Genomic DNA, 288358 nt, shown 5'->3' with positions numbered 1-288358 from the left:
GACATTTACTCTATACAGGGTGCTGCAAATTCGGGGTATGAGCATTGGTATCTCGGTAACCGTAATAGATACGAAGATGGTTAAATTGGGGCAAAGTTGCGCTTTGGGATGTTCACCAATATGCCACCAAAAGAGTTGTAAAAAATTCAAGGATTGCTGAGTTTTTTGGAAAAAAACGAATTTTTTTGAAAATCAATTTTATTTTTTCCTGTAGTTCTTCTTCCTGTGCCTTGTGCTTAGCCGCACGTTGACGATTGTCTGTACTCTTCATACAATGTGTAGAGTGCCGTTTTTGGCTCTTCGAAATATGATGACTGCGTCGCTGATGTTACACCAATCCAGTATGTTTCTTACCCAGGAATGTTGTTTTCTTCCTGGGCCTCGCCGTCCCTCTATTTTTTCCTGTAGTTACTTTTTAGAAAATAAAAAAAAACTAACTGCACATTCTCATAGCCATTTTATTACGGCTATCTGATAGTATTTTTAGATTTTTAAATTAACTGATAATTTGTGAGATACAGAGGCCGACTTATTTTTTTTTAAATACGGACCTGCATTTATTATTTCATTTTTCAAAGAACTCGATCTCCTTAGTAAAATGATATGCCACACTTGATATTTTTTTTTGTTTCGGACATTTGAACACAATTTATTTAAACTAATTTCAAGTCCAGCTCTGTTTTTTTTAATATTTAATCTATTCATCATTACAATATTGAGATAAGCCTTCAAACTTAACAATGTCGTGGAGTAAAACATTGAATACGACAAATCAAATGCAATAAAACATAAATAATATAAATATAATATAATATGAACAATCAAATCATTTCCCCGGAAGATGGATTGGAAATGATAGAGCAGTATAATGGCCATCGAGGTTCCTGGACCTGTTACCAAGGGGCGGCGGGGTGTTACATTACTTGACGTCAGTTGTAAAAGTGAAATCATTATTTTTCAACATTTACAATAAATTTGTGCAATAGGCAAAGTGGTAACCCTTTCGAACATGTAGAGCATTACAAACTAGTCTGTAGAAGTTGATTTATTTATAATAACAGCGATTAATATTATGCATATTATTATATTGTACACTGAGATTTCAAATTCATAATAAAAAAGTTGAAAATAGTATCTTTAAATTGCTGACCTGGTTATTATTTATTTGAATTTTTCAATTGGCTCAATTTTCCTTATTCAATCTTAGTTAGAGCTGATCAATATTATTGCGATGAATATATTCAGATTAAATAATTTAAAAAACAGACTCGGACTGGAAATTATTTTAAATAATAACTAAATAGTTTTGTTGTTGTTAAGGTACCAAAAACAAAAAAAGTATAAAGTGTGGCATATCGTTGTACTTAGGAGACCGAGTTCTTTCAAAAACTGGAATAAAAGATGCAGGTCCGTATTTAAAAAAAATAAGTTGGCCTCTGTATCTCACAAACTATCGTCTAATTTGAAAATCTAAAAATACTGTCAGATAGCCCTAATAAAGTAGCTATGAGAATGTGCAATTAGTTTTTTGATTTTCTAAAAAGTAACGACAGGAAAAAATAAAATTGATTTTCAAAAAATCCGTTTTTTCCCAAAAACTCAGCTATCCTTGAAATTTCCAAATTTCAATCCTTAAACTTAAAACTTTTTTGATGGCATCTTGGTAAATATCCCAAAGCGCAACTTTGCTTCAATTTAATCATCTTCGTATGGTACTTCGTCTATTACGGTTTCCGAGATACCAATGCTCTTACCTCGAATTTGTAGTACCCTGTATATACTAGAAACACTATTTTAGAAGTATAGTGAACAGGATCCAAAATCAATGCTAAAATTGCTGTAAATCGTTACTGTCTTATTCAAACTCGAATATCTCCAATGAAAATAAATTCGCTCTTGCGATTAATCAAAAAACAAACTCTCCAGAAAAGACATACCTAGATGATAAAATGATTTTTAAAATCCTTGTGTTAACATTTTCCACAGTCTGTTTTGAACTTTCACCAAAATATCAAACTTTCACCAATATCAATATATATTAATAGGTAATTTTGTTTTCCCTCGTGTAATTTACAGATGGAAACTTTTATTTTTAATTCAAAAATAGATACCAAAATGTCAAATAATTTAACTACAAATTGATTAAAATCATCAAAATCGGCCTACTACAAAATATATTAAACTTTAAAATGCATCAAAATTTTAAGGTTTTTTTGCCGGTGTCGGTGAGTCTATTATTTTATATACACTTTCATGAACTGTAATTTTCTCGGGAAGCACCTTAGGTGGTATTTTTTATCTATAGTGTCACCCACTGAAATTTCTTACATTATTTTCTACACACGTTGTATTGATAGTATACCGTATGGTGAAAAAAAAACGGCGTCCAGTTGGCTTGGAAATAAACATCGATGACGTTTCCCATATAATTTTACATATAAAATGACAGCGATTTTCATTTAATAGCTATCTTTGACGTCGTTTTTTTTTTCGATCATATTGTATATTGTGAACGCCATAATTTAATTGTTTACTGATTTGAATACTTTTTATAGGGTGCGACGAGAGGTTTTAGGACACTTTTAAGTTCGGGATCGTCACTAGTTGGAAATATATCCCAATCATCCGGTGCAAGTTCAGCTGGATGAGAAATTTTAGGAAATTCAATTTATTTATTAACTACTCTGAAAGAAAAGACATTAAAAAATTGCGTGACTGTTTTTGTGAACCACGAAGTTTCCCTGGATGCCATTTTGAAACTTCTTAATCTACTCATTAGTGTCTAGTACAATAAAATGGATTAACAGACAATGTGGTACCTTTGATTAAAATCATGAATACATTATCTTTTTTCTATAACTCAGATTCAGCATTGTTTATAGTTTACAAGATCTATTGTTTATTTTTACAGAATGATTTGACTGTAATTTAAATTAAGTTATATTGCGTGTAGTTTTTCTTGTTAAAGCTCAACGAACACGGTTACTTGTTCCTTTAACAAGAAATAGCAGTTGTAATGTACGGAAATAGTTTATTATTTCCGTAGGTTACAACAATCCTTAAATTTATAAGAACCTTTTTTTATCTAGCTAAATATATATTTTTCTTTTGCACTTGCCAATTAATGTGATAAGAATGTCTCCTATTTATGTTAATTTCTGATGAAAACAAATTTATTATAAGAGTTAAAATTAATAGTTAACTATAATGTGGCTGGTTTGAAGATAGGGTAATTTATAAAGTGTATTTGTACGATAGTCCTATTTAATTTGTATATAACTGATTTCCAATATATTATCTATTGTAAAATAATACTCTTCTTGGCTTTTAGATTTCTTTTTGTAAATAAATTATTTTATTATATATAAGGTGTTTTTTTCTTTCCAAGACTATAGAGCATTACCCATACAGCCACGGTACGTACTATGTACGTACCTGGTACGTAGTGTTGGGACGAACGTCAGGTCCCTGGTACGTACAAGTACGTACATGTACGTACTATGTATATACCGGGGACGTACATTTTCCAACGCTCTGTACGTCCCTGGGACGTGGCAATGTACGTCCTATGTACGTCGCATGTACGTACATTCCAGTTTTGTTCCGGACCAAAACTGGACGTAAAATGACCGAAAGTACGTACAATGTACGTACTATGGACGTACAATATACGTACTATGGACGTACATTTTTCAACGACTTATACGACCTAGGAATTTAATTAGAAATAATTCAATGGAAGTCAGCTTAAAATATTTATTAATATAAAAACTCAGGTACAGGGTCCCTTATGTCTTGATACACCCGTGAGTCTGGCTTCGGTCCGGCAACTCTGTCTTTTATTGGATGTTGATAGATATTTTATTTTTTTATTCTGGAACTGCTTCTAACTAAAAAATACAAAAAGAAAACTAAGTATTCAAATATCTAATTCTTGCCTCTGTTTTGAAAAGATTGAATGAGCCGATTCTCAATCCTTCGAGGTTGTGACTATGCTAGGTAAAATAGTCACATTATATTATTACACTTTAACTTACCTTGAAACAACGAGCAACGAAGGCAACGACAAAAGAAAACAAGGTGGAAGCCAAACAACCTACGGCCACCATGACACACAACACAAAATCGAAAACTGGATCGGAGTAGGTGCGCAATCGAAAACTGGATCGGAGTAGGTGCGCACTCAGTGTATTGTTGTTTTTATTTTTTACGTTGATTAATAAAAGGTGAAACTACACTGTGTGCGCACGTGCGCTCTAGCTCTGCCAATCGAAAACGCCATTAGAAACCGCCCGACTTCCGATTCCGACAAGACTCGAATGTGACCGAATAACTTAGCGGGAAATTTAAACATAGGACTGCATAATTTTCCTGTTAGGCTTGATTGCATAATATATTGCATTTTTAACCCATCAGATTTCTTCAAAGGCTGTCATGCATTATGGTCATTGGATAATTTAGGAAATAATTTTTTATAGCGGTCGGGTTAGATTTATTAATAAAAGAAGTAGAGGTAGGTTAGAGTGACTTGAATTAACGTTACCCTAGAAAAGATCCACTGATCCAGTCCATTCATTATTATTGGGTATATCTGACCAAAATAATCCAGTCATGATATTAAAATTAAATAACATTTTGTAATGCGTTTTCAAAAATTTTTAAGATACGTACGTAGTACTTACTCACATGTACGTCCGTAGTACGTACTCGCATGTACGTCCGTAGTACATACTCTCATGTACGTCCGTAGTACGTACTCGCATGTACGTCCGTAGTGAAGTCCTACAATGTACGTAAATAGTACGTACATGGGGCACGTACTATGTACGTACACTTTTGTACGTACATAGTACGTCCCTAATTGGTCCCGGGACGTACCGACGTAAAATGGACATAAAATGTAAGTCCCTGGGACGAAGTGTGCTGTATGGGTAAGTGTCTATTTCACTAGTCCGAATCATCCGTTCACGAATCCTTGACGTCGGTTTCCAATGTTTCATAGGTATTTCATACATGTCCGTATATAAAATAAAGTTTCTTATATGCAACACACTGTATTTTATTTAAAAAATTAAAAGAAAATAATAATAAATTTGAATAAACAATATTTTTGGCGACATAATTCCGGAAAAAGCCGAACCGGTCCGAAATTATCAGAAGTTTCGGGTCGCGACCGTTGTAAGAATAGCGCCAAATAGTAGGTACCTATTTACATTGTCCTTATGGGCACTTTCCAATCTAAACTTGTTTCAGTTATCTATGTCTTAAGTTGTCAACCTATTATTTTGTGAACGTCAAAATTTTCTATACGTTCGGCTTTTGCCTAATTCGAACAAGTTTTAAATTGCAAAAAGCATTTCGGTGGCACTCACCTAGTATAACGGTAGTAGTATAGACAGCACAACAAATTACATTTGACAATAATAAAATCATATGTTGACAACTTGTATGTTAAGAAGAGTGAAACAAGTCAGTTTTAAAAAGATTCAAGTCTTTATGTCATTTCTAAAATCAAAATTATTTAAGTCTTGTCAAATTCAACGCAAGGTTCAAATGATTTAAGTCTTAAGTCTTTGACTTAAATCATTTTATTTCAAGTCGAGTCATATGTTGACAACTTGTATGTTAAGAAGAGTGAAACAAGTCAGTTTTAAAAAGATTCAAGTCTTTATGTCATTTCTAAAATCAAAATTATTTAAGTCTTGTCAAATTCAACGCAAGGTTCAAATGATTTAAGTCTTAAGTCTTTGACTTAAATCATTTTATTTCAAGTCGAGTCATTTTTGTAAAGACTTAAATCAATATAATGGCATTTCATTCGTTTTTATGACTTAAGTTTATATTTATGACTTAAATCATGATGATAGGCAAGTTAAGTCAGTAAAATCACAGTTTAAAGAATATAAATATATATTTATATTCTTTAAACTGTGGTAAAATGACTTAAATCAATATAATTACCCTCAAGTCAAGACAACCAGAATTTAATGTAAGTACGTTTTTTATTACAATTAGGCGATTTTCTTGCTAAGTATCATACTATTAATTTATTGTAGATACAGATGAGACCACATAAAATAAAAGGTTAAGTTTCAGAACAACTAGGTACAAACACAAAAATATGTTTTTTTTTATAAAATTTAACCAATTTTGTATAACTTCAAATATATCCATTAAGATGGATGTCATCGAATACATGTCTATTAAAAAGTGGTGATGTGTTATGATCACTATATGTAATATATCGATGGCATAAGCTAGGGTCCGCACAGTGGGGTATTTGACACTGATAGTTGATCGAAATTTTTTTATGTAGACCTGATATAAATTATTGCTATTTTCAATTAAAGAGGAAATAATATGAACAAAATAAAGGATAATTCGTCGATTCTAAAAAAAGAAAGAAAAAATTACTGTTCCAGTGTTTCCACGGTCAGTGCCAGTAGTAATATCGCAACTACTACTACTAATGCTACGACTGATCCGGGCGAACAATGCCCATACCACTAAAGTCGCTACTAATGCCAAATTGTGCTGTAACTGCTAATGGCACTAATGCGATCGCTTTGTACACAACAATGCCATCGCGGTTTACCTCGCATTAGTATATCACTGATTGGCAAATTAGAGGAAACCAAGAATGTTTTTCTCATTTTATCAGCAAAATCGCAAAAAGTCGCAGTATTTTATTTTACTGTATGAAAGCCCAATGTTTACTAAGTAAAACGTATATAGACAATATGCTGAATTCATCGAAATGCGCAACTATATCTCTAAGTATAATAAAAATGTCACAAATTTAATCAAATTTTCTGAACGCCTAACTTTTAGTTGCAAAAAAATCGTTAGTATAGAGAATATCAAAATAAATAATACGTTTTTGTAGAACACATACCTGCAGCTTGCTGAGCCATTTTCAATCAAAACGATAATATAAACGTAAAAGCACAAGAACAACAACAATTTATAATTTTAAACATAAAATTTAGCCATTTACCTCTTATCTGTGAGAAGTAATAACTTTGACGTTTCGTTGAAACAAATGAATGCAACTAAACACACCCATAGCAACGCCATTCATGGCAGAGATGATTTAACTTATCATTTATCTTTTTTTGGGAAATCTTAAACACATTTGCTTTTTCGAATTTCGATCACCTTTTTCATGCTAAAACCCCACCGTGGGCCGAAGGATTTTAAGATAACCTTTAATCTATTCGAGATAAATTTCTTTCGTCTATCTTTCGGGCTACATAAGGATGTCAGGGATTTACTTGAAAGATAACCGACTCACTACGTACGCGTAACACTATAAATAATCAAAACCGGTTCCGAAAAACTAACATTCTATTAGCTTCTTGAGAAATCCATATAAAATAAAAAAAAATCTCGTCGGACGTCGCGATAACCCATTATGAGTGCGGCTGTAAAATAAAAATAACTTTGCAATCATCCTTCAGTTCTATGGTGCATTCAGAAAACTTAAAAGCCATGGAAGAAGAACCTCCAAAGGATATTTTGGATATTAATACCCTTTTAATACTAAATTAAAATCATGTATTCGTCATTTTACATTTTATTGAAAATGTTTATAAAAGTGAATACTGGTTATCTGGTTGTAAGGCACTCAATAACCATTTTTGTCGGCCTTGTCTACTATTACATCTAATAGATACGTTGATAGTTTTATTTTTTACCTAAATTTAGATTTTTTTTCCATAGCAACTGTTAAAATTGCCTTATATCTATATCTATCAAAAATAGTAGATAAAATAGTACTTTAACCGCATAGGTAGGTTAAATGATACTTTAACAGCGAGGATAGGTTAAAAACTTTATTTCTTCTCGCACGTTTTTTAATTGCTTCCATTTTTGAAAATTTTTGTATTCTTTTTCATAATTTATTCGGGATTTAAACCGAAGTAGTTTGGATATGGCGTTTGTCGCCTCAGCCTGAATATCTGTTGGTAATTTACTTATTTCGTTTTGAGCTATTTGTGGCTGTAATTCAATCAGCAATCGACACGAAAGAGAATTAAAAAATATTGACTCAAAACTGACAACTAAAGAGACAGCTTTATTTATTTGTCAAACTCGTTTTGTTTTTATGCACAACTTTTTAAAAAATATTGTTGTTTGTACACGAGCGACGATAAAATTGCATTATCGTCTCCCGAAATTAATTCATCGCTCGTGAATTAATCTTTTCGGTCGACGATAAAATACCACTTTATCGTCTTGTATAAAAAATAACTATTTTTAAATTGGTTTGATTATTTCTTTAACCTATTACATTTTCTGTATATTTTATTTTTGTAACTTCAAAATTAAAACTATTAATAAAAAAGAAAAAACATTTTATTTTGTTGGCAAAGTGTTAATTGCAGGTATCTACTTATTGCATTCCCTTGTATTGGCGCCACTCTACACCACTAATTATTACCAACCACTAAGCATAAGTTGACAATTATAATTTTTAAATAGACAAAGAAGTTTTTAAATCATATTTATAGTGACTCGATATGACAATCTACATAGCAAAAAGCGTTTTTCATACATTAAGATATGTATCAATATCTCCGCCATGCAGAATCCACTCACTTTCGTGCAATTCATTGTGCAAATTTTACTATGCATGTGCAATCGACCATATAAAATATGGCACGGCAAAATATACATATTTAAGTCTGTAATTATCGAACCAATGGTCTATTTAATATAGCTATCAACCCGTAGGCTTTCTAATGTTACCCTGAACTGCTTGCTCACTATTCCGAACAAAATATATAAATCAATCATAGACCAGGACACTATATTGTCAATAATAAATAATTAATATTCTATAATAAACATGTAACATATATAACATTTATATTCTATAATAAACATGGATACTTCAAACAAAGTGCGGTATTAATCTAGGCACTTTAGATATTATTTAATCTCTGTTTTTTTTCCCAGGTAAGATTTCGAAAGACGATGACAGAAGAATAGCAGATGACGTCCCATACCAATCTATTTATTTTACTAAAAAAAGTTTCTAACATTTTTTAAGTTAACTATGTATGGGTTTAAATACAAATCCGTCATGCGTCATCTCTTGATGTTTTTAACCAGTTTTATTGGTTTATTTCAAAAATGACAGATCATATTTCAATTTTATTGGCTTTACGAAACGATGAACGACAAACGGACGCCGATGCGTATGAACTCGCCTTTAGATTTTTGAGGCTTGTCAAAGTCTTGCCAAATTATAGGTTATAATTTTGTGTCAATTTATGTCAAATGTCTGCGTTTAGGAAGATGATGCATTTTGATTCGTGTTATTACGTGTGTTTTGTGTCTTTTGAAGTCTAGTGGAGGAAAAATCGAGGGAAAAATAACTGTAGACCAAGAACCACAGTTTATAGTTAATACTGGCTGCCCAGGCAGAAAGTCTTATACACCAATAAAGTTGCCATCAATAAAATTTGTATACCATCTCGTCGTAGATAAGTACATCTCGTATATGGTACAAGGATCGTACTAAACATATACTAAAAACTGGAGTAGCTGAATATCGATATCACATGATAGGTAAATAATGGATTTTAGTACTGCAGAAAAATAAAGTCAAAAGGTAACGGGTTTAAAGAAATTAAGATTAAGGCTAATTAATCAACCTTTGAGGTATAAAATTTGGTAACTGTCATTATTAATAAAATAGTTTGTTTTAGTTATGTGGCTTTATTTATTCCTGTGGAATATTACAAATTTGTATTTGTACAGGGTGGGTCAAATTCGACGCTTTTAAATGGAAACACCCTTTTCTATAGGAGATAGACGAAAACTAATATCGGTGTCTGGAGCTCAATTTTCATTAAAACCATGATGGTGAAAACTGCACATCAATATCTGTTACCGTTTCGGAGTTACGGGGTGTTTTTCAAAATGTGCATTTTTAACAAATCGCTGTAACTTTTTTACTATGGAAAATTTTGTATTTCTATGAAAACATTTCCAAAGCACCTTTTTACGTAGAATTTAATGGTTTAAGTATATTTTTTTTAAAACTAATAATTTAAGAGTTATCAACAGAAAAATTGATTTTTTATTTGGGACACCCTCTATATTTTTAATTAACTGAAAAGAATTTAAAATTACCTTTCCAAAAGTATAGCACACTTGATATTTTCTTATAATCCCCTTCGAAATACAGAATTTTTAAAAGTTCGCCACTTTTAACTAGTAGGCTTTGGATCCCTTATTGATGATATACCCTTTAATGGAACTGGAAAACATATTTTTCCAGCAAGACGACGCACCGCCTCTGAACGCTGAAGTTGTCAGCAAATTTTTGCAGCCAATTTCAAGAATAATTGAATAGCTAACCAAGATCCCAGCCGTTGGCCGTCGAGGCCGCCTGACAGTGCCCATGGATCTAATCCTATGGATATATTTGCGGAAGAATAAAGGTTCCTTATTCTTCCGTATAATCTAGACAAGAATTAGAAATACTTAGCACTTATGAGAGGGTATCTTTCACCCCCACTGAGTTAATGAATTCCGCGAGAAATGTTCAAAAACTGCCCCGTCTGTCCATAACAGAAGACGGTCGATATGTCTGCTACAGGTAAACACCTGTAGCAAAATCTCATGTCTTGGTTTGCTATTTATTTTTATTGTTATTAGATATAGTTTAAATGTGTTGTGATGTTGGTTAAATATATTTTAAATTGTTATTAAATTCTGCATCTCTCATAGCAAATATTATTTTCGTTTTAATTGATTCTCACAGCTAGAATTTTTTTGCATTACAACCGGTGCCGTTCAAAGCCTACTTATTTAAAGCGGGCGAATTTTTATATACTCTATATCTCGAGAGCAATCGAGCAAAATATCAAGTGTGTTATATTTTTGGAAAGGTAATTTTAAATTATTTTCAATAAATTAAAAATATACAGGGTGTCCCGTATAAAAAATCAAATTTTCTGTTGATAATTGTTAACTTATTAATTTTAGAAAAATTTTACTTAAACCTTTAAATTTTACGTAAAAAGGTGCTTTGGAAATGTTTTCATAAAAATAGAAAATTTCCCATAGCAAAAAAGTTACAGCGATTTGTTAAAAATGCATATTTTTGAAAAACACCCCGTAAGTCCGAAACGGTAACAGATATCGATATGCGGTTTTCACAATCATGTTTTTGACAAAAATTGAGCTCCAGACACCCATATTAGTTTTCGTCTATCTCCTATAGAAAAGGGTGTCTCCATTTAAAAGCGTCGAATTTGACCCACCCTGTACATAAGTTATATTGATAAAATATAATAATAAATGCGGAAAGTTTCTTGAAGCTTGAAAGTAAGAAATAATTCTTTTTTATATTCTTTTGGTATGTGGTGGTTTTGTTCTTGTTTGTTTTGTATTAACACATACCGGTTTTTTTTAAATAAAATAACCCGATTACATTTTTTTCAGTTTTATACAGTTTTTTTTCACAATATTTTGAAGTAATCACTTATCAGTCAAATTTTAAATATATTAATTTCCTGCTATGCGTTCCAGTTGTACCAACTTATTTCTTTGTAAAATAAAATAAACTACTTTGAAATTAAAATGACAGACACATCTATCACTGTCAATGATCTTGTCGTTGGACATACTATAACCACAATGGTCCACAATCCATAGATGAATAAAGGAACCTACGTTGTGTTAACAACATATTTTTATTTTGACTTACCTCAGGATGCGCTCGACAGAAGCAATATTAGAGAAGTTTGAGAAGAATACGATATGTAAATCAAATGCTAAATTTGTAAATAGCTTTGCTTATTTTATTAAATGAGATGCAAGGAGTACCGTACTCTGCCTGGAATACACAAGTAAAAGAGCATGACAGAGAAAATCTTGGTTACTGTTCCAAAGAATCCATCTATGTGGTCTGAACTTTAGTAAAAAATAAATGATAATAATACAAAAGTTGTCTTCATACCAAGGTTTATAGAGTTATACGTTCAAAACATACCACATATTAATAGATTCAAAAGTGAAAAGTTTTTGTTAGTTTAGCAGGTCTTCACCCGCAGGCACTAAGGTCTATGATTTCGAAACTCTAAGCTAAAGTTCGGTGCCAATATCTTTAGACTGTGAGTTACTAAGACTATTCTTTAGTTTGGAATTGGTGATATAATTTTCCCATTATAAAACTGTGAATTACCTACAGGAATTTTTTATTTGGTTTCCATACCAAATGAAATTCCATACATCATAAAATATTATTTTACAAAAATGATAAAACTAATACAGACAGGGTTTTCAAAAAGATGTGCCATCTCTCGTGGGGAGATTCCTCACGTAAAAATAAGATTTATTTTTCATATCAACAAAGGTCCGATTCTGCTTTGTTTCGTAGTTACAGGGTGTTCAGTCTTAATATTTTTTCGATTTATTATAATTTTCGTCCAAGTACTTTTAGCGTTGCGAATGAAATTTTTATGGTAAAAGTTACTATAAATGCGACATATTTTAAAGCTAAAAAAGTGTCGACATATTCACCAGGGACGTGCATATGGGGTATCACTGGAATATTTTTTTAAAAAAAGCATGTAAACCACTGAAATTTTTTGCTCTTGTTTGGTTTGGTGTGAAATAGTGTAAGCTTCCCAACAAGCAAAATTTATTGCTAGAACATTCCCAAAACTTCGCAAAGCAAGGTGTAACATTGCTTTTTTCATTGTAGGGAGGTTTATGCAAGGTTTCAGGGTAGCTTAATCTTCTGCCAAATAACATTGCAGTGCAAGGTTGCACTTCACAATATTATTGAAACGTTGCTAATGTAACGTTCAAGAAAGTACTAATTTGGGATGTATTAGCAATATTGTTAATTTTACATCAATACAATATTGGTAAAATTATATTATTAATTATAATTAACTGACTTATTGCTAAAATAATATAGCAAAAAATAGATAATGTTTGCATTAAAAAACCATTTCATTCATCAGAGGGAAAATATAATTTTTTTTTAATATTTACTTATCAATTAATGAAACAGTTCTTTCTTGCGAACATTAGCAATTTTATGCAATTTTATTTTAACAATAATACATCAGTAATAGGTTATAATCAACAGAAACATTAATTGGTATTAAATTGTAGACTTTCAGATAGGTATAATATACTTTTACTAATATTGTATTGACGAAAAACATAAACGATATTGGTAAAAATATATAGGTATATCTCTATATCCATTGACTTAGAAAAAATAAAAATGCTCGATAAATATATCCCTACCAAGAAAGTCGAATTTGTCAAACAAATTGGAAAAAAAACAAATAAAAATTAGAAATTTATCACTTACTTGTTTCAAAAATATCAAAAATACTGTCAAGTACTGAGAACTTACTGATCTTTTCGGCTGCTCATTAAACAAGGAATTACTCAACTCTCACCTCCGAGTCGAATTTCTAAAAAAAAACTTAAAGCTGAATGTCTGAAATAATACAAAATATATAGGTACAGTATAAACATTATTTTATATTTCTTATTCAAAAATACAAAACGAAAGTATAACATTAAATGTATGTAGAAGGAAAAGCAGGATCTTCCATATTTTGTCTTCGCATGTTGAATTGTCTTATTCATGGTTTCAAATTCCTCTTCGGTAAAGTTTTGAAATCTATATCCAATCATTTCTAAAGTAGTAAAAATAAAAACAATCAGTTGTAATAAATAAAGCAATGTGAAACTTACCGCTTGTGACAGTAATCTTTGAGTCCCCTTTATGTCCTTATTTTAAAAATTTCAAATCATTATAACATCATTATTAATATATGATTAATATTAACTTGCGCGGATATTTCATTTGAATCTTTGTTGCAATGTTGCAGAAAAAACGTTTTAATCACCATTCAAAAACAATGTTTCTGTAGCAAGGTTTCATCAATCACGACACAACGTTTAGAAATCAACATTACAAAGCAAACTGTTTGGGGATTGACTGCAATGTTGCAAATGTAATGTGAGGTTCTTTGCTTGGTGGGTTTTTAATGCCGATTAAAAGTTGTCGACTAGATATTTTGTCGATTTCGGCCTCCATGATGAGATTAACGCAATTTTATTAATTGACCTTGATCCAAGTCGAATAGCAACATTCAAAGTATTTAATATCATTAACTTGAGAAAATTTTAAATAAGTACTCATTGATTTCTCATCAAAAAATATGAAAAAAAATCCTATAAACATGGGTATGGCAATGCATAGTTTAAGAGTTACAGGATATTTTTTTTTAAATCAGGTTTTTTTTAATTATCTATACTATTATTTTTTTTATTTGAAATTGCTGTAGGTTGGACTAATAGTAATAATAACACAGGCCGACAAAAAAAAATTTTTTCGATGTAACACAAAGCTCAATAGGATATTGTGGTAGAATGAACCTATCTAATCACGAAAGTGGCAAAAAAGTCGTAACACGTAAGGTTTTTTTTTGTTACATTAATAAAACATCATTCAATATTACAATATTCAATATATTAAGATAGCTATTCAAAACATGATTTAAGAACTTAAGCCTATATACCGATTATATTTTATAGTTTACACTCCTCAAACATTACTTATACCTAAAAAGTACAAAAACAATCGAAACGAGATCAAAACATAAACAAAAACTTTTACTTTTTCCTTTTATGAGGGACCGCGTCTTCTCTCTTCAAAACCAACAGTAATCACCCATCATGGCTGGATCCCATCGTCCTTGATAACGAATTTCCATTGTCCTTATGTCTTGATGGAATCTCTCACCTTGCTCATCACTGACAGCACCCATATTTTCAGGGAAAAATGACAAATGAGAATGGAGAAAGTGATTTTTTAAAGACATTCGGGCACCAAGCGATTTATAAGCATCTAAAGCTCATTAACCAATTGTTCGTAGTTCGCATCCTTATTGTTTCCCAAAAAATCCCCACTACACTAACAAATGAGGTCCATGCTCTGAGTTCCTGCCTGGTAAGCGTGTCTATGAAATTTGTGTCGTCCAACAATTTCCTGATTTGTGGTCCAATAAAAATACCCTCTTTCAATTTGGCATCACTCAACTGGGGAAAGACTTGCCTTAGGTATTTAAATCCATCACCTTCTTTTTATTCATAGCTTTCACGAAGTTTTTCATGAGGCCAAGTTTGATATGAAGAGGAGGCAGGAGGACGTCTTTGGGGTCTACAAGAGGGATATACTTGACATTTTGGGAACCCGGTTGAAATACACTTCTTTCTGGCCAAATTTTCTGTACATAATGATGATTTACTGCACGACTGTCCCACAAACAAAAGAAACAGCAATATTTTGTAAATCCTCCTGAAGTCCCACTAAAATTCCTATAACTTTCAAGTCCCCACATATCTGCCATTTATACCTGTTGTAGTTGATTCTATCTAAAAGCATGCGCATATTTTCATAAGTTTCCTTCATTGTCACTGAATGGGCAACTGGTATAGAGGGTTTTAAATTTCCGTTATGCAATAACACAGCTTTTAGGCTATATTTCGACGAATCTATGAATAAGCGCCACTCACAGGGAGAATGTTCTATAGAAAGTTCCTGCATTAAGCCATCGATATCAGTACATGCACACAACGAATCCTCCATACTGTAGAATGCAGCCTGTGTAATTAATAAAATAAAAATAAAAAAATATTTAATAATAAATTAGGTGAAATATATAATTTATTAATTTATTTTTATTTTAATTTTATTAATTATTGTGATTAATATAATTGCGTTTATCTCATCGAGGAGGCCGAATTCGACAAAATATCAAGAGATAACTTTTAATTGACATTAAACAGCATACACAATTTTGATATCAAAAGAAAGAAGTCAGAGGCGCACGCCTTTTTTTGAAAAAGATTTCAGTGATAACCCATATTTACGTCCCTGATGAATTTATCGACACTTCTTTAGCATTAAAATACATACCTATGTAGCACGTATAATAACTTTTACCCGCAAAATTTCGTTCAAATCACTAAAAGTACTTGGAAGAAAATTAGAACAAATCGAAATATTATTAAGACAAACCAAAACACCTTTTAGCTACGAAACAAAGCAGAATCGGACTTATGTTGTAATGAAAAATAAATCTTATTTTTATATGAGGAATCTTCCCGGAATCTCCTCACAAAAGATGGCACATGTTGTAACACCCTGTGTATGAAAAAAGTTTTTCTTCTACCATAACAAAAAAGTTAATCTCATGAAATTTGGTCTATCAATAAGTACAGAGTAAATATTCAAACGTCAGATTGCCCACAATCATATTTTACACAGATTCGGGTTTTCCACATCTCAACGAGAAATGAACAAAAAAAGCGTGTATATTATTATATTGTTGTCGTCGCACATTACATAAGGATAAATGAACCAAATAGGTCCTATGAATATTAAATACCCAACGGGATAACCACTTAGATCACTTTAAGATAATATGGTAAGCTTGAATTATTTAGTACCATTCAAAACGGATGTTGTGAATCGAGGTGCACACTCAAAATATTTTCCAAGATTCATATCCCGGTATAATTGAATTAGTTGCATATTTTCTTAAATAATTTGTAAATCACCTTTTACCTAGTAAGTGATTCTAAAGATTCAACTACACTTTATGTTTTGCCTGTCAGTTAAAATAGTAGACTGTCTCGAGAACAGATAGTAGATTTCTATATCGTCTTGCCCTGTCAAGCCTTAACGTTTTACCTGTCAGTTGAAAGGGTCAGGTAAGGTACACACTAGAAGTTATATCGTTGGTAAAGATTATGGAGGAAGGACTGCCTTTATCAATTATAGTATTATAACTAGTGAAGTTTAATAGAAAAATCCTGAAATTTTACTACAAAATTATGGTATAATATTTATGGATTAAATTTTACTTGTCAATACTCAAAACTAATTGTGAAAATAATATTTGATTGGAAATAATAATTAAATACATATCGTATTTTAACCATGTTTCATAGCTCCGCATTCCTAAGTGGATAGTTGTGAGATGGCCTTTCAGGAATAGCAGATTTGTGATTGAGGATTAAGCAAACGGATTCAGAAATGAATACAGAAGGAAGAGTCAGTATTTTTAAAGGAATTGAGTTCTACTGTTCAGTCCCAATAAATATCGAACTGCTCTCTTTGGAAGTTAATAAATACGATCAAATTTTGTCGCGCAGCAAGTACCCCAGAATGGAAGGGCATAACGAAGATGCGACTCAAAAAGGGCATAATAGACTATTCTAGAGGTTGATAAGTTAAGTTCCTTAGAAACTGATCTTAGCGCAAAACAGGCAGCGCATAGTTTCTTTGATAAAGCTTCGATGTGCAAGTCCCATTTTAACGAGTTGTCTACAATAAGTCACAGAAGAATTTCACAGAGTCCACGACTCGTCAATACTGGTGTTATTAAGTACAACAGGTCGTATTTTTATATGACAAAATTTTAGTTTCTGAAAGGTTGAGGCATAGGTGATTAGAATCGCACCAAGATTGAATGGTGCGTAAGTCACTGGATATAGTACCGTATGATCGAGAAAAAACGGCGTCAGCGATGGCTATGAAATGAAGATCGCTGTCATTTTATATGTAAAATTATATGGGGAATGTCGTCGATGTTCATTTCCAAGCCAACTGGACGCCGTTTTTATTCGATCATACGGTATTATATAGTGCCGTAACATCTGGGCCGCTCCAAGTGAAACTAGTATCGTCCGCAAAGAGGCAGATTTTACCGCTAATATCTAGAATCGCATGTCGTTGATAAACAGCAGAAACCAAATAGGACCAAGTACTAAACCCTGAGGGACACCACATTCTATAGTAGACAAGAAGACATAGACGTATCAATCCTCACAAGCTGCCTTCTGTTGCCAAGATATGTCTTAAGCCATTCGAGCGGCTGGACATGCGAAACCTGGACTCTAAAAAAGGGCATTATAAAGAAACAGCAGGTCGTACAACGCTCAATGGAACGAAATATGCTGAGAATAACCAGAAAGACCATAAAAGAATAGAGAGTATACGACAAAAGACCCAGGTACTACGATTATTACAGTATACATAGCGTGGGAGTAGTTTGATCTGAAGATTTTGAAATAAAAAAGGGGGTAAGGCAAGAGTGTATTCTGTCTCCAATGTTGTTCAATTTATATGTGGAAAGAGCATTCACTGAGTCAATCTCCGATAGTCCCTTTGGTTTGAAAATGAATGGCATTCCAATTAATAATATCCGATATGCGGATGACACAGTAATATTGGCAGACAATGCAAATGATCTCCAAATCCTTCTAAGTAAGGTCAACAACGAAAGCCAAAGACTGGGTTTAAATATAAATACTACAAAAACTAAATTTATGGCTGGTAGCAGAAACAATATTCCGAACACCAGAATTTACTTAAATGGAGAGGTCATCAAGCAGGTCACACAATTTAAATATTTGGGATGCATGGTTAACGAAACGTGGGATCCAGATCAGGAGATCAAATGCAGGATCGAACAAGCAAGATCTACTTTTCTGAGACTGCGAAAATTTCTCACAGATAGAAACTTGAACTTCGGCCTTAGAATGGTGAAGTGCTATGCCTGGTCCGTTTTGTTATATGGTGTGGAAGCATGGACACTGAAGGTAGCAACAATAAACCGAATTGAAGCCTTCGAAATGTGGACCCTACGACGAATGCTAAGAGGGCCCTGGGTCGACCGTGTTAGGAATGAAGACATTCTCAGAAGAGCTGGTCTAGAAGAACGTGAACTCTTCGAAATCATCAAGAAGAGGAAAATAGCCAAAACGTGGAGAACGCTATCACTTTCAGCGTCTGATTCTCCAGAGTAAAATAGAGGAGGCAAAAGGGACGGAAAATGGGGCCGAAGGACGCTATCCTGGCTGAGAAATATTCCTTATTGGACAGGCATACAGGACTTCGAAGCACTCCAAGTCGCAGCAGTTAATAGAACCATCTGATGAGGAAGAAAAATATGAACGCCTACGCAGGAATCTGCACGGCACCTTAAGATGAAGAAGACTACGAGTAGACGTCATCCACAGAATCAAATCCTTGAAGTGGCAATGGGCAGGATACCTGGCAAGAAGGACGTATAACAGATGGACCACAAAAATTACAAAATGGTACCCACGAGGTTTGGACCTGAGATGAGACCATGATATTAGGAAATTTGCAGGGATAACTTAGTCAATATAGCCAATAATACACAACAATGGGCTCAACTACAAGGAGAGTTTCTAAATATGTGAGGGAGGTCTAAACCATAATTGGGGGAAATGGTCGAATAAGCTGAAAATTATGATGACAATGAATAATTAAATATTTCTAAAGATACTTAAGATCATTTGGTGAATTATCGAAAAATATAATATGAAATGAAGATTGGCTGCTGTCATCGTCATTTCCAAGCCAATTGGACGTTTATTTTCTATCATAGGGTATTAGATTTTTAAAAGTTTCATATATACGTATTCCGTGAATATTAAGAAATCATATTGTTTTAACCATTACCAATCAAATTTTGATTATAAAAAAGCAGGAAGTGAAACTGATCTAAATATGAAGTGTATAGTAACTTTTACATGTGAGTTATAAAAAGGTTTTTTTTGCAGCAGGAAACAATCATTATATTAAACAGAAACATTTTTTTTGATAATGATATTTAACTTGAAGTTTTGGTTTGATTTTTTAGGAAAGTTTATAAGCCGAATATAGAAAAATTTTATTTTTCTTAGTATAGTATTTAGTACGTATTTAATAATTATACAAATAAATAAAATGAAAAGCACATATTACATATTGAGTGTACTTTAATACTATACTTTTGTAATAAATTAAAATGGTATTTATATTATCACTACTGTGTTATATTTTATTTATAATATAAAAATGTTTTTTAAACTGAAACATAAATTTAAGCATTATGTTATGATATACTACAATAATAAAATATCATTGTTGATAATGTCAAGACATGAATTTGAGCTAGTAATACAATTCTGTCGTAAAATATTTCTTTTAAACTTTATTATACACAATGCTATAAATAATTGAGAAAATCGCAAGTAAAAATTCCAGTGTACAGGGTGGGTCAAATTCGACGCTTTTAAATGGAAACACCCTTTTCTATAGGAGATAGACAAAAACTAATATCGGTGTCTGGAGCTCAATTTTTGTCAAAAACATGATGGTGAAAACCGCATATCGATATCTGTTACCGTTTCGGAGTTACGGGGTGTTTTTCAAAAATATGCATTTTTAACAAATCGCTGTAACTTTTTTGCTATGGAAAATTTTGTATTTTTATGAAAACATTTCCAAAGCACCTTTTTAAGTAGAATTTAATGGTTTAAGTATAATTTTTTTTAAATTAATAATTTAAGAATTATCAACAAAAAATTTGATTTTTTATATGGGACACCCTGTATATTTGTAATTTATTGAAAAGAATTTAAAATTACCTTTCCAAAAATATAACACACTTGATATTTTGCTCGATTCCTGATAGAGTATATAAAAATTCGCCGGCTTTAAATAAGTAGGCTTTGAACGGCACTTTGAATGCAAACAATTTCTAGCTGTGAGCATCAATTAAAACGAAAATAATATTTGCTATGAGAGATGCAGAATTTTATAACAATTTTATAATTTGGCTTGCCTGAAAAAAAGCCTTTTACGATTCTTTACTATCGATAGTTGCGCCCCGGTGGTACGAAAGTACTACCATTACACGCAGGCCGCTATCTCCCGTTCAGGATTTAATATCTAACCGACACTTTCCGACAAGTCGGAATTAACTATCTCTGCGCTGTGGTTGTCATTTTGTGGATCTGCCCAAGCTCACCTGATGATGGAGTAGGGCTCCGAAACCGGTAGTGAGAGCAGGTTGATCCACGTTATGACAAACACAGCGTAGAATTAAATTTCTATATGTGGCAAGAATCCTTATATAATTTTATTATATACCTATACTGCAAGAAATTTGTTTTCTATTTTATATTTTTAAAAAGTGCTCCTAATTCACCTACATTTGCTCACAACATTTTATTTCAATACAAACTGTCGTTATCCTTGGAGCTTCCGCGGCGTATGAGCGGCGCCACCCTGTATATGCATATTTTTAATCCTTATTATCTGACAGGTAAAGTTTTACGTAAAGAGCTATGAAGTGCGACTATCTTGAGATTATATTAAATTAGATGCTTCGAGGTGGCTATCGGCCTGATCCACCTGTTGACCTTTTCAGATCTATCGTGGTCCTCTTCTGAAGATCGGGGAAGTTGAAACTCATTGAAAGCAGGAATTATAAAATACAAAATCAAATCAATCATCTTCAAATCCCAACCCAGCCACACCTACCAATTTTGAGCTATAGGTTTACTTTGGTTTGGTCTAAAAAAATCCAAATTTTTTTTTAAAAAAATTACAAATTTTCAAAAAAAAATTCGCGCAAAAACAGCTCATAATCGTGTTTCTTGGGTCGAAATATACTACCCCTAAAAATATTTGCACTTATTTAAGACTCACCCTGTATATAATAGGGAAAGATTGACCAAAACATAAGGCGAAAAAATAGCAAAAAAATCCACACGGGCCCCTCCTTACATTGCCACCCGGGCCCCTTTGGCCTAGTACGACCCTGGATCGACGTACTGTACTAAAGAAACATAGGAGTATAAATCCTTGTGTTTGCTTTAGCGTGATCGTAACGGAAATTACGGAGATAGCAGCATTTCGGTGGCTATTTCAGATCACTGGGAGTTAGCAGATATTGAGTTAAAGTAGCAAATTTTCTTTAGTGGGAAAAAATGTATTTACTTTTCCTACTTATAGAGTATTAACGTAAAAAATGGAGTTAGCAGGTTATCACGTTTCACTGACGAATATGTTTCTAAAGACCACGACGGAGAAAAATCAAAAGCTTTCCATGATCTAAGTAAAAACAATCTTTGGATTGTTAGGGGGTGTCTCCCTGAGGGTGTGTCTGCAACAGGACACTGTCTCCTCAATGAACACCTCAGACGCTTAGAATCAACTACGAGTCAGACCCAATGGGGAAAATGAAGAAACACCAGAACACCTCTTTCCTGAGTGTGGCAAATTTATTTATTTATCGTATGGCAAGCACATCGTTTAACGTGGAACCCGGCCTGTTCTATGGGAACTGTCTCCATTATTTTGGTGGCGATGCGGTTCTACAGAAGTATTTCTAAGAGCTTATTGATTGAGTTCAGCAATGCCACTGGGCGATAGCTTTTCGGTTCATCGCTCGGCTTTCCTGGCTAGGGTGATGATTTTTGAGCGTAGTGTGCCAAAGTGACAACTATTCGTACCATAAACTTTGGTACGGAGTGATATCGGAGGTGGAGAACTACCCTCCGTAAAACCGTCTCAGATACTGACTTTTGTCAAAGCCCTGAGACTGTATGATGAGCTATAACTCACAATAGAGCAAAATAGATCTATAAAGTCGCGGTGACTAACTCCCCTCCTTTCATGCAATTGACATCTACATCTACATCATTAAACAGCTTTTTTTAAAGCTAAATTTGAAGTATCAAAATAAAAGGAACTTCATTCATGTCTAGTACAGCATGACAAACAGTTCTTAATATTGAAAATTCTTCATTATATTGAAATATATTTTCTTGCTTCTTAAGGAGAGGTCATTTTCTTCTAATCCCTTCGCATTCTTCCACTTCAAGATCTACGCTTTAGAATAGACAAGCCAGACCCAACCTTAGTTGGCGCTGGAACGTGCTGTTTTTCATCTTTCACTTGTTTCTTGGTTCGCCGTACTTAGCGGGCAACTTGATCTCAGCGAGGCAAGCGTGGTTGGCTGGCAAAAGTAGGCCGCGCTGAAACAATCGACCATCGCGTAACATTGAGCGATCGAAGCTCGAGTAGCGCGTACCGACCAGTCGATTTTCGCGTTGGATCAATTGATTTTTCATCATTTCCATTGAGTTTTTCGCCGATTTCAATATCGATCGAGGCGTGGAATGCCTTTGTAGAGTGTTTGCATCGGTTGGATACATCCATTCGGGTCAGCGTCGTGTGGTATATTATGGTTTTGGCAGATAAAAGCATTACCATGGACTCGGTAAGCGGTTAGGCTAGTTCTCGGCTGTTTATACAGGGTGGCAATTTGAACAGTAGCAATTGGGAACATCTCTTAAACTAAGAAATACTATAGTTACTAAAAAATTATCAGGAAGGATGGGAGGAAGAACATTGGTTTCTCCATGTAAATTTGAAAATTCTATGGCAATTTTTTTCTCTAAGTAAAATTCAAGATTATTACTGTTCAAATATGTTGCTTACTCTTAAATTATGTTTTAAATATGCAAAAAATATGAAAAAAGTTCCTATAAACAATTTTATGTAGTTATTTTGTAACTAAGCAACTTTTTTGAAGGGTGTTATTTCTAGTAATAATGGCCTTATTTAGGCAGATCACATTAAAAAATCACTTTAAAATATTAAATTTCAATATGCAACTAAAATAAAGTATTAAATTATAGCTCATAATATTGATCTTCAGTGCTACTTTCAATATAATCAATACTATCAAATTCAGAAGAAAATAATGGTATTTAAGATCTGAGGCACGTATAGCCGCCCATACTTGATTTTTTTTTATCTCAAAAACTGCGACTTTGACTGATGTTGATGTTATTAAAAATTTTGTTGCAAATATTATTCGTAATCTTAAATTGAAAACCGCGTTTCGCTAGCTACTGTAATTTTGGAGTTACGATTTTTTAAAATTTTTAACCCCCTTCCATACCCCCTTGCCAACCCCCCAACCCCACCAAAAACTAATGGCCAGATTCTCGGGTGCCACAGTACTTTTGTGCCAAATTTGGTTAAAATCGGTTTAGCGGTTTTTGAGTTATCGTGTTATAAACGGACAGACAGACAGACAGACAGACACCATGAAAATATTTTGTATTTAGGTCATTTTTGACCCAAATAACTAATTTTGAGTGAAATGTTTTAATAAAAGCTGCCCCCTAGCTTCTAGACACCCTATCTCGGTTAATTTTGATTTGGGCAAAAAAGTACAGAGACCATTTTTATGTAAAATTGGACGCCCTAAAACTTTTATTTTAATTTTTTTAGTCCTTACCGTTTCTTCGAAATTTCGAAAAAATGGTGAATTAAAAAAAAATCTGTCAATTCGTTTTTAGATCTTTCAAAGTAACTTAATTATATCAAAAATTCAAAAACTTTTTACCAAAACTTCGTATTTGAGGGCCTATTTTCTTGGACTAATAAAGGATAAAGACAATGGAGGTTCGACTTAAAAATTTTAGTTTACATGAAACATCTTGTCTACCGCCATTAAACTAACAGAATTATTTTTAAGCTGTAATGAGTTTGATTGTATTTCTCGTGTCCGTATCGTTACGTAAATTATCCGCAACGGAAATATATTATTACCTACGCCACTGATTAATAATCAGTGGATTAATTTATGTAAAGTGTTGATCGACTAAAGCCCTATACTCACTATTCGCTGATGCGTAGAGTTCATTGGTCCACGCGTCCATCATAGCGGTTATGATGCGGTTTGTCGATGCGATTTATTAGTTCGTTTGGAAATTCGTCCGTTGTGTTCGAGATATTTCTTTTGATGGTTCTCCCAAAACCGATATTCCGTCAAAACAACGCATCACATCGACGCATTGGCGCATCAAATCGCATGCATTGACGAACAGCATCGACGCATAGTGAGCGACACAGTGATGAGATTTAAACGTGAGAAGTGTCATAGAATTAAAATTATATGGAAAATATCATATACCTATCGTCACTAGATGCCGTTTTTTATTATACGGTGCATGAAACTTTCATGTTAGTGTTTTTTAAACCCACGATATTATAGTTCATCATTCCTGAATATCTGCAACCAACTAATAATGTATGCTGCAAAGTATATGTTACTTTGTGAATTATCAAAGTATCTGATGCAATAAAATTCCATTAAAATATATTTTGCAATTTTGGACATATGATCAAAATGGAAATAATTAATCAACTTCAACATATTTCACTTAGAAATTCTCATATGCGTTGATTTAATTTACGTTTTAAGTAAGTACCTAGTATGCATATTAAATTTAACCGGCCTCTTAAAGCTGAAGTTGCTTTATGGTATTATACCGTTAGCTTAAGTAGCGATATGACATTTAAATGATCAACTTATACTTCGTCAAGTTTAAACTTTATAAACAAGGGTTCTTGGATGCTTGAAATTTCCCAATAAGTTAGAAACTAGTAATTTTGTAGAATATTGTCTAGCAAATGGAGAAGGCTATAGGCCATCTTCGGCGTTATTAAGGAATTTAATTTAACACGGAAATTGTATTACATAGTATTATTAATCATTGTATCTTGTTAGGCTTATCTTTTGTTGGCTAAAGATAATAGAGACCTCTCTAACGTGACGCTTACATTTAAAGAAGCAGATGATTAACTAGATTTAATTTTAATCAAAGTTTTAATCATCTGCTGATGTTACAACCGTTGATATATATAGCGAAACGCACCTCCAGTGTTAAAAGTAAGGTGTTTTGGTTATGTAATTTGGTAAATTAGTGATTTATTTTGCTGTTATAACACGAAAGGTGTTAAAAAATCCCAACTGTAATTCTACACTCTGTAAAATATGTAGGCTGAAACGCTATGTCAGATATTGATCATTAAATGTTAATAAAAAAAGTGATTTAATTTAATTCTGTACTTTGTTTCTTTAGTTTCTTTGTATTTGTATTTTTTTTTCAGTATATCTGCACTAACAGTCAATCAACAGGCCAATCTAAGTTTTACAGAGTAAAACTTAGATTTGCATGCAATTTTCAAATGAACTTTCCTTTCTCGGATGGTTAATAGAGTTTGTATGAAATTACGCAAAAAGTGCAATTTTACACCAATGGATTTTTGTTTAAATCACATGTTTTCGTTCAAAACAACTTTCTAGTTTGCTCAATCAATTTATGTTATTCTGTTAACATATTATGTTATATCACAGGAAATGTTTAAATAAAAAGTCATACATAGGGAAAAGAAGAAATAATGCGAAAAGCAGACTTTATTTTAAATCCATTTTACAGATTTGTTTAACTGTTAATTTTATTGGTAAAAATAGGTAAAGCGTTTAGCTCATTTAAGAGTTCAGAATTATTAGAGTTAAGCAAGAGGACATGTCATTTTTATTTCAATAACGAGCCAATAATTAATTATATAATCAATAACCAATAATTAATTATATAATCAATTTAACTAAGTTCTCTAAACCACTATAAATACAAATTGTGGGTTAGGTTCAATTTTTTTTCTCTTCTTAAATAAATTTAGGCGTTAACATCCAATCTCCAATTTAATAGTTGTTAGTAAGAAGTTTCACGTCTATCTATACAGGGTGTCCCAGAAATAAGTGCAAGTATTTTAACTGGTAGTATAGTTCAACCCCAGAAACACGCCTATGGGTTTCTTTTGGCGAAAAAAAAATTTTGAAAATTCGAAATTTTTTGGAATAAACTAAAAAACATAATTTCTCGATAATATGGCAACATAGGTAATAGATTAAATTTACAAGAAAGAAAATGCAGAAAAGATCCAGTGGTTCTCAAAATTTTAGCAAAAAATATTTTTTTTTCGGAAATTTCAAAGTAAAATAACTCCGTTATTTTGGACTTATTTGAAAAACGATAAAGAGAAAATATATTTCTTTTATCGAGTTTTACCACCCCTAAAAATACTTGCACTTATTTCTGGAACGCCCTGTATAATTGTCTATCTATTTTAAGGAACATTTTGGCTGTATTTGTCAAATTTCTAATACAAATATAATCAAAATCAGAAACAAGCTTATCGAAGGGATTTTTTAAAACAAGTTTTATCGAATTCGAATATTTCTGACTAAGAAGTCAAGGCGACTAGCAGCTATTTGACCTTTCCAAAATGTATTTGATAGTGGTCTGTTGCAACCAACTTTTTTATCATTTTAGGCCCACTATATTTTCAAAACAAAAAATATTTTCTAAGCGTTCCAGTCGACCGAGCGTTTTATGTGTAATATAAAATGTATAATTAGCCATGTTAATCGTGAGAATTAAATTAGCAACAAACAGAAATAACGTCAGGTTTTAAAATATCTACCGGCGTCGCGTCGGTTGGATAGATTTTCCATTAGTTGAGGTTCTTTCCTATTCAATCGAGATTCGCACAGTGGTTAGCATCTTACACGGATCGGTACGAAATACGGATACCGTAAAACTTTCATCATTTTAGAGTTCAATACATTTTGTTCTAGTAAGTCCATTATAAGGACTTTTTAAGCAATATGTGGTTAACTTATTTGTCTTTTTAACGTCTTTAAAAAAGTCTTCATCTGTCTTCTGTCTATTATATGAGGAAAAACAAAACGTCATTAATTTTGCGAAAGTTTGATGGAGTCTTCCAGGATCTTGAGTTCCACTTTAAGCTGTTTTATTAAGTTGGGTTTTCCACTTGGAAAGCAGAACAGTTCTGGTCTAGTTAGTGGTGTGTTCTCTCCTTTTTTAGCTGGATCATTTGTTTTTTCATTACCTTCTATCCCTTAGACTGGCACCCAGAGTCCCCCTCCCCCTTCCTATCGCTCTATGAGAGTACGGTGACATTATGATATCGCATTTGTTGTTTGTTGTGTCTTTCCATGTTGTTCTGTCTTGCGCAGCAGTATTGGCCTCGTGGAGACTACGACCTATTCATAGTCTTCATTTGGTCAACGCAACGATTTGGAAATCTCCCTCTAGGATATTTCCCGTTCACTTTTCTCTCCACAATTAGCTTTTCTAAGCGTTTGGTGTTCCTGGATATGTAGCCAAAGGATTTTAAATATGATTGATTTATTGATGTTGACAGTCTTGATTCGATAGTCAGTTGTTGAAATAAGAATTGAGAATTGAATTGTTTGTACGGTGAGCTGTGTACGGTACTCGCAGCAACCGTTTTTAACACCATATTTCTAAAAAAACCTCGATTTTACGTCGCATTGCCAACTTCAATGTCCAGGTCTCCGAGGCATCAGTGGCAATGGGGAAAACTAGGGCTCTTAGTAGTCTTAGTTTGTTGCTAATTGAAACGGCTGAATCTTTCCAGATTTTATTGAGTTTGGTCATGGAATATCGTGCTATACGCAGTCTTTTCTTGATTTCTGCATCACATCCTCCTTTATTTGACACGAACGAGCCAAGGAATATGTATTGATCTACAACTTGGAAACCTGCTATTTCTGTTGTATTCGTGGGTTTTCGATCGATAATCATTAATTTTGTTTTTCTTTTATTTAATTTTAACCTATATCTTTCGCTGACCACCTCTAATTTCTGCGTAATAAACTTAAATTCATCAGCGGAGCATGCGAATTCGTTACTTGTTTACCGCCTATAGTGATACCACCGTTGTAATCTTCCAAAACCTCCCTCATTATAGAGATTCGCCACATATATTTAATAGTAACGGAGACAAAATGCACCCCTGGCGCACTCCTGCCTCCAAATCAAATGCATCCGAACTGAAGTTGTTTATTGTCACTTCTCCTCTACTGGTTCTCGTACAGATCTCGAATCAGCTGGATAAGGTGTTGAGGAACTCCCATGTTGGTTGCGACTCCCCAGCATCTCTAGGCATTCTTTAACTGACTTCGAATTGATGGTTACACAGCTGATCGCTTTTAAGGATGCTAGACCATCGTATAAGATGGCTATTTCTTGTTTTCGATAGTTCCTATCTAAGATAAGTTGTACGCATCTTTTAATAGCGTAGATTTCTACCTGAAAGAATCCAGCACACTCGTTAACCCAAGCACACCTATGAAATAGTGTTGTTTTTTATGTCACTGTCATTGAAATGTAATATGGACATGATATCAAACTGGGCCATACTAAATATTATTTGGCAGTTATTTAGCAAATAAATCAATATATTTTAATCCTTCATGCATGTACAATTTCTACATATGTATAGATACGACATTTTAATGTTAATAAAGACCAATAATTCCTTTCACCAAATATAAACTACGGTCACTTTCCAGTCAATAAACAAGGGTGTAATAATAAATGGTTAATGGTATAACATATCGTAAAACTACAAATCGCGAAATTTTAAACTAAGTGACTATAAAAGGTGTCCTACACAAATACTTCATCGCTCTTTCATATAAAATTTTTAGCTATTATTAAAATATTCTGACACTATCATGAAAATAATATTGGGATTTCCCTAAAATTAATTTCGCATTTACCATTGGTTGATTAAATATCTGCGGATATGTTTTATGTTTTCAAATTAATGAGAGTATTATCAGAATTTCATGCTTCTTCCGGAAACTGTTATCTAAAGTCCATTATTTTAAAATATAAATAAGACATTCCGTAACACGACTAGAGATAAACAGTTACTAAAGACTATAATTTATATTACCGAGAGACTTCAATCAACGCAGCTCAGCTGGCTAATTTTGTATGATATCGACGTTCTTTAAGCAGTTCTTACAAGGACGCCAAAATGCGTAAGTGCAATAAAATCTTCGAAACACGCTACCTGGAAGTATACAAATTTGAGATAAAGATCGTGACACCAACGTGAGACTTGGCATTTTGATTGGCCGGATTATAGTATTTAATATTGGTGCGTATTCAGTGACATTGGAAAATTATTACTATTGTTTTGAAATTATTAAATCGCCAGAAGATTATTGAAAAAAAGAAGAGGAATCAATTATTAAATTATTAATGAAGAGATAATAAATAATTTAAGTGTTTTTTTTTTTCATTATTAATTTAACTGATTTGTTCCATTTTTAACTGGCTAGAACAACTTTTTTCTTTTTGGAGATTATACTTATTATTTTAACAGAAATATCGATTATTGAAAAGCTTTGCAAATGGTAAGGTTCAGGAAACCGGTGGTCTAAGTCGTACCACTAGCCACTAGGCTTCCTATATCCTACCTGCTATCTCAGATATATCTACATACTCATATTTAATAATTATATTAATGGCTTCACCACGATTGATCACATACATACACTGAGAGAAACTATCAGCCGAACAAAAGAATACGAACTTCCACTTTCCATAGCTTTTATAGATTTTGAGAAGGCTTTCGACTCGATATCGATTTCGATATCCTAAGGCAATAATAGAACCTTGGCGAAACAAATTATTGACAGGCCTTGTATAGAAACTGTCGCCGATATATACAAAGAAGCCAAAGCATGAGTAATGATATATAAAACAACTCCAGAATTCCCAACTGGCAAAGGAGTACGACAGGGAGACGCGATATCCGACGCGAAAGCTGTACTTCTAGTGTTGATATACAGATTGTTAACTGGACGGTTACTTATTGGGGAACAGATTGGCAACACTGCCTACATTCCAAATGAGTACTAAGTTAAGCTGCCGACTAAGAGCGGACAGTGGTTGCCATATTTCAACCATAAAGCTCTTGCCGCAAGTAATAAACAAATTAACACCCTGTATATCTGATAGATAATTTTCCGTCAACTAGACTGGACCAACAAAGGATTAAAAATAGATGGAGAATATCTTAACCATCTAAGATTTGCTGATGGTATAGTCGTAATTGCTAGTAGTCCTGAAGAACTACAAACACAAATTAACGAACTAAATACAGCCAGCAATAAAGTAGGTCCCAAAATGAATTTAGCATAAACTAAAGTAATAGAATGCCACTTTTGACCAATGTGTGGTACTACTAGTCATGACTTATGCATGCGAAACCTGGATACTCAAAACCGACATTATAAGGAAACTGTAGGTCACACAACGCTGAATGGAACGAAAAATACAGGGTGGTTCGAATTGTATTCCGGAAACTTCGGCAGCATATTCTGCAGATAAAAATAAATAAAAAAGTTGGTATAAATGTAGGTCCTAAAATGCTTATTTTTAGAGATACAGAGTGTAGAAGTTTCATTTTTATTTCTATTTTTTCTAAATAATTTCTGAAGTACCGTCAATACTTGGATGAAAATTGGTGTCTGGGAGTTTTTGGACGTAAGTATTTTGATTTTGATGTCAATATGACTCCTACTACATGTGTTTTAACTGTTTTGAAGCGTAATAACTTTTTGTCCGTACCTGTATAAAATTACCTAGCGAAAAAATATACATCTCTGTGACTTTTTATGTAAAAAATATATCTTTGTAAAAATCGCTACGAGCAACTGTTCTTAAGATATTTAGAATGGAAATAGTCAATACATGTCATTATTGACGAAAAATAAACACGTTGAGTATAATTAGATAGTTATTTCACTGAAATAATAAATTTGAAAATTTTTATTTTTTTTAAATTAATCATAAATTTTTCTGCAAAAAATGATGATAAAACAGTTTCTGTTGAAATTTTGGCACAAAAATATTTCAAATTTATGATTTCAGTTTAATAACTATTTAGTCAACATGTTTAATTAATTTCAATGATGACAGGTATTAATAATTTCGATTTCAAATATCTCGAAAACCATTACTCGCAGTGATTTTTATCAAGCGACCTTTTTTACGTAAAAAACGTCGTAAATGTATATTTTTTTACTCAGTAGTTTTATACAGGTACGGATGAAAAGTTATTATTCTTCAAACCGGTTAAAAAATATGTAGGTGGCGCCCTCTACTAGTAGGAGCCATATTGACATCAAAATCAGTTGCTCATGCCAAAAAACTACCAGACACCAATTTTCATTCAAATATTGACTTTACTTCAGAAATTATTTGGAAAAAATCGAAATAAAAATGACACTTCTACACCCTGTATCTCCCAAACTAAGCATTTTAGGATATACATTTATATGAACTTTCTTACTTATTTTTATCTGCAGTATATAAATGAAATAAATAAATAAATAAATAACGTCTTTATTTTTTACTCGGCGAAATTCAGCAGAGCTGTTAAGTTAACCGAGCATATAAAAAAAGTAAATAATATAATACATTCTTAAAAAATAACATTCAAAGAAAAAAGAATTAGTAAGAAAAATGAAAATTAACAATATACTTTAGATAAGGAAAATCAACAACTTAATAAGTTAAAGTAAAACAGTAAAAATGAAAATTGTTCCGTAAAGGATACAAAAATTAATAAATCAAATTATTGTGTAATTCTATATCCGCTCAACATATAAGTTTTTAATTTTGTTTTGAAAGTGAACGTCTTTAAATCAAGGGAGTATAGATTCAAGTTGGAATTGTACATCTTGGTTGCCAGGTAGGAGAAAGAACGCTGATATAGCGCCGTGCGATGTTTGGGAATTTCCATATTATTACACTGCCTTATAGCATAGTTAGAGTATCGAAATTTAAGTTTATTAGTTAAATACTCAGGAAAACCATTCCGCAAAATTCTGTGTAAAAAACATGCAAAATGTAACTTTTGTCTGTCTTCAATATTTAGCCAATTCAACATATCTAGTTTATATGTAACATGGTCTCTCGATCTTAATCCGTATATTAAGCGAATACATGAATTTGTACTTTCTGTAACTGTCTCTTAGATTTTTGATCGAGACAAGGCCCGTAAACAAAATTACAATAATTGACTGTGATAATACAAGAGCCTCACATAATTGCTTTTTTTAATTTATAGTTTAGAAAATCTTTGTTTTTGTATAGGTTTCTTAAGGAGATGAACGATGCCCTGACCACTTTACTCACTTGAGATCTAAACCTCAACTGCGAGTCAAATATAAGTCCTAAATATTTTGATTCCCTTTCTACGGAGATAATCGAATCAGACATTTTTATTTTCATGTTCTGGGCCGCCCAGTTATTATTTGGTCCGAAGTAAAATGCTGCCGAAGTTTCCGGAATATAGTTTGGACCAGCCTGTATACAGGGTGTCCCAGAAATAAGTGCAAATATTTTAACTGGTAGTATAGTTCAACCCCAGAAACACGCCTATGAGGTTTTTTTCGCAAAAAAAAATTTTGAGAATTCGAAATTTTTTGAAAAATTTTTTGGAATTTTTGTTTAGTTAAAAAACATAATTTCGTGATAATATGGCAACATAGGTATTAGATTAAATTTAATAGAAAAATCCAGAAGAGATCCAGTGGTTCTCAAAATTTTAGCAAAAAATCATTTTTTTGGAAATTTCAAAGTAAAATAACTCCGTTATTTTGGATTTATTTGAAAAACGATAAAGAGAAAACATGTTTCTTTTATGGAGATCTACCACCCCTTAAAATAGTCTGCTCTCTTCCATTCTTTGTACGTGCCCGTACCACCTGAGTTGGTTAATTTTGGCGTCTTCTGATATTCTGTGTTTAACGCCCATGATGTTCTCAATTCTTTCATTTCTAACTCTATTCAGTTTCGATTTTCCGGCCGCGCGCCTCCAAAAGTCCATTTCTGTAGCTTCGAGTAACTTAAGGTTTCTTTCTTTCAAAGGCCATACTTCACTACCGTAACTAATGCTACTTTTTACTATGCTGTTTTAAATTTTGTGTTTGTTTTCCTTTGATACGGTCTTGGAACGAAATATGCTCGGAATAATCAAGGAAGACCGTAAAAGAATAGAGTGGATACGACAAAAAACCCATGTAATAGATGTCATCAACAGAATCAAATGCCTCAAGTAGCAATGGGCAGGACATCATGGCAAGAAAGACAGACAACAAATGGACCACAAAAAACTACACATCATGGTACCCAAGACCTAGATGAATTAAGGGACCTAGAAGAAAACCAAACCATGATGTTAGGAAATTAGCAAGGATAACTTGGGCCCGCATAGCCAACAATAGTCGACAATGGGCCCAACTACAAAGAGAGTTTCTAACTATGTGAGGGCAGCTACACCATAATTGGAAATGGTTGAATAAGCTGAGAATGATGATGATGATGATTTTGGGACATAGTAACATAACAAACATAAGAAATTATTTTTTGTACTTCTGCTTAATAATCATTGAAAGAAGTGAAAATTAATATAAAAAACTCTAAAATAAAAACTATAAATAGTTTATAATCATCTGCTGATGATGCTAACATGGTTAGCGAAACGCGCGTCCAGTGTAAAAGTAAAAGTGTTTTGGTGTATTGTGGTGATTTAGTGTTTTTATTTTGCTGTTTAACACTAAGGGTTGCAACCCTCAACTGTAATAAAAAACTCTTCTGTGAGAAGATTTCAAATATACCTTTAAAAAGTGAAACAAGATAAATAAAGATAGTAACAAAGATAAGACATTATTTGTGCTCAAAAGTTTATTATAAACCAAATTATTCAAATTATTCCTCTTATTCATTGATTTTGAAAGTTTATTGCTTATAAATTTCTTGAAGAGGTTTTCCAATTATTGTTATTAAGCATTTTAGCCATATCATATAAAGAAGTACCTAAAACACGACTGATGTTCTATATGTTTTGATAAATAAAAATAAAAATTAATATATCTATGGTTAACCTAAACTAAACCTAAACTATATTGTGGACTGTATAATCCTTGGTAACTACGCGAAGATAGGTTTAACTCGACTGTTACGTGTTCTTTTGGAAAAACCGACCAACCTTGAGAGCTGGAAACAAACAATTATCTTTCTCTTTTGCAGAAACGACCGGTGAATAGCGAAACATATCAGCGGTACTATAGCACACAGTGGTACAAGTTACCTGCGATGACGCCGGACAAAAAAAATTAATTTCTTGTGATAATTATCTTTCTGATAATTTCTTTGCGTAGTTGTTACATATGCATAACAGTAATAAAATACAAAATTGTTATGAGAATTTTTAATAGTTCACTTGCTGTATTGATCTCATTTAGGTTGTAAAAGCATGAGTTATCTAAAACTGTATTATTAATACAAATAATAAAAAAAATTGTGTGTGCACTGTGTGGGCATATTTGAAGTAAAACTTCTTACTAACAGATATTAAATTGATGGATTTGAAGGACATGTTTGAAAAAGTAATAAATTAAAAATTAATACATAATTTGATTCACTTTCACAAAATTTGTATTAAATGACCATCTGTCCGTCTGAGGACCCCATTCGGGTACCTCTATCCACGTGCCATCGACCCATATTTAAGAAAAATCCTGACGATATCGCCTATTTAGAGGCATCGGTTCGAAACGTCGAAGGCGTCATCCTGTATCCCGTCCTCAATTATGCCGAAATCGACCCACATTTTTCATCAATATCAAGTACTTAGTCCCACCCTGATGAAGATGTAAACGAAACGTCGCATCCAACTTTGCAGGGCGGGTCCGTGTAAACCGTCGCTCACATAGCCTATCCACCAAATTTGGTCGCGAGCGGACTAACTGTCATAGTGACACGTGTGGTTGACCATGGTCAAGTTGGCCTTGGCCCAATCTATCGACATACCAAATTTCATTTAAATCGGATGATTTTTTCCAAGCCGTAGGTTGTCGTTACCACTTTTCCTCTCGACTGTTGTGTCGCGTGTCGTCTCGCCTGTTGTGTCACTGCCTTGAGTTTTTACTCCCAGCGCGTATAAAGAAGTTTCACTTTAAAAATTTAAATTCTAAATAAATCTTATTATTTATCTATATAAATTAATATGAATTTAATAAAATCATAGACATCTGCTGCTGCTATTTATTTCTGGGCTCTCGTTTCAAAGAAATCTATATTAGACCAGGATACAGTTCAAAATATAACATTTTTATAGCTCGCATAGAGATTAAAATTAATTAAAATTTGATATTTAATAAAAAATTACTAGTGCTAGCCAGTAAGATCCACATCATTTTAGTAAATCTGGAGTTTATTTTATCTTTATTCAATATGTGATTATTCGTATATATTAATTATTTTGCTTTATTAGTGCTTAAATCGTCTAAAAATGGCGTTTGTAATAATAATTGTTGAGATCTAAAATAATCTTAAGTACTTTGTTTGATTTGCCTTCAAAAATTGTCAACTTTTAATCATGTAAGGTTTTACATCTTTGTTAAAAATAAGAATTTGAAGTGAAATTTTCTATGTAATTAAAGAAAAATACCCAGTTTTGCATACCTACATCACGTAGGGCTTCTTCTAGGGCAAAATCAAGCAACATTGCTTCGCATTAGTCCACGGACCTGCATTATATAGATATAGTTAATCTAATGCACGGTTTTTCGCCGCGCTTCGCATAAGTGCGTGGCAAGCTTTAGGTTGATAATTAGTAAAAACTTATTGGTATTACATTTTTTAATAAACCTGTAGCGTTTTTTTAAACATCACTGCGAACGGCAGCTTTTCGTTGGTAGAGCAGTCGTGGATAAGGTATTTCACTGGAAAGAAACTAATTAACAATAATAACTCGAAATTATAAATATTGGGCGCCAGGCATGTACAGAGAAAGAAAACACAGTTGTATATTACTTAAAACTAATGACTATATTTATTCATGATGTTCTTAGATGGTACATGACATTGTAGAGTTCTAATAAATATATAGTGGTTATATGTCAAAGAAAGTGGTGGTAAGAGTCGTACTAAATATCAATGAAAACAACTACGATAAAATACAAGACATGTAAAGTTTAAGAGAATATATGAAATGTAGCATTACTTTAATTAATTTGATATATTCCATATGATGCTAAATCGAAGATGTTGCAACCTGTAGATTCTAGAATCTATGTTTGGTTATTCCTCTGTTAAAATAGTGCGATAATAATATCTATAAAGTAATACCATTACAAGATGTAATGCAATGAAACCTAAGATCTAAATTATATTTAATATTAATTTTTATATTAAATATTAAATCGACATGAATGTTCTTAACAACTAACCACTAAACATAGTCTGTACGATATTATTTAAGATGTACGTTATTGTTTAAGACTGTAAATGTTTTAAATGTTAAATGTAAAACTATAACTTAAATCTACACTTAGCTGTTCTTTATGTAATCTTGCTTTAAACAGTAACAGCGTGAGGTGGTCTCGCATCTCTGTACTCAGCCATCCAACAACACAACCAAAGGGGCCAGAATGAGGGCACCATGAATTGGTACAGCCGTAACTAACTAGCTTACAGCTGGGAACGAAGCAGCATGGGACTCAAGCTACATCCACGCTGTGGCACTTATATGTAAGAAAAAATCGTTCTTACTGGGGACACTCGTCCACAGGACATCCGTACATAAGATAATGTCCGTACATAAGACACTACCCGTACCGTGGACACAGTCCGTACCTTGGACACAGTCCGTACCTTGGACACAGTCCGTACCTTGGACCCTAAAAATATGAAACTCTTGTTTAAAACCAAACAAGGTCTAATAAACAAAATAAACCTACCTCGAAATACTTCCGAGGGCTCAACAAATAATAAACAACCTGTCCTTTCTTCCATGTGACAATCTGGAGGACAAAAGAAAAGGGACGCCAACGTGCCAGCAAAATACAAATACAAGTTGGGACATCCGTAACTCTACCCTAAAAATATTCAATAATAATATCGAATCTATAAAAGGTAATAACTATCTTTACCTGTAGCCTCGAAATAGCAGCTGATTCAAATTATACAGCAAGATTTAAATAATCACAATTTCTAAAAAAAACTGGGACTAATGGCGTCTGACAGGCCAAACGGTCAAACCAAAAGTGCCGTTAAATCACAGAGAGTTGACAGAAGCGATGTTGACAGCGCGCGCCTCCACGGAATAGTAACAGTGTTGTGTCGAACGATAACAGGGTTGGCGACTAGGGAACGTAAAAATTACGCGTTGGCGACTAGGGAACGTAAAACTATCCGGCCTGAACGAGAGGGAATCCGGTGATGATAGGCCAGACATCATATATTATATATAAAAAAGACATGTAACGAATTAAAAACGTTACAAACCTAATATTTTTGACACAGTTTCAGTAAAACGTGAATTCTGAATAACTAAAGACATACATACTGGCATTACTCGCTGACGAGTATTTGACACGCATCAGAAGATGGTCACGCAAGGCGTTTTCTTTCATGAGCTTTTCTGTGACTGAAAAGCCCGATACGTGATGTTATCTGCCTACCGTACTCCGGACATTCAAAAATCTCATTGCTTTGTTGCCTCTTTACTTTTTGGTTATCGCTCTTAACTGAGTTTACAATTCTTCTCCATTGAGTTCTATTGTGAGCGGCTTCTTCCCACTCATTCTGCATATTAATCCCCTTTAAGTTTTCATTGAAAATGTCTTTGTACCTTTTGAGTTGTCCACCCAGCCTCCTATTACTATCTACAAGCTCACCCTAAGCAGAGACTTTGGTATGCGGTTCTCTTATATTCTGCATACGTGACCAGCCCATCTTAAGCGGGATTTTGTAACTATGTCTTCAATACTCTCGCAGTTAGCTTTTTCAAGGACCGATACGTTTGAAACATGATGAAACCATCGGATTCTTAAGAGTTGTCTAATGGTGTCTCTGTTGCAACTTGTTTAATGCGTTCATGTGTCGTCGGTATAATTTATATATCTTCATCAATTATAATTGCTCGGTACACTGCAAGTTTCGTTTTTGTAATAAATTCATGATTGTAGAAAACCCTCTCTTTTAATTTCTTGAATGCTCTTGAGGCGCTGCTAATCTTGTGCTGAATTTCAGAGTCGATATTTGCTTTTTCCGAAATCAAACTGCCGAGATAATTGAATTCTGCTACATATTATAATAGTTCTTCTCCGATTTTTATAGCATTGTTGTGATATTCCGGGGGAGTGCACATGATTTTGGTTTTGTCGGTGTTTAGCTTAAGACCCAAAGCCTCGTATGCCCAGGTATATGTGTTCAATATTTCTTGTAATTGTTGTAATTAAAGAAATCTATTAATAAAATAGTACTTCTCTCGCCTGTGATTGGTTCTTTATGCAACATTCATGAAATATTATATTAGTATTTTAATAAAACACACAAGTGAACTGAAATTGCGGTACGTAAAATTTTTTCAACTTTTCTTACATGCAAGTAAAATTGTGAACTGTTAAGTGGCCTTTAGCTGTAAAATATTTTAAGAATGTCGATAAAAAAAACGGGCGCGTTATGTTAAAAATACCATTTGAATACGTTTCATAAATAAATTAATACTTACTTTCGAATTAATTCGAATATTATTCAATGCCTAATACTCCTCTTCATCGGTATCACCACAGGGAATGGGACAAAACGTGATTCGTCTGTTAAAAAATTGGACAAACAACTTTGTTTGAAAAACGTGATCGATGACGCAATCAGCACCGATAAATTAACAACTGCAATATTTATGTTTTTTTGATATTTTTGGTTCTCATTCGGAGGTAGAATGAAACTGGTTGGTGCCCAAAATTACTACTTATAAAGCTACTTGATTAGATGGGTATATCAAAAATAGATTTACCTATATCCAGTTTAAAATGATTAAAAATATCAACACATTGTCAAGTAGTGTCAATGAGTCAGTGGTAGATAAAGGTAAATTATGAAATAAAGTATCTTCTTGGATTGAGAGTGTCTCTAATTTTTACATTTTATACGATATTTTAGTCAGATGTATCACTGACCGTTATGAAGTGTGAACCAACTGATAAATTAATCTTGAAACTACAGAACTTATATACTATAGCAAGCCATTAACTTGTGACGGAGTTCTCAAACAAGTGAAATAAGAAGAAGAAGAGGAATTATTCTTTGCCATAAAAACGACTTTAAATTTATGTTTGTTCCTTAAAAGCACAATTAACTATAAGTAATAATAAAAATAATAAATAAATATATTAATATGATACACAAGTTTACACAATACAAAAACGAACATATTTTTTATGGCAAATCAATCAAAATTCATGCTGTGATTTAATTGAAAATCTAACTATTTGATGGTGGGTATCACATCAACTGTTATTTTATGGTATCTATACATTTCGTTTGCATTTTAACTTTCTCTTTTCTTTCTTGGAAACGGTCGGTTATGACGCAGATTGGTTTAGGTTTCACCAAATTCTTTGGCGATTTTGCACCAAGGTTTATGTAACATTACACAAGAAAATTTTGATTCGGGCTATACGACAAAAAAAAACAAAATTGAAGTATGATTAATCATTATACAATACTTTATTGGACTGTAAAAAGATCCTAGTGTGCAGGAAACCTCTCACATTCACTGAAAAAAATATATTAATACTAATAAGTATCTAATAATGTTAGGGAATGGAAAAAAATTCGGAAACTTTTGGTTATCACAAATTAATCAATTACGGTAAAGGCATTGTTTTGAATGCCCTATAATACAAAATTTTTGGTGTGTATTATGTGTATACATTATGTGTACTCTTATCTATTTTGGACAATGTTGTAAAAAGAAAATCTAATTTCTAGATAATTATACAAGGTATCCTATTTAATAAACCTAAACATGTACCAATACTTTAAAAATAGATACGTATGTTTAGAGAAATATACTAATATTGTATTTAGCATCAGAAGTTCTGTAAGAAACCGTTTTTACCGTTTTGATAAGATTTTGAGAAAATTTAAATATGCTGAGGTGTGCATGAACATGCTATATTTCCATGATCACCCTATATTATGAAATCTAAGAGGGCTATGATATTTTTTTTGGTTTCATGAGAAAAAGTTGCCAAGTTTTGTGGAAACCGCAAAATTTAATCTTTACTATAAGTTTGGCCAGCGATTCTGTAACAACGGGTCATCGGTAAAAGGAAACGAAGATTTCATTCACAAAATAGCAGTTGGTCAAGAATTCTTATAATAATATTATCCAGTAAAATTTAAAACACCCTCTGTAATAATTTCGTGAATACATTTTCTTAAAACATTATTTTTCTGACAGAACCATGTCTCCTGAGCATTTTCTTTTTTGGATCATGCCTTGGTTAATTTTGAAGAGCGAAATGAACTTACCACCAAAAATTTGCAATTTTTTTAATTATCATTTCTTTTTGAAGTTACTTTTCAATATGACAAGACGGCATGGTGATTATTGTGAACTATATTCTACTTTGAACTGCCCATCATGTTCGACGTTTGGGAAACGCTTGACAGGAAAAAATTGGTTATGGGTTACGAGGCTGTACCAGCTTCATTAAATGAACTTCGCTTGGTCCTTAAAGAAGAATGGCAGTATGAACGGACGTATACAGGCAGTTAAAGTAGCAATATAAAGTACTAGGGTATTTGTGAGAAGTTTTTTTCCGTTTGTGTACTTGTGCGAGTATTACAGATGTTCTCTTTAATATCGGTAATGCTGTTATCTGTTATCGTTATTAATGTTTATTAAAATCAGAACTGTATCGTTACTTTTTAACCTTTTTTTATTAAGTAGAATATATAGAGTATCCAATGCAGCATAATACGACATTATGACAATAATCACCAAAGCCATGTAGTACTGATATTATTATTGGTGTCCGTGTTTAATTATTGGTGTCAAATTTATTTTACTCTTAAAAATTAACCAAGGCATGTGTTGAGATGGAACAAAAAAGGAGGTATGGTCAAGACAGAAAGATGTTTTAGGAAAATTTGCTCACAAAATTATTGCACAAGGTGTTTTAAAGTGCAGGTAAAAAACACCATTCGATAAACTCTTTATAATAAAGCCCATTACTAAAGTTTATACAATACTGAGGTTAAGAATTAAAGTTGATATATTTATATACAGTTTGCCAAAAAAATAATGAAAATTGGACTAAAAATAAAAAAATATGACACTTTCAATTTGACGAAAAAATTTTCCGTTGGTTTTTTTGCATTTCAATGTATTTTACATTAAATGTATCTAGATTTTGTTTACTAATTTGGTAAATATAAATCTGTAAAAATAAACTTAAAAGTCTATCTAGCCACTAGTAAACTAATCAATATTTCCACTATTTCTGGTGAGAAGCATACAAATTGGGAGCACTGGCCAATAGCAAAATATTATGCGCATGACAGCTGGTTGCATCCGCGGTGCAATGATTGATCAGGCAAGCATGGCGTTGTTGACTTGCATGAACAAAATACAACCCTTAAAATTAAACACGGACGGACGGAGTGGACATGGAAGTGGACGACAGCTGCATAGTACAATATTGTTCAGATTATACCTACCTCGGAACAAAGATTAGCCAAAGTGAAGAAGAAATATTGGAGCGAATAATTAAAGGGAAAAGAGTTATAGGATGCCTAAACTCACTATTATGGTCAACAAACATCTCTATCGAAAGAAAACACCTTTTATACAATGCAATATTTAAAAGTGTTGTATTGTATGGATGTGAAACCTGGCAAATAAATAAAACTTTAGAGCGTAAACTACTGGCTCTTGAAATGGATTTTTGGCGAAGATCTGCCGGAAAGTCAAGAATAGAACGAATAACCAACGAGAGAATTAGAGAGATTATGGGCGTAAAGAAAACTATCCTCGATGAAATCGAACAACGCCAACTAATATGGTATGGACATGTAGAGAGAATGGCTGACGAACGTCTACCAAAACAAATCCTAAAATGGACACCGGCGGAAAGAAGAAAGAAAGACATGGATTGAGGGCATTAACTGGATTGAGGGCAGACATGGATTGAGGCCATATCCGAAAGAAATTTACTTCCAGGAGATTGGGAAGTTCGAAGGCAATGGAGACTGGGAACCGGAAGGCGTAGAACCCTATAGAACCGGATATATAATATAATAAAATTAAACACTCTTTACATAATCATTATTGTATCCTCTTACTCTCATCTACACTTTCCAATTATTTACAAATATTATTCTTGGTAACTTAGCTTATCTCAAAAACATTGAAAATTGCTTGCATGCTTGGAAACAATCTCATAAATATTTTTTTTTGTGCCAAACAAATCTTAATTGGCACAAATATAATAAAAAGTAATAAAAATGATAATTTCAGCTAATTTTGTTTGCTGGTATCTTAAATCATCTCGGTCGTATCAAAAAGTAAACATCACTTGATAAGATGATATTCAGAAGTGATATATAAGGGTTTAAACATGCGATCTTATCAGTTAATATAACATTTGAGTTTTGTGCGTACGATTTGGAATTGTTTTTATTTAAATTAATTAAAAAGACATTTAAAATGTATATTGAAGGATATTTCAGTGTTCAGGTAACTTACCTTTTTACCCTTTTTAGTTTTTACGATTCGGTATATTAATAAGGAAGTACCACAAGAAAAACTTTTGTATCTGTTTCTATGAAGAAAACTGTTGGTCTATATTTCAGTTCATCAGTACCTCAAAAAGGAAAAATACGGAACTCTTATAGCTTATAGGAACATCTTTTTGTCCGTCTGTCGATCTGTCAAGACCCTTTACCTCGGGAATGCATGGAGTTATCGAGTTGAAATTAAAGCCATTTACTCAGGTCTACAGTTCCTTGAACCTTTGAAAAAATCAAACCACTAAGTTAACGTAAAAAAAAGATATGGCCGTTTATGCCGCAAAAACGTATATTTCCACACTTTCAAAGGAATCAAAATTCGTAGTGTATTTTCCGTTGACCTAGGATTATGAAATTTGGCAAGTAATACCGTCTTATACTACACATGCATAGTGAAAAATCTGAAAACTATACCATTTTTAATTAAATGATAAAAAATATAGTCTCTATACGGAACCCTCGCCTCGGTGAGCCAGCCCGACTCGCACTTGTCTGGTTTTTATTTCTTAGAACTCTGTTCTTTGTTTCTAAGCTTATGGTCAAAAGAGATCAATACAATTTATGAAGTCTATTTCTTGTGCAATAATTTGTAAATGAATGTTATCATGCATATATAATATTTTGATAAAAAAAAGAAATGTTTTAAATCTTAAGTATTGTGTATATATATAGAGAGGAGTAAGACAGGGATGTGTGCTGTCTCCTTCGTTATTTAATGTTTATTCTGAGGAGATTTTTCGGGAAGCTTTCTCTTCAACAGATTGCGGTATTAAAGTCAACGGCGAAGTCATTAACAACATTAGATTTGCCGATGACACAGTTCTTATTGCCGATTCTGATACTGGTCTCCAGAGTTTAGTGGAACGACCAAAATGTACCAATTCCTATTAAAATAGAGGGCAATACCTTAGAACAGGTCTACAAGTTCAAATATTTGGGGTCCTGGATAGTTAACACCTTGAACAACGACGTGGAAATAAAAACCAGAATAGAACAAGCGAGAAATGCATTTCTAAAAATGAAGAACGTCTTCCAGAACCCGAGATTGGACCTAGAGTTGAGAACTAGGCTCGTTAAGTGTTATGTTTGGTCAATCCTATTATACGGAGCAGAAACATGAACACTGAAAGTTCAAGAGATGAATCGCCTCGAATCGTTCGAAACATGGATATATCGAAGAATGCTTAAAATTCCATGGACAGCCCATATCACAAATACCGAAGTCTACAACAGAATAGGCAGAGAGAGAGAATTGCTCAATATAATAAAAATAAGAAAAACATCATACTTAGGGTATATATTGAGAAATGAAAAATACCACGTCTTACAATTGATAGTTAAGGGTAAGATTGAAGCAAAGAAGGACAGGGGACTAGGAAAGACTCACCTAACTTTTGAAGAACTTATAAGGAAAGCCGAGAATCGTGAAGATTTTGCCAATGTGATCGCCAACCTCCACGAAAGAGACGGCACGTAAAGAAGAAGATTGTGTCAAGCTTCATTCATAACCTCGCAATTAGTGGAATAAATAAAATATTCAATTAATTTTAATTGTGTTTTTTAAACATTGTGAATGATCGTAAACTGAAAAGTATAAAGTGTAATTGAAACCACTAATTTATTTCACTAATTACGACGTTCTGAACGAAGCTTAAAGATCTTATCTTAAAATTATTTAAAGGTATTCTAAAAAAATCACTTTATATACTGGGTGTTTCATAAAATATATGCTATCTCTCGTGGGCAGATTCCTCACGTAAAAATAAGATTTATTTTTCATACCAACAAAGGTCTGATTCTGCATTGTTTCGAAGCTACTTAAATTTTTAAAACTTAAGTATTTTGATTTGTTTTAATTTTCTTCCACGTGCTTTTAGTGATGCGAATGAAATTTGGAGGGTAAGAGATACTATGAGTGCTACATATTTTAATGCTAAAAAAACTGTTGAATAGATTCACCAGGGACATGCATTCCAGACTTTTTTCCTCTTATTAGCAAAATTGTGTAGGCAATTTGATGCCGATTAAAATAATTGTATCTTGATATTTTGTCCATTTCGATCTAGATGAGATAAACGCAATTTTATTAATCACACTTAATAAAATTGAACAGAATATATTTTAACCTAATTTATTATTAAATATTATTACTATTAGTCCAACCTACAGCAATTTCAAATAAAAATAATTTTTATTTGAAATTGCTCCAAGAATAAGAAACGCTCTTTTAAACGAGCTCTCACTTTTTGGATTTTAATCATCCAGTCCGGTGTTATTAACATTTCAATAATAAGACATGTAACCTTCCCCCACCACTTTATTTTAGCAGATAGGAGAAAATGCTTCTAACAAAAGAGATCCTAAATTTACTGAAGATTATGAAGCTATTATTTATAGTACAACGTATCTAGGCAAAATTCCTTAAACATACCATTTTGTTTTTTTCCATAGCAGTTACGCCCTCTAGCGGCCATTCTACAAACTTATACAAAATAATTTCCAGCAATTTCTTATGGTCTCTTTAGTCATAAATATTTTTTTCTGCAAGCCCTACGACTAATACTTTCCGAGATACAGCCGAGAGCTATTCTTAGTGGGACACCCTGTGCATTGTTATTGGTTAGGAAGTTATAGGAACTTTTTTTCATATTTTTTAATGAATGACACTTATTTAACATTTTGGCAAGTTAATGGCATTATTAGGATTAAGGTAAATTAATTAAATTGCGTTTATCTCATCGAGGAGACCAAGAAACAACTTTGAATCGAAATTTAACGGTCTACTCAATTTTGCGAACGAGAGAAAAAAGGTCAGTGGTGCACGTATTTTTTTAGAAAAATATTCCAGTGACAACACATATGCACGTCCCTGGTGAATATGTCGGCACTTTTTTAGCATTAAAATATGTCGCACTTATAGCAATGTTTATCCTCAAAATTTCATTCAAATCGCTAAAAATACTTGGAAGAAAATTATAATAAATCTAAAAAAGATTATGATTTTAATCCCGTGTAGCTACGAAATTAAGCAGAATCGGACCTATGTTAATATGAAAAATAAATCTTATTTTTACGAGATGAATTTAACCACGAGCGATGGCACATGCTTTCTGAAACACTCTATATAAAAATATATATTTTAAATATTGATAAGTTGAACTCTAGCAACTTGCAAATGATCGTTAAGTCGACAGGCTGGTTATGGACAAGCGGTGGTCCGAACTGTATTCCGAAAACTTCGGCAGTATATTCTGCAGATAAAAGTGAGTAAAAAAGTTCGTATAAATGTATCTATGTCCTAAAATGCTTAGTTTCGGAGATACAGGGTGTAGAATTCTCATTTTTACTTTGTTTTTTTTCCAAATAATTTTTGCAGCAACGTCAATATTTGGATGAAAATTGGTGTACTAGTAGAGGGCGCCACCTACATATTTTTTAACTGGTTTGAAGAGTAATAACTTCTCGTCCGTACCTGTATAAAACTACTGTGTAAAAAAATATACATTTGCGACGTTTTTTACGTAAAAAATGTCTATTGCTAAAAATCGCTATGAGTATTGGTTTTCAAGATATTTGTAATCGAAATTATCAATACCAGTCATCATTGCCATAAATAATTAACATTGACTAAATAGTTATTAGACTGACATCATAAATTTGAAAGTTTTTGTGCCAAAAGTTCAACAGAAACTGTTTTATAATCATTTTTTGCATAAAAATTTATGATTAATTTAAAAAAATAAAAATTTCCCAAATTTATTATTTCAGTGAAATAACTATCTACTCAACGTGTTTATTTTTTTTATTTCCATTCCAAATATCTTGAGAACAGTTGCTCGTAGCGATTTTTACAAAGAAATATTTTTTACGTAAAAATTCACCGAGATGTATATTTTTTTCCTCGGTAGTTTTATACAGGTACGGACAAAAAGTTATTACGCTTCAAAACAGCTACAACACATGTAGGTGGCGCCCTCTACCAGTAGGAGTCATATTGATATCAATATCAAATTTCTCATGTCAAAAAACTCCTAGACACCAATTTTCATCTAAATATTGACGTTACTTCAGAAATTATTTGGAAAAAATCGAAATAAAATGAAACTTCTACACCCTGCATCTCTGAAACTAAGCATTTTAGGATATACATTTATACGAACTGTTTTACTTATTTTTAACCGCAGAATATGCTGCCAAAGTTTCCCGAATACAGTTCGGACCACTCTGTATTTATAAAGAAAAAATCGTACGAATTCTGATTCAAGTAATTAGCGCGATGCCGATGTATAATAGAAAAAAAATATTAATTTTCTCTTGTTATCTGTAAAATAACTTTTGGTAGCGTAACGCTAAATTATTTAAATGTTATTCTATTCTCTTATTCACTTAACTTTGTTTATTTTTCTATTTTGTATTTTCCTACTGTCAGAGCTAATTTTAAAGGTGACATTCATTTCCATCACACCGAACCAACTGTTTATAATTTTTAAATCGGCGATAATAACCAGACCATCTTGTCAGGAATCTTTTCGTTTAATTATGTCTAATAAAATAAATCGTTTCCATCGAAAATTTCATCCCAGACGCAATAATTGCCACGTCACATCTGCTAAAACAGATTTTTACCATGACTACGTTAAAAAAAGTACTAGTGACGTTAATTATAAAAGTTCCTATATAAAAAAACCTATTAAAGTATATATAATAAAGCATTAGTGGCACAAAGAGTAAGAGGCTGTCTTTTTTTAATAAACGTTATGACGTGATCCCTCTCAAGGAAGCAGTCGCATTATATTTTATAAACGATAAAGGTTCGTTGAATTCTTCTGATACCCGTCCAAATACTCGCTGCAGACGGGTTCAAGAAATCCAGTTTTATATAGAGAAGTAACAAAACAAAAAAGATATCAAAGTGCCATTACGGATCATTACGGATATAGTTCTCCACCTTCCTAGATTTTTACGGATTTCAAATTTTAATATTAGTCAGATTGTCAAGGTGAACCAAAATACCATGCCGTAAAGATAGAGAGGCAGCACGGAAAAACCGTGACATTGAACGAAGACAGAGGACTTCAAAATGTTCGTACAGTATGTGCGTGCATAATCAAGCGGTGCGTGAAACACATTTTCGTTTAAGCCGGCCAATAAGCGGCGGGTTCCGTTTAAAGAATATCGGTCTTTTTCGACAAAAATATCGAATTCTGACAGTGAAATGTTAGTGTTAGTATTTTAGGAATATCAAAACATATATGTGGTGTGAAAATGGAACGATCTAAAGGTAGCAACATTATTTTTTTATCTATTTATAGGTTAAGATGTGGGGAATTTTCGAAAAATTGTATTTTTAGTGCGTTGATTTGTTTAATGCCGATCAAAGTAATAATTTAGTGGCTTGTTATGTTTGTGAGTCTAGTTCAAAGTTAATTATGAATGGAGTAAAATAAGTTGATGATCATTATTTACATAGAAAAATATAATTTCTTATAACCTAATAACTACAAAAGTGTATAAATAAACTGCTTATACAGTATGTCTCAGGATTTTCTTTACCGGAAGAAAAACTATTTTATATTGAGTAAAATGCATTCTTCGTAAAAGTTTTGGGTGTCCTAAAATTATTCTACTTTTCCAAATTTTCGTACCGTTTCAGGGATAAATGAAGAAAATACGAAAATCTAGTTCAAAATCAAAAAATAATATCATTCGAAAAATATAGTTTTCGTTCTTTGATAGATGGTTATTATTAATTTTGACTAACATTATATTTTTGGCTGTTTTAATATGTTAAAGAAGCATAACCTTTATTTAGTTCAATACCACGGAAAATATTATTAAAAATAAATATAGATAAATTATGTGCTTCTTTAACATTTAACTATATTTTTATATAATACATATAAAAACATTTAAAAATTTCCAATTTTTCAAAAGAAAAAATTCTCAAATAGACCTCATAATCGTTTTTCTGGGGTCGAAATATATAGTACCCCTAAAATATTTGCACGTATTTAAGACTTTTTTTTGTATATAGAGTTATTATTTACATCAATAAAACTCACCTCCTTAACAGTGACTAGGGGCCATTACTACGCTTTCCTGTTCAAAATCTCGTTCAAATAATATTCTAATAAGGTTGTGATGAGTTTTTACAACGGCTATTAAGCTATCTTGTACACTTCGCGCTAAAAGAGGTTCCAAAAAGAACAATATCTGACTGCTAGGTCGTCTGTTAAAATTTTTTAAGTATCACAACACAATTCATTTAAACCAAAACTCGTAATGCAAAACTAGAGAGTCAAAACGAATGACAATGTCAGAAAATAAATAAATAAATGTGGTAACTTGACATTTTTTACAACAGATCTATCACCTGAATCCCTAGAGGGAAATTTAATATCCAGTAGTCAGCCCGGCGCCGAATATGTCCGTGGTTGGCAACAATAAATTTACTCGATTACGTAACTAAAAGTTTAATTGGTATTGCTTATACGTGCTTAATAACAAATTATTTCATGTTTTTTTTATTCTTAAACTTTATAATATTTTGATATGTTTTATGCAAAACATTCTATTTATTATGAAATATGGTTAGACACATTAAATATGCAAAATATGCAATTTGCATATTTGGGATTCCCTATAGTGATTTACATCGTCTGCCTTAGTAGAAAGAAGTTATTATTTAAAAAAAAAATTCACGAAAAAAACTCTCAATCGTGTTTCTGGGGTCGAAATATACTACCCTTAAAAATATTTGCACTTATTTAAGACTCCCCTGTATAATTACTTTATTTAAAATATATCGTAATTTGCATCAAATTAATGAAATATTTACACCGCTTAAATTGAGTTAAAAGAAAATGGAACTATGATAATATAATCTGACGTAAATTTAGAATGCTTAGTTATAAGGGAAAAAGATATGACGTGAATGAACGCCATATGTTTGGTATTTGCCTATCCAAAAATTATTTATTTTACTTAGAAATTTGCGTATATAATTTAAGTTCTAAAATTAAAGTTTGAATACAGCGCAAATGTTTGGATAATTCAACATGTGCCTCGGTAAAACCGTTTCGAATGTGTATTTCTGACGAATTACTTAGAGATTGATATATTTTCTAACAAAAAATCAATTTAAGTTCGTTAGCTATTATTTACTTTTTATAAATAACTTTGTGCAGAAATGACAAATCGAAAATTTTTATTCAAAAAACAATGTTTACAGCACCTTTTTCAATAAAATATCTCATTCGCGAAATGAATTAGCGAATTTTTGGATTTTGTTTTAGATATTTTCAAAAATATTTAATCAATATTATTTATAGATATTGTAATGAAATATTTTCAGGATAACGACTTTTGAAAATAACTGCGATAGCATTAATAATTATATGTGTACTACTATACAAAAATTATCTATGATAAAATTGAAATTACTTATTTGAAATCGCATGCTTTCTTTTTTTTTCCATGTAAACAATGTATTTTTTTAATAGGTATACCTATAATATCTATTATTTGTACATTATGTGTACATTTCCCACCTTTAATATCTATTTTATATTAAGGTATCAATTAAAAAAAATATAATTATATCAGACACTCGCAGAATATGGCATATAGTAACGAAAACTAATTATAATATATTACACTATCTAACTTTGTTTATTTTTCTTTCAGATGCCGCAGACAGTGCCTTCGGCGGGTTTTACACCACCTTGCGACTACAGTAACTTCGCAGAAAACTTCGACTTATCTCTTTTACCTGGAGGAGATCAACCTATCCCAACCACACTCGGATTTTACCATACAGGTTCCGAAAAACAGACACAACCAAAAATATTCACAACATTTTATCCCAGCTCCCCAGAAAGCCAGTCCTTGACCTCCGACAATGAATTCTCCCCCGACTTTCAACCGGACTTTCAAAAGCTCTTAGGCGATAACAAGAAATATTTATCGGCACAATCGCCAATTCATTTGGAAGTGCCCCAGCCTAACTCGCTAGGACACCACTCCACTCCAGGATCTCTGTCTCCTTACTCCCCAAGTTCGCAAGGACTTTTATCCCCTAACGATCAGTATTCGACGTACAGAGATCAAACGTTTTATCCTAGTTCCCCTGAATATTCCTTGTATACCTCCAGTCCCTCTTCGATTTATTCCAAATCGCCTTGTGAAGAATATCTTCATAGCGGATACATAAAGAAAGAAGATACCTATTCGAATTCTACGTCTCCTTTGCCAAACTTTTCTCCGTTTTCTATCAAAGAAGAGAATTTCTTACCCAATCTCAGTCTATCATCGCCAGTTTCCCCTGCGGCATCCAATTATTCTTGCGGCTCCTCCCCAGAACAAATATCGCAGCAAAGCGGAATTTTCGATCCCCAAAAACAAATCAAGCAAGAGAGCACGGTGGATTTCAGCGAGATATTGGGCGAGTTTCCAAGCACGGATACTCTTCGTAGTCTGCTCCAACAGAAACCTCAAGATACCCTGTTGCAAACGGTTCCAGATACTCCAAAAGACCATCAGTTATTGCGTCAAGTGTTGAGAGACACAAGCTTCCAAAAGAAGTTTAACATTCGACCAATCGATTTTTCTTTTGTGAATGGCGACATCAAAATGGAGGACGGTTGTGATGGTGATCAGGCTGACCTGATGATGGGCTGTGAGGAGCAGATCTCCAGAGAGAGTATTGAACCTGTTCTCACCATGGCTATCGAACAGATGAGAAAAGATGTTGGAGAGACCTGTTCAGCTTTAGGAATTTCACCAGGTAAGATTTAACGTCAATTACTATTAATTTCTATTTGTGAACTACTTGATTGCTATTAGCTTTTTAAAAATTTAAAAGTCAAGTAGTATAGTTGTCTACGCCTCTGCCTGAACTCCGCCACTGGGTTGTGCGCCTCTACGCCTTCCCGACAAGAGACGAATAAAGACATTAGCAGAAGTCAGACGTGTTTTTAATTCTCTCCACTAAAAGTTCAAAAGTTAAACATAAAATTTGGTCCTTCGAACTGGATTTCTTTAAAAATCAGCAAATCAGAAGTTTCAACACAACGTATCAAGAAAAGTTTATTGAAAAACCAGGTGTAAAAGCCGAAAAACCGAGAAAATTAATATCAACCAGTAAGTCAGCGGAGTTGCATCGAAAAATCAGCGACGCAGCGAACGTGTATGCAGGTGGTCGACTGTTTTTTGACCGAGAAGCGGCCTTGAATCAGCCAGCCAGCCCTTTGTCGACGCCCGTCGGTGAGCGGTGAGTCAGATCCTTTTATTTTGTTTCCTTATCTTTTCCGCATTATTTTAAAGCCGTATCTTAGTTCGAATTCAGAATGTCTGATAACGAATTAAACGTTAATGTACAGGGTGATCTCGCGCAAGAGTTAAAAATCTTTAAAACAAAAAGAGCGACTATAAAAAGAAAACAAACAAGTTTTAAAAATTATATTGATAATTTTTTTACTACTGTAGTAGGGGGTCTAACGTTTTCAGAAATTGATAAAACCACAATTTTAGAGTTTGAGGCGCGATTTGAAAGGTATCAGGGTATTTTAAGTGAGTTCGACGGGGTGCAGGAAAAAATTGAATTGTGTAAAGATGATGATGAGTTTTATGAACAACAAACACAAGAAAGAGAACAATTTGAGCAAACGTATTTTCAGTTAATTAGCAAGGGCAAAAGTTTTTTAGACGATTATCACCAAAATATAAAACAAAATAATGACAATTATTCAGACACAAATTCTAATCATTCTAGAGTATCAAATCATGATTCGAGGCAGACGAAAAACGTGAAACTTCCTGAAATAAAACTTCCGAAGTTTTCTGGTCAGTACGAAAACTGGCTAGAATTCAGGGATACATTCGGCTCTTTGATCAATAGTAACAACAATCTATCAAAAATTCAGAAGTTTCACTACTTACGATCTGCTTTGGAATCAAGTGCCGCTCAGGTTATAACCTCAATTGAATTTTGTGCAGATAATTATACAGTCGCTTGGGACACTCTATTGGCAAGATTTAACAATGGTGGTGTCTTGGTATATAATCATGTAAAGTCCATTTTTGACATGCAACCATTAAATTTTGAGTCAGCGGTTGAGTTAAGAAGAATATTAGACTCTTTAGCCAAGCACTTAAGAGCTTTAAAAATTTTAAAACAGCCAACAGAATCGTGGGATACGTTATTAATCTATATTATTACTAACAAATTAGACAAGAAAACCTCCCGCGAATGGGAAGAGAGGCGAGTTAAGTTGTGTGCCAATCAAGGCCAGTCAAGTTCAGATAGCATTAATTTACCAACTTTGATAGATTTTAAAAATTTTCTGAAACAAAAGGCAGATTTATTAGAAACTCTAAATTTAATGTCAGATAAACCAGTAAAGAGCTCACGATCCACACACTTAGCGTACGAAACAGACCAACAAGTTTCTAATAATGAATCACAAGCAAAACCCGTCTCTCAGAAAAATATACAGTGTGCTTTTTGCAAAAGTTACTCTCATTTTATTCATAATTGTACAAAGTTTCTTGAACTGTGTGTTAACGATAGAATCGAAAAGGTCAGAAGTCTTAAACTATGCACAAATTGTTTGCGTGGTAATCATTTTAGCAAAAATTGTTTTGCTGGAAACTGTAGAAAATGTAGGGGTCGGCATAACACGTTGCTACATTTGGTAACGAAATCAGGTGAGAGAACAAGGGGGGACGAACAAAAAAGTGCTGGGGACAATAGAACCACAGATCAAACAAAAGTTTTTAATTGCGCTTCAAATAGGCAAAATTCATGCGAAAGTACGATTCTATTGTCTACGGCTCTTATTCAAGTGTTGTCACGGTCGGGGGAGTGGCAAGAATGTAGAGTTTTGTTAGATTCCGCAGCCCAATCTAACTTCGTAACAAAAGAATGTTGTGATAGATTGGGGTTGGAGACTTCAAGAGCAAATATTTCGGTAGTAGGAATTAACCAAGCAATCTCTGACATAAACCAAATGTGCCAAATCTCCTTGCGATCCATGTCCAATTCTTTCAAATCAGAAGTTTCATGTTTAGTAATACCAGTTATCAATAATTTTGTGCCTGAGCTATCATTTGATAGTTCCAATTTCAATATTCCAAAAAATCTTCGTTTGGCTGATCCTAGTTTTAACAAATCAAACAAAATCGATATTCTTCTTGGAGCTAGTATTTTCTATGATCTTTTGTGCATTGGTCAAGTAAGGTTAGGAAATGGTAAGCCTACCTTACAAAAATCCGTACTAGGCTGGCTAGTATCAGGTTCAGTATCGTCACCAACTAACTCAAAAACTATTTGTAAGCATGTCTCAAACTTAGAACTTCAGAATCAAATTAAGGCATTCTGGGAAGTCGAGGAAATCCAATCAAAGCAAAGTACTCTTTCTGAGCAAGAAAAACAATGCGAGGAGTTGTTTCAAAAAACTACTCGACGTGATCGCGATGGCAGATTTATCGTACAAATACCTTTTCAAAAGTCTCCTTCATTGTTGGGCGAATCACATGAGGTTGCTCAGAAGCGTTTGTGTTCGGTTCAGTTTAAGCTGTCCAAGGATTCTACAATGAAGCAACATTATATAGATTTCATGCAAGAATATCTGGAACTTGGTCACATGCAACTTTCAAAGTCTAATTCTGAACAAGGTTATTTTTTACCTCATCACGGGGTCTTTAAGGAACAAAATCAAACGACAAAATTACGAGTTGTTTTCGACGCCTCGGCGCGTACAGATTCAGGTCTGTCGCTAAATGAGTTACAATATGTGGGGCCGACAATACAGGATGACTTAGTGTCTATTTTGTTGCGATTCAGGCAATACCAGGTAGTCGTTTGTGCAGATATCATCAAAATGTATCGGCAGATACTAATTGATCCATCTCAGCGATGTTTCCAGAAGATTCTGTGGGGTATAAGTTCTAACGAACCAGTTCAAGAGTATGAGCTAAACACGGTTACCTATGGCATGGCCTCCTCTCCTTGGTTGAGTGTTAGATGTCTTAAGCAATTAGCATTAGAAAATTCAGATGTTTATCCCAGAAGTTCTGAGATAATATCAAAAGACTTTTATATGGACGATCTGTTGACTGGCGGTGACACGCCTGGTGAGGTGATCAAAATTTGTAGCGAAGTAACTGATATTCTTCAGTCAGGCTGCTTTCCTTTGCAAAAGTGGGCTTCTAATAACTCAGAAGTATTAAGGCATGTTAAAGCATCAAATCCGTCAGCCATTTTTAAACTTGGTGATGGCGAAAAAACAAAAACTTTAGGTATATTTTGGGCTTCATCTGAAGATCTCCTTAAGTATAACATCAGTAATCCTTCTTCCAAAGCCATAACTAGGCGAACTGTGTTATCTGACATTGCCCAGATCTTTGACCCCTTGGGTTTACTGGGTCCGTGTGTTGTGATTGGAAAAATCATAATGCAGAAGTTATGGATTCTTAAGGTATCGTGGGATGAAAGTCTACCCTCCGATTTAGACACAAAATGGAGATTGTTTCGTAGGCAGCTTCTAGAGTTAAACAAGGTCGAACTTCCTAGATGTGTCATATGTCATTCTAGCAAGGAAATTCAAATTCATGGTTTCTCCGACGCATCTACGGAAGCCTACGGGGCTTGCATATATATTCGTAGCTCAAACAGCATGGGCGATGTTTTCGTTAGACTTCTGTGTGCTAAAACTAGAGTAGCACCACTAAAATCCCTCACAATTCCTCGACTCGAGCTATGCGGAGCATTATTGCTCGCCCAACTGTTTGACAAGGTCAAATCTTCTTTAAATTTAAGTGTCACAAGGCAATATTTCTGGAGTGATTCCAGTATCTGTATAGCATGGATAAATAAAAACAGAGCCTCGTCTATTGCAAGTATTTGTACAAAACAGAGTTAGTCAAATTCAAAATATCACCAATCCAATAGACTGGAGGCATATATCAGGCAAGGATAATCCAGCAGATTTATTATCTCGTGGAGTAATACCTTCAGAACTTGAAACGATGAGTTTGTGGTGGTCAGGACCTCCCTGGTTGCAAAAGTCGCCAAGTGATTGGCCAGAATATTTGGTTGAATTTAAGGGTGAACTTCCTGAAAAAAGGAAAGAAGTTGTAACTTATTCCATGCAGCTCTCCGATCCATTTCCAATGACGAGATTTTCATCTTTTAAAAGATTACAAAGGGTAGTTGCATGGTGTCTCAGATTTATGTCAAATTGTAAAAAGTCAAAAACAACCAGAATCTTTGAGCCACTATCGGCAATTGAACTTGATCAGGCTACAAAATATTTGGTAATTGTTTCCCAACGAGAGAGTTTTGGTCAAGAACTTACTCTGTTAGCAAAAAATAAACCATTACAAAGAGGTACTCGAATTTTAAGTCTCAACCCTTTTATCGACAGGGATTGTGTACTTCGTGTGGGTGGACGCCTGCAAGAATCTTCTGCTACTTTTGACAAGAAGCATCCTGCAATCCTTTCAGGTAGTCACATTTTAACTAAGCTTCTTTTTACTTATGAGCATGCGCGTCTATACCACGCCGGACCTCAACATTTGTTATATTCAATAAGGGAGAAATTTTGGCCTTTGGGTGGTAGAAGTTTAGCACGAAAAACTGTCCACAGTTGTGTTCGATGCTTTAGAGTAAAGCCTTCAAATCAAATGCCCATAATGGGAATCTTACCAAAGCAGCGTGTTTCTCCTACTCCTCCATTTTTTACGACGGGCATAGACTATGCGGGTCCAATCTTGATTAAAACTAAAAGTGGTCGAGGAGCAAAAACCTCAAAGGCATATATTTGCTTGTTTGTCTGTTTTACGACGCGTTGTATTCATATCGAGTTAGTGAGTGACTTGACCACTGAGTGTTTCATAGCGGCTTTCAGGCGATTTGTTGCTCGAAGAGGCAAACCGTTTGAAGTGTTTTCCGATAATGGTACCAACTTTGTTGGAGCTAACACAGAACTTAAAGAACTTAGCAAATTTATTTTTAACAATCAAAATGTTCTCCAAGAAAGCATTTCCAATATTGGTGTTAACTGGAAATTTGTTCCTGCATTCTCGCCTCACATGGGTGGATTATGGGAAGCTGGCGTCAAATCCGCTAAAACGCATTTAAAACGAGTTTTACGCGACGCTAAATGTACTTTTGAGGAACTAGCAACAATTTTAACTGAAATTGAAAGCATTCTGAATTCAAGACCACTTGCTCCCATCTCCTCCGATCCATCAGACCTTCAAGTATTAACTCCTTCTCATTTCCTTATTGGTCGATGTCTTACCACTTTACCCGATCCAAATCTGACTCACTTAGCCATGAATCGCCTCTCGAGGTTCCAGTATATTCAACAGCTCCAGCAGCACTTCTGGAAGCGATGGTCTCGTGAGTACCTATCTGAAATGCAAGTTCGATCCAAGTGGCAAAGACATGTCCAGCCACTCACTGAAGGTGACCTAGTTGTTATCAAGGACGACAATGCGCCACCGTTAAAATGGCTATTAGGGCGTATCCAGGGATTCTGTGTTGGTCCAGATGGAGTAGCACGAGTAGCAGACGTCATCATTGGTAGCGGCAAGGTGATTCGACGATCGTTAGCAAAGTTGTGCAAGTTACCGGTGGCTACGGAAATGTGTGACAAAAGCTCGTAATAGTGCCGGTTAGTGAATGCAAGTTACAGTGTCGCATGTCACCAGTTGGTTTTTCCTTATTTTATAATATTTTGATTAAATTGTTTTTTATTATTTTCATAATATTTTAAAGTTAAATTGTACCCAATTTCATACAATATTATTTGTAGTTTGTTAACTTTGATATTATGTTATAACTGTTATATTTTGAAAGCTAATAGCTTTCAAGGCCGGGGTATGTCTACGCCTCTGCCTGAACTCCGCCACTGGGTTGTGCGCCTCTACGCCTTCCCGACAAGAGACGAATAAAGACATTAGCAGAAGTCAGACGTGTTTTTAATTCTCTCCACTAAAAGTTCAAAAGTTAAACAATAGTTAATATTTATAATAAATCCCAACAAGTCACATTTTATATTTCTTTTATCTACGAGAAAATCGAAACTATAATGTATCTTAAAGATAACCTTGAAACAATTAAACGAATATCAGATATTTTCCAAGCTCATAGTAAGTGTTCTACCATTTACTTCATTAGTTTAACAGTTCTTTCAATGTTTTTAAATGTTGAAATTCTTTGTTAAATGCTATAATGGTCACGTTGAAGAGTTTTATATGCAAATGAACACTAGATTGGTACGAGAGTAGATTATGTGAACGGTTTATAGAACCTATAGTGTGTATCAAAAAATTTTTAGTTTTCTTTACCCTCTTTATTTAAGTACACATATCAAGAAAGAAAATATTACAGATCTCCAGCCATTAGCCCTTCTATACTTCAGGATAAAGCTTATTTATATTATGAGCTACAATTAAATGATATTATTTTAATATTAAGTCTGATAATAATGTGTGTGTGTGTGTGTGAATGTTATTTGTAATATGAATACTCCCTAAAATAATAGGTGTGTGTGTGTGTGTGTGACTGTTATTTGTAATATGAATACTCCCTAATTATGTAAATGAAAATTGAATTTTAACAAGATTGTTTTTAAAAGTTGTTTGTTTGTCAAGACACTGATAATTATTTTACCATTATAATTATTGCAGTATTGGTTTAGACCCCCATGAATTGCCAAACATCAAAATATACATCTGTTTTCTCAAAACAAAGTTATTTTTGCCTTTAGCGATAACAGTTACTTTATATTATCAATTTGCAATAATTAAATTGACCTTAAATGTTTAATATTTAAGAGTAATAATAGTTTAGTTGCTATGAAGAATAATTATTCGCATGAATAATAATTTATTTTATTCTGTTTATTGAATCTCTGCCATTTAACACACAATCTTATAGTTTCTAAAAAGTATTCTGTTTCATCATGATTCGAATTGATGTCCTTGATTTCCGACATCAGCAACTGAGAACTCTTTACTATCCATTGCAAAAGGAATTAAAGGATTGACTGAGAGATGAAAAAGAATGAAGAGTCTATGTTTACTCACACGCTCTCATAGCCTACTAACTTCTGTCTTTTGATAGCCATACTGAATCATGCATTGCATATTGTCATAAACTTCTCTGTCATTTTGATTTTTTTTTCTTTGCTCATAAATCGGCAATATTGAAAAGAACCTTAACCTATAAAATCTTTAAATTATATGATGATTTGGCATGTAATCTAAAATCTTCAAATTCGTTAATTTTTAAAATATAATTAATGAAACAATTATTACCTGAGCAAACATAGACTCTTCATTCCCTTTCATCTCTCATTGCGTCTCCCAAGTCCTCCTCTGCATTCTACCTTCCCTCCGATATTTAATTTCAACAGATTTGCTCACCATTCTGCATAACTGGAGAGAAACCAAGTATTACTGTAAGTAAGTAATACTTGGTACAAGTATGCAGTTTCTCGTTTTTTATATTTGTAAGTATTTCCCATTCTTTATTAAACTTTCTCAGAACCTCTTCATTGTGTCTGTGATCTGTCCCAGGTATTTTTAATAGTCTTTTGTAGACTGTAGAATGAGTAAAGGGGGGGGGGATTAATCACTGCGACCTTAAAGATCTATTGTGCCCCCTTCCTTGAGTCATCACACAATCTATAACCCATCATACCTCTGTTGTAGAGGGGACAGGGTATTTCCCATCCTCCTCTGACAACAGTTTTTCTTCCGAGGGTACACACCCTTTCACGGTTGGAGTTTGACCCGTCGTGCCGCTCTTCACAGTTGAGGAGCTGGCCTCCGGCTGAGGAACCCGTGAGGTGGAAGCTGGAGGATCTGCCTTTATTTTCTGCACCTCTTTAACTTGGTCTCTCCTTAGACCTGATACCGGTGTTGTCCCGTATATATAATAGAGGATATGCCCCTCTTTCTCTACTGCCTCCTTGGATTTGAGGTCAATTACTATTGTGAGGACCTGACCATGACGCTCCTCCCTCGAGTTGATGACTCGCCAACTCGATGTCCTTACATTGAAGTTCTGACCTTGGGTAAAGCTCAGCAGGTAGGTTCTTTCTCCTTGCTCTTTGGCAGAAAGACCGTTATGAGATGTTTTCCCCTTTAGAGATGTTTTCTTCCTTCACTGCAACCACTTCCGGCCCTTGCCAATTTTTAAGCTTAGGTGCGATTTCCACCAACCTATTCGCCGATTCTTGAGATACACAATCTATGAGGATCATGCCCACCCGAAAGTGTATCTCCGCAAAACGCAGCTGACCCACATTTTGTAGATTGTTGTGTTGCGATTCAATCGCCACTACTTCGTCCAGTATAGCCTCTTCTAGAGACGTTTGCTGGTCGGTGGTCAGAGCAACCTCTGGGAAATCCTTTGGCAGCACCGCCATTTTCACTTGTTCAGCAATAGCGGCAAAGCTGGTGATACGTCCCTGCTTGCCTCCCGGTGTTGGACGGCTTTCCATCCTGGCTTTTTTCTCTCCCTGTCGGAGGAGAGGTAGCCCCCTCTCTTGCCCTTTGATGGAGATGTGTCAGGTTGTTTCTTGGTTTCTTTACTCTCCCCATTTCGGAGGAGTGTTTTCGCTTTTGTTTCTTTTGGAGCAAGTCCTTCGTGGAGCAGTCGGAGGTATCTCCGTGCCTCTGCTCCCCTAAGACGTTTGCTGGTCGGTGGTCAGAGCAACCTCTGGGAAATCCTTTGGCAGCACCGCCATTTTCACTTGTCCAGGCCGGGTAGACGAAACGGTAGCTTATGTCGCTTATTGGATCTAGAGGTAGGCTCCCGACCCTTGCTGGAGAAGGTGGTAGCTTGTGTGCCACTTGTGGAGGATGATCCCAAGCAAGTGTCAGCCGCCCCTCCTATAGTCTCTTATAGATCCACATTTCAAAAGTTTGCAATCGTCTTAAGTAGCAAAATAAGCGTTCGGCATTTAACGTTTTATGTAAAACTGGCTAGGTATTTGTACATAAATGAAGAAGGAAATTAAAGATAAAAGATTATACTACATCCGTATGGTAGTACATTTTTAGACAACTTCTTTATTTTTAAGATTTGGATGGCCAATCATCGACAAAATATTCCTTATGTTTGGACTAAATCTTCTCGAAAATAAAGACAATGTAAAATTCTGTGACAATACGGAAATAGATTGATGTTTTGTGATTACAGTGATATATAATTAATATGGTTTTGTAACAAATTGCTCGCTATTTTATGGCAAATGCTGAAGCTCTGCAAACCTTAATCACAGCACGTGTGTTTGGAATTTTGGGTGTGACCCATGTGTGACCTAACGCGACAGGATCGGGCTAAGCGTTAGGCATATTTCTGAAATATAATATACCGTATGATCGAGAAAAAACGACGTCAACGATGGCTATGACGAGAAGATCGCTGTCATTTTATATGTAAATTTATATGAGAAATGTCATCGATCGTCATTTCCCAGCCAACTTGCGGTTTTTTTTTCGATCATACATCTTATAATCAATTATATTTCCTTCGGCCACACACCCGCTTTACACGACCCCTGAGAGCGATCCGAAAGTACAGCGTAATGACTCTTAAGGTGTTACCACAGATTATACAGATTATAAACTTCTCGTCAAAAGCATTGTTTTTCGTGGTTCCAATTTTTGGAGTCGGTTACTAGTTTGCGCACAAGCACGCCCACTTATGGCCTCTAAAATTGTGCACAGCGCCTGTCCGGCCTTGTGACCGGCCCAGTTATTACGCTGTTTAAACGGGAGTTTATTTTTGCGCACAAGAAAATTTACTCGTTTGCTCATCGTCATAAAACACAATTTTCGTACCATGAATTAGGGACAAGATTATTATCTTATAGGATACCTAATCTGTGGTGTTACTGTCACTTTAAGCGTCCAGATTTCGCAGCCATATTTCACAAACCACAAAAATGAAATTAGCGTGCTTAAAGGCAATAAATTGAAATAGACGGTTTTTTATTTCTAATAATACAATAAGATCATTTGATTTTCAGCATTAGATTCTTAATTTAATAGCCCAAAAGTGTCTTTTTAGGCACTTCAAAGTATAAAACTATAATATTCTACTATGATAGAACAATGTGATGCAACTGAGAGTAACTGTAAAGTTTTATAAAAGCTGTTTTAATTTTCCCGCTTGTTGTAACAAAAGGAATGTAGGTTGTTCGAAACAAATAAATAAGACTGGTCTAGTAAGCTGAGAAAATAAAAAAACAAATAACTACGAAAACAGTACGCCTTCGATTATTTACAATAAATCAACTGGAAGTAAACAAGCTCTGTAAGTGGATTATCTTGTTGGCTAGCTATTGTGCGCGCATTACCAACAAGAAGGGGCAAAGAGTTTAAAAAAAGTAACTTATAAGGTGTGGCACATATTCAAGGACATTGTCCTAGTATTATTATTAGTCCAGTTTGAAATCGGGGTATTATTTTTAACCATGTTCAAGGACCGATTCGTAGTAAATAAATCAGTTTGTTACGCAATTTATTACTGTTATAGATTGATATTTGTTAACAAATGACAAACAATAGTCAGCCGTATATCCATAATAAAATTGATTGGTGAAAGTAAATTCATAGAAATATTATATTATAAGTAGGGTGTATTGTTTTTTAAACTTTCTGTCTAAAATTCTTCTACTAAACTTAATAAAAAGTATCTTGCTTTTTTATTCTTCTTCACTATCATACTATATTCATTTTTCGCCTATTCAATATTCCACATTCTCTCCTATACGACCACCAGCAAACTCCATAAGACGACGCATGGTGTCATTGATAACGTGCAACCAAAGTTTTGTTAAATATACTATAATTTCCAGTTATTGAGATACATTGTTTTTCTTATCCCAATGTAATCCGGTCTCTTCATCCATTTTTAAGTAAATATGAATTCAATAATTGTTCCTTGCCATTATATGCTCTATGTTCCCTCATCTGTCTTGATACTTTTCGTATTTTAAGAAATTATAAGTTATATTTAAAGGAGAGCGCCCACCCCACCAAAGTGACGTAGCATATGACGTTGCACATACATGGCAATGATATGGCAATAGCGTTGCATGATTTTTAAGGAAGCGCACATATAAGTGACGTGGCAGTGACGTAAACATGTCGTCCTCAGAGGATGAAGATTTGTTAGCAGTTATAAACCTAATTAATATGAACAAAAATTATCCAAAGCGTCGCTATTGGATACACCCCTTTTACAAAAAGAGACAAAGGAACAGTGGATTTAGTGTTTTTAAGGAATTGAATATCTATCCTGAAAGATTGCAAGCATTTTATAGAATGAAAAAAGAAACCTTTGGTGTGCTAGTTAGAAAAGTTGTTCCCATGCCAAGTCTTGTTTATTCCTGTTGGAATAATCGACACGAGTGTGGTTATAAATTAAGGTTTAAGGGAATCTCAATCAGTGATACAAAATGTATATTGAAGTCCAGATCGTCCTTCATTTTTGTTAAATTCTAATAACGTGTTAATAGCACGTGCCGAAAAGTAGATCAAGTTCTGCGAAATGACAAATGACACGTTTCTGACAGCGCTACATCAGTGTGCGCTGACACACTTATTGTCGTTTGTTCAATTCGACGTAACTTTTGCTAGATGCATGTTACTTGCCAGATTACGTGCCACGTCAGATGCTACGTCACGTTGGTGCGCGCTCACACTAACAATGGGCGCGTTCAGAGGAAACAGCAGCTAAATTCCAGCAATATTTGCGTTGACTTTGCTTTACCACATTTCGCGGTATTCCCTAAACGGTGAAAAGAAACATCAACTTACACAGCTGTTAAATATTATTTTATATATTTTATATAATTATATAAACATCACTCACTTTGCCCAGCATAAATATTTACCGCTGAGAATTTTGCTCAGCGGCTGACCATGAATGAATGGCTGTATTGGGCTAGAACCCTTCTGTGGCACAAAAAAAGTGGAAAAGCAGTTACAAGAATTGTTATAAAATAATGGATGGCCAACAAATTTCTTTTTGATGAAAAAAAAATGTTTTTTTTTTTGTAGTAGACGATGATATTCTATTAACAAACAGCTATATGGGGGGTTTAGTCTCCAGGTTTTTACACTTTTCTTAAGAGAAGAATATACCCTAGGGATCAGAAGAGGACCACAATAGATCTGAAAAGGTAGCATACGTACATCGCTCCTTGAGTCGTTGTGGTATGCTGAACTTGTTCAAAAGCTTATCATTATTTAAAAATAATTATAATCTGTATCAAACTACTAAAGCTAATTGAGTACTTCATTTTAAGCACAAGAAAAAATCAATGTCATCACGATTAATAATAAGATTGGTTTTTATCAAGGCTTTTATGAGATTTTAAATTGGCTGCATTATTATAATGTAAAAAGGGGAAAATAGAAAAGAGAATAAAGGAACACACAACCCAACAAATAAAGAATGAAAATTGCAATTAAGTCAGAATTTAATATTACAACAGAACGTTGTATTAATGGTTAATTATTCACTACATTCATATTTATAAATGTTATGTATTTGAAGTAAAGTTGCTATCATAGCAGTGATTTGAATGATAAATCTGTATGTTTTTCTAACTGGGACACCATATTGCCAGTAAATATATAATGTACCAATAATGTTTTACCTACATTCGCGCAATAATAATTCTGTTATTATTAAGACAGTTTCTGTTAATTTGCAAAAGAGGTTAGTCTTCAAAAAGCAAATTTTCACACATTAGGACATATTATACGCATCAGTAACACCGTTGTTTACAATTTTTGTCTTTATGAAATCAATCTATTGAAAAAAATAATTTGGAAACAATTCTATTGCTTGAGGCAGTTGCTTATACATGCTGTAGGTGGGGTCGATCTAAAAATAACATTCTATGATCAAAATAGAAAACAAAATGGGAAAAAATAATAACAGTTGTTGAATGGGAGTGGTCAAATTTTATTATAACGAAATAAAAAAAAAATACTGAGATATACTATACGATCGAAGAAAAAAAATGGCGTCAAAGACGGTTGGGGAGTGACAATCCATGGTGATCTATGGTCCAAAATCTAAAATGATTTTTAAATGGTGTCGTTAAAAATATTTTTTTAATTGGAAGTAAATTTGTATGTTTGGAAACGTTTTCTATCCTTATGTAATCTTTCCATAATTAATGTTAATTTTTAACAAGTTTTATTGACTTTGACATATAAGCAGATTAAACTACAAAAATATATTGTGATTTATTTAGAGAGCTCTTTATTTCAGATCCTGCAGTTTGGAGTCCGTCAGATGTCTTATCTTGGATTCGGTGGACTTCAAGGCAGTTCAATTGTCCAGAACCCACAGCAGAAAATTGGGAGATTTCTGGTTCAAACTTGTTGCTGTTATCTGAAAAAGACTTTACAAACAGAGCTCCACAAGTAAGTAATTCAAGTATAGATCTACCATAATACGTACTGACCAAAAACACTATTAAAGATTAATTCACACAATAAACACTCTATTTCCTATAGTTTATACTTTACACATTTCTACATAATTTTAACCTTGGACTTTTGAATTATTAAAATGAGAGCTAACAACTGTCATTGTCATATAGCTTCTAAATGTTCTGCGAAATAGAAAATCAGATTTTAGATGAAACTTTTGTGACAAATTTGAGATATAGGTACTAGGAATTTAGATTTCCTTAGGTAAGCTCAGAGATAATTTTGCTGCTCAGCATTGTATTTACTATAACACCAATGAAAGGAAGGAAATGCCAAAACCGTGCTAGTTAATAAAATTTCAGGTTTCAATATTTTCTATTGTCAGTTTATTTGGAGGTTTGGAAGTATTTTGACTTTTGAACTTTAAAACACCCTCTATACTATGCCCCAAATGTTCACGAATATTTCGTGAAACATTTTACGAAGCATTTCTCGAAATACTTTCAAAAGTAAACTCAGTGCTTTCCTTATGATGCGAGAAATCTCGGCCATAAATTCCGAAATAGATCGAAATAGTCCAAGACACGCCGTGATGGGTTATTAAAATAAAAAATAAACCATGGCCTGTCTCGGTCTATTTCGAGAAACGTTTCGATCAGTTTCGATAAAATTTTTATAACGTGTTTATATTCTTCATATTACTTCGTAAAGCAATCAAGATAATCTGGTGGCTTCAGAAAAATAAATAATAAACATTTTGTAATTTTATCACTGCAGATTAAGTGAAAATTTTTGTTTTTAAATATTTACTACCTATACATATTATAAAAGCTTGTTCAAATATTAATCTTATGGAATATACAGGGTGTCTCAGAAATAAGTACAAGGGCTGGTAGATCGCGATAAAAGAAACCTATTTCCTCTTTATCGTTTTTCCAATAAGTTCAAAACAACGGAGTTATTTTACTTTGAAAATTTCCAAAAAAATTATTTTTTGCTAAAATTTTGAGATCACAGATTTATTTCACTCGATCTTTTCTGGATTTTCTTTCTTGTAAATTTAATCTAATACCTATGTTGCCATATTATCAAGAAATTGTGTTTTTTAACTAAAAACTAAAAAAAATTCTAAAAAATTTTTCCAAAAATTTCTAATACCAGGTGCGTCTCAAAAATTGGCTCACCCATATAACTTTTTTATTTTTTCAGTTAAAAAACGAGATTTGGCGTGTTAGTATATGACATAAATTAGGACTGATCGACGTATTCAATTGTTTTCGTTCACTTCCTGTTTCACCGGAACTGACTACAACTTTTTGATTTTTAAATGGGATCCTCAGTATTTTTTTACTTTATTCGATAGAAAATAACACTCTGAATAGAATGACATGTCATATGTCAACTTTTGACATTTTCGCATATGGTTTAATTGAAATTATAACTTGCGGTTCGTAACGAAAATTTGACTCGAAATACCAAGTGTGTGGTATCAAATTATTCGTAAAAAAATTCTTTTTCCAAATATGCTAATGAGCCACCCTCGTTCCATTTGAAAAAATTGAGATATGATTAAAAATACGATTTGGGCATTTTTTAACCGGCCGGGACAAGAGACTAAAAACATTAGACGATCAAATCTATTTTTCCAAGGCTCCTTGACTAGGAATTTGTGTTTTTAACATAGCCATGGCACTCTAGATTGAAATTTAAAATACAATTTTTTATTAAGCAAGAATGTCAAAAGTTGACATGATATGTCATTCTATTCAGAATATAATTTTCTATCGAATAAAGTCAAAATATACTGGGGGTGCCATTTAAAAATCAAAAGTTGTAGTAATTTCCGGTGAAACAGGAAGTTACCAAAAACTATTGAACACGTCAATCAATCCCAATTTATGTCATATACCAACATACGAAATCTCGTTTTTTTATCTGAAGAAATAAAAAATTATAGCGGTGAGTCACTTTTGAGGCGCACCCGGTATATCAACATAAAACGAACTGTAATTAATGAAATATCATCGTAACTACAGATATTTTAGAAACGCCTAGGTTTACTTACTTGACTGAGATTTATGAAAAAAAGTCCTTTGCCTTGGGTATGGATACCGACACATCCTGGAGACAGGTCGAAACGAAACGAAATTGAACGAGACAACAAGAAACGCCGAAAAAAATACCCCTGCCCTTCTTGGGTTGTCTATAAGTAGGTCGAGACAAACCGAAATAGGTCAAGACAACCGGAGATAATCGGAAACGCGTCAAAGTTAGGCGGCGAAACGCGACCTTGACCTGCTTAGGGCTATTCTCCGAATAATTTAGAGGGTGTATAAATAAATCAATAATAATTATGCTACACACAAATACACTTTACAATTAAATCGACTTCCTTAGCAGTAATTCAAAAATTCGATTCACTGGTTCTATTTCTACACTTCCCATGAGTAATCCTCGACTCATTCAACAGCATGCACAAAAATTGTGCTCTTGAGGAAGCAACGGGTATCAAATTTATCGCCAACTAATATGGAAATAATGAGTCATATAAGTTCAAAGATAAATAGTAAAAAAAGACAAAATAAACAATTTGTAAATATTTTGGTTTGAAATGAAAGTAAGTAATAAGAGATTCGTCAGCAAATAGCAGTGATTTTCTCAAGGGACTGGTAATCTGATACGAAAAGTATAACAAATTTTTCAGATAATTCGTCTGATTAAGAAGTTTACCTTGACTCTATTGCTCTTATTTTATTTTCTTTCTATAACTGCATTCTTGATTCGCACTAATAAACTCCAGTTTACAGAACATTGCATTCGTTCAGTTCATATGTTTGTAAATGTGTATATAAATGAGGGTAATAACAATAATGTTATGCAAAATTTTATTGTTGAATATATACTTAACGCGTATCCGTTAACAGATTAACTATTATAATTCAGTTTAGACTAAATGATAATACCTATAACGCATATAATATGATTTAAACCAGATTTTTTTTTAAACAAATTGAATAAGTAAACAGATATTTTTCAAAAATCGAAAGATGTTGCAGAATAAAGTTGTTTAGTTGTATATTTTTTAATCAGGTATGGCGATAACAAATTTTATTCAAATAAAATTATCCTCATTTTAAATTCACATGTTTATTAATTATAGTACATAATATTAATCCCAGTGAATAGCAAATTACCAATATACATGATACAGCATTTTTTAAACTAAAGCCTAGGTTTTTTAGGAGGGGGGTTAATCACCGCGACCTAACAGATCTATTGTGTTCCCCTTTCTTGAGATATAACGAGTTATAACTCATCACACAGTCTCAGGGCTTTGACAATAGCCGGTATTTGAGGCGGCTCCACAGAGGCCAGCTCTCCATCTCCAATATCAGCCGTAATAAAGTTTATGGCAGAAATAGTTGTCATCTCGGCGCACTCATGCGGTGTTTCCCCATTTTTCCTAAAGAATCTGCATTCACCTTTTGTTTCTCAGTTTCAATCTACTAAGGAGACAGTGTCCTGTTAGAAACCCCGTGACAATCCGAATATTGTTTTTACAAAACATCAACATTTTGTAAATCAACATTTAACATCAAGGAAGATCTTTAATTTTTCTCGGCCGTAAGTTTTGAGAAATGTTTTCAACTATCTTAGACCATTGGAGGATTCCCATTCCAGGTTACGGATGGAGTCTTCCAGGTTTTTGAGTTCCACTTTAAGCTGGTTTCCACTTGGAATACAGACCGGTTCTGGTCCAGTCAGTGGAGTGTTCGCTCCTTTTCTAGCTAGATCGTTTGCCTTTTCATTGTCTTCTATCCCTTGGTGAGCGGGCACCCAGAGTAAGAGGACTTAATTTTCTTGCTTAATCTGTTCAGCACAACCATAATAATATATCTAGCATTGTTGTTCTCAATAATGTTAAATATTGTGCTTGATTTTTGTGCTGATTGGTTGTGCAATTCTTTGTTTTGACACGTAAGATTATACCGTTAGATTATAATGTTTTTGTGGTAGATAATCAAGAATTATGAGATAACTTATCGTCTTGGATTGGTATTGTCTTTAATTTTAAATTTCACGTGTCTCTGTGTCCTTTAATACCAGGTGTCATTGTTAATAAGGATATAACAGAATTTACAATGAATGGTTATGTAGCCAAAATTCACGGTAGACCAAAATAAGCAAAGACAGAAAGATAGTTAAAGCTGTAGTGTGTCTACTAACTGGACATTGTTATATGACATGCAGTCTGTCAGTCTGAAGAAGAAACGACAGAACTTACTTACTTACTGCCATTACTCGCTGAAGAGTATTTCACACGCATCAGAATATTTTTCTTTCATGAGCTTTTTTGTGTTTGATGTCATCTCCCTTCCGCACTCCTTACATTCAAAAAACTCATTCCTTTTTTGTCTCTTTACTTTTTGGTTGACGTTGTTAATTGAGTTTACAATGCTTCTCCATTACGTTCTATATTGAACGCTGCTTCCTCCCACTGATTTTGCATCTGCATGCTTATCCCTATTAAGTTTTCTTGGAATTTCTTGGTCCAACCGAAAAACGACAGAATACAGTGGGTGCCACAGCCTGGAAGATGTACGATTCGTTGTAAAAGACAATTATAAGCAATTGGCATAGAGCTATGAGGGGTTCAGTCTACAAGCTGCTAGACTATTTGAAAAGAACAGACTGGAGAATGTAACCTAGGGATCAGAAGAGAGCCACAATAGATCTGAAAAGGTCGCAGTGGATCAGACCGATAGGCATTTGGAAGGATCTAATATAATCTAATGATTATATTCGTTAATTACGGGATAGAATACAAATTCTATGAATATATAATTAATATCCACTAAAATAATAAAGTTTAAGGATATTGTATTAGTGTTAATTATGTGTTTCTAGTAATTCATTAATCTTGAATACATAATTTCACGTTATAGATAGCTGAAAAGCAAGTAAACCTGTATATACTAGTACTTATCAGCTCTTATTACAATAATTGTATTGAAGTGATGATTCTTATTTACGATCCAAACGAAATTCTCCAGTATTAAATGTAATAACGACCTCCAAAAATATCATGTCTGTAATCCTTAAAACAAAAATTACGCGTAAGCTGTCTTGAAACGAGTCTGATTATCAAGATACTAATCATATGCTATTGGTAGTTTTACTAGTAAACCATGATGCTTTTCGAAAGTTTATTTTTGAAAGAAAAACAAGGTGAAGACAACTAAATATTCACTCAAAATACGTATGACGAAACGTTACGTCAGCGTCTTAAAGAGTTTTTACTTTTATTTTAGGTAGGTTCACATAATGTAGGTCGACATATAAGATTCAGCCAGACCTAACGGTACTTGGATTCTTGTCAATCGAATTAAAATTGCTTTGACCGTTTTTGTCTTCAGACTCACACCAAACTCTGCACATACGTATGGTCTGATCACCACGAAAACGTACACCTTATAACAATATATTGTTTTCACCTTTGCAACTAAATCGTCGGTCGACTAAAAATTACATGTCAGTGTGTGTCTCACAAGAGAAAGGCAGAAAAATGCATGCTTCATTTAGGAATGTGTAATAATTATTTTTATTGAAATATGTTTTTTAATAATAATTGGAAATGATTGTAAATTATTTCATATACGCACTTCTCAAGATTTATGTTTTATCTAATAAAAAATAAACTTACGTGTGATTACATGCTCATTGACTCTAAGTGACTTTTTAAATATTTGACATGTTAAAAATATTAAGTTAGTTATCTTTGTTCACACATAATTGTAAATTTACTATGTCTATACATAATATGTATATAAGTGATTGTGGTGTATAAATAGCAAGCTCTTATATTTTGAAAACTGTAATTTACACTTATCAAGTAAGAGTCGTGGAACTGACTTTCTGTCTTGAGATTAGATCTGTCTTAAATTTTTTCATAAGTGACAGATTTGTTTGATTTATGTATTTATCTTTTGATAATATACTACTTAATAAAAAATATGTGAGAACATTGGAATTTATAAATTACTTTTTTTAAATGGTGTAAAATTTATTTATTTTATATAAACTCACCGGCATAAAATTCCGCCACCCCAAAATTTTGACTAAGTTTGATGATTCATAACTTTTGAATTTGTAATCCAATTTTTATGATTATGGTACTAGTTTGTAGATAAATTTGTTGGAATTATTTTTTATTATCCTATTGGTTTATATATTTCGGTTAGGTGGGTTTATACCGGGTTAAATCAAAACTTTTGTTCTTTGGAATAAATTCAAAACACCCTTTGGAAAAAACGGGACGGGCATTTTGGATAAAAAACACGTTTTTCAGTTCTTTAATTATCCTATTATCTCTATTCTTTTATGAGCTACACATTGTAGCGTTTTTTTAACAACTACCACTGCGAACGGCAGCTTTTCATCGGAGAGCAGTCGTGGGTAAGGTATTTCACTAGAGAGAAAACTAATCAATAACAATAAACAAAAAATACAGATATTGGGCGCCAGGCATGTACAGAGAAAGAAAACACAGATGTATATTACTTAAAACTAATGACTATATTTATTCATGATGTTCGTTGCTGATACATGACATTGTAGAGTTCTAGTGAATATGTAGTGGTTATATGTCAAAGAAAGTGGTGGTAAGAGTTGTACTAAATATCTATGAAAACAACTATGATAAAATACAAGACATGTAAAGTTTAAGAGAATATATGAAATGTAGCATTACTTTAATTAATTTGATATATTTTATATGATGTTAGTGCAATAATAATATCGATAAAAAGTAATACTATTACAAGACATAATGCAATGAAACCTAAGATCTAAATTATATTTTAACTACTAAATCGACATGAATGTTCTTAACAATCTAACCACTCAACATAGTCTATACGATATTATTTAAGATGTACGTTATTGTTTAAGACTGTAAATGTTTTGAATGTTAAATGCAAAACTATAACTTAAATCTACACTTAGCTGTTCTTTATGCAATCCTGCTTTAAACAGTAACAGCGTGAGGTGGTCTCGCATCTCTGTACTCAGCCATCCAACACAACCAAAGGGGCCAGAATGAGGGCACCATGAATTGGTACAGCCGTAACTAACTAGCTTACAGCTGGGAACGAAGCAGCATGGGACTCAAGCTACATCTACGCTGTGGCACTTATATGTAAGAAAAAATCGTTCTTACTGGGGACACTCGTCCACAGGACATCCGTACATAAGATAATGTCCGTACATAAGACACTACCCGTACCTTGGACCCTAAAAATATGAAACTCTTGTTTAAAACCAAACAAGGTCTAATAAACAAAATAAACCTACCTCGAAATACTTCCGAGGGCTCAATAAATAATAAACAACCTCAGACAACCTGTCCTTTCTTCCATGTGACATTCTGGAGGACAAAAGAAAAGGGACGCCAACGTGCCAGCAAAATACAAATACAAGTTGGGACATCCGCAACTCTACCCTAAAAATATTCAATAATAATATCGAATCTATAAAAGGTAATAACTCATCTTTACCTGTAGCCTCGAAATAGCAGCTGATTCAAATTATACAGCAAGACTTAAATAATCACCATTTCCAAAAGCTGGGATACAACAGAGCGTCAAAACAAAGTGAGGTTAAGCACGGAGAGAGTTGACAGAAGCGATGTTGACAGCGCCTCCTCAGAGCGATAACAGGGTTGTGTCGAACGATAACAGGGTTGGCGACTAGGGAACGTAAAAATTTCGCGTCAAATAAACTATCCGGCCTGAACGAGAGGGAATCCGGTGATGATAGGCCCAGACATTATATATTATATATAAAAAAGACATGTAACGAACTAAAAACGTTACAACATTTTTAAATAAAGTACTGATATTTTTACAATCTTGAATTTGTTGAAAATGGAGCTCTCAATTCCCATCGTTATATTGAAGATGTCCTCCAAGAAGTTGTCGTTCCATTTGCTCCTTTCATTGGAAATCAGTTTATACTGATGCATGATAATGCCAGACCCCACGTTGCTCGGGGAAACGGGTTGGGAATACGAGTAGTTAACGAGTACCTGGATGAGGTTGGACTACGAAGATTGGAATGACCTTCTTGTAGTCCTGACCCCAATCCAATCGAACATTTGTGCGATAAACTTACAAGAACTGTTCGTCGTCGTCCTATTGCACCACAAACTTTATAAGAGCTTCCTTTACAAGGAGATTCCTTTGTTAATGCTAGCCTTAGCTCTTGTAAAGGGTTTCCTTGATCTATAGCTTGATATTCATCAAGCTATAGATCAAGAAAGAATAATTACCCTTATTCGATACAACGAAGACCTCGAGCGGTTATTGCTGCGAGAGGTGGACATACACGCTATTAAATTATAAAATTATGGTTTGTGTTAATAATAATATGACTGAATCTCTGAAATCAATACTTTACTTAAAAATGTGTAGCTCAGAAAAGAATATCTCCAAAAAAAAAACGATCGAGTAAAGAAGTGGTTTTTAAATTTCTTACCTTGTTAAACCATTCCACAGGGGGTTTCATACTTTCTCCCAAATAATAACATTTGATTTTCTCTCGTATAATAAACAGATAAAGACTTCTAAAGAATTTTCAATGTAAAAACAGACTAAAAATTCAAATAATTTATCTGCACATTTCTTAAAAAATCATCAAAATCAGTTCACTAGAACAAAATACAATGTGAACATTCATTCTCATTCGTAATTAAAAAAAAAACAAATATTAGCTCAGTTAAATATAAAAACCATCACGTTTTATGTAAATTGTTTGATTAATTCTAAAACAAACCTAATATGATCAATGTTTTACATTTGCGTTACATGCGTTCTACATTTGTTTTTTGTTTCTAAGTACGTCCAGCTCACACAAAAACCAGTAATGACTTCATCTCGTTAAACACTATGATTTCCTTACGTTAATAATTTTCCCACGGATTGTGTTTAATGAAATTTGCATTTCAAAACCGCAGGAAATTACTTGTCTTATTGAATCTTGCCTCATGACTCAGTCGATTGTTTTTTCTCTCTTAATATTATTCGTTGTTATTTTGTAATTCTATATTATCGATTCAATTAATGTTAATCTCATTAGTTGTGGAACAATTTAATTCTTATTTATTGTATTTTCCCAACTGACATTCGCAATGTTGCTTAGCGAAAGTTTCATTTATTTTTTAAGTAGAATTCTGTTATTTGTAACTTTGTAACTTTTAGATTCTGAAGTCAAAGAGAACTATTATTAAACAAATTGAAACAGAGTCTTAGCACAGAGTCTTAATCTGTCTGACAAGAGAAGTAGCAAGTTCGACAGAAGTTGTGCAACAATTATTAATAAAAGAACAATTAATAATTTGTGAAGTGAGATGTTATAACAATGACAGGTCACTGTCATATTATCTCACTGTCACTGTCATATTATCTCGTTGAACAAACTATAGAAAGCTAGATGTGTAATAATATTGAACCATTACGGCAACTTCAGATTTTTTTTTTCTAAAATTTATTGATTTTCTAGTTATACCACATAGTTATTCATAGTTATAGAATTATAAGGACAGTTTATCGGCTGGTCAATTTACCTCATTTTTGAGTATCTGCCTTTTAAAATTTTGCGCCTGTCCTCTTATAAATGCCACTAGTCTTGATGCCACAGTTTTTTTAAACGCAGCTTTAAAGGAGCTCAGAACATAACTTAAAAAAAAATGGGAAAATTAAACGAATGTCTAGTTAGCTATAGTGTGTCAGTCTGTGAGTATACAAGACGATAGATGACAGTGGCAGTTGTGTCTGTTATTATAATTCTCAGCTAAATTTTATTTTCTGTAATTTTTCTTTCTGTCGTTTGTCTACATCTTCGTTGGGCACACTATACACAGATTTTCATGCAAATTATCGTGATATGGCTATGAATGCTTGGTGATATTTTAAAACGAAGACTGGTTTTATAGTATCTTAAGCCAATTATTTTCATTTATGTAATTTAAATTTGTTTTTAGTTGGTCTTAGTACAAAAGAAAATATTGCTAGAAATAGCAAAAACACTAAAGCTAAAAAGTAAAATAAAAATAAAGACTAAAACGATAAGTTTCTGTATGTTTATGATAGCGAATCGTGCGTCATAATGTGAATGGTTGGGTATCTATATTCTCTTTTTCAAACATATTGCAACATACCTTTTTCATTATTATGTATGCATTAGTAATACTTTTCTTTATTAGGTTACCATTCCTATTATCATAATACTATCATTTATCTTAACTGTAACTTTAATATTTTGAAATAAAACTAAATATATTATATTAATTAATTTTAGTCAGTTGTAGTAGTGATTCAGAGTCAAACAAAGAACTTTAAAGCAGTTTCTTAATGATCTTACGCAAACAACTTAAACCAAGGTACCGTATATGAATAAATAATTAATATACGAAATCTACTTGAGTTTCATAAATGACTGATAATTTAGTTTGTTAAATATAACGCTCTATCTACCATGTGTTGCATCGCCGACTTAACCATTAATTTAGAGAAAAAAATATTTGAAACTTTTTAAAGAACTCCCTAAAATAAAGGAAATTATTAATTTTGAATAATTTATACGAATTTGCTTTTGAGTTATAAAAGATACAAAAATACTAAATTAACAGAAAACTTAAAAATAATCCGGTCCTGGTCAAATAAACATAACAATCACAAATTATGTCACAATATGACAAATCTGACTTTGAAGGTGGCTTGATTTATACTCCAATTATGACCGGATTAAGTCAAAGAGGAGGCCAGGGCAGAGGCCGTGGCAGATGAGCCACCTCTTGTGACGATCAACACACTGAAGGAAAAAGGAAACTATAGGAACTACCAGCAAGAAACGTGGATAAGTCAAGAAGTAAGAGACGTGACTACACCGTTAGTACTGCGCTACAGCTCGTCGAAGAGTGTGGTCAGTGGTAGATAGCAAAAAGACAAAATAATTACTAGAACACAAAAAGAACCAAGTTACGCATAGTTGTAGGTGTCGTCTCTGAAAACTGTGCCATGGAGGTAAACCTCGTGAGATTGAAGATTTTCAACGACGACTACTGCAGAGAATGCGGAGAGGAAGAAGAAACCATAGAACACCTAATGCTGAAAGAATGTGTAAGGACCAAGAACTTTTGACTACAATAAAACGACGGAAAGCAGCATATTTTGGTCATATTTTTAGAAATAACAAATATAGTTTCCTGTACAGCTGATCGTTGAGGGAAAGATTGAAGGACGACGAGGCATCGGTCGTAAACGGTTTTCCTGGTTGCGGAATTTGCACCAGTGGTTTAATATAGGAGAGGCCAGTGCAATTATCCGTTTGGCTCAAGACAGGAAGGAATTCCAATTGATGGTCGCCAACCTCCGATGAGGAGAAGGCACATGAAGAAGAAGAATGCTGTGTCACTGTCCGGCACTGAAAAACTGACGCATTAAAACTTTAGGACACGGTTTTTTGGAGGGACTAGAGGAAGCTTCAGAATCCAACATTAGCGACATCGGGAACTTTTCAGAAAGCTAGAATAATGCTTTAACGCAAAGAAAGAATGAGAGGAAGGTTGATATATATTAATACAGGGATATTGCAATAGGCCCAAGGCCTCCGAGTGGGGGATCAAATAAAATCTCAAACTCCACCAACCTAATCCTTTATAATCAGTTTTTATTCTTTTAAAAAGTTTCAAATACATTTTTCTGTAGAATAAAATGGGGAACTTATTACGTATTTATGATTTTTAAAATTTGCATGGGATCTCTTCGGGTCAGGCGACCCAACAGACGGTATATTAAAATGATACGGTTCCTTCAATTTAAAACTTAATTTCTTTTACAGTTAATATTATTTATAATCTTTTTGAAGGTAAAGCACTTCAGCTCACTAGATCAACCATTTGAAAATGCAGAAGTCAATTGACATCAATGACATACATTATAAACGTTAAGCACCAAACAAAATAGAAAGCTACTGGAAAACAATATGAAATTGGAAAATATCTTATAACAAAGACCTTTAAGAATTTGTCCCAGCGACAAAGTTATTGCTGGATATCTTAAACTTTTAACGAATCTTTGAATGTGGTACACAATAATTCAGTATTGAAACTAAAAGAATTTCGGACATTGTCTATATTTGTTTTGATTTATACAACATTTCGGTCAGATGGATCTCTCCGTAGATGGACTACTTGATCTCTCCTTAGACCTGATACTGGTGTTTTACCGTATCTATAATAGAGGATATGTCCCTCTTTCTCTATTGCCTACTTGGATTTGAGGTCAATTCCTATTGTGAGGACCTGACCATGACCCTCCTCCCTCGAGTTGATGACTCGCCAACTCGATGTTCCTACATTGAAGTTCTGACCTTGGGTAAGGTAGCAGGTAGGTGGTGTCTTTCCCCTTGCTCGTCGGCAGAAAGACCGTTATGGCCGCCCTTTTAGGGATGTTTCCTCCCTTCACTGCAATCAGTTCCGGCCATTGTCAATTTTTAAGCTTAGGTACGATTTCCACCAACCAATTCTTCGATTCTTGAGATACACAATCTATGAGGATCATGCCCACCCGAAAGTGTATCCCCGCAAAAACGCAGCTGACCCACATTTTGTAGATCGTTGTGCTGCGATCCGATCGCCAGTACTTCGTCCAGTATAGCCTCTTCTAGTGACGTTTGCTGGTCGGTGGTCAAAGCAACCTCTGGGAAATACTTTGGCAGCACCGCCATTTTCACTTGTCCAGCAATAGCGGCAAAGCTGGTGATACGTCCCTGCTTGCCTCCAGGTGTTGGACGGCTTTCCATCTTGGCTTTTTTCTCTCCTTACTGGAAAAGAGGTGAGGGGTTCTCGCTCCGTCTCTTGCCCTTTGATGGAGATGAGTCAGGTTGTTACTTCAGTCACAATAAATATAAGTCCAAAATTCTTAGCCAACATTTCTTCGTCTGTGTCATTCTATATGAATCAGAGTAACGGTACCATCAAAATATATAAATAAAAGAAATGCCTATGTATACGTCTTTGCATATGTGTTAGCGACTTTCATTTGGCGCTCTTCTCCAATTCGAGCAAATATTTCTGCCCACAGTTCGGCCTTCCGTAACATTTCGCTCGTTTTATTTTTGTTTATCGATGCATTTCTCGGGGCAATGTCGTTAACCGGCCTTTAAAAGTATTTCGTCTGTGGTGGGGCCCGAAGAAAAGAAGAAATTTATATACGCAGATAACGTTTGCTTACGTCGGTGGTTCGGCCGAAGAGAAAGTTTAAGCTGTTGGCCGATGGTTGCTTGGCCTACATAGCCAACCGAAAAAACACCTCTCGGTATGCGTTTTATCATGAGAATCGTTCGTGCTCGGGCAAATTAATACCAGAAAATCGCATTTAATTCGCGAACGATTAACGAGAATTGGCTGCGTGGAACAGAAATGTGGCGATAGTTCAGGGATAATTAAATTATAGGTGCAGATAATTCTATGTACAGATGCAGCGAAACTTCTCTCTATCTCAAAATATTCATATTTTTAACTTTAAAGCTTCATTCTGAACCTTGCAATTAGTGGTTTCAAATACACTTTATACTTTTTAGTTTACGATCATTCGCAATGTCCAAAAAACACAATTGAAACTAGTAGAATATTCTAGCAGCAGCTTGGCGGTAGTCACTTGTATTCATAGACAAAGTCTAATATTTAGCTTATAAAACAATAAACTTTTGATTTCTAGCTACAATTTCTCTGGATCTCAAAGGTCAAAATAACATTTTCCGCAAATTTTGAAGTATACCTAATTAGTGAAAAAGTCAAAAGTTTGTTACCTTTTTCCACTAATTGAAGATTACTACCACAAATTTTGACGTTTTGAATGCTTACATTGAAATTAACGGAACAAGAACAAACTAATTTGGATGTTCTGAATGAAGCTTACTTCATTCAGAACGAGGCTCCACAAATCCACTAATTGCGACGTTCTGAATGAAGTTTTAATATTCATTCAAAACCCCGCAATTGGTGGAATAAATTAGTGGTTTCAATTAGCCTAGAAGTTTGTTCCTTTAATTTTAATGTAAGCATTCAGAACGTCAAAATTAGCGGTAGACACTTTAAATTAGTAGAAAAAGTTGTCAAACTTTTAACTTTTCCACTAATTATACTTCAAAATTGGCGAGAAATGTCATTTTCGCCTTTGATTATCTTCCGTCAAGAGAAATTGTGGTTAGAAATCAAAAGTTGATTGTTTTATAAGCTATAAATATTATGTTTTCTCTATGGATACAACTGACTATCGCAAGCTGTTGCTAGGATATTCAATTAATTTTAATTGTGTTTTTTAAACATTGTGAATGATTGTAAACTAAAAAGTATGAAGCGTAATTGAAACCACTAATTTATTCCACTAATTGGCGAGGTTCTGAATGAAGCTTTAATCATATTTTTTGCAAGTAGTTTTGTTTATACAATCTGGCTATGTCATTTTATCTACCGGATGGTGCATCATCGTTGGAAACATAGGAAATTCCATGCAAATTTTAAACAGTTCAAATATTGGCTATCGATTTTACAGCAAAGTTAATAGGTTTATTAAAGGTCTTCGTATGTTGAATACACGTGCCAAATTTGAACAATTTGAACAAAAAACAAGTAATTTTTAAATCATTTAAGAAAAACGGCATCTATTTTTAAATTAAAAATGGACAGGCAACAATGCAAAACCAGACAAATGTCAACATACCTTAAGTCTTCAACCTATAATTTTGTCAATTTGTGGTGCTGTTTACGCTACTACGTTATAGTACCTACAGTTAAGTGTGCCCGAAATGCATTTTTGTAATTTAAAACTTGTTCCAGACAGACAAAGCTTAATAGTTTAGGAAATACCATTTGACTTTGACAAAATCAGAGGTTGACAATTTAAGGTCTGTTGGCATTTGCTTGGTCTTACATTGTTACTTGTTCAGTTTTAATTTAAAAATAGAAGGAGTTTTTCTTAAATTATTTTAAATCGGCTTGTCCAAAATTGTTCAAAGTTGGTATGTGTATTCAGTATACGCAGTCCTTTAAAAAACCTCTTTACGACTTCGCTGTAAAATTAATAGGGCCAACATTTGGACAGCGCAATATTTGCATGGGATTTCCTATGTTTCCAACGATGATTCACCACCTAGTATATAAGTCGAATTTCTCTATCTCAACAACTAGAATATTTCTTCAGTATATCCTCGGATCGTATTTATAAGAGGAAAAACTTTTTTATTAACTTTAAAAAAATGTATTTATAAAAATTTTTGCTTTTTCAAAAATGGTTAATCCTGTTCATCTACTCCAAATTTCCATGCTTTTTGGAGCAAAATAAAAAAAATATGAAAATATATTTGATTTTTTCCAAAAGTTCTAAAAATAAAAACGCGTCCTATGATAATATAATTTCGTTTTCATTCTTTGATAGATGGTTATTATTAATTTTAACTAACGGCATATTTTTAACTAATCTACGAGCCCTAACAACTAAATGTTCGGACAAACAAAAATTTATTAAAATTTTTTATTTTCATTAACTGAATTATTTACATTTAAGAAATACATTAAAAATATATTAAAATCTAACATTTCTAATGAGTATTTAAATAGTTTAGTTTCTATAAACTTTAAAATAAACTGTAGGCCAATAAATAAACAAAAAGATTGCACAATATCGTGACAACTAAATGTTCGGACACTATAAAAAATAACTGTACTAATATGGCGTTACATCGGCATGAACTTTTGCAACCACTGCAAGCCTGTTTGGCATTGTTTATATTAATGATTGACATACGCCAGAGTAAAAATTTTGCCATAATTCGTCAAATGGGCAACGGTTTCTTGAGGATCGTGGCACAATTTTTGTTTTGTTTTATTTCACATGTCTCGATAACATTAAGGTCCGGACTGTGCGAAGGTCATGAGGGGACCTTGATGTTCATGTCCCTAAACCATTTTTTAGTAGTTTCAGCTGTATGGCATGCCCCGTCATCCTGTTGAAATATAAAATTATTGTCCTGGTCTTTCTTTACCAGAACAATTGGTTACAAGGACCTTTGTCCTTCCCACTTGACACAAGAATATTTTTCAAATTTTTTTGATTTTTTGACACATCAATTATGCCTTCTACCACCTCATACTTTTCTGGGCCTATTTTGGACATACTCCTTCAAATCATAATGCCTTTAGGAAAATTCACTGTCTTCTTTTGAGGCAATCTTTATCAAATAGACAGTCTAGCGGTGTTAAATATATCGATATTAAGGTGGCTCATGTGCACATGTAATTCGTGCACTTGCCATTTGCGATTGGAATTATTAGCGTCGGATTGGGAAATAATTAAATATTTTACCTTAATGTCATTTTTGTAGTTTGTGACATCAGAAGTTCCAATCCGGCGAAAGAGTCGCTACTATAATATTAATAAAACACTTAGGAAGGTAATTAAAAACTTGTGCTGACCTTTAAATCTCTTTTAAACTACACACAAACAGAACATTTATATAGAGCTTCCGAATGATAAAACAATAATGGCTGCTAACACATACCACTGCTAGAAAGGAGAAAGGAGAGAGGACACATAAGATACACTTGGTCGGTGTGTCTACGCTGAGGCTATCCGCGCGTGCGCACACCTTATGCTAGAATGTAGACACAACAGTACACTATTACAAAGTGTCTATATAGATATTTATATTATGTGTATACGTTACATTTTTACAAGGTGTGTACTATAAGCACAACACATTATACATTGTATGTCTCATATACCGACGTCAGATTTCATCATTTTAATAATTATTTGTTACGTTACAAAAAACTCTTTAGAATCCTGTGTGCACACGGTATACAACTAGTAAACCCTGTATCACACAATTTTATCAATATAAACCTGCGTGTATCTCATATGTATATGTTAGAACTAGATGAACACTTAGGTTCACTTTAACATATTTTGTTTTTCATGTGTTTCTCTTGTAGAAACGTAATTTCATTTGGACGTGCTGTATGGGATGTGGCATAAAACAAAACAAAAATTGTGATCCCCAAGAAACCGTTGCCCATTTGACGATGATATTAAGTGAATTATGGCAAAATTTTTACTCTGGCGTATGTCAATCATTAATAAAAACAATGCCAAACAGACATGCAGTGGTTGCAAAAGTTCATGCCGATGTAACGCCATATTAGAACAGTTATTTTTTAAAGTGTCCGAACATTTAGTTGTCACGATATTGTGCAATATTTTTGCTTATTTATTGGCCTACAGTTTATTTTAATGTTTATAGAAACTAAACTATTTAAATACTCATTAGGAATGTTAGATTTTAATATATTTTTAATGTATTTCTTAAATGTAAATAATTCAGTTAATGAAAATAAAGATTTTTAATAAATTTTTGTTTGTCCGAACATTTAGTTGTTAGGGCTCGTAAAATGATAAAGAGGCACAAAATTTATAATCTTCATTTCTGTAGCATTGAGCTAAATACGAAAATGTCCTTCTTTAAGATATTAAATCGTATGACATTAATTATTTTTTTTAGGGAGGCATGATCTTGCATGCACAGTTGGAGATCTGGAAAGCAGCATATTCAGAAGAAAGCGTTAAAAACTGGATACCCGAAACTACTTCTGGAAACGCATCTGGTGGTGACATTTCGGAAGGTAAGTTATCTCTATATAATAGTTAAAATAATTATATTCTTGATGTGATAGTTATGATATGATTCTTGATATGATGTGATAGTTATCTGATTACCAATAATCTTGCATATAGAGGGTCCGGCAATAGTGCGTCGGCATCCTTGTAGCTCCTAGAATAAAAAACTTGAGAATTCTGTTTAAGTGCAAACCTAAAGTATGTATGAGGATGTATTTCAGGAAAATATTTTAACTATAGGGTGGCTCAAAAAGATGTGAGTGGATCAGGATTATTTTTTTTTAAATGGAACACCCTGTATATAGTAAATAATTTCGATAGTTTCAGAGATATTATTAAATAGATAAATAAAAATATTTATTTTTGAACCCTTCTTAAAAAAATATTAAAAATACAAGAACTGTTCTGAAATCAAAACTATATTAGATATTTACTTTAGATGGTCTGTTCTTACTTTGCTAATAATATGGTAATCGTAAATCATACAGGATGTTCAATATTTTGTCAAAATTTCAAAAATATAAAATAATTTTTCTTCATTTTTTTAACCCTGTATATGATTTTTTTATTTGATGGAGAATTAAAAAATGAACATTTTTTGTATTTAAAGTATTTCAAAACTTTTAATAGTTTTCCGGATACACGCAGTATTATTTTATATGGCACTTTCAATGGTAAAATACGAGAGAAAAATCATTGGGTGGCTTTGATAAAAATTTACTGTGGAAAATGCCATATGAAAAAAATTATTAAAAATTTTGAAATACTCTAAATACAAAAAATGTTCATTTTTTAATTCTCCGTCTATTGAAAAAATAATATACAGGGTGTTACTTTAAAAAAACAAAGAAAAATTATTTTATATTTGAGAAAGTTTACATCTTGTGATGTTACACTAAAACTAAAACGGTTAGTACCTTCGACCCAAAAATCCATGGTAATTTCTCTTGGCCCGTCCTTTATGCATATGTTTTATATCATCCGTTAAAAATTTACTCAAAAACATACTTTTCTCCATCTTTAAACCAAAGCAAACTAAACAGCTATTAATCTGTGGCAATTTAAAACGAAACCTTTGGCAATGTAGAACAGAATTAATTTAATACAGGCGATATAAATCGCCAAGACCAACAATATTGCCTTCGTATATAAATCAAGTATTTCTCGGCCATAGCACAAATAATGTAATAAATAAATGTTGCGTGATTGTACATACAGTTTAATAAGTTTACAATTATTAAGGTTGAAAAATCACGCTGTGTAAAAGTATAAAATGTATATACGACGTTTGTCCTTAATTATGGATAGATTAAATTATATTATACAGGGGAGCTCTTAGGTAAATATGGCGAGAAGGGTCATCATAGATAGAAAAATGGACGATAATAACTTTATTTGATGACTAAACCATTTAAAAATATTAAATTATAGTAAATTTTTATTTTTTGAGGTGGATTGATCTATTGTGGTATTCTTCTGACCTATTAATTATTAAATAAATTCTCCAGTATCTTTTTCAAAAGTCTAATAACTTGGAGATATGGTAGATAAAAAATTAAAAAAGTTTATTTACTTTCCCAGTCAGAAATAACAGTCTGGCACATTCCAAGTTGTAGAAACTTAGTCTGGATGAAAATTTCCGGATGCAAAAATGTGACAGATTTTGGAAATCTTTAACCCTTATTTTTCCATGCTTGAAATTTCACGTACCTACCAACTGACTAGGAAAATAAGTACCGAAATCTTCATCTCTCCTGGACTAGAAGGACTGTACAGACCAAATCTCAGAAATCGTTACGCCTAGGGCCCCTTTTGTAACTTCTATTATCACAAGGTATAAAATTTCACCTAAGGAGATTCCACTTATAATATTGATAAAGTAAATTTTAAATCACATATTTTGAAACTTCCTGTATATTCGAGCTTAAAAACAAAATTACTTTATTACTAATAAAGCTGGTCTGCATCTCACTGATATAACACGTCTTTGAGACCAGCAACCATGTTCTAGCCAAGGTTATCTGGTTTGCCATTTATCTCGAAAACATCTATTTGTCTTTGTCTTAAAAATTAACAACTTTTTACAATGCTCTTAAATGCTAAAGGCTTGCGTAAATATAACTTTTAATAAACGGTTACGTTGGTTTGACGATTCTAGGAATATTGTAGGTATTTTTTTCTAGTTATTGTAATTGGATTTGCATTTAACCTATAAAGGTTTTTCGATTTACAATACTGTGGTAATTAGTATATTTATCTTGTAATACACCTGTTTTAAATTGTATGGTATGGTGTTTTTAATATTTTTAAAATTCCCAAATTAACCAGATTATCTATAAATTATTATAGAACATATGCTGGGGGGTTTAGAATAATTATTATCAATTATTATATTTTTAAAATTTTATTACTAATAGGGCTTTTTTATAAAAATATATAAATAACTGATCACATGATCATTTTCTTTTGTACTACTACAAAATAGTCGTAATATGTTTTTTTAATGTGTTTTTACAAAGGAATTTATAATGTTTCAAATTTTTACAGGGTGTTTCAAAAAACATGTGCCATATCTCGTGGGGAGTGGGGAGATTCCTCACGTAAAAATAAGATTTATTTTTTTATAATAAGTCCGATTCTGCTTTGTTTCATAGATACAGGGTGTGAAAAAAAGTTACTGGCGTACCATTTTTCAATCTTTCAATCAAATCAAAACCAAACCAAATCAAACCCCTCTAACACGGTATTGCTAACTATTAATTGTTTGATATGATATACCTACATTTTGTAATAAATAAGTAATATAATCTTTTAAGATGCATCTTTTCCAAGTTGTATACAGGGTGTTTCAAAAAACATGTGCCATCTCTCGTGGATATTCCTCACGTAAAAATAAAATTTATTCTTCCTATCAACATAGGCCCGATTCTGATTTGTTTTGTAGCTACTGGGTGTTAAAAGTCTTAATATTTTTTCGATTTTTTATAATTTTCTTCCAAGTACTTTTAGCGTTTCGAATGAAATTTTGAGGATGAAAGTTACTATAAATGCGACACATTTTAAAGCTAAAAAAGTGTGGCATATTGACCAGGGACGTGCATATGGGTTATCACTGGAATATTTTCCTAAAAAAAGTATGTACGCCACTGACTTTTTTTTCTTTTCTTAGTGAAATAGTGTAAGCAATTTAATGCCGATTAAAAGTTATCTTGTCGATTTCGGCCTCCTTGATGAGATAAACGAAATTTTATTAATTTGCCTTGATCCAAGTCTAATAGCAACCTTTAAAAAATTAATATCATTAACTTGTTTAAATAAGTACTCATCGATTCCTCATCAAAAAATATGAAAAAAAGTTCCTATAAACATGGGTATGGAAATGCATAGTTTTAGAGTTACAGGTGTTAAAATTTTTGAAAATTAGATTTTTTGTAATTATCTTAAATACCATTATTTTTTTATTTGAAATTGCTGTAGGTTAGACGAATAGTAATAATAACTAATAGTAATAATATTTAATAATAAATTAGGTAAAATATACAATTTATGAATTTTACATTTTTATTTTAATTTTATTAATAATTGTGATTAATAAAATTGCGTTTATCTCATCAAGAAGGTCGAATTCAACAAAATATCAAGAGATGGCTTTTAATTACAGGCATTAAACGACCTACACAATTTTGATATCAAAAGAAAAAAAGTCAGTGGCGCACATATTTTTTTTTTTTGAAAAATATTCCTGTGATAACCCATATGCACGTCCCTGATGAATCTGTCGACACGTTTATAGGATTAAAATATGTAGCACTTATAGTAACTTTTACCCTCAAAATTTCATTCTAATCCCTAAAGTACTTGGAAGAAAATTCTAATAAATCGAAAGATTATTAAGATTTTAACACCCTGTAGCAACGAAACAAAGCAGAATTGGACCTATGTTGATATGAAAAATAAATTTTATTTTTACGTGAGGAATCTCCCTCGAGAGATGGCACATGTTTTTTGAAACACCCTGTATATCTTTCTGATAATAGTCTAAAACCAAATTGTTTATCATGTAGTTGTGACTTTTACGGATAACCTTTCTGAAAATAATTTATCCCATTTTTTCGCAACACAAACATAATGCGTCCAGTCATCGACTTTTGTTACATTTTTTTCATAACTAGATCAAAACTGGATATAAACCGATTAAAAAAAAATAAATTGAAAACTAAACAGCGATTAAGTAGCCAATGGGGCGTAAAGTGTAATAAACAACTTTTTATCAGGTTTAAGAATGACCACACCTTCAATTACAGCGACCTTCTCAAAGTTTACTACTCTCTAAATGTATAAATAATATACACATATAGAATCAAAAATAAAACAATATCTTGTATCTGACTATACTTTCTAATAAATCTCTCATTAGACAAAAAAATTAAAGGCATTCTCTTAAATATTTTAATACCGTAAGTAAGATCGGGTAGGATCAAACAGTCTTGTGATTAGACAGTTTGTGAAACTATGCAAAAATATTTTATTTTTACAAGTCTCTTAATAAAAATACTATAGTATGTCCCCCGGTCCCCGGATTGCCTTTACAAAAGAAAAAATTTTTTTAATATTGACATTTTATTTTGAGAAAAAATTATGCTTGTTCTAAAATGGGGGGGTTTTATCTCGTTTATATACTTTTCCAAATTTCCACGCCGCTTTAGAGAAAATTCAAAAAATCATGAACACATTGTTGAATTTTTCCTAAAAAAAGTCCTAGAAATCAAAAGGCATTTCTATGGTAATATATTTTCAATTTCAGCCTTTGATAGATTATTATAACTAATCGATCTGCATCGATCCACGGCCAAAAATCGGAATAAGTGAAGAAAGTTCGATTTTAGGCGGGAAAATTTTTAAAAATGTTCGAAACCTAGTTAAAATGGGGCGATTATAGAGATAGGGCTTCGCTAGCTCTATCCGTAGAGGCCTACTGGTCGTTTAGCTACTTGCCGTTTCCGAGATATTTGCGTTTTTCGATATTGGCAAAATTTCAACTTTAAATCGTTTTCTACAACTCCTTATGAAAATCTAAGAAACGAAAAATAGGCCACGGGAGGGCACACAACCAGTCGTCTACTGTTGAAAGAGCTATAGATATTTATATAAGATTGAACTAAAAATAAATTTGTGCAATATGGAGGGTGGTAACTCTTTCGAACATGTTGAGCATTAGAAACTATAGTTTGTAGAACTTGATTTATTTATAATAACTACCATTAATATTATGCATATTATAAGATCGTACATTGAGCTTTCAAATTCACAATGAAAAAAGTTAAAAAAATAATATCTTTAAATTTATGACCTGTATATTAGTTATTTGAATTCTTCAATTGGCTCGATTTTCCTTATTCAATATTAATTAGGTGTTAATAAATAATTAAATGGTTTTGTTGTTGTTAAGGTACCCAAAACAAAAAAATATATATACCTATAAAGTATGGCATCTCGTTGTGCTCAGGAGACCGAGTTCTTTCAAAACTCGAAATAAAAAATGTAGGTCCATACTTAAAAAAAATAAGTTGGCCTCTGTATCATACAAATTATCAGCTAATTTGAAAAATCTAAAAATACTATCAGATAGCCCTAATAAAGTGGCTATAAGAATGAGCAAATAGTTTTTTTATTTTCTAAAAAGTAACGACAAAAAAAAATATTTTCAAAAAAATCCGTTTTTTCCAAAAAACTCAGCACCCCTTGAAATTTTTAAAACTTTTTTGATGGCATCTTGGTGAACATCCCAAAGCCCCAATTTAACCATGTTCGTATCTATTACGGTTTCCGAGATACCAATGCTCGTACCTTGAATTTGTAACACCCTGTATATATTGGAGTCTATTTATTAAAAAACCGTTTTCTATTTTCAGATGAGGATGAAGAAGTTCAACCTCCATCCGACCAAAATAAACCCACCACTTCCAGAACAGGAACCCACATCCACCTCTGGCAGTTCCTCAAGGAACTCCTCTCCACTCCCCAAACTCACGGCTCCTGCATACGATGGCTGGACCGCACCAAGGGCATTTTCAAGATCGAGGATTCGGTCAAAGTGGCCAGACTGTGGGGCAAGCGAAAGAACAGACCCGCCATGAACTACGACAAACTGAGCAGGTCGATCAGACAGTACTACAAGAAAGGCATCATGAAGAAGACTGAGCGATCGCAGAGGCTGGTTTACCAGTTCTGCCATCCTTACAACCTGTAAGGATTGAAGCAGCGTCTGTGACCTCAGCGTATGTCGTCATAGACAAGTTTGACTATCTGTCGTTCAAAACTTGTAGGTCATTTGATCTCACTTTGTTCTGACAGTGCATTTTGGACGATCCGATCGTCGGACTATATGTATACTTACAGTACTGTATAAAAACTATCATTATGGGGTTATATTTGTAGCGGTTTAGGGTATTAAGGTGTAGGTTTATCGGTAAATTAGTCACTTTGAAGTTATCGAAGTGTTTAAGTAATTTAAAACAACGCGGGGTATTACCGCTTGTTGTGGTACACGTTTTCTAAGCGTCGTACTATTTTTCGGAAGGTAATTTCCAAATATTTCAAATAAAATATTTACCAGTGAGTAAAACTCCGTTTAAAGAACATTTCGTTTATCTCAGACTTTGTATTTTTCCTAGCTCATTGGTGCTCGAGCAAAAAAAAATGCTTTAGAGCTCATTAGTTAGGAGAAAAAAAGTTTATTTGGACGATGTGCTACGCTTTTTATGGTGTGTGAAAACTGGTGATCTTGGTCCTATATATCTATGATATATTAAAATAATGTAAGTTCTGTGAACGAGTTTTCTTAGTATAAGAAAAGTATAATTGAAACAAAGATATTTTGTAAGTTAAGTCAAGTAGTTATTTAATTATAACAGAATATAGATTATTCTTCTGAGGCAATATGTTTTATTTTTAAGATTTTATGTTCTTTATATCTAGTAATTAATCATATAATTTATAGCGTACAATATTATTTATTTTGGTATAAAACCTATATGTGTAGGAGTATATACCTGATTATACAATTATTTACACTTAATATTTATGTACTTATTTATTAATTTATGAATTCGAAGTAGCATGATATATTATTAATTATATTAGTAGTTTTTACAATTTTTGTATATCAACTTGTATAGAATAACAACATAGATGCTGTTTATAATGCAATAAAGAGACAGATTTAGAACACTATTGTTTTATTTGTCCTAGAGTCTTTTCAACTGAGTTAAGGAAGATTTAAACAGACGGCATTCAAAAAATGACAGGTTGAAAATATAATTTTCCTGCGATTTAAAAAGACAGACACATATGTCACTGTTAGCGAATCTTCCGTTGGACAGACTATATTTTCCTTGAATTATGGAGTAAATTAATTATTTACGTAATCTCATTTCTCATTTAGCTTAATTTAGACTTTCAGTTAGTCTGTGACTTTACAAATAGTAAATCATTTCAAGATACTTGACTGTGGGGCAAGCGAAAGAACAGACCCGCCATGAACTACGACAAACTGAGCAGGTCGATTAGACAATACTACAAAAAAGGCATCATGAAGAAGACTGAGCGATCGCAGAGGCTGGTTTACTAGTTCTGTCATCCTTACAAACTGAAGCAGCGTCTGTGACCTCAGTGTATGTCGTCGTAGACAAGTTTGAGTATCTGTCGTTCAAAACTTGTAGGTCATTTGATCTCACTTTGTTCTGACAGTGCATTTTGGAAATTAAAAGATAGGGTTTTCTACAATCATGACTTGAGCACAAAAACGAAACTTGCAGTGTATCGAGCAGTAATAATCCCCACCATGTTATATGGAAGCGAAACCTGGGTGCCGTACCGCCGGTACACAAGCGCATTAAACAAGTTGCAACAGAGACACCTTAGACAACTTTTAAGAATCAAATGGTACCACCATGTCTCAAATGTATCAGTCCTTAAAAAAGCAAGCTGCGAGAGCGCTGAAGTCACGATTACTAAATCTTGCTTAAGATGGGCTGGCCACGTACATATGCAGGATGCAAGAAAACCGCCTATCTACCGAAATCTCTTCTTTACGGTGAACTTGTAGAGGGTAAGAGGAAACCGGGTGGACAACTCAGAAGATACAAGGATGTTGTTCATGAAAACTTAAAGGGGATAAGTATGCAGCATCAGTGGGAGGAAACAGCGCACAATAGAACGCAATGGAAGAGAATTGTAAATTCAGTTAATAACGACAACCAAAAAGTAAAGAGGCAACAAAGTAATGAGATTTTTGAATTTCCGGAGTGCGGAAGAGAGATAACATCACGTATCGGGCTTTTTAGTGGTAGAAAAGCTCATGACAGGAAACGCCTTGCGTAACCATCTTTTGATGCGTGTCATATACTCGTCAGCGAGTAATGGCAGTAGTAGTTAGTAGTAGTAGTAGTAGTACAAGGTCCGGCAATAGTTAGTAGTAGTAGTAGTTAGTAGTACAGGGTCCGGCGTACAGCGTCGGGCATCTGTAGCTCCTAGAATAAAAAACTTGAGAATTTTGTTTAAGGTTTTTGTAACCTAAAGTATGTATCAGGACTACCAGGATGCATTTCAGGAAAATATTTTAACTTCTATAGGGTAGCTCAAAAAAGTGTTAGTGGATTTTTTTAAAATGGAACACCCTGTATATTATTGCATTTTTGGCTTCCTTTCAGATCACTTTACATAACCCTAAGACTAAACGTTCTCGAACCCAGTGTGAGTACATATCAAAGTAAAACCTCTGAAGGCGGGTAAGAGGACAAATAACTCACAATCTTTAAGATAATAATAATAATAATAATAATAATAATAATAAGTAATATCCAAAGGAGCAGAACTACATCTGAACCGCACCCCAGGAAAATCATCTATCCAAGAAGCCCAAAAGATTACGTTGCTCAGCACGGCTCACATCCTTCGCAAAGTGTTGAACTAAGTTGCTTTGATCCCAGGCCGGGAACTGGACTTAGTCAATAATTACCGGAGAACTTCAACCGCCATCTCCGTGGAATATGTTAAATAATAATAATAAATGTCTTTATTTAGTACCCAAGAAAAACAAATTACAAAATATCATAATAAAAGATGCGGCGAGATCTAGCACAATGCTACTCCATCTAACCGCACTATTAAATACCGTATGATCGAAAAAAAACGGCGTCCAGTTGGCTGGGAAATGACGATCGATGACATTTCCCATATAAATTTACATATAAAATGACAACGATCTTCATTTCATAGCCAACGCTGACGCCATTTTTCTCGATCATACGGTATAAGCTTAACAACTAAAGTCTAAGTCTTTTCGTGAGCAGTAATTAATGACACTAAAAGATTATAGAGAACAATAATATGATAGCAAAGGCGAGCATTAAATGAACAAACTAAAAACAGAAATAATTATAAGTTATTTTAAAATCACATTCTCGACGAAATTAAATACTTCTCCCATTCATACAATGACGCTCGACAGCTTTCCTGAATGAGCCAACAGAGGGCCTGCATAATACACTATTTGGTAAACCATTAAATACTTTTACAGCAGAATAACTAAATGAGCCTCGAAACCTGGAAGTTCTGTGCTTAGGTACAACAAAATTTCGGGAGTTACGTGTTGCCCGACCGTGGATACTATTATTAGTAATTAATTTGTCATAAAAATATTTAGGGAGTTGACTGTGACGAACTTTATTACTCGATTTAATTAAGGTAAGAAGATGTTTTAATTAAAGATGTTTATTTAAATTTAAATGCTTCAAAAAAAGCAGGGGGGCGACATATTTCGGGACTTAAAATTTAAGTCCCGAAACATGTTAAAGATTGTGAGTTATTTGTCCCCTTACCCGCCTTCCAGCGTTGCCAGGTGTCGGAAATAAAATTATGGATCAATGTAGATAAAATTATCGAATTTATCACAAAATTATGTTACAAGCCATATATTTCGTTCTGAGGGAATTATCTAAAAAATATAATGATAGCGATAAATTTGGATCCTATTTTTTGTGGGTTTAACTTATTTTTAATAGGTTTCAAACGTATTTTCTCAGTCAGTTTTATGATATCGGGGTCTGGTTTCTCTTCTGTCCGCATTTTTAAATCGGAATTACTTGATTCGTCGCGAATATTTAGTGCTCTAGACCATGCCATTCTTTTAAACTTTAAAACCATTTGAGTCATTTTGCATTAACTACCTTAAAGTTAATTTATTTATCAAAAAATATAGTTCATGATTGATAAAACATTAATTATGGCAGGTTACCAAATTATGTTACAATTATCGATTATGGTACAGATTTTTTTTGGGAAAATTTTGTTCCAAAATTATGTTACAATTTGATAATTATGTTACATCTGGCAACACTGCCGCCTTCAGAGGTTTTACTTTGATAACCCTAAGATATGAATAAATATATTTCGATAGTTTCAGAGATATTAAAAAATAAATCAAAAATATATTTTTTTCAGCCCTTCCTAAAAAAAATTATTAAAAATACAAGAACTGTTCTGAAATCCAAGCTATATTAGGTATTTACTTTAGATGGTCTGTACTATGGCCAACTAAGAATGGACGCCGGCTGTATCTCAGAAACTACTTATCGTATAACTTTGGGGAAAAAAATTTAATAAGTAAATCGACCAAGAGAAATCGCTGAAAATTATTTTCAAGTTCGAAAAATGCCCGCTAGGGGGCGTTTCTCTAATAGCCAATCAGAAAAGATTTTTCTCAAAAATATGCAGGTGAACAGGTATTTTAAATATTACTATTGTAATCTCCGAGAAATTTGTAATTTTTTTGATATAGAGTATTTTGCTCTATCTCATAAAATGAAGTGGTGGGGGAAGGTTAAATTTGCTTTTATTAAAATATGGATAACTCCGGTTTAGATTACCCAATTTAAACAAACTAGGACTCGTTTAAAAAAGCTTTTCTTCCTTAATGATCTCCGGTATAAATTTTGTTTCCACAATTTTTTTCGTGGTAGCTAGAGGGCGCTATTTGACATCATAACAGATATTGCGCTTTTGCGTAAAAAAATTAAATAGGAGGCTATATTTCTCTTTGCACAGTTAAATAGAGCACAAAATTTCCAAAATACCAGCGCAAACCGCAACTTTCTATCTTCTCTCTAACCGGAGATATTAAGAGAACAAATCATGTTAGGCTGTTAGGCTGCCGCTCAGGATTATATGGTCTAAAAATTATAGTAGTAGGCTAGGAAACAAAAAGAGGTATATTGATTACGTCAAAATATCAAAACGTTTAAGTTCAGTTTTCATGCATCCGAATTTCGGGAGATTTCTTAAAAAATGACGTCATAATTATTTAAACACGTTTATGTAACATTATCATCAATCCATACAATTTTTACGATTTTCTTGGTTAAATATACGTAAATAGTTCTCAGATTAAAATGTCCGAAAGTCCGACAATCAATAATTTTATTAAAATTTCCAGAAATTTTGTGCCGCCATACTGCTTTTAACAGAAAACGGCCGAATTTTGTATGGCCGAAAACTAGGAGTTTAATTCATGTAACGCTATTTAGTTATTAATCCAAGTTCGTCCTTGATTTCACTTGTTTTCGTGTTTTTCCTGTTGTTTGTGTTATTTGTTATTATATTATAAAATTTATGTCGTTTGGGCCACTTTTCATATAGCACCGAACGAAGCTGCGAATCTTAACAATATGCACTACTGGTCCAAATCTACCCTTGATGCAAGTTGTTTAGCACCAAGACCGTTGGTAGGTAAATATTTACGCAGGAATTCTAGGATGGCGAACGATTGGATTTTTTTAATTATCCGAATGAAATGAACAATTCATAATTTCTAAGAAATGAATTGCCAATTTTGTTATTGGATTCATCATGATGAAATTGCATTTGTTGCAATTTCATCAGCATGAATGCAGTTGGTATTGGTGGTAGTTGTGCCGCTTATTTTGCTACGAATGTGTGGGGCTTCTTGGATACCACTTACTTTAGTAGATAGAGACATAAAATAATTAACTAGAAAGAAGTGTCAACTCTGTGTTAAATCGTGGAACACGATACGCCACCGAAAGCCTTCGTTGTCGTCTGGAGAACTAATTTTCCAATTGACAGGTTGACATGATAAGGACATGATGGCTTAATTTTTCATTTCCGTTTCCGGTTATTCAATGGCGGGTCCTCTTTCAGTTCAAATGTATTTTGTATTTTTACTTTTCATAAATAAAACCAAAAAATTATTTATTCACATATATTTATTTGAAATATGGAACAACGTGACTAAATAAATATAAAAATATAGAGGATTGTATTGTTTCAATACCAATTAGTTAATTATATGTACTTTTAACGTAAATTAGTTAAGGTATAAGCATGACTTACAGTATTTTGTAAATAAACACACGTATTCGCAGACTTCAAGGACAGAAAACGGACACAGGAACATGAAAACGGGAGCCTTATACAAAAAACCTGAAAACAGAAAAACAATTTTTTATACTAAAATTAACAATGTAAAAATATCAATAGGTATAAAATATAAATATACTGTTTAAAAAAGCGTCCATTATTCCCAAAGAGGCCTGGCTTATAAATCAAAAAAAAAGAAGCAAAAGAGACTTTTTAGTCGGATAACATAATCAGATTATCAGTCCGATTTATTGCATTATTGACAATAAATCGCACATACTGGAGATAACTAATGTTGGCTATAGTTAAAAATGATCTTACCTTGCTGTAAATTGCTTCCATTTTTCAGAAAAATCGCCGATCAAAGATATTATAATACCATATTCTTGCATCTAAAAAATGTAAAAACAGTGTTTATTTACTACCTATTTTTCATATACATGGGACATACCTACTACTGCAGAAACGTCGTTTTCTCCAGGATTCTTCATGTAATATATATTTTATATACTTTATTACCATTATATTTATAAATTTCAGCCGAAATATTAAATTGACTTCCAAAACGAAACTAAACGGAATGAATTAAAATGGCGTCGAATATTTTCGAATTTGTTCTAGAACAAATCTGAAGTTGTCTCTGAAACTGAAATCTGTCAATTCCTAAACTGTGAAGTTAGACAATAGTTAGACAAAAACAATGCTGTCCTTGTCTAGGCGGCCATACTTGTCGTGAGGAGATAAAACAGGAATGACACTAATGACTGTTTCCAATTTTCCTATTTCACTGTCACCCCCTGGATATAGAGACGCTGGAGCGGCATACTTCCATGGCCAGCTAGGTCATCGGATTGAATATGCCTGGGTTTTAATTGATAGGATCGAATCAACAACGAACATGGAGAAATAATAATTAAATTGTATTAAAAGGAAACTTTAATTTGTTTAGATATTTTGACGTAACCAATTTACCTCTTTTTGTTTCCTAGCCTATTACTATAATTTTTAGACTATATAATCCTAAGCGACAACCTAACATCATTTGTTCTCTTAATATCTCCGGTTAGAGAGAAGATAGAAAGTTGCGGTTTGCGCTGATATTTTGGAAATTTTGTGCTCGATTTAACTGTGCAAAGAGAAATATAGCCTCCTATGTAATTTTTTTATGCAAAAGCGCAATATCTGTTATGATGTAAAACAGCGCCCTCTAGCGGCCACGAAAAAAATTGTGAAAACTAAATTTATACTGGAGATAATTAAGGAAAAAAAGCTCTTTTAAACGAGCCCTAGTTTGTTTGAATCGGTTAACCCAAACCAGAGTTATCCTTATTTTAATAAAAACAAGTTTAACCTTCCCCCACCACTTTATTTTATGAGATAGTGCAAAATACTTTTATCAAAAAAATTACAGATTTCTCGATGATTACAATAGTAATATTTAAAATACCTGTTCACCTGCATATTTTTGAGAAAAACCCTGTTTTCTGATTGGCTATTAGAAAAACGCCCCCTAGCGGGCATTTTTCGAACTTGAAAATAATTTCCAGCGATTTCTCTTGATCGATTTACTTATTAGAATTTTTTTCCCAAAGTTATACGATAAGTAGTTTCCGAGATACAGCCGGCGTCCATTGTTAGTTGGCCGCCCGGTACTTACTTTGCTATAAATATGAAAATCGTAAATTATACAGAATGTTCAAAATTATTTTGTATTTTAGAAAGTTTAGCGTAGAAAACTTTCTAAAATATAAAATAATTTTTCTTTGTTTTTTTAAATTAACACCCTGTATATTATTTTTTCAATAGACGGAGAATTAAGAAATGAACATTTTTTGTATTTAGAGTATTTCAAAATTTTTAATAATTTCGCAGATATTTGCGGTTTTATATTTCATATGGCATTTTCCACAGTAAATTTTTATCAAAGCCACCCAATGATTTTTTTTTTGTATTTTAACATTGAAAGTGTCATATGAAATAATACTGCGTGTATCTGCGAAGCCGTTAAAAATTTTGAAATACTCTAAATAAAAAAAATGTTCATTTTTGAACTATGATGATTAAATGTTATGATTTGTAGGATGTTTTTTTTTAAATTTTCTCTAAAACAGTATGGAAATTTTGAAAAGTATAAACGAGATTAACCTTTTTAGAATAAGCAAATTTTTTTACGAAAAATGCATTTTTTGAAAATGTCAATAATAAAAAAGTTTTTCCTTTTGTAAAGACAATCCAGGACATACTGTAGTAATAACAGAAATAAGGCCCCTCACATTTTCATGTAGGTTTTTGTTTTTTGATGGAAGTAGGTACCTATATTGCCATACAACTATTATTTATTTACAAAAGTGCTACCTTACAAGTTATATTTTTTAATATCATGGGCTTTTACTGGAGGAATCATCATGATTTACTTCAGAACTGCTAGATTCCTCCAAATTTAAATTCGATACTTTTAAGTCAACTGGCACTTCAACACCATCAATCTTAGCAGCAATTTCTGCATACTTCTTAGCTCTATATGCTTTTTTGGCTTCTTCTAAAAGTATATTATGAATAAGATTTTTATTTGAGGTGTTGTCAGAAGTAGAGGTGGATAAGGATTGCCTCTCAGTTCGAGTACAGCTTTTTCATCCTCAGGACCTACAAATTAAGATTAATTGCGAACAGTTGAACACATATTTACTATAAATAACAGAAAACATTGCAGGATACACCAAAAAACTAAACACAAACACTTTCTGTTGTACTACGTATACTGTGTGTCAAAATATTAAATTCAATTTGTATCTTGAATGAGAATATATTAACCTGGATATGGTCGTGGAGCTCTTAACAATCGAGTGTATGAAATGTTGTAGTTCTCATATCTGGGCGCTAATACTTTGAATAGTTTATGAACAAGTTGTTTTTCTACAAGCCAATAATCTGCCATTTCCATTGTGGTTCTATGCGTATCTCCATAACGAATTGCATCTGATATCAACTAAAAAGCAATTTGTACCTCAAGTACGTTTTAAAAAACCATACTATATTCATTACCCTTTCAGCGTACATTCTTGCCTCGTCCGCTCTAGGGTAATTTAATTCTAATCTCTCATGTTTTATGAGCGCTGTTACAGTTTTTCTTAGTTTATCTAATCGGCCTTCTGGACCCTTGGGGTTTCTAAATTTGCGTAATCTAGGATTCACCCTAGTTTTTAATTGAGACACCAACTTGGATACTTCTGCTTGATTCATCGTTACTTAAATATTTGTATTTAATTTGATAAATAAAATGAATAAAATTTTAGAACATTGGCAACAAATTTTTGTAGGTTAACTACTAACCACAGATCATTGCCACAGATAATTCAACTATAAACAACCACTAACCATAGAGCAATCTAAAAAACCGCGTCAAAATGGCCGCGTAAAAACCTAACGCAAAAATATTTTTTGAGGTAAAAGCGTAGTTTTTGTACATTAATAAAACTACCTTTGAAAATATTGTTCAAGAATAGGCGTTAAATATATTTTAATTTATTTCATTAGATTTATTGTTTTTTCAAAGATGTATTCTTTATGTTTATGTTTAATGTTCAATCGAAATTTTTACTGATACAAGTCTGAAACAACCCGAAACAACCAAAAATATATGCCTAAGGGATATGGAATGCCATATTTGATTTTTATTATTTTATTTTACAATTTTTTTCTTTTTCGGTGTATTTTATTAATACATAAAATAATCGGTACCCATCCTTTATGTATTTCGTTTATATATTGTCAATGGTTTCCATCAAAATATGTTTAATTGGTTGCTATTACTTGCATTCACAGTTGTTCTATTTGTGTATTACTGGTTGCCTGTAGTTGAAACAAGTTTAAAAGCTCGCGCCTAGCAGGAACATTTGCAGGCCCACATTTATTTAAAGGTCCTGCGCTAAACCGTCATCGCTAAATCGATTCGCGTCTGGTCGGTTATCGCAGGCTACTGCGATCTGTGAGTTCCTGCAACTTACCAGAAATCAGACGGATAGTGTGTGTGTATTGCGCGTGAAAGATCGGCGAAAAGTTTGTTTCGCGGACTGCATCTAGTAATCGTACCGAGCGTCGTATTTTTATCGCGGCTTTGCCGGCTAATTTGCTGATTTTCGATCATTTCTAACAACTTTTTGTGTGTGCGGCGTTGTTTTTGAAGATGTTAAGATGACCACTACCACCACTACTATCCGAAAGTCTTATGGGAACAGAAAATTGTACACTTTTCCCGAAGATTATCCCGCCAGGTCGCCGAAACAGAAAAGCGGTTCGGTCAACAATTTGTTGAAGAAAAGTGGCGAGGACGTGAATAAATTGATTAAGTACATTGACGATAATATCGTAGGGAAGAATAATGCATTTTTAGGGCCCTTTGGAAGGAGGAAAGGTGAGTTTTTTTTGTTGGGTTTATTTTTTTTTAAACTTTAAGTTACTTTAAAAATCTTATGACGCAAATACTGTAATTATTAAAACCCAATACTTCGTTAATTAATCTTCAACTAAAATGGTCCAATTTTTTATATATTTGACAGAATAAATAATATAAATAATTTTTGAAAATAAATAAAAAATAAACAAATAAGTATAGGTAAAATAATAACAAAAATAAAACACCAAATTGATGATCTGAAAAAATATAATCTTAAACTAATTATTTTTAATTGATTGACATAACATTATTAGAAAATGCATAGTTAATAAAATCCAGTTCTGGAAGTACATAAGTCCCGCCATTTTGAAAATATCTTAGATTAATTTTCTGTCTAAAATATTTTAAATTAATCTTCTAAATATTTTTTTATACTGGTTATCGAATTATTTTTCGGTAAGACTACGATTTTGGGGAAAAATATAACGCGTACTTATATAAGCGTATAAATATACAGTTCATACCAAATATCAAAACTTTGAGTTACGTGATTAAGCGTTGCCACTTTTATATATTATTTTCTTTTAATCAAAATATTTTAGGAAACAAAAAAATATTGATTATACATATCTCGATAAATATATAAACAGTTATTATTTATATCAACAAAATTCAACTTAAAGGATATAAAGGGCCATTATTACCACCGCTTTTTTGTTCAAAATATTCTTATAAAGTTGCGATGATTTTTTTGCGGCTATAAAGCGATTAAGCTATCTTGTACCATTTCGCACTAAAAGAGGTTCTCAAAAGAATAATATTCTATTGCAAGGTCTGCTAGTAAACACTTTTAAGTTTAAAGTATCACAACACTATTTATTTACACCAAAAAATACTAAAAACTCGCAATAAAAAACTAAAGTGTCAAAACGAATGACAATGTCAGGAAATAAATAAATAAATATGGCAACTTGACATTTTTTAGAGCAGGGTTACCACCTGAATCCTCAGCGCGAAATTTAAATTCCAGTTAGTCAGCGCGGCGCCCAAAATGTCCATGGTTGGCAACAATGAATTTAAATATCGCGCCCTCGATTATGTAACTAAAATTGATATCATATATAGGTACATATTTTTTGTAGTTGAATTTTTGGGATATAGACTTTGTTATAGGTATGTAATGTACAATGATATAATAATATACAGTAAATATGGCCAAAAAACTTTATAATCAGGCATGCTTTTTAGCTATTATGACAGAAAATGAATTTGTATAGAACATTACGATAGATTATTTTCTTTCAAAATCAAAGATCGTGCAAAAGGTTATTTCTTTAATATACAGGGTGAGTCTTAAAATAAGTGCAAATATTTTTAGGGACGGCATATTTTAACCCCAGAAACACATTAACAAGGTTTTTTTCGGGAGTTTTTTTTAAATTAGTATGTTTCGAAAAAAAAAATTGGAATTTTTTTAATTTTTAGTTTTAAAAACATAATATCTTGACAGTATGACCAACATAGGTAGAGTCGAGAGTAGAGTAGATTGAATTTACAAGAAAGAAAACCCAGAAAAAAAATCCAGAGTTTCTCAAAATTTAAACAAAATTTTTTTTGGAAGTTTTCAAAGTAAAAAAATATCTCGGTTATTTTTGGCTTATTTGAAAATCCGTAAAGAGAAAATATGTTTCTTTCCTTTATGGAGATCTACTAGCCCTGAGAATATTTGCACTGTCTCAAACCAAAAGTATTTAAAATTAGTGTTATTTTGAATATCTAATAGAAACATTTAAATATATACAGGGTGGTCCATCGAAAACGTTCCGCAAGGCATAACGGCCAGGATATTTTTTTTTTCAAAAAATCCAAAAACACGTCAATTTTGTTTGTGAGGGGGACAACTTTTGCTCCAAAAATGATTGCAAAATCTTTAACCCTCTAAGCGGGGGTGTCATCCCCCAACTTTTTTCAAATGGGAAGGGGGGTCAAGTGGTACCGCAATGAAAAGGGCTTTTTATTCTCTATACTTTCCCGCTTCGTTTTTGAAAATCGGTCGAGTCATTGAGAAAATATGAAGGATTGAAATTTGAAAAGTTTATTTAAACATTTATCAGAGTAAATGATAAGGATAAATCCCTTCGACCAATTTGCTGTTTTTTCTTATTATTTCTAGATGTTTACGCATTTTTTCACTTGCCACAAAGTTGAACGATCAGGTGCGGCAGTTGCTAGATAGCTGTTCTGTGACTTGTGCGTTGAAGTTCTTCTCAATATCGTTAAACTGACCCAAAATAGAATTTCCAAAAATACCAGCCTACACGTTCAATTTCTGAGGGTTTTGTGTGTGCACCTCGTGAAAAAACCCTCAGCCCAGTACCGACAGTTATGCCGATTAACTACACCGTTCAAAAAGAAAGTACACTCATCCGAAACCAAACTCCAAACCAAACCAAACACACATTAAATAGGAAATTATTATCATTCGTCACTCGTTCACTCACAGTTTCACAAAATTGCAAGCGACGATCAAAATCGTCTTCGTTGAGTTCTTGTACCAACTGAATTTTGTACGGGTGGAACTTGTGTTTTTTTAATATCGTTTGGACCATAGACTTAGAATAAAATATAGACTACACTATTTACATTTAAGCGCGGTCAAATATTAATTTTTGTAAACATGTTTACTCCTGGGTGCAGCTGACCTCGGCCGTCTGAGTCTTTCGCCTCCAGCCTATGTTGTCACGTCTAAAATATTATTAATATTTTTTGTTGTTGTTATACACATATATTGAGATATTAAAATTGTATTTTAATAAAGTAGTGTTTAATAGCAGAAAGATGTATTAAATAGTCCCTATACTACTAAATTATAAGTCGGAGACTATTTAAAAATGACAAATTCTTTACAATTTGGCAACACCCATCAATCGCCGGGTCGCCTGTTCATTCTTTATTCTCTCGTAGTAGAGCCATAGTAGAGTAAAGCACGTGTCGCAAAACCTTGTTGTCACAGTTTCTCCATGGCTATTTTATTGTTTTTATTGGATGTTTTGATTTTGTATTTTTTTGGATTCGATTTTCTTAGTGTGTAGTGATTTATTTAGTGTTTATTTTATTTACTTTTTGGATTTTCTTAGTTTGTAATGATTTATTTAGTGTTTATTTTATTTTTTTTTGGATTTTCTTAGTTTATAGTGTCGGTTTAGTGTTTTTTTTGATTACTTTTTATTTAAAAACTATAAAACATGGTTCGTCGGTGCCAAATTTGTAAGAAATTGGACTATTTAAGTCCTGGAACAACATTCCACAGGTAAGTCAAATTTACTATTTTGGCGTCAGTGGCGTTGTAGAAAGGCGCTTATTTAGATAATAATTTAGTAAATTATAAACCCTGGAAAATCTGTATTTTTTATATTTATCATTTACGTAAAGGTTCTTACTAACCTCGTTATTAATATAACGAGTAGATACATTATTAAGTACATAAGAAGTAGACACATTATTTTCTTGGGCATTGGTTAATTTAATGCTTTTTTTTATGAAAAATGTGTTTCTTTTTATTCTAAAACCATCCTTAGAATCTAAAATAACATACAGGAATTCCAGAATGATATTCCATTATGAAACAACAATTTTTAAGGCTTATTATAAACTATAAACAATCGAGAAAGTCGAAAAAATTACAAGCTACCAAACATTTTAAAATACCAAACATTCCTTATTTTTTTTCAAGACTAAAATATTTTACAAACATTACTTTTTCCCTATAGTTTCACATCAGGTATAGAAATAACTACGTTTTTATGATAGGGTCACCATTATGATAACAAAAATGACGAACAATGGTCCAGAAATGTAAACAAGTACATATTTTTTGTAAATATTTTTCTTACCGCTTGCATTTTTGTCCATTATTATTTCACAAATTATACAGGGTTATGTAAACCAGGTAGATATTTCGTTTTTTTTATATTAAACAAAGATAAAATAAATATGCCATTTTAAAATTTATCCAGTACTTACCTAGAGTTTTTTCTTTTTTTTTCTCGACTGTTAATCTATTATTAATTTGTAATACCGTATGATCGAAAAAAACGGCGTCCAGTTGGCTTGGAAAAAACCATCGATACATACTCCATATAATTTTACATATAAAATGACAGCGATCTTCATTTCATAGCCATCGCTGACGCCGTTTTTTTTCGATTATAAGGTATAATTTTCATTTTTTCTTTTATAATGTAATATCACTTAAGTAATATCACATATAATCTGAAGATAGTTTTAGAATTAACCAAAACGTAAATCTTTAATAAAACAATCTGTTATTATTTGCCATATATGTATGTATCCAAGAAAATAATTTACATATTATTATTATATGTTTTACTGTTTTTTATCTTTATTTGAAACTCAGAAATGTTGCATTGGCTTTCTAAAAAAATGAACTTGTAAGTTTTTAAAATGCTTCGTTTCGGAGATACAGGGTGTAGAAGTTTCATTTTTATTTCGATTTTTTTCCAAATAATTTCTGAAGTGACGTCAATATTTGGACGAAAATTGGCGTTTGGGAGTTTTTTGACATGAAAAATTAGATTTAGATGTCAATTTGACTTTTACTAATAGGGGGCGCCACCTACATATTTTTTAAGTTATTTGAAGAGTAATACTTTTTGTCTGTATCTATATAAAACTACTGAGAAAAATTTACATTTCCAACGTTTTTTACTTAATAAGGTCTCTTGTTGACACTCGCCACAAGTATAGTTCTCAAGATATTTGGAAACGAATTAATCAATACATTCTTCATAAATTATTTGGAAAAAAGCGAAATAAAAATGAAATTTCTACACTCTGTATCTCTGAAACGAAGCATTTTAGGACATAAATTTATACTATTTTTTTTACTGATTTTATTTGCAGATTATGCTGCCAAAGTTTCCTGAATACAATTCCGACCACTCTGTATATCAAGATATCCCCCATTACGTACTAGTTTTTCTTAATAATTTTCTATACATTTTCCAACGCCAAGATGTACCAAGCGCATACAAATACATCAAGCTTCAAACAAGCTTGCACGTTGACAGTAATACCTACAGTAATATTGTATTATATTAATGTAATATTTTTGAACCAATGTTCAATATTACTGTAGTAATACTGTTTATACTCATGCCTTTTATATTTGTTTGAATTTGGTGCATATTTCCATTGAATAAAGTATAGTCACCATTACCATTATTATACTTACTCTATAATAAAGACAGTAACGAGTTAAATAAATGTAGTTTTCATTTTATTCACTTCCTAAAAGCTTGCTTTAATGGAACAGATTCCTGTTTTTTCTAATTTACATAATAAGACATCACTTTTACCGGAAAAAAAAATTAAACAATTATAAAGTTTTTTCTCTTTCTGTTCTATTATATCTATAGAATAGATCCTGTTTTGATTAATATTAGAGTTGTAAATGTTTGACTAAAATTAATATTTTATTAAATTAATAATTTATCATCAATTTCAAAAATTAAATAATTTCGATTATTAAAATTTCTTCTATAACACGTACTTTATTATTTTTATCGTTTTTAGACTCTAAGACGTATTTTTTTTCTAAGTCCTAAACTTTGCTTTATATTAAACTATTTTCTTTATCCTAAATCTTAATAATATAAAAAAGTTTAAATACGATATATTTTTAATTGAATTATAGCTTCATTAAAATAAAAAAATACCCGCCTATGATACCGAGGGTGCAGGTGCACTGAAGAAACAAAAGACAGTGTTGCGTTGGGCGGCAGAGCCGCCAGGAAACGACCGTTACGACGGAGACAGCCTATCTATCGCTCGTGTCGCACTCGTTAGAGCCAAAAACAATAACACAACAATAACAAGACGTTGTCTGTCCGCATCTTCCAGCTATTTATGAATGAGATGCTCAGTCTATATTTTATTCTAAGTCTATGGTTTGGACACTGGTACGATTCACGCCGGCTAATTTTGCATTGTCTAATTTTCTTGTACTCAGCGTACTATCCATGGCAACTTGGCCCAATACGAATTCCTCCATAGCTTCATTTACTACAGGGTTTTCCCTCTGCCTCTTTTTATTCATAACGGAACCAGTTTCGCGAAATTTTGCTACTAACTCGCGAACAATTTTGCCATAAAGGTGTTTTTCAGGATGGCATTCATTGAATATCTGCGGAACCCGATTGCTACAGTCATTATTTTTAAAATAAAGTTCGATTATTTCCACTTTTTCTGCAAGTGAGTACACCATAATTGTTAAGAAGTTTAACGATATTGAGAAGAACTTCAACGCACAAGTCACAGAACAGCTATCTAGCAACTGCCGCACCTGATCTGACTTCTCCTCATCGGAGGTTGGCGACCATCAATTGGAATTCCTCCCTGTCTTGAGCCAAACGGATAATTGCACTGGCCTCTCCTATATTAAACCACTGGCGCAAATTCCGTAACCAGGAAAACCGTTTACGCCCGATGCCTCTTCGTCCTTCAATCTTTCCCTCAACGATCAGCTGTAGGAAACTATATTTGTTATTTCGAAAAATATGACCAAAATATGCTGCTTTCCGTCGTTTTATTGTAGACAATAGTTCTTAGTCCTTACACATTCTATCCAATACTTCGAGATTTGTTTGAGAACCACTGGATCTTTCTGGATTTTCTTCTTGTAAATTTAATCTACTACCTATGTTGCCATATTATCAAGAAACTATTTTTTAAATAAAAACTAAAAAAAATTCAAAAAATTCCAAAAATATTTTCAAAAAATTCCGAATTTTCAAAAAAATATTTAGAAAAACCTCATAGGCGTGTTTCTGGGGTTGAACTATACTACCAGTTAAGTTAAAATACTTGCACTTATTTCTGGGACACCCTGTATATGGTTACATAGTAGCGCCGCGCCGCGCCGCCTCGTGCTTATAACCTTGAAAAATTAAAGCGTGTTATCAAATCAGCTAGTTCACAGTGAAAGCAGGCAGGCACCGTCAACCAGCGTTCATCGGCGTTCTCGCTTTTACCGGAACGAAAATTTATTTATTTCAGTGGTAATCGCGCCGACGGCGCACAGGGGGTATTAAGAACTAAAAGTTGGCCAAAATTATGTTTTATGATTTTTTTGCTTTTTTGCTAGTAATATTAATTATTAATTAGAGGAGAGGTTGCTAATATGGAACCCCATTTTGTTTTTCCTACACAATATTTTTTCCTCTACTCTGAAACCCTTTCCACCGATCAAATAGGGCCATACCAAGCAATTGGATGAGGATGCTGGAACAAGAAAGTAATTTGTATATTATAGACGATATTTGAGCGAGGATGGGTGTTAATAGGGTAAAGACTATTTCCTTTAAGAATCTATTTAAATCAATGTTTTTTTTGGCAGTGGCAAATATTGGCAAGATTTTTGTGCATATTCCAATGCTGGAGACTTTAAGCATTGAACGGATACTAATTTCCATGCGGAATATTGCCGAATAGTCTTACACCTTATAAAAATGCCACTAATTTTTTAAATATAAAACATTATAAAAAAATAGAATAGAAGGAAACGTTTCAAAATAAAAATATGGCATAAAATAGAACAGAGCCAACAAACAAAGCTGGCTCTGTATCCACCATGACAGTTATTATGAACAATTTGCAAAAAAAGCACTACAAACAATTCCACTATTTTTATAATCTTAGAAATATTCAGAATACACTCAAGATAATTCATACTTTTAACTGAAATATATTATTTATTTGATAGTCAACTTACGACTTAAAAAAGCTAATAACTAATAAACGTGCTTACATTTAGTATTTATAGATTTGTGTTCAGTTAAGATAAAAAATGAAAATAAAAAATATCACTTTTGGCCAGGTTTATAGACCAAATACATCTATGTGCGGGCCCGGCGAGGCGGGCGCGGCGTTTGAATATGGTTTGGTTAGGTTAGGTTAGTTAATCAGGTAAATTTCCTCTTAATTATCTACTTCCGAATCCTTCTCGCATCTCCGAAATAGCCATATACAATACACGTGATGCATATACGCAAAGTTACGCATCTGTGTATTGTTATATGGCTTTTTAGGAGATGCGAGATGCGAGCGATATTTGAAGATGCGAGTGGTCAAGAATAGGTCCCCAGAGACGGCGCTGGTTGCCGGAAAGCAGAAACCTGCCTCCACTATGTTCGTACCCTAAGGCTTGATCGAGTAAAAATGTACTACTCACTTATTTTCATAAGATCTAATAATAATAATAGCTCCCGTATATAACGTTTAACGCTTTGGGAGTAGCAAGGTGTATAGTCTGCCATACTAGAGCCGTTCTGTATACAAGGAAGGTAATGTGGCTAGCATTACGCTCCAACCGCTTATTATTTATTACCTCAGGATTGTGAATTCCAAGTACTACTCATTTAAGGCTGAGTCGACCTAGGTACCCAGACTATTTTTATTTTAAAAATGGTCGGCTGATGAAATATCGGCTGTGGGAGTTTAAAGACGTTCGCGAAGTAGGTGGATTATTATACAAAAATGATTTTTTGCTAAAATTTTCAGAACCACTGGATCTTTTCTGGATTTTCTTCCTTGTAAATTCAATCTAATACCTATGTTGCCATATTATCAAGAAATTATGTTTTTCAACTAAAAATTTAAAAAAATCCAAAAAAAATTTCAAAAAATTTCGAATTTTCAAAATGCGAAAAAAACTTCATAGGCGTGTTTCTGGGGTTGAATTATACTACCAGTTAAAATATTTGCACTTATTTCTGGGACACCCTGTATATACTGGCTGAAGACCGGCGGTTTAGTGTCCGCGTAAATAAACTAGGCCCCGTCTAGATTAATGCTTATTAATGCTTAACGGCAAAAAGACGTTAACTTAAAATATTTTAGGTTCTCTAATTTATTAAATTTGAGTTTTTTAATAAATAAATAACGCAAACAAAAATTTTACTTTCTTAATTCATCTCTCTTGTACAGGGGGGACACAGAGTTTTCCCCTTCTGGATAAGTTATAAGCTTGTTATAAGATGCAACATTTTTGCACTGTTTTTTAGGAACTAAGAGGGTTATACGACAAACCTGCGTGTGGCATCTTTAGTTTCATAAAAAAGAGTTCACTGATGTGAAAATCTTTTTATTTCGACTCATAAACGATAAACCCCATGAAATTCACGAAAATGGGACACCCTGATACATCCCCATTTCAGTCATTTAACTATCTAGTCAACAAGCTAATTTTTTGTCATTGATGATCTGTATTGATTATTTCGATTTCAAATATCTTGCGAACGGTTACCCTTTGCGATTTTTTACCAAGAGACCGTTTTTACGTAAAAAACGGCGGAAATCTATATTTTTTCTCTCAGTAGTGTAATACAGGGACGGACGAAAAGTTACTACTCTTCAAAACATTTAAAAACTTGTAGGCGGTGCCCTCTACATGTAGGAGTCATACAGACAGATCGAAATCAAATTTCTCATATCATAAAACACCCAGACTCAATTTTCATCTAAATATCGACGTTTGTTCAGAAATTATTTGGAAGTAAAGGAAATAAAAATCAAACTTTTACACCCTGTATCTACCAAACAAAGCATTTTAGGACATGCATTTATACGAACTGTTTTACTTATGTTTATTTGCAGAATATGTTAAAGTTTACCGATTACTGACTACCCCGTATATTAATTTAAAAACCTAGAAAATGAAGTAATAATAACACAATCTTTTCCAGATGTTTACATAAAATTTATTTATTTTAGTATATTAAGATCTTTAAAGTGTTTATTTTTAGTAGATTATTAGCTAAAAATAATAATTAATCTGGTCTGTCAACAGCGCATCGATACGATGCACAAAAGTGCATGTAGACTGCAAACGCACTTCGCCATTTCATCGATCCTAAATTTAAGCAAGGATATTAACAACCCAGATGAAGCCTATTAAAAGGCGTGGAATTGGGTCAATACCAAGCTTTAATATAAATACTGTTATCATGTAGAATATATTTCATTTCGCATACCGTGTGTTTGACAAGTCAACGCACACGCACTATCGAGAACATCCAGATTTAAATTTAGACATACCTACTGAATGAATGATATATTTAATTAAATGCTGTTTTTAATTTATACTTTTTTTGGTTAAATTTAATAGATATTTATGCCATCATCATCATTATAATTTTCAGCTTATTCAACCATTTCCAATTATGGTGTAGCCTCCCTCACATATTCTCTTTGTAATTGGGCCTATTGTTGTCTATTGTTAGCTATGCGGGTCCAAGTTATCCCTACTAATTTCCTCATATCATTGTCCCATCTCAGGTTCGGTCTTCTTCTAGGTCTTTTAATTCCTCGTCTGTCTTCCGGTCTTTTAATTTCTCGCGGGTCTTCCGGTCTTTTAATTTCTCTTTTAATTCCATGCTGTAATTTTTGTGGTCCATCTGTTGTCCGTTTTTCTTGCCAGGTGTCCTGAAACTTGAGGGATTTGACTCTATGGATGACATCTATTACCTGGGTTTTTTTTGTCTTATCCACTCGTTGTTCGACCTGCAGTTTTCTTTTGATGTCCGTTTTAAGTGTCCATGTTTCGCATGCATAGGTCATGACTGGCAGTACACATTGGTCGAATGTTTTCTTCTTTAGATAGAGTTTCTTCCATAAGTACTACATGCTAACATGCTAACTTAATTCTTCTGTTGATTTCTGGTAGTAGAGATCCCGAGCTGTGTATTAGTTGTTCCAATTATATATATTCTTCTACTATTTCCAGTGTTGTGTTATTAATTAAAATGTTTTTTCTTTCCACTAGTTCGTTGTACAGGGTGGTCGAAATTGGTCTGTTTTAACAGAGAAAACCTTATTTCCTGACTAGATAGAGCAAAACCGACATAGATGTCATGGGCTCGATTTCTGAGAATCGTTTAATGGCGTAAACCGCCTTTTGATATTTTCACTGCCAAATGAGATACGGGGTCTTTTTGAATTTTTTACCATTTTGAAAATTGCCCATAACTTTTTTATTTTGCGGAATAATAAAATTCTGTAAAAACGTTATTAAGGCACTTTTTTAGGCACAATCCAGTGGCGTAGTCAGTTTTTTTCTATGCTTGCTCTTTTTGTCAGAAATAATAAAAAATATAATTTTTTAAACGGAAATCATAGTTGGCTATGAACTTTAAAAAATGCTGACGTTTTACCCTTTCCAATGATCTAAAGTTATGGACATCTATTTCTAAGAATGAGAGAAATATTAGGTTTTTGATCTTTGTATCGAAGCGGGCCTTGATTTTGTGTTGACCTATTTGCCTAATTATTTTTATCACAATTTAATATTCTATATTATTATTTATCTGCATAATTAAAGACTTTAGAAAAGGTAAATTAACATTCTATATTAGTATTAGTAATTACAATTGAAATCGATACAATAAACAAAGACTAACAACAGGGTGTTTCAAAACAAATGCGAAAAACTTCAGGGGGTGATTTCTTGTTCAAAATAAAGGGTAGTTTGCTTCATAAACGTTGGGTCAAAAGTCAACCATTAGGGAGATATCGCGGTACAAAGATGGCGGAAAAATAATGTTCTTATTTCTTATCTTGAAAACGAAAAGAGATAGAGTAATGAAATTTTACGGAAACATTACTGTTATGCAAACACACTTTCTGGTAATTTTTTCACTTTTTTACAATTAGTGGAAGGGGTTGAAATAAGCTACCCCTATCATTCTTGTTAATGAAATTTAAAGAAAAATCTTATCAAACACATGCAAACAAAATTAATTGTGATAGTTTAGTTTGCTTAGAAACTTTTTTATCTCTTGTATTTTTTTTATAAAACTCACCGATTTGAAATTAAAAAATAAAATGTAAAGCATTACATGTCAGGACTAAAAATATTTTTAGATTAAGAATCTAGTGATAATAATGATAATAATAATAATCGTATTGCAGTAGGGTAATGGTCAAATAAAACAATATTAGAAACATCCTAAAAAGTGACAGCGGCCGACTAGATTTTTTCCTAAAAAAATTACAGCTGTCCACTAGATTCTTTATCTAAAAATGTTTTTTGTCCTGACATGTAATGCTTTACATTTTATTTTTTAATTTCAAATCGGTGAGTTTTATCAAAAAAACACAAGAGATAAAAAAGTTTCTAAATAAACTAAACTATCACAATTAATTTTGTTTGCATGTGTTTGATAAGATTTTTCTTTAAATTTCATTAACAAGAATGATAGGGGTAGCTTATTTCAACCCCTTCCACTAATTGTAAAAAAGTGAAAAAATTACCAGAAAGTGTGTTTGCATAACAGTAATGTTTCCGTAAAATTTCATTAGTCTATCTCTTTTCGTTTTCAAGATAAAAAATAAAAACATTATTTTTCCGCCATCTTTGTACCGCGATATCTCCCTAATGGTTGACTTTTGACCCAACGTTTATAAAGCAAACTACCCTTTATTTTGAACAAGGCATCACCCCCTGAAGTTTTTCGCATATGTTTTGAAACACCCTGTATATAAGGCCTTCTAATTTCCCCCATAAAAAGTCGAAAGGAGTTACATCACAGGACCTAGCAGGCCAAGATATGGGATCCCTTGTTCCAATCCAATTCTCTCTAAATTCTCCATTTAATAGTGCAGTTGTAACCCTGGCATTTTAATTGTATATGGTAATACTAATATAAAATGTTGATTTACTTTTTCAAAAGTCTTCAATTATGCAGATAAATAATGATATAGAATATTAAATTGTGAAAAAAAAAATAATTAGGCACCCAAGTAGCATTTTCACGACTTGCGACCACATGTTTACTAAACACAACGTTGGATTAGTTACAAAAAATAGTTAGCTCCCTACCTTGGGTATTAAAATAAATTTAAACGTTTTTATAACGTTGTGCCGACGTTGGACTAGTACTACAGCAAAGTAGAAGCTTCTGCGACGTCGAATAAACGTTGTCTTGTAACCTTTTTTGCTTAAGTGATCTTTAGGTGATTCGGACAACGTAGTTACAACGTTGGACAATATAGAGTTTTCCGACGTCAGTTTCAGGACCTATTCCAACGTTATGCAAACGTCGTCTGTTTTACTAATTCCAACGTTGTTTAGATTTCCTTATTCTTACGTTGGTAGGACGTCGAGTCACTACCTTTTTGCAACTGTATTGAACCTTAAATCTTAAATTTTCACTTCATTGTTCTGTTCAGTCATACAGTTCAGTGCTGTTTTTGTTTTTATAAAAAAAAATTAATTAAAATGGGACATAAGAAAGGTACATATAAAACTAAATTTAAATATACATCGACATATATTACCGATAGTTTATCCACTCCCTCGTTTATTTAGATTATAGAGGGCGGCACAAGCTAGACTCTAGGATGACTAAATTAGGCAATCTTGCGACTAGTATACTACCTGTTAAGGCCGAACTGCGACTTTATTAGTCTAGTATGCGACTACTGAACTACCCCATCTTAATCTCCAAAACAACAAAGTGAAAGCCGCCATGTTGTTAAATAAGAAAATGTTTCGTTCCTAAAATAGCAATTCCTGCTTTTTGAATACATTAACTTGAAATATTTGACCCTAAAAAACACGCGGAAACAATTTTTTCGACTACGAATAAATTATTCTCATTTTACTAAAAAAAAATTCAAGAAAATTTTCAAAAATTTTTTAATTTTAAGGCCCATTAGTATTTTTCAAAGTAGAAACAATACATTTATCAATAAAGTTGTTTGCGTTTAACTTTTTTGCCTTGGGTAACGAGTTACAGAGTCGGTTAAAGTGTTTCAATAATTATGATCTTCAAACATCCTCCACACTTAAATACTTTTGTTTTGTTTTCCTTCACTGCCATCTGACATATGTCTCTAACTAAATCATAAAAATAATATTTTTACCCTTGTTTATGTATTAATAGTTAGTCAATGAGCCTGTATAAGTCGATGCTGCCAACTGGTGGCAGAAATTAAAACGTAAAAAGGGGCGGAGACTATTGAATTTGGCAAAGAAGTAGGGACTAGGAATTCTTCGAATTTAATTCTCGGTAAAGAATAAAAATATCTTATCTGATTCGAACCGAATTTATACCTCAACCTCAAAGCGTTATTTACATTTTTTATTTTTGGACATGGATTATATTTATTTTGATTTTCATGGCCACTTGTTGGATACTAAAGTATTATATTAGGTATATAAATATTTTATTTTTAGATGGATAATTAAAGAATATAATATGAAACTATCCCTACCTACGTCTGTAACTTTGTAAAAAGTGTGGCGGATTTAACATAATGTTTTTTTAAAATGTAATATCCTATTTTATTTTAGATTCTGCGTAAAATTCTATTACTTTTTTTACGTATATTTCTTGTATAATGGTGTAACCTAAAACTAGTTTTATAATATTTCAATTTGTTGATGAAGAAAAAATATTAGATATTGATATGTAGATATTTAAGGTAGAGCTACAGGGTGTTCAATATATATTTTTGAAATTCGACTACGTATTTAAAATAGAAAAATATCTGCAGATTCTTTCAATGACGCAGCCTATACTGAGTGTTTTTTCAAAAGCGGTTCACCTCTATAACTTTTTTATTTTTTCAGATAAAAAAAATAAATTCGGGGTTTACCAAATTCGGAATGTTAGTAGGTATATGACATAAATCGAGATTGATTCGTATTCCGTTAGTTTCGGTCACTTCCTGTTTCACCGGAAATGTATACGAGTACAACATTTGATTTTTAAATGGTACCCTCGGTATTTTTATACTTTATTTGATAGAAAATGACATTCTGAATAGAATGACATATATCATATGTCAACTTTTGACATTTTCAATTAAAAAAAATAGCATTTTAAAATTCAATCTAGTGTCATGGCTGTGTTAAAACCATTAATTTTTAATCAAGGAGCTTCGGAAAAATTGATTTGATCGTCTAATATTTTTTGTCTTTTCCTTTTTGGTACCTGGTAAATAGGTAATTTGGTACCACACACTTCGTATATCGAGTCAAACTGTCGTTACCTTTACAACCGGTTACATGTTGTTTTTTATCATGGCACTCTAGATTGTAATTTAAAATACAATTTTTTTGAGTAAATATGTCAAAAGTTGACATTAAATCATTCTATTCACAATGCCATATTCTGTCAAATAAAGTAAAAAAATACCGACGGTACCATTTAAAAACCAAGTTGTAGTCATTTCAGGTGAAACAAGAAATAACCGAAACTAATTGAATACGTCAATCAAGCCACGTTTGAAAAACACCCGGTATATTATAATTTCTTCTGATAGATTTTACAAAATTCTTCAATTTCTATTAATAATGTCATATAACTATATAAATTACTTTAATGCTTAATAATAAATAATTTTTGTTTTGTCATGGCAAAACTTGTTATAGTGTAAATGAAGTAAAAGAAGGATAAAAGTTGAAAAATTCAGAACAGATTGCAAGCTGTATAGAGTATAGATGTACTTAATATACTTTCTTAACAAATGTTGAAAGGTTTTGTAAAAGCACTAGAAAAAATAATAATATATAGGATCAGCCAAAAAAATCTGTTTGAACACAGTGTAGCATCTAACTCCAAGTATTTTTACATATATCTTTTTCTTCACCTCTGTAAAACACTCCTACCAAATTTGGGTAGCCCAACTTCGGAAACAACTGACAATTATGTAACATAGGAATAATTTTTTTTGCAAATACTAACGTTATTTATAAAAAAAAAGTTATAGAATTTTAGGCAGAATCGAAAATAAAATAAAAGTTATAAATAAGAGTTTTGCATTAAAAAACATGTTACATTATATCCGCCACATTTTTTGAAGCACCCATTATACTCAAAAATAATATTTGAACTGTGTCTCTTAAGATTCTCTATACCCTTTTTTTTGAATTCCCAAAACAAACGAGATAAGTAACTTTTTATTTCCTGATATCTCATTTTATAATATTTCGGAAGAATCAATCAGGTATCTTATTTTTATAATTATTAGATATAAATCGGATTTGAAGGATAAGGGATATGTAAGTGTATACCATACGATAAAAAAAAACGGCGTCAGAGGTGGCTTGGAAATGAATATCGATGTCATATATTTGTACGTAAACAAAGAGACGCCGTTTTTTTTTCGCTCATACCGTATAAGAAAACAAATTTAATAAAAAAAACGCATTTATTAATATATGTATATAGATTTACATGGTATGAAAAATTCGCATTATAATCTCTGAAGGTCCTACCATGGTCCCACCAATGGTTGGTTAAAGTGGCGAGTACGACCACTTAGCAGTCACACCTATAATAATTTAATAAAATATGAATATAATAAACAAACTTATTTCTTTTAGATTTTTTAAAAGCGAGTTATATGTGTTAAGTGGTTTTTGATTATTTTAGACTAAATTTTTTAGACATATGATTATTTTAGACCAAATTGTCTGCCCACTCAAACGTCTTTCAAAATTATAATGTAGGAAATTCTTAATATGTTTTAATTGGGAATACTTTTAGAAAGTTTCATTTTCACCAAACAAAACTACGTATGTATAATAAATTGCAGTATAATGAACTATAATGCATGATATATACTGGTGGCGTCAAAACTAGATGTTGGGTTTTTCTCGATTATTTCAAAGAGAACTCCACATTTTATGACATAAACGTAGTTTTTTCCAACTTTGTTTTGAAAAATAATTTTTAAATCCAAATAATCGATATTTATACAGTAATGTCCTCTTTTGGAATACATAATTATTTTCAGCTGCAGCGATAAAATAAATAATATTTACTGATACGCTAAGTAAAAAAATAATTAGGAAATTATTTTAGACATCTAATTCTTAATTTTTGTCGCTGATAAATATGTAGATACATCACTTTTAACGACAAACCTACTAATAAAAATTGCGAAAAACAAATCATGTTTATTCTCAAAGAGACAATTTTGAGAACAATCCAATAACTATTAATCTGGGATATAGATCTTAACAAAACAAAAGTTGGATAAAAGATTTGTTGATTTATGATATAAAATACAGTGTTCCATTTGAAATAGCAAAGAAAAATATAATATATAGTTTTGACTCATCCTGTATATAATACAAAAAAAATAATATAAAGAAAATTTAATCATATAAATAATTTAGGAATTTAGCATATTTTTATATAATTATATGAAGAGAACATTACCTTAAATTAGTTCCAGTAAAAAACTTCCATATTACTTATTTTTAACTTAGAAAGGGCTTTAAATATATATTTTATTATATAAACAAAAAAATTTAATCCAAAAATGGTCAAAATGAACTCTATACGATTACGACATTATAGTATTTTCTGGAATGACAATTTTTTGACAAATTCACCAAGAAAAAATAAAAAATATAGCTTTTCTTTTGACAAACTATACAACTCTAAAGTAAATATGTATTTAAATCTACGAATCATCCTGTATATCTATAAAAATACCTCCCTGTCAAATTTACGCTACTTTTGCATGCAAGCATACCTATTTTACAAAAATATGATTTGAGTGAAAATATAAAATAGGAAATCTGATATGAAGCTTTATCTAAACACAGGGTTGAGTGTAGATAAACAATATTTTACGTTATTAATTAAGAAAAATTATAAAATACACAATATATCTGACAGTTCCAAAAAAGCAAAGTAAGAAATGAAACATAATTTATAGCATAAAATCAGTATTTTTTAAATTTTTAAGTCAACTGGCCATTATCGTTTAATCTATCTATCAATCTATCAAATTTAATGTTTATTATTAAACTTATCTCAGACTCTCTAGAGGTAAAACTCTAAGATAAAAATTTAAAAACCAAGAGTGATTTAAAACAAATTTATATGAATTTAGAAATAAATATGAACAGTATTTACTCACCTGTAATACAGATGCTTTTTGTTTAATTAAATATATTTCAAAATATTATCCAGCAGGTACAAAATACACATTACACATCACGTAAACACAACACATAAAACTCATAAAATAATAGTTTGTAATCCAAATATTCAAAAATACTGTTTCGTTTCTTCGTGGGGGACGAAAAAATTGATTTTTTTAATTATTTAGATATGCATTAAGGTATATTTCAACTCAACAGCTTATAAATAATTATTTTTTAAGACATAACCTAAACGAAACGAAATCAGAAGTCGAGAAAGATAAACAAAACTGCCGAATTTAGAAACGAATATGACTTTTTTTCCTTTTTTCTTGTCAAAGTTGAAACAAACAAGGATAAAGCTATTTTCGTAAAACATGCGTGAAACGTGCTAATAAGTAGTCCAATAGATGGGACCTCGCGCCCTTCCATTTTTGAACGATGGGCGGGTTTAACGGATTCCCCTCAAAGAAAATCGTAGGGGAATACAAAAATGCAGAGCGGGCAAGGCGCCATCTACAAGACAGGATTTTACTAAGCCCTCATTGTATATCTATTTATACATAATCAAGGTTTTTACTATAATTATCCCAATTTAGGATAAAACGCGACTTAGACGCCATATTAGTTTTGTATTTCTGTGAATTAGGATTTTACGTTGCAGTTTGTACTAAATTAGGCTTCTAGCCAACGTCGGTATCCAACGTCGTTTCGACCCAAAAATTATTCTCCAAACTAGTGCAGACTAGGGTTGGCACGAGGTTGTGCCGACGTTGCGCCCCGACGTTTGGTCGCGTGACACAACGTTGTCCCGACGTCCAAATGCTGCTTGGGCAACTATAGGTCAACACAAAATCAAGGCCCGCTTCAATACAAAGATAAAAAATGTAATATTTCTCTCATATTTAGAGATAAATACACATAACTTTATATTGCTGGAAAGGGTTAAACGCCAAAATTTTTTTAAGTTCATTACCAACTATAATTTCCATTTAAAAAAATATATTTTTTATTATTTCTGACTAAAAAAGCAAGTATATAAAAAAAACTGACTACACCACTGGATTGTGCTTAAAAAAATGCCTTAAGAACGTTTTTACAGAATTTTATTATTCCGGGAAATACAAAAGTTATGGGCAATTTTCCAAATGGTAATAAATTCAAAGACTCCGTATCTCGGTTGGCAGTGAAAATATGAACAGGCGGTTTAGGCCATTAAACGTTTCTCCGAAATCGAGCCCATGACATCTATGACGGTTTTGCTCTATCTAGTCAGGAAATAGGTTTTCTCTGTTAAAACAGACCAATTTCGACCACCCTGTACATTGCTTTAGTTTTTGCTAAATTCCGAGCTAAATTCATTTTGAGATCCACTTTATTGCTGACTCTATTTATTTCATTAATTTGTGCTTGTAGTTCTTCAGGATTATTGGCAATTAGGACGATGTCGTCAGCGAATCTTAGATGGTTAAAATCTCAATCTATTTTTAATTCTCTGTTAGTCCAGTCCAGTTGACGGTTGATTTCTTCTAGTCTTGCTGTAAACAGCTTTGGAGATATCGCGTCTCCCTGGGGTTGTTTTATATGTCATTACTTTTGCTTTGGCTTCTTTGTATATATTGGCGAGAGTTTCGATAAGCTTATATTAATTCAGTAAGATAACATACATAAAAGTATTTTGGATGTGGAAGTCAAGGAATTATATCTATATTTACTAAAGATGAATGAATGAATTCCTTTGCCTGTCTTTGTCCTGGTGATTTTTTCCACCACTTCAGAGATGTGTTGGTCACCCACCGTTTAACGCCATATAAGGGTTCGGGGCCTATATATAAATAACATTGGTGAGCCTTGTTTCGCCAATTCATCAGGATTTTTGTTACTTTTGTGACCCTCGTGCCATTTTCTCCTCATAAACGTCTAAGTTCACTACTGTTAGGATTTAATAGATACATCTTTCGCGAGTTTCGTTAGCCATTTATAAGGTATCATCATGATACATAGCAGACACTTATCAAAGTCAAATTTTCATAAGGAATACTAAACGCCAAAGCGATTTTTTTTCGAAGAAAAACTGATTTTTTAAACAGAAATTTTTATCTCCTTATCTTTTTATATTTGTACTCTGTGTATATGGCTTTATTGTATATATTTAAAAAATAAAACAATGTTCTACATTATCATTATTGTTCTAAACAAACGCGGAAGCTGTTGAAAACAAGTCTAATTAAAGTTAATGTTGATAATTTTCCTCACGACCGTGACAGATACAACATAACATCGAGAATGCGTTGGCAACAAGAGAATAGCATTATTTAACAATTAAATTTACAAATTATTTCGAAATAAGTATAAACTAAAAGCGAATTTATACACTATGAACGAAAGAAAAAGAGTAAATTACTGCTAACATTAAAGTAAATCATACTCTGTAGAATAGGTGTGGATAATAAATAAGAGTACTATATTGTTTTATTAGGAGTAAAAATGATACTTTTTGTGGCGAGGCTGTACGTTTTAACTGTACATTACAGGCGAGGAATAAAAAGTCATTTTTACTCCGAATAGAACATGCTATTTTTTTCAAACGTTACAAATAACTTTTTAAACACATTCAAACGTTGCAAATAATATAAAAATATTTAAAAGTACTACCTTTTATTTATAATTATATATCGAGAAACTATGGTTACGCTCGTTGAATTTGGAACTTTATGTCAATTTAATTATATTTTTCGTACTTTAATGCTTAAGGTAAAGCACTTTTACGCATTGGCGTTAAAATATTGTCAATCGCGTCGCAAAAATTAGTACCTACTTTTGTGATGTTTGAAAAAAAAATCACGGCGTGTCCTCGGGCGTGTCTTGGTCTATTTCGATCTATTTCGGAGTTTGCGGTCGATATTCCCCGCAATATAAGAAAAGCATTGAGTTTACCTCTGAAAGTTTTTTCGAGAAAAGCTTCGCGAAATTATTCACGAAATATTTCGTGAAACATTTCGGGCATGGTCTAGAGGGTGTTTTTATCTGGCATTTTGATCTGTATCAAATTGCGCACTTCTTATAGACCTCGTAATTCTTAGTTTCCGAGATTCCAATGACGCTGCTTGAACTAGGGACACACTATACAATGATTGTTCCCGATATATGAAGAAATATAGCCTATTTTCTATAATTAGTAAACTAAAGGCACTAGCATATATACAAGTCTATCCAACAAGTCAGGAAAAATTTCGATGGAGACTTTTGATTTTTTTTCACACTTGGGCAATTTAGTATAGCTGTATCATCTAGTAAAATTACACTAATAAGCTAAGCACACTGAAAAAGTCTAGGGATATTACAATTTTATCCAGCCATCGCGCATCGTCAGTAATTTTATTTTTAGCATTTCTGATACAATAAAATTAAAATAAACAAATGGTATAGAGGACGTTTTGGAACTAAAAATGCGAAATTTACGGAAATTTTCAAATTTACCTTGATTTTTATTGAACTGAGAAAAATACACAGCATTTTTTTTATTCTAAACCGTTAAGTAAAACCTTTTTTACTTAATAAAGGGTATGGCGTCCTCTACTGTTCATTACAGCCCTACATCGTTTCTCCATGCTCCTGATCAGGTTATCGAGCTCTTCTTGAGGTACAGCCTTCCCGCTGCATTTCAGGCCCAAACTAGATCCTTACGAGTTTCACGAGACATACCCATTCTCAAAATTCTTCTTTGGACCGCGTCCCATATGTGCTCGATGGGGTTGAGGTTTGGAGATTGTGCCGGCCAGGGTAAGATGTTTAATTGAGAAGCATTAATAAACTCACTTACGACTCTAGGCCGTGCATTGTCATGCATGAGAATGAAGTTTCTCCCAAACTCATTGGCATATGGTAACACGACAGGTTCAAGAATTAAATCACGGTATGTGATTCCTGTTAGAAATCTTTCAAGAAAAACGAGATCGGTTTTTCGGCCTAACTAGACTCCTCCCCAGACCATAATTATTCTACCTTGATAAGGGTGCACTTCCTGAACATGATCCAACCGAATAAGATTTCCTGGTTCTCTCCAAACCCTAACCCTTCTCGAATCTGGATGAAATCCAAAGTGTAACTCATCCGTGAAGAGAACATTGGCCCATTGTTCATTCGACCACTAAACATGATCTTGAGCCCACAAATATCTCTCGATTTCCTCTCGTTAAGGGTAGCTCTCCAGGGGCGTCTGCTTCTTAAGTTGACCTCTCTTAATCTATTGCTAACAGTGTCAGGACTAACGGTTACATTATGTGTTTCCTGGAGAATTAAACTAAGCTCTGGTGCTGTAAGAGTCGGTTGGCGTCGAGCATTTAATTGTAAAAAATGATCTTGTTGAGGAGTAGTAATGCGATGTCGCCCTGTGTACCTTTCAGCAAAATCACCACCTTCACGGTAGCGTGCACTTAATCGCGATATTACAGTTTAACGTTGTGTTTAATGTTATAGCTACGTCGATTTGGCGCATTCCAGCTTCTAGCATACCCACGGCCCTTAGCATTTTGTTTCTGTAAAGATGTCTATGCTCCATAACGTTGTCTAATACTAAACAAAGTTAATAGAATGAATTCTGGCCAGTTATTATAAAATCATAACCAGTACAGGTTAAATTCGAACAATTGATGCTAGGTGCATTTTAAACATTTGACAAAAAATGCACAAAAACTTTTGCAAATATACCAAATTTAGGAATAACAAGTGTGACTACTTCGTTTCAATCGAAGTAGAAAGAATCGGCCTAGAAATATGTGGTTGTTTATCAAGACATTTATTTTTAATTGTAATAAAATGATATCCCTAGATTTTTCTGGTGTGTTTACTTGTATTTGACTTAATTTGCTACGGTTAAAATACAAAACACTAATTAGATGACAGTAATTTTGGTTCTATCAGTTCTGTTTGGCAGTATTTTAGAATGCACTGGGATGCAGTAACTACTTGTCACTACACTAGGAGTTACTTCTAACTAGTAACCGGTAGAGTTACTGCCAGTGAATTTTAATGACAGACCATTAAACAAGTTGTCACTCTCTTGCAATCTTTCGTTTGACCGTCTGAATTAGGGAAACTCATAATTCGTCTCTTTGAAGTGGTCTCAAACTACATCACTTCCTATTGAATCTACAGTATATAATTATCTTTGTGGAGATCGTCAAGTCTATAGACATCACGCGTCCATAAAAGCGCTTTGATAGATGAATCGTTCGTTCCCCCGATTGAAGCCAACACCGAGAGGCTTAATTGACCGGGTCTACTTTTCCGAACGCAATTTATTTGTCAACGTTCTTTACTAGCTGCAGCAGTAAAAAGGATATCCTGCTAGGCTCGATAGTAAGACAGTAAGTCAACCGTTACCGCCATATAGCGATCCTTAATGGCCGCAGACAAACTAGTTCTTATTCTGGGAAGATTGAGCGAACCTATTTTTGAAGTACAGTTGTAACAGTCTTGTCAGACTTGGATGCTGCAAGAAGCAGATAAATTATAGTTAGTCTAGGATTTTATTTTACTACCGAATATTACACATAATTTAGAATGTTTGAATTACAGTGTTCTTAATATACGGTTTCCAATTCATACAGGTATTGGAACAAAGTCGAAATAGACACTTATATACAGTATATCTGCGGATTGCCTTTACAAGTGGAAAAACTTATTCATTATGGATATTTTGAAAAAAAGTCATTTTTCATAAAAAAAATGCTGTTGTTAAAAGAAAATGTTGAAGAAGCACAAAATTTATTTAGTTTAATGCTACGGAAAGGTTATTGGAAATAAAAAGTTGTTAAAGTAAATTCCCTTTCAAATTATTGCTATTGATTAAAAAATGACGTTAATCAAAATTAATAACCATATTTATAGTTCTATGGCAATATAAAATTTAGATTACCATAGTCTTTTGAATATATTAGGGCCAAAATTAAGACTTCAATAAAAATTCTACTATATTTTCATGTTTTTTTTTCTAATTTTCTGTTTTATGAAAAAATGCATTTTTCTCAAAATGTCAATAATAAAAAAGTTTTTCCTCTTGTAAAGACAATCCGGGGACATGCTATATTTTGTACTGAGTTATTTATGTGTGTGTCCCAAAAATAAACAATTTATGTAGAGAGGCAGCTTGTAATTATTGTATAAAATGAACTTTTGTTTTATAAATCTACGTTTTTAATATATTATTACATTGGTTACGTAACTTATACAACAGTTTAATTTAACTTTTGAAATAATTACTGTCTATTATCCACAATATTTGTTGTTTGTCTCGTGTTTTTCGGTATAAATAAAGTTGCATCTGGCCTGGTTTCAAATAATTGAAGCGTGCTGCTGCTTTTGGCAAAAGATAATTAGATAAGCTTGAAATGAATAAGAAAAGTGGCAGGTCATTGAGTTCTAGGAAAAATTGGTTGAATAAATATAAACAAATAAATAAACTTGCCAGACAGTAAAGACTTACAGGTGTAATAGATTTCTATTTTAATTCTTTGAAAAAAAATTCTATGTACGCATATTTAAAGTGAAACATTTTACTAATAGATAGAGAGAGAGGGAGAGAGAGAGAGAGAGAGAGAGAATAAATAAATATGTGAGGGAGGCTACACCATAACTGCAAATGGTTGAATAAGCTTTGAATAAGCTGAGAATGATGATGATAATAAACGAGAGTTTCTATATAAGTGTAATTTATTCAAAAATAATAACCTATTTGACTAACTATATCCTTTCAATATAATATAATAAAATTGAGTACGTACTTATCTGTAACATAATCATCTAAATTAAGCCATTTGCAACAGAGATGCGTATGTAAGTAAATAACCTTATCTACAAAACCTATTTATTTTCACCATAATAAAAGTCCAATATTTGTAAAACTGTATAAGTGCATAAAGGAATATAGATCATATTATATTATTATATTTACAAATATAACTAAGACACGTCGACACGTGCCTCAAAAATATTTACTTATTATCAAAGCTTATTATGCATATATTTGTGTAATATTACTAGTTCAACAATTATTAGGTGCCGTATTTCAGTTGAAATTTCTTAAACGTCTTTATTGATATAGTCTGAATTCATGTGTGTGTGTGTTCTATATAAAAATATAATTGCATTCTTGCATTCTACATTCTTGCATTCTGCATTCTGTCTTCGCTTATCAGGTCCGCTGTAAATTTTGGTGAACTTCCTTCTTCGAACATTTTTCCTTGACTCTGCTGTGGTGAATCTCTCTACTATTCTAGAGATTTGTTGGCCACCCGCTGTTTTGTGGCCATTCTTGTAACATTTTTTACAGCGCCGTAGAAATATTCTGGTCCTATTGCCGGGTCCAGACCAAACAACGACAAGACAGAAACATTCATGTTTTACGACAAAATTGCGACAAATCCAATACATTTCTGCGACATTTTGTCTAATTTTTGTTTTGTTTCATTCGGAGACTTTTCAATGTCCCGTCTCGAGTCGGTAAAGATCAAAGTGTCTATGTTTTGTTCGTATATTTTACTAGTTGTCGGCGCAGTGTGGATGACTTGTGCTGCCAACAGTAGGAGACCAGTGAAATTACACATGGTTAATAAAACTCAATCCAATTGGAGCTAATACAGAAAATCTTATTTTAGACAATAATATGGAAATTAGGGCATGTGTGGGGGATGACTTGTGCTGCCAACAGTAGGAGACCAGTGAAATTACACATGGTTAATAAAACTCAATCCAATTGGAGCTAATACAGAAAATCTTATTTTAGACAATAATATGGAAATTAGGGCATGTGTAGATTACAGGTACCTGGGATCGATATTTACAGGAGATGGAACGGACGATAGAGAAATAAACAACAGAGTAATACAGGCACGAAGAGTTATCAGATGCATAAATGGCATTCTATGGAGCACTGAAATTACAAAATACAGGAAATATAATATATACGAGACACTAGTTAAAAGCATATTACTCTATGGATGTGAAACATGGCGACTCACTACCGCACACAAAAAAAGACTGACTAAATAAGAAATGATGCAAGGGCATGTAATGAGGTAAGGGAGCAGGGAAGCGAGGGGCATGTTGAAATTTGTTTGTTTAGGCTTTAAAATGTGTGGTCGCCGCACGGAGAAAAGGGAACTACATTGTACTTATTTATGGAGACGAGACCTATATAACATCGTTTAATGTAATGCACTTGTGAAATTTCTCCACGACTGAAATAAATTATCGATGATAAAAACACTGTTTATATAGGACGGGCTTTCCAGGTTTAAGCAATATTTACATAGAGTGTATACAGGGTGGTGACAATTTCGATGCTCAACATTGGCATCTCAGAAACTACGAGAGATACGAATTCGGTTAAATGGGACAAAACTTGCGTAATTAGAAGTTTGACAACACCTATAAAGAAAACCCCGGTGTCCTGATTAGTTTCGGATTTTTGTCAAAAAAAAAATGAAAATAATACTTTATTTTAAATGACAATATCTTCAGAACTATTGTATCTATCGCAACGTAAGTTGGTAGTTTTATATTCTTGACCTCTGCCAATTAAATGCCATTTTCAGAAAATTTAAAGCTAAGCCTTCTATAGGTTTGTTCCAACCCCGCTGAGAACCGTTCAGGAACGATTCCGTTCATGCGCATAGGGCTAAAAGCGTTCCAACCTTGATGGGGATCGTTTTCGAACGATTCTCTTTGCGTTCCAACCAATTTTCTGATAGTTATTAGAACGGCTTCGGAACCGTAATTTCGATACGTGCCAGTAAGTAGGAACTGTTTGTACTGACATGCGCAGTTAGTAAATTTTATCAGGTGATTGACATTTGGGCCGGGGCGTTTGCTTGTTTTGTTTTGTGGGTTTGTTTGGAGTTTAATGGGTTTTAGTGTTTAGAATTCTTTCTATACTTAGAAATTGTCTATTTAATTTAACTAGGGTTTAACATTTTACAGTTCACACTTTTCAGCAAAAAAAAACGAATAGTAAACCAAGTGAAACTTACCAAAATTATGGTTTGTGTCCATTATTTATTAATGTAGGTAGTAATTTACCACTTTTTACAGTTTCCACTGTTCTATACAATTAATAAGAATACCTGTGAAGAATATTATTAAGGGTTGTTTTGTTTACATCTTACAAAAAGTGAGGTTATCTTAACCGGTGTTTTGACAAGACAGATTAAAAACGGTTCCGAAACTGTTCCAACCGATTGTCAATCTAGAATCGTTCAAAAACAGTGCCGAGTTAACGCATGCGGATAAGACTAGTCCCAATGATTTCAGAACGGTTCCAGAATCGTTCTAAAACTTGGGTTTGGAACAAACCTATAATTTCGCACAACAACAGTTAAGTTTTTGTTTTCTTATGGCCGCCATTTTGAATTTTTATACTATTAGATAGAGCGAAAAAAAGTCTATACGGTGGTGTCTAATTTTTATTCATTATTATGTAAATTCACTAAATAATATATATTTTTTTAAAAAATTCGCCTAAGATCAAATCTATCTTGGAAATCCAATTGACATTTTATATGTTAGCAAGTTATTTTTTGTTTATTCTATTAAGTGTCAAATCTGGACGCACAAAAATTGTATAGTAGAGTTCAATACAGGTTACAGGTCAATACAGAACCTAAACTGTTATTGTCAAGAATGCCAGCCCAGACTTTCAAAGAATATCTTATTTGTGGTCTGGTTTCTCTAATTAAATGAGGATTTTCATTTGCATAATAATGCGATTTTTTTTTGTTAAATGTACCAGAATTTGTAAATAAAGATTTATCTGTCTATAATATTTTTCAAGAAATAAACAGGCTCTCTTCACCCCCGAAACTATTTGCAAAATTGTAATCTTGTCTAGTGATCACCAGCATGTAAAAAATGTAAATTTGGTACACAATGAAATTAGGAGTTGCAATATTTATGTTTTTTTGTAAATTTCCCTACATACGAATCGCTTAGAGTATTTATATTTCCCGCTGGGGATTCAGGTGGTAGCTTTGCTGTAAATAATGTCAAATTGCCCCATTTATTTATTTATTTCCTGACATTGTCATTCGTTTTGATACTTTAGTTTTTTATTACGAGTTTTTGGTTTAAATATATAGTGTTTTGATACTAAAAGCTTAACAATGATTACTAGCAGACCTTGCACTCGAACATTGTTCTTTTTAGAACCTCTTTTAGTGCAAAGTGTGCAAGATAGCTTAGTAGCCATAAAAAATTTATCGCCACTTCATTAAAATACTTTGAACGGGAAAGCGGTAGTAATAGTCCTTTATGTCCGGTAAGTGCTGTTAAGAAAGAAGGTAAGTGTTGTTTATGTTACTTTGTTTGATTGCCCGTAAATAATAACTGTTTATATATTTATAATTATTTTTTTTTTCCTAAAATATTATGGTTAGAAGAAAATATATAAAAGTGGGCAACGCTGTGCCGGTCCAGCTTAATAACGTGACTAAAAGTTTATTTGGTATGAACTGTATATCCGATTATTTTTATTCGATTGGACATCTCAAGTATCAAATACTTCAATATTTAACATATTTTTTATGAGTAATTTCATTCTAAATCCAAATCATTGTTTTGAAAATGATTTATTTTATATTTTCAAACAATGATGGAGACCTCTAATCTTTAATATAGTTTGTCAAACGAGCCAGGCCAGAATTAGACAGACGATATCCAAAACATTACAAAAGATAAGAAAAGACAATTTGCCCTTGAATTAAAATGACAGACGCAACTGTCACTATCACGGATATTTTTGTTGGACATTCAACAGAACCAAAAAACACATAACATTCAGTTAATTTGTGTTTAAATCATTTGAGTGTGATACTAATATGGGTAGAGTAGATTAGATTTTTCGAGGTGGGCAGCGGCCTATTCCACTAGATCTGTTTGGTGTTGAGATTTGAACACCGGTGTTAGGTGTTGACTACCGGTGTTTCAGTCGGTGTACCGGTGTCAACACCGACACCGGTGTTTATCTCAACACCGGTATTCATTTCAGCACCGGTGTTCATCTACAACACTGGTGTTTATTTCGACACCGGTGTTTATCTGAACACCGATGTTATCTCAACACCGGTAAGCTTTAAGTTAAAGTCTGTGTGCTTTAATAAACGATAAAAATAAGCACCGATACGACATTATTATTATCAGGGTTTATTTTGAACATATTAATTAACATTATTTATTCTTTAACCACAAATGAGAGATATTCTGATACTAAAAATTTTAATCAAAAATGTATGTTTGTCAAGGTTGGTGTATCGAAAATTTAGTCAGTTAAGTATGACGGATTATTCTATTTGTACAGGGTGAGTCAACGATAGAGTAAAGTCCATTATCTCATTTGTTTCGAGGTTCACAAAAAAATATTTAGTATGAAAGTTATAGGGACGGTTAAGATACACATTTTAAAATTATTATACAGTATACAGGGTGTTCCAAAAAAGTGTAGCAAATATAACATATGTTTTTTTAAATGCAACACCCTATTTTTTATTTTATTTTTAGATTCTGCGTAAAATTCTATAACTTTTTTATATATAATGTTATATACCTAAAATATATAGTTTTTGTAATATTTCAATTTGTTTAAACAAATGTTAAATTGCAGCGTGGTAAAAAATTGTCAGTGGTGCCATTGTTTCTGAAGTTGGAGAACCAAAATTTGGTAGGACAGTTTTATAGAGATGAAAAAAAAAGATATATGTAAGATATTTTAGTTAAATGATATAGGGTGTTCATAATATATTTATGAACTTCAACTATTTGAAATAAAAAAATCTCAAATTTTTTAAATGGGACACCCCCCGAATATATTATCATTTTTTCTGGTAGATTTTTCAAAACTCTTCAAATTTTATTAAGTATGTCATATACCTATTTTTAATAGTTTGCGATTTATTCCAAATGTTTCTATTTTTACCGATATTTTTAATACAATTACGCTATAAAATCATAGTTACCATGACAAAACAAAACTATTTATTACTTATCTTTAACAAGTAGCTTAATAATTAGTTACAATTGCAGGTATTAGTTAAAATTAATTAACTTTGCCCAAATAAACTAAAATCGTAGTCCTGTATTTCTTGGAATATTTCTATATTATGAAAGATGACACTTGGATTTTCCGTCGGAGCGAAAAGCGACAGATTAGGGTAATACTAGATTACCTAAATGTTGAAGACTACTGATTAGAATCATTTAGAAATTTTCTTCGACAGTAAAGTTTTTTTTCTCGTAATAATTCTGGTTTATAATTCATTTCGTAAAGCCAATATTACAACTGCCGCGAAACCGTCTCATTACACACTGAATATTTTTTCTAGATAATCTACATCTATTCTTATAGTACTTAGCAAAGTACTATATAATAAATAGTACTGAACTAAAAAATATGTTTTTCTTGACTTGTTCGTGTATATCAGTCACATTGACTAATTCATTTAAGGAAAATCTGTAACTATTATCTCTACCATTTATACTTATTACAACAAGTTAAACTAATATTCAAATTTTGTTCTTAACTTGCTTAAAAGACATGATATTTTGATAATTATTACTTATTGTCATGGCAACTATGATGTTATACATAGTTGTATTAAAAATATGGGTAAAAATAGAAAAAATTGGAATAAATCGCAAACTATTAAAAATAGGTATATGACATACTTAATGAAAGTTGAAGAGTTTTGCAAAATCTACCAGAAAAAATAATAATATATAGGGTATACCATTTAAAAAATTTGAAATTTCTTAATTTTAAGTAGTTGAAATTCATAAATATATTTTGAACACCCTGTATCATCTAACTAAAATATCTTTACATAGGTCTTTTTCTATATCTCTATAAAATTCTCCTACCAAATTTTAGTTGTCCAACTTAAGAAACAAGGGCATCACCGACAATTTTTTATCACACTGCAATATAACATTTGTTTAAACAAATCCAAATATTACAAAAACTATTAATTTTAGGTATATAACATGATATATAAAAAAGATATGGAATTTTATGCAGAATCTAATAATAAAATAAAAAATAGGGTGTTGTATTTAAAAAAAACATATGTTATATTCGCCACACTTTTTTGAAGCACCATGTATAATCTATAATAATTTCAAAATTTGTATCTTAACCGTCCCTATAACTTTTATATTTAATTTTTTTTGTAAACCTCGAAACAAATGAGATAATGGACTTTACTCTATCGTTGACTCACCCTGTACAATAACTCAACATTGTTTGCGTAGACTAAAAAAATTACAACAAATATCATAAAACGTTAACTATTTGAGATAATGGAGTACTAGAAAATAACAGTCACGTCAGACCAATAACCATAAAAAACAAGAGAATATGGTACAAAATATCAGTTTTTTCGCGCATTACATTTTACGATGTTTATACTGATGTTTCAGTGAGACAAAGCGAACTCGATCCTCATTAATATTTCCTTGTATGTGTTAATTCTTTTAAACAAACCATTAAAACGGTCGGTATAATAAAGTATATGTTTGTAAATAGGTGTGAATAAACTATGAACACATGGTCTCACAGGATACACACATAATTCGCATGCAGAAAGTGCATGGATACTGTTTGGTTTAAATGTTGTGAAACGCAATCTGTGCTCTCGATCCATTTATCGCTATAAAAATCTGTTCTAAAAGCGACCAGACCACCAGACTTATAATAAAACATGTATACAACATGTATTAATATAATTAGGCAATATAATTATTTTAGAGACTAACAATCTACCAAAACCGAAACTTCCATAAAAGGTGATGTTTTTGTAGTAAAATTAAAAATAACATTATTATAATGAAAATATTTAAAAGACATTAATCGTTAATTTTCTGACAATTTAATGTACTTTCAAATTTCAAAATACTAACACTATTTTTTAAATATTATAACTTAAAATAAGACAGAAAAGCTTAAGAACAAAATATTTTTCCTATACTTTATTTACTTTATACAGGGTGGAGAGCCACCCTTGTTCCATTTGAAAAAATTGAGATATGATTAAAAGTACGGTTTGGGCATCTTTTAACCGGCCAGAACAAGACACGGAAAACATTAAACGATCAAACCTATTTTTCCAAGGCTCCTTGATTAAAAATTAGTGTTTTTGATACCGCCATGGCACTAGATTTAAATTTAAAATATGATTTTTTAAGCGAAAATGTCAAAAGTTGACATCTGGTGTGTCATTCTATTTAGAGTGTCATTTTCTATCGAATAAAGTAAAAATATACCGAGGGTGCCATTTAGTAAAATCAAAAGTTGTAGTCATTTCCGGTGAAACAGGAAGTGACCAAGAACAACTGAATACGTCAATCAATCCTAATTTATGTCATGCATATACTGACATACGGTACGCACTCGGTATATCATTCTTATTTATAAACTACAGTTAAAATTAAGAAATATCTAGGTATCTACTAAATATAAGAATTAAATAATTTTTAATATAAATGACATTTAAATTAAATCATGATAAACATTTTTTTCTTTCAAACAAACTGAAAAAATGTTGAAAAAAGGGACTAGATTGCTATAACTATTAATACTTGAATAATTTTCATTAGCTAATAATTATCAGTATTTATAATTAAACAATCCCTAAAATTATAAGTGCATCCAACAAGATTAAAAAATGATACAACATTTCCATTTCCATTTTTTTTTTAAATTTTCTTATTTTGTTTAAAATACCGGCGTTTTATAATATGCCTAGTCTTTTTGAAAAATTCCGAATTGTTTGATAGGCCTATAATACTTGTTGAAACGTTTTTTTTAACAAGGAATAGGGTATCAAAACCTTTTCTGAAACTGAGCCCAGAAATGCAATAACGTTCCTTTTTTAATTAACCCAAATAAAAAAATATTGATTTGCACAACCTATGCTATTTTCAGCCATATGACTTCTAATCTAAAAATAACTCTTACCTACTCTTAGCAATAAATTGGATGGTGTGCATGGTAAATAATAATAGTTTAATATATATAAAAAACTTAATAGGTTTTCTAGACGTTCATTTCTCTTTCTGTCGCTTGCGTGCACCAACTTCGTTAAGCTTTAAGCTATTCAGTATCGGGCATTTGAGTCATCACTTATTTGTGACATTTCGCGCATTGAACCTTTCAAAAATACCGTCGTTTCTTGGAACGCTTTAAAAAAAACACAGGTATAGAAGAAATATATTATTATAAAAAATGTCTATACCTATGTGGCGGATTCATCTCTCCAAAAAAAATCCAAATTTGATGATGGTTTTGAATGTCTTGAGTGGCCGGCTGTTGCTTCGCAGTAGTGTGTCGCTACTGCGGTGCGCGAGATACCAAGAGATACTGGGTTCGATCCCCAGCCAGTATGAGTATTAAATTTCCCACTCTGGCTCCCCAATGGAATCTTGAATGAAACCACCACAAACCACTAAAAGTCACTATTTTCTTATTTGAAACGATATAAAAAACTACTGTTGATTTTGTCCAAACCACCAGATTTCGTGGTAAAACCACTAAGGTGGCAACACTACCCAGTAGTAACGGCCCAGTACCTCACCTCAAGGGAAACAATGGTCCACCACCTTGACTATATTTGCCTTGTATAGTTCTCAAATAGTGCCGTTCGGATTCGCGAATAAACTCCCTTCGGCTTGTAGACTCCCCAGAGGTTCCGTGTACTTGTGAAACACTGATGACACACGTCACAAATACATGCGGGAGGAGCTGACGCTCTGCATAGAGTATGACCACAAATTACTTATAACAGGTGCGAAAGAACACCGAATTACGCGTTCAGGTTTCTGTGACCTTCAGAAAGAGTTCATAGACAATCTGCATCAATGTATAGTTTGGGTTATTATTTGTTTGGGTGAAAATAATCTGCACCAATATGTTATCGAGGCATACAAAAAGGTCCACAGACTTCGAGACATACGAAAAATCGAGTCCATTTAGCGTGTGTCGCAATTTTCACACTTTAAAAAATTAGTTTTTATAGCTATAGCAACTGCAGCGACTATGAAAAAAGCTGTGTGATTTTCATAGAAAATAAGGGCACCTGTAATTCATCTGAGAATGTTATAAATCGCTAAAAGAGGTTTCAAATCTCTTGGATTTCTATTAATATTAAATAAATTTTATTAAAAATTGAACTAAAATTGTTAGTATCATTAAAAACAATTCAAATTCAAAAATTGTATCAATCAAATTCCCTCATTTAAGGTGAATATTAAAGTAAATATAAATACAGCTCATTCTAAGCTCTACTTATCTTTAAGAAAAATTTAAATCATTGTTGCAATTGGGCCTTAATGCCATTTCGAATGAACAATAGTATTAATAATGTACATTATAATAATAATAAATTTTATATCATAGTGTGTATTAAAACTACTAAAACACTTTTAAATTGGTATTATATTAACAACTTTTGTTTTTTAGTCCAAAAAAAAGTTACCAATTTTCTCAATCAAAATATTTGTGGTCCTGAAAAGGACCTTCGTTTTCCCATGTTCGTCAAGGTAGGTAATGGGTAAACAGTAAAAAAACAGGATAATGAAATTTAAAAAATTACAAAAATTGTTCAAAAGTGCCTCCCTCTTGCATTAAACCAAACGATCATAAAATCCCCTCCTCACATTGGATAACATATCAGGGGTGACAGTGTCAAAGGCATTACATATTTTCTGCCTTAACTGTTCCAAGTTTTGAATTTCTTCATGGCTGTAAATTTTAGATTTTATGTACCCCCATAAAAAGAAATCATTCACCGAGAAGTCAGGTGAAATTAAACGTCAGTCTAAACAAAACTGTCATTTTTGAAAACTTGTCAAAATTTGGACACACGCTAAATGAACTTGATTTTCCTATGTCTCGAAGTCTGTGGACTTTTCTGTATAATCTCACAGTAATTTAACAGCTCTGTTGATTGCTCGTCATATTATATCAGCTCGTAGGAGATTAGGAAAAAAAAAGATATTTATAGTATAAAAAATTAATTTATTTAACAAAATTTAATTAAAGATGTGACAAAATAGTTACATTTCTATTGGTTCTATCGGACTTTTTTCGACTATATAAATCTTTATTTTTTGAAAACTTTAATGCATAAAATATTTTCAATTTAATAAATAATTTAATGATGTAAATAAGAGGAAATTTCTCACATGTGTGGTCAAATTCTATTGTTTTCATTATATCAAACAGCCTCTGAATGTTTTCTTCAGTGCAAAACTCATCAAAATTTAATATAAATAATTTTTCCAGCCTGTAAATAAAATGAACAAATTTTTCCACTTTCATGATCAAAGGCTTTAAAATGGGTAAATAATTTCGAGTTATCCAGAGATTCGGATTCTTTTGCAAATTTTAGACAAATATCACATTGATGTATTTGAAGACCCTTTTTAATGATGTAGTCAAACATAATTAAAGGCATTTTGAGTTGAAAACATTTCTCAGAGGCTGTTTGATATAATGAAAACTATAAAATTTGACCACCCATGTGAGAAATTTCCTCTTATTTACATCATTAAATGATTTATTAGATTGAAAATATTTGATGCATTAAAGTTTACAAATAAAGATTTATATAGTCGAAAAATGTCCGATAGAACCAATAGAAAGGTAACTATTTTGTCACATTTTTAATTAAATTTTGTTAAATAAATTAATTTTTTATACTATAAATATATTTTTTTTCCTTATAAATAAACACATTTGCATCCCATTTTAAATAAGATATACAAATTACCAAAACTTAGAAATAACAGTTCAAAAGTTCCACAAAAAACCTACACGCGTTTTTAAAAAGAAACATATAACCACGCACTATGTCATTCCAGCAAGCGAATACGACACAGCATAGGTTTCCGGACTAAACGACTGGTGTATTTACACCACTCAATAGGCGTGTCGGGTTTGCCGAGCGGTTTCCGATGCAGTCACTTTCTTTCGCATCTGTTGTAGTTAATTTGTGGTATGGCATTGTACTACTGAAGAAGAAGAATATCTTAATGATTTTAAAATTGAATATCTACGTCAAATTTTTTCAGTCCGCTGCTGTATCGATCCATTCTGATTGTAATTTCCGGATACCTAGTAAGTTATGAGTAACGTCTAGGAGATATAGTCAAAAAGCAAACCGAATGTGAATGCTAGAATTCACTAGAAAAGTCTAACAGATAGAATGCTAACATTATAGTCAACCACGCGATGTCAATGTATAATATGAAAGAATTATTTATGAAGAATTTTCTAAAGAATTAGAAGCTCTTTACAACGGTTTTTTTCTCCATTTATAACAATTTTTCGAATTGTCAATATCAATAGACTCTTGACTATGAATGACTGCACACTTTATTTTTGTATAAGGCGTGGCCGCTTGGCTTTGAATTTATTAATAAAATATTCACACTTAATAAAATCTTCTCTTACCAAATACACTTTTTGTCTTATCCAGTCAGTATGAGTATATTCAATAATTTATATTTATTTCATGACATTGGTTTCTGAAGTATTTTTTTATTTTGAGTTACGTTTACTAGTAATTAGTAACCACCTGTTGGATTTGTTTTTATTATCAACTGAAAAAATAAGATGCATAATATCATTACGTGAATGTCAGTGTCAAATGTAAACAATTTATCAATTGTCAATTATTCAACAATTTTATCAAAGCACGTTGACCATAAGCTTATTAGATAGATCTTATAAATTATTTATTACTTTAAAAAAAAAAGATAGTTAATTAATTTTTGAATTAAAAATAGCTTTAGTACATATTTTCGCGTATGACGCATTTAGTTGATACATATTTTGGAACCAAATTTATAAATTAATATTACACGGCTCAGCCAGCTGGTCTGGTCTTACCGATTATTTAGATAAACATTTTCATAATCTTTGGCTTAGTGTAGATTCCTGTAGAGTCAACAACTTAATTTTAAAATAGTCGTAAACCTAAGACCTAGGTAACTTTGAACTTCAAAATGATTAAAATATAGGGGTTCTTTTTTATTATAGTTTAAAATCAAAAATTGCTATTCGTTTGTAGTGAGCTACAATATTATAATTATGATAAAATGAAAAAAAAAAAACATTCATAATCAACTCTGTATGTTGATACATTATCTACATAGTTTAATTCGGCTAACTTTGCGAGTAGTGTAAAGGCCGTTTTATAATCTGAGCATACAATCTCTTTGTGCATTAATAACATTATTCCGAATCTAATCCGGTACCTTTTTTTACAGTTTTAGTGATTACTATTAGTGTTTTTAGCCGACCATACCAACAGGTGGGGGTGGGGGGTTGGTAAGGAGGTATGGGAGGAGGTTAAAAATTTAAAAAAACCGTAACTCCAAAATTACAGTAGCTAGCGAAACGCGGTTTTCAATTTAAGATTAGGAATAATATTTGCAACAAAATTTGCAATAACATCAAAATCAGTCAAAGTCGCAGTTTTTGAGATAAAAAAAATGCTTTTTATTAACATATTTTAGTATGGGCGACTATACGTGCCTCCCGGCACCAATTTTTTTTGTAAATTTGATTCATATTACCTGTTTTGTAATATTATCCAACCAAAACGGATTAATTATAGGTCTATCAGACATCAAAATAATTCACATGCCCTTAATAGATCTAATCTTAATCTTGTTTTGATGCTTGAATGCTATAGTGAGACATGACACTTATTTTTGAAACTCTCTTTTTTATCATTTTTACGACAAAGTATCGCGTAGATATATTGATAAACGAACTTTTATATACGTTATATAATTTATATCTATATTTATTTATTATATCCCGTTATATTGATATATAGATATGTGTGATTTTGTTACTACTAATTAATGGGGATATAGAGGCAAACGAGGAGGCCAAAATATGTTATATTTATTCATTAATTTTGCAAATAAAAGGAATTAAAGCCTGAAAGAGAATAACTGTAACGAAGGTAAAATTAATTTCATTTTAATCCTTTCGAATAGTTAAAGTGTAATTGATTTGATGTTTATTCACCTTCTGAAATTATGCAAATTAATATAAAAACAAACATAGAACGTAAATTATATATTAAGTAATATGTTTCAACCTAACTTACACATAGAGAAAGTTAAATAAATAATAAACAATAATAATTAAAGCATAACACATTTGAGACGTCAAGTTCAGTATGCTATCTCTGTCATAGAGAAACTTAATAAATAAAACAACTTTATTTATTAAGTTTCTTTATGACCTCTGTAAACAAGACATTTTTGCAACAAGCTTGGCACTCACGCGGCGCCGCGGCGCGCCGGCGCGTCGAGTGACAAATAAACGCACAAGTAAACCGCTCACACATGGTAAGTATACAGGTTGTTAACTGGACAGTTACTTATAGGGGAACAGAATGGCAACACTGCCTATTGAGAACGCATGTACTTATAGGGTTTTCTGCCGTTTCATCCCGTCGCGTCATCTATCGACGAGCGGGCCGAGGTTGCCATATTTCAACCATAAAGCTCTTGCCGCGAGTAATAAACAAATTAACAACCTGTATATTATTGACTTGCTTATATATTTTGCAAATAATAATTATTTTTTCCACGTCAAATTTTATTTATTTGAACCATATTGAAAGCAACACTAGCATATTAATTGTCCTGTTCACAAGTTATGAATGTTATAATTTATTATACCTATGTTTTTACAAAAACAATATTCTTTGATGTTTTCTATAGGCATATATTACATTTTAGTCATTATCTGAATGACTAATGTTTAAAAATAAAAATAGAAAAACACCTAAACTGTTTTAAATACATTTGGTTTTGTCTTAATAACACGTAAAAAGATTTGTAGTTTCCTTTGGCGCTTTCTTTGAGGAGGTATAAAGTTTAAAATTAAATCACTTCCTCTACAGTAGGCCATTTTTTTTATTTTATTACCTGGACATAATTGATTTTTATCACTTACTTCATGCGATCAATAATATAATTAGTATTAAAAGTTTACAGTTATTTTTTATTAATGTAACTTTTCAACTGTCAGTACCGGTGTACAGTTTTTGAAAAAAGTACAATATCATATTTATACTATACAAAATTAAATATCAATATGTCGAACTTGCTTTTAGTGTAGCCATCTAATTGAATTTAATGATCAAATATTTTAAAATTACTGAAAGGTATTTTTAGTAGCAAGGTTTGTTAAATATTCTAAATTTCAAGTAATTACTTGAAAACACATCTGAATAAAGGGCGGTAAGTTGAAGTATTTGAAAATTTAACAGCTCTGAGTATAAGCTTGGTGCATATCAGTTGCTTTTAAAAAATTCCGACCGCAGCGCTGTATACGGCAAGAATCATAAATTTTCGCTATGTATTTCACGCGATCCCGGTTAAAGTAATATTGAAATCGTGGCTTTTTCATAATATTTAAGTATTTAGTTTTTTGCTAGTGCAGTTATTGAGACTACTCAAGTACTAGGTTTGTGTGATGTAACGCTGTTTCGGGTAGTAAAAAATAAGTGAAAAAGAATTCGAACTAGGCGTTGTGTTGTGTTGTGACAATTTCAAATGCTAATAAAATTGCCGAAAAAATGCATAATTAGGTACAATATTTATTATTATGTTTAGTAATAATTATTACTACAGTAAGTAATAACTATTTAAAAGTTTTTGTGTGATAAAAGGAGTTATTATCATTGATGTTAAAATCTGATGTTCATGATCATTGATATTGTTGCTGTCCGTTTGTTTCTGTTTGAATTATTATTCTTAATATTATTTTCATATTTCATATTAATATTACTATTTATTTTTGTTTATACAGTTGAAATTTGTATAACCTGTTTTGGTGTTTTCTGTTGTATTTTACAAAAAGGAAATAAATAAAGCATTATCTATCTATCTGTCATCATCTATATGCTGGGAAGAGAAATACTGAAAATTTGATTAGAATTTAAAATAGACTAGCATAGGATTAATAAGTCAGTTTCTGTAATTTCAAATGTGTGATTAATCAATCATAATGATTTTTCATTGTGTTTCATTATTAATAATAATTAATTTTTTATTAGCGGCTTATTAATCACTTTGTTTTTTCCAAATTTCACCCATATCTGTTATTAAACTGTTTCTAAAAATAAAACTGAAAAAAATCGAATATGCTACCAATTTTGCCCATTTAGCAATTTAGCAATTTAAAAGCATTTAAAATACATTTCCTGAACTGGTCCTAACTGCTTTTATAATTGGGTTATTTTTTAGATTTCTTTTCAAACGTGCTTTTCACTGGGCTGATTATTTTGGCAACACAGCCAGGTCAATTAGATAGACCGTGTTAACTCGTTTGGATTTGGTTATGTTCGGGCTTGTGCTTGTTGATTCAAATGGTTATTTTTATATGTACAGGTATCAAAATAAATACCTATACCTATAAAGCGGGAGATAAATATTTGTTTTAATATAACACTTATGTATTTGTCGTGTTTTTAGCGAGACATGAAGTTGTAGTACTACTTAAGAAGATTAGTTTCGTAAAAGTGTTTATTAAGTTTTTAAGAGATATATGGATTAAAAATATTTTCAATATGGCACTTCCGGAAATACCGGAAGTTGACAACAACTTTCTTGTTTTAAATGGGTGCTCCCATGTTTTATTACATACTGAAATTCTCTGTAAAATTATATGAATATTGATGTTTAACAGTTTATATCTAACATTAACGTTTTTGAGAAAAAAAGTACATATTTAAAATTTTTGGACGAAAAAACTACCTGTCAAAAAAAATGCTATAGCTATAGACAAACAAATAAAAGCTTTTTTCGTTTTCCTGTTATTATCGATTCTGTATCGTCCTAGAACTTTGCAGCGCATGTGCAAATGAAATAATACCTTCATATTTCCTTCTGCGCATACGCATCACAATTCTAGGACGGTTCAGAATCGGTAATAACAGGAAAACGAAAAAAGCTAAAAAGAGACTGGCAAATTAAATAGCAAAGAGAGGGACAACGTTCCCGTAGCGCAACTCAGAATGCAAAATTTCGTTCTATTTATGTTAATCTGCGCATTGCGTCTATTGCGCCCACTATCTCATTCTAATATAACAAGAGAGAAAGAAGCAGCCATATAAAACGTAATTTCTAAATAGAAATTAGAACAATCGCCTAACGTTTTCGTCATCATGACAACCAACATGACAACATCATGACAATTCGTTATGTTTGTTAATTTTTCTTTTGGTGATTTACCTCTTTTTTTAAACTCTCCATTTTATTGACTTATGAATATGGATAGGGAACAAATTCCTTTGTTCCATATAGGTGTTTATATTTTGTTACTTATAATTTTAGGTTATACTATTTGTTATTTTATTTGCTGCAGGAGCCGGTATCATCTATTTTCTATATGTATTGGTACCCCCTTTCTCTGATAGATATGTTAAAGACACCCGGTAAAATAAAAGTGGCTAGTTATATTTATCATCTTATTAAGAAAAAAGTAGAAGTAGGTAGTAGTATCAAAAATATTTCGAACCTCTCTTAACATAACAAATTAATACGATTAATTTTTTTCATTTTTTGGGTAGGTAGTTTATAGCTGGTTTATAGTAACAAGAAACTTTATTAATATACCTATTTTACTTTTGTTTTAGGATTAAAACTGGACTTGAAAATGGTTCAGGATCATGATTCTCGTAAAGTCTTCTTTGCTTGTATATTCACTTTGTTATTGCAATTAGGCAGTTTTTTTTCGAAAATGAGATTTTTAATGCCCTTTAAAAAAATTGGCCGATCGTTTCCTGCAACAGTCAGTTCTTCTGCATTTAAAATTGGTAGGTGGGTGGAATAAACACTGTTATTTTTGTTATTATATTATAAAAAGTTTATTTATTTTTATGTATAAATAAATATGTTTATAAAACAGTACAATTTTTGCTTTTTTTATAATTTCCTTTATAATAGTAGTATTCTTTCGTTCTGAAAGAAACTGCAAATTTTCACTTAAACTGATTTATTCCCTACACCACGTTCCCTTTAAGTGGTATAGAGAATATGTATAATCAGTTTAAGTGAAAATTTTCAGTTTCAGAATGAAAGAATACTACTAATAATGGCTAATTTAAATTTTCCGCCATCTTTTTTTTTGCCTAATTTGTTCAGCTTCTTCCGTCATTGGATCATGAGCTTCATTAGGCATTCTTTAACCAAGCTTGGAGCTCTAAATCGGAGCTGCTTGACTATTAAAGCTGCTTGGCTATCGGCTAGTCCTTGTTCCCGGTAATACTATCTAAGATAAAGTGTACGCATTTTTCGATAGCGTAGGTTTCTACCTGACGGATGCTGGGATAGATGTCCATTTTTCATCTACTTTAGATGAATCTATAATAGATCTGATATCTTTTAATTTGGAAAAATTTTATAAGAATCTAGAAATAAACAACATTTTGTTTTTGTTATTACAAATTTCAGATGTTGATTTTAAAATATTTGAATTACGGAAACAAGACATTTTAAAACGAACTAGACATTATTTATTTTAGAGAGTTATCGATAACAACGTTTACTTAAATATATCTGGAGCACTTACATATATTATTCCAAGTCATATTTATTTTGACAAAATATCTTAACTATCTTCCTCTTATGTCTGATTAACCAGCTGTTACGTATGAAAAACATGTTTTTCCAAACTTTTTAATTCAAGGCGACTGTTTGTCTCATATGAACCGAAATTCATCGCGGTGTTGTTTATTTGTATTTTAAATTGAGTTGATGGAGTACACATGTACACACCGGGCGAATGCTAATTAATGAATAATTATTCTGTAGCGTGTTTCTGGGTATTATGTAAAATAATTTGAAATTTAAATGGGAAGTAAATTTTAGGGTCAATTAAATTTTTGGATAAAATATTTTTTACAAAGAATATTTTATATTATTTATATCATACTTTTTTATTGTTACCTACTTTACTTATTGTTACTTATTGTAATACGCCATCTACACTATTCGGAGAGTAGCCCGACGTAGGTCAAGGTCGCGTTTCGTCGCCTAACTTTGTCGCGTTTCGACTTATCTCCGGTTGTCTCGACCTACTTTTGATTCTTAATAGTGCCTCGAAACTACTCGTAAAATTGCGGAGAAGGGAGTGGTAGGATTTTTTTGGCGTTTCCTGTTGTCTTGTTAAATTTCGTTTCATTTCGAAATCTCTTCACAACGTGTCGGTATCTATGCCCGAGGCAAAGGACTTTTTTTTCATAAATCTCAGTGAAATAAGTAAACTTAGACGTTTCTAAAATATCTGTTGTTACGATGATATTTCGTTAATTACATTTCGTTTTATGTTGGTATATTATATTCCACAAGATTATTATTTGAACACGCGTTTATAGAAATTAGTATTATTATTAGAGTAGATATTCAAGAATAAAACTTTTCACTTAATCTGCAGGAAGATAATTACATATTTTTATTATAATATACGGCGGAGCGCCAGAGTAGTTAGTCACTGTTGCCCTGCAGTTTTACGATTTTAAGTTTTGGGAATATATTTGTTAACTATATTGTAATAAATAATATTAGACAATGCTTAAAACTAAATATTCTTGTTTAACTTTAGAGGAATGGCCATCGGTAACTGTTTTCTAAATGCACAATTTTGTCTTGATATCAGTTTAAAATAGTGGTATTACATTACACCCCATTACAAACTAATGATTTTTATTTGATTTAACTCCATGTTTACTTATTTTTTGAAGCCACCACAACGTTTGACCTTGATTGTTTCGCGAAATAGTATGATAAGCCCGTGTTATAAAAAAATTGTGGAAACTGATCGAAACGTTTTCCGAAATAGACCGAGACGCGCCGGGAATGGTTGTTTGTTTTTTAATGTTAATAAATATAAAAATTGTTGTAAATTTGTTTTTGTTGTTAACAATTATAAAAATACATATTAAAAAATTTTTCAGAAATATTTCTTGAAACATTTCCGGCATAGTGTAGAGGGTGTTTAACACTAGGGTTGTATTGAAAAATAGTATTTCTTACATTGAAACACGTCGATTTCACAAATGACAAAGTATAGAATTGTAAATTTTTACGAAGATAAAGAAAGCCAAAAAATGACGTCAATGAATAATTGCCATATTTGCTAAAATTGTTCGATTGTTAATTTGTCCGAGCGTCAGTACCAATCACTAAACCGAAAATCCTCTAATACAGCCAACTATTTCGATCATTTTTAATCGTTCTATATAATAACAAATACGCCATAATAAAATATTCAAAAAATTGAAGATGCAACCTTATACCGGGTCCAGACCAAGGCGACAAAAAGTAAACACGTTTTTGAGACAAACTTGCGACAAAAAATGGGGAATGACAAGACAAACTTGGGACAAATTGTCCACACCGCAAGGACAAAAGTAAAACAAAATCAAAAGTTTACTTGTTGCGAATGAGTTTTATGAACTATGTGTGATTTCTCTGGTCTCCTACGGTTGGCAGTACACGCCATCCACACTGCGCCGACAACTTGTCGTTCAATATATGAACAAAACATAGACACTTTGATCTTTACCGACTCGAGACGGGACATTAAAAAGTTTCTGAATTTTGAAACAAAACAAAAATGAGACAAAAATATCGCAGATATGTATTGGATTTGTCAAGACATGGATGTTTCTGTCTTGTCGTTGTTCTGTCTGCTTGGTCTGGAGCCGGCATTAAAATTACAATTACTGTATAACGCATATTTTATAAACATTGTTGTTGATATATTTCTCGTATCTCGTCCAACATATTCTATTTCATGCACATCTAAGGGTGCAGCCACACTATCCTAAAAACGGCGTATCGGCGTAACGGCGTAACGGCGTAACGGCGTAACGGCGTAATGACCTTGAATAGATTTCCAGTAATTCTATTGGCTGAAATTTTTGACAGATGAATTTGACAGATAAAATTTCTGACAGATGAATGTTTCAGCCAATAGAATTACTGGAAATCTATTCAAGGTCATTACGCCGTTACGCCGATACGCCGTTTTTAGGATAGTGTGGCTGCACCCTAACGATCAGTGTGAATAATGACTTGATGTTTTTAACGTAATAATATCATTTTCCTTGTTGCTAACTGAATATTTATTTAACTTATATTGTTTACTTCTCTCCGCACATGAAACAAAGCCTGCCTTTTCATTTGTTTAGATGTTTTAGTGTTTGAGGTTTATGCCTAATTAAGATTCACAGAGGCCTTTTGAAAACTAGTTCTGCGCTATGCCGCTGGAATAAATTACAGCGTTATAATGTGCGCAATAATTTTACGAGTTTTTTTCGAAAATGGTTTGTGAATTTTGTGGTAATTGAAGCAAACCAGTTATATACATAGTTTTTTTATGTTAAGTTAAATTTATTGTTGCTTATATGGAAGATTATTTTAAAAGTGTTTTACGTCAATATCTACTAGCTGCTCCGTTATTTGTGTAGAGTTATCATGATTTAAATCAAGTGATTTTTTAATTTTAATTATGTGATTTAAAACAAAAAAAAACAACTATTTTAAAAATTGATAATAAATCCAAAAATAACTGTAAAAGTTATAAAAATGTGTTCTAGAAATCTACAAAAAAATTTCTATAACAGAGTTATACCCCTATTCATCAAATAAAATGTTACACTTGCTATTGTAACGTTTAAGTAGTTTTAATAAATCAAAACATAATTGTAAATGTTCTAAAATTATATAAAAAATGATTTGTTAACACATATTACATATCAATTCATCAATTAAAGTGTTTCCGATTTTTGAAGTAATTTCGTGTTAATCCATTACACTTTTATGTACCGGGTGTCCCACTAAGAATAGCTCTCGGCTGTATCTCGGAAAGTATTAGCTGTAGGGCTTACTGAAAAAAATATTTATAACTAAAGGGGCTATGAGAAATTGCTGGAAATTATTTTCAAGTTTGTAAAACGGCCGCTAGGTGGCTCAACTGCTATGGAAAATAAGAAAATATATTTTTTACTGAATTTTGCCAGATAATGGGTACTATAAATAATAGCTTCATAATCTTCAGTAAATTTTGGATTTTTTTCGTTAGGCCATTTTCCCCTATCTGGTAAAATAAAGTGGTGGGGGAAGGTTAGATCTATCTTTATTTAAATGTTAATAATTCCGGACTGGATGATCAGAATCCAACAAACGAGGGCTCGTTTAAAAAAGCATTTCTTACTCTATATTATATCGTAAAAATAATAATAATAAGGTTTTGAACGTAGATGCTAGGGGCGCTTTCTTACAATTTAACAAACATAGCGCGTTTTTTCAAAAAAATAAATACGGATAGTATGTGTTATTTTAGCTGATAGTGAAGAGTAGTAAAAGCTTAAAAAGTCAGCAAAAACCGCATCTTGATATCTTCTTTCAAACCGAAGATATTAGCAAAATTATAATAAATACCAAAAAATAAGCCCTTAATTACATTATTTTTACAATACAATATCAGTAGCCGTCTTGATTAGGCCCATTGTAATAAAAAAATAAGATAGAAACAGTTAGTTTATTTTAAAATCGACGAAATATCAGAATACCATAAGACCAGATGTATTAATATCTAATAATTAAGGTATTAATAATAGTGAACAAGAAACGAGCATTCAGTGAAGTCATGGTAGGCTTTGGAAAAAATTTGCTTTTCGCGTAATAGTGTTTTTTATCTTTTAAATGCTTTTTCAAAATGGCTTTATTATTTGAAGTAGTTGAAATTGTTGGCATTTTGAAAAAGCAATCAAAAGATAAAAAAACGCTGCTAAGACTATCAAAATGTTGATCTAATAACAATTTGACGTTTATATTATTACGTCAAAAGCAACTTTTTTCCAAAGCCTACCATGATGACTTCACTGAATCATCGTTTCTTGTTCACTATTATTAATATCTTCATTATTAGATATTAATACATCTGATATTATGATATTCTGGATTATCATCGATTTTAAAATAAACTAACTCTTTCTATCTTATTTTTAGGTTAGCCTTGTATTGTGGTGATTTAATGTTTTATTTTGTTGTGTAAGGAGTAAAAATTATCCTTTTTTGCACAAAAAGTACATTTTTACTACGAATACTGTTTTTTTTAAACTGTCAAATAATTTTTAATCAATTTCAAACATTGCAAATAATATATAAAGTAGTACCTTGTAAGCAGTCCCGGACTTAGACATCCAGGGCCCCTAGGCACTTGACATTTGGCCCCCCCCCCCATGTCATAGCCAATTTGGAAATTTACCGGATTAAATACACTAATACAGAACATATCATTTTTAATCGAGTTTAATGACTTTAACCTTTAAGCTAATACTTTCGATAAAGCGTTTTGATAAGCCAGGCTTTTGAGCTTATATATAAAAGTTGCGCGCCACTCATTGCATGGGGCCCCTAGGCTGGCTGGGCCCCTAGGCCCGGGCCTTGCAGGCCTAGGCAGAAATCCGACCCTGCTTGTAAGTAATTATATGTCTAGCAACAATTTGTACACTCGTTGAAATTGAGACTTAATATTAATTTAATAATATATTTTTGTACTTAGGCGTAAAATTGCTTTACTTTTATGAATTTTATGTCTAGGCGTTAAAATGCTTTTGATCTGAAGCGAGCAACTTTTTTTGACTTTTTTGAATATATTGCTGACCGATGTTGAAAAATGTTTTGTGCCGTAGTGTTTTGAAGATCCGGGTTATGAGGATTTAGACATTTAGGAAGGGACTCTAGTCTTCTATAGTTCTCTAGACAATTCAAAGACAAAAAATCCATTATAATTCAGTTCAAGCAAAACATTTTGTTTGAACTGAGAGTTTTTTTTCATCAATACACAATTGTTTACTTGCTGAATAACCATCATTTTGAACTGTTTTTTTGTCTAGATCCTATATTCACGTTTTCTCAATTTAATTTTACAGAAACCTATGACTTCCAGTAGATTGCTCAGTTAATATCTCTATCTCTTTAAAGGTATCCATTTACTTATTATTTATTAAGCTTTACAAGCACTGTCTTCAGTATTAATTTAATAATTTATTCATTATTCATTAGAAACTTTTCCACTAATAATTTTTTTGTTTTTGCAAATAAAACTTAAGGTATGCAAGAATTCCAACTATTTAACTTGCAAATAAAAAACAGTAAACTCATAAGGGGTACGTGATCTGAACTTTGAATTAAATCAAATTGAATATTTAATTATTGGATATCGAAATGAATAATTAAACAGCTTGTTAATATTGACATAGATATCCATTTTTTTAGTAATGTCTTAATTTTCAAGTAAATTCATTCCTATATTAATTACATAAGTTTTAAAGTTTATGAAACCATTAAACCATTTTAAAGGAACTTTAAACTGTTTTAAAGGACGTTTAAACTTACGGTGAAGCGTATTTTGTATTATGATAAATTATGATATAATTTATGATACAAAATTCAAATATGACATTACCAAATAAATTTTAACTGTAAAGTCAATTACTCTATGCTCTATATACTTGTCATACATTTTTAAAATATTTACAATAAACATTTTTATATTTATAGAATATTTTTCTTTTTCAGGTAAGCTTCAACTCTTTCACATGTAAATAAATCATCAGAAGAAACATCTTGATGTTTCTCAGGTAAGATCGAATCTCACTAATATTAGTCAATATTTTATTGTCAAATTGAATAGAGTTTTTAGACTGTACTCGTACTTACTTTCCTTACTGTAGTTACTCTATTTACTTAATTGACAATGAGATAATAAGAGTAATCTTTTACTTTTTACCCAACGCGAAATAAATTTAGACACATACATAATTTTTTATGTAGTCCGCATTCCGCATTAATACACCATCATTAGGGATATAAACAAATATTCAAAAAATGCGTGAGTCCTAGAAAATTTTAAAAAAACCTTGCAAAACTGAAACAATCCCAAAGAAAAGCATAGTTAAATAGAATGCATGAGTAAGTGCTATGAAATAGTTCCAGTCACCAGCTAATCAGCCAAAATACTCCAACGAAGCTTCTGATTGTTGACTAACACGCTACACTTCTTCAATTTGATTTTGTGCCATTTTAATTTATAATTCAATCTCTACAAAAAAAAAATAAAGACAGCTATTAATTGGTGTGATTGGTTTCAATTAACAATTTTTTCTCCTTTGTCTATGAAGATATCAATTATGTCAAGCAGGAATATGTGAAGCACGAAAAGGTAACGAAAAGAGAGATGAAATGGCTAAACAGTGCTCAGAATAGGCTCTTCAGTGCTCAGGATAGACTCTTCAATGCTCAGGATATGTTTTTCATGGGCTCAGGACCCTTCTGAGGCAAAAGCAGTCATCAGTCATAAGAATGACCACAAAACACTGGTGGCCAACAAATCTCTAGAATGGTGGAGAAACCCACCAGAGACAGGCATAAAAATTCATAGTAGAACTTTTGATCAAATTTACGGCAGATTTGATATCTGATAGGTAAAGGCACAGAGACAAGTCAGGCATAGTCAGAATTGTAGTGGGTCTATTAACAGGGCATTGTAAGCTGTAAAGGCATCTATAAAGCTGATGATATTGAGGGTCGAAGTCATGTGTAGGTTCTGGCAGCCTGAAAAAGAAAGGATAGAACACATTTTATGTCAGTGCAACAGTCTGGCAAATGTCTGATGTCCATGCCCACGTTTAATTCTGAATATTTTATATCGATTACATAAGTTAAAACCTGTTTTCTCGTCGTTTGTAATACAATCATAACAATAATTTATAACAATTTTTTTATTATTATTTCATGTATGTCTTCGTGTATGCATTATTTTTCTCTATCGTTAATGCTGTTTCCATGTTACCGCAATAACAAAATTTCTATGTGAGCCTGCAGATAAGAGAAGTTTGTTTATATAGTGTTATTTAAACAACCTTGAATTAAGCCAAACCTACTGAAAATTGAAAACATTCATATCGCTTAACATTTAAAAAATGTGATTATTTCGCGAACTAGCTTCTCGGTGATGGATTTTAAAAACATGAAAATTTATGTTTACGCGGCCTTGCTTATGGTCACGGCCAAGAGTAATGAATTTAAATTTGAAAATAAGTTTTCATTTGGAGGTCTCAATTGAACTACTCAACCTTTAAAAATTTTTGAAAATTAACAGCCTATTGTTCTTAGAGATAAACATAACGTTTTTTGAAATGTATCGTATTGTATAAATGTACCGTTTTAAAAGGCTTTTGCAAACACGAATAACTTACACAACATATATCGATTTTTATGCTTTCGATTAGATTAAATGCCTCATCATCCAATAATTTCCCTTTTAATCAACAGAAGGTTAAAGACCTGTGTGATGTTACAGCATATTACATATTAAAAAAATCGATACATATTACCTAACAATTTATTATTCAACGTTTTTGCAATTTAACTTTGTTAATTAGTTTGTTTGAACCGTTCCATGTTTTACCCAGATTAAATTAGTTACCTATTAGGAATCATACTTTAATTTTACTTTATTAGGTTGTTGTGCATCAAATTTTAATAATATTAAATATAATCTTATTTTAATCATGAATATTTTATAAGTGGGTTTGGCGTTGATATGTATTGAATATTTTATTTTGATAAAATGAGAAAATAATAATTATTTTATAATAGTAATTATATTTAGTATATAATGTCTATACCTATGGTGGCGGATTCATCTCTCCAAAAAAATCCGTTTTAAAAATAAGCATTTTTGAAAATGATGAAGATTTACTATTAGAGACCACGACTCTCTAAAAAAATACAAAATAGGAAATTAAACGAGATCAGTAAAAATATACCAAGATGTATAGACTTTGCAATAGAGATCGCGAGCTCTGTATTAGTTGTCCCAAATACACACACCGGAAAAGTCTAGGGATATTACAATTTATTCCAGCCATCGTCAGTAATTTTATTATTTGCATTTCTGATATAATAACATTAAAATAAACAAATAGTTTACAGGACGTATTGGAAATAAAAATGCGAAATTTACCGAATTTTTCAAATTTACCTTGATTTTTATTGAACTCAAAAAAAATACACACATTTTTTTTATTCTAAACTGTGAATTAAAAAAAAAGATAAAACCATTTTTACTTAATAAAGGGTATAGCCTCCTCTACTGTTCATTACAGCCCTACATCGTCTCTCCATGCTCCTGATCAGGTTGTCGGTCTCTTCTTGAGGTACAGCCTGCCACGCTGCATTCACGGCCCGAACCAGATCCCTACGAGTTTCACGAGGCATACCCATTCTCATAATTCTTCTTTGGACCGCGTCCCATACGTGCTCGATGGGGTTGAGGTCAGGAGATTGTGCCGGCCAGGGTAAAATGTTTAATTGATGAGCATTGATAAACTCACTTACCACTCTGGCTGTAGAGGTCGTGGATTGTCATGCATGAGAATGATGTTTCTCCCAAAATCATTGGCATATGGTAACACGACAGACTCAAGAATTAAATCACGATATGTGATTCCTGTTAGAAACCTTTCAAGAAGAACGAGATCGGTTTTTCGGCTTAACTGGACTCCTCCCCAGACCATAACTGTTCCACCTTGATAAGGATGCACTTCCTGAACATGATCCAACCGAATAAGATTTCCCGGTTCTCTCCATACCCTAAGCCTTCTCGAATCCGGATGAATTCCAAAGCGTGACTCATCCGTGAAGAGAACATTGGCCCATTGTTCATTCGACCACTGAACATGATCTTGAACCCACAAATATCGTACCTCTCGATTTCCTCTCGTTAAGGGTTGAGCTCTCCAGGGGCGTCTGCTTCTTAAGTTGACCTCTCTTAATCTATTGCGAACAGTGTCAGGACTAACGGTTACATTATGTGTTTCCTGGAGAATTAAACTAAGCTCTGGTGCTGTAAGAGTCGGTCGGCGTCGAGCATTTAATTGTAAAAAATGATCTTGCTGAGGGGTAGTAATGCTATGTCGCCCTGTGTGCCTTTCAGCAACATCGCTACTTTCACGGTAGCGTGCTTTTAATCGCGATATTACACTTTGCGTTGTATTTAATGCTCTAGCTACGTCGATTTGGCGCATTCCAGCTTCGGGCATACCCATAGCCCTTTGCATTTCGTCTCTGTTAAGATGTCTACGCTCCATAATGTCGTTTAATACTAAACAGAGTTATTTGAATGAATTCTGGCCAGTTATCATAAAAACATAGCCAGTACAGGTTAAATTCGAACAATTGATGCTAGGTGCTTTTAATACATTTGACAAAAAATGCACAAACACTTCTGCAAATATCCCAAATTTAGAAATAACTAGTGTGACTACTTCGTTTCAATCGAAGTAGAAAGAATCGGCCTACAAATATGTGGTTGTTTATTCAAAACATTTATTTTTAACTTTAATAAAATGATATCCCTAAATTTTTCCGGTGTGTGTATATGTATTCTTCTACTATTTCCAGTGTTGTGTTATTTATTAGAATGTCTTTTCTGTGCACTAATTTGACTTTAGTTTTTGCTAAGTTTATTTTGAGACCCACTTTATTGCTGGCTGTATTTAGTTCGTTAATTTGTGCTTGTAGTTTTTTAGTGCTATTGGCAATTAGGACTATGCTCTATGGGACTATGTTATCAGCGATTCTTAGATGGATGAGATATTCACCATCTATATTTAACCCTTTGTTGGTCCATTCCATTTCTTCTGTTGTTGCTGTAACCAGTTTTGGGGATATTGCGTATCCCTGTCGTACTTCTTTGCCAGTTGGGAACTCTGGGGTTGTTTTTATATATCGTTACTCTTGTTTGGGCTTCTTTGTATATATTGGCGAGAGTTTCTATATAAGGCCCGTCAATAACTTGTTCGGCTAGTGCTTCTCTTAGTGCCTTAGGATATATTGGCCATGTACTCGTAAATGTATACTTTTCCAAATAGATACCATGATCATAATCTAGACATTTACTTAAGGACTAACAATTGGTCTACAAAAGATGAAATATATTGGAATTTATTATTTCTATTGGATTAAAATACTTTAATATGTTTCTAAGATTGGTTGTGCTTCTAAGACTGGTTGTGTTAGAGACATTTATTTAGATTGATCTGTTATAAAAACTATATTATTATTATTATACAGGGTGGCCCATCGAAAACGTTTCGCAAGGCATAACGGCCAGGGTAATTTTTTTTCAGAAAATTCAAAAACACGTCAATTTTGTTTGTGAGGGGGAGAACTTTTGCCCCAAAAATGATTGCAAAATCTTCAACCCTCTAAGCGGTGGTGTCATCCCAACCCAATTTTTTTCAAATGGGAAGGGGGGTCAAGTGGTACCGCAATGAAAAGGGCTTTCTATTCTCTATACTTTCCCGCTTCGTTTTTGAAAATCGGTCGAGTCATTGAGAAAATATGAAGGATTGAAATTTGAAAAGTTTATTTAAACAGTTATCAGAGTAAATAACAAGGATAAATTCCTTCGACTCATTTTCTGTTTTTTTTATTATTTCTAGATGTTTACGCATTTGTTCAGTTGCCACAAGGTTGAGCGATCAGGTGTGGTAGTTGCTTGATAGCTGTTCTGTGACTTATGCGTTGAAGTTCTTCTCAATATCCTTAAACCTTTTAACAATTATGGTGTACTCACTTGCAGAAAAAGTGGAAATAATCGAACTTTATTTTAAAAATAATGAATGTGGCAATCGGGTTGCGCAGATATGTCAGGATGGCATAAAAATTTCGCGAAACTGGTTCCGTTATAAATAAAAACAGGCGGAGGGAAAATCCTGTAGTAAATGAAGCTATGGAGGTATTCGTATAGGTAAGTTGCCATGGATAGTACGCTGAGTACCTACAAGAAAATTAGCCAATAAGACCGGCGTGAATCGTACTAGTGTCCAAAGGGTATTAAAAAAAACACGTTCCACCTATACAAAATTCAGTTGGTACAAGAACTCAACGAAGACGATTTTGATCGTCGCTTGCAATTTTGTGAAACTATGAGTGAACGAGTGGCGAATGATAATAATTTCCTATTTAATGTGTGTTTTTCGGATGAGTGTACTTTCTTTTTGAACGGTGTAGTTTTCACGAGGTGCACACACAAAACCCTCAGAAATTGAACGTGTGGGCTGGCCTTTTTGGAAATTCTATTGTGGGTCAGTTTAACGATATTGAGAAGAACTTCAACGCACAAGTCACAGAACAGCTATTTAGCATCCTTCAACCTTGTGGCAAGTGAAAAATGCGTAAACATTTAGAAATTATCAGAAAAAAACTCAAATTGGTCGAAGGAATTTATCCTTATCATTTACTCTGATAAATGTTTAAATAAACTTTTCAAATTTCATATTTTCTTAATGACTCGACCGATTTTCAAAAACGAAGCGGGGAAATATAGAGAATAGAAAGCTCTTTTCATTGCGGCGCCACTTGACCCCCCTTCCCATTTGAAAAAAGTTGGGGGATGACACCCCCGCTTAGAGGGTTGAAGATTTTGCAATCATTTTTGGGACAAAAGTTGTCCCCCTCACAAACAAAATTGATGTGTTTTTGGATTTTTTGAAAAAAAATACCCTGACCGTTATGCCTTGAGGAACGTTTTCGATGGGTCACCCTGTATATTTATAATAATAATAATTAAGAATCAAGATCATTTTTTAATGTATAAGCATTGTTGATTTGGATATACTTATGTACATATTCTTGTCAATTTATATATTCCACAGAATCAAAATTAACCATATTTCTGTTTTCTATAGTTTGTTATTCTGAAAAAGGTAAATGTCAAGCACGATCTTATCATAGCCGAAATGCGGTACGTTTCGGGTACTGTTATTTGCCAATCTGAAATGTTAAAGTTCAACGATCTTCATAGAGAGAAATTAAGCTTTCGATCTATGTCTAAAACTGATTCTTTTCTTTCTCATCCGTAAATATCTCGACGATTGATTGATGGTGGAGACGGTATAATATTACATTGGCCCGATAAATTTATGTAGGTAAAACCTATTTATAAAGTAAATATTTTTGTAAGTCGATGAAAATACTAAAGATCTGTGGAAATGGCAGAGGGAAAATAAAAAATTCTCATTTATTTGAAAGAGAACTCGATATCCTTAAAACAACAAACATTTATTTCGCTGAAATGAAACTTTGGGATGTTTTTAGATAAATTATTGGAAAAAAGCTTGTGTGACGTAAATAAGTATATTACAGCTCTGTTTTTTTTCATTTTAGAATGAAAAAAAATGAGGCAAGTATTTCGAACATTAATTTTAAGTGTTTTCTTCCTACATACTACCAGTACAACCAGATCATTAAGTATCGAAGTACAACGTATCTTAGGAACTATCGGGAACAAAAAAGGGCTATCTTATCCGATGTAGAATGTTTAGGAGGGGAGTTAATCACCGCGACCTTACAGATCTATTGTGTGTCCCCCTTTCTTGAGTTATAACGAGTTATAACTAATCATACAGTCTCAGGACTTTAAAAAGGGTATCAGTACCAGTATCTGAGACTGCTCCACAGAGGCCAGCTCTGCATCCTAGACATAAGCAGTACCAAAGTTCATAGCACGAATGGTCATCGTCTCGGCGCACTCAGTGATAATGTGTTCTGGTGTTTCCCCATTTTCCCCACAGAATCTGCATTCGCTGTTGTTTCCCAGCTTCAGCCTACTGAGGTGTTCGTTGAGGAGACAGTATCCTGTTGACAACCGTGACAATCCCGTGACAATCCGAAGATTGTTTTTACTTAACTCAAGGAAAACTCAAACGTTTTCCTCGGTCGTAAGTTCTGAGGAACTTTTTCGAGTGTCTTAAACCGTTGTAGGACACCCATTCCAAGTTACGGATGGAGTGTTCCAGATTCTTCAGTTCCGCTTTCAGTTGATTCCCGTTTGGAAAACAGAACGGTTCTGGTCCAGTTAGTGGAGTGTTCGCTCCTTTTCTAGCTAGATCATTTGCTTTTTTATTGCCTTCTATCCCTCGGTGAGCAGGCATCCAGAGTAAGAGGACTTTATTTTCTTTGCCTAATTTGTTGAGCTTCTCTAGGCATTCTTTGACCAACTTCGAATTGATTGTTACAGAGTTGATCGCGTTTAGTGCTGCTTGACTATCGGATAGGATCGCAATTTCCTGTTTTTGATAGTTCTTATCTAAGATAGTCAGTTCCTATCTTATCCGATAGTAAAGCAGCATTAAAAACGATTAACTCAGTAACCATCAATTGGAAGTTGGTCACAGAATGCCAAGAGAATCTGAATAAATTCGGCAAGGATAACAAAGTCTTCCATACTCTGGGTGCCAGTTCACCCAGCGATAGAAGCAAACGATCTAGCTAGAAAAGGAGCGAACACTCCACTATCTGAACCAGAACCGTTCTGTTTTCCATGTGGAAACGGAACTCAAAAACATGAAAGACTCCATCCGTAATATGAAATGGAAATCCTCCAACGGTTTAAGATACTCGAATAAATTTCTCAAAACTTACGACAGAGAAAAATCAAAGATTTTCCTTGATTTAATTAAGAACAATCTTCGGACTGTCACGGGGTTTTTGACAGGGCATTATCTCATCAACGAACACCTCAGTAAATTGAAGCTAAGAAACAACGACGAATACAGATTCTGTGAGGAAAATGGGAAACACCAGAACATGTTATCACTGAGTGCGCCGGGACGACAACCATTTTGTTCCATGAACTTTGGTACGACTGATATCAGAGTTGGAGTACTAACTTCTGCAAGACCAAAGGCAAGACTGTCTCAGATACTGGCTTTTGTCAAAGAGTCTTTTGCACTGAGACTGCATGATGAGTTATAACTCAAGAAAGGGGGACACAATAGATCAGTAAAGTCGCAGTGATTAACTGCCCTCCCATGGTTTTCCAATAACCATCCTACATGGTTTTCTGGCCCCCTTGTGATTTTTTCTTTTTGATATCAATATTGAATAATTTATAAATACATTTAAATTGAAATACTCATTAACATTTTTTTTATTGGAAAGGAAAGTTTATATAACAAAATACTTGATACTATCTGTAACATTTAAGTACATTTTAACGGCTAAAGTAATTAAGTAATGTCAAAAACATTAACAAATTAAACAAACGAATTAAAAAAGAGAAAGAAGCTTACTTAAAAATTGGGTTTGATTTATGCAAAAGTGGGCTCAGTCAAAAACATAGGCGGCCACTCTTGGTCTCGCAAACAAACAAATGACATCATCGCTAAAGCAGCAGACAGCGCGGCAGTTGTCTCATGTTTTAATACACAAAGCGAGCTGGATAAAAAGAAACATATGTAGAATGGAACGTAGAGAGATTTGTATGGTTGAGGTTGATTATTTCACGTCATATATTTTGTTTGTGTATTGATGTTTTGAAAGGAAAATCAGGACAATTTACTTACCATTAAAATATCAATATATTTAGGAAGACTTTAGCAGAAACGTGCCTTAAAGTTTAACCAGACCCTACAGCTTACAAAATTATATAATTTTCTGAAGTGACTAGTATAACTCATGCTCATTTTCCTTGCTTTTAATCTTTCGAACCAAAATTGTGTATTGCAAAAGAGAGTAATATACTTACTATTCTGCTTACAAATACGAATTTTATCATTCTGTGCACTTCTCGTGTCACTAATGTTAAGTGTGTAGCTATTGTCGAAAACAAATTTATTATGATAAATATTTTCATATTTTTGTGACGTTGTACTGTTAGTTTAAATAAACCTTTCAACCAATACTGAATCATGGTCTACCACATTCGAAGAAACCTTTCAACCGTTTAGTTGTACGTTACACTCGAAGAATGAGCATCTTAACAAAAGAAGATTAAATTGAATTTTCTATAATCATGCATCGTTATTGTGAATGTCCCTTTTAAAAATTATCGTTACGGAAAAGTAGAAATTTCTGAAATAGAGCCACTGAATTAGATTATCTATTTATTTCCGATAAATTTTATCTCAATTTGCTCAATTCAAAGTGCCATTAAACATCGTAAATCCTCTGGATTTTTCAATAGAATACAAATAGAAATGGAAAAGTTAATGTACTTCCCCGGGATAATTCTAAAAGGTTTATTCTTCACTGACAAATGTGACAAAAGAACTTTTCGAAGAAAATGCTGGTCTGTTAGTTTAATCGATGAAAACTCGGATTAATCAGCGAAAACTCTGGATCACCTCGGAAAAAATCTCCCCAAGCATAATTTTCTTTGAAACGTCTTTGTATGAAAGTTGCCACTTTTGAAAATCGTTTTTTTTTTATTATAAATTCGTGCCAGAGAATATTAAAAAAGAAGAAGGAAGAAGACTAGCAGAGTATTTAATCATCCAAACACCACTATAATTTCAAAGACGTTGGATTTTTCAATTCAGTTCTGGAAAATAAATTTAAATTTATAGAGTTTGTTCATTTTCACAAAGTGGTGGCCCATGTTAAAAAAATTAGGGTGTATTCCGTTGCTTAACTTGGTTATGGTTTTATGTTCCGTTTCTATCGGTTTCCTGAAAGTTCTCTTATTACGGAACACGGTTCCTGAAAAATTCGGTTATAACTGTCACCAATCTAACCAGCGCGGGAAGGCTGGTTTTTCTGGTTTTGTTTGTCAATGTCATTTAAGTGATAGAAATCAAGTAAATATTGGAAGTTCGAGTGAAATTCTCATTTAATTTCTAAAATTTGTAATAATATGTTGTATTTACATCCAAAAGCAATAGAGGTAGGCGGTAAAGGTAAATAAATTTCATTAACTAAATAGAATGACTTTTTAGGATCATTTAAACTTATCATGAAAAACTTATCATAAAAAAACAAGACAACAAGTAATCGTGAATGTTTTGTAAGCCATAAAAATATAAATATTGATTAGATTTGTTTATTTATTATTGATCTGTTTTAATATTGGACCTGCAAATCTTCACTTGAGTTGTCTAACGAGTTTAACAGTTTATTAATAAAGTACTTATCAATATTAAACTGCATTGAAAAGAAGCAAACGTAAAAGCAGAGAATAGGTACCATTGCGATAAAAAAAGGTAGTACAACAAAATATGATTTAATCTGCTGGTTTATATTCTTGTGTCAGTGTCACGCAATTTTTAAAAAATGCCTTTAACTTTAACTAAGAGCAAAAATCGATTATATTTACGCGATTAAAGGATGGGTTTCCCCTAACGGACATTGCAGATGCATTAGGGATAAACAAAAAAACAGTGTTGTTGGCTAAATCCAAAATTCAAATTATAATGAATATAATTCAAATATCCTTATAGACCAGGAGTTCTATCTGGGACTACTAATTCTTATACTACTTTTTTTTATCGCAATGGTACATTAAAAATGCATAAAAAATAAATTTTGCAATAGAGGTATTGAAATTTAGAAAACGTCAACATTTGACGTTTCCAGTATTTTACCAAACCGTTCCTATCAAACCGATGTTTTTCAGGAACCGCTGCGCAGTTTACCGTAGTTTACCGGTCTGGTTCGCCTGGTTTTGCAACGGAATACAGCCTTAATGTTAATATCAACAACAAACAAAGTCAAAACCACTGTCAGTCACTTAAATTTCACGGAAATCAATGCTTTGCGGAAATGTAAAATTAAGTTTTTTTGTCTTATATATTTGGAAAAGTTTATGTTGGAAAAAACCTGTAAAAGACCGAAATTTTGTAAAATCATTTTTCTTAGTAGTATTTGCAGCAATGTTAATATCAACAACAAACAAAGTCAAAACCACTGTCAGTCACTTAAATTTCACGGAAATCAATGCTTTGCGGACATGTAAAATTAAGTTTTTTTGTCTTATATATTTGGAAATGTTTATGTTGGAAAAAACCTGTAAAAGACCGAAATTTTGTAAAATCATTTTTCTTAGTAGTATTTGCAGCAATGTTAATATCAACAACAAACAAAGTCAAAACCACTGTCAGTCACTTAAATTTCACGGAAATCAATGCTTTGCGGACATGTAAAATTAAGTTTTTTTGTCTTATATATTTGGAAATGTTTATGTTGGAAAAAACCTGTAAAAGACCGAAATTTTGTAAAATAATTTTTCTTAGTAGTATTTGCAGCAATGTTAATATCAACAACAAACAAAGTCAAAACCACTGTCAGTCACTTAAATTTCACGGAAATCAATGCTTTGCGGACATGTAAAATTAAGTTTTTTGTCTTATATATTTGGAAATGTTTATGTTGGAAAAAACCTGTAAAAGACCGAAATTTTGTAAAATAATTTTTCTTAGTAGTATTTGCAGCAATGTTAATATCAACAACAAACAAAGTCAAAACCACTGTCAGTCACTTAAATTTCACGGAAATCAATGCTTTGCGGACATGTAAAATTAAGTTTTTTGTCTTATATATTTGGAAATGTTTATGTTGGAAAAACCTGTAAAGACCGAAATTTTGTAAAATCATTTTTCTTAGTAGTATTTGCAGCAATGTTAATATCAACAACAAACAAAGTCAAAACCACTGTCAGTCACTTAAATTTCACGGAAATCAATGCTTTGCGGACATGTAAAATTAAGTTTTTTTTGTCTTATATATTTGGAAATGTTTATGTTGGAAAAAAACCTGTAAAAGACCGAAATTTTGTAAAATAATTTTTCTTAGTAGTATTTGCAGCAATGTTAATATCAACAACAAACAAAGTCAAAACCACTGTCAGTCACTTAAATTTCACGGAAATCAATGCTTTGCGGACATGTAAAATTAAGTTTTTTTGTCTTATATATTTGGAAACGTTTAGGTTGGAAAAAACCTGTAAAAGACCGAAATTTTGTAAAATAATTTTTCTTAGTAGTATTTGCAGCAATGTTAATATCAACAACAAACAAAGTCAAAACCACTGTCAGTCACTTAAATTTCACGGAAATCAATGCTTTGCGGACATGTAAAATTAAGTTTTTTGTCTTATATATTTGGAAATGTTTATGTTGGAAAAACCTGTAAAAGACCGAAATTTTGTAAAATAATTTTTCTTAGTAGTATTTGCAGCAATGTTAATATCAACAACAAACAAAGTTAAAACCACTCTCAGTCACTTAAATTTCACGGAAATCAATGCTTTGCGGACATGTAAAATTAAGTTTTTTTGTCTTATATATTTGGAAATGTTTATGTTGGAAAAAACCTGTAAAAGACCGAAATTTTGTAAAATAATTTTTCTTAGTAGTATTTGCAGCAATGTTAATATCAACAACAAACAAAGTCAAAACCACTGTCAGTCACTTAAATTTCACGGAAATCAATGCTTTGCGGACATGTAAAATTAAGTTTTTTTGTCTTATATATTTGGAAACGTTTAGGTTGGAAAAAACCTGTAAAAGACCGAAATTTTGTAAAATAATTTTTCTTAGTAGTATTTGCAGCAATGTTAATATCAACAACAAACAAAGTCAAAACCACTGTCAGTCACTTAAATTTCACGGAAATCAATGCTTTGCGGACATGTAAAATTAAGTTTTTTTGTCTTATATATTTGGAAATGTTTATGTTGGAAAAAACCTGTAAAAGACCGAAATTTTGTAAAATAATTTTTCTTAGTAGTATTTGCAGCAATGTTAATATCAACAACAAACAAAGTTAAAACCACTCTCAGTCACTTAAATTTCACGGAAATCAATGCTTTGCGGACATGTAAAATTAAGTTTTTTTGTCTTATATATTTGGAAATGTTTATGTTGGAAAAAACCTGTAAAAGACCGAAATTTTGTAAAATCATTTTTCTAGTAGTATTTGCAGTTATATTTTAGCATATAATAATACAGGGTGAGTCTTAAATAAGTGCAAATATTTTCAGGGCTGGTAGATCTCGATAAAAGAAACATATTTTCTCTTTACCATTTTTCAAATAAATCTAAAATAACCGAGATATTTCACTTTGAAAATTTCCAAATGATTTTGGAAATCTCCAAATGATTTTTTTATGATTTTTTTGCTAAAATTTTGAGTGGAAAAAATTCCAAATTTTCAAAAAAAAAATTCGCGTAAAAAACCTCATAATCGTGTTTATGGGGTCAAAATATACCACCCCTAAAATATTTGCAATTGTTATATTCTCAAATCATATCCAAAAGGTCTGACAACTTGGAGACTGAACCACACTGAAACGGCCTATCGTTGTCTGGCAGAAAGAACCTTAAACAATATTGCCCGATGAATGACAGTTAACCTAAGATAATGAGAAAACAAAAAGATATACAGAAAGAGGAGAAAACACAAATATATCTAAAAAACTCACAATATTCATCACAATACATATTTTAAGTCTTCTATTCTTTATTGTATCAAGACTCCCTGATAGTCTACGTCATACTAGTTAAGAACAAATAAATATATATTATCTGAAAAAATAAAACCACGTTTAACAGTAATCCAATATCATTTCCGCATTGAACTAGAATAAAGAAAAACGTTTCGCAAATATCCACGTATTGCAATGTCGCCACTGCAGATTGCAGCGATTTAATTACATTTAACTTACTGTACTTGAATTAATTAATTAAGTAAACTAACCGACACGTGTAGTTATTTGTCTTTTAATAATAATAAACATGCTAATTTTGTGTTACAGGTTCTTTGATGTTTACGGTTCTATATAAAGATATAGGATAATTGTTTTTTTTTTCATATTTTACTCAGCTGTTCTTATTAATTACTATTAAACAACCAGTTTTGTGTATTTATGTGGGTAATATATTGTACGTTGTCGACACTATATTATAGTTTTGGTAGATATATAAATAATCTTGGTTATAATTAAGAAGTGAAGTGAAGAAATCATTAACATCTAATGTAATTAGAAAGTTGGCATGAACGTAAGATGGTATTTATTTATTTTTTAATTGCTTAAATTGTATAACCAGTTTTAAAGGGATTATTCATTATTCAAAAAAGGATTTTCTGATATCATAGAATTAAAAAATTAATTTAAGAAACACCAAATATTTTTTCTTACTGTCGTATTATAATGTTAATTAGAAATATTTCAACATTATATTTTTTTATAATAATTGTAAAACTTGGGAAATAAGTTTGTTATAATAATGCTTTTATTTATTTACTATTCTAATAAAGAATATGAATTCCTTCGGAAACTCTCTATTTATTTATCTAGTAATGCTAAAACACTCTATTTGAAAGTCGATTAGAGAAAATAGTATGATTCATTGGCAAGTGATATAAATATTTGTGATCAGGTAAAATTGTGATGTAAGAGGAGGCTTAGCTTGCCTGCGGCAGGTCAGTAGTAGACGGGCCGGCCGGCTGGTGTGTTGTGTTTTGTTTTGTCATAGAGCTGACATTTGGGGGTTGAGAGTCTTTTGACTATAAACGTTGCATGTACTTTAAGGCAACGGGTCGTTTGACCATGAGAAGAAAACCTCTTGTGACGTCTTGTCTTCGAGGTTGGTCTTGAGAGTTTGAGGTCTCCTTTGTCTTCTCGATTGACACGATGCGGCGTTGGGGTAGTGAGGTACCCCATTTAGCCTATTCGATTGGGATGCGAATCTGTTTAGCGGCAGATTTGCGTCCGGGGGAAGCCCCCATACTATTTCAGGTGACACTAGCTAGTTATTGAAGATTATTGACCAATAAATCCGAATAATATTTGAATTAGATGGAAGATATAGAATGAGATATATTGAATAGAATGTCAGTGGCTAGGGGGCGGAGTACCCCCGGGTGAGTTTTACTATTTAACTATCAATTTTAGCCAGATCAGTAAATGTTTGTTTCGTTATTTTCATGTACAATGAGAGAGTGCTGGCCAATGACCAACTAAATGGATATTTGAGGTGAATTTGCATTGTGAGACCCGGTTGAGTAAGCCCCAGACAGGGTAAAAATACAGACAGTGATATTTTAAGCGTTTGATTTTGATACAATTATGTAAAATCGCTTATTTGATTTTACATAATTGTATCATAAAATCAAACGCTTAAAATATAACTGTCTGTATTTACCCAAAAGCTAATAATTTTTATTGGAATTTGTTTTTTATTTGTATGCTTTTTTGAAAATAGTAAAATATGAAGGAAATTATAAACGAAACAACAAATAATTATTCTTATACAAAAGAATATTCTCTATATTTTTTAATTTCATTTCATGCGTCAACAGGATGGTAGCATTAATCTTTCTCGCGTAATATTTTCCAAATTGTGTTTGACAAAGGCGCGGGAAACTGCGTTTCCATCTCGTTTCAAGGTCGCCCTCTATGGAGGGCAGTAGGGCTTTTAACAGGAGTGACTATAACACGTGCATCCAAAAATCGATAATATATCAGTAGCGTACTAGTAGTATTTTTATTAAAGTGTTTAGCAAAAAAGATTTAGCAAAAACTTAAAGAAATGATTATAATGAAATTCTACTAAATTTTATTAAAGGTGTAATAGCAAAGCAACTAACAAAGAATGGCTTATTAGAGCCAAATAGGAGCCAATTCTTTAAGCATGGTGTCTATTAATTATATGCAAACGTCTGACTTTGACGATTGTTTTTAATTTTTTTTTGTATACCTACAGAAATAAAAAATGTCTATATCTATGTGGCGGATTCATCTCTCCAAAAAAATCCTGTGTGGGTATGTCACCACTGCAAGAAAATCTACAAAATAGAATAGAGTTATTTTTTGTAAAGATTGCTGTGTTAATCCAACAGAAACTACTAAGATAAGGATATAGTTTAGAGAAAGTTAGACACTATTTATAATAATGGCGATAATTGGCAAATAAAAGGAATTAACGGAAGACTATAAATATTGTCATAATAAAATTACTTATGCATTAGTTTTATTAGCTTTGTTCCTTCAGTTCACTTATTTTTTCCCGTCTTTTAGTATTAGGTCTTGTTGATCTCCTCCGATACATATATATTCTATTTTGTTAGTATTTCTATTATATTCTGATATTCTTCTATAAGCTTACGTGTCATATAATTTATGTCATCGTAATCTTCGTCATCGTCCGCGAAGCACAGTGTGTAGAGCATGTTATCCCCTATGGATACTCCCATATTTCTACATTTTTGCTTCAAACCTTTGAGAACTTGTTCGAGATAGATCTTGAACAGAGTTGGTGAAATACAGCACCCTTGTTTCAGACCTTTGGTTCCATTAAATCCTATTTTTTTTTCAACCAACCCGACTAAATCGACTAGGCTAATATTTACATCAAAAGTAAAAGTAACTTTAATAGGTATATTTTTCTTATTGCAAAAACGTTCAAGTTGAAATTTGAGATGTTTCAAACCTGTACATTTAAAAGTAACTGGCAGTTTTGGAACGACCAATAATTATGGATACTGTCAAGTCATTTTCACACGTTTTGTCTTGGAGGCAATAAAATAGAACACGCAGCTGCAAAATTTTGCTGAAAGGGTAAAATTAGGCTAGCTAATGACTGCTTAAAAGGATATGATTATTTTCTGAGAAAATTGTCGTAATTGGTGATTGAGTCGAGCCATAACAGATGTGGTTTTATTCAATAAAAAAGGCAGTTTAAATTTACGTCATTATTTATAGCGTTAAAAGTAGTATAATTAATTTTTTATTAGCATATAAACACATTTCTGTTTTATTAATGTAGATTATTAAAAATATTATTCATAATTAAAGAGACTTTTGGAAGAATCAGATGAGGGAAGCAGAGTGAATGGTCAACGAACCAACAATATCAGATACGCTGACGATGCAGTAGTAATGACAGACAATAGTGAAGATCTGCATAACCTACTCCAAAGAATAAATCTTTCCTGCAAACAATATGTCTGTGCTGAAAACAAAATTCATGATTAATATAAAAGACCAAAATGTAAATACTTGAATATCAATAGACAGTACGCCAATAGAAAAAGTCCAACGCTACAAATACTTGGGCACAATAATAAATGAAACTGCCGAACAATTGCAAGAAATAAAGTCCAGGATTGAGATAGCCAGAAATTATTTTTTAAAACTAAAGAAATTTACATGAACACTTAAGACGTGTTGAATTTAGCATGCGGACTCAGAGACCGCGCGCGACCCTTTCATGTAACAAATAAAGCGCGACCTCCGAAAGGTTAAAAGTCGATAATTTTTTTAATTTAAATATTAAAACACCCTGTATGTTTTACGTGAATCAAATGCATAATTTAATTGTCTCTCAAATAATATTTTTAGCAAAATATGCCATATATTTTGTATAGTTTTTTTCATTCATTTTTTTTCGATGATATAAGAGAGTCATTTACGTCTATAATTGCAGTTAGTATGAATCCCAAGACATTCTATACGATTAAGTTTATGCATCTATAATTAAAATTTGAACCCTCGAGGTCTGTATAACTTTACTAAATTACATAAATTACACAAAATCGTCTTACACAATCAACTTTTTCAACCTGTTGCGTAAATGTTTCTACTTTTGATTGACGTTTTAAGTTCACACGTGCTCTAGTCGCAACAAGACAATTAGCAATAATAATTTATTATTTTGCGTGCGAAAAATAAAAGGTTTGCATCGTTGTACAGATGTTCATTGGGTAATTGGTGTTGGTCTATTTATAAAAATTAAGCTCACGTTCCAGGACAAACCTGTCAATCATACTTTAGTGTGAAAAATAAATGGGAATAAAGTCAGTAAAGTTCGTTAACCTTAGGAATTTCGGTCCGGTATAATTCATGATTCTTTATCTAGGTCAAGAAAAACTACCGAATTGAAAAAAAAACTTACTAAATATACATATGGTAATCGCAAAACAATTTCCGACGCACGTGATCAACTTTGAGTGACAAGCGATGGCAATAGCCCTGCCAGATTGTGACGGATTTATGAGATGAATCTTAATTTAAAAGTGAGAAACAATACATTTATTATATCATTTTTAAAGATTTTTAAGTTTTATTTTTAATTTAATAACTAATATTTTGGTAATTAATTGATTTATTTGTTTTATCTACAACCGTTTAGTTATAACGTTTTACATCACTATTTTTTTTAGTATTTCAGTTACGTTATGAGATTCATAACACAACTCAAATCTATAACACAACTAGTTGCTATAATAATGAAACACAACTACGAACATCTAAATATATTAACTTTTCCGGCAATAATGATTCCGTGGCACGTACTGTGGCAAGTTCTACATCTGAAGGGAGACTTTCGGAATCGCTCATCGTAATTTTTAAAATGATTTTTCTGGGCAAAAAGTGCTCGCGTTTACTTGACAGGGCAAACTGACTTTTCAGCATAAATGTGACAAATGTCATAGTTAAAGGTGTTAAAGGTGGGCGACTAATAAACGAAAATTAAAACAGTTCTACATCTGAAGGGAGACTTTCGGAATCGCTCATCGTAATTTTTAAAATGATTTTTCTGGGCAAAAAGTGCTCGCGTTTACTTGACAGGGCAAACTGACATTTCAGCATAAATGTGACAAATGTCATAGTTAAAGGTGTTAAATGTGGGCGACTAATAAACGAAAATTAAAACAGCATTTTCTTATTTTTCGGTTGTAGATAAAACGTTGTACATGACACGTGCATTTAAACATGATTACAACACTCGTGTGATTAGAACGACTCGGTCTATGACCTCGTCGTTCTAATCACTCGTTGTTGTAATCATGTTCATAAACACACTTGTACTGTAAATAACTATTATAGCTTATTTTACTTATTACATATTGGCAAAAACCAGTCCATTATGAAGATTATTCTATATAAGGGTTATTATGGGTTATTTATTTATTTATTGATGTACATCTCACAACGCCATAAGCGGTAATAACAAGTAAAACATAATAACAAGTAATGCTATTAATGCACAAACTAATAATCATAGAATTTAATAAAAGCTAACGTAGAAATAACTTTGACAGTGGTATAATGTGCTAATCCATCAAACTTACTTCTCTGATTGCAGTCAAGGGTAATAAAAGACCTTTATTGTCACGTTCTCGTTCAAAATAGTTTATCAGGGAAGCTACAAGCTCTTTGCTTTGACTGTTTAAATGCTTCGGCATATTTTCAACACACAATTTCAAGAAATGCAATACAAAAACTCGAAAATTTAGTTCTTAAAAGAACTGTTTGTGCTTAAAAGTACAATTTAAAAAAAAAACTATGAAAATAGGCAAAAAAAAACAAGAATTACTCACAAAGATTCAACAACAACACGATATTATACAAAATAATGACTGACATTAGGATAATTGACAAATAATAAACGACAACATTGCTGAAAACGGCGCAATGTGACAATGTGACCAACATAGCGATAATAAAATTCGTTTTTTTACACTAATTTTTGCAGCTTTAATCTAAATAAAATATCTGTTACAATCATTTGCTCTATAAAGTAAAATGAAGAGCTGCTCGGTATCTTAAATTATACAACAAATTTAAACATTTTTGACAAAATTTCATTTAGAGATTTTAGGGGGGGCCCGGGCCCCATGCCCCCCCCCCTCTGCATCCGCCACTGCCTCCGAGGCTGTGGCTACCAAAATTTGTTGCAAAAGTAGCGCTATGGTGTGAACATATGAAAAGCATGTAGTGTCGACCTGCAACTTTTTTAGCAGCTGCTGCATAAAAACTGCGCGTTTTGGGCTACTTTCTGCTGGTGTATGAACACTGTATGCAACTTTTGCAGCGGCTGCAAAAAAATTGCGCAACAAAAGTAGCTGTGTCTGATACTACCTTAACTTGTAGTAATGTGAAGCCGCACAAGAATCGATTCAAATGGAACTAGTTTACAATCAGTCACAAATCTGTTGTATATTTTATGGCGATAAAAAATTGAACATAAAATTTGATGGAGAGGTTGAGAAACACGAAGAAATCTATTACTGCGGATGATAAAGTAATGTTGCTAATTTTATTTTTTATTTAATTTATTATTTCTGTGGATCTGGACATATTTCGTCTTTGAGGTCGTAACCTCGAAAGTTCAACAGCTAAATTACTGTTTACGAACAATATTTTGAAAAGAGAGAAAATTGAATGTTTACCAGAAAGAATTCGTTCATATATGTAAATTGGATTTGGGGTCTTTACCCTCAAAATTCTCATTGTTTGTTTTATAGGTCAGGACAGTGGAAAAATAATTAATGACATTAATGTTTCGTGTCCATTAAAGGTTTCATAACCTAGAAGATATTATTTGATTAAATTATTAAATTAAAGTGTTTCGTGTTCTTAAGGAGTTTTAATAATTTTAATGCAGTAGTAGGTAGGGATGGGTAAATTTCATTTTTCACCTTATGTTGAAATTTCATAATGAAATTTTCACTGAAAGATTGAAATTTTGGAAATTTCAGTGAAAATTTCAAAATTTCAGTGAAAATTTTATAAATTTCCCGAAATATTGACAATTAAATATTTCACCTTGGAAATTTCATGAAAATTACAATTTTGTTTTAAAATTACAAAAATGTTTTTCTAAACGAATTGCATTTTTGTAATGAATTTTGTTACAAAATATGCACTTTACTTTTTTGGCATTAGAGATCATTAGAGAAATATTTTCAAATACTATTTTTGGGCTTAACCATTATTTCTTTAAAAATTGGAATCAACACAGGTCACAGAATAAACTTTATGAAATGTGAAACACAAAAAATGCACAAAAATAACAAATCTAATAATACATCAACATTTTCAACCTTTGAATAAGAAGACTAAGGAAGGAGCATAATGCTATCCATGTATTCATGCATGGTGGGCGGAAAAAGGACTCTAGGGGTGGGGATCCTTGACACTTCTGTTTGACGATTAATTTGAACACATTTGAATTTGATATGAAATTTTGTGGATTTGTCAGTCTTTACGGAGCTTATTTTATGTTAATTATTATTTATTCTACTACTGATAGTTGTATAAAGGTAGTAAATCTAGATGGAAGTTGTGGCAGAACTTAAATTAACAGTGACACTATCGCGATTTATCGCTTTGATTTATCGAAAAAGACTCTAAAATAGTTGGTTGTGTAGCGTGCGGTAGATCTCGGCAAAAATCGAGTGAAATAATGGAACAATTTTTCGCTGGTAAGTGACTATATAATATCACAATATACATACGTGTAGTAAACCGATCATTTATGAAATTCACTTAAATTAACTAATTATATATTTTTTCTTGCATTTTTGCTTTTATTTACTACTTGTCAAAGATTATATGTCAAAGAATTTAGATACGTCAATTTGACTTACCTGCTTCAGTAGCGTATCGGATGTTTATGGTTATATATAATTATTATAACTTATCTATTTTTATTAGAATTTTATATTTTTTTAACAATTTTAATAACTACCAACATTTATTCACAACGTAAAAAAAAGATTGAGTCTACCCCACGTCTACCCTACATCATAGTTTTACATTTTTTAAATAAAATTAGAACGGCACTGATAAACCGGAATTTAAGTCGGTCATATTTGAGGCCCATCGCGGTGGACCTAAGATTTTTGATATGCTCCTTCCTTAGTCTTCTTATTCAAAGTTTTCAACGAAAATCATAACCTCTATCTATCTACATCTACTGCGGTTTTTCATTTGTCAATGCCAAGCGCCGCGCCGGTCCTCTTCTGACGTGCAAGTAAATCGAGCAAATCAACGGTCGATACGGTCGATATACGAACACGATAAAGGAGTTCGCGATGTTTATGAAAATTTCACTTGAAATTTCACCTGTAAGTTGAAATTTCACGATACAATTCTGAAAATTTCACCTCCATGCTGAAAAATTCGAACTGAAACTTTCACTTGAAATTTCAATGAAATTTCACTTTTTTAAAATATGAAAATTTCACATTGGAAAAGTTGCCGTCATGAAAATTTCATTTGAAATTTTCAAGTGGCACAACCCTAGTAGTATATTTTATGTATTAAGTACATTCTATATAATCCTAGAACATTAAAATTAGCTCATAAAAAATAAAAAATTAGTAGAAATTCCAGTCCTGCAGCGATATTAATTTTGTAAATATAAATTTCTTTGGGTGTGTATTAGATAATACTTTTATCTGATTCTCGTCATCTTATTGCATTTTTTAAGCATCAAGATCATCAGAAAGAAGCATCAGAAGACGGTTATGCAAGGCGTTTTCTTTCATAAGCTTTTCTATGTCGTCTTTATCTTTCATCTTTTTTTTTAGTTGTTGTTATTAACTGAGTTTACAATTCTACTCCATTGCGTTCTGTTGTATGCTGACTCCTCCCACTGATTCTGCATGCTTATCCCCTTTAAGTTTTCATGGAAAATACCCTTGTGCCTTTTGTGATGTTCACCATGTTTCCTCTTACCGCCTTCAAGCTCACCGTAAAGAAGGAGCTTTCGGTATGCGGTTTTCTTGCATCCTGTATACGTGACCAGCCCATCTTAAGCGGGATTTAGTAATCATGACTTCTCGCAGCTAGCTTTTTCGAGGACCGATACGTTTGAGAGATGGTGGTACAAAATTTAAATAAATGTTAATATACTTTTATCTACATATTACAGTCATTTATGGTACAAAGCTTAGTTGAAAAAATGAAATTATTTAGAATTTAATACCTTCTTATCGGAAAATTATGAATACAATTGCTCTTCTGATGCATCAATTTCTCTACGCTACTTGCTGGAGCGAATTTTAGCTAAGAGAGAATCTTTGCTAAGAGAATTGCCAACAAACATCAGCTTTTTATGAACTGCGCATGCCGTCCATCAAGAAAATTGTAAATCTTTTAAAACAGCCTTAAGGTAGATTGAATGTTTTTGTAGTGTTGTTGGACAGGCCAAAAATTTATAAAATCTATAAATGTCATAAATGTGTTGTTTACAAAAGCCTACTCTTTTATGCTTGGAAATTGAACTGTATATTTAGTAAAAAGTAAAACAAAGGACCCAGAACATTTTATTTTCTCAAAAGGACTTTTTTTGAACCGGTTAATCGAAAATTAATCTTTTTATATTTTTTTTATCCTGTTTCATAAAATAAATCGTGGGCCTTTGATCTCTTTTATAAGAAGAAAAATATCAGGAAAAACTGGAAAGGCGTTATTTTTATTTTTAAACTTTAAGTGTATTTTAGGAGAAAAAAGCTCGTGTTGGTAGGCGGCACGAACACTCTAAAAATAGCGTTTGAATTTGATTATAAACGAACGATAAGTATATAAAGTTCTATTAAAATATTTTTGTTTTTGTTTTACTTCAATTTTTGTTGATGAATGAGTTTTGTATAACGAGCTGAAATAATATTTAACATGAAATAATACTTTAGGAAAGTATTTTTTTATACTAAAATTTAATTAAATTCTCTCCCAGAGGCATCGTTGTTTAATTTTATTTCAGACAAGTTGTGTGAATAACATTGTTATTAATTCAATTTAACTTTTAAAATTAAGAAATTTATAACTTAATTGCGTATTAATTTTTAGCAAAATAATCAGCCATTATAAGCATATTATCTATTATTATATCATATTAACAAAATGTTTTATGATTAACCGGGTATATAAATTATTCTAGTCATAACATTTTTTTCTGTTATTTAAAGTATACGTTTGGTTGAATTTAATGCTTAAAACAAATAATGTAAAACAGGATTTAAAAAAACTGGTATCACAGTTAGCCTGGAAATGAAGATTTTCCCTCCCATTTTGTATGCAAAATTATATGAATGTCATCAATCGTCAGTTCCAACTTCTCTTGGATCATACAGTATTTTAAAAGAATTTATAAGTAAAAAAATAATGGCATATCGTTTAGCCACTACATATCTGATATTTCTTGATTATACAGAAAATTATTCAAATCTTTTACTCTTTTATATGCTGTAAAAAAATATTTTTACCTATTTTAGTAGGTTTGTTTTGTAGATTCCTTTTTATATAAATTTTTGTTAAATAGTTTATTTTCTAGTGCTAATAAACAACCTTTTAATTAACCTAGCCTTAACTGACTTTGCTAATTTTCTAAACCACAGTATTGATTCAAATTGTTTAAATTAATTGTTCCATGACAATCAATGATAATTTTGGTGAGGCCAAGCCCTAGATGTCATGTACTTGGCCTGTAGAGTTCTTTATCTTTTAACGGCGCTTACTGCCAGTTGGCCTTAAAAAAGGTTGTAACTTATTTATCAATTGAGTAAAAATTATTTTTTAATGCCGTAGTTTATTTTTTAAAGGAAAAGTTGTAAGGACAGCCGACGGCTTGGTTTGGTTTGGTTTGGTGCAAAGTTGGATGCGCCAACTAAAGGATAACTGGTGGTCGCAAAAAGCTAGTCAGATTCAGGAGTATGCCACGCATCACGACTATCGTAAATTCTTCGAGGCTGTAAAAGAAGTATACGGTCCAACTAAGAAGGCAAGATGCCCAATCATGGCACAATATAGCGAACTTCTAAAAGAGGAAGAGCAAATCAGAAACCGCTGGATAGAGCATTACAGCCATATCCTTAACCAAGAAAACAACCCCAATATGGAAGCACTCAACATAATACCTCAGTATAACAGCCTCGATGTATTAGACATTCCAGTAACAGAACAGGAAATAAAGGACTTCATAAAACAGCTTAAAAACAACAAATCAGCTGGCTGTGACGCGATTCCGGCGGAAATCTATAAGTGTGCAAGTAAAGAACTTATTGGTCATCTTAAGGCTCTCTTTGATGTCATATGGGAAAGCGGAGAGGTATCTCAGGACTTTTGCAACGCGAATATAGTGAATATATTTAAGAACAAAGAAAGTGCATCAGACTGCGGAAACTACCGAGGAATTTCACTACTGGCCATCGGAGGAAAAATTCTTGCAAAAATCATGTCAAACCGCCGGCACCCACATATAGAAAAAATCCTCCCAGAATCGCAAACGGGTTTTCGCACCAATCGCGGTACCGTCGATTCCATATTCTCCATCCGGCAACTACAGGAAAAAGTAAAAGAGCAGCAGTCTAAACTTTACGTTGCATTCATCGATCTAACAAAAGCCTTCAACTCTGTGAACAGAGATGCACTTTGGGCAATTATGAAAAAGTTCGGAGTACCCATCAAATTTCTTACAGTGTGTAAAAGCCTCCATAACAACAACAAATTAAGAGTGTCATATCATGGATCACTGAGCGATCATTTCCTAACAAACACAGGCGTTAGGCAGGGATGTGTCTTAGCGCCTCTCCTATTCAATATATTCATGGCAGCACTTTCCATTATAGTGGACAGCAAACTGCAAGAGAGAGGTTTGGGCATTAGATACAGATACGACGGCGGTCTGTTCAACATAAAAAACACGGCAAAAACACTTACAAAATTCATCACAGAACTTCAATACGCTGATGACTGTGCTCTAGTTGCAAATACGTTACATGAATTGCAAGAAATGTTGAACACATATACATGGACATACGAGACCTTGGGACTTAAGCTGAACATCGATAAAACTAAAATCATGTGCACTCCCCCGGAAGATCACAACAATGCTATAAAAATCGGAGATGAGCTGTTGGAATATGTAGCGGAATTCAATTATCTCGGCAGTTTGATTTCGGAAAAGGCAAATATCGACTCTGAAATTCAGCACAGGATTAGCAGCGCCTCAAGAGCATTCTGGAAATTAAAAGACAGGGTTTTCTATAATCATGACTTGAGCACAAAAACGAAACTTGCGGTGTACCGAGCGATAATAATTCCCACCATGTTATATGGAAGCGAAACCTGGGTGCCGTACCGCCGACACATGAACGCATTAAACAAGTTGCAACAGCGAGACATCTTAGACAACTCTTAAGAATAAAATGGTTCCATCATGTCTCAAACGTATCGGTCCTTGAAAAGCTAACTGCGAGAGTATTGAAGTCATGATTACAAAGTCCCGCTTAAGATGGGCTGGTCACGTATGCAGAATGCAAGAAAACCGCATACCAAAATCGCTGCTTTACGGTGAGCTTGTAGACGGTAAGAGGAGGCCGGGTGGACAACTCAAAAGGTTCAAGGATATTTTCCACGAAAACTTAAAGGGAATTAACAAGCAAATTGGATGGGAAGAGGCAGCTCACAATAGAACGGAATGGAGAAGAATTGTAAAATCAGTTAAGAGCGACAACCAAAAAGTAAAGAGGCAACAAAGCAATCAAACTGTTACAATATAGAAATGTAAACGTGCGTAATCGGCTATTTAAAAAAATTATATCTCTAAATTTTTGATTGTTAATGAAATGTTTATAATATCTTTATTTAATTGAGCGTCCGGATTGCACAACGACCTTAGAGCGTGGCCGCGGGCAGCCCAGTAGGCAAGCGAGACATCGACTCTTTGCTGCGCGTCACAAAACGTTTTTAACAAAATAAATCATTTTAAACCTGCCGTAATTTCGTTAATAATTATCGTATCGTGCTGATTTTTGCATAGAAATACTCATGAGTCTTTAGCGCTTCCGACAAGCCTAAATAACTGGATTATTTTTTATATTTTCGATTTGTTTACATTGCCCGAGCATATTATAACTTTGAGATAAAAATCTCTGTTATAGATTTTAAAACTGACAAATATGAATACTATCATTTAATTAGGTATTCAATTAGTTACAACATATTCAAAATTTAGGTCTATCGGTTTATGCTAGCAGTAATAACAAGTATAAATAAAAAATGGTCAGTAAAACGCTCGCCGTTATTAGCGCACGTTCAGCTTTGGGTTTAGTTTTAGGGCTATTTTTACAGAGAATAAATTATGAACTTTGATCAAATGACAAGAACATTATCATTGCCAATATCTCCTGGTTATAATGTAGTTCTTTTTTCTAAATATTGCATGGTTTTAGCTTAAAAACTTGAATCATGCGGCTTTTTTTGCGAGAACTACCGGAGCTGCATTAATAAAAAGATGGCTATGTACATCAATCATAGCCACAATAGACTGTAATTTACCTCGTCACGAGATTTTTTCGAAATATTGCACTTCCATTTATCCTAACTTTTGACCTTTCTTTTCGGTCGCATTTTCCTCTATTTAATAATAAATAATTTAAAAAACGCACCAATACTACTGATAGTAAACAAGCTGCGTCAAAAATTTTCTATACTCAGTGTAAACAAAAGACTATCGCAAATACTGTCTTTCGATTGACGTACATAACGATCTCTTCATTGACGCAGCGCCGCGCCGGTAGCTCTCGCAAGAAAACCCGCATAATTCAAGTTTTTTTAAGCTAAAATAATGCAATATTTTGAAAAAAGAACTACATTATAACCAGGAGATATCGACAATGATAATGTTCTTTTCATTTGATCAAAGTTCAGAATTCATTTTCTGTAAAAATAGTGCTAAAACTAAAACCAAAGCTGAACGTGAGCTAAAAACGACGAGCGTTGTATTGACCATTTTTTTTTATTTATACTCGTTATTACTGCTAGCATAAACCGATAGACCTAAATTTTGAATATGTTGTAAGTAAATGTATAACTAATTAAATGATGTATTCATATCTGTCAGTTTTAATATTTATAATAGAGATTTTTATCTCAAAGTTATAATATGCTCGTGCAATGTAAACAAATCGAAAATATAAAAAAATAATCCAGTTATTTAGGCTAGTAGGAAGCGCTAAAGACTCATGAGTATTTCTACGCAAAAAGCAACACGATACGATAATTATTAACGAAATGACTGCAGGTTTAAAATTATTTATTTTGTTAAATCGGCGCGCAACAACGCGTCGCGTCGCTGTCTCGCCTGCCTACTGGGCTGCCCGCGGTCAAGCGCTAAGGTCGTTGTCATTTTTTTAGGAAGATTCTTCAACTTTTTTGTATATTATTTAACTGCAGAATATGACATTTTAAATATTAAAATAAACTGCTCTCTTTAAAGCCATTTTACAAATTAGAAATGTAAAAACCAGTATCACAAGACGATGAACTGACGCTTCCAGCCAGAACGCCTCGGTGCGACGCGGACGCGACGCAAACGCGACACTGGACGCTCTCAGCCTGAATCTACGTTAATACAAATTTTGTGAAAGCGAATTAAATTATTTATTAATTTTTAATTTATTATTTTTTTCAGTATTTCATGTCATTCAAGCATGTTCTTCAAATCTTTCAATTTAATAGTCGTTAATAAGAAGTTTCACTTTAAATATGCGCACATAATGCATACGCAATTTTTTTTTGGTGGCAAAATTCCAGAAACCTCTCATATAAAAATAACATTTTATATGATATACTTATAGCATAACCACTTCCCTATTTTAGTTTTCCAATACACAAGATAACTTATACGAATCGAAAGTTAAATATATATAAATTAACATGTTAACAAACGCGAATGAATAATAAAAGGCGTAGAAAAATAATGGAAACCCAACTCCATTAATTTTGTTCATACAATAAGTTATTCTACTATTCAACTCAGTGTACCGTATTACCGTCACTTGCAGGTTTATTTAATGTGTGATAAACCTCCGATAACACATGTTTTATAAACTCCGTTTCTAATAGAACCCGTTGATATCAATGTTATTGCAGTAAATCTGTGTTTGCTGATAAGATCTTATTACTAGCGATGGCTATTTAGCGACTCTTGATTACCAACGCTTACGAAACCGTCCTTTCTAATTTTCCAATTTTGTCTATACCTTGCCCTGCGTCGGTCATGTCGCCGCCAGTTTGGCGAATCGTGATTTGGCAGCTTTGAAAATGTGAAAGTTCGGCGAACTCGGCGAAAATTTCCCGGAAAATTGGTGAGCCGTTTATTATTTGGGCCAAGGAAACCATCAGTCGGATTGAAAACAACAAGGATTTGTTGGACGGTCGCGATTTTCTTCTTTAAATATGTTATATACATACTTATTTAAAGCAATAATTTGCTTAAACGTTGTTGTTTTACAGTGTTACTAATATTTTATGTATTAAGTATGTGCCGCGTGCGTCTATAAAAAGTGATTCACCTTTATAACTTTTTTTTTGGTTGAACGAGATTTGGTATGTTAGTATATGACATAAATTAGGATTGATTGACATATTCAATTGTTTTTGGTCACTTCCTGCTTCACCGGAAATGACGATAACTTTTGATTTTTAAAGACACCCTCTGTATTTTTTTACTTTATTGAATAGAAAATAATTCTCTGAATAGATTGACATATAATCAACATCAACTTCTGACATTATCGCTTAAAAAAACAACATTTTAGTGAACAGTGCTTTCCATAAAATCAATAAAATGAAAAATATACGAAATAATATACATGTACAGATTTCTTTAGAAAATCGACAACTATGAAACTATGATCCCTTCCCCGACACAAACGGTACATTGTGAGACAGGACATTGTAGAGAGAAACAAGCCTTATAACATAGGATACAACATTTTAATAAACAGTGCTTTCCATAAAATCAATAAAATGAAAAACATACGAAATAATATACAAATGTACAGATTTCTTTCGAATATCGACAACTATGAAAGTATGATCCCTTCCCCGACACAAACGGTACATTGTGAAACAGGAAACTCTAGATAGAAACAAGCCCTATAACACAAGATACAACATTTTAATGAACAGTGCTTTCCATAAAATCAATAAAATGAAAAACATATGAAATAATACACAAATGTACTGATTTCTTTCGAAAATCGACAACTATGAAACTATGATCCCTTCCCCGACACAAACGGTACATTGTGAGACAGGAAACTCTAGAGAGAAACAAGCTCTAGAACACAGAATACAACATTTTCATGAACAGTGCTTTCCATAAAATCAATAAAATGAAAAACATACGAAATAATATACAAATGTACTGATTTCTTTCGAAAATCGACAACTATGAAACTATGATCCCTTCCCCGACACACACGGTACATTGTGAGACAGGAAACTCTAGAGAGAAACAAGCCCTATAACACAGGATACAACATTTTAATGATCAATGCTTTCCATAAAATCAATAAAATGAAAAACATACGAAATAATATACAAATGTACTGATTTCTTTCGAAAATCGACAACTATGAAACTATGATCCCTTCCCCGACACACACGGTACATTGTGAGACAGGAAACTCTAGAGAGAAACAAGCCCTATAACACAGGATACAACACTTTAATGAACAATGCTTTCCATAAAATCAATAAAATGAAAAACATACGAAATAATATACAAATGTACTGATTTCTTTCGAAAATCGACAACTATGAAACTATGATCCCTTCCCCGACACAAACGGTACATTGTGAGACAGGAAACTCTAGAGAGAAACAAGCCCTATAACACAGGATACAACATTTTAATGAACAATGCTTTCCATAAAATCAATAAAATGAAAAACATACGAAATAATACACAAATGTACTGATTTCTTTCGAAAATCGACAACTATGAAACTATGATCCCTTCCCCGACACAAACGGTACATTGTGAGACAGGAAACTCTAGAGAGAAACAAGCTCTATAACACAGGATACAACATTTTCATGAACAGTGCTTTCCATAAAATCAATAAAAAGAAAAACATACGAAATAATATACAAATGTACTGATTTCTTTCGAAAATCGACAACTATGAAACTATGATCCCTTCCCCGACACACACGGTACATTGTGAGACAGGAAATTGTAGAGAGAAACAAGCCCTATAACATAGGATACAACATTTTAATGAACAGTGCTTTCCATAAAATCAATAAAATGAAAAACGTACGAAATAATATACAAATATACAGATTTCTTTCGAATATCGACAACTATGAAAGTATGATCCCTTTCCCGACACAAACGGTACATTGTGAAACAGGAAACTCTAGATAGAAACAAGCCCTATAACACAAGATACAACATTTTAATGAACAGTGCTTTCCATAAAATCAATAAAATGAAAAACATATGAAATAATACACAAATGTACTGATTTCTTTCGAAAATCGACAACTATGAAACTATGATCCCTTCCCCGACACAAACGGTACATTGTGAGACAGGAAACTCTAGAGAGAAACAAGCTCTAGAACACAGGATACAACATTTTCATGAACAGTGCTTTCCATAAAATCAATAAAATGAAAAACATACGAAATAATATACAAATGTACTGATTTCTTTCGAAAATCGACAACTATGAAACTATGATCCCTTCCCCGACACAAACGGTACATTGTGAGACAGGAAACTCTAGAGAGAAACAAGCCCTATAACACAGGATACAACATTTTAATGAACAATGCTTTCCATAAAATCAATAAAATGAAAACATACGAAATAATATACAAATGTACAGATTTCTTTCGAAAATCGACAACTATGAAACTATGATCCCTTCCGACACACACGGTACATTGTGAGACAGGAAACTCTAGAGAGAAACAAGCCCTATAACACAGGATACAACATTTTAATGAACAATGCTTTCCATAAAATCAATAAAATGAAAAACATACGAAATAATATACAAATGTACTGATTTCTTTCGAAAATCGACAACTATGAAACTATGATCCCTTCCCCGACACAAACGGTACATTGTGAGACAGGAAACTCTAGAGAGAAACAAGCCCTATAACACAGGATACAACATTTTAATGAACAATGCTTTCCATAAAATCAATAAAATGAAAAACATACGAAATAATATACAAATGTACAGATTTCTTTCGAAAATCGACAACTATGAAACTATGATCCCTTCCCCGACACACACGGTACATTGTGAGACAGGAAACTCTAGAGAGAAACAAGCCCTATAACACAGGATACAACATTTTAATGAACAATGCTTTCCATAAAATCAATAAAATGAAAAACATACGAAATAATATACAAATGTACTGATTTCTTTCGAAAATCGACAACTATGAAATTATGATCCCTTCCCCGACACAAACGGTACATTGTAAGACAGGAAACTCTAGAGAGAAACAAGCCCTATAACACAGGATACAACATTTTAATGAACAATGCTTTCCATAAAATCAATAAAATGAAAAACATACGAAATAATACACAAATGTACTGATTTCTTTCGAAAATCGACAACTATGAAACTATGATCCCTTCCCCGACACAAACGGTACATTGTGAGACAGGAAACTCTAGAAAGAAACAAGCTCTATAACACAGGATACAACATTTTCATGAACAGTGCTTTCCATAAAATCAATAAAAAGAAAAACATACGAAATAATATACAAATGTACTGATTTCTTTCGAATATCGACAACTATGAAAGTATGATCCCTTCCCCGACACAAACGGTACATTGTGAAACAGGAAACTCTAGATAGAAACAAGCCCTATAACACAAGATACAACATTTTAATGAACAGTGCTTTCCATAAAATCAATAAAATGAAAAACATATGAAATAATACACAAATGTACTGATTTCTTTCGAAAATCGACAACTATGAAACTATGATCCCTTCCCCGACACAAACGGTACATTGTGAGACAGGAAACTCTAGAGAGAAACAAGCTCTAGAACACAGGATACAACATTTTCATGAACAGTGCTTTCCATAAAATCAATAAAATGAAAAACGTACGAAATAATATACAAATATACAGATTTCTTTCGAATATCGACAACTATGAAAGTATGATCCCTTTCCCGACACAAACGGTACATTGTGAAACAGGAAACTTTAGATAGAAACAAGCCCTATAACACAAGATACAACATTTTAATGAACAGTGCTTTCCATAAAATCAATAAAATGAAAAACATACGAAATAATATACAAATGTACTGATTTCTTTCGAAAATCGACAACTATGAAACTATGATCCCTTCCCCGACACAAACGGTACATTGTGAGACAGGAAACTCTAGAGAGAAACAAGCCCTATAACACAGGATACAACATTTTAATGAACAATGCTTTCCATAAAATCAATAAAATGAAAAACATACGAAATAATATACAAATGTACAGATTTCTTTCGAAAATCGACAACTATGAAACTATGATCCCTTCCCCGACACAAACGGTACATTGTGAGACAGGAAATTGTAGAGAGAAACAAGCCCTATTACACAGGATACAACATTTTAATGAACAGTGCTTTCCATAAAATTAATAAAATGAAAAATATACGAAATAATATACATGTACAGATTTCTTTCGAAAATCGACAACTATGTAAGTATGATCCCTTCCCCGACACAAACGGTACATTGTGAGACAGACATTTGTCTCAACAGTAGAAGGTAGTAGTAGTAGAAGGGCCTCAATAACCACTGCTTTCTACATATACATCGCAAGCTGCCCGGAATAACCTCGGCATAATTGAAGTTAGGTTAAGAGTTCTCATCTTTTATTGTAATTCAGGGTATAACCAGAGCACCTCGACAATCAGCTCGATGTACTTCCTTTGCTTATTCTTTTCTATCACGAATATTTCAAGTCAAAAGTATTCATTATATCAACATGACATGCCAGTAAGAATTCCTCAGTCCCACATTTATGGTAGCAGGTTTAAGAAAAGCAAATAATATAAGAAAACATATCTATAAAGCAGATTTTGCAGGCAAAAATGTGTTATTGTCAACAATGACAATACCAGATTTGTCCATACATATCCATTTCTGTACGTATCCAGATCCACTGTAATAGCCGTTTACAATCTTATTTTAATTAAAAAAAATGAGGACACCGCGAGCCAGCGCAGGTTGGTTTATGGCGTTTCTGTCGGTGTATGTAAGGCCTTCAACATATTTACTGCATTTTCTGCTTGTTACGCCCAATGATGCAGTCATAAAATTTACACAAATAAAACAATAAAAGTAAATTTCCATTTTGTTCAAGAGACATATTTATGCATAAATAACTGAGTCACAATAGTCGATCTGTTTACAAAGTTCTTCCAAGTGGGTGATAAATAAATTAATATTAATTTTGTTTTATGCATATTTAACATTGCAGTAATGCAGAATAACAACAGAATTAAAGAATTTTGCACAATGTCAAAGAATGATAAATATCGGGAAAATATTGTTCGAAGTCGGAAAAACAAATTTCAAGAATACTAGTCATTGCTCTTTTGTTAATTGGGAAATTGTTTCAGGGCCAAATTTTCCATTTGGCCGTTTATTGGCGCTAATTTTTTACAAATATTTGTCCAATTATCAACAGTAGTTTAAGAAAACTCGGTGAATAATTTGAAATTTTATTTTTTTCTTAATGTTTAATTCATATACTGAGTATATTGGTTAAAATTGAAACAAGAATTTACGACGGATTTTCCTTGATTTAAGTAAGAACAATTTTCATTAAACAACGAACGGTGAATGCAGATTCTGTGGGGAAAATGGGGAAACACCAGAACACCTTATCACTGAGTGCGTCGAGACGACAACCGTTCGTGTCATGAACTTTGATACGGCTGATGTCGGAGATGGAGAGCTGGCCTCTCTGGAGCCGTCTCAGATACTGGCTTTTGTAAAAGTCCTGAGACTGCATGATAGGGGGACATGTATGAAAGGGGAACACACAATAGATCTGTAAGGTCGCGGTGATTAATTCCCCTCCTAAACATTCTACATTAGATAAATCAGTATTTTTACGAAGTAAATATATTTCTATTCCAGTTGAATCTTTAATTGTTTATCTTGTTTACACAATAATTAAATCTATCAAAAGATTAATTTCAAAATATCAACAGTTAAAACTTAACAAAAAAATTAAATGGGAAAATAAGAAATGGGAAAATAAGAAAATAATATTATAAATTTAAACAAATATATATCATAAATTACTTTTTTGTTGTTGATTTTGCTGATAAATAAATTACGACAAGGGCATTGTTGTAAGAATCATAATATTATTTCTAAGCTTGTATCTATTATTTGATTCTTAAATTTATATCTGTGTGTAAATAACTGTTTTATTTTTATTTGTTCAGGTATTATAAGGAAATAAATAATAGCTTATTTCACACTAGATTACTAATCAGGATAAATACAAGAATATTATTTGTCAGTTCAATTTGTTCGCTGACCTCAGGAACATGAAAAAGCTCTCTTAAATTTAAGGTTTTTTGATTTCATTAAATTTGGGAACGATTAACTTCATAAATCTATGGATACGACGACATGATCTCAAAATAAAATTGTTTTATTTACCACCAACAGCAGTATTATTTTGAGCACAGTATTCTGAGAGAATATTCTAATTTCAACTAATCTAGTATATACGGGGTATTTTTCAAAACTTGCTCTTTCCTAGAACTTTTTTATTTTTTCAGATAAAAAAATATGTATAAAAAACGAAATTTGGTATGCGTGTAGGTATATGACATATGACATAAATCAGGGTTGCTTGACGAATTCAATAAGTGTTGGTTACACTCTGTTTCACCGGAAATGACAACATTTGCTTTTTAAATGGTACCCTCCATATTTACTTTATTTGATATAGGAAATAACATCCTGAATAGTATGACATCTTATATGTCAACTTTTTTGACATTATCACTTAATAATCTGTTATTTTACATTTCAGTCTGGAGTGTCATTGTTAAAAACCCTAATTTTTAAACAAGTAGTCTGGGAAAGATACATTTTTGTCCTGTTAAAACATACCCTAATAGTATAATCATAATTCAATTTTTTCATATGGAATGTGGGGGTAGATCATTAGCTGTGTCATTATCATATTTGATTATTAAAGTATTTTTTAATGAAAAATTTGGTACTACGAGCCCTAACAACTATATGTTGGGACAAGGTCTTTTTTTCAATAAAAATAGTAATTTGTTAAAACGACTCAATTTATTTTGTTTACTATTCTAAATTCAAACATTACAATATGATCTAGACAATTTTACTATATTTTTATAACTTTGCAAACAAATCACTTTTGATAATAGCTTAATTTGCCAAAATCAAGCCAAATTTGCTGACAACTATATATTGGGACAGCACAACAAGAAATTTGTTTAATACGGAGTTAAATCACCTTTGGCCTTAACAACTGCCTGAACTCTTAATGGCATAGCATTTTCCAAAGATTGGCACATTTGAGGAGAAAAATTATCCCAAATTTCCTGCAGTTTTGTCCGCAAATCAAAAATTGTTTGTTGAGGGTGGTTTCTTAAATATTGCTTTATTTTATGCCACGCAGTTTCTATAACATTGAGGTCCGGACTACTTGCAGGATGGGATAGGGGGGGGACTTTTATATTATTATTACCGAACCAATTTTTAGTTGATTTTGCTGAATGGCACGATGCTCGATCTTGTTGGAAAATATAGTCTTCGTTTGGAAACAATTCTTGAGCACTAGGCAAAAGTGAGGTCTCAAGTATATGTTAATATTTTTGGGCGTTCTATAAAACAGTGCCATCTATAAAATTTAATTTGCCCAAACCTCTTGCTGACATGCAACCCCGAACCATAATCCCCTTAGGAAATTTAACAACCCTCTTTAAGCAATTTTTATGCAAGGCTTCTGCTTTATTTCGTATTTTTCGTTTTCGATGATATCCAACGCAAACATCAAATTTAGACTCATCGCTAAATATGACCTTACTCCAATCATTTTGTGTCCACGATAATTTAGATTTTGCCCAATTGTAGCGATTTTTCTTTTGAATTTCTGTCAGTAGCGGTTTTTCTTTGGCCTAAATAAGAATTTGTATCAATAATCTTCATCGGTAATTGATTATCCACACAATATAAAGTTTACCTTGTAAACCCCCGGACCGCATTTATGGATCTATTTTCGGCAACATTCTCTTGATATATTTAAACCAGTTACAGTATTCCATTTAATTGTTACTTCGCGAAGAGTGCTTCTTCTCGCAGACTTTCAGTATTTTACTAAATTTCGTAAATCTCTCTGAGATACAACTTTTAGCCTTCCCGAACTTTTACCTCTAACGTCTACGTTGACAGATTCGCCGTATTTTTTTATTATATTAAAGACCGTGGTTTTTGGAATACTTAAATCATCAGAAATATTTCGAATTGTTTTTCCCGTACTGTATTGACGAATTATAATTTCCCGTAGTTTTTGATTTGTAGCTTTTCCACGGACCATTATTTTAAATTCAATTAACAAAATTGAAAATTAAAAAAATTTAAATTACTTACAGTAAACCTCACTACTCAAAGTATCGAGTCACTTACGAGCTGTCAATGCTGAAGTAAACTGTTTGCGACATTTGTGACGTTTATAGCAAAGCCGCCTATGATGATATTAATTATTTAAAAATACTTGTCCCAACATTTAGTTGTCAGCAAATTTGTCCTTTTATGAACAAAATCCGCTACTGTAAATATGGATTGATTTACAAATTCATAAAAATATTGTCAAGTTCTTTAGGATATATGGCTATGTTTATATTTAAAAAATTAAACATATATTTTTCAGTCATTTTGAAAAACCAGGGCAATAATTCCAAAATATGACCTTGTCCCAACATATAGTTGTTAGGGCTCGTACATACTTGCTATTTCGTGTCAAATTAACGTCACTCTAGATTGAAATTTAAAATACTACTTTTTTTAACCGTTTTTAACCGATCAGAAAAATCCTATGCAATATGCACCTGAATATTGGTATAAGAACACAGGTCCTAAGGTGCTATGCATTCTCTACACTTTATTTTCATCAAATCCTATATTATGGAGTGGAGAAGCTTGGACCTTGACAGATGCTACATCTAAACGCTTGAAAGCCTTTGAAATGTGGTGCTATCGCCGCATGCTCAGGATTTCATACACTTACCATCTCACAAACAACACCGTGATCCAGAGAATGCAAAAGGAACTAGAAATTGTACATAGTGTGAAAGTGAGAAAAATAGCATACCTTGGGCATGTGATGCGTAATGATAAATACCAATTTATCCAACTAATACTGCAGGATAAAATGGATAGTAGAAGAGGTCCGGGACGCCGACGAACATCATGGCTGAAAAATATTATTAGACAATGGACGGGAATGACGATGGTACATTTATTCAGAGCGGCCGTCAATAGGATTATATGGACCAACATGATTGCCAACATCCATAGAGGATAGGCACTGAAAAAAGAAGATTTTTTTAAACGAAATTTTCAAAAATTAATATATCATATATCATTTTATAAATGTAATTTTCTCTCAAATAAAGTAAAAGAATACCGAGTGTACCATTTAAAAATCAAAAGTTGTAGTAGTTTCTTGTGAAACAGGAAGTAACCGAAAATAATTCAATACGTCAATCAATCCTGATTTATGTTATATCGAATGTAGAATGTTTAGGAGGAGAGTTAATCACCGCGACCTTACAGATCTATTGTGTGTTCCCCTTTCTTGAGTTATAACGAGTTATAACTCATCATACAGTCTCAGGACTTTATTTTTGTTTCCTAAAATATTTTGATTACACGAAAATATATAAGAGAGGGCAACCAATCAAGAACGATAGCTCCCAACAGAAAACTAGTTACGCCACTGAATTCTACTTGAAAGCTCTATGGAACTCAATTTTCATATAAGTAATAAGATACGAAGGGGTTGGAAAATGCTAGGGAATGGAACATTTTCAAAGTCGCCCTGTAGTAAAGGCCAGTATCTGAGACGGCTCCACAGAGGCCAGCTCTCCATCCTCGACATCAGCCGTATCAAAGTTCATGGCACGAATGGTCGTCGTCTCGGCGGACTCAGTGAAAAGGTGTTCTGGTGTTTCCCCATTTACCCCACAGAATCTGCATTCGCCGTTTATTTCTCAGCTTCAGCCTACTGAGGTGTTCGTTGAGGAGACAGTGTCCTGTTAGAAGCCCAGTGACAATCCGAAGATTCAAAGATATATTGTTTTTACTTAAATTGAGGAACTTTTTCGAGTGTCTTAGACCGTTGGAGGACACCCATTCCAAGTTACGGATGGAGTCTTTCAGATTCTTCAGATGTGTTTATACAGGGTGCTACAAATTCGAGGTACGAGCATTGGTATCTTGAAAATCGTAATAGATACGAAGATGGTTAAATTGGGACAAAGTTGCGCCTTGGGATGTTTGCCAACATGCTATCAAAAAAAGTTAAAAAATTTCAAGAATTGCTGAGTTTTTTGAGAAAAACGGATTTTTTTGAAAATCAATTTTGTTTTTCCTGACGTTAGTTTTTAGAAAATCAAAAAACTAATTACATATTCTCATAGCCACTTTATCAGGGCTATCTGATAGTATTTTTAGATTTTCATATTAGCTGATAATAAGTAAGATACAGAGGCCAACTTATTTTTTTTAAATACGGACCTGCATTTTTTATTTGAGCTTTTGAAAGAACTTTGTCTCCTGAGCACAATGATATGCCACACTTAATATTTTTTTTGTGTTGGGACATTTGAACACAATTTTTTTTTAAATAATTTCAGGTCCGGCTCTGTTTTTTTTAAATATCTACATTTTTAATCTATTCTTCGTTACAATATTGATAAGCTTGCAAACTTAACAATGACGTGGGGTAAAATATTGAATAAGGAAAATCAAACGCAACAAAATAATATAAAACAACTATGATATAATATATACAATCAAGTTATTTCTCCGGAAGATGGATTTGAAATGGTAGAGCAGTATAATGGCCAGCGAGGTTCCTGGATCTGTCGCCAAAAGGGGAGGAGGGGAGGGGGAATTTCTGGACTTTATTTGTAAAAGTGAAATCAAGTACATTTCAACATTTACAATAAAGAGTACAAAATGCATTCGGAAGTATAGAAGATATGTTCAAAGAGCTATAAATAAGATTGCACGAAAAATAAATTAATTTGTGCATTCTTCGTATCTATTACCGTTTCCGAGATACCAATGCTCGTGCTTCTAATTTGTAGCACCCCTGTATAGGTACTAAAATATCAATTTTTTTCTGAGAAAAACAAAAAAGTTATTAGGGTGAACCACTTCTGAAAAACACCCGGTATATAAATATGCCCTAAGACCAATAATATAAGACTTATTTTTAAGACGAACGTTAAATTACTGCACACCAATATTTTGCTTTGACATAACATTTTAGAAGAAATTATCCACGCTTATATTTTAGTAGATAGTTAAAAAAAACACATAAAAGCTGCAATAAAATTGTATTGGCCATTAATTTTCTAATTCTGTTATGTTTTGTGTAATATTTGAGACGTAGATATTTTACTATTTGTATAGACGTCTTATGTAGAGTTGTTAGGTATTTAAACTTTTGGCTAATAGCTGTGGTGTCATGAATCACAACTCTACATCTCTCCATCGCAGATTTTCACGTGATCTGCATAGTAAAAATGTATTTTTAGATGGGACAAGCTGACATGTTTTTTTTATAAATCACAGTTTTTTAGCTACACATAATTTACCTAGATATAATCCACGTAGTTTCGTTTGATATTTTTTTCCAAAGATATTTTTGAAACGCAAACATTTTTTTCATGGATAAAAATAGGTATCAAAATATTATGTAAGAACAGATGATCTTATGTGAGGCACCGTATTTTTTTCTTGATATATCTACAATTTTCTTCACGAAAAAAATATTTTAAATTTAGCACATTTTTTATTTATTTTTTTAAAATAAATATATCAATTTGATGTTGATATATTCCTTTTAACATCTAGATATTTTTAGAATTTTTAACAAAGAACGTCTAATTGCACCTACAATGTTTGTTATAATATTTAGCCTCGTTAAAAGTCGTTATTTCGTCGAACTGCCTGAATCCATTTTTGCTTTTGATTAAATCGGTGTATTAAGTCTGGAAAGCTGTATAAAATGTGGTTCCGGCGTACTAACACCCAGTAACAAACACTAATTCTAAAGTCTTCTAACACAGTATTGCCAACTATTTCACTCATTGTTGGATCGCGCTACTTTGTTCTAAAACTCAAATTATATGGACTTTGGAGTTATTTACACGGGGTAATTATTATTAAGTTTTTTTTTACATTTTCTTTGTTGTTATTGTTAAGCATCCAATTATTTATCGACCTAAAAAAGTTTTATTACTCAGTAATTATTTCCGATCCGCAAGCAATAAAAAGTTTTTTAAAATTTCAGCAGGAATAGTATTAACTGCGGTCGTTAAAAAATCGCATAAATCTTTTATGTTCATAAATTCCATTTTGTATGTTTTTCTTAGAGATGTGCAAGAAGAAATAACGTAAGTTTTTTTTGATGCAAGTAGATATATAATGCATGCATGTCGATTTAATTTTGTTGATACTATTTTTGAAGTACAGATATGTAAAATATTGTAAAAGTGGTTAGGTTAGGAATTGAAGGCGTAATTTTTCATATAATTAATGGAAAAGTTAAAAGTTTGACAACTTTTTTTACCAATAATTGAAACTGTCTACCACTAATTTTGACGTTCTGAATTATTACTATGAAATTAAAAGAACAAACTTCTATGCTAATTGAAACTAATATTTTATTCCACTAATTGCGAGGTTCTGAATGAAGCTTTAAGCTACTAAAAAAAATTGATATTTCTGTTAAAATAATTCTAGGTAATAAAAATTTCAGAAAATATATCTCTAAGGATAGCTACAATGACGTCCCGTAATCCTGCTTTTAAAACATAACAATTGGTTTTTATATCTAAAAACCAGCTGTTATCTTTTAACAGCAGGATTACGGGACGTCATTGTAGCTATCCTAAGATTTGGAACAGATCAAACAAAATATTCGCAATAATAATATTAGCCCGAAAAATTTGGTCACTTTTTTAACGATTGAGATTATTATCGATATGGTTTTGAAATGACACATCTCTAATAAATGGTATTAAGGCATGAAATAATTAAATAAATGTTTATTTCACGACAATGAAATTCCGAAATACTTTAATTTTTTATTCTCTTCAGAACTTGCGTTCGAAGAGACCTTTAATATATCCTTGAAAGAAAAACTGTATTTATGCACGAACAAAATAACAATAAAGACACCTACACAAGTTGACGTGTTAACTTTTGTCTCGAAACAAGTGGAAATAAAACAGAAAACTCGTTTAGTGGATGTTTGAAGGGCATGTGGCTTTTGTCATATTTTTAAAATTCTTTATATTGGTTTTGTTCTCCGGTCTTGTTTGGCTTCCTTTTCAAGTATTTTTAAACCTTGGTACACTTGATTATTTTCTTTTCTAGACGATTAAGCAAAATTATGTTACTCTTGTTGTAAAGTAACAAGTATATATGGGGTGTCCTATTTTTGTGTGTTTTATGGGGATTCTCATTAATCAGTAGCGATACAAAAATGCAGTTTTCACATTACTGTCGTACTTTTTTATCACACTGAGGATTTGCACTTAAATTTGTCCTAGCCCTTTTAGTTCCTGAGATACAGGGCGACTTTGAAAATGTTCCATTCCCTAGCATTTTCCAACCCCTTCGTATCTTATTACTTATATGAAAATTGAGTTCCATAGAGCTTTCAAGTAGAATTCAGTGGCGTAACTAGTTTTCTGCTGGGAGCTATCGTTCTTGATTGGTTGCCCTCTCTTATATATTTTCGTGTAATCAAAATATTTTAGGAAACAAAAATAAATTAATTTTAAATATATGAACAGTTATTATTGACATCAACAAAATTAACTTTCTTAACTGCACTTAAGGGACATAAGGGCCATTAATACCGCTTTGTCGTTCAAAATATTCTAATAAAGTTGCGATTAGTATTTTACGGCTATTAAGCTATCTTGTACACTTTGCACTAAAAGAGGTTCAAAACAATGTTCGACTGCAAGGTCTGCTAGTAAAACTTTTTAAGCTTAAAGTATACAACACTATTTATTTAAACCAAAAACTCGTAATATACAAAACTAAAGTGTCAAAACGATGTCAGGAAATAAATAAATAAATGCGGCAACTTGATGTTTTTTACAACAGGAAATAGCGCGAAATTTAAATTCAAGTTAGTCAGAGCGGCGCCGAATATGTCCATGGTTTAACACCAATGAATTTAAAAATCTCTCCCTCGATTATGTAAGTAAAAGTTTAATTAATATCCAATATAAAAAATAATATACAGTTGATCCCATTTAAAAAACCGTAAGTTTGGGTCATATTTCGAAAATGAGAGCTCCCAGCGAAAATATAGTTACGCCACTGAATTCTATGTGAGAAACTCTATGGAACTCAATATCTCCCTTTCGAGTCAAAAAGTATTTTCAAATTCGCCCTGAATGTCAGGATCTAACAGGGTTAGGACAAATCTTATTCTTTATTATCCAATAATAATCTATCTTTTAATCTGTATTATCTTGGCGTCTTTAGTTTCATAAAAAAGTAGCATACTAATGTGAAAATCGTATTTTTGTAGCTCTGTTCATAAACCAGAAACCCTGTAAAACACTCAAAACATGGAACTAGAAGTATTTTAAATATATTTAATCTATTTTGGATAAATGTACTATACAGGGTTTCCCAGAAATAAGTGCAAGTATTTTAACTGGTAGTATAGTTCTCAACGCCTATGAGTTTTTTTTCGCGAAAAAAAGAATTTGGAAATTCGAAATTTTTTGAAAAATTTTTTGGATTTTTTTTAGTTTTTAGTTAAGAAACATAATTTCTTGATAATATGGCAACGTAAGTATTAGATTAAATTTACAAGAAAGACAAAAAATCCAGAAAAGATCCAGTGTAACTGGATCTTTTCGTGGTGATTCGGTAACTTTTATATTTTTTTAGTTATAAAAACGAGATTTGGTATGTTAGTATATGACATAAATTAGGATTGATTAACGTATTCGATTGTTTTCGGCCATTTCCGGTTTTACCGGAAATTACTACAACTTTTGATTTTTAAATGGCACCCCGGGATTTTTTTACTATATTCGATAGAAAATGTCACTCTGAATTGAATGACATATCATATTCAACTTTTGACATTTTGGTATATGGTTTATTTGAAATTGTAACATGCGGTTCATAACGACAATTTGACTCGAAATACCAAATGTGTGGTATCAAATTATTCGTAAAAAATGCTTTTTCTAAATCTACTAATGAGCCACCTTCGTTCCATTTGAAAAAATTGAGATATGATTAAAAATACGAGTTGAGCATTTTCTAACTGGTCAGGACAAGGCACTAAAAACATTAGACCATCAAATCTATTTTTCCAAGGCTCCTTGATGAATAATTAGTGTTTTTAATATAGCCATGGCACTCTAGATTGAATTTTAAAATACAATTTTTTATTAAGCGAGTATGTCAAAAGTTGACATATGATATGACATTCCATTCAGAATGTCATTTTCTATCGTATAAAGTAAACAAAAATACCGAGAGTGCCATTTAAAAATCAAAAGTTGTAGTCATTTCCGGTGAAACAGGAAGTGACCAAAAACAATTGAATACACCAATCAATCCTAATTTATGTCATATACTAACAATACCAAATCTCGTTTTTTTATCTGAAAAAATAAAAAAGGTATAGGGGGCGAGCCACTTTTGAGACGCACCCGGTATATAAATTAAATTAAATAATTCAATTACAACTTACTTGTACTACTATAGCAAACAGTAGGTTGCAGAAAATATTTATAATTTTTGTTTATTATTGTTTCAGTTGTCTTTTGTGACTATGCCGCCTCAGGAAGATCACTTCAGTTCATCGAAGAGTACATTCTACGAGAAGTACTCCCAACATATGGCAACACTCATTTTACAACAAGCATATCGTCTTTACAAACCACCTTGTTTAGGTAAGTAAGATACAGTCAAATAGCTATTTTAAAAGTGTTTTTTTTTTGGCTTAAAGTGTTATTTTTTTATACAAATTGGTTTATTATGGTAATTTTAAAATGTTGACCAATAGTAGTTTAAATGAAAACAAAAGGTACAACCAAATTAGGTAGAATACAAACAATAGACATATACTGTACGTAATCAAGAGCCTTGATCAAAATTTATTCAAATAGACGAGTTTTTTAGAATTCAGGAAATCGCAAGCCTTTGTTATTAAAAACAGACAATTATAGAATTAAAGGTGTGATGGTTTCACTTGCTTGTACATTTTAGCGAATCTATTACCTTATTAGTTTTTTATTGTTTAATGAAATTGAAGAAATTAATTATTTAGTTGGCTAGCGGAAACTTAACGTGAATTTGCGTTGAACGCCTTCTTGAGTAACACTTTAGTTAAGTGGTTCATGCGCTTATATACAATTCAATAAGGATATCCGGAGATCTGAGATATAATTACACAATCGCAGTGAGTCGTTATAAAATTACTGCAAGTAGCAAGGAAGAGCAGCCTAGTAATAAGATAATATCATGCATTAAGCATAGTAATTTAGTTGTGATTTTATAAATTATTTTTTACGTGTTGATTGGACAAATTATTGATAATTCAATAGAAAATTCTACATATTTTTTAACTTACTGGCATTGAAAAGTATTCTGATTTTTTTTGCCAATGAATCTCTTGAATTGTAGAGAAATTCACCAGGGCAGAGATGTAGAATGTAGAATGAGGGGGAGGAGGGAGGGGAGTAGTCACTGCAACCTTAAAGATTTATAAGTCTATAATAAGATCTAGTATTGTGTCCCCCTTCCTTGAGTTATAACTCATCATACAGCCCCCAAGATTGATGTGTTACTATCATACATGAGGACCTGTTGTAGGGGGGACAGGGTATTTCTCCATTCTCCTCTGACAACACATATTCTTCCTCCGAGGGTATACAAGTATACACCCTTCCACCATTGCGGTTTAGCCCTCCGTGCTTTTCGCAGTCGAGGAGTTTGTCTCCGGCTTAAGTACCCGTGAGGTGGAGGCTGGAGGATCTGTCTCCATTTTCTCTACCTTTTTAACTTGGTCTCTCCTTAGACCTGACACCGGTGTTGTCCTGAATCTATATAATACCGGATATGTCCCTCTTTCTCTATACTGGAGGATCTGACCATGACCCTCCTCCCTCGAGATATAGACCCGCCAACTCGATGTCAGTCTTTGCATTGGAGTTCTGAGCCTGGATAAAGGCTCAACAGGTAGGCGGTGTCTTTTCCCTTGCCCTCGGCAGAAAGACCGTGATGGTCACTCCGTTTGGAATGTTTTTCCCTCCACTGCAACCAGTCCCGACCCTTGCCAGTTCTTAAGCTTAGATGCCATTTCCACCAACCAATCCGCCGATTCTTGAGAAACACAATCTATGAGGCGCATGACCACCCGAAAGTGTATACCTGCATAACGTAGCTACTCCTTAAACCCACATATTGTGGACCCTTGCGTTGCAATCCGCTCGCTACTGCTTCGTCCAGTATCGCCTCTTCTAGAGCCGACTGCTGGTTGGTGAGGACAGAGATGAGCGAAGAAGTTTATAGTAGACTAGCACTATTCTAGTACATTCGCCGAATCACTAGTACTAGTACATTTGCCAAAATTCACGTCAGACCTTAAAAACAAAGGTAAAAAAGGACTCAAAGCTGTAGTGGTTCTATTAACAGGGCATTTTTTTATTTGAAGTTTTTCTATGTAGAAAAGGCCTCTATTAAAAATCTATTAAAATAATGCAAGAGTCTAGCAGCAAGACCAAGACCAAGATTGGAACCTGCAAGACTATTTACTAATTACACCAAAACCAAGACAGTCTCTGTATTTGTCGTCATAAATATTCTGAGAAAAAATTATGCCTACTGGAAATTAGAGACTTTAAGTTAAATATTTTTAGTGTAATTCTATAGCATCACCTCAAGGTAGATGCGCGGATTCAACTTTAGTTATAATATAACGAACAACATTGTAGTTAGGATATTCCTTCTAATTCATATTAATGAAGACTCACATCATTTTTAATAAAGTATACTGCGATATCACAAAAACACTTTTATTCCCTTTAATTATTTTTTTCTCTTTTTCCATTACAACCCAAGTCGAAACCTATAGATATTAACACTATGATGCCATTATAGTACACAATAATTAATTATGGGTAATATTATTATTACGCATATATAAATAATAAATGCCAGTAATTAATAATATATTAATAATAAATGCCAGTCAATGTTATTTTTTCATCAAACTGTTAAAAATTACATAAACCAATGACATGCACCAGAATGACTAGAATACTTTAATTTAAATTTTGGATTACAGTTGAGGGTTGGAACCTTTGGTGTTATACAGCAAAATATAAACACTAAATCACCACAATACACCAAAACACTTTTTTTTTTAATATTACAGGCAATAAATGCAGCATTTACAGGCAAATAAATTACAGGCAATTAGATGCATATGAAAGCATCAGAATTAATAAATGTAAAGATAGTATGAACAGAGTCAACGGTCCAATTCCTTCAAGTTCTTTGTTCCTACTACTCTAGTGGCGGAAATCTAACCGTTACGCTCAGTTGGCTCTGACTCGGTTGGCTAGATTTTGCCACGCCCACTCGGTGCCTACTGAGCGAGTATATAAACGCTCAACTTGTAGATTGTACTTTAGTTTATAATCATCTGCTGATGATGCTAACATGGTTAGCGAAACGCGCGTCCAGTGTAAAATAAAAGTGTTTTGGTTTGGTTTTAGTGGTGATTTAGTGTTTTTATTTTGCTGTTAAATTTTGGACGCAGACCAATCCAGGATTCGGAAAAGGGGAGGGTTAGACACAAAATTTTACTCAAAGTACATATTCCAGGGTCGTTTGTGACAAAATAAATTAATAATATCGTATTATCGTTGAACCTAAGGGGGGCTTAATCCGAGGTATAAACCTCCGAGACGCAGATTACGTTAGTTCATTTTAATAGATATCTTTCTTTTTCTTAAACCTTTATTCAATATTTCAATTGTGATTTTCTTGGGTATAGGTTTCTCTATTAAAATTAAGTCATTTCTGGATCTTTTTAAAGTTGAATTCTTATATTAATGGATTTTTTATATTAATGGATCGATAATATAAGAATTCGATGGCCGAAACAACATCTGAGATGCATCAAAATCGAAACGTCGCGTCGGCAAATAAATAATTTTAAAACATCAAGGAATCATTTAATTTTTAATAGGGAAACCTAGACCCCAGAAAATCACAATTGAAATGTTCATTTTAATCATCAGCGTTGCAGATGATTAGAGTGAACTAAACTGGAGACTAGGTAATTACGCTAATGATGCTAAAATTGTTAACGGAATGTGCATTTAAAACATTAATTTCAAAATTGAAAATTTGATGCTATTTTTAAAATTTAAAACCTTTGCAAACAATTAAATAATTTAAAAAATATGCTGAAATATCTGTAATGAAGTTAGTTCCAAGGTTCTTAAATGAAGTCACACTGGAAGATTGATGAACTTTGGTATATAAAATTATAGAGGGAAATGAAAATAGTAGATATTTCTTAAATTGCGTAATTTATTTTTGGTGATGTAGCCTAGCATAACAGTAATTTGGTTTTCTCTCAAAATTATATTGCGAATTGCAAATGCGGAAAATAACCTTATTACGATTTCGTAACAAGTTATTTCATCTACGTAAGATTATTTATAGTCACAATAAATGAAAGATTAAATAAGGAAATCTTGGTGTGTAATTATTGATTGTTCTGAACCTATATAATTCCTTTTAAACGTTTTGTATATTTTCAGAAAAATATATATGGAAAACAAATAAACCATAAAACAAATGAACGAATATGTAAGATTGATTAAAAACAAAATATTTATACAGGGTGTCTCAGAAATAAGTGCAAGTATTTTAAGGGGTGGTAGATCTCGATAAAAGAAACATACCTATTTTCTCTTTATCGTTTTTCAAATAAGTCCAAAATAACGGTGTTATTTTACTTTGAAAATTTCCAAAAATAATGACTTTTACTAAAATTTTGAGAACCACTGGATCTTTTCTAGATTTTCTTTCTTCTAAATTTAATCTACTACCTATGTTGCCATATTATCAAGAAATTATGTTTTTTAACTAAAAACTAAAAAAAATTCCAAAATTTTTTTCTAAAAAAAAATTTAAATGTATATCTCCGAAACTAAAGTTCCAAGAAAATTCGTAATATATCTAGAAATTCATTTACCCACTAGTAGTTATAAAAAGCATTTTTGGTAAACTCTGTCTCAAATAGTTTCTGAAAAATAAAATTAATTTTCTTAAAAAGGTCCGATTAAATGAATATCTCCGAAACTAAAGTTCCAAGAAAAGTCGTAATATATCTAAAAATTCATTTACCCACTATTAGTTATAAAAAGCATATTTGGTAAACTCTGTCTCTAATAGTTTCTGAAAAATAAAATTAATTTTTTTAAAAAGGTCCGATTAAATGTATATCTCCGAAACTAAAGTTCCAAGAAAATTCGTAATATATCTAGAAATTCATTTACCCACTAGTAGTTATAAAAAGCATTTTTGGTAAATTCTGTCTCAAATAGTTTCTGAAAAATAAAATTAATTTTCTTAAAAAGGTCCGATTAAATTAATATCTCCGAAACTAAAGTCCCAAGAAAAGTCGTAATATGTCTACAAATTCATTTACCCACTAGTAGTTATAGAATTTGAATTTGAATTTGAATTTGAATTTGAATTTGAATTTGAATTTGAATTTGAATTTGAATTTGAATTTGAATTTGAATTTGAATTTGAATTTGAATTTGAATTTGAATTTGAATTTGAATTTGAATTTGAATTTGAATTTGAATTTGAATTTGAATTTGAATTTGAATTTGAATTTGAATTTGAATTTGAATTTGAATTTGAATTTGAATTTGAATTTGAATTTGAATTTGAATTTGAATTTGAATTTTGAATTTGAATTTGAATTTGAATTTGAATTTGAATTTGAATTTGAGTTTGAATTTGAATTTGAATTTGAATTTGAATTTGAATTTGAATTTGAATTTGAATTTGAATTTGAATTTGAATTTGAATTTGAATTTGAATTTGAATTTGAATTTGAATTTGAATTTGAATTTGAATTTGAATTTGAATTTGAATTTGAATTTGAATTTGAATTTGAATTTGAATTTGAATTTGAATTTGAATTTGAATTTGAATTTGAATTTGAATTTGAATGTAGGTGGCGCCACCTACAAACGGGAGTCATATTGACATCAAAATCAAATTTCTCATGTCAAAAAACTCGAAAAAATCGAAATAAAAATAAAACTTCTATACCCAGTATCTCCGAAACTAAGCATTTTAGGATATACATACATTTATACGAACTTTTTTACTTATTTTTATCTGCAGAATATGCTGCCGAAGTTTCAGTACAGTTCGGACCACCCTGTATATTACTCATGCATATAAGACCAAAATTCATATTTAATAATAATTTGTTTTTAATAGAAAATATTTATAATAGTTTATATTGTTGAACTCTCTCAATCACTTTCCAACCAGATGAAAATACCTCAAGAATTTAACCAACTATATAACACTAAAATAAAAATCTTTAAGTTTATAACTCTGTTTTTTTTTCTATTTTCAGACAAGAAGCGAGGGAAATCTTAAGGAACGCCGTTAATGCCTCAGAGGATGAAGCGGTCATTCTTTGTGGCCACGGCTGTACAGATGCCCTCAACAAATTAATTTGGGCTTTGGACATTAGAGAACCACCTGTGATCTTTACCGGACCTAGCGAGCACCATGACAATTTAAATATGTGGCAAAAAACTGGAGCTAAGGTAAGATTTATATAAGTTAGTAAACATATAAGATTAGGTATCAGTAATTTATATATCTGTATTTGTTTGTATCTACTTCAAGATAATATTCAGTCTACAGATGAGGAACGGAATATCTAATGCTAGCTTTACGTGCTTGTCCAAGCTTCTCCAAGACATTGCAAGCCAAGCCAAACTTCTTTTTCCACGTTTGTACAGGGTGGGTCAAATTCGACGCTTTTAAATGGAAACACCCTTTTCTATAGGAGATAGACAAAAACTAATACCGGTGTCTGGAGCTTAATTTTTGTCAAAAACATGATGGTGAAAACCGCATATCGATATCTGTTACCGTTTCCGAGTTACGGGGTGTTTTTCAAAAATATGCATTTTTAACAAATCGGTGTAACTTTTTTGCTATGGAAAATTTTGTTTTTTTACGAAAACATTTCCAAAGCACCTTTTTACGTAGAATTTAATGGTTTAAGTATAATTTTTTAAAATTAATAATTTAAGAATTATCAACAGAAAATTTGATTTTTTATATGAGACACCCTGTATATTTTTAATTTATTGAAAAGAATTTAAAATTAGCTTTCCAAAAATATAACACACTTGATATTTTGCTCAATTCCTCTTCGAGATATAGAGTATATAAAAATTCGCCCTCTTTAAATAAGTAGGCTTTGAACGGCACAGGCTGTAATGCAAAAAAATTCTAGCTGTGAGCATCAATTAAAACGAAAATAATATCTGCTATGAGAGATGCAGAATTTTATAACAATTTAAAATATATTTAACCAACATCAACACATTTGAACTATATCTAATAACAATAAAAATAAATAGCAAACCAAGACATGAGATTTTGCTACAGGTGTTCGACATATCGACCGTCTTCTGTTATGGACAGACAGGTCAGTTTTTGAACATTTCTTGCGCAATTCATTAACTCGATGGGGGTGAAAGCTAAGTATTTTTAATTCTTGTCTAGATTATATGGAAGAATAAGGAACCTTCATTCTTCCGCAAATATGTGCATAGGATTAGATCCATGGGCACTAAGGTAGGCGGTCTCGACGGCCAATGGCTGGGATCTTGGTTAGCTATTCAATTATTCTTGAAATTGGCTGCAAAAATTTGCTGATAACTTCAGCGTTCAGAGGCGGTGCGTCGTCTTGCTGGAAATATAATGTTTTTGAGTTCCATTAAGGGCATATCATCAATAAGGGGTCCAAAGCCTACTAGTTACAAGTGGCGAACTTTTAAAAATTCTGTATTTTGAAGGGGATTATAACAAAATATGAAGTGTGCTATATTTTTGGAAAGATAATTTTAAATTCTTTTCAGTTAATTAAAAATATATAGGGTGTCCCAAATAAAAAATCAATTTTTCTGTTAATAACTCTTAAATTATTAATTTTACAAAACTTATACTTAAACCATTAAATTCTACGTAAAAAGGTGCTTTGGAAATGTTTTCATAGAAATACAAAATTTTTCGTAGCAAAAAAGTTACAGCGATTTGTTAAAAATGCACATTTTTGAAAAACACCCCGTAACTCCGAAACGGTAACAGATATCGATGTGCGGTTTTCACCATCATGTTTTTGATGAAAATTGAGCTCCAGACACCGATATTAGTTTTCGTCTATCTCCTATAGAAAAGGGTGTTTCCATTTAAAAGTGTCGAATTTGACCCACCCTGTACACTATGTCCCACTAGAATAGCTCTCGGCTGTATCTCGGAAAGTATTAGCCGTAGGGCATACGGAAAAAAATATTTATAACTAAAGGGGCTATGAGAAATTGCTGGAAATTATTTTCAAGTTTGTAAAACGGCCGCTAGGGGGCGCAACTGCTATGGAAAATAAGAAAATAGAATCTTTACACACTTTTACCTATATAATGGGTACTATAAATAATAGCTTCATAATCTACAGTAAATTTTCAATTTTTTTTTTGTTAGAACCATTTCCCTATCTGCTAAAATGAAGTGGTGGGGGAAGGTTAGATCTATCTTTATTTAAATGTTAATAACTCCGGACTGGATGATCAGAATCCAACAGACGAGGGCTCATTTAAAAGAACGTTTCTTGCTCTATATTATACCATAAAAATAATAATAATAAGGTTTTGAACGTAGACGCTAGCTGATAGTAAAGAGTAGTAAAAGCTTAAAAAGTCAGCGAAAACCGCATCTTGATATTATCTTCTTTCAAACCGAAGATATTAGCAAAATTATAATAAATACCAAACAATAAGCCCTTAGTTACTTTATTTTTATAACACGGTATCAGGAGCCCTCTTGATTATGCCCATTCTAACAAAAAAATAAGATAGAAACAGTTAGTTTATTTTAAAATCGACGAAATACCAGAATACCATAATACCAGATGTATTAATATCTAATAATAATAAACAGTGAACAAGAAACGATGATTCAGTGAAGTTATGGTAGGCTTTGGAAAAAAGTTGCTTTTGACGTAATAGTATAAACGTCAAATTGTTATTAAATCAACATTTTGATAGTCTTAGCAGCCTTTTTTTAATCTTCTAATTGCTTTTTCAAAATGCCCTTATTATTTGAAGTAGTTGAACTTGTTGGGGCATTTTGAAAAAGCAATCAAAAGATAAAAGAATTTTACAAGGGGCAATTTTTTATAGCCCCTTTAGTTATAAATATTTTTTCCGTAGGCCCTACGGCCAATACTTTCCGAGATACAGCCGAGAACTATTCTTAGTGGGACACCCTGTACTTGTAGACGCTTACTGAGGCTTCATAAGCATGTAAAAGTGGCTTAAAGATAACAGAAGAGTGTCAATATATAGATATACTACTATTTGGTTGAGTTGGAACATGTTCCACCATTTTTTTCATTTTATATTGCCATTTTAACGTTTTAAACAGCCTCTACACTTTGCGGAGAACTCTTCAAAGCACCTTTCGTTCTGAGCTATTTCCAAAACGTGGCGGTATCTGTACCCGAGGCAAAGGACTTTTTTTCCCTAAATCTCAGTGAAATAAGACCTAGACTATATAAAGTAGCTGTTGTTACGATAATATTTCGTTAATTACATCTCGTTTTATGTTGATATATATTCCGTAAGATTAATATTTGGACACGCTTTTATACAGCGCTTTTTGCAAAATAGCTGGCTAGTTTGAAAACTAGCCAAGTATCCATTTTAGCCGTGACATATATAATAATAACATGGTTTGATATAAATTCATTCAAAAATAAGAAATAATTAGACGATTTTTTAAATACTTTAACACCGTGGATTGCTTCTGAAAGTATTTCCAGAAATGTTTTGCGAAATGTTTCACGAAGTATTTTCAGAAATATTTCGTAAAACATTTAGAGGATAGTGTAGGGGCTGTTTTAGACTGGATTGAATTATATAAATTGCTTACAAAATGTAGAAATAATGTCTGGCCAAACGAGTCATTGAAAATCTTGACATCCAAAAATTGACAGAAAATTAAATTTGCCTATGTATTAAAATGACAGACACAACCATCACTATAACTTTAAATTTGACTTGTCTATTTAGCAAAATTTTACATGTATTTTGGTATTGTATTGTGGAGATATCTGTAAAAACTATCAGACATGTTTAGAATTCTTGTCGCCTTGTCGCAAAATCACGTAAAGCATTTCCAGATATTCAGAAACATTTTGTAGGTGTTTCGCATTTAAATTTGTAAAATGGTGCTTTACATTTTGAATTGTAGAAAAATAATCAGACAGAAAAAAAAATGATATGGACCTAGCTGAACTAATAAGGTTATTGTTTACTCCATATGTGTGCATCGCTAATAATATAAATATTAGTTATTTTTTGTAAAATACCAACAATACATATTCAGTAATATGAATAGTATAAATATGACTTCAGAGCTTTTGTGGATATGTTATATATTATTTAGAAATTACGTTTGAATTTAGTTTTTATAGTATTTTAAATAATAAAGTCAAAGGCATTTTACAATGAAAGAATTTTAGGGTTAATAAGTATAATAAAGTTATATAAGTACCAATTTCAGTTATATACTCGTAATGCAATAAGAATCTCAAATAATTATAAATAATTAATAATCATTAATAATAATAATTATATTCAAATTATCGAAGTATTGAAAAATTTTCTCTGTTTTAACCTTATCGTTTGAGCCGAATTTCATTCTCCGAACCATGTTTTCGACCTGCAGAATAAAAGGAAAACTCGCATAGAACCAAGTCTGGTAAATACTCCGTCTGCGGATAACCAGTTCTCGTCATAATCTATATGGCAAAAAAAGAAGAATGTATCAGACATGCGACAACCCGAAACGGCTTGTATAACGAAATAATATAATTATAACATTTTTGAAAACTAGGTATCACAAAATTTCTGATTAATACAGTATTATGATAGGAATTCTTGAAGAACTTTCAAATATTAAATAAGAAGGAGCCAAGATGTAGACTCTGTTTTGAGGATGTTTATTTAACAAGCAATATGTGCACTACTTTTGTAAATGCCAGCAAAAAATATACAGGGTATTCCTTTTTATTCGCCTTGGTTGATTATACGAAAACGGAAAGACGTAGAAACAAAATTTTTTTATGGGTATAATTTAAAATTATTTGAAATGTATAGGGTGTATCAGAACTAAGATCCATACCAAAGTTATATTTTTTCTTATGGAACACCCGGTATTATATTTCATTATTGTATTCTTGAACATAAAATCAGGCATTTACTATAAGGGTTTAATATGTTTAAATATATTAAGTTTAAAAGCTTTGGTTTTTGAGATATATAAAGATATTTAAATATGCATGCTATAATAAAAGAGTTTGTCAACACCTTGTATATTACTTTTCAGAATTAATTCTTGTGCTGACTTTGAAGCCAGAGAAATAAACTTTATTAAAAAATTTGATTCTTTCCTTAAATTTATACAGGGGTATCAAATATTGCTGGTTAAATATTTATTTTACATAAAAACTTCGTTATTTCAAATGCAACGCTATGTATTTTTTTTAAATACGTCGAAGCAGATTTAAATGTCCTTTCAAACTATATTAGGGTTTCCTATACCTATCTGGTTCAGATTTTGAATAAAAAGCGATTTTTCAATAAAATTGTAATCAAGATGGCTGGTGTCGCCGTGGAAATTTTCTAGTGACACTTAGTAGTTATTTTCAAAATCCACATTAGTTTATGGACTTTATTTAAATATATAACTAAATTATACCGCTATAAACCACACTATAAATTTATAAATAAAGTCCATAAACTAATGTCGATTTTGAAAATAGCTACTAACTGTCAGTAGCAAATTGCCATGGCGATACCAGCCATCTTGATTACAATTTTATTGAAAAATCGCTTTTTATTCAAAAGTTGAGCCAGATAGGTCTAGGAAACCCTAATATAGTTTGAAAGAGCACTTAAACCTGCTTCGACTTATTTAAATATAAACACATATTGTTGCATTTGAAATAACGAAGTTTTTATGTAAAATAAATATTTAAAATAACCAGCAATTTTTGATACCCCTGTATACATTTAAGGAAACAAACAATTTTTTTAGTAAAGCTTATTTCCCTGGCTTCAAAGTCAGTACAAGAATTAACTCTGAAAAGTAATGTACAGGATGTTCAGAAACTTTTTTATTGTAGCATGCATATTTAAATATCTTGAAATATCTAAATATCTTGTCATCATATTAAACCCCTACAATAAATGCCTTATTTTATGCCCAAGAATCCAAGAATGCAGTAAAATACCGGGTGTTGTACTGACTTCTGACACACCCTGTACATTTGAAAATAATTTTTAAATTATGCACATTGCCTCTCTACATATACCCATAACAATTTTTGTTTCTAAATCTTTCCTTCCTTCTTCTTCTTCTTCTTCCTTCTTCATACTAGGCGAATCGCCTGTTTGGTTTCGTCGTCTCTACCGGTCAGACTGACAAGTTGTCGCTCCATCGTTTTCGTGGACGTCCTAAGCTTCTGCGACCTAGCGGTGATTTGTCGCGTGCAACTCTCACTATCCTTCTGTTGTCCATTCTGCTGATATGCTCGTTCCATTCTTCCTTTCTGCTGAGTACCCACTCATTTACATTTTCCACCTTGCACGCTCTTCTTATGCTTTCATTTCTCTCCCTGTCCAGAAGCGTCTTTCCAGCTATTCTGCTTCTCTCATTCTGTACTCTCATTTCGGTTGTTTCTAGTAGTTGTTTAGTTTTGCTGTATCAGGTTGAGTTTCTGCAGTATATGTCATTATTTGTCGTACCGTTGCCTTGTAAATTCTCGCTTTAGTCTCCACATCAATGTTTTTATTTCGCCATATTGTATCATTCAGGCATCCTGCTATTCTGGTTGCCTTCGTTGTCCGTTCTCGCACCTCCGCTTCTACATCACCATATCCTGAGATTTCTATGCCTAGATACTTAAACTTCATCTCTTGCTGAATAACATTGCCCTCGACTTCCAGTTTGCATCTTAGTGGTACTTTTGATGTCGTCATGTATTTAGATTTCTGGGTCGATATTATCATATTAAGTGATTTGGCAGTGCAATTAAATCGATGTAATAAGCGCTGTAGATCGTTCTCATTTTCAGCTACCAATACGGCGTCATCGGCATAGCATAGAATAGTAATTTCCTGGTCGCCCATACTGTATCCCTTCAGTAAACGTACATTTCCTATTATTTCGTCCATAATGATGTTGAAAAGAAGAGGGCTCAGGGAGTCACCTTGTCGGATACCACAGCCTACATTTATTGGTTCGGTCAGGACCCCGTTAATTTTAGCTTGAATTTGGTTCGCTTCATATATGTTTTGTATGGTTTTAACGAGGTTGTGTGGGATTTGCCTATTGTAAAGAAGGTGTACAACGTCTCTTAGCTGCACACGGTCGAACGCTTTTTCTAAATCAATAAAACACATATACGCTGGTTTGTTATATTCGATTGATTTTTCTGTTATCTGTCTTATGACAAAAACTGCGTCTGTACATGATCTGCCCGATCTGAAACCTTGCTGTTCATCTGCTAAGCATGTTAAGTCGTTTATTTTGGTTGTTATCACTTTTGTCGTAAGTTTTAGTGTGGTGCTTAGAAGATTTATGCCTCTATAGTTTGAGGGCAGCTTCTTATCTCCTCTTTTAAACATCAAGATAGTGGTGCTGGCTCGCCATTTATCGGGTATCCTGTGTTGGTAAAGAATTTTTTGAATCAGGGATGTTAGCTGCTGCATGAGACTTTGGCTGCCATATTTAAGTAATTCGTTTGGGATATCATCTTGCCCTGGGCTCTTCCTATTCTTTAGCTTTCGAAGGGATGTAATTATATCGGCTGCCTCAATCTGTACGTTGTCGTTGGTCATTATTTCGGGTGTATTTAGTTCAACCTCTATTTCTTCTGATTTGTATAGTTCTGACAAGTAATGATATGTGATTTGTTTCAACTAACTCGTTAATCTCTTTTCTTTGCGTTCCTATAAAGCGCCAAATTCGTTTTTGAAGTCCGTAGAAGTCACTCTCCATTCGTTTAGAGAAAATTTCCCAATGTTGGTTTTTATTTGTCTTACTAGTGCTGTTGTCTCGTTTCAGATGCGTCTATATGTTTCGAAAGATTCTCGTGTGCGTAATGTTCTGTAGTTGAGCTATGCTATTTTTTTCTCTCTACATTTTTCTTTAATTTCTGGACGGAACCACGGAGTTTTATTTATTTTGGTGCTATTATTTCTTTTTATAGACCGGGTGCCTAAAGCTTCACATGCGGCCTCTTTGATGTTGTTCTTTAGTTTCTCCCAGGAGGTATTTATGCTATCCTCTGCTTTTATTGGGTTTACTTGGATTTTCTCTTTTTTCTCTACTGTTTTTCCGTTACCTACATCTTTCCGTTTTCATATAATCAACCGAGGCGATTGAGGTGCGCCACCCTGTATAAAATGTTAAAAATACATTTTAAAATATGTAATTTATTTTCATATTTTTTGGCCACCCATCGTTTTGTGGCGATTCTCCTGACTGATTTTGCAACGTCGTATAAGAGTTCTGGGCTCGAAAGGGTTTTTGTTTTTGTCCTGAACACTATAGTTTTTGTTACATTGAAAAATATCTTAATTTTACTAATAACAAGAATATAAAGAAAAGCTAAAATACTACAAGCCAATGAATTGACATAATTTGCATTTTTTGGACAATCATTTGTTTTAGAATCAATCATTAATTCTAAAATCCTCGAACATAGCATTGCCAACTATTTCACTCATTGTTGATCGCTCCGTATACGAACCACTCTATTTTTAGTATAGCCCTATATCACAGTAACAAAAGCACTAAAACCAGCTCATAGTTCCGATTATTGGCAACAAACCAATTATTTTTAGACTGTTCGTCGGTAAACAAATTCCAATATAGCCACTACAATAAATTTTCTGGTAGATTTTTTCTACTCGATCGATGTTTTGGTTTGCAGTCGGCTAAATTGCGGGCATGTAGGAAGTTTATCTAGTTTTCGGCGTTCCAAAATTAGCCGATCAAGGATAACGGAATCTTCTATGATGGAGTTCGATGCTGTAGCTGTGCCAAGTGCTTTGCTCTCAACTGTCAAACAACGCCTCTTAGCTTTATGAGATTCGTGAAATAGACTCTTCCTTCTGTCAAATTTAGTTTTCCGATTTATTTATTAGACGGCATTAGAGATGAGCTAAAATCGCAAACTGCGATTCAATCGCAGCGATTTTAAAGTCGCAATCGCAATCTGCGATTGGCTCTCATGGGAAACTGCAATTGCGATTTCTTTTATTTGCGAGTTTCAATTTAGGCAACCATTATTACTATAGCTTCGATTTGCGACTTTGTTGCGATTTTGCTGCGATTGTGATTTTGTAAACTGGGACCTTGATTTCTATCTGCGAGTTTGAATTTTTAGGAGTTGCGATTTGCGATATTGTTGGGTGTTTCTCAAGAGTCGTACATCCCTATAACTTTCTTATCTTTTCTGATAAAAAAACGATATTTGGTATCATATTATACGACATGAATTAGGATTGATCGCCGTATTCAATTGTCTTCGGCCACTTCCTCTTTCACCGGAAATTACTACAACTTTTGATTTTTAAATGGCACCGTCGCGTCGCGTCGGTATTTTTTTACTTTATTGGATAGAAAATGACAGTCTGAATAGAATGGCATATCATATGGCAACTTTGGACATTTTTGCTTAAGACATCGTAGGGTAACAGGTACAGTTCTTGGCCACTTAAGGTAGCTGTGTTATAATTTTTCGAATAAAATTATTTTCTCTTTTGAAAAATTACCTAGATTGTGTTTTTCTACTAAGTAACAGTCACAGATTTGAGGATATATTTTATTTCTTTAATACATTTAGTGTAATCAAAAATATTAACAATTTGACAAAAGTTAAGAAAAAAATACAGTTATTGGCCACTTAACTACTTTTACCCATTGTTGGCCAATGCAAACACAGTTGTTGGCTAGCTTAACGGGAACAAAACAATGTCCTACTTTTCCTGAGTTTTCCTGAGGTTCTTAAACAAAACTCACACCTAACACCAATCTTTGAATTTGTACGAATGGTAGTCTCTTTACTTCCTTTTCTTTCTGGTGTTTTGGGCCAGAAAAAGTATTCATCTATTGTTGATGTTCCTGAGTAGTCTAGTGAGTTTTCTATTCTCTTTTTATTTTCCTCAATATTTTTTTGAATATGATTACTTGAGCTTAGGTGTATCGGAGAAGAGACTTTAGAACGAAGGTCTGCATCCAGTACAATATCACCTTCAAATACTAAGGGAATTTTTAGCCAACCATACCAACAGGTATGGTAGGCTACTAAGATCAGCAAAAAAAAAGTTTTTTTAATTTCACTCAAAATGAGTTATTTGGGTCATAAATGACCTAAATACAAAATATTTTCATGGTGTGTCTCTGTCTGTCTGTCTCTCTGTCTGTCCGTCTGTAACACGATAACTCAAAAATCGCTGTGGCACCCGAGAATCTGGCCATTAGTTTTTGGTGGGGTGGGGGTTGGTAAGGGGGTATGGGAGGGGGTTAAAATTTAAAAAAAATCGTTACTCCAAAATTACAGTAGCTAGCGAAACGCGGTTTTCAATTTAAGATTAGAAATATTTGCAACAAAATTTGTAATAACATCAAAATCAGTCAAAGTCGCAGTTTTTGAGATAAAAAAAAATATCAAGTATGGGTGGCTATACGTGCCTCCCGGCGCCAATTTTTTTTAATAAAGTAAAGAGTATTTTGTTCGATAGAAAATGACACCCTACATAGAATGACATATAATATGTCAACTTTTGGCCTTTTTGGTTTAAAAGTTTTTTAAAAAATTTAAAAGTATTTTAAATTTCAATCTAGAGTGTCATGGCTGTGTTAAAAACATTAATTTTCAACCAACGAGCCTTGGAAAAATAGATTTGATCGTCTAAAGCTTTTAGCTCGGCTTTTAGTGTCTTGTCCTGGCTGATGGTTAAAAGATACCCCCCCCCCCCAAATCGTATTTTTATTCATTGCTTTTTGGGCTGGGTCATTGGGATATTTAGAAAAATCATTTTTACGAATAATTTGGTTTGGTATATAAAAATCGCAATAGAAGGGTTACAGTCGCTGTGATTTAAAAATCGCCATCGCAGTTTCAGATTGGAGAATCTGAAACTCAGTTTTGCTCATCTCTAGTCGGCATACTGTTTCTGATTCCTTATTTTAAATGGGGATTGGTGGTCCGACTTAACAAGGCTACTAGGGTATTTTTAGTGTTTTAAATGATGATAAATTTTTTATTGTCTTGAGAGTCAATGTTAAGCTATTAATGTTGGAAATGTCAAGGTGGTAATAAAGACTAAAATTATTGCATTTGATTTAAATTCAATGTTTTGAAAGAGACTTTTACAACTTGCATGTTTTAATGAGAATATTCGGCCCAAAACTGAAAATAACTGGTAAATCTACAGTAACAGGCAATTAGTTGATTTGCTCAATCTGTATACTTTAATTTAAATTATATGTTGATTTTACATGCTCTAATTTAATGCAAAATTAGTTCACTTTTCTATACAGGTATAATATTAGATATCTTAATTCAGCTTAGTTAAAAATAATAATAATCCTGATTTTTTTATTTTCTTGGGATCTAGGTTCGGGAAAATTCTAATTAAGTTTTCATTTGGTTTTTCATATCTTTATTTCATTTTTAAAAGAAAAAACAAACGTTTCGGCCAACATTACAGCCTTCATCAGTTGATGTTAACACACATAATAATAATAATTCTTTATTCGATGAGTATACAGGATGGTCAGAACTGTATTCCGGAAACTTCGGCAGCATATTCTGCAGAAAAAAATAAGTAAAAAAGTTCGTATTATTATTTCGGAAATACAGGGTGTAGAATTTCATTCAATTCATTTTTATTTCGATTTTTTCCAAATAATTTCTGAAGTAACGTCAATATAAGGATGAAAATTTGTGTCTGGAAGTTTTTTGACATGAGAAATTTGGACTTTGATGTCAATATGACTCCTACTTGTAGAGGGCGCCACCTACATATTTTTTAACAGGGTTGAAAAGTGTACCTGTATAAAACTACAGAGTAAAAAAAATGAATTTACTATGTTTTTTTACGCAAAAAAGTATCTTGGTGAAAATCGCTACGAGTTGGAATGGTTCTCGAAATATTTAGAATCGAAATTATCAATACCTGTCATCATTGGCATAAATTAAACATGTTAGTTAATCATACATTTTTCTTTGATTAATTAAAAAAAGTTTCCATTAGTTACCATTTCAGTCAAATAACTATTTATTCAATATGTGTATTTTTAGTCAATAAAGACATGTATTGACTATATTTCCATTCTAAATATCTTCAGAACTGTTCCTCGTAGCAATTTTTACCAAGGGACATTTTTTACGTAAAAAATCACGGTAATGTATATTTTTTCACTCAATAGTTATATGCAGGAACGGACGAAAAGTTATTACTCTTCAAAAGAGTTAAAACACCTGTAAGTGGCTCTCCCTACAAATAAGAGTCATAATGACATTAAAATCAAATTTTTCATGTGAAATGAACTATGAGAGGCTAACTCTGACGCTGTTCTTTGTTTAATCAATAAGTTAATAAGTCAAAATAATAAATTAATATAATATTATATTAAATTGTTTAATAATCTTCTCTATAGAAAATATTTATTTTTAACATATTCTACCCAAAATCCGTAGTAACACCCAAAATCCGTTACTTAAAGTAATACATCGCTCTGCAGGGGATCTAAACATAGAGACACTACAACCTTGCTCTGTTGTCGATTAGATAGACCATTCTGGGTTAAGGTTTGGTGCAAATAACTTCTTTACAACATAAATTTGTGTGATGTCTTAGAGACCATGTACGTCTTTTAGGAATAAAACTGATTTAATGTATATTATTTAACACAGGTGCCGTTAGTAGAATAAGAATTTAAATAACATTATTCGTAGTTTAATAAAATCAAAGACGTAGAAGTGCATAGTAAAAACCATAGAGAGAAAAAACGCAACATTGCGGTTTGATTTATAAAAAATGTAGTTACCCACATATTTGCTGCTACAGCATATTCTTAATGCAAATGGGGCAATATATATTTTCTAACTAGAATTGTTTCTAAACCAATTTATAGCAAATATGAAAAAGATATACTCGTATAATATTGATTTTATTTACATGATTTTAACCACAAAAGTTATTTTAATATACAGGATGGTCCGAATTGTATCTCGGAAACTTCAGCAGCATATCTTGTCGATAAAAATAAGTAAAAAGTTCGTATAAATGTATGTCCTAAAATGCTTAGTTTCTGAGATACAGGGTGTAGAAGTTTCATTTTTATTTCGATTTGTTCCAAATAATTTCTAAAATAACGTCAATATTTGGATGAAAATTGATATCTGGGCATTTTTTGCCATGAGAAATTTGATTTTGGTATTAATATGACTCCTACTTGTAGAGGGCGCCACCTATATAGTTTTTAACTGGTTTGAAGTACCTGTATAAAACTACTGAGTAAAAAATATACATTTACGAAGTTTTTTACGTAAAACAGATCTCTTACAGTTCGGATCACCCTGTATAAAATAAAGTTGTATTTAATAAATTTCTTCATGCAACAACAATGAGATTCCGATTCCGCGTATTTATAAATTTATAAATGTTCACCACAAATGTGATGTCAAATTACTGTCTTGATACAGGATTATAACATCATAAATTTGAATCTAAAACTGAAAAGTTGTGCGTCATTAGACCACAGATATATAGTTTTTGGCAACCATTTCTTTTAAACAAAATATCCCTATGTTGTTAAACAGGATTACATCGCATATAATTCAAGTTTACAACAAGCTGTGTTTATTTTTTTTTGGTTTATGAATTATTTTGTACACAAATTTAGTAACTTTAAAAGGAACGTGCATAATGTATGTAATGGAATTTTAGACAGAAATTTGGCTAGATATATCAAACAACTTCAAAGAAAATAGAGTGCGTAGAACTGAATTAAACTTAGGGGCCAATTTTTTTATAAAAATATCTATATTATTTTGATTTTTTTTTGTAAGAGAATTTGTAGCATATTCTACACTTACAGCTCTACTGTAATATTCCTCTATTAAACCTACTACTTTTCTAAATCGAACTGGTTCAAATTGAGCAATGGTACTTCTAGACTATTTAGACCATTATCATTGAAAATAATAAAATATATTATTCCGCGGTCTTTTTAGAACTTAGGTTTAGTTTAGAATTTAGGTGACGTTTAACCATGTTGAGCGTAAGGTTATATTCTCTAGTTTAAGAAAAAAGAAAATAATAGAACACGGATATACAGAAACTTTGACATGTATTTTCCTACAAGCTCTACTCATTATCGGAGGTAGCAATTTATCCTGTGGTGGGCGAAGGGGGGTGGGGGGGGGGGCTGGTGTTGAACAAAGGGGGGGGCCTATGGCTTTTGTTTTTTTGAAAATGAAAAATAATTTTAAAACACATTTTTTGAATAATGAAACGTTTACATGAATTTCTCTATCAATAAATTTCATAGACTTGGTTATCAGACCGTGTTCCAGTAGATTACTTAAATACCTACAAATTTTCTAAAAAAAAATAAAAATAACACATTTTTTGAACACAACAAAATAATATTAACTAAACAAAACTAGAAAACGTAATTTTTACTGCATCGCAAACAAATAAAAATAATACGTAGTCATATACATACCAAGAGTCATAATTCAGGATTTCTCTGGGGGGTGCCCAGCAGTACCTGGGGGTGGGGGGCGGCGCCCCCGGGCGCCCTTGTAATTACGCCAATGGCTCTACTGCTACTTGTTAAAAATTATAGGTGTTACCTACGTCTTATTGGGTTTACGAGAGAAAGAGAGAGAGAGGGGGGAGAGAGAGAGGGAGAGAGAGAGAGAGAATGACTAAGATGGACAAAAAAAAAGTTTTTTTAATTTCACTCAAAATGAGTTATTTGGGTCATGAATGACCTAAATACAAAATATTTTCATGGTATCTGTCTCTCTGTCTGTCCGTCTGTCCATAACACGATAACTCCAAAACCGCTAAACCGATTTTAACCAAATTTGGCACGAAAATACTGTGGCACCCGAAAATCTGGTCATTAGTTTTGGGTGGGGGGGGGTTGTTAAGGGCGTATGGAAGGAGGTTAAAAATTTTAAAAAATCGTAACTCCAAAATTACAGTAGCTAGCGAAACTCGGTTTTCAATTTAAGATTATGAATAATATATCTGCAACAAAATTTGTAATAACATCAAAATCAGTCAAAGTCGCAGTTTTTGAGATAAAAAAAAATTGGAAAAATTCCTTTACTTTGAAACTAAAAGAACTGCCTACCAACTTTGTATTAACATATTTTAGTATGTGCGGCTATACGTGCCTGCCGGCGCCAATTTTTTTTTTACTTATTTGAATTGGCACATGAATCTCCTGACCGCAGGTAACTTTTCATATATAAAAACATCAACTAATTATACCTGCTCCAGTGAATGAATGAAGCTTTCGACGATATTTGCGTAAACACAAGCATACCTATAATCAAATCACCTTGTACACCGTAGTCTGATCCATAAATATGTCAATGACTCTAGTCTAGAGAGCCGGCGAGATAAATATTATACAGCACAAACAAAAATTTGCAAATTAAATTTGGCAACGAGTCAGAGAAAGTCATCGAGCATAAAATTAAGCGAATACAATAGCAGCTTTGCAAAGCGCAACCGAAAATGGAAGGATTCAGTTTTTTTATTCGCAATTTTTGATTGATAGCCTTGTTCTAATTTTTTTGCGCCTCGTTATTGATCATGTAAAAGACAGATCGCAATATATTTGGGTGCGGGTTTTCTACTCAATTGGTATAATACGTTGACGGAATTAGTTTAATGTTTATTATGACATTTTAATGAACTGAATATTGAGAGAATGTTTTAACTGCTTCGAGAGTGGGTATTGTAACGGAATAATATGTTTTTAAACAATTGAATTGTTATTGCAAATTCTTTTTGCCAATTCTTTTTTTGTCCGATTTAATCTTACCTTAGTCCCACTGTGTTGTGATTAAAAATCTATTAACAGTGCAAGACTTGCAAAAATCTCGCAGCAACACCATGACGAAGACTACTTATTAAACTGAAAGATCAAGAGAATAATAATAAATATCTATATTTCCAAGTCGATAAGTACAATAATTGAGAATACCGTATATAATAACATAAGTAAAATAAAATAAAAATTCAAGAAAGATCAAGAACAACGGAGTCTTTATCTTGGTCTTATATTTATATTTTTTTATAACTAAGTAGATAGACGCGCTGGACGTATACCATGATAGTAAGTCCCATGATTACTTATGGAGCAGTTGCTTGGTACACAAAACCAGAACAACGTAAGGCAATTCTGAACCTGTGCAAAACCCAGAGACTGGCATGCATCTGCATCACAGGAGCCATGAGAACCTGTCCAATAGCAGCAATGGAGGTCATTCTAGAGACCCATCCCAAACCAACACCATTGCCCATTGTCATCGGCAGATATGCCAATGCGACAATGACTAGAATGGTCACTAACGGAGTCAGTACTGGGAGAATTGTTAAATCAGGGGCTTGGAACATCCTCAAAAAGGAAATACCACTCCTCCAACTCCCTGTGGATGAAATACCAAGAATGTAAAACTTTGAGAAATTATCTCAATGTAGTATTGAACAATAAAATGAATTGTAAGAGAGAAACGACGGTTTCTTAGCAATTAAAAGACCATACAATAACTTGGTATACTGATGCTTCAAAAACCAATGTAGGGACAGAGATCGGAGTATTTGGGCCGAGAATTAAATACTCCGAACCAATGGGCACCTACCTGAGCATCCTACAGGCAGAAATCTACGCTATCGAAACACGAAATAGCCATCTTATCTGACAGTCAAGTTGCGTTAAAAGCGATCAACTCAGTATCAATCAATTTGAATTTGGCCAAAGATAGAGAAGCTGAACAAAATAGGCAAAGAAAACCCAGTCCTCCTACTCTGGGTACTAGTTCACCATAGGATAGAAGGTAAAGAGAAAGCAAGTGATCTAGCTAGAAAAGAAGCGAACGCTCCTCTAACTGGACCAGAACCGTTCTGCTTTTCAAGCGGAAACCAACTCAAAGCGGAACTCAAGAACTTGAAAGCCTCCTTCCGTAACCTGGAATGGGAATCCTCCAACGGTCTAAGACACTCGAAGAAGTTTCTAAGGACTTACGACCAAGAAAACAAAAACTGACCTTGATTTAAGTAAGAACAATCTTCGGATTATCACGGGGTTTTGAACAGGACACTGTCTCCTCAATGAACACCTCAGTAGATTGAAACTAAGGGAAAACGGCGAATGCTGTGTGCGATTCTGTGGGGAAAAATGGGAAACACCAGAACACCTCATCACTGAGTGCGTCGAGACGACAACCATTGGTGCCATATATTTTGGTACAACTGATATTGGAGATGGAGAATTACCCTTTATAAAACCGTCCCAGATACTGGCTTTTCTCATAGCCCTGGAACTATATAATGAGTTATAACTCAAGAAAGGGGGACACAATAGATCTGTAAGGTCGCAGTGATTAACCCTCCTCCCACTCATTCTACATTCTACAAATATATAGACCTACAATAGTTATTAATGATACAAGTTCGATACGAACATCATAATGAAACGCGTGTAACTCGGCTAACGCCTCGTGGCTTAGTTACACAAGTTTCATTAAAAAGTTCGTATCGAACGTGTATCAATAAAAATTTAATCTACGACGCGACACGAGGGACAATCCAAAGAGATTTGATTTAATTTAAAATATCAGAGATATCGTCATAAAAATTAAAATTCAAAATTATCAGGTGTCCATATTAGTCGACGCCGTGGTATCCGTGCTTGTTGATTGTTTCCATTTGGACTTTGACAACTCAATTATTGATGTTTAATTTTGTGTTAAACGTTCAGTTTTAGCAAAAAGCAAAAAATAATATTAATATGGGTGATTCTGATTCTGAAAGTGTCCCTTCGGATATTGAAGGCATGCGCAAAACGTTGTCGATTCCCTACTTCCCGAAAAATTAAGACAAACGTACGAGTAAGCCTATGTAAAACTTGAAGATTGGTGTAAAGGGAAAGGAATCAAGAATAGTAGTAACGAAAAGGTTCTCCTGGCATATTTTGAACATCTTTCAAAACATAGGAAGGCTTCATCACTTTGGGTATATTATTCCATGCTACGTTCAGTTATATCAGTGAAGAAAAATACAGATATTAGTAAGTACGTCCATTTAATTGCTTCTTCTTCTTCTTCTTTTGGAAGGCGTATCGCCTGTTTAGTTCCGGTTTCCTCCTCGTCTAATCAACTCTTGCGAGGTTGACTGTCAACTGTCTTGCCAACGTTTAGGTGGTCGTCCAGTAGGTCTTCTGCCATGGGGTACGTTGTTGCGAATTATTATGGCCATTCTGTCGGGGCCCATTCTATTGACATGCTGGTTCTCTTTTTCTCTGCCTTATCATCTGACAACGTCGTTTGTTTGGCACTTTTCTCTTATGTCTACTTTTCTCTGTCTGTCCCTCAATGTGTATCCAGTTATCATTCTTAAGGTCTTCATTTCAGTAGTTCGTAGGATTCTCTTTGTTACTGATGTTTCAGCTCTGGTTTCCGCACCATATGTCATCACTGGTCGTATGCAGGTTTTGTATATTCTTGACTTACATTCTGTACTCAAATGTTTGTTTTTCTATATGGGATATTTAAGATGTCCTGATATTGCTGCAGCTTTATAGGCTTGTTTTCTTACTTCTTCTTCCAGGAATCCTGAGCTTGTAATTTTGCATCCGAGGTATTCGAATGACATTTAATTGCATTTCTAAAAAGAAAATCGGAAGTATTTCGGTCAAAAAAATCGAGAATTTTAAGAAAAGAGGACATAACCCTTTTTGTTGGAAGCTGATGATAAAACTTATTTCCTGACAAAAGTTTCATTGATTGGGACTTGCGGGAGCCTGCCGGCGTATCGAGTTGACAAATCTGCAGCTGCAAAATGTTAAATATGAAGAACAATGCATTCATGTCATTATTCCATTTACGAAAACAAAGATATCACGAGATTTTTTTATAACGAAAGGAAATGTTGAAGGAATAAATATGGTGGAAATGGTTCGAAGATATATAGCTATGCGGCCAAGCAACACAGAGCATACTCGATTTTTTGTGGGGTACAGGAATGGAAAATGTATTAAGCAACCCGTTGGCATTAATACTTTAGGGAAAATACCGTATAAAATAGCATTGTTCCTAAGTCTTCCAAATCCACAACAATACACTGGACATTGTTTCCGTAGATCGTCTGCGTCGTTGCTGGCAGATTCAGGAGTGGATTGATTAACTGTTAAAAAACATAGTGGTTGGCGCTCTAACACAGCTATATGGCAGAGAGCTATATAGAAAATTCCTAAGAAAATAAGAAAAAAGTGTCATATAATATTTTGGGTAACATTTCTGGCAATGATGGGTCTTCAACAAGTTCAAGCAATCAGGAAAAAATTTACATTCTAAAAATTCAACTCACCTGTCATCGTCTGGAATTAATTTAACCAATTGTACTGATATTATAATTAATGTTTACAATAAATAAACGTATTTAGGTACCTTTTTTGCTTGTTTCTTATTTTAAAATTTGCGTGTTATTATGAATTCATAATAGCACTAGTGCTATTATGAAAGCCATAATGACATCCAAATGACAATGTTAAATGTGTCATAATGACATTGTCGTAGATTATAAGATGATTATAAGCATTATAAGAATCTTGGTGTCACTGGATATTCCATACAGAACAAAAAGAAAAGATTTTCAATAGGTCCAAATTAGTATTTTTTTTTATAAATACTCACTTCGTTTTATAAAACATTACGTAACAATTTAATAATCTCCTTTACGTGGAAAATATAATAATTAATAACAGAAACTGAAGGCCGCTTAATTAAATTAACATACATTGTAAATTAACAGTTTGTAGGCTTTAATTCAACATTTATTTGTAAATACTGTAATAATTCAATTTAATTATTGTTCAAGCCCATTTCTGTCAAAGACAATAAATTGATTTAACTTCTCTTTTATATTATATATCTCTATTATTTAGATTTTATTTTGTTTAAAGGAAACTGCGCCTGATGGTAATATATTATTTGTTGGTGGACACAAATAGTATTTTAATGATAGAATAAAACAAATTTATGACGTGTTTGAGTTGATAACAATACCAAGCTTGTTACTAATGTTCATACTTTCTAATTAGAATCTGCAGGTGTAAATACATTAATGAATTTTGTTAATTTTATAAATATTTACTTCAAAAATATTATTAAAACATTTAATGTCGTTTGTTATATTTTTCTTAAATTTTTTATAATTATGTTTTATACATATATGAGCGGCAGACTGTCTAAATGCATTTTATCCAGTTTATAGAATTTTGACAAACAAGGAAAAATGGCTTCGCTTTTTGCAAGAAACTTACCGAGAAACTAGTATACTTAAAGAATGGATAAAATATCGTAAAAATAGTACAGCTACATGTGAAGAATCTAGTTTTGATGATATCTGAAAAAAATTGAAAAAAAACTGTCGACTGTCCTTTAGACGTGAAATTCCTCTTTATTTTTCTGCTACTACGGTCCGTATCCCTAATTATTTGGTCCCAGTCGTAGTTCCATTCTTTATTTTAAGTAGTATAATTAAAAAAAAAGGTGCCCGGTGGCGTAGAGGTACAGGCTCTCGTCTACCAATCTGAAGGTAGTGGGTTCGATTCCCACACCCGGCATTTCATCAGCCGACTATTTTTATTAAAATAAAAATAGTTTGGATACCTAGGTCGACTCAGCCTTAAATGGGGACTTGGGATTCACAATCCTGAGGTAATAATAGGCGGTTGAAGCGTAGTGCTAGCCACATTACCTTCCTTGTATACCGAACGGCTCTAGTATGGCAAGCACAGAATATCTAGCTACGCAACAGAAAAATACTCGTAATGAAAGAGCTAAAATTGCACAAATAAAATACTAGATGGTGCGACAATATCATAATCAGAATATAATTGGAAATATTGAACTTTCGGTTTTAGATCGACGGCACGTCGACGGCCTTGAAACTCGCCTAAATATGCACAGTTGCCAGATTCAAAAAGACCTTTAATTGGCATCCCATTCTTTTTCTGGTGTATAATAGTTTCTTTCTATTCTTCTTTTCTTGTCAGACACACTTATGTTAATTGTTCGTTTGGCTTTTAAAATAGTTTTAATTATATTATTACAAAACATATACTCAAAAAATACATTTTTAATATACACAACCTTATATTGTTAACTAAGGAAATACCTTTAATTATCTTTAAAAATATACAGGGCGATTGATAGTGATATTTATTAATGCTGGAAAGTTTAGTAATGAAATATAAGTTTAATAATAATGGAAATAATTGATTAAAATGCAGTAACACACAACAAATCTTTATAAAGAAACGTAAGTATACCAAATTAGGGCCCAATCGAAATCCAGGAAATGATATCATAATATTGTACTCCACTCGATATGCTTCAAGGTACCATAATATTGCAAATTTACCGAAGATCCGTAGTATACCAACTTTAAGCCCAATCGATCGCCAGGAAATGGTATCGTAATATGGTACTACATTATGGTACCTCTTGATATGCTTCACGGTACCATAATATTGCAATGTTATCAAACATACGCAAGTATATATCAAATACGAGCCCAATCGAACGTCAGGAAGTGGTATCATAATGTAGTACTATAGAAGGTACCACTTTATATGCTCCATGGTACCATAATATTACAATGTCACCGAAGATACGTAGTATACCAAGTTTAAGCCCAATCGAACGCCATGTACGTAATATAGTACTATATTATGGTACCACTTGATATGGTTCATGGTATCATAATATTACAATATGTCATCAATAATACGAAATTATATATCAAATATATGAGCTCAATCGAACATCAAGGAGTGGTAACATAATATGGTACTATAGAAGGTACCACTTTATATGCTCCATGGTTCCACAAAATTACAATGTCACCGGAGATACGTAGTATACCAAGTTTAAGCCCTATATCAACCGCCATGTATCCTATATGGTGCTATATTATAGTATGGTACCACTTGATATCCTTCATGGTACCATAATATTGCAATGTCATCAAAAATATGCAAGTATATATCAAATACGAGCCCAATCGAACGTCAGGAAGTGGTATCATAATGTAGTACTATAGAAGGTACCACTTTATATGCTCCATGGAACCATAATATTACAATGTTACTAAAGATAAGTAGAATACCAAGTTTAAGCTCAATCGAACGCCATGTATCGTAATATGGTACTATATAATTACTATATAATATTATAGTATACTATTTCCCATATAAAATGACAGCGATCTTCATTTCATAGCTATCGCTAACGCCGTTTTTCCCCGATCATACGGTATAAAGTATGAACACAATTGAACGTCAGGAAGTGGTATCATAATAGTAGAACAATACTTATTATATTGTCGCCGAATTACAATTAAAATTCAGGATTCAATTACAATCAAACGTCAGGAACTGATTATTGAACCCCAACTAATATGGCAAGTTAAATACGTACTTAAACCTGACTAAACGTTTGAAAAAAGAGCATTGATCTATTTTAATATGTTTAAATGATGTAGCAAATTTGAAGGTAGGATTTATCAGAAAGTATTACAATATGAATTACACAATGGCAACACTGCACAAAATTCTTTTAAATTTCGTTTGCAGAAAACTATTTTCTTTTGAATTTATCGCCCTCTATTATGTAGTAGCGAAACTACCGCATCAAAATATCTGATTTGATTTTTGACAAAATGCATTTAGTAAGTCTGCTTCTCATTATTGTGGTCATTAATAACTACTATAATTTGAAATACATATCAGAGAGGAACCAAAATGAGATACTTTTAAGCTACTCTTCTAAAATAATATAGATAAAACACCAGAAAATGGATGAAATACCAGAAAATCCATTAATAATGCCTCTTAACTCAATATCGAAGAACATACATGTCGCAAAAATTAAATTTTCTATCTACGGGAAATATTTTGTGAAAACGAAATATGTCACTTTTTTAATGGCAAATGTGACAAAACAGGTAAGCCATTTTATGCTGTCAGTTCGTTTCAGTGTTAGTTCGATTTTATTTTTGTTTCTGTGTGAAGGCAGCGAAAAAGATTGGATTAAAAACGATTGCAATACTCCATGAAAATATCGTATCTACAAGTATTATTGAATAGCTTAAGTGTATGTATAGAATTTGTGGAAATTATTTTAGCATTATGATTTAGAATGTGTTCAAAATATATTATGTGAAATGTGTTGTAATTATTGTGACAATATTTATGCAGTTATGCAACATCAAGATCAAGGGAGCATTTTCTTGATCTTACAGGATCCAGTCTTGTTCTTGGTCTTCCTACAAGACTGTTGCAATCTTAAACAATACCTTTTTACTAGAGGCATTTTTATGTATAAACTGCTTAAAAAAATTGTTTTAATTATTTTGATGCACATAAAACTTAATCAAAAATATTGTTTGATGAAAACTTTTATTTACCATTGAATCAGCATTGCTTTTTTAAAATTTTGTAAAAAATTATGAAAAACATTACCTATTTTCAATAAATTAAAACAATAATTTGGAATACATATTCAATATCCAATATTCAAAACCGCTAGAGTCTTGAATGTGCGTCTTGGCATTGGTCTTGCTTTTTGGGCAAGACCAAGACTAGCCTCATTCATTAGAGGTAATTGTGGTAAGTCAATAAGACTAATTTGTGACTTATATTACAAGAAATAAATGGAGAATATCCTCGAGAATATCTTAACCATCTAAGATTCGCTGATGACATAGTCCTAATTGCCAATAGTCCTGAAGAACTACAAACACTAATTAACGCCAGTAATACTAACTTGAAAATTAACTGTTGAAAGTTAACTGATGATGCTAACATAGTTAGATGATTGAAATCAGTTCCAACAAAGGTTCCAACCCTCAACTGTAATAGTAATAAATTAGTCATTGATTTAAGGTAGTTTAAATCTGATTCCGTTGGATCACATATTAACAAAAAACAAATAAAACGAACAACGCTTTATTGTACAAAAAGCCCAAACAGCTTCATCGACAAAGCACTCACAAACAACAAAATCACAATAAAAATACAAACAACAAAAAATACACAATACAAATAATACAATTCAAAAAAATTTAAGTCTTTAAAATTACAAAAAGAATATATATGGACAATTTTAGAACAGTACGCAGTAAATAGATATAATTTTAGATTTATAAAATATTAAATACTTGACCTTTGACCAGTGTGTGAGATGATCAAAATTTTAAAATTCAAAATTGTTCATAATTAAACATCAACAAAAAAGTCGTTTACCGCATATAGGGCTCTCTCCAGTAGGTATGATTTTAGAGCTTTGCGAAATGCGGGAAAGAATGAAAGCGACTTGATATTCAAAGGCAGATGATTGTACATTTTTTTGGCATTGTACTGTATTGAATCCTTAACTAGTTCTGAGCTCGGGGTTGGCAGATAAAGAGATGGCCTTTCATGGAATAGCAGATATGTGCTTGCGGATTAAGCAAACGGATTCAAAAATGAATAAAGAAGGAAGAGTCAGTATTTTGAAATTTTTAAAGAATTTCTGGCAGTGAGTTCTACTGTTCAGTCCCAATAAATATCGAACTGCTCTCTTTTGAAGTCTGAAAACCCGATCAAATTTTGTTGCGCAGCAAGTACCCCAGAATGGAAGGGCATAACGAAGATGTGACTCAAAAAGGGCATAATAGGCTATTCTAGAGATTGAGAAGTTAAGTTCCTCTTAAATCTTTCCGTTAAATCTATAGTCAACACGTAGTCAGGTGAAGCAAAAAAAAAAAAATTGACCTGCAGTAGTTCTGCACTTAATGCTAATATTTTAATCCACTATATGTTAATATAACAGGTGATACGTTTCACCTTTGAAACCGATTGCTTGGTTAACTTCGATTCAATTGATAAAAGTGATAAGACAAGGTTGTCTGTGATCGGACAGATTTAGATCGCATGGTTTGATAAATGTCAGATAAATGAACTAAACTAGGTTAAAAAGTGAAAAGATATTAATTATTATTTTAATGAAGGCACTGTCGAGGAATATTTTTCAGCTCCTTTTGTTTCTCAAGCTGTTTATAATGTAGATTAATAATGTATTATTTCATATTTTTCTGCTCAGCAAATAAGAATATTCCAGTAATATTGAATATTGTAGATAGTATAACAATTATTTATCCAAATTTAAAATGTTTAGATCATATTTTTAAATTAATTTATTGAGAATTGTTGGAATATTTAATATATTAACAATATATAGTATATAGGGTATTTCAAAAACTTGTGGTTCCTCACTCAAAATGATTTTAATTTAATCCGAAGTCAAATTCAACATAAAGTTCAAATGATTTAAGTTTTAAATCTTTGACTTAAATAATTTTATTTCAAGTCAAGTCATTTTTGTAAATACTTAAATCGATATAATGTTATTTAAATCGGTTTTTTTTACTTAAGTTTATATTTTTGACTTAAATCATGATGATCTGCAAGTTAATTTAGTAAAATTACTTAAATCAATATAATTACCCTCAAGTCAAGCCAACCAGAATTCAATTTAAGTACCTTCTTTTAAATGTTAGTATTAGGTTCGTTCCAACCGGACCGAGAACCCATCCTGGGACCAGAGGCGCAACTAGGGGGGTATTACCAATTAGCGATTTTCTTACTAAGTGTCATATTATATTATTAAAATATTGTAGATACAGATGAGAATAAAACCATTTAAAACAAAACGATTTATTTTCAAAATAACTAATATAATCAACAATAAAAAAATAACATAAAAGCATAAAGAAAATAAAAACTTATATTAAATTAAATGCTACTTTTTTATGAAACTAAAAATGATACCTACCACGCATATTTGTCTTAGCCCGTTGAATTCCTGAAATACAGGGCGAAATTGAAACTGTTGCATTTTTCGACTCCCCTCATATCTCGGCCTAATGGCTAAGTTATAATTAACTTACCGAAAATCGAGCTACATAGAGATTTCAAAGTAAAATTCAGTTGCGCAACTTAAACCAAATTACGAAGAGGGTCGAAGAATGCAATATTTTAAAATTCGTCTTATATTTCATGAACTAAGAAGACTAGGTGTGTACTATAATTAGGTGCGTGAAAAAGAAATGCTGCTGTCATTCATGTCATTCTTTTTTTTCTTATCACGCCCTCTCCTGCCGAAGGTTGGCGATCCAAATGGCAATTGAGGCTCTGGAAACTGCAGCCCGGAAGATTTCCGCAGACGAGCGTTCAAACCATCTCCTTAAATCTTTTAGCCATGAGTTCTGGCGACTTCCTACTGATTTTTTCGCTTGCACTTTGTCTTCTATTATGAGGTGCAGTATTTCGTATCTATTACCTCCCATCACATGACCCAGGTATTGCATTTTTCTTTCCTTGATGGTGTTCAGTATCTCTTTTTGTTTCTGCATGCGCTGGAGTACTTCATCGTTGGTGATCCTTTGTACCCATGTGATTCGCAGCATCCGTCTGTACACATACATTTCGAAGGCTTCTATTCTCTTTTCGGTCTATGAATTTAGTGTCCAGCTCTCACATCCATAGAGTAACACAGAGAATACGTAGCATCTGGCCATTCGAGTTCTGAGTTCCGCACTGAGGTCTCGTCTTGTAAAAAATGATTTCATACTCACGAATTTTTCTCGCTTGCTCAATTCTTGAAAATATTTCTCTTTTCGAGTAGCACTGACTATTGATGTTAGCTCCTAAATACTTTATTGACGTCACTTGTTCGATTGTTTGTCCCTTGACATGCAGGTGTGCATTTATTGTTGTCTTAGAAAAAAACAATAGTTTGGTCTTGGAGACATTGAGATGCAGTCCAAGCATCTCAATATAGTGGACTACGGAATCTATGATGCTTTGCAGTTCTTGTATATCGTTGGCTATTATAACCCTATCATCAGCATATCTGATATTGTTTATTGAGATTCCATTGAACTTGATTCCGCCCTGGATCCAGTTCAGTGCTTCTCTAAATATAGTCTCCGAGTACAGGTTAAACTTCGAGCGGAGACAAGACGGAACCCTATCGAACACCCCGTCTGATTTGTATATCTTCCGATGTTGACTGCTTCATCTCAACTACCGCCGCCGCCGTTTGATGCCAATAAAGTTCTGATATGAAACGTAGGTCTTGTTCGTCAACTCCGGTTGTTCTAAGAATTTTGATCAGCTTCTGATGATTAACACATTCGAACGCCTTACGATAGTCTATGAAGCATGCAAAGTTAAGCCATTAAAATGATTTAAATAAAAAAATAAGTTTTTTTAGCTTGCCTCTCTGGTTATACTACAAGCTATTTTTGTATTGTTTCAGATCGTTCGAATAGCGGAAACCAAAGAAGGCCTCTTGGACTTTTCGGACCTAGAGAACCAATTAAGACTGCACCAAAACTGCGGCAGGCAGATGATAGGCTGTTTTTCTGTGGCGTCCGGTGTCACAGGAATCCTTATCGATGACGTGGCCTGCACCATTCTGCTCCATCAATACGGATCGTTGGCCTTTTGGGACTACAATATGGCGGCGCCAAGCATACAGATCGACATGAACCCCAGCGTTCAAGGGGTAGAAGATAATTTAGCTAATAAGGATGCCGTGTACTTCTCAGGGCATAAATTCGTTGGTGGAGTACAAACGCCAGGTAGTTTTTGATGGTATTATGTAATTTTTCAAGAAGATAAAGATTAAAAAAAATGCGCCAATGAATAGACATCATTTTCTAAAAATTTTCGATAGATAATTTGTTTTAGCATCAGTACCAATTACTAATTTTGAAAACTTTTACACAATATTGCCGACTATTTCATTCATTGTTGATCGCCCCTATAAATTGGCGTGATTTGGAATATTTTTGATATTGGGTGTCCCAGGCTGAGCGTGCATTAGAAGTTTTTAGAGAACTACAATATTTGGATGTCGAGATACAATGTCTAGTACACAGAACATTAGAGTACATATTATTCACTCTAAATCCAAGCAAATAAGTTTGAAAATATTCCTATACTCAATCTAACACATTGTTTTTTTTCTGTGTAGAGAAAATCCTTTATAATACAGTTTCCTTAAAAAATAAATGTGGTATAAACATTAAAATGAATTAATTATCTGACAATTAAAACAATTTCATAATTCATAAGAAAATTCTAGTGGATGTTGAAATCGCGCATCTTTTATTGGCAATCTTAATTGTTTTCAATAATTATTGCGAAATAGATACTTCAAGAGTCATTTAGATATTGAATATGTTCTACTGGAAAATTTTACCTACCATGTATTTACTTGAAAGGTCTTACAGATTTTAACCTTAACATTTTTGTGTAAATGCTTGAAGGATTTCTTAAAGATTTTATCGTAAAATTACAGAGAAGATATTTTAATGAGCGCATCTAATCTTGCTTATTTCTTGATTGATGTTATTTTCAATGATATATTACTAGAAAAAAATGGAGGATGACCTACAAGAAAAAATGAACTATTTTGAAAGTTCTATTTTTATATCCATATGACATGATATATGATTTATAAGTATGTATTTTCATCGTCTGATTTTTTTTTGACATAGAAGGTTGATCAATTGACTCATCAATAGATTTCTTCATCAAACTGTTCATCTGGTTCTTGTTCAATATCTATGTCTTCGATATTTTCGTTGGTCATTAATTCTGCCAATCGAGAACATTGATTTACTGGTTATACTTACTGCACTATGCGAGTCTCAGAATAACATCTACTTTTTAAAGCAAGGAAAGGGAAAAGCTGGAAATACCCTCTATTCATCCTCTGCATCAATATTGGACACGACTATGAAAGAAAACATTTTGTTTTTACATGAATTTAGTGGGTGCGACACCACTTCAGCAATTTATAGGCAGGGTAAAATGAAGCTTCTTAAGGTTCTAAGAAATCAGACAAGTTTGAAAACTGCCATTTACTGTTTTAGAGACCCAAATGCAACCAAAAAGCATAGCCAACGTTGGAATTCAATTTCTTCTTGCACTTTATGGGTCAAAGAGCGACGACACATCACTACACATCTATAGACATCGATTTTTTTGAAGAGTTTATTTAATCTTGCATCCCCCTTCCTCCAAGATCCCCCTTCCTCGAAGATGCGGCTCGAATGCACTCATTTCGTACATACCTACAAGTCCAAAAATGGTACGGTAACGAAAAAATACCCACTCACTGGGGTTAGAAGCAGTCGTCCAATGGACTTATACCGATTCCTATGCTGCAAGACGCCGCTCCCCAAGAGTTATTGAAGATGATTTCTTGTAAATGTATAAAAGGTTGCAACGCAGCCTGCTGCAGAAAAGCAGGATTAACACTGTTCGGTAGTGTGCGGTTCGTGCCAGGGAAGAGCGTGTTCAAATTCTGAAATAACTCTAGAAGATCCAGGGGACGACGAAGAAATGGATTCTCGATTAAAAGAATTAATGACTAACGAAAATATTGAAGACATAGACATTGAACTAGAACCAGATGAACAGTTTGATGAAGAATATATTGATGAATCAATTGATCAACCTTCTACGTCAAAAAAAAGCAGACGCTGAAAATACATACTTAAAACATATATCATGTCATATGGATATGAAAATAGAACATTTGCAACGGCAAGAAAGTGGATTAGGCTTATAGGGGAAACCATTTAAAAAAAAGTGCGCCGAGTGCTCTACCGCCAGGTGGTGTGGAAACGAGCACAAGAAAAACACAAATTTGTACTGGCAAATTATTTAAATTCAATGAACCACTAGAAAATATATGCTTTGTATTTAAGCGCCTGTATCTCGTTAATCTGTTCATGCACGCCATTGGTGAATAGGACTTTTTTGTAGAGAATTTAAATAACTTTCTTTTTGGTCTCTTGCAAATTTTCTGTACAGTGCACCCAGACCGAGGTATTTAAAAGAAAACATAAAAATGTCATAATTTGACAGGATTTTCCAATATGGCGGCCAAATCCGGGATCGATAGACCGTGCAAATTTAGTAGAATATTCAACAAAGCAAAACAAAGAGAGTAAGTGTTATTGCAGCTTGCCCCTAATTATTTCCACCTAAAACCACTTGTCCACTGGTCTATAAGAATTTTCATTTAATTAAAGAATTCTAAATTCATAAAAATAAAATAAAAAAAAATAATACTGACTTCGATTTCTACAAGTAAAAGCAAATGCTGTTCTTTATGAATACGGCCTAATATATCCAAATTTTTATAAAATACGAAAACTCAAAATATTTTAACACAGCCAAAGTACAAGTGTAAAATATCTTAAAAGATTTTGATCACCTAGTTATAGGTGATTAAAATATATAGGTATCTTTATTAAGACTTTTTTTGAAAGTATTTTTCAACCTCATTTATAATATGGTCATCAGTTTAATAATTTTCCTTTGTATGAAGCGTCTAAATAATATGATGTGTGAAATTATATTTAAAACCATATTTCTTCTCTCTTCCCAAATACATATATGTGTTTTCTAAAACTCCAACCTATTATAACCTCACCTCAAATGATCTAAATATTTGGCTTTCTCCATGGATACAACTGACGACCGCAAGCTGCTGTTCCTTTAATTTGGATGTAAGCATTCAGAATGTTAAAATTAGTGGTAAGAATTTTTAGTTAGTAGAAAAAGCTATCAAACTTTTAACTTTTTCACTAATTATACTTCAAAATTTGCGAGGAATGTCATTTTGGCTTTTGATTATCATCCAAGTCAAGAGAAAATGTGGTTAGAAATCAAAAGTTTATTGTTTTATAAGCTAAATGTTAGTCTTTCTCTATGGATACAACTGGCTAACGCAATTAATTTTAATAATAATTGTGATTTTTAGATTTTGTGAATGATCGTAAACTAAAAAGTATAAAGTGTAATTGAAACTAATTTATTCCACTAATTGCCAGGTTCTGAACGACGCTTAACTATTCATAGTTTAAAATCCTTAATTAAATGGTATTTTTTTAATTTTTTAGGTATACTCATAGCCAAAAAATCCATCTTCAGGAGACTGAACGCCTGCGAACCTGACGGATTCTTCGCGTCTAACGAGCACGACAGAGTAAGTGAAAATCGATTCGGAAACCATTAGCGCATAGGTTTCCTTTATTTTTCTTTCGGCCGAGATAATTATTTTTGAATAGAATACTGTTGTTTTTGTGGCTAGGGCTGGTTGCTTTCATTTTCAGGATAATTTGTTTATTTTCACAAGAGAAGGTAATCGCTTTCGAAGCATTTTAAATAACTTCGTGACGGGGATTAATTGCGTTTTGATTGTTTGGAAAATTGTTTTTCTATGTTTTTCAGGCCGTTGAACTTTATGAAATACGTATGATTTTAGGTAGTTTATTATACAGGGTGTTTCAAAAAACAGTTGCCATCTCTCATGCCTCACGTAAAAATAAGATTGATTTTTCATATCAACGTAGGTCCAATTCCGCTTTGTTTCGTAGCTACAGGGTGTTAAGTCTTAATATTTTTTCGATTTATTATAATTTCCTTCCAAGTACTTTTAGCTTTTCGAATGAAATTTTGAGGGTAAAAGTTACTATAAATTCGACATATTTTTGGCTAAAAAAGTGTCAACATATTCACCAGGGACGTGCATATGGGTTATCACTGGAATATTTTTCTAAAAAAGCATGTACGGCACTGACTTTTTTTCTCTTCTTAGCGAAATAGTGTAAGCAGTTTAATGCCGATTAAAAGTTGTCTCTTTATATTTTGTCGATTTCGGCCTCCTTGATGAGATAAACGCAATTTTATTTATTTGCCTTGATCCAAGTCTAAGCAAACTTTAAAAAAAAATAATATCATTAACTTGCGAAAATTTTAAGTAATTATTAATTGATTCCTCATCAAAAAATATGAAAAAAAGGTCCTATAAACATAGGCATGGAAATGCATAGTTTTAGAGTTACAAAATGTTAAAATTGTTTTTTGTAATTATTTTAAATACCATTATTTTTTATTTGATATTGCTCTAGTTTCGACTAATAGTAATAATACTGTTACTATTATTATAATAATATTTTATAATAAATTAGGTAAAATATATAATTTATTAATTTTAATTTTATTTTAATTTTATTAATTGTGATTAATAATAATATAATATAAATTGCGTTTATCTCATCAAGGAGGCCGAATTCAATAAAATATCAAGAGATAACTTTTAATTGGCATTAAACGGCCCATACAATTTTGATATCAAAAGAAAAAAGTCAGTAGTAGCGCACATGTTTTTTTTTGAAAAATATTTCAGTGATAACCCATATGCACGTCCTTGATGAATTTATCGACACTTTTTTAGCATTAAAATACGTAGCACTTATAGTAACTTACCCTTAAAATTTCATTCGAATCATTAAAAGTTCTTGGAAGAAAATTATAATAAATCGAAAGATTATTAAGACTTTAACACCCTGTAGCTACGAAACAAAGCAGAATCGGACCTATGTTAATATGAATAATAAATTTTATTTTTACCTGAGAAATCTCCCCACGAGAGATGGCACATGTTTTATGAAACACCCTGTACAGGCGATACTTTTTAAAAAAATATGCATGGCAGCAGATATAGAACTGGTGGCTAAGAAGACTAAAAATATTTTAACATAAAACGAGGAAAACATAAAACGAGGAAAACATAAAACGAACACATCAGAGTGAATGTACCTAAACGAGCCTAAACCTGTGTTAAAATTCGTGACTGATCACGTGTGCGTTAGGCGTTATAAGCCAGTAAGAGAGGGTTTTAGGGTCCGAATTCTTGAACACCTGCACTGATTGACAAATAAATCACCTATTTTAATTGCAAAAATCAATAAAGGGATGAATTCTACGCAAAAAATGTTTTATAATATTTTTTCAGAAAATAAATATTTTCCTAGTTTAGAATTAGAAATATTGATTTTTCATCTAAAAATTGCATATTTTTAACTCGAAAACCTTGCGTTTTATCGCAAAACTCATATAAAGCAAAAATTAAACTTTTGGAACAACTAAACGATTATTTTTTGTTGATTACCGTAGGTATAATAATAGCTGAGTTGTCACTCTGTAAAGGTGATTTTTTATTTTTCGAAAACTAAAAAAAATAAAATTGCAACCTTTTACCGTAAAATAATGGCGAAAAAAATACATTTTTCGAAGAAAATGAATATGGCCGTTTTTAAAGTGCTTCAAACGACCTTTTAAATACGTTTTTTTATCCTCGCTTACTGGCATATTAGCCCATTTAGTTTGCATTAAAAAACAGTTTTAATCAAAATCGTTTTTGACTTCTCTTTCATTAATTGTACTTAACAGTACCAATTAACTTAACAGTGCCGAATTTTAAGTAAATTCAATCCAGGAAATAATGGTGTCTCTATAATTTTTGCCACTGCTTTTCACCCCCTAAGAATTTGGCTAAAAAAATTATATAGTCTACATTCTAACCGTCATCGTCATATTAAGATTTAAAACAGTGAAAAAAATAGTGATGTAAAAACAATAAATTACTGTATTATATTAACCTATTTCAGATCGTTTTTTTTTCAAATTATTAGACACGGGAGCGTATACATATTATTTAGGTGCAATAAATACTGACAAGTGCAATATAAAAACCAGTTTTATCTAGTTTTCAAAATTTGCTTTAACAACAAACAACGTGTGATTTCGTAAGAAAGGTTGGCGATTAATTTTTTTCTAATGAACGGCTTTAAAAACTAAAACTAACATGGTTTTCCCCTATTCCTTTTTTTTGTAAAAATGATGAGCAGACTTAGCTCCTAATGCATTTGTCCATTTTTTAAGATTTTGAATCAAACGTGGCATTGCAAACTACACTTTACACGACTTAAATGGCAAAAATACCGTAGACTTTCTATGTGCTGTATGTCCATTGGCGGGAGACAAACAAATTTGGTTGTGGATAAACTGCTGTTTGTTTATCATTGCCAGATGAAGAGTTTATTTTTGTACTACAACTTCTCTATTTTTTGAATAATACTACTTAAAATATTGAATGGAACTATACGACTGGGACCATGCACCATGGCTAAAGGACAGTCAACAGTTCTTTTTTTCAATTTTTTCATATATCATCAAAACTAGATTTTTCAAATGTAGGTGTACTATTTTTATGATTTTTTTATCCACTTTTCCTTCCAGTATTTTTTTGCAAGAAATATTGCTATTATACTTGAAAAGTACTAGTGTGTATAGCAGTTTTTCTTTGTTTGCCAAAATTCGAAAAAATGATGGATAAAATGCATATCTAGAAAGTCTACTCCTCAAATGTATTGAAAAAAAAACGACTTCAAAGGTACCAGGGTCCTGACAATTGATGATCACTCTGTCGAGATTATTCCCTATTATTATACCGGGTGCGTCTCAAAAGTGGCTCACTTCTATAACTTCCTTATTTTTTCAGATAAAAAAACAAGATTTGGTATGTTAGTATATGACATAAATTAGGATCGATTGACGTATTTAGTAGTTTTCGATCAATTCCTGTTTCACCGGAAATGACTACAACTTTTGATTTTTAAATGGCACCCTCGGAATTTTTTTACTTTATTCGATAGAAAATGACACTTTGAATAGAATGACGACATGTCAACTGTTGATATTCTCGCTTAAAAAATCGTATTTTAAATTTCAATCTAGGCTGTGTTAACAACACTAATTTTTAATCAAGGAGCCTTGGAATAATAGATTTGATCGTCTAATGCTTTTCGTGTCTTCGGTTAAAAGATGCCTAAATCATATATCATATCTCAATTTTTTTAAATTGAATGATGTGGCTCATTATCATACTTCGAAAAAACATTTTTTACGAATAAATTGATACAACACACTTGGTATTTTGAGTCAAAGTGTCGTTATGAACCGCATGTTACAATTTCAAATAAATTATATGTGAAACAAATCATATGTCAAAAGTTGCTAGTTAAGGCGTATAAGAATAAAGTAAAAAGAACACCGAGGGTGTCATTTAAAAATCAAAAGTTGTAGTAATTTCCGGTGAAACAGAAAGTGACCGAAAACAATTGAATACGTTAATCAATCCTAATTTATTTCATATAGTAACATACCAAATCTCGTTTTTGTATCTGAAAAAATACTTTTTAGACGCACCCGGTATAATCAACTATAGAAAGATTAAATAAGGATAAAACGTTTCCAGACACACAAGTTTATTTACAAAAAATATGTATTTTTTTAAATTTTAAACTTTACCATTTAAAAATAATTTTTACTGAATGTATACAATAATTATAATTACACTTATTAAGGCCTACTACTGCCAGGAAGTGCCATTAAAAAATAAAGTCGAATGACGAACAAGTAAATGAGTCTAGGGCTTGACCTCGTCAAAATTATCATCGATTCAGGTGTCTTTGACGCCGTTTTTTTTCTATTATATCATATTAGAATGGATATTTTTTGAATAGGGTACAGTACTGATTAATTTTAATTTCATTTTCAGGGATTCGAATTGCAGGAAGAAGGAAATTGTGCAGCTGTGGTCGAATCAATTAGATTTGGCCTGATCATGCAGTTGAAGGAGACGGTTTCAGTAGCCAATATCCAGCAGAGATTGGAAAAAATAAATAAGTACGTTAAATTGTGTATTTATTTTACAAAGCGATAGAAAATGATTGAAAATTGAAATAGTTTCTATTAGAAAATTGAATTAGATTTATTAAATTCCTTTACATAAGAATTTAACAATAATTAAAATAAGCAAGGCATACCTATTATAATAACAAAATGTGGTAATTCAACCATTACAGACACATAGATATATAATTTTCCTTAACGATGTTTAAGCAGGTTATGTGGTATATTATTGGCAAATTATTTTTTGATTCGAATGGTTTATATAGCAAATATTTACTTAATTGATAATCATGATTAGCTTACATAGACGCAATCGTTCAGAATGCGGTTAGACAGCTGCAGTACAATGTATTATTACATAACATTTATCGTTTTAAAAAATGTTTAAGTAATCCTTTAAAAATAAGTTTATCCTTTAAAAATAAAAATATTATTCAATTGTCGTATGAAATCATTTTCCAATAAAATTAATTGATCTCTACATCGATCGTATTGGTGTAAGTATATGACAGAATGAATTATTGATATAAAGATACTGACTATATTTGCATTTCAAATATTTATTTATGAATGTATCAAGACCTGTTCAGCATAGCTTGTTATGTAAATAAACCTATCCTGTTCTTAATCTATTTAAATTTCTGTCAACTTTTGATTTTCTGGATAAATTTTGCTAATTGCATTAAATAACACTGTTGTTCAATTTAGATTTGAAATTGTAAGAATATTCTGGTCAAATACTATCAGAAATGAGGATTTATGCAGCTTGACCAACCAGAGGCAGGTGTAAAACCAGATCAAACTTAGGAAATGGAGGTGGATTGGTCACACTTTAACAACATCATTGGCAGAGTTGTAGAATATAGAATGTTTAGGAGGGGAGTTAATCGCCGCGACCTTATAGATCTATTGTGTGTTCCCCTTTCTTGAGTTATAACGAGTTATAACTCATCATACAGTCTCAGGGCTATAACAAAAGCCAATATCTGAGACGGTTCCACAGAGGCCAGCTCTCCATCCTCGACATCAAACGTACCAAAGTTCATAGCACGAATGGTCGTCGTCTCGGCGCACTCAGTGATAAGGTGTTCTGGTGTTTCCCCATTTTCCCCACAAAATCTGCATTCGCCGTTGTTTCTCAGCTTCAGCCTACTGAGGTGTTCGTTGAGGAGACAGTGTCCTGTTAGAAACCCCGTGACAATCCGAAGATTGTTTTTACTTAAATCAAGGAAAACCGATTTTCCTCGGTCGTAAGTTCTGAGGAACTTCTTCGAGTGTCTTAGACCGTTGGAGGACACCCATTCCAAGTTACGGATGGAGTCTTCCAGATTCTTCAGTTCCGCTTTCAGTTGGTTCCCGTTTGGAAAACAGAACAGTTCTGAACCAGTTAGTGGTGTGTTCGCTTCTTTCCTAGCTAGATCATTTGCTTTTTCATTGCCTTCTATCCCTTGGTGAGCAGGCACCCAGAGTAGGAGGACTTTATTTTCTTTGCCTAATTTGTTGAGCTTCTCTAGGAATTCTTTGACCAACTTCGAATTGATGGTTACTGAGTTGATCGCGTTAAGTGCTGCTTGACTATCGGATAGGATGACAATTTCCTGTTTTCGATAGTTCCTATCTACGATAAATTGTACGTATCTTTGGATAGCGTAAATTTCTGCCTGAAGGATACTGGGGTAGGTGCCCATTGGTTCGTAGTATTTAGTTTTCGGCCCAAATACTCCTATCCCTGTCCCTGCTTTGGTTTTGGAAGCATCAGTATACCACGTGATGGTATGGTCTTTTATATGCTGAGTAAGCGTTTCTTTCTTCCAATCCTTTTTATTACTCAATACTACAGTGAGGTGTTTCTCAAAGTTCTAAATTCTTGGTATGTCATCCACTGGGAGTTGGAGATTGGCAGAGTTATTGAGTACTGCTGGACAGTAGAAGAAGTGGTCTTCCAAGACATACATAAAAAGAAAATTTGAGCAGTAAACGAATCATGTCAAATCAATTTCCAACAACCGAACCCGCTGGAGAGCATTTATTGAAGTCCTACGCTCCACGTAGGAGTAAAGAATAAAATGAAAATGATGCTTGTACCCTTGTCTGTTTCCCCAGTGGACGATCCCGGGTTTTACTGCGCTACAGATTATATATTTGAGTAATCCTAGAAATGGCTCTGGATATATAGACGTTCCTCGGTCTAGAGGTTTTCGTCTATTGTTCTGATGTTCCCGTCTATTCCTTCTCTCCAATTCCGCCTAGGTCTCCCTCTCTTTCCTTTTACCTTGTGGTGTCCAATTGAATACTTTCTTTGGTATTCTGCTCTCTTCCATTCTTTGTACGGGCTTGTACCACCTGAGTGGGTTAATTTTTGTGTCGTCTGTCATTCTATGTTTAACGCCCATGATGTTCTCAATTCCCTCATTTCTTACTTTATCCAGTTCCGATTTTCCGGCTGCGTGCCTCCAAAAGTCCATTTCTGTAGCTTCGAGTGACTTAAGGGTTTTTTTTCTTTCAAAGGCCATACTAACATAACTAATGAAGCTTTTAACTATGCTGTTCTAAATTTTGTGCTTGTTTTGTTTTGATACTGCCTTATCCAGTTAAATACTTTTTTTTCGATGAGGAGGGAAAAAATCTTGCATATGACACTCACAGTTGGGTAATGCCGGATTCCTACCGGCTTAAAAAACCCTCCTCCAACTACCACTTACTGGAATCCGCTCTTGCATTGCTTCATTGCAAAGGGTTTCTAGAGATTTACTTCATGACTAATGAAGTCTACCAATAGAATACTGTTGAGTTGTCTAATTGCTTGTCTTCCCTGGTTGTCTCTGTACTTAATTTCTTCATCAAGGCTATTGGTAATGTTGCATGCCAAGATATTTATATTTTTGGCAGTGTTTTATCTCTTGCGGTTGTCGTTCTAGCCATTAAGTTCTGTTGTTCGATCAGTACGTGAAGCTTTGGCGAACAAAAATGGCTTTGGATGAAAACAGCGACTAATTACTATTTTGTTCCATAAAAAATTCTTAAGGCATTAAAATGAGAAATATAGTTTGATTAAATTTATAATTTTTATAGTTGAAATTGATTTATTAAGCATTTTTGTCTAGAAATGTGTCATGCAGATCTGGTTTGTCTCTCATGTGCTGCTTCTAGAACTACATGGGTATTGCGTATTATAATTTTAATCTAAAAATATATTTTAGAATATTTCTCAGTGTATTGAGGTTTGTTTAATTTTTCGTGTAGGTTTCTGATATTTTTGTATTAAAAATTAATTGTGTGAGTAATTTCTTTTCGAGAATATTGTTATTTTGGCTAGACAGCGAGATTTAGGAGTACGTTTTCATTGTATTGACTTATTCTTCAAAATTACATTCGTATTTCATTGTACAAGGAAAACTGCAAATTTTCTAGTGATGCCAAATAAATTTTGAAGGCTAATTTTTTAATAGTAAAAAAGTATGGGATTTATAAATGATTATAATTATTCATTTGTAATTTCAAAAGTGAATTTTCTAGAACTGTCAAGTATTGTTTAAAAATAGTTAGGTATGTAGGTATGTAGATTTCTATGTGTTGGCTATTGGATACTAAATAAGTTCCATAACCATTTTATTGTATCCCCAAAACAAATATGTCATATGTCACCGTTTTTACTAGAACACTTGGCACCGTTGATAGTTGTATTAAAAAATATAAATAAAACAAATTATAATGCCATTACTTTTTCTCCTACTTTCCAAGAAACAAGCCTCTCTATTATGTTTACTTTATTTATGGCAGTAGAAATGTGGTTAGTCTTTATTTAAAAATATACCGGGTGCGTCTCAAAAGTGGCTCACCCCTATAACTTTTTTATTTTTTCAGATACAAAAACTAGATTGGGTATGTTAGTATATGACATAAATCAGGATTAATTGACGTATTCAATTGTTTTTGGTCATTTTCTGTTTCACCGGAAATGAATATAACTTGTGATCTTTAAATGGCACCTCGGTATATTTCTACTTTATTCGATAGAAAATGACACTCTGAATAGAATGACATGTCATATGTCAACTTTTGACATTTTTGTTTAAAAAAAATTGTATTTTAAATTTCAATCTAGAGTGTACTGTGTTAAAAACACTAATTTTTAATTAAGGAGCTTTGGAAAAATAGATTTGATGGTCTATTGTTTTTCGTGTTTTACCTTGGCCGGTTAAAAGATCCCCAAATCGTATTTTTAATCGTATCTCAATTTTTTCAAATCGAACAAGGGTGGCTCATTAGCATATTTGGAAAAAGATTTTTTTTACGAATAATTTGGTACCAAACACTTGGTATTTCGAGTCAAATTGTCGTTATGAACCGCATATTACAATTTAAAATAAATCATATTCGATTATGTCAAAAGTTGACATATGATACGTCATTCTATTCAGAGCGTCATTTTCTATCAAATAAAGTAAAAAAATACCGAGGATGTTATTTAAAAATCAAAAGTTGTAGTTATTTCCGGTGAAACAAGAATTGACCAAATACAATTGAATACGTCAATCAATCCCAATTTATGTCATATATTAATATACGAAATCTCGTTTTTTTATCTGAAAAAATAAAAAAGTTGTAGGAGTGAGCCACTTTTGAGACGCACCCGGTATATAATCATACGTTTTTGAATATAGATACTAAATGAGACATTTTCAATTCTTGAGAATCTACGAAGGCTGTCTTTTATATTTTGCATACAGAGGAATAATTTTTCGAAGTATTCTCTACGAACAGAAACTCATTTTTGCATCCATTGGAACCTGTTCTGAAAGAAGTTATTCCACTCGCTTGTTAGTGCCTTCAAAATTGCGTTTTTGAAGGGGCTGGCTACATCTTATGGGTTCTGGAACTGAACTAATTAGTTCTCATTTTATTCTTAATTTTTGAAAAGTAAAAAGACGTTAGGACTTAGATCGGGACTGTATGGAGGATGGTCGAACAATTTTGTTTTCTTGTTTTAAAAACTCAATTGTTTTTTGAGCTGTGTGAGAACATGTATTGTTTCTTAGGATCACTCGTCGTTGAGGGTTGGTTTTTCGAAATTCAGCAATTACTTCCGACAAACAAATAGATACGTACCAATAAGCAGGAGCAGTTCTTTGATCTTGGAGAGGAATTGTTTCTGCATGACCCGCTTTTGAGACACAACTGTGGCTACTATCTTTTTGGAAACACTTCGAGAATAAGATAACTTTCGTCGGTTTTAGTTCACCTCAGAATTTTCTGTTTAAACAACTGTCTTCGAGAATTGTAAAACTATTGCGCGAAAATTTTCTCGGCTTTATTCCATTTTTCGAATGATTCGTCAATTTGAAAAATTCAATTTATGTACAGCTTTAAACAAAGCGGTCTAAAACTTTGTCGTCAAGTTAACTAAAGATGATAGTTAATTTTGACATTTAATATATATTAACAGGCACCTACTACGTTTCTATATGCAAGATATAAAAGGCAACCGTCCGTCGTATTGAGTGCTAGGCATTTATTAATTGGAGCTTCTAAGCATTGGATCAGAGCGTAACCTAAGTTCTTTTTTTTCATCTTTGATTGATACATTTAGTTATTTAGTTTTGTTTCTTCATGTTCTTCTGTATTGGCCGAGCCTTCTACTATAGCATTTAGCCCACTTTCAATAAATAATGTCATATTGAAAATTAACATCAAAAATTAATGACTGAAAAAATTGCAAATAGTTTGTAGCAAGTTCATTTCTCTCTTAAAAATTAACCAAGGCATGTATTGACATGATCCAAAAACAAAATGCTCAGAAGACATGGTTCTGATTGAAAAACAATGTTTTAAAAAAAATTGCTGGCAAAATGATTGCACAGGGTATTTTAAAGTTAGAGTAAAAAACAACCATTTGATAAACCCTGTATAATAAAGCCCAATACTAAAGTTTATAAAAAAATTAATTTACGTATTAAAGATAAATATATTATATTAAAGTTTTAAAAAAATTAAAGAAAAATATAACGCTTTAAATTTGACGAAAATTTTTTCCGTTTTTTTTTGCATCTCGTATTAACATTGTCCACTTCTTTTTCAGACAAATGTTGCAACACATCCGTACCATTCCAGACATCATTCTCCTGGGGAATCCCAATCCCAGTCTCAAGCGCATCTCCATTTTCTCGTTTATGGTGCGCCATCCGCGCGGCACATTCCTACATCACAATTTCGTTTGTGCCGTGTTGAACGACGTGTTCGGCATCCAGGCACGAGCAGGATGTCCGTGTTCGGGTATTTACGCACAGGAACTGCTGGGAATCGATCAGAGTCTGGCCGATCAGTACGAGAACATTATTTTGGAGGATAGGTGAGTGCAGCAGACTTAAATCTAAAAATAATTGTTTAGACAGTTTTTTTCGGGGTTGGAAACAATCATGATTTTTTTAATTTAAATCAGATTTTTTTGATTTTAATACAAAACAATATTTAAATCGGATTTCCAAATGACTAGGATTTAATTCCAATTAAAGTCCTATTCTAAATGGTTAAATCTTTATAACTCTGCCTTATACCGATAACATTAACAATTCTACGGCGCGTGTCATTTTTCCACATCGGTCACCAATATGTTCCGCAAAAAAATCGTTCGCTTCAGATCAAAACGATTTTTTTTCAAACATCTCAAAGATATTAACTTTGAACTGTCATTTTAACGCCTAGGCATAAAAGTAAAGCACTGTTACGGCTAAGCACAAAAGTACAAAAATATATTATTAAACTGATACTAAGTGTCAAATTCAACGAGTGTACAAATTGTTGCTCGATTACTGTTCATATTTGCAATGTTTGAAACTGATTAAAATATTATTTGTAATGTTTTAAAAGAAATAGTATGTTCTATTGGCAGTAAAAATGTACTTTTTGTGCCTCCCTGTAACGTCGGAATAGCTTTATGATGGTCCTTCAAAGGTACAACATCGTTTAAAAAAGGTTTAATTTTTATTCCTAATAAAACTAGTGTACTTACTGCAGATCAAAATGTCGGTAGGAATTTTGAAACCTACAACCGTTTCAAAAAAAATTAAACATTTCGTTTTCTGACAACGATTATAGATTCTCGGGAATGAAGATATAGGTAGTCTCAATATCAGATGAACTTAGTTCTGCACTAGACTTTGCGAATGATATGTATTCGAACAGCGATTTTTTGTCACTTATACATAAATTTTAAAATAAATCCACAATAGTGAATTACAGAAGTAAATCATACTACACCAAAACAAAAAAATGTTTTTGTGACTTATCCCTGTTAAATCCAACTGTAATTAATTTATTCTATAACGTTCAGTAAAAGTACTTGTAATATTGAAATACATTCTTTCTCTATGCTAGTAACGATCAAACTAAGAAAACCAAAAACAAAACAACAATCAAACTTATATTTTGAAGTTTTAATTTCATCGTTTGGTATTTTTGGGGGCAGGCTGCAGTCACGATTTTGTCGAAATGTTTCATTTGATTTCTGATACTGACCTGCTTTAAAGTCTATAAAAAAATTGACCCTGCTAAGCTGAGAAATGGATGTACGAAATGTACTTAAAATTTGTCTATTTAATAATTAAACGGTATAGTTACAGTTACTGAGATCATAACAAAATAAAAATTAATTATTAAAGTCAAATAATGATCATGATCATATCTAACTGACCTATTGTTAATTATAGTTATTACATGACAATCAATAAAACTCTAAACGTTCCCTAACCCAGTGTGAGTACATAATATTATCAAAGCAAAACCTTTGAAGGCGGATAAAAGCATTAGCAAATTTAAATTAGATAACTTAAAGATTGTGAGTTATTTGTCCTTTTATCCGCCTTCAAAGGTTTTTCTTTGATAATCATTAAAACAATTAACAATTTAAATAGTCTGTTTTTCATAACCTTTTTTTATAACTTTTTTTGACACACCCTGTATTAAAAAAATAGTATATGCCCCTTTACAAACCATGCAACATCTGTATAATTTTTTTCATATTTTCGACGACGACGATATTGGACTTATGGGCCTGGCACTAATGGTATCTATATCACCACCTTGTAACGTATAATAATCTGAAATACTACGGTTTTCTGAAAAAAATAACAAATGTCTTGTAATATACTATAATATCATACAGGAAGCACCGATAAAACGCCGATGACTAATGATATTTATCAAATTTGCAGACCTGCTAAAATTGTTCGTTATCGTAAAAGTATTTGTCCTTCGCTGGATGTGGATAAACAATGTTATTGTTAAGCACGAATATTTTTATGTTATTATTTAGTTAAAATTAATATAGAAATAACGATTTTCTTTGTTTTATGAGAACATTGTCAAAATTCAAAAGTAAACTTTTGGAAAACAGTGGTATTATACCACTGCCACTGAGAAATAAATATGCTATTCTTAAAGCACATAAAATGTTTATAAACGTTTACAAACGTTTATAAACATTTTGCTCGATTATTGCGTAGGTACATCAAATTTACGCAAACGAAAACACGCTCAAATGTTAGCAAAACCGTTTGTCAAAGTTCCGCTAGATGTCGATCGCGATACTTTAAAGGATTTATGTTTATAATTTCTGGGAAAGTTGGAGTTATTGGATGTTATATTGCACCTAAGAACATACATACATACTGCCATTACTCGCTGACGAGTATTCGACACGCATCAAAAGATGGTCACACAAGGCGTTTTCTTTCATGTGCTTTTCTGTTACTGAAGCCCGATACGTGATGTTATTTGCCTACCGCACTCCGGACATTCAAAAATCTCATTGCTTTGTTGTCTCTTTACTTTTTGGTTGTCGCTGTTAACTGAGTTTACAATTCTCCTCCATTGAGTTCTATTGTGAACTGCTTCATCCCAATGATTCTGCATGTTAATCCCCTTTAACCCCTTTAACCCCTTTTCACCCAAGAATGACGTAATTACGTCCCCCTTTACGTGTAACATTTGAAATGGTCACAACACAAAGCGATGCACAGTGATGCAGAAGTTCCCAATAGCGGGAAAAAATCAAAATATCAGAAGTATTTTTTTAATTATAATTTCACTCGTATACTTCCTAATGGTTCAAATTTTCAGAATTGTCAAGATTTTTGAATAAAAACGAGTCCATTATTAATCTCTGATAAGAAATGTTCGAGCTTATAAGATTATTAGCTGAAGCTAAAATATTTTGATTAAAGAAAATTAGTGCGTTTAACGTTGGTAATAAATTAGCTAAAAACTGATGGTACTCTGAGAAAGTATAATGTTTTCAACTATGTTCCCTCATGGTAATTCTAGTTTTGCCTTCCCTCGTACCATAAAAAAAATCAATGAAGACCTTGATGTAATTAAGAACTGCTTAATCTAAAATCACATTTTAGGTAAGCTAATACAAAGTGCTCCAAATTGCTCCAAAAAATATGGTCTAGGTTCAATTATTAGCCTTTTTTATAACTACGAAGTTTCATGACCAGCATTAACCCTCAAATACACTTTAGGTTGCCTAACTCTCCCGAAAACCATGATTTAGTTTCTCAAAATAAATTACGTATGACAGTATATTACTAGGTGTTTCTCAGGTGCTATAAAACATTGTTGTTGACTATTTTTAATTAGTTTTAGAAAGGAAACTGGTAATATATTTTCTCTTATTCAATTTAATTTTCGATATACAAGGTATCCAAATTTAAAAATAAATTTTTAATGTGTAATTTTAACTAGCTTTTCACAGTTAAGCCTAAATTTTTATTCGTTTTGTGCTTATATGACATTACACTTAATATTATTAGAAATCTAATTAATTTTGAATAATTATTGTTAATATAAACTACAAAGATGTGTCAATGTGTCTATGATGCATCAACGTTCAGTCAACAACTTTTATCAAGAATGTCATGCACCTTCTACTAATTTTCTCGGATATAGCATCACTGTGCAACGCCCAGTTCGGGTTCTTTTTCACTTAATTTTTAGTACTCAAAACAGCGTTATACCACATAAACCTCGTAGCTTCTGCCGGGTCCAGACCAAGCAGACAAAACAACGACAAGATAGGAACATTTATGTTTTACGACAAAATTGCGACAAATCCAATACATTTCTGCGACATATTTCTCTCATTTTTGTTTTGTTTCAAAATTCGGAGACTTTTCAGTGTCCCTTCTCGAGTCAGTAAAGATCAGTGTCTATGTTTTGTTCGTATATTTTACGACCAGTTGTCACCGCAGCAGTGTCGATGGCGTGTGCTACCAGTAGTAGACCAGTGAAATCACACATGGTTATTAACACCCATTCACAACAAATAAACATTTGACTTTGTTGTACTTCTGTCCTTGCGATGTGGACAATTTCTCTCAAGTTTGTCTTGAATTCCCCATTTTTTGTTGTCTCAGTTTGTCTTGTTTTTGTCTCAAAATCGTGTTTAATTTTTGTCGCCTTTGTGTGGACCCGGCATTAGTGTTTAATAGTTTCAGTAAAAACTGAATTATTTAAAACCAAAACACTTAAATATTATGAGAAAGCGACTATTTTAATATTATTTCAATGCAGGGTTGGCATGATTTAAATCAAGTGATTTTTTTAATTTTAATCATGTGACTTAAATAAACAAATCATCTTTTTTAAAACTTTACAAATACCCTATATCTAGTCGTTAAATAAAATGTTACATTTGCTATTGTAACGTTTAAATATTTTTAATAAATCGAAAAATAATTGTAAATGTAATAAAACTATATAAAAAATGATTTGTATAACACATATATAGTCTGTCCAACGAGAAGATCCTTGACAGTGATAGATGTGTCTGTCATTTTAATTTCAAAGTAGTTTATTTTATTTTACAAAGAAATAAGTTGGTACAACTGGAACGCATAGCAGGAAATATTTAAAATTTGATTGACAAGATGACAAGTGATTACTTCAAAATATTGTGAAAAAACTGTATAAAACTGAAAAATGTAATCGAGTTATTTTATTTAATAAAACCGGTATGTGTTAATACAAAACAAACAAGAAAAAGACACTACATACCAAAAAATATATAAAAAAAGAACTATTTTTACTTTCAAGTTTTATGAAACTATCCGCATTTATGATTATATTTATCAATATAACTTATGTACAAATACAAATTTGTAATATTCCACAGGAATAAATAAAACAACATAGGTAAATAAAACAAACTATTTTATTAATAATAACACCTACCAAATTCTATACCTTAAAGGTTGATTAATTAACTTTAATCTTAATTTTTTTAAACCAGTACCTCTTGACATTATTTTTCTGCAGTACTAAAATCCATTATTTACCTATCGTGTGATGTCGATATTTTTCAGCTACTCCAGTTTTTAGTATGTGTTTAGTTTGATCCTTCTACCATATACGAGATGGCACTTATCTACGACGAGATGGTATACAAACTTTAACGATGGGGTGTATAAGACTTTCTGCCTGGGCAGCGAGTATTAACCATAAACTGTGCTCTGGGTCTACAGTTAATTTTCACTCGATTTTTCCTCCACTTGACTTCAAAAGACACAAAACACACGTAATAATACGAATGAAAATGCATCATCTTCCAAAACGCAGGGTATTTAACAAAAGTTGACACAAAATTATAACCTATAATTTGGCAAGACTTTGACAAGCGTCAAAAATGACAAAAATCTAAAGGCGAGTTCATACCCATCGGCGTCCGTTTATCGTTCATCGTTCCGTCAAACCAATAAAATTGAAATACGATCTGTCATTTTTTAAATAAACCAATAAAACTTGTTAAAAACATCAAGACACGACGCATGACGGATTTATATTTAAACCCATCCATAGATAACTTAAAAATTATTAGAAACTTTTTTTAGTAAAATAAATAGATTGGTATGGGACGTCATCTGCTTTTCTTCTGTCATCGTCTGTCGAAATCTTACCTGAGAAAAAAAAACAGAGCTACATATTCTATTCATCAATTAAAATGTTGGACCGATTTTTGAAGTAATTTCGTGTGAATTCATTAGACTTCTAAAGGGTAGGGATTTATTTTGAAATTTATATACAAGTGAGTAAGAAGTGACAAAAAAACGCTGTTCTAATATATTTCATTCGCAACCTCTAGTGCAGAAAAAGGGGTTCTTTTGATGTTAGACTCACTGGCGGACAAAGGGGGGGCGGTCTGCCCCGGGCCCCGTGTTTTAGGGGCCTCCGAATCTTCATAAGTAATTTTTTATTCAACTGGCAAACAAGACCAATATGTGTTCAGTAGTTAGCAGTTTGTAGGTGGAGTATGCAAACCATACGTATGTATACGCCAACTATAAACAGTATAAATGTAAGCAGATATTTACTTAATTATCAATTATCAGGCCCCAGTAATTGTCAATGGCATTTTCTATTTAGGGAGTTAAATCAAGGGGTAATGTTCTTAGGGGCTAATTTTTTTTTCAAATGGAAACCCACTTTTTTATTTCACTAGTGAAAAGGTTTTCCAATTCGTTCCGTTTTAACTAGACATATTCCTATACCTAAAATAAATCGTTTTTAAGTTATTTAAGATTTAGTTTGAAAACGCATATTTTTCTTGATTTTATCTAGCTTCCTTTGACATTAAGTGTCAAACAGTCAGACAATTTATTTCCATCTGTCAGAAAATTAATTATTTGAATTTCCTATATTATAACTACTGCTGCCTTAAAAGTTTAAAAAGTGTATTTATATAAATATATCTCGTATTTTCGTTCTTTAGTGATATCTAATAGTTGATATTTTAATAATATACCGTACGATCGAAAAAAAACAGCGCAAAGTTGGTTAGCTTGGAAATGATGATCGATTATATACTGTCATAGGTCACTGGTTAAAATCAAGAAAAATATACCATTTAAAGCTAAATCTTAAATAACTTAAAAACGATTTATTTTAGGTACAGGAACATGTATAGTCAAAAAGTAACAAATTTTAAAAACGAAAGTATCGAAAGCCTTTTCACTAGTGAAATAAAAAAAGTACATTTCCCTTTGATAAAAAAATGATTTATGATAATTTTTTAATCGCTCAATTCCATGACAGCTGCGGCAAGTTATTATATGACATTCGGACAATTTAATTTTTGACATAGATAGCCACATGTCTTCTCTTTATGGCACAGTGGCTGTGGTAATCACTAAATTTGACGTTTAGGCTATATACATATTTTTGACAGGTAGTTTTTTTCCCCCAAAAACTATAAGTATTTTTTTTCTCAAAAACGGTTAACGTTAGATAGGTATAGAGTGTTTAATATCAAAATTCATAAAATTTTACAGAGAATTTAAGTATGTAATAAAAAAATGGGGTCACCCATTTAAAATAAGAAAGTTGCTGTCAACTTCCGGTACTTCCGAAAGTTCCGCCATATTGAAAATATTTTTAATCGATAGATCTCATTGTGAAACAATGGCATGCACAAAATCTTGTATCTAGATATTGTAGTTCTCTAGAAACTTCTAACGCAGGCTCAGCGTGAGACATCCTGTATAAATACTTGAATTTTGTCAACCATTATACATACTTACGTCATTCAATTTTTACAAAATGTGCATTAGAAGTATATCATTATCTAAACAGACCGGGGGCCACATTTAGCTTTGCCTCCCCGTGAGGGCCCCCGACAGGCTTTAGACCGCCACTGGTTAGACTATATGTTCAAATGGTGAGAAAATATGCTGTTATACGTCTTTTTTGAACTTCTGCCTTCATCAATTTATCTTCTAGTTCTTTCCAAATTTCTACCGACATTTCGACCTGCAGTATTTTACAATTTGACAATAAATAATACTAATTTCATTCCCGATTTAAGACTATTTCCGAACAATATAGTGTATTGTGTAATGTGTGAAAATTAAACTTTATTTGACGAGGTTGTATACGTTTGACAGACTAGCGTAAACAGGAAGGCACAAAAGTACATTTTTACTCCGAAAAGAATATAGATACTATATTTTTTCAAACATTACAAATAATTTTTTCATCAATTTCAAACGTTGCAAATAATATAAAAAGTAATACCTTGTAAGTAATCGAGTAACAATTTGTAGACTCGTTGAAATTGACGCTTAATATCAGTTTAATAATATATTTTTGTACTTTTATCTTAAGCTTAGAAATGAGAAAAATTAATACTCTTGTGACATTTCAAAAAAAAATCCTTTTGATCTGAAGCGAGCGACTTTTTTTGCGGAATATATTGGTGACCGATGAGGGAAAATGACACGCGCCGTAGAATTGTTAATGTTATCAGTATTGCCCAGAGTTATGAAGATTTCGCCTTTTAGGATGGGACTTTAAGTTCTAATTATATGCAAAATCCGATTTAAATAATGTTTTCTATTAAAATCACAAAAAAAAATCTGATTTAAATAAAAAAAATCTGTTTTTTTTTATTTTTTTTATGAAAATCGTGATTTTTTCCAACCCTGTTTTAATGCGATCAACATTAGAACTGCGTGAAATACAGAGCCGAAAACTTCTGATTTCGGCCGCATCGAGCGCTGCGGTCTGAATTTTTAAAATCAACTGAAATGTACCAAACCTATAAGTTGTAATTCAGTTCTTAACACCAAAGAATGTTTCTATATCAACTTTTCCTCTCTAGGAGACTATCAAGTCTTAACTTAGGAGTAGAAAACTCGTCGCTGGAATTACTGAGGCCCGGTTTCACCCGCATTTGTCTTCCATATTTTATAAACGATGCGGAACTGGCGTTCGTAATGGAGGCGGTCAAAATGGTGGCCACAGAGGGATGGAAACTGCTTCCACAGTATATCGTTGATCTCGACACAGGAGAATGGAGACATCATACCAATACCATACAGAGAGATAGAAATAGGCTTTCAGCAGTGAGGTATGTCTACGTGTAATCAAATAGAAATTATGTTTTTGAAATTATGATATAGAGTATGATATAATGAAGTACGTATTTTTCAAATCAAAATAAGCTAATTGGACACGTTTCATTTTATACAAAAATGCGTCTTTGGTCCGTTAGAAAGCATTAAATTTTAAAAAAGCCAAACATTAGTTAATTAAAAATGTATTATGCTTATTGTCATAAATAATTTGTGACTCTGACAATAATTCTATTTCCACCCACCTGAATATTATCGCCCATTTGATTTTAACACTAAATATGCTAAGCAATATTTTTGTGACTCTAAAGCTTGATTTTCATGCATCCTTTGTCCGACGATACGATGATACGATATTAATTTTATAATTATATATACTACGATATTAATTTTAGAATTATCGTATCGTCGGACAACGGATGCATGAAAATCAAGCTTAACACAGTTTCATTTTTTTAAACTGATAATTGATTAAATAATTGAAGACTTGAAGTAAATAATAAGTGCCAAAAAATTGGTTTGTCATGTTTTATATGTAAAATGTCCAAAAGCTTCATTCAGAACCTCGCAATTAGTGGAACAAATTAGTGGTTTCAATTGGCTTAGAAGTTTCTTCCCCTAATTTGAATGTAAGCATTCAAAACGTTAAAATTACTGTTAGGAATTTTCAGTTAGTGGAAAAAGTTACCACATTTTTAACTTTTCCACTAATTTTACTTCAAAATTTGCGAGAAATGTCATTTTGATCTTTGATTATCTTCCGCCAAGAGAAATTATTGGGGTTATAAATCAAATGTTTGTTTTATAAGCTAAATATTAGGCTTTCTCTATGAATACAACTGACTAACGCAAGCTGTTGATAGTATAGTCTATTAATTTTAATTGTTTTTCAAATATTGTGAATGATCTTAAACTAAAAAGTATAAAATATAATTGAAACCACTAATTTATTTCACTAATTGCGAGGTTCTGAGTCCATTACCAACAACATGGACTAAAATGCCACGAGTATTAATTGTATTGAAATAAATTCTCGTCTGGTTCTTATACATTGGTTATGTAATAAAAAATGTTGTTTATCTCGAAATAATGATTTTGGCACATAGAAAATGATTTACTTGGAAGTCTTCAATTTACAAAAATATATGATCGACAGATAAATATTATCTACTAGTTATTATTTAAGTTTTTTTAGTAATTTAAATATGAAATACATAGTATATATAGTAAAACAAATTGGAAATAAAAGTAGTTTTACTATAGGATCTAACTATTATTTTGAATTTATTGTAATATAGTTCGGCAGCATATTCTGCAGATAAAAATAAGTAAAACAGTTTATATAATATGTAAGTGCTTATATAGTTTTGGAGATACAGGGTGCAGAAGTTTCATTTTTATTTCGATTTTTTCCAAATAATTTATGAAGTAACGTCAATATTTGGATGGAAATTGGTGTCTGCAAGTTTTCTGATATGAGAAATTTGATTTTGATGCCAATATGGCTCCTATTTGTAGGGGGCGCCAGGCGCCACGTACGTGTGTTTTAACATTTTAACTGTTTTGAAGAGTAACGAGTAATGTGTGAAAACTACTGAGTGAAAAAATATACATTTTCGTGATTTTTTACGTAAAAAGTGTCTCTTGGTAAAAATCACTACGAGCAGTACATGCGAGCGTCCTCAGTACATGTCATTATTGACAAAAAATAAACATGTTGAATAGGTATATATAGTTAATTCTTCGTTCTAGAGTAGATATAGTTATTATGTCAGTTTGTTGTTGACTGAAATTATAAATTTGGGAATTTCTTACTTTTTAAATTAAGTTTTTCTTCGAAAATATAATGATAAAACAGTTTCTGTTTAACTTTTGGCTCAAAAACATTTCAAATTTATGATTTCAGCTTAATAAGTATTTGATGATAGGTTCTGATCATTTCGATTCCAAAAAATATTTCGAGAACCATTTGATTACTCGTAGCGATTTTTACCAAGAGACTTTTTTTTACGTAAAAAACAACGTCGCAAATGTATATTTTTTACACAGTAGTTTTATACTGGTACGGACGAATAGATATTACTCTTCAAACCAATTAAAAAATATGTAGGTAACGCCCTCTACAAGTAGGAGCCATATTGACATCAAAATCAAATTTCTCATGTCAAAAAACTCCCTAACACCAATTTTCGTTCAAATATTGACGTTACTTCAGAAATTATTTGGATAAAATCGAATTAAAAATGAAACTTCTACACCCTACATACCATTTTAGGACATATATTTATACGAACTTTTTTACTTATTTTTATCTGCAGAATATGCTGTCGAGGTTTCCGGAATACAGTTCGGACCACCCTGTATATACAGACATGTATGGAAAATAGTTTTTTCTTTGTTTAGATACGTTGATGGCAAAATGACAATGCACGAGCGCAGAATATCCGGCCCCGGACTATTTCCTCAAAGTCACTCCGAGTGCTTACAAACGGCCAGAAACTTATTCAACAAAGCTCGAAAAACGGCCAACAGAATTCCTTATCCGGACCAAGGAATTGTATTCGACTCTCGAGGAGAGAAACTCAGGTTTGTTTGCCCCTATAATCTCAGAAAGTATCTATTTCTCTACGTTTATCTGTTTCGCTACTGTTTAGGTGGTTTATGATGCCGCACGAAGCACAGTCTCTCTTAACTAGCAACGCGCAAAATGTCAAACAAAAGGTGCCGTTCGCTCCTGGAGCGAGCAATGGCTCGAAGAAGGGCGAAAAACATACTGATGAGCATCAACATGTTGTTTCTCAATCTCACCATTCTCACAATTTATCCAGTGGTGGCTCACCCCGTCATTACAGGTAAGCAAATGTAGCTATCTAGTTATAAATAATAATTATTATAAGTTTCAACATTATTTCAAAATTTATGTTACATTGAAATGAAAGAGTGCCAAATAATCCATGACATTTTAAATACATATGGCTTTCTTAAGAAATATTTTTGATAATACTGTGATAATAGTTAAAGATAAAAAATGTCTATACCTATATGGCATATTTTATTATATACCTATGTTTTCTTGCAGTGCAGTGGAGAAATAACCCATAAAGGTTTTTTTTAGTTAGAGATATAATATTTTTTTATATACAGGGTGTCCCACTTAAGATGGATACAAGCCAATATCTTGGTTGTTTGTTTTAATAATATATTTTCTTTTTATAAGTTATAAATCATAACAGGATTGAATACCATGCCAACTAAGTAAGATAAGTCAAGAAAGATAAGAATTAGCCAAAAAAAGTTGGACCCATAATCCTACACGCTTTTCTTCAATTGAAAAATTCATACATACGATTTTTGTTAACTTTAATTTACAAAGTGTGGATGTGACACTTTCACATTTCTGAGAGCAACGACGATTGCCCTTGTTTCCATGGCTAATTATGTGAAATTGTTTAAAAATTATAAGAATTGACTATAACTCAGTAATTTTTCGAAAAAGAAAACATATTATACCTTATATCACCGAAAAGCTTAAAAAATGGCGCTTTTTATGAAGTTATAGCCAACTATGGTTTCCATTTAAAAAACATATGTTTGTGTCATATGTCAAAAATGACAGACTTTAGAAAAAATCGGAGAACACAAACTCATTAGGGATGGGATTATCTAGAACTTTTATCTGAAAACTTTTTGTCTAAAATAGATTATAGTGGAATTAGAGTCAATTTTTAAAATAGCCAAAATTTGTTTTCTTCAAAATATCTAGTAAACCATGAATTTTTTAAAAAATCTGAAAGGCGCATATTTATGACCCCACAAAACTGCAATTCTTTCCCCATTTAACCGACTCTCTATCTCCACTAGTTTCTGAGATACCCATAGAGAACATCGTAGGAAACTCACTCTGTATATTAATAGATCGCAATATATTATTTAAAATCAAAGATTTGATTATGGTATTTTTCCAGTTTACCATCAATTGATGATCCAAAAGTCCTGACATGTTCATCTCCAGTGCCATATTTTCTGCAAGACGTCAACGGTTTATACTATCCTCATATATCCCAGCCCTCAGTTAATTTTGCTGTAGGCGAAACAGTCAGCTCGACAAGCTTGCTGCAACAACAAAATTTTGCCCGAGATAGGTGAGTTTTATTGAGATGATTTATTATATATTTGTCACTAAATTAGCAGCAAATATTTTCTGGTCTATTTGTCAATTAAGTGCCAATTTCTTCCTTGTTCCAAAAAAATTGGTTTGTCTATTGAGCTTAACAGCTAATTTACAAATTATTATTTTTCGATATAAAACGATAAAAAAAACTAAAAAATATCAATCAGGCATGAAATAAAAGTTCAATAACTGGAATATTAAAATTTAAAAATATGTCCATTTTACTAAAAATAACTTATTTATATTGCGGAGTTCCGGTGAAATTTCCTTCCCTGAAACGTATCATTATTATTCTCAAATTTTTTAGAGTGTCTAAGTTTGGGCCACCCGAACGTCTCACCTCCTGTTCTGAGCCCTCAAACTCGAGTCAGTTTAGGAATGGGAGGCTTAAGACAGCGTCAGTTTAGCTACAGCAGTCAAAACGAACTGCACTCGTTGGATTCGGAATCCAACTTGTCACCTACACATAGTCTGAACATGTTATCTTCTAGCACATTGGATTGTAGTCAGGTAGCTTTATTATTTTCTGATCCTCTTGGACATCTTCATTAGTAATTGTCTGTTATAGATTGGTAGGGCATCGCCGGTACCAGATCTTCAAACCTACGTAACTGAAATGACCAAAGAATTAGCAACGAATATTAAATCTGAAATAAGAGAAGTTATCTCGAAGGTGGAGGATGTTTTGGAGAATACTGACAGCGACAGGGATAATTCGTTCTTCTATGAAAGGAATGGTAAGAAAATATATAGGGGACACTTTAATATTGTTACCTAAATACTCTACCGGGTGCGACTCAAAAGTGGCTTACCCCTATAACTTTAACTACCGTTTAGGTAAACGGTGGTTAAACGATGGTATGTTAGTATATGACATAAATTAGGATTGATTGAACGTATTGAATCCTTTTCAGCCACTTCCTGTTTCACCAGAAATGACTACTCCTTTTGATTTTTAAATGATTGCTTAAAACAAAATTGTATTCTAAATTTCAATCTAGGGTGCCATGACTGCGTTAAAAACACTAATTTTAATCAAGGCCCCATAGAAAAAATATATTTGATCGTCTAATGTTTTTAGTGTCTCGTCCTTGCCGGTTAAATGATGCCTAAATCGTATTTTTAATCATATCTCAATTTTTTCAAAAGGAGCAAGGGTGGCTCATTAGCCTATTTGAGAAAAGCATTTTTTTACGAATAATTTGGTATATTTTGTAACATAGATATTTCGATGAAAATTGGTGTCTGAGTGTTTTTTGACACACCAACATAATATGACTACATGACTTTTGACAAACCAATATAACTTTAGCTATAAACGTGTGGGGGCGCCACCTACACGTTTTAACTGCTTTGAAGGGTTATACATTTTCGTCAGTACCTGTATTTAACTACTGGGTGAAAAAATATACATTTCCGCCATTTTTTTTACGGAAAAAATATCTCTTGGTAAAAATCGCTACGAGCTCAAGATATTACGAATAGGAGTTATCAATAATGCGTGTCATCATTGACAAAAAATAAACATGTTGGCTATAGACAGTTATTTGACTAAAATGATAAATTTGAATTTTTTTATATTCTAATTTTATCTACAAAAAATTATGATAAAACAGTTTCTGTTGAATCTTTCACACAATAACCAATTAATAATAAAATAATTTCCAAATTCATTATTTCCAAATTCATTCATTTTTCTTTTTATTATTGTCAATAATGACATGTATTAATCATTTCGATTCCAAATATTTTGAGAACCAATACTCATAGCCAATTTGTACCAAGAGACCTTTTTAGCCGACCATACCAATAGGTATGGTAGGCCATTAAGATCGGCAAAAAAAAAGTTTTAATTTTTTTAATTTCACTCAAAATGAGTTATTTGGGTCATAAATGACCTAAACACAAAATATTTTCATGGTGTCTGTCTGTCTGTCCGTCTGTAACACGATAACTCCAAAACCGCTAGTTTTCTTTCGTGACCGGGACAATTACTTTTTAAAAAAGAGACTTGATCAGTTTATTAATATGTTTGGTTGAACAGTACTAACAAAAAGATGAGAAAATATAAATGTAACTTGTATTTATAAGCTTCTACTGCTGAGGTAGCAGTGACGTCAAAGGCGGGTGACGTACCCAGCGTGGATATACCCTACGTGGATATAATTCCTCCCTCACAAGTGGAAAATTCTGGGGTTCGGTGCAGGATTTTCCTAGAGTGGAATTTCTTCTTTTTCTTCTAAAATTCTTCTTTTAAATTTGTTAAATATCTGACATTTATACAATATATAAATTAAAACAAATATAAATAAGACATACATTATAATAACCCAAATATTAATACTAGTTTCAAAAATAAATGGTTTAATCGATTCTAAATCATTTTCTATATTTCTAATAGGATATATATTATTTAAATCAATAGAATCTATATTTAATGGTTTTAATTTATTTATAGATTTTTCTGACATCTTTGTAAAATTTAATTTTGGCAATTGAATATTTTTATAATTAAATTTCGTATCACCTAAATTTTTAATCATTACATCATCGATTTTTATTTCGCAATCAGAATTTAATTCAATAATGTAACTTCCTAATAAAGGTATATTTTCATGATTACTTTGACAATACTGAACTGCAATAGTTTGTTTAGGACATATAACTATCCATTTATTTTGTTCAATTTTTTGAACTTTATTTTCTAAAATTTCAACAGGTGTTAAATGACAATTAGAAATAAATTTATTATATTTTAAAAGTTCAATTTCACATGGATTATTTTTAGATATCTTAACTATATTAGAGTCTTTGCAGATAAATTCACTTGGAGTCACTTCTTCACATTTATTGTCCAGAAACGCGTAATTCTGTTCATTAAATATTAAGTATTTTGTATTAGGTATTATTATATTTAGGGAATTATTATTTTTTACAGGAAATGGGTAAAGATGATATAAATTATAACTATCATTTTCCACAATAGGTATTTCTAAAATAACAAATATTTTATTTGCCTCACTATAACTTTTAATATTTATAGTTTTTTCAAAAAGTATTAAATTTATATGTTCAGGTTTAAAAGGTAGTTTAGAGTTCTTTAAATACTGTGAAACAGAATTTATTTCTTTGAACAATTCATCACTCTGAACAATAGAATTGTGAAATACGTTTATCTTGTAATAGTAATAGTACTGTGTACTGTGTACTATTGTAATGTACTGTGTACTGTGTAATAGTACTGTTCAACCAAACATATTAATAAACTGATCAAGTCTCTGTGTTGTTTTTTAAAAAGTAATTGTGTCGGTCACGAAAGAAAACTGGCGCAGTCGGTAGGATTTGCCAAGCCATCTAACAAAAATCGTAGTTGGTGCCCGTTACGCGGATTAAATTGGTAAAACCCAAAAAACGGACGGATCGAGACAGTGAAAAGCAAGAAACAGCCCAAAGACACCGTTGGAATAGAGGACAAGCATCGCCGAAAGTCCAACACCTGGCAAAGGACAAGCATCGCCGAAACCAGCTTAGAATAAGGACCTGGTCGAGGACAAACATAGCCAACACCAGTTAGGTTAAGAAGAAACGAAAAACGAAGCAACGAAAAACGGAAACCACCGAAACCATCACCCGAAAAACGAAACCATCACCCGAAAAACGAAATCCTACCGACTGCGCCAGTTTTCTTTCGTGACCGGGACAATTACTTTTTAAAAAACAACACAGAGACTTAATCAGTTTATTAATATGTTTGGTTGAACAGTACTAACAAAAAGATGAGAAAATATAAATGTAACTTATATTTATAAGCTTCTACTGCTGAGGTAGCAGTGACGTCAAAGGCGGGTGACGTACCCAGCTACGTGGATATAATTCGCTAAACCGATTTTAACTAAAAAATTGAGAAGTTTCTTTACTTTGATACTAAAAGAACTGCCTACCAACTTTTTATTAACATATTTTAGTATGGGCGGCTATACGTGCCTCCCGGCGCCAGTTTTTTACTTAAAAAACACACAGGATGTATATTTTTTACTCAATAGTATAATACAGGTACGGACGAAAATTTATTACTCTTCAAACCAGTTAACAAAATGTAGGTGGCGCTCTTGGGTGGTGCTCCCTACAAGTAGGAGTCATATTGACAACCCGGTAAAAATACTTAGACACCAATTTTCATCCAAATATTGACCTGAGTTCAGAAATTATTTTAAGAAAATCGAAATAAAAATTTCTACCCCCCTTCTACACCCTGTATTTCCGAAACGAAGCATTTAGGGCATATTATCTACTATAATAATTTCTGAACTATATGCGAACTTTTTCACTATTTTTATCTGCAGAATATACGATGCCGAAGTTTCCCGAATACAATTCGGACCACTCTGATGTATAATTCTTGAATATACAGATTTCTAAAATTTTTAATCAATGTCAATTTTTACTTAATTTTGAAATTCTGAATAATTTTTCGTTTTGATATTTTCGTTATCTAAGCCCTTTTTGCACCATTAATCATATATTAATACTGATATTTTTTAATAGGTAGTGGTAGCGAGGACGGTAGAAGCGATTCCATTTCTTCCAACGCCGTTGCCGAGTACTTGGAAAAAATCTCGATCGAGATGGCCAACGAGGTCAAGTCCGAGATCCGGGACGTGGTCAGTGCAGTGGACGTTTTTATCACTCCCGACAACAATCAGTTAACGTACACCCGATCTAGCCTCTCCTCCGACCCCAAACTGATTCCTTTCGAGCACGAAACCAGTCCGGATGAGAACTACACGCCCGGAAGTAGCAGCGACACCGTTATCAACCTAATAAGCTCATCTTCTAACAAACTGAAATCATCGGAGGAAGACCAGCAGGACAGCGGGAAGAACAAAAATAAAATCTTGTCTACCTCCACTGCGGCTAGTATAAGTTCGCAGGATAGCGGTATAAACATGTCCTTCCAAGAGCACGAACATTTTCCGTCTTGTAGTGTTGGAGAACTTAAGACCAGGAGCAATTCGGATTCGAGATCGGGTCATCGGAAATCGGAGTCGGAGATTAAGTATTCCACGTTGCAGAAACATAAACCGCCAATTCATAGGGATATGAGCGACGATAGGAATACGTTGGAACATCTGGCTGCCCGGAGATGGAACTGCCCGGAAAAGAATTTGTGGAATCCTGTAATGGACGCGATAGGCGAATTTAAAATGATTAAAGATGGTAAGTTGAATTTATTATTACTCTTCAGTTATAAGGTGGTCTTTATTAATTATTTGTGGGTATCAAGGAGGGGGGGGGGATATAACGGGTGTGTCTCAAAAGTGGCTCATCTATACTTTTTTTAAATTTTTTAGATAAAAAAAACGAGATTTGGTATGTTAGTTTATGACATACATTAGGATTGATTGACGTATTCAATTGTTTTTGGTCACTTCCTCTTTCACCGAAAATGACTACAACTTTTGATTTTTAAATGGTACCCCGGTATATTTTTGCTTTATTCGATAGAAAATGACACTCTGAATAGAATGACATATATGTCAAATTTTGACATTTTGACTTAAAAAAATATTGTACATCAATCTAGAGTGTCATGACTGTGTTAAAAACAATAATTTTTAATCATGAAGCCTTGGAAAAATATATTTCATCGTCTTCATAATGTTTTTCGTGTCTTGTCCTGGGCGGTTAAAAGATACCCAAATCGTAAATCGTATTTTTAATCATATCTCAAATGTTTCAAAACGAACAACCATTTTTTTTTGGTACCACACACTTGGTATTTCGAGCCAAATTAATTTTCGTTATGAACAGCATGTTACAATTTCAAACAAACCAGATGCGAAAATGTCAATAGTTGACGTATGATAGGTCATTTTCTATCGAATAAAGTAAAAAAAAAATATCGAGGGGCTATTTAAAAATCAAAAGTTGTAGTCATTTCCGGTGACACAGGAAGTGACCAAAAACAATTGAATACCGTCAATCACTCCTAATTTATATCATATACTAACATACCAAATTTCGTTTTTTTATTTGAACGAATAAAAAAGTTATAGGTCTGAGCCTCTTTTGAGACGACCCGGTATATCGAAAATGTGGTGCGCGTAAATTATGGTGCGCACTAGGATGCGCAGTTTAAATTTCGCATGACGAGCTACTGAACTTCTGTGTGCAAGTAGAGTGGCTAAATCAGAGCGAAGTTGAAAAATATTTCTACTAGAATTTGTGTAGAGTTGCGTAGTTGTTATCCTTCCTCTGTAATTTTTTTTTTTTTTTGTGAAAATCAAATGTCAAAGTGTTTAGCAGAAATCCAAACCTAGGCAGAATATCGGTTTTTAAAATATCTTAAAACATGATATATTTAAAGTTTGATGTCCATTTAACGCACAAAAAACAGAGATAAATTGTGCCGAATGAACTTATTTTGATTCGAAAAATACGTAGTTATTCTATGTCCATGACATATGGGGACACTCTGTATATGAGTACCCTATTTACAAATATTAACCAAAAAGTGTTTAACTTGTTTCACTCATCATACAAGCGGTTTTCCATAACACGGGAGTACTTCGTAATTGGGAAAAAGTTTCAGTATTAAGGCACTGAAACATAAATCTAAAAAGTTATTTAATTAATATACAATGTATTATTGTGATTGACAATATAAAAAAGTCATTTTAACGCCTAGGCATGCGTAAAGTACTTTTATCTACAACCGTTTAGTTATAACGTACATCACTATTTTTTTAGTATTTCAGTTACGTTATGAGATTCATAACACTAGTGGTGTTATAACTCTATAACACAACTAGTTTTTATAATAATGAAAGAAGGTAAAAATTCTCCACAATTATAATTAAAAAAATGTGACAAATGTCATAGTTAAAGGTGGGCGACTAATAAACGAAAATTAAAACAGTATTTTCTTATTTTTCGGTTGTAGATAAAACGTTGTACATGACACGTGCGTTTAAACTTGATTCCAACACTTGTGTGATTAGAACGTTCTAATCGTTCACACTCGTTGTTGTAATCATGTTCATAAACCCACTTGTACTGTAAATAACTATTACGCCTAAGCACAAGGGTACGAAAATATATTATTAATTGACATATGACTTACCAGGAATTACTTTAAAATCTTTTTTATATTATTTGGAACGTTTGAAATAATTTAAAAAAGTAATTTTTACTCCCCAACAAAAAGTCATTTTTACTCCGAATAGAACATATTCGGAGTAAAAATTACTTTTTGTGCCTCGCCTGTACGTCAACGTACAGCATCGCTACAAAAAGTATCGTTTTTACTCAGAATAAAACCATATACTATTTGCATGTTCTAGAATTCAAATGGAAACCAGTTTGTCAATAGAGAACAACGGCATACGGTCGAGTCGGCTGCTTCTGGCACGTATACGTAGACGTAAAGAATCTTTTACGTGTATAAAAAATAAAAAATAGAAGAAATGCGCATCCGTACGTAAACGTTTACGTGTTTGTAGGCCGACTCGACCGTATGCCGTTGTTCTCTAATGACTTTTGAGTCTAATGTTAATGTTCTAATATAAAATTCCCCAAATTTATTTAAAGCGTTAATTTTTCAGCCATAATATCAATGAACTAAATAAATATTATATTTTTTACAGGTGATAAAGTGATGGTGTGTCTCTCTGGCGGTATAGACTCCTTAAGCCTGCTTCACACGTTACTTCAATTCCAAAGCCACGTACAGAAAAAGGGAGTATTGTTTAGCATCGGAGCGGTTACGGTTGATCCAGATGCGTCGGGATGCGATCCGTGCGTTCTCATTCCGCATTTAAAAACTTTAGGTGTTCATTACATTATTGACGATAAGAAAAGTGATCCTGGAGTTCACACAGGTAAAGGAACTTAACTTACTGTACAAAATTAGTTTTTCCTTTATGACGTAGTCAAATCTTGTTGGAATAATTATATTGGATTAATTAAGTCTGTGGTCAAATCAAACTGTATAGTGGCTTGGTGCATTATAAACGGTTTTTTCAAATTTCTAAAGAAATCAGTCCAACTGTCGGTCAAATTTATTTCACACTATCCCGTTTACCGTTCATGTTGATTGCAATGAAATAATATTGGAATCGTTGTTATAAAAAACTATAAACTGCTCATGTATAGTTCATATCAAATAAAATTTTAATTACATGATTAAGCTTGACCGGCAGACATATTTTCTTTTAATCAAAATATTTTAAGAAACAAAAATTAATTACAAATATAACTATAAAATATTATTTGGATATTAAGACGCAGTTTTCATTGTAGAGTTATACTACTTTTAAACATTATTAAAATATAGTATTATTAAAATATACAGACCGGACCACAGTAGTAGTAACATAGGCAAAACCGGACGAATTAGCGTATACCCGTCCGCCGGATAAAAAGCAGGCGAAAAAATGCGATAAAATAAAAATAGGTAGATATGTGATAAGAATGTTTCAGAATTTGTATTTATTCATGTTTTAATAGCCAAAACGAATACATAGATTCTCGCGACAGTTCTCGTGTAAAATTTATTTTTTAAGTAAAATAATGGATGTTTACGAAGTTCGTGAGAAAACTCAAATTGTAAAATGGTATGTCCAAAATAGGTCTTATCGGGATATACAAACAATTTTTCCACAAACTTTTGTAGACAAGCCAATTCCATCTTTACCTACTGTATCAAGAGTTATTAATAATTTTGAAACACATGGGTGCGTGTTCCCACAAAAACAAAAAAAGCCTGATGTGTTGATTAATGAAGAACAGGAGTTAACGCAAGTGTTCATTTGTGCTACCGCGGATCAAAATCCCACGTTTTCAAGTAATCAAATTGCTGAGGTGGTTGTCCTGCCCACAATGCCCGTATTGTTCACGAATATTTAAACAATACTTTTCCCAACCGTTTAATTAGTGGATATGGAACTATATTGTGGCCCGCTAGATCACCAGATCTTTCTCCCAATGACTTATTTTTGTGAGGTTATGTAAAATTTAAAGTGTATGGTCATAATAGGGCTAATAATTTGGATGAGCTTCAAGTAAAAATACGAGAGGCTTTCCAAACTATTGGCCCTAATATGTTAGCCAATGTTAGACGGGGATTTTACGACCGCCTAGGCTTCTGTCTAGCACAAGGAGATGGTCTTTTTGAACACTTGTTATAATAAAACACCTTTTTTTTATTTAGAGTAATATTTTGGGTTTAGAGAACTTATTTATTTTTAGTTTTGGCTTGTAAACACACTCAAATAATAAATATTTAAGTATTTTCATTTTAAATGTTACCTTAAGTGAAGGTAAACACTTAAAATGAAAATAATAAATACTCGGCACTCCTCGAGTCGTATTCCTAGTCTGTCACGACCGACCCGTCCAAGCACAACTGCAACTGCGTACTGCCTGACCAGCCGACTAGCCGGCAGTGAATCTCGAGTACGAACGCAAAACGGGTAAACGTAAATTCGTCCGGCAACTTGCTATGTTACTAGTAGCTTGGTCTTCTCTGTATACAGGGTGTTTCAAAACAAATGCGAAAAACTTTAGGGGGTGATTCCTTGTTCAAAATAAAGGGTAGTTTGCTTTATAAACGTTGGGTCAAAAGTCAACCATTAGGGAGATATCGTGGTACAAAGATGGCGGAAAAATAATGTTTTTATTTTTTATCTTGAAAACGAGAAGAGATAGACTAATGAAATTTTATGGAAGCATTACTGTTATGAAAACACACTTTCAGGTAATTTTTTACTTTTTAAAATGAGTGGAAGGGGTTGAAATAAACTACCCCTATCATTCTTGTTAACGAAATTTAAAGAAAAATCTTATCAAACACATGCAAATGCCTTAATTTGGATAGTTTACTTTGTTTAGAAACTTTTTTACCTCTTGTGTTTTTTTGATAAAACTCACCGATTGGAAATTAAAAAATAATAAAATGTAAAGCATTACATGTCAGGACAAAAAACATTTTTAGATTTGACATTGAGATTTGATTTATCTAGAATCATCTAGATAATAACGTATTGCAGTAGAGTAATGTCAAATAAAATAATATTAGGAACATCCTAAAAAGTAACAGCGGCCGACTAGATTTTTTCCTAAAAAAATTACAGCAGCCCACTAGATTCTTTATCAGAAAATGTTTTTTGTCCTGACATGTAATGCTTTACATTTTATTTTTTAATTTCAAATCGGTGAGTTTTATCAAAAAAATACAAGAGATAAAAAAGTTTCTAAACAAAGTAAACTATCCAAATTAATTTTTTTGCATGTATTTGATAAGATTTTTCTTTAAATTTCGTTAACAAGAATGATAGGGGTAGTTTATTTCAACCCCTTCCACTCATTTTAAAGAAGAGAAAAAATTACCAGAAAGTGCGTTTTCATAACAGTAATGCTTCCATAAAATTTTATTAGTCTATCTCTTTTCGTTTTCAAGATAAAAAATAAAAACATTATTTTTCCGCCATATTTGTACTACAATATCTCCCTAATGGTTGACTTTTGACCCAATGTTTATAAAGCAAACTAGCCTTTATTTTGAACAAGGAATCAACCCCTGAAGTTTTTCTCATTTGTTTTGAAACACCCTGTATAAAGTTTGATTTCCACTCAACCACCGAGTATTTCACATTGGCGACGAGGATAAAAAAAAATAATCAGTGTTAGTCTCCACTCCTGGAAAGAAGAAAAACATAGTTTGAAGAAAGATTTCAAATCACTGGGTTTGGTTAGTCCATTATCTTTTATACATATTAACTGTTATGGAACTTAACTACATGGCAAACTGGTTGTTAAAATGAAATGTAAAAAGAAACATTTTTTTGCAGAAAAACAAGAGGAAGCTAACGATAATTTATATAGTTTTGGTACTTCTACATTGAGACATCGACTATATTCGGCTGCCAAAAGTTCCGGATACAACGTTCTTGCTATTGGACAACATTTAGACGATCTGTGTGAAAATTTCCTTTTATCCGTTTTTCACCTAGGGAAATTAAGATCGATGCGAGCTCATTATTATATTAAGTAAGTCTTTTTTAAAAACTCGGAAATATTTGCCATTAATACTATCTTTATTTCCTTTTTAGGGAACACGACTTAAGGATAATAAGGCCATTAGTGTACGTTAGGGAGAAAACGTTAAGACAATTTGCCACCAACGAAAACTTGCCAATATCAACTTCCGGCCCAAACCTGTCCAAGGAGAGACAAAGGATAAAGCAGTTGCTGACGCAGCAAGAAATACTCTTTCCTAGGTTATTTTTGAGCCTTAAAAATGCGCTGCATCCACTAATAGGTAAGTCAATTAAGTCAGCAACCCAATAAAAAGATTTTTGAAATTAATTTTACTCTTGTATATAGTTTTTGATTTTTGATTTGATTCTCATAAAAGCATATAAACCAGTAGTGGTATTAAATTAGAGATATAGAGATAGTAAGAATGCGCATGGACGCGTGCAGATATTCCAATCAAGGTAGCCGCCATATGTTTGCAGCAGTGGCGACTCGTCGTTAAATGAGAGAACGATTTATTTTTTGTATCTACCTTTTTATTTATCCCAGTACACTTTTCTCCCTACACACTGTTCGGTTTTTATATGATTCAAAATCTATCTATCTATCTTTATCAACAACACAAATCTTAAATACGTGGACTATTATAACAACAAATACATCGTAAAAGACTATTTTTGTAGCATTCTGAACGAAGATTCAAGTTAAACTTTTTAGAAAATAATTTAAAGGAAAAATGAACCTGCCCGCAGATGCTTGTTCCGAGTAAAATCCTAGAGCTCTATGATTTGCTTTTATAAACTCTGGCACATGATGCAGAATTGCATGAATCTTTGGAGTTATCTTAATACCCAAGTTCAGTATTTCCAATCTAAATTGCTCGATGTCACGTTCAAAATGTTTGTTTAGTTGACCAAAACAACTCGAAACTACTTGATTGAATGCAGAAAACACTGCAATATATTTATTCCTAAAAAAAGATGTTTTTGCTTCTAAAAACTTTGAATAGGATTCTTTACCGGGCGATATCGTCTTCAAAATATCCACTTTCTTTAAAAGTTGTCTGGCGTTATTTCCGTTACATTTTCCATAATGATCTAGTTTCAATCCCGCTTTTTTATCCATTATGTTGCAACATTGGTATTCTCCAATTCAAGACAATCAAATAGTTTTTGAACCACACGGGAATATACTTTAAGACATTGTGTTTCTTCGTCGCTAATGATTATAGGTATGTAAAATTGCCTTTTTTATATGGTTCATTGAACAACAGTTTAAAAAATACAAAAAAAAAATATTTCAAACAAAAACGCTTACTAAAATCTTTGGCTTTTGTTATATTTCCAGATTGTTGCCATAAATTTGTATTTTCTGTAATACTTTTTATAGTTCTGAATGATCCTTTAATTTCCATTTCCTTTACATTTACATCACACCATGGGCAAGTGTGAGTGGATGAATTTGACTGAAGACCAAGGAGAATCATAATAAGCTTAAGGTCAGCGGCAAAAGTATAGGAACAAATTCCACATATGGACTGCAGATCTAACGTCTCAAAGAGGCTTTTAATGTTAGCATAATATTCAGACAACTTTGGTCCTAAGCCAATTATGAATAGTTTATTAATTCCAGCACTTTTATATTTCTTGAAATATTCGGGATCATTTTCAGGGAGCACATTCAGACAAACTTTAAGTGATCCACCACCACTATCAATGCCAATTTTTAGATGAAAATCTTCAGGTAATTCTCTAATTTCCAAAATATATGATAGAAGACCAGATAAATCTGAGTTGTATACAAGAAGTGATCCACCACCACTATCAATGCCAATTTTTAGATGAAAATCTTCAGTAATTCTCTAATTTCCAAAATATATGATAGAAGACCAGATAAATCTGAGTTGTATACAAAAATTAATATTAACTGAATTAACATTTTTCCTTTAAATTATTTTCTAAAATGTTTAACTTGAATTCTAGTTCAGAATGCTACCAAAATAGTCTTTTACGATGTATTTGTTGTTATAATAGTCCACGTATTTAAGATTTGTGTTGTACTTAGCTTTAGTTAAATTTAGCGATAAAACCACTTAGTTAGGGAAGAATTATAATTATTCTAACTTTTTAGTTAACATGTTTATGCAAAATAAAACATATAGCTGTAATATGATTTTTTTGAAAAATTATTGTTTCAGTTTTTGGTCTCAAAATTCAGTCACGGTACGTCACTGGATCTATGGAAATGATTTAGTTGTTCGATGATTTTGAAAGAACGCATTATGGCCATTAAAAAATTACTAATTTTACAATTTATATATTTTTTATTTTGAATCATATAAAAACTGAACAGTGTACACACAGTGTACACACACGTATGTACATGGTGGTCGAAATTGGTCTGGTAAATATTTTTAACAGAGAAAACCAATTTCCTGGCTAGATAGAGCAAAACCGACATAGATGGGCTCGATTTCTGAGAAACGTTTAATGACGTAAATCGCCTGTTCATATTTTCACTGCCAACCGAGATACGGGGTCTTTTTGAATTTTATACCATTTGAAAAATTGCCCATAACTTTTGTATTTCGCGGAATAATAAAATTCTGTAAAAACGTACTTAAGGCACTTTTTTAAGCACATTCCAGTGGCGTAGTCAGTTTCTTTTCTATACTTGCCCTTTTTGTCAGAAATAATAAAAAAATATAATTTTTTAAATGAAAATCATAGTTAGCTATGAACATAAAACAATGCTGGCATTTAACCCTTTCTAACGATATAAAGTTATGTGTATTTATTTCTAAGAATGAGAGAAATATTAGGTTTTTTTCATGGTACAAAGAATACAAGGTATGATATTGCGCAGGTTGGTCGCTACGTCACAGGTGATAACAGGCGCTATTGGTCAGTACGCTCCGCGCGCCAGTTCAAATCGTCAAGATATTGTTATAAACCTGTTTTTTTTGTTTATATACCGTCATTGAATTATCGCTAAGCAAGTTACTGTGGAGCAGTGCATAAGGAGTCGGGCTAGGAAGCGAGAGACCGGAGTTCGAATCTCGGCCGGAACATCAGTTTTTTTTTTATTTTTTAAATACTGTTGTATTCTATAGTTTATTTTGTAAATAAAAAGAACTATTTATTCTGTTATTTTTTAATCTCCGTTATTAATATAAATTGATTGTTAGTACAATACCTCATTTAATATAAAATAATATTCTACTTTTTGAAATGTATCGGGCCCTAATTGTACCTAAAAGTAATATATTTTTAGTGATATACCATATTGTAAACTATTTAATATTTCAGTCACTTAAAAAGTTAGGTAAGTTAATTTGCATTGAATAATTGCCTACCATTAAAGGAAATTTGAGCTATATAACCCTTGATGGGCATATTCTGGGTATGCAAATACTTCCTTTAAATTTTGGGTGTCGTTCAACCGATTTATTCTCAAAACCAGAAACATCTACATATAAAAAGAAGCACAGGTCACTAATTATAATAAACTTTACCCTTGGTATTGCTTCCACTAATTATAATAAACTTCACCCTTGGAATTACTTCTATCAAAATTACAATACGTTCATCTGCATTGGCATTTTCTACTTTTCGATGGGAAACAATAAACTTCCCAACATTTTTTAAATGATGTAACAATTCCTCTTGTGGTTACTTTTCCATAGATATCCTCATCTCTGTCCTCATGTGAATTCAGAGGCAATAAAAATGAAAATTATTTACCATAAACATCGCAAACTAAAAACCTAATAAACAATTTTATACCGAATATAGAAATAAATTTAGTATTTTTACCTGTTATCGTCCAAATCCATGTTAATAGATAATTATTATTTTTAAATATATTTTTGGAACTGCTGGTTTTAGTAATTATCAAATTAAACGAACTAAAAAGTCTTAAAAATAAACAATTCTTAACCATAACCCCAAAAAATGCAGATCTCCTGTCAACTTTCTTTATTTTTTATTTATTCCTCATTTTCCTAGTGACGTCACACGTGGTATGCGCGAACTGAACGAAATTGGAGCCGCTATCGATCATACCTTGTATTCTTTGTACCATGGGTTTTTTTTCTCTTTGTATCGAAGCGGGCCTTGATTTTGTGTAACACCACAATTTAATATTCTATATTATAATTTATCTGCATAATTAAAGAGTTTTGAAAAGGCAAATCACCATTCTATATAAGTATTACCTTTCACAATTAAAACGCCAGAGTTACAACTGCTCTATTAAATGGAGAATTTAGAGAGAATTGGATGGAAACAAGGGGTCCCATATCTTAGCCTGCTAGGTTCTGTGATTTTCGACTTTTTTACTGGGGAAATTAAAAGACCTTATATATAAGGGAAGAACCATTGGGGAAGAATTACAGTAGGTTACTAGGCAAGGTTTTGGACATATTACACCAGTTCGCCTAATAAATCGTTGTAACTCTGGGCGCAAAAGATATTTATTGTGTATTCAACAAAGAGGTGCTCAGTTTGAACTTCTTTGATGATTTTTTTTAGAAAACTATATTTGTCACTCAAAAAATACATTTTTTTTAGTTTTGTTCTTTGCTTATTGTATCAATTTCAATTGTAATAACTAATACTATGTAATATAGAATGTTAATTTTTACCTTTTCAAAAGTCTTTAACTATGCAGATAAATAATAATATAGAATATTAAATTGTGATAAAAATAATTAGGCTAATAGGTCAACACAAAATCAAAGCCCCCTTCGATATAAAGATAAAAAACCTAATATTTATCTTATTCTTCGAAATTGATACCTGTAACTTTATATCGTTGGAAAGTGTTAAACGCCAGCATTTTTTTAAGTTCATAGCCGACTATGATTTCCATTTAAGAAATTATATTTTTCATTATTTCTAATAAAAAGAGCAAACAGAAAAAAACTGACTACGCCACTGTATTGTGATTAAAAAGTGCCTTAAGAACATTTTTACAGGACTTTATTATTCCGGGAAAAAAAGACGACAAATTCAGGCGATAAGGTGTTATTATTACATATTGGTTGGCCCTGTAGAACTATGGACGAACATGTCGCCCACCATTTATGACGCATTACTCGTTGAAGCTCATTCTCCCTATTTATATCTCTGAATTATATCCACGCTTGTGCAGTCACCGTTGTGGTATATAATGTTATTTTTTTACAGGTTTCCAAATCAAAGAGTGCGCATTGAGATGCCGAAGACTGTCGAAGACAACTAAAGAGGGCGCTGAATCAAACGAAGAAACCGATGAAGAACCGGTAGTTAGTTAATCTAGTTATTTTTTTCTCTAATTGCGTTGACTTAAAGTAATGACAAAGTACAAATTGGCTATTATTATTGATATTTCGTTCTTATTTAGAATTATCGGTAAATTTTAGGGAATCTCTTGTTATTTTTGTTGATATCAATTCCCTATTCCGACTTATTATTTTTGTTCAATTTGGTAAAAACGAAAAAAGTATTGTATCGTGTGTGTTTGGGCAACATTCGAATGAAAAAAAAATGCTTAAAATTATTTGATTTTATAGCAAGAAGCAGCTTAATTTTGGGTGATCTCAGATATGCCGAAGTGTGATTTTTTATTTTTTGTTAAAATTAATGATACACATACTTATTGATACAATAAAACAACATAGTTGAAACATATCTGGCTCTATCGATGTGTGTATAAGGATGGCTAAATGTAAAATTTACGTTAGTACTATGTGCCATTTTACATAAAGAAATAATTAGCAAACCAATTGCAGAATTAATTTATTTTATTTGTGTGATATTTTTGAAATTTTATTTGGAAAAGTATTATAATATCGAAACCAAAGACAATTTTCGATTATTTTTGGTTAGATTGTGTAGATGTGACGAGACATTTTAAAACTCAACGTACTGAATCATCTATTTTATTAAATTAGAACTCCATATATAACCATATTAGAACTTATTAAGAAGCTTAAAATTATATAAATTCTAAATATATTTGTACAGAGTGCTTCAAAAATATCTCTATATATAAACGGGAATAAATAAACCGAGTTTAAAAGTGGTTGCAAATTACAGGGATCAAGAAAACTAAAATATTTCTCAGAAATATATAAGCTTTTTGAGGGCATTCTGTAGTTTAAAGAAACAAATTCTTGAGAGTAAGATAAATATGTACAGTTATTAGTTTCTCATTTTTTGGTATGCGTTTATCAACGATATTATACAGGTAACTACAGGGAAAAAGAAAAAGTTTTAGAAGATGTGTCTTCAAAATTTTTAAAGTCTTCAAAATTTTTTCAACAGTGATTGCAATACTTAACTATTCTGATTCTGCTCGTTAGATTGCAGGAAATGAACTTAAGAAATTCGAATTATATATCTACTGCGTTATCAACAGCGTCAAAACAAACAAAAAATTAAATAATATGATTGTTTTTTGACAATATTTAAATTTGTTTTTTTACAATAGTGTGAGGCTAATTAAAACGAGAAGAAATAAGTATAAATTTAATCAATTGAAGGATTTCTAATTTTATTATTGAATAAGTATATTAAAACATACCTATAGCAACTTTTCAATCATTGTTGGTGGCTCTGTATTAGGGTTTCCGGAACCGGAGCTGTTTTTCGGAACCGGAAATTTCGGTACCGCGCCTCTTAGGAACCGGGATGCATTTTTCCGTTTCCTATACGGCTAGCACAACCGATTGCGTTAATCGCATAGGAAACGGACTCGAGACCAGCAACTCCGTTTACTAAGTGATTAACGCAACCAATGCAAATGATATTATTATAATGAGTCATAATATTATTATTATGACAGGTGGACCTATGGGTGGACCTGCAGAGGTGGTAAATTTAATAAATTTAAATTAATAATGAGGTATTTTTATTCTGGATTCCAAAAAAAAACAACATAATTGAGAGATAAATCTAATAGGTAACTTTTAACGTTTTATATGCTAATATTGGCAAGACAGTTCGGCAACACAGCTTTAAGACGTGGTTGATATGTCAATCTGATTTTTTTTAAATAAATAGTGCGGAGTCGGTGGTTGGTTCCTTGTGAAACATTGTTGAAATATTAGAATTTTAATAAAACCCGCTTTTATATGTATCAAAAAAAAAATTAAAAAGAGTAACTTAGTTAGGCATTTTTAAGAGTTCTTTAAAAACTAACCGTCTGACTACATTTTAAGGATATATAATATATTTGAAATCAATAATTGAGTTTACAATAGAGGTAATAAAAAATGTATTTGGAAATCCTTGTTGATCGTTTACATTATTATCGTTTTTAGCTGATTTTAATGTTTCTAACTATTCAAGGTAATTTAAGCGTCTGCCTTTTGTTTCTCTATCTAATAACTTAATTGAGCTTTCATTAACTGTGTGACTATTTAATATACAATGAGTTGCTAAACCGGAACTTCGCTGGAGATTATTAATAGATTTTATATATTCTTTAATCCTTATATCTAAATTTCTACCTGTTTGACCTATACGTACATGACATTACAATTATAGCAATCCACCCTATATAAATCAATGAAAGGAATTATTATGATTTTCATTGTTGGAATATTATTTTTGTAACTTTATTTATTTGATTAATTGTCAAATTAAATTGTTTAAATCTTAATTCTTAGAGTTTTGTTATAGTGTAGCGGTTACAAGTAATATTGAGTGTCCCATTTTCTATGTCCTAAGTGACTATAAATAAAGCATACCTAGAAAGTTCATTGCAAGCGCTTCTTTGCATGGGTTGCGATGATCACTTAGTAGACGGAGTTGCAGGTCTCGAGTCCGATTCCTATGCGATTAACGCAATCGGCTGCGCTAGCCGTATAGGAAACGGAAAAACCGTTCTTTTTTCGGTACTTTCGGTACTAACTAATTTTTGTTCAGTGGTGGTGCAGTTCATCAATCAGAAAGAGCAAGGGATGGGTTTTCAGTTTTCAAAGTAAAATGGATAAGAAATTGAGATTTTTAATGAAAATAATATCAAATTATTAATTAATCAGTAATGAAAATATTAAAATGAACACAAAAGAAAAAATTATAGGTAACTTAAATTTCACGTCAAGCAACATAAACCAAGTTATATGAATTTGAGACAAAAGCCCTAAAATATCGAATTAAAAATGCAAATATCTATTAAAACATAACATAATAAGTATTATAGGAACTTCAAAAGAGAAAAGAAGCAAGAACAATAAGAAATAGAACCATTACTGATTTAGAAGAGTTTGATTTAGACTCCTAGAAAGTATCAAAGAAATTTTTAATTATTGTTACCGAGGCCCGATTTTGTGATGGCAAAAAGATCTGAACCCTAATTGGTAGTATTAATTAGAGTTTCCGGAATCGTACTAAAATATTTTCGTTCAATGATTGTGGAGTTCGTCGATTAGCAAACAAGGGACGGTTCTCAAAAGTAAAACCGATAAAAAATTGAGTTTTAAATGAAAATAATATCAAATTATTAAGTCATGAGAAAATAAATATGAACACACAAATAATGAACACAAGCAAAAAAAAAAAGAAAGAAACACATAGGTGGCTTAAAAATTACACCAAACAACATCAACCGACCTCGAAACCAACTTAACAAAATTTGAAAAAAGAACTTAAAATATTTTCAATTAAAGATGCAATTGCCTATAAAAACAACACAAAAAATGTAACTAATACATTTAGCACTATTATATTAAATAATAAAATATCATATTTAAAATTCAATAATTGCTAATAAACATTATAGAAACTATAAAATAACTTCGGAAGTAAGAACAGTAAGAGATAGCATCACTACTGACTTATTTAGAAGAGTTTGATTTCGACCGCTAGACAGTATCAAAAGTCTTTAGCACGTAACAAAAAATATGTTTTTAATTATTATTAGCGAGTCCCGAAAGTACCGACAGAACCGGAACCTTCATAATTTCGAAATCTGGTTCTTAAGCCGCGTCCAAGCTACTCGAACAAAACGTTCGCGAACATATATAATTCACACTATATATTCGTAGCAGCAGGTCGTAAACGACGGCACGGTCCATCGCATCGGTCCGGAGGACAGAGGTGCAAGGAAGAATGCGACAACCAGTTTGCTTTATAGATCTAGGATGCGTTTAGGTAGTCGCTGTTTTTTCGAGGGCCCGAATTTCGAGTGCAAGCATTTTATTAAATAAATTAACCGGTAAACAGTTTAAGAACTTTTGTCGTTGAAGAATCAATATTTAGCAGGCGGAGGGTCACAGGGGTCTTTTGGTAGATTATTCGTTATAGTGTATTTTTAAGATCTGTATTCATTTTCAGCCGTTTCCACCAGGTGTTTCTCAAAAGGGGCTCACTTTTTTACTTTTTCATTTTTTCAGATAATACAACGAAATTTGATTTGTTAGTATATCACATAAATCGGGATTGATTGACGTATTCAATTACCTTCGGTCGCTTCCTGTTTCACCGGAAATGACTACAACTTTGTATTTTCAGATTGTATCCTAAGTACTTTTTTACTTTATTTGATAGAAAATGACATTCTGAATAGAATGACATACAATACATCTATTTTAGACAATTCGAATTAAATAAAAATAGCATTTTAAATTTCAATCTAGAGTGCCAAGACTGAGTTAAAACTATTAATTTGTAATCAAAGAACTTTGGAAACATATATTTGATCGTGTAAAATTTTTTCGTGTCCTTTCATGGTGCCCATTTCATAAAAGGTGCCCAAATCGTATTTTTAATGATAACTCAGAATTTTCAAATGGTACGAGGCTGGCTCAGCATATTTGGAAAAAGCATTTTTTACGAATAATTTGGTACCACATACTTGGTATTTAGAGTAAAATTGTCGTTACGTTTATTTATGGCCATTTTTAAATTGAAAATGTCAAAAGTTGACCTATAATATATCATTCTATTTAGAATGTCATTTTCTATCATATACGGTAAAAAAATACCGAGGGTACCATTTAAATCAAAAGTTGTTGTCATTTCCGGTGAAATAGGTAGTGACCGAAAATAAATGAAAACGTCGATCAATCCATGTGTCGATGTCCTATACTAACATACCAAATCTCGTTTTTTATCTAAAAAATTATAGAAGTGAACCACTTTTCAGAAACACCCGGTATATTTATTTCTAAAAATGTAATGGTAAAATTTCATTTCCGGTGTCAAACTTCCTATTAAGTAGTAATTTTTAATTTCAGAATCCCATAATAATTCCGGTTTTTAATAAAAATAATCATAAAGCTCTTTATAAACAAAAATTAAATTATATGGACGAAGTCTAGCTACATAGCTATTCACACTCAACCCACAATAAAATTAAAATTATAAAATCTTTTCTTTGTGTCAACAAATTAGTTGTAAATGTTTTTCACGATCCCAGTCAATAACTGCGTCTCCTATTGTCGAATGCTCGGTAAAAAATAAAAATCACAGATAAACGCCCGAAATTAAATGAGACCCTTCCAAGTGTCCGGTACAATGTCCGCCGAAATGCACGCCGTTCGCTCCTTTTGATTTACCGACACCCGTCGGAAAAAGAACGCGCGCGCTCTAGCATAGGCAGACGCACGCCCTGGCGTACAAGCTAGCCGTTCGGCGCTCCGCGCTCCTTAGTAGGCCTAAACTAGCTGTACTTGTTGGCTTGATTATTTATAAATCTACCTATCTCACAATTTTCACTTAGTATCTGTTTAATTATATATGTTCGCGAACATTTTGTTCGAGTAGCTTGGACGCGGCTTTACATGTGTCAAAAGAACAGGGAATTCCCAGTACTTTCGGTACCGGGATTTTTGAATGACTGACTATTTTGATTTTTTTTTTATTAACTGTACCCTGTAGTAACCTGTAGTGTAAGTATCAATATCATTGTCTAAATTATAAAACTAATATTTTGAAAGAAATATTTATTAAGAGACATTATAGTGGCTGTTTTATCAAGAATAAAATTTTCTCTTCCCACACAATGAACTAAAACTTGGAAAAATGAATTTAAATTATTTTAAATTATGGACTTTTGTATTATATTATTATGAGTTATTTTTAGTTTTAAAATAACATTTTTTCTAGTATCGGTAAGATATGACTCTATATATATTTAGGTATGTATTGAAATGTGATCATTTTTTAAACATATATATTATATGATATATATATTTTTGTGGTTTTTCCATTAAATGGGAAATTATAATTTGGATCTATTTGTGCAATTTTGTACCCCTATATGTTTTATATTCGGACTTTAACATCCCATATTTTAATTATATTTTTTATTATAATATATCTCCGTTAATAAACTTTGTATAGTCTAACAAGGAAAAAACTTCTGATTTTATTTGAAATCCTAAAATTTGTTTTAAGATGATTCTTCCTGGCTTGTGGGGAAGAAGGTGATTTTATAAAGGATATATTTTAAGATTGTTGTAACGAGAGGATATTTACTATTGTTAAAATAAACGTATAAAAGTGAAAATGTATTTTGTTTCAATAAATAAAAGTATATTGTAGTAGAAATATTTTTTTATTTCGATCCAATTATGGTAATAAAAAGACGAATAATGTTAAAGATCTATATAATTTTTTATCAGATACACGTGTCATGCTCAAATAAGATAAAAACAATTTATTTATTGTCGCTTATAAATATAACAAAGCCAAAACATTCTATTGGTGGGTGATATAATGTCAAAATATGTTAATCATTTCTGGCATTTTTATTTCTTTACACAACATTGATTCCCAGAGGGACATGAACCACAACCTAAAAAATAATAAATACCTAGTTAACACAATATAAGCCATAAAACATAAAATAAATTAAGAAATGCTTCTGTATTAATAAAGATTTTAAAATAGTTATTTTTCTAAACATATTAGCATTTATAAATAGCCATAGAGTTAGGCATTATAAATAGCCATTAGGTATTGTGAAATTATGGTAAATATTTTATGCTTCATTTTTAAATGACTTATTTAAATAAGTACCTGAACTTTGCCCACATTGGCAATTTGATCCACATTTGCAATTAGGGCCACATTTACAATTTTGGCCGCATGGTTTACTACCTTGGCATGCTTCTAGAAAAAAAAATAATAAAATATTCTATTTGTCTGAACGTTTATTAAAATATATTTAATATTTTAATAAAAGACAATTAAACATTAAAACAAACAACAATTTTAAAAATAAACAATTCATATAAAAGGAGATATTCATAACACATAAAATGTAACTTTACTAAGCTTAAATGAACGATGCCAAAAGTCGGTAAAACCTGTTATTACTAATACTATACTTACTATAAGTATATAAAATATATACCTATATTTTTATAGATATTTTGAAAAATTTATTTAATCTATGTTTGGTTTGGTTTGGTTTGTCTATATACTGATATTATGAACATCACAATTAAACAAAATTAGCTCTGATAGGTAGGTGCATCATAATTTAGGTATTTGGGTAATTATTCTTTTATACATCAAGAAATTATATGAAGCACTGCAAATCTAAAATATCTCTAATATGCAATAATATTGCACAACCACTGTAGAAAATTAAATAACGTTCAAATATATACATACAGACCAACTTAATTAATTCCATATTGATTTTAGTCACTACAAAATAAAAATATTTAACCTACCTTTACCAGAATCACCAGGAGATGGCATGATCTAAAAAGATCTTAAATAATTTGAAAGGTATAAAGTCACTATGTAAATGAATTTGAACCTCCTATGCACCGTTTAAAGTCATTTAAATCATTGATCCATGGAGGAAAAAGCCTGTAGAGGGAGTACATCCTGCTTCAGAGGCGTAACATCCCAGGGAGTATAAGAAAATTAAAACAGAGTAGTAATAATTTATTTTGGAAATTTTATACTGTTTCCTTAATGTTGTAAACTAGGTCGATAGTTCAATATAATATAAAAAAATATGTAAAATATCCGAATTTATGAAAATTATTTTGTTATATTACTTTTGTCGAAACAATCGTTGGCAAATTAAAAGGCTGTTATCGTTTATTTTGTTTAACAAAAAATATATAAAATACCCATATATTTATAAAAATTAAATAAATAAAAAGAAAAACAATAAAAGATTAATAAAATCACTAATAAGTTCGGTCTACTAATATATCTTTCTCATAAAAAAATAGAGGATGCGTCTCGTCAATAAAAATTCGACAAATTTGCAAGAAACCAATGTAATGAGTGCGCGCTGAGAGTGAAAGTTGAAGGCCGTGACACACGAGCTAATAGCGTCACGACACACGCGACGAAAAGTGACCAATGAGGAAGATGAGATGGGTCATTGAAGCGTTGTAACTCTACGTCGTCCTATGTAAGCTAGGAGGCTGAACTCGGAATGTAGATCGGGCTCGAAGAGAAAAAACAACAAACTACACTTTTTCAAACATATGTCCTTCGAATCCTGCAATTTTAATTTAGTTGCTGTTAGTAAGAAGATTCACTTCAAATATGTGCACATAGTGCGAACATACTTTTTTTGTGTTCTCATTAGTGGTAGAGTAACTACTGGTTAATAAGAACTGATTAATTGAGTATCTGGGGGCACGGCAGGGTGCCCCCGCCATTTCGAGCACAGCCGTACCATCCTTTTCTCGAAGTTATTAGCGGCACTTTTGACCACCCTTTAACTTCGTTGTGGATAAAGAAAGAATATTAATTTTCACCACATTTGAAGACATACGATAGCTGGCTAGGTTACCAAAATAACTAATAATATTATCCCTCATAGTTTATGAATTATCGCTTGACAAATTTCTTTAATTTCGACATTGACTCACTGACAGATCATCAAAATTCTAAGGTACATACTTCTAGATGTGTCACTCCAAATTTAGAATTTTAGGTAGATTTAAGCTTACAACCAATGGAAAAAATTAAAAATCTCGAAATATCCTTATGGATTAAAAGTTAGCTGTCTAGTCGCTATAGTGGTAACCAAGTTTCCGGTAATGGCCAATAGGAGGACCGGTGATAGGGTTGTTTTAAAAATTTTGATTTTTATATAAAGGCACCTGCTCCACCTATCTAAAATATTATCAGCGTTACAGTGTTGCCGGATCATTTGAAAAGTGGTGGCATCTTTGTTATTTTAAATGGAAGTGTATATATTATTACATTTTTGGAAATTAATCTCATATCCCTTATAGTTTTCGAGATAAAAAATAAAATATGTGTAAAATTGACAAAAAAATAATTTTGGATAAGCATTGGTAAAATTATGAATTGAAGTCGTTAGAAAACTAGAATTAATTCAATTGATATTATCTGACTTAATTAATTATACGATAATTCACAGTTTATGAATTATAGTCAAACTTCTTTAATGTTATTTTGAATGACCCGCAAAAAAATAGAAGGATAACGTACAAAAAGAAATAAGTGTGTTGCGAGACTTGGCATTTTTTTTACATTCTATCCTTGTATATGAATATAAACAAGGATTCTATGTTTTTGATGGGATAAAATATACTGACGACGCCTATGTCGCTTTACATCACGATATTCCTCAGACTCCTTATTCGTCACGCACTAGCTAATACATGAAACAATTTAGATGAAAAAATATTGCAGAAGTTTGTGAAAGAAAATATACGTTCTGAATTTCACTTTGAGTACTGAAATTATGATAAAAGACAACATTTTCCCATACCCTAAAAATATAAATACGCACTTACATCAATAAAAGCTTATTTATAGAAAAAAAAACTATTCAGTGAAATATTAAGAATTATTACTCCACTGATTAACTCACGTAGTCGAATACATAATTTAAATTAAAGTCAGTACGATAACGTTATACCACATATTATTATGTGTTATTATTTATTGTTTCACCTACCTTCTCTAATCTAAATTATTTCTATGAGTCACCAAATAATGTTATATACAGCGTGTCACACACATTCAGAAAAACAACTATCGGTAATTGCTGTTAAAAAATTGTGTATAAAAAATACTTCCAGAAAACAGTAGATATTGTGTATTTCATTTTTTTATGACAAACTATTTTGTCTAAGGAAGGGTAGTTCGTAAAATCCAAGTCATGGCCATTTCTAAAAAAGGTTGTTAAAATTGTAAATGACTTAAGAAATAATACTTCTTCGTCTGGCACAGTCTTTAATTCACCTGAAGATTACTTTACTTAACCTTACTTTGTTAATATGGCTAAAAATTTAGTGAACACCATAACTCCTTCCCATGATTCACTTTCATATCTCCCTAAAGCAAATAAGAGTTAACACAGTTTCTTCTTCACGCCCGTAGCATTAGATGAGCTCCGTAGTACAATTAGAAGTATTAAAAAAATCCTCATCTGGGACTGATGGTCTTACTCTCAAAATGTTCTCTGAACTTCCGTAATGCACGCTACTACTTTAATTAACGAGTCATTCCAAAAAGGAGTTTTTTCAAACTGCCTTAAGACAGCAATAATTATTCCTCTGCATAAAGGAGGAGATAAAGATTAAGCTTCGAACTATCGCCCAATTGCTCTCCTGCCCACATTATCTAAGATCATTGAAAAATTGGTTAAAAAAGGCTCCTATTTTTTCTCCTTTAATATAAAGTACTTACTTCCAATCAATTTGGATTTCTAAGTAACAGTTGCACAAATGATGCTATGTTTGACCGTTTTAATAATGTATACTCTAGCCTGAATAACCATCACTCTACAGCTACAATTTTCTGTGATTTCTCACAAATTCAAGGCTTTCGACTGCGTAAATCATAATATCTTAATTAACAAATTGCAATAATATAGATTCAGGGGAGTGCCGCTCGAATGGCTTAAGTCATATTTTGGCAACAGAAGGCAGCTTGCGAGGAAGGGAAATTTGTGAAACTCTCGGTGCACGTCATCAATGACACCATGCGTCGTCTTATGGAGTTTGCTGGTGGTCGTATTATGATGTGCAACCAAAGTTATTTTTTTCCTATATGTCTTCTTGTAAGCCTATAGAATGTGGTATCCCTCAGGCTTCAGTACTTGGCCCTATTTTGTTTCTGGTGTTTATCAACGACATTGCAATTCTAGACATTAGCGGTAAAATCTGCCTCTTTGCGGACGATACTAGTTTCACCTGGAGCGGCGCAGATGTTACGGCACTATAAATACTATATCCAGTGACTTACGCACCATTAAATCTTGGTGCGACGATTCTAATCTCCTATGCCTCAACCTTTTAAAAACTGTAGTTTTGTCGTATAAAAGTACTATACAACCTTTTGTACTTAATAACACCACTATTGACGTCGTGGACTCTGTGAAATTCTTAGGACTTGTTGTAGACAACTCGTTAAAATGGGACTTGCACATCGAAGCTTTATTAGAGAAACTAAGCGCTGCCTGTTTTGCGCTAAGATCAGTTTCTAAGAAACTTAACTTATCAACCTCTAGAATGGTTTATTATGGTAAATCCTAGGTTTAGCCCGCTTATCCTAGGTTTTACCGCATTTCGGACATTTACAGTAGCATAAATAATCCATATTAATTATACACAAGAACAGTTAACCTAATAGGACTGCTCATTCAGCCAAAAGTGTCCGCCAGGTGCATGCGAAAACTACTCGCTTTGTGACGTCATTGTAGCCCTTGTCATGGTTATTAGTCCTTATCCGGCAACCAATAATACACACACGTGCATTATTGGTTACCGAATGCAAAACGTTCATTATTTAGTTTATTTATTTAAACACCTTATATGTATGCAGTATAGAAAATTAACTGGTATAAATCGTATTAAATACTCGGATAATGCATTTTTAAGAACAGCAGTTCCCAGCATCACCTTTTGCAAACATTCTTTTTAGAGTACTTCCATATTTTGCCTTAAAATAATTAATAAAAAAAAATCGAAGGCACTTAGTATGCACTTTGTCACAATCCACAACACAAAATGAACGTATTTATAAACTCTATAGCTCTAAAAATTTTAAAGACACCTTTTTCACATTTAAAATTGACAAAATAATTAACTCAAAATTTCTCAGCTGTTATTTTTATAAGTTTACCATAGGCAACTAATAATACACACTATCATGACAAGGCCACGAAGGCTTTGACAAGGGCTACAATGACGTCACAACTGTCAGCTGGAGCGCGGGAAGAGGCGAACGTACGTCTTATGAGGATGAGCAATCCTATTAGTTTACCGAACTTGAACTATACATATAAAATGGCAGCGGTAATTTCATAGCCATCGCTGACGCTGTTTTTTTTTATCATACGGGGTAGTTTGATATTTAATTTAAGCATCTACTTTATCGAGTACAGAAAAATCTTTTAACCGTTTTAAAAAGTAAATCAATCAAATGTAAAGAATGTAATTTTATTGAAATCTACGTGAATACGTGAAATTTCTTAAGGGGGAATAAAAAAATAGTAATAATTTTCTGAAAGACCTTTACTAAACAAATAAATTATAGACCATAAAAAATAAATTAAAAATCTTATCTGCTAATCTTATTTAAAAATAGAAACATCATCATAATTACCAAGAAAACGAAATTAAAACATGTTCTATATAGATAAGTATCAAATTTATTATAAATTAAGTTTAATATCTAAAAAATATACTTCATAATTTCTTAACGGAAAATAAACATCCAAATCTTAATGCTTTACTAGCCATATTAAAATATATTCCTCAGCTGCAGTATTTTCTGTTCCGTTTGTTTACTTTGCACTGAATTATAGTCTGAATAGGATCCTTTCAACACGTTTCATTTCACTTAAATAATAGTACAAACACAACAGCACTGATCCGGAGGAGGCCCTCCATGTGGACCTGGCGGTGGTGGACCTCCGTGGTGTGGTGGACCTCCGAAATGGGGTGGCGGTGGGCCTCCGTGATGGGGTGGACCTCCAAAATGTGGCGGTGGACCTCCGTGATGTGGTGGGGGCGGCATTTTTTTATTAGTAGATTAACTTAGTTGAAACACTATTATAATACCAACAATTTTACATATAGAAATGGTACGTATACACGGATGGTTTAGAATATATATGAGTATATGACAGATGGTTTATAGGAGTGGTATTTATCTTATCTTTGTCGATTTAATAGATTCTCTGAAAACGATAGAAATAGCGGATATATGTATACCTGTGATTAATTTTATTTTTATGAATAGTGTAAAAACACTTGAAGATTTACTTTGAAAAGAGAAGCATCTAATATATTTCAAGGTATAGAGATTAGAAACAGGTTGTTCAGTTTGTAATTAATTTTTTCAAAAAAGTATTTTGAAGTGCTTATCTTAGACAAGGTTGTATTTCATCTAATAAAGATATATGACAGATATGTTAGTCATTATTAAATAATTTATTATACGTTATTCTTCTTTGGTTTAATATCCTATAAATGCAAGTTTATTATATGCAATTAAATTTAAAATTATGATGATTAAAAATAAATAGGAAAGTCGCATATACAGGGTGAGTCTTAAATAGGTGCAAATATTTTCAAGGGTAGTAGATTTCGACCCCAGGAACACCTCTACGAGGTTTTTTCGCAGAGAGAAGACGTTGAAAACCGTGCATTTTCGTTTAAAATTCCCTGTATATTTTTCGAAAACTTTTTAGAACTGCCTGTTCACCGCAAATTTTCCCACGGTATAATTTTTTAATCTCTAATATTACCATGGTTACGGCACTAAAGGGGATTTAATATTGCCACTTCCTACATGACCTGTATTTTTAATTAATTATTCATACGAGAAAATGCCACTAACAAGTAAGAAATTACTGAAAGAGAGTGAACAATTCAAAAAAGATGGGGAAAATACCCTGTATGGTAAAGTGTAACTATACTCTGTTTTTTTTCTCAGGTAAGATTTCGACAGACGATGACAGAAGAAAAGCAGATGACGTCCCAAGAACGGTAAACTTATAGGATTGCTCATCCTCATAAGACGTACGTTCGCCTCTTCCCGCGCTTCAGCTGACAGTTGTGACGTCATTGTAGCCCTTGTCAAAACCTTCGTGGCCTTGTCATGATAGTGTGTATTATTAGTTGCCTATGGTAAACTTATAAAAATAACAGCTGAGAAATTTTGAGTTAATTATTTTGTCAATTTTAAATGTGAAAAAGGTGTCTTTAAAGTTTTTAGAGCTATAGAGTGTATAAATACGTTCGTTTTGTGTTGTGGATTGTGACAAAGTGCATACTAAGTGCCCACGATTGTGTTTATTAATTATTTTAAAGCAAAATATGGAAGTACTCTAAAAAGAATGCTTGCAAAAAGAATGCTTGCAAAAGGTGATGCTGGGAACTGCTGTTCTTAAAAATGCATTATCCGAGTATTTAATAGGATTTATACAGTTAATTTTCTATACTGCATAAGGTGTTTAAATAAATAAACTAAATAATGAACGTTTTGCATTCGGTAACCAATAATGCACGTGTGTGTACTATTGGTTGCCGGATAAGGACTAATAACCATGACAAGGGCTACAATGATGTCACAAAGCGAGTAGTTTTCGCATGCACCTGGCGGACACTTTTGGCTGAATGAGCAGTCCTATTAGGTTAACTGTTCTTGATGACATATATGATGACATAACTGTTCTTGATTCCATCTATTTATTTTACTAAAAAAATTTCTAATAATTTTTAAGTTAACTATGGATGGGTTTAAATATAAATTCGTCATGCGTCGTCACTTGTTGCTTTAACCAGTTTTATTGGTTTATTTCAAAAATGACAGATCGTATTTCAATTTTATTGGTTTGACGGAACGATGAACGACAAACGGACGCCGATGCGTATGAACTCGCCTTTAGATTTTTGACGTTTGTCAAAGTCTTGCTAAATTATAGGTTATAATTTTGTGACAACTTTTGTCAAATACCCTGCGTTTTGGAAGATGATGCATTTTGATTCGTGTTATTACGTGTGTTTTGTGTCTTTTGAAGTCAAGTGGAGGAAAAATCGAGTGAAAATTAACTGTAGAACCCAGAGCACATTTTATGGTTAATACTCGCTGCCCAGGCAGAAAGTCTTATACAGATACACCAATAAAGTTACTATCAATAAAGTTCGTATACCATCTCGTCGTAGATAAGTGCATCTCGAATATGGTAGAAAGACCATACTAAACACATACTAAAAACTGGAGTAGCTGTAAAATATCGACATCACACGATAGATAAATAATAGATTTTAGTACTGCAGAAAAATAATGTCAAAAGGTACTGGTTTAAAAAAATTAAGATTAAAATTAACTAATCAACCTGTGAGGTATAAAATTTGGTAAATGTTATTATTAATAAAATAGTTTGTTTTATTTATGTTGTTTTATTTATTCCTGCGGAATATTACAAATTTGTATTTGTACATAAGTTATATTGATAAATATAATCATAAATGCGGGAAGTTTCATAAAGCTTGAAAGTAAGAAATAGTTCTTTTTTATATTTTTTGGTATGTGGTGTCTTGTTTTGTATTAACACATAAAGTTTTTTATTAAATAAAATAACTCGATTACATTTTTTCAGTGTTATACAGTTTTTTTCAGAATATTTTGAAGTTACTTGTCAGTCAAATTTTAAATACCTACATATATTAATTCCCTGCTATGCGTTCCAGCTGTACCAACTTATTTCTATGTAAAATAAAATAAACTACTTTGAAATTAAAATGACAGACACATCTATCACTGTCAAGGATCTTCTCGTTGGACAGACTATAGTTACCATTACCCTTTGAATAAGAAGACTAAGGAAGGAGCATAATGCTATCCTGAATACATGGATGTATGCATGAACCAAAGCATGGTGGGCGGAAAAAGGACTCTAGGGTGGGGATTCTTGACAGTTCTGTTTGACGATTCAATGACACATTTGAATTTGATTTGAAATTTTGTGGATTTGTCAGTTTTTACGGAGCTTATTTTATGCTATTTATTATTTATTCTACTACTGATAGTTGTATAAAGGTAGTAAATCTAGATGGAAATTGTGGCAGAACTTAAATTAACAGTGACACTATCGCGATTTATCGAAAAAGACTCTAAAATAGTTGGTTGTGTAGCGTGCGGTAGATCTCGGCAAAAATTGAGTGAAATAATGGAACAACTTTTCGCTAGTAAGTGACTATATAATATACATACGTGTAGTAAACCGATCTTTTATAAAATTCACTTAAATTAACTAATTATATATTTCTTCTTGCATTTTTGCTTTTATTTACTACTTGTCATAGATTAGATTCAAAAGAGTCGTATACGTCAATTTGACTTACCTGCTTCAGTAGCGTATCGGATGTTTATGGTTATAAACAATTATTATAACTTATCTATTTTTATTAGAATTTTATATTTTTATAACAATTTTAATAACTACCAACATTTATTCACAACGTAAGATAAACTAAAACAAATTATTGAGTCTACCCCACGTCTACCCTACATCATAGTTTTACATTTCTTAAATAAAATTAGAACGGCACTGATAAACCGGAATTTAAGTCGGCCATATTTGAGGCCCATCGCGTTGGACCTAAGATTTTTCATATGCTCCTTCCTTAGTCTTCTTATTCAAAGCCACTAAAAGGGATGCAATATTGCCACTGACCACATAACCTATTTTTTTTTAATTATTCATACGAGAAAATGCCACTAACAAGTAAAAAAATTACTGAAAGAGAGTGAACAACTCAAAAAAGATGGGAACATAAATACCCTGTATGGTAAAGTGCAAAGGTACTAGTTACCATTACCAAGACACTATGCCATTATGATTAATTTATCTATATATTTCAGTATAAAAACATACCCCTTTAACCGTTTTTAAGTTCAATTAGAAATAACCAGAACTAACTTATATAATTACACACATTTCGGTACTAACATTATTACATCTCATTATTACATCTCACTTAACACCTGTAATAACGAATCACGAAGTAACAAATACATAAAACATGTGTTTTGAGTAAAATAAATTGTTTATACTCGATTTTAAGTGTCTTACCCTATGGTCTTACCTTGTCAGATAAAATATTGTACGTAATTTATATTACAGTTGAAGGTTGGAACTTCTGATGATGTGTCTTGGTGTTACAATAGGAAAATAAAACACTAATTCACCACAATATACACCAAAACACTTTTCTCTTGCACTCCAAATTTATTGATATATAATCCGTAAAATACAAAATACTTTTTCCCGCTTAAAATAATATGGCATATATTTGCATATAAACAATTAAAAAAATATAAACAGTTTTTCAAAACTTCCAAAAAAATATTATTAAAATATTTACACTTTGATGTACCTAAATAAAACATTAAACACTTATCTAAACATAAAAATTATATTTATAGAAAGAAATATTATAAATATTTTAAACTCATGAAAAAGTAAATTTGCAATGAAGATTGGAGGAATAATAATTATCAACATTGTTTTTAGTTTGTAATTTTTATTTGCTAGCTATACAATATATTGTCTATTTTATAGCTATTTAACACAAAGTCATCGACTACGTTATGAAAATATGACATCAAATGCATAATTGAGAAATGTTTTGCAGTCAAATGTTTTTGCCATTAAATGTTTCATTAACAGAGTCAAAGTCTGAATACCTTTAAAAAATATATATTGTTTTCACTTATATGATGGTGCAAACACAGCATGTATCTTGTGGTGGCGGTGGTGGAGGTGGGCCTGCAAAATGTGGAGGGGGTGGACCACCAAAATGTGGTGGTGGAGGTCCAAAATGTGGTGGAGGAGGTCCAAAATGTGGTGGTGGTGGGCCTCCAAAATGTGGAGGTGGCGGTCCAAAATGTGGAGGTGGTG

The 288358-nt window shown here is 32.3% G+C and overlaps 5 protein-coding genes and 2 long non-coding RNA genes across 8 annotated transcripts in view; 4 read left to right on the top strand and 3 right to left on the bottom strand.

Annotated features, from left to right (window-relative positions):
* Nucleotides 1–3321, top strand: part of LOC115891408 (mucin-17-like) — a 100981-nt gene extending 97660 nt beyond the window's left edge. Inside the window, exon 20 of the mRNA XM_030911852.1 lies at nucleotides 2556–3321. The gene's annotated coding sequence lies outside the window, so the exon portion shown is untranslated. The remainder of the gene's footprint in view (nucleotides 1–2555) is intronic.
* Nucleotides 3322–22858: 19537 nt separating this feature from the next.
* On the top strand, nucleotides 22859–90671 carry LOC115891453 (DNA-binding protein D-ETS-4). Of its 2 annotated transcripts, none has more exons than XM_030911903.1 (5): nucleotides 22859–23141; nucleotides 50911–52009; nucleotides 65540–65694; nucleotides 83323–83443; nucleotides 89351–90671. In XM_030911903.1, exons 1-5 carry the CDS (start codon nucleotides 23106–23108, stop codon nucleotides 89686–89688), a joined length of 1749 nt encoding a protein of 582 aa, XP_030767763.1. In that variant the 5' UTR covers nucleotides 22859–23105; the 3' UTR covers nucleotides 89689–90671. The 2 variants fall into 2 exon arrangements, with proteins under 2 accessions (XP_030767763.1, XP_030767765.1); XM_030911905.1 differs by lacking the exon at nucleotides 22859–23141 and adding an exon at nucleotides 43072–43171.
* A 7504-nt stretch (nucleotides 90672–98175) lies between these two features.
* LOC115891399 (39S ribosomal protein L17, mitochondrial-like) lies at nucleotides 98176–99222 on the bottom strand. The gene is made up of 3 exons (XM_030911843.1): nucleotides 98919–99222; nucleotides 98688–98862; nucleotides 98176–98519 (listed from the first exon to the last, which is right to left on the bottom strand). Exons 1-3 carry the CDS (start codon nucleotides 99114–99116, stop codon nucleotides 98416–98418), a joined length of 477 nt encoding a protein of 158 aa, XP_030767703.1. The 5' UTR covers nucleotides 99117–99222; the 3' UTR covers nucleotides 98176–98415.
* Nucleotides 99223–99842: 620 nt separating this feature from the next.
* Nucleotides 99843–274116, top strand: LOC115891450. The gene is made up of 18 exons (XM_030911902.1): nucleotides 99843–100287; nucleotides 193854–193989; nucleotides 199722–199917; nucleotides 227079–227403; nucleotides 230743–230828; nucleotides 235248–235375; nucleotides 241461–241730; nucleotides 250035–250283; nucleotides 252691–252873; nucleotides 252942–253139; nucleotides 254253–254429; nucleotides 254767–254968; nucleotides 255027–255195; nucleotides 259004–259675; nucleotides 262105–262338; nucleotides 265309–265507; nucleotides 265570–265778; nucleotides 270685–274116. The coding sequence occupies exons 1-18, from the start codon at nucleotides 100068–100070 to the stop codon at nucleotides 270789–270791; spliced, it is 3960 nt and encodes a 1319-aa protein (XP_030767762.1). The 5' UTR covers nucleotides 99843–100067; the 3' UTR covers nucleotides 270792–274116.
* Nucleotides 103510–105551, top strand: LOC115891452. The gene is made up of 2 exons (XR_004051856.1): nucleotides 103510–103579; nucleotides 105193–105551. It is a non-coding gene; the product is annotated as an uncharacterized LOC115891452 (long non-coding RNA).
* A 2961-nt stretch (nucleotides 274117–277077) lies between the features above and the next one.
* On the bottom strand, nucleotides 277078–278314 carry LOC115891451. Its single transcript, XR_004051855.1, has 3 exons — nucleotides 278169–278314; nucleotides 277507–277599; nucleotides 277078–277282 (listed from the first exon to the last, which is right to left on the bottom strand). It is a non-coding gene; the product is annotated as an uncharacterized LOC115891451 (long non-coding RNA).
* A 9352-nt stretch (nucleotides 278315–287666) lies between these two features.
* Nucleotides 287667–288358, bottom strand: part of LOC115891448 (extensin-like) — a 3958-nt gene continuing 3266 nt past the window's right edge. The window contains exon 2 of the mRNA XM_030911901.1: nucleotides 287667–288358. This exon is cut by the window's right edge and continues 59 nt beyond it. Within this exon, the coding sequence (XP_030767761.1) occupies nucleotides 288171–288358 (188 nt within the window). The 3' untranslated portion in view covers nucleotides 287667–288170.

This window comes from Sitophilus oryzae, unplaced genomic scaffold (genome assembly GCF_002938485.1).
Source record: "Sitophilus oryzae breed Bouriz unplaced genomic scaffold, Soryzae_2.0 scaffold_1181_pilon_pilon, whole genome shotgun sequence".
In the NCBI taxonomy this organism is placed as follows: domain Eukaryota; kingdom Metazoa; phylum Arthropoda; class Insecta; order Coleoptera; family Curculionidae; genus Sitophilus; species Sitophilus oryzae.
Note: the sequence above shows the minus strand (reverse complement) of the source record. Positions and strands in the feature narration are given on the sequence as shown.

Bases quoted from the DNA above. Each gene is read 5' to 3' on its own strand.
- LOC115891453 (XM_030911903.1), top strand. From the start codon at position 23,106: ATGGTTTTGGCAGATAAAAGCATTACCATGGACTCG. The intron at 52,010-65,539 runs GTAAGATTTAAC...TCTTTATTTCAG, and splicing joins AGCTTTAGGAATTTCACCAG to ATCCTGCAGTTTGGAGTCCG. The intron at 83,444-89,350 runs GTAAGTTATCTC...TTCTATTTTCAG, and splicing joins TGGTGGTGACATTTCGGAAG to ATGAGGATGAAGAAGTTCAA.
- LOC115891450 (XM_030911902.1), top strand. From the start codon at position 100,068: ATGACCACTACCACCACTACTATCCGAAAGTCTTATGGGAACAGAAAA. The intron at 241,731-250,034 runs GTGAGTGCAGCA...TTTCCTCTCTAG, and splicing joins AACATTATTTTGGAGGATAG to GAGACTATCAAGTCTTAACT. The intron at 254,969-255,026 runs GTAGCTTTATTA...TGTCTGTTATAG, and splicing joins GCACATTGGATTGTAGTCAG to ATTGGTAGGGCATCGCCGGT.
- LOC115891399 (XM_030911843.1), bottom strand. From the start codon at position 99,116: ATGAATCAAGCAGAAGTATCCAAGTTGGTGTCTCAATTAAAAACTAGG. The intron at 98,863-98,918 runs GTAATGAATATA...ATTGCTTTTTAG, and splicing joins CAAGAATGTACGCTGAAAGG to TTGATATCAGATGCAATTCG. The intron at 98,520-98,687 runs GTTAATATATTC...CTTAATTTGTAG, and splicing joins AGCTCCACGACCATATCCAG to GTCCTGAGGATGAAAAAGCT.